Source organism: Anabrus simplex, chromosome 7 (assembly GCF_040414725.1).
Source record: "Anabrus simplex isolate iqAnaSimp1 chromosome 7, ASM4041472v1, whole genome shotgun sequence".
Lineage (NCBI taxonomy): Eukaryota > Metazoa > Arthropoda > Insecta > Orthoptera > Tettigoniidae > Anabrus > Anabrus simplex.
Window position 1 is genome coordinate 303995098 of NC_090271.1, and position 261444 is coordinate 304256541.

General features: G+C 38.2%; 3 protein-coding genes across 3 annotated transcripts; 1 reads left to right on the top strand and 2 right to left on the bottom strand.

The window, feature by feature from the left end:
• Nucleotides 1-7368: 7368 nt before the first annotated feature.
• Nucleotides 7369-29287, top strand: SsRbeta (signal sequence receptor beta). The gene is made up of 5 exons (XM_067151757.2): nt 7369-7502; nt 7657-7795; nt 12476-12706; nt 17021-17104; nt 29104-29287. The coding sequence occupies exons 2-5, from the start codon at nt 7658-7660 to the stop codon at nt 29230-29232; spliced, it is 582 nt and encodes a 193-aa protein (XP_067007858.2). The 5' UTR covers nt 7369-7502; nt 7657; the 3' UTR covers nt 29233-29287.
• A 12-nt stretch (nt 29288-29299) lies between these two features.
• Mfe2 (peroxisomal Multifunctional enzyme type 2) lies at nt 29300-236270 on the bottom strand. The gene is made up of 18 exons (XM_067151756.2): nt 236082-236270; nt 225095-225160; nt 203847-203984; nt 197302-197454; nt 197031-197175; nt 196254-196381; nt 163600-163716; nt 155363-155493; nt 150572-150643; nt 113914-113974; nt 113463-113626; nt 89125-89248; nt 73340-73512; nt 59460-59636; nt 48886-49003; nt 48541-48729; nt 48344-48441; nt 29300-29720 (listed from the first exon to the last, which is right to left on the bottom strand). The coding sequence occupies exons 2-18, from the start codon at nt 225150-225152 to the stop codon at nt 29604-29606; spliced, it is 2163 nt and encodes a 720-aa protein (XP_067007857.2). The 5' UTR covers nt 225153-225160; nt 236082-236270; the 3' UTR covers nt 29300-29603.
• LOC137501516 (putative nuclease HARBI1) lies at nt 102987-105580 on the bottom strand. The gene is made up of 2 exons (XM_068228576.1): nt 105294-105580; nt 102987-104028 (listed from the first exon to the last, which is right to left on the bottom strand). Exons 1-2 carry the CDS (start codon nt 105578-105580, stop codon nt 103107-103109), a joined length of 1209 nt encoding a protein of 402 aa, XP_068084677.1. The 3' UTR covers nt 102987-103106.
• Nucleotides 236271-261444: the final 25174 nt, after the last annotated feature.

A 261444-nucleotide genomic window follows, 5' to 3' on the forward strand; every position in this document is an offset into this window, starting at 1 on the left:
CAGCTAATCGTACTAACCACTGCTGTACACCACAGAGGCGGACGGAAGAGGAATTATGGACTGGAATAATTTAGCAAGGGAGATGTTCGATAAATTTCCAACTTCTTTGAAATCGTTCAACAAAGGACTAGCTAAACAATTGGTACGGAATCTGCCACTTGGGCCCCAAACATAAACGCAAATCAGTGGTGATTGATTGATTGATTGATTGATTGATTGATTGATTGATTGATTGATTGATTGATTGATTGATTGATTGATTGATTGATTGATTGATTGATTGATTGATTGATTGATTGATTGATTGATTGATTGATTGATTGATTGATTGATTGATTGATTGATTGATTGATTGATTGATTGATTGATTGATCTCACCGAGAGTAATCTACGAATAACATACAGCAAAGTATACAGCCTTGTTTAACTCACCTTTCTGCCTCGAAGTAGCCTACCTTTAATTTTCCACTGTTGTTATTGGACTTCTTGTCTAACACTATGAAGATTTTTCGGCGACGCGAAGATGGGAAAAAGCTAGGTAACAGCCCCAACACCTGCCCGGTGTGAAAATGGAAAACCATCTTCAGTACTGCCGACGGTGGGATTCAAACCTACCATCTCCCGAATGCAAGCTCACAGCACTCGCTAAAAGTCATTTTATTTTATCTCGGCGTCGTCGTAAGTTTTTGGTGGTTTTATAGAGTGCCTGGTTCGATCTCAACCTGCGATTTTTCGAAGGAATCTTCGCCTTTTTTTAAAGATCTGAGTCTGGTACTCTTGTCGTGTTTCCGCTGCGTAAAGGCACTCCGTTCTGACTACTGTGGGGTAGTGTTTTAATTTGGCTTGAGTGGAGATGGACTTGGGCTCGTAGGTGTCATGGCATGATCTAAAGGCCATCTCCATTTCCCTCGCCCTCTCTTTTAATGCCTTCTTTCACTTTCTATTGTCTACTAATGTCAACCCACGCCATCTCGCCACTGACAGATCAGAACATCCTGCTTATTAGTAGAGCAGCTCATCTCCTTACTCCCGAGTATTCCAAACCCAAAGTTTGCAACAGTTTCATTTCCCAGGTATTTAAATTTATGAACGCGATAGACGTCCCCTAATTTAGTTACAATATACATAAACCGGCAATCTGCTTTGTCCGAGTCTATAACTGCAGTTTCTTTTTAAAACAACTTCTTAATCTTGTTTTGGCTGCAACATTTTGTAGTTCTTCCGCTTGCTTCTTGGTTGTGTGAGAGCAGTGAAGGTTGTCTGTTATCAGAATGACGTCATCTGGGAAAGCATTCGAGGGCATTCTTCCCACAACCTATCTTTACACCAACCTGAGTTTCATTTTCAGTCATTCTCGATCTTCATTTCCCTGATGACCTTTTCTAGGATGCAATTAAAGATGACCTGTTTTAATGCCAAATGGTTTAGAGAGTTCGCCTATAAATTTAACTTGGAAAAAGGTGTATGTGAAGATTTCCCTGAATATTGCCAATGATTTCATCAGCTCCATTATTATTATTATTATTATTATTATTATTATTATTATTATTATTATTATTATTATTATTAAACGAAAAGCCTTTGTATAGGTAATCCATAAAACATAGATGCCCTTCGATGTTAAATTATCTCGTTCTCACAACATTCTGATGAACATTCAAGACCACCCTTCAGTCCTCATTTCACAATCAATCAATCAATCAATCAATCAATCAATCAATCAATCAATCAATCAATCAATCAATCAATCAATCAATCAATCAATCAATCAATCAGTCAATCAATCAATCAATCAATCAATCAATCAATGATTTCTAAGTAGGTCTGTCGCACAGAGGGCAGATTCCCTATCAATTGTTTACCTAGCTTTTCCTTAACAGTTTTCAAAGAACTCGGGAATTTATCGAACATTTCCCTTGACAAATTATTATTCCAATCCCTTATTTCTCGTCATGCAAATGTATACTTGTCCGCCTCTGTGATGTAGTGACTAGCTGCCACCCCCGGAGGTGCGGGTTCGATTCCCGGCTCTGTCACGAAATTTGAAAAGTGGTACGAGGGATGGAACGGGGTCCACTCAACCTCGGGTGGTCAACTGAATAGAGGAGGGGGTTCGATTATCACCTCAGCCATCCTCGAAGTAGTTTTCCGTGGTCTCCCACTTCTCTTCCAGGCAATGCCGGGATGGTACCTAACTTAAGGCCACGGCCGCTTTCTTCCCTCTTCCTTGTCTATCCTTTCCAATCTTCCCACCCCTCCGCAAGGCCCCTGTTCAGCATAGCAGGTGAGGTTCCCTGGGCGAGGTACTTATCCTCCTCCCCGTTGTATCCCCCGAACCAAAGCCTCACGCTCCAGGACACTCCCCTTGAGGCGGTAGAGGTGGGAACTCTCGTCGAGTCCGAGGAAAAATCCGACCCTGGAAGGTAAACAGATTAAGAAAAAAAAGCAAGTAAATGAATATTTACCCCAATTTGTCCTCTTGAATTTCAACTTTAACTTCATATTACTTTTTAAAAAGTCCACTCAAGTTTGTCTTCTAATGTCATCCCACGTCATCTCTCCACGGAAAGGTTGGAAGATCCTGCTTAGTCGAGCAGCTCGCCTCCTTACTCTCAAGTATTCCCAGCATGCAGTTTGCAACAGTTTCATAACACTGGGTACTCTTTTGTCGGAAATCACCCGGAAAAAATCGTGCTATTTTTCTATGGACTTCTTCCAATTCTCGAATCCCCGTACAATGGAATGATGGTCTAACTGTGGTCTTACCAATGACTTATATGCCTCTCCTTTACATCCATACAACAAGACACAAATACCGTCATTATCATAACAGATATGTAACTTTTATTTACAATCCCGTTTATGTGATTACCCCAACGAAGATCTTTTCTTATGTTAACATCGAGGTACTTCCAGTGGAAGTGAATTTGTAGTTTCTAATGGGTGGTACTGCAAGCAACTCAGTCTTCTGGCCAAGAGGTGTACTAGCGAGGCGTTTTCGCTTCTCACACAGGAAAAACGAGAGAGTTTCCCTTCAATAAGAAAGGGGCAAGAATTATGTTATGGAACTCCGAAGGACTGAAAAACGCACTATCATTTATACCATTTAAGACAATCGAACAAACGGATATGTTGTTAATCACGGAAACATTTATGTTTTATAGATCAAATAGACATACCCGGGTTCTACGGGATACATGCACCTGCAATACCCACGAGAGGGAGGACAGAAGAAGGTGTATCTTGCTTCCTGAGGGATACAGTTGGGAAACTGAGAGATTCGTATAAATAAGACAATATGGTAATGGTGAGAACTACAGAAATCACCTCATTTGCACAAATATAAATCCGAACTCCAGTACAGAAGGGGTTACAGAAAAACTCGCAGCAGCTATTGCAAAACTGAACAATAGAGACGGAAACATATTTAAGCAGGAGATTTCAACCGCAGGATAGACAAATTAAATACATTTATTGAACATTGAACATTACAGGCTGTTCGCCCCGATACATGTTCACAGTGTTAGAATACAGGAAACATAAAGAGCCATAAATAAACTAAACTAAACAATATAAGCAGTTCTATAAGCACACCAACTAGTCTACTGAGCTGTCCCCTACATGGGCGGATGAGCAGTCCACATGTAAGGGTCAACCCTGCAATCCTGTCAACGAACTTGGTGGTCCCTCACAGGAGCGGTATACCAGTCTCCATGTAAGGCACCACCCAAGACTAATTCTACTAAGTTGCCTCTACTAATAACAAAAGGGACCAATAAAATAAACAAAAAGAAAAAACAGTATAACCATAACTATACCAACTAAATCTACTGACGGCCTCTTACATGGGCGGATGACCATACCACATGAAAGTGCCAACCCTATAACCCTAAAATCTAATCTAAAGTAAAACAAGAGCCAAAATTAAGCATATACCCCTACTGTCCGGCCGTGTCATCACCCCTGGTGAGAAGAAGCCGCCTTCCCGATGATGTCACGACCGGCCCTATCCACTAGGCCCTCATAAGGACCCCCATAACTACCAGATGACCGTGTGTCCCTCTTACCATTCCATTGCGGCCTGCCCCGTAAAGCTGAAGCCGCTCTCTTTCCTACCAACTAAAACTACTGGGTGGACCCCCACATTGGCGGATGACCATTCCACATGTAAGGGTCAACCCTACTTCCCTATACTCTTACAACATACTTGGTGGCCCCCCGCACGAGCGGGATATCAGCCTCCATGCAGGGTACCACGCCCAGTCTAACTCTACTAAGTTGGCACTTACATCTTTCGGATGGGCCCGTCCCACCCCTTTTTAACGGTTATATCCTGAATCCCCTTTCCCCTCATTCCTAATTCTATCTTAGTAATTCTAATTATTAACTAATACTATTCTTCCTACTATCTCCTACTCAATACGTTTCCTGGTTTGCATCTAATCCAATATACATAGGAATGTATATTAAGAATAAAACCTAACTGCACTCTATGGGGGTACATACCTTCCCTCATCATTAGTGTCATCAACACTTGTCCATGATCCATTTTGTTGCACACACATGGCAGCTCGTTGAGTCATATACTAACTACTTCTAACTCTAAGACTCCTAAACCCTAAGTGCAGCATTGACCAGATCCTTCTATTTTACTCACACATAATTTTTTTGCCGCACATAAGTATTTATTTAAATTACTAGCTCTTAACCATTCTTTCACTACCCAATTCATAATTTTATGATCATCCCCCTGCTTAAATATGGTTTGCTCTTCTTGATTCAACAGTTTATTTCTCACTTTATCTAGAGCGACAAATTAAATACAAAAACCGATCTAATGCTTGACATGATGATGGATGAAGGATTCACACTAGTAAACAAGAAGGAGGCGAAGACATATTTTGCACCCAACGGATCTAGCAGTATAGATTTAGTTTTCTACAAAGGAAAAGGAATAACTATAATTAAGCAAGAAACTTTGTGGAAAACGGGAGCAGCACCTATTAGAAAGCATTTGCCGCTAGCTACAGATTTCACAATTGGGAGGCATGAGCAATGCCAACCTGCAGTGAAGAAGAAGCCAAACCCCTCAAGAATGCTTGATTTGGCCAAAATTATAGAAAATGGGGGAACAAGAAAAGGCAGCTCACCTCATAGAGAAAGGTGACCTTAATGGGGCAGTTGAAAACTGACAACAGCTCTACAACAAGCAACAAAGCCACGCAAACGGAGAAGAGCCCAACCTTGGTTTGACAACGAATGCAACTCAAAAAGAAAAGAAACCCTCCTAGCCCTGTATAGAGCAAGAATTATAGGATCGGATTTGTATTTTCAGATCTATGCAAACCGTAGGATATAGACAGCTACAAGAAAAGCGGTCAGCAGATATGGAAGCAGAGGCAAGGAAATTGGTGGAAAAATCACAGTTAAACCCCTTTATCGCACTACGGAAGAAAGCAACACCAAAGGGCAAGGGAATATCTATGCGTACGTGGGAAACTCACTTTGGGGAAATAATGAACAGCCGAAACTTTGATTACTACAAAATTCATCGAGTCACCCCTCAGGGATAGACATTACAACTGCATCACGACCCACAAAGGAAACAGAAGTCCTAGAAGCAGTGAAACAAGCAAGAAACGGGAAGGCAACTGGCCCCGACCAGATTTAATATGAACGTCTCAAACAGTCCATTGAAATGCTACTACCACTTTGGACTAGCATATTCAACTACTGCCTTAGAACAGGATTAATTCCGGACAGATGAAGACAGTCCACAATAAAAGTTCTGTATAAAGGAAAAAGGAGGAACAAACGACTCCAACTCATACAGAGGAGTGGCAGTGGAGAATATTCCCTTCAAGATCTACACGAAGATAATAGCAAACAGACTGGAAGAAGAGGCAAATATAACGGACTGCCAGTTTGGATTCACTCGAGGGAGAAGCACTATACAGGCAGTTAGTTGCTTGCTTGGAGAGATAGAAGAGGCCCTGAAAAAGGCAAATACTACGCCGTCTTCATTGACTATAAAAAAGCGTTTGACCTATTAGACAAACAAATTATAATGGAAAAAGTTAAAAACATGACTGGAGTGAATAATCAAATAACAACATCGTTGGAAAACATTTTGAGGTTCAACACAGTTGTTACAGAGAGTGGCGTCACTACTTCAGAACCCATCATACAGACGAACGGAGTGCTACAGGGCGATCCCTTAAGTCCGCTATTATTCAACATCACCACAGCAGAGATAATGATAACGGTATCACTAAGACAACTCCAGGAACTTCACTTATATGCAGACGACATGGTAATAGGTTCCCAGAACAGAGAGGAAATGCAAAAGACACTAACAGAACTCGAGAAATGGGTGAAAATGAATCACCTTGAAATTAACCTGAATAAGGCAGTTCAGATGATCTTTAGGAAGGGAAGAAAAACCCCACACTCTACTTGAATGGACAACCACTTGAAACGGCAATAAATTTAGGTATCTAGGAAAAACCCTGCAAACCACAGTGAAATCTTTCCGATATACGGTAATGTACAAGAGAGAACAGTAGCCGCGATAAGAGCAATTTACAATATCAAGAATATAACGGACCTGTCCCTGGCCACAGCAATGACACTTTTCAAGACGACCATATCCCCAATAGCAACTTACGGCTTACAGGTAGTTTGGGAACACTTGTCGATTAAGGATCTGGCAAAAATTGAGAGTGGGGAAATTTGCACCGACAAGGCTGGTTTATGAACTAGCTAAAGAATCCTTCTATGTAGAAGATCTGAGGTTACAACTATCACTACCATCCACAAGAAGCTATACCGAGCATATGAAGGAAGAATAGCCAAGAGGAGAGAAATCGATTTAGATTTCTACACCACAGACGCCATTCTCGACAGGAACTGGACCAGAGGAAACCAAGAGCAAAGACATATTATAACACGACTTGCCATTCATGGCTTTCACCATAAAGATTTGTGTGAACAAAACCTATCACTATCCTAATGAAAGTTGTGTGTGTATTCTGTACAGTAATGAGTGTGACAGATATCATATAACCGTGTGCCGAGCGAGAACAAAGTCGTTGAGTGACTATTGTAAAACCTAGTTTATAATCCAATTCCCATTCGGGCGAACCTTTCTTCTTAATCTTAATAATGGGTGGGTAGGATATAGGGATCTACGTTCAAAGGCGAGATGTTCGATACATTTTCAACTTCTAATAATGAAAAACTGAAACGATATATCTTAGAAAAAAAATCAACAGATATTTAAGTTTGGTTACATGCATAGCCAATCATCCTTTACATTTCGTAGTTTTAAAGAGTTACCGGGAACTGTATGTATTCTATATTTACAGGTAATTTTGTAATGGACATGTCAGCCGTGACCAGCCCTGATTGAGCTTCAGCTGTCCCAACCGAGCTCCAACCTCTGGTGAGTTGGCACTGGTTGGAAGAGGTCTACATGTGTTCACTGTGATATTTTCTAACAGGTATGTTGTCACACAGTCATCCTATCCTTCTGCAATTTGGGGCTCTGTGTGTGAGATATCTTTAATTTGACACTAATCATTTACTATGTTAACATTTACGACAGGTGCGGCTGTTAAAAGGATGCTTATTTTTATGTATAATTCGTGTTTACAGAATGAAATTTCTGATATACCTCGTTGCCCTCGTGGCTGTTGTATACTGCAATGAAGAAGAGGATACGGGTGCACGTCTTCTTGTTTCCAAGCAGATTCTCAATAAGTATTTAGTTGAAGATATGGACATACTTGTTAAGGTAAAGGTTACATTTTTACCTAAGGTAAAGGTTATATCGTTACCTCCTTGTATTTAATGTATTCTAGATGCATATCGTTCAAGGATAGGGATAGAATGAGAAAATATGTGTATTTCCATAGAATTTACTTTGAATGCATGTGTGGTTTTATGTACTTCAATTCATTATATCTATATTAGAGCATGGGTTATGACATGTTAAAGTATTGGCCTACTTCATTAATTCATTATTTGTTCCATTTTCTTTCTGTGGAGAAAAGTGGTCATTGAGTATTAAATATACCACGCCCTCATTTAATTATAAAATTTATTTTATTTTCATTTGGTATATAGGTTAGGGAAAGTTATGCTTAATTTCAAAATGTTATTTCTTGTAAGTCTTTCTGAGAACTTCAGATACAATCTATAACATCTGTTGATAAATAATCACGGTCATTTTTATATCTTTTTTATTATGGATCTACATTTGTTGGAATGTCCATTTCATTTCCAGCAAGAGGCCTAATTGTTTATCTTTAGCTATGTTTGGTATGCAGGTAATTTGTAAATTATTTGAATGGTTAATAAGTAAGTAGGTATCCATCTGCAGTTGGTTTCTTGTATGCCTTGTGTGAGTGCAGTTTTAAGTTTACCAATTTCCATAATTCTTAGAAATATTGAAGTAGAATCATTATAAATCAAATATTGTAGAAAATAAAAATGATGAAACAAATCGAGATACTTTTCTGCGCTTACAAGGTGATTTTGCCAATTTTTCTCCACGGATTTGATGAATTTTCATTATACGTGCAGGCCATAGTGAGAACTTTTACTTGTTCAAATTATAATCTGCAAATTCCCACCCAGTGACAAGAAAATGAAATTTGAATATTTTGAGTGCTTTAAAAGACCTGCATGGTATTTATTCCCATAGTGAATGTGCAGCGCAGAGGGCAAGCTCTCTGCTTCACAAGCTTGTGATCAATGGATCATATCTCCCCTCCGCAATGTTTTCAATTGTTGTATGTTGTAACATTCAGTTTGTACGTTATTTGCATTACAGGCAGTTTAAAGTAATGCGCATAATATGTATTTAACAATATTGGTTGACCCTGTGTTATTGTTACCCGCCTCTCTGTAGGAAATTGGTGGTTGTGTATTAAAAATGCGAGTATCTTCTTATTAAATGTTGATCGTTTCAAGAACTACGTAGGCTGTTGGTAGATGCAGTTAAAACTGGTGATGATAAGTTTGGCATTTCAATGAAATACTTAGCATTTTAATATTTTTCACTCATTTTCATAGATATATTAGTTGTTGCTGTTATTTATTTTACTGTACACATTGGCATAAGAGTTGTGCTGCAGTCTACATGAACCAGCAACAAATAACAAAAACAAAAATCGGGAGGCAAGATTTGATTTGTGGATCATGAGGTTGTGAAACGGAGAGCTTACTTGTTGCACTGCCATTTGTGGTGGGAATGTGTCTTGCTGGTCTTGTAAAGCACTCTCAAAATATTCAAATTCCATTTACTCATAATTGGATAGGAGTTGTGCCTTGCAGTTTGAACTGGTGAAAGTTATTGTCATAACCTGCATGTGTATTGAAACTGGATCAAATCAGTGGCCACACTTGGCAAGGTCTCCTCATAAGACATGTCATGTTATGTTTTGGTCAACATAAGTATTTTGCCCTAACCAAAGTTTTTAGGAGATAGAAATAGTTCAGTCTCATGCGTCTTACTTGTGTGGGGTTCATAGCAAAAAAGTTTTCTGGTTATAAGGGGCGTTTAGATTGTGCAGTAACTTCAAAATTTGTTCATGCTTTTAATTATTGGTTGGTTTTGTCCATCACATTTTGTACATATTGTATAACCAGTGTTCAGTTCCATTTTTCTCTGTTGAGTATGCTGGAGAATTGGTTGTTTCACTGGTGCGGGATGAGGATGGGAGACGATTGAATGCTCATTTTAAAATGTTGTAGATTTTGTGGAGACCAGGGTGATATGTGGTTATGAAGGTTACTAGATTTGGTTGTTTGGGCAGTCTGGGGACAGAATTCATAATTGGGAAATTTGTCAGTCAACCAAATTAGTTTGGGTAACCGGTGGTAGTGAAGGCCTTCCTCAGGTTGGTGTCGTTGGGGACTGGGACTTTAGGGGATGAACAGATCTGTTTGCTCCAGACATAGTAATTGTTTCATGTGATACATGTAGAGATACTGTTGATGGTTGATGGGTTTGATGTGTACATAGGTACCATTTCTGCCATCGTGAAAGTGGAGGTTCATGACAATGAAAGCGAGAGTAGTCAGGGAGATCTACCTAGTGTAATGAACATTAATTAGTTTTGTTAATGCAGGAATGGGTTGAAAGTAGGTTTCATTGGTGGTGCAGCAGGAGAAAAATAACATGAATGAACTTCCAACAGATGAGCTGGAGAGGCTTGGTAGTGAGGAAATCGTAAGTTTTCTCATGAAGAGACAGACATAGGTGGGGACCATCCTGATGTCCATGGCAGTACCTCGAATCTGGTGGAATAATTGCCCCTTAAAGTTGAAATAGTTGTATATAGGTTGAGATCTACTGTATGAGGAACAGAACAGTGCATGGGTTGTCTTGTGTTCAAGGATGATTCAGTGCCTCTTTTGATGCATGGGTTGTTGGTAAAGATGTTGGTCAAGCATGGCTGAAATGGGTTCCATCTTTCCTTTACCTTAGTGTTACTAATCAACAATGGTCACCACTGTTCTTATTCTGTCATCCACTGATGAAGGCCCACGTGTACTCTATTAACTTGTTATTTATTTCTTTTTGCAAACCATAAACCTTGTGATATTTCCCCATTGACTTACAAATCATAAATACTACCTCTTAAGAGAATTTGTATTATGGGCCCTCCTTTCAATACAATTTAAACCTTAACACTAACAATTGAATATTAAATTGTCATGTGAAAGTTTTTTTCTTCTAGTACATGTTTCAGCGGTATGTTGGACCATCCTCGGCAGGCTTGAACAGTTGACAAAGGCATCTTAAATGCTATTAGAACTATATAAAATTATCATGATAAAGATGAGTTATGAATGCTTGAAAACTTCTTTAAAATGCAATTTAGCACGAATATCTTATAAAGTTGTCTTTGTACAGTCTTTATAAAAAGTAAACAGTATGTTCTGGTTGTAAAAATGGGACGAATATTTATCAGATTGAATTGTGGGGAATTCCTCTTGTTTTAAGTGTGGTGGAACAGTTTTTACTCGTAGGACAAAGCTTTTGGTGAAAAATGTCAACACAGAAAATGAAATGTCAGAATTACTGGCAGTTCTTTATGCCTGTTGGGGTTCCCCTCATTCGGCCTCCCAGAGTGAGCTCTGTCCAGTCCGCACTGTCACGTTATGATTGGCGTTTGACTGTACACTATTGTATTGGAAGATAGAACCATAATACAAATTCTCATAGAGTTAGTATTTATGATGTATTTCTTTGGTAATTCTTTGACCGTGCAGTTTGGGGCGCGTGGCTGTGAGCTTGTATCCGGGAGATAGTGGGTTCGAATCCCACTATCGGCAGCCCTGAAGATGGTTTTCCGTGGGTTTCCCATTTTCACACTAGGCAAATGCTGGGGCTGTACCTTAATTAAGGCCACGGCTGCTTCCTTCCAACTCCTAGTTGTTTCCTATCCCATCATCGCCATAAGACTTACCTGTGTCGGTAAAGCCACTAGCAAAAAAGAAAACAAAGTAATTCTTTGGTTGCTGTTTTGTGAAATGTTGGTTATAGATCACATTATAAACAACTACTGAATAATACAAAAGATAGATTAGAGCTACAGTATATATATATTTTCCCTTGCTGTGCGGACAGTATGTGCTGCGGCCAGAGTTTGTCTCCCAAAGGGAGTGTGGCTTTGTGGCAGAGATTGATCTGGACACTGGACAAAATGTGAATTAATGATAGAGTTTACTTCATTGCTGCAGGGATACAATGTGCTGACTGCGAGTGCAATCTGGCAGAGCCACGCTGTCTGTTCCAAACTGCGCTTTTCATATTTTATTTTTTATATATTTTTATTTTCACTGAATGTGGTAACCCTGTGGCCACACATCATGCGAACTCTATTGTAGACAATAAGAACAGTCATAACAGCTGATCATAGCTCGCCAGTAGCAGCAATGAAAATGGTTGCATTCTTTAGATTCATTCTGTTCAGGTTTAATTCTTCTGTATAGGCCGAAGTAAGAATACTTTTTGGGGAAGGTTGGTGGGTCCCTGTCAAGCATTGAGGAAGGATCTTTCCTCTCTGCTACTTCAGATATCGTAAAACATTATATTTGCAAGATTCCAACATGTGAATCACATGGGCTACCAAAGTGCCATCATTTCTTTACTGTGACACATCTCAGTTTCTTTTTAGAACTTTTCATGTTCCTAAAGATTGTTTTTAAATCCATCTAGCTGTTGATGCTGGTGGAACAAAACTCTAGTTGCTGTATTGGAACTCTTCTTTGCTACATACATTGTTGGTTTCTGGCCATTGTAGTAAACCAAGCAGAATATGATTTTGTATGCCATAGATCTTATGACTTAACCTAATGTACTGGTGTAAAGGGAATGAAAAAAAAAAATTGACCATAGGAGAAATGTGGATTTATTATGTAGATGTCTGGCCATAACATTGGGCTTTTCTTAATTTTTCAGTACACTTTGTATAATGTGGGTTCGAGTGCAGCTCTTGATGTGCAGATATCAGACAACAGTTTTCATCCTGAGGCCTTCGGTGTGGTTGGTGGTCAGCTGAATATAAAGTTGGATCGTGTTGCTCCTGGCACTAATGTATCTCACGTGGTTGTTGTGAGGCCGAGGAAATATGGCTACTTCAACTTCACAGCTGCTGAAGTCAGCTATAAACCTTCAGAAGAAGTAGCACATGTAAGATATATGTGATCATGTGATCTATTTATAACTGGATACATTGAGTAAACACTGAAGAGAAAACAATTCCATTTAGATTAATTGTGAATTATTAGTAGGTTACATACTTTATTCAGTTTTATAGGCTCTAGAGTGTTCCTTAATATACTGTATAACTCACATTGTGCATTTTCTAGTAACAAATCCTGTAAGAATGTTTGCAGATGTAAATTTAACTTGTAAATATGAGGTTAATTTGTCCTGGCAGATTGGTTTTATTGGGGCCTGCAATTTTCAAGATTTCTGTTGGCCAATTCCCATCCTTTAATGACTCTTTATTTTTGTTTCTGGTGCAGGTAAAGATTTTTGAGGCAGCTGAATTTTTTAATAGGAGTCTTTTTGTAATATGTATCCAACTTCAGGGTTTGTCAGCTTCATTTTGGTCTGGTTCATTCTATGTACTCTATATTTCAGTTAGTAATTAAGGTAAGAAACTAAAATTTAGGATACAGGATAAATGCCATTTTGAATAGTTGTCAGTTAAAAGATTTAGCAGTATAGGATGGTGAAATATGTCCCTGACTCTTAATCAGACATGTCATACACCAATCATTAGCTCTTCTTTGAAAATACATCACTGTCAAATTTCAGTCAATGACCTGTACACTGAGGGGATATATAGACTTACGCATATTTTCAGGATCTAAACGAATTTCTCTGAGCTTGTGATAGATGTGAGAAAAAGCACACATCTGAATCACCAGAACCAGTGTCTGCCTCCGTAGCGTAATGGTTCGTGTAATTAGCTGCCGCCATCGGGGGCCAGGGTTCGATTCCTGGTACTGCCAGAAATTTTTAGGATGGCAGGAGGGCTGGTATGTGGTTCAAATGGTAATGTTGCTCACCTCCATTGGGGGTATGCTTCAAAAGAGCTGCACCACCTCGGGATGAGGACACGGGTCAGATTCATTGGCTGATTGGTCAGCGTACTGGCCTTTGGTTCACAGGGTCGCGGGTTCGATTCCCGACCGGGTCTGGGATTTTAACCTTCATTGATTAATTCCAGTGGTTTGGGGGCTGAGTGTTTGTGCTGTCCCCAACATCCCTGCAACTCGCACACCACAAATAACACTATCCTCGACCACAATAACACACAGTTACCTACACATGGCAGATGCCACCCACCCTCATTGGAAGGTCAGTCTTACACGGGCTGCACTCGGCGAGAAATAGCACCAAAAACAACAACCCAAAACAGAACCAGTTGTAAGGTGTGTGGAGTTTTGTGCTGTGGTGAACATCAACTAAGGAACTTGTTATTTGTAATGGCTGTATTAAATTAATTTTGAACCCCCTCTGTCATACATACTTGTCCCACTGCGTTGCCTATCTCGCGGTCTCTTGCAGCAACATAGACTCTTTGTGTTTGGTAAGCTGGGTTGTGGCCATTCTATCACAAGCTCTTAAACTGACATTGAGTAGCATGTTCACCAGCATGCTGCACTGTCACCGTTATCTTGCCATCAGCTGGTTATGTCTGGGTCTTTTCTTATATATCATTAAGCTCCTGATAGCAAGGGATGTGCATGATCTTATTTTATCATTCACTCGCTTGCCTCATGTTTGTTTGCCTACCCCTTAATCCTTGTCAGGGATGAGCTAAGATGAATGCATATGGCATGTTTTTACAGCTGGATGACCTTCCAACCGTGGTTGAGAAGCTAATGAAGATGAAATTAATAATGGTGAATTATATTTGCTGAGGAGGTGGAAGAAATCGGCTGTGGCCTATGAATTGGCATTGTCCTGGCATTTGCCTAGAAATGAAAATGGGAAACCACAGAAAACCATTCTCAGGACAGCCGGCAGTTGGATTCAAACCCATGCGTCTCTGAATGCAAAGTTTGGCTCCTTAGCCATAGCGTGTTAACATGCTTGGCCACTCACCTTGGTAATAGTAATTGTGGGATGCAGAGGTGTAAATAGGTGCCAGGGTGAATGGGTGGACAGAGAAACAATCAAAGCACAATTTAAAACACTAAAATTTGAAATTTTCTTTCCTTTCTTTTTTCTGACTTTAAGCTTGATAAACAAACTACAGTTGGATAGAATAATGGTGAGATCGTCAGCTCTTGTAACGATAGTGATCTGAAAACCTAAAACAATCGGGTACTATAGAGAAAATTGACATAATGATTTCGAAGAGATGAGTTTTGTTGCTGAAATATTACACTATTACAAAGAGCACTTTGGCTCCACTCAGTTACACTCTAGGAGACTGAGCTCCAAAATTTACAATATTCCAGCCTCTCAAAACACAAGTTTCTAATCCAAATTTTATATTAAATTCCTTTGACAACAACATTCACTGTCATTTCAGCTCGATAGTCTGATTCACAATATACCATGAGTAATTAGAAATTAACAGAGGCAATAAGTGCCCATTCTAAATGGCCTTAGTGGTCAAAAGCAAAGGTTTAAGATCCTCTATGGACTTATGGCCCTAAGTTACAGAGGATAAGCCTATACTACAGAGGTGATTAGGTGGAGATAAGTATTAAGTTCCAAAAAGAAAATAAATTTAAAGTTTTACAAAATCATAGTCACTCCAATACCAAGTTGAATGGGAATTAAAAGGGGGTGAACACTCTTTATCCCCTACGTTTCATCTTTCCCCGCAGGGATTTGAATGAAGTATTTAGACTTGCTTGAAATTTACATTTAAAGAGTGATATAAAACTTTAGAAATATACATTAAGAGTGACTTTTGAAACCCTCCCCTCATTTCAGCTTTCTGAAACGATTACATATTTAAGATGTCTGCCGTTACCTTGAGCTGGTGGGCCTTCCGATGGCGGGCAAGGCTTGTCCCTGCCTCCACTATGTATACATTCTAGACCTCAAGACTGGAGCGATGAATAAGACAACATGGGCCAAAAGCTCCCAGCTTTTATAGCGGAGGGGAAAGTTCCAGAACTCTTTAGGCCGATGGCCTGTGCACACCCTTGATTTTGATTGGCTAATCAAATAAATATCAAAATTTCTGATTGGCTAATAATTCATGAAGGAGCCCATAAGGAAACAGTTTTACAAACACTTCAGGTTATTAAACTTAGCAAATACAAATTTCTATGAAAGTTAATTGTTCATCCTTCCACCAGAGGGGGCACATAAGTCGACAGTAGAGACATCTGAAGATTAAAGTTCAAAACTGCTTTCAGTACACAGTTCAGGGTTCACATCACAGGTGGCCTTCTAAAAGGCGCTCAGTTTAAATGTACGGAGAAGGTGTACCTCCAGTACAGTAATAATAAGTGAAACTTGCCTAATTGCTGCTACTGCTGCTAATTAATGGACTCTATTCATATAGCCTCCTTCTCTGTGTCCCTCATATTTGAACGGGATCAGATTTCTCCCTAGGCAAGCCATGACAAGCATCATTCTCTCTCCACAGCAGGTGTCCACAAGATCCCGTGCAGCTGTGGCCAGGTGTATGTGCGCACTACAAAACGCAGCATCGCTACACGATTGACAGAGTGCAAGAGACATAGGCGGCTGGGACAAGCAGGTAGATCATCAGTCACTGAACACTTGCTGCTAGCAGGCCAGGACATACAGTACAGCAACACCAAAGTACTGTCAACTACTGTGTCTTATCATTCCCGGTTACAATGAAATCCTGAAGCACACCAACAGCTTCAACCATAAGGAGGAATCTGAATGGGTAAAGAAAGCCTGGTTTCCAGTCTTGAAAACCTTAAATCCTGAAGGACACGATGGCTGAGGCAGAACAGAATAAGCAACAGGTGATTAATTGCCGGTCTCGGCCAAAACAGGTCGATGTACATTGGGCTCCTTAATGCTTCAACCATTGGCCGAAGAACAGCCAATCAGCGACCCCCCCCCAGCATGGCGGACCAATAGGCGAGCAGCATACCATAGCCTGCACTTTATCATGAGGTGGAATTACGACACCACTTCATTCCACTGAGAGTCAGTCAGAACCCTTGACAATACCGAATGCAGTCTTCGGTGAAACGTCGAGACCATCACATGCTCCAGGACCACGGCCTACAAGCCTGGAAAACACTGATATGATTAATAACATTATTCATTATTTTTTTGAATGTACTCTTTGCCATGGGACAGATATCAGATAGGAAATAATGCACATTGTCAACTCATATTATAAAATAATGCTTCATTTCCATACTATTTACAGTATGAACAAAAATTGAATTTTAATTGTAATGGTTAGGATCACTATTACAGATGTAGTTGAGGATTGATTTGTATGATTTAGTGTTTGAAATAATGATTGGTTCTTTCTAGGCGCAGATTGCAGTGACCAGTGAACCCGGTGAAGGACTCATTATTGCCTTCAAAGATTATGACAAGAAATTCTCTCCTCATGTGGTAAGCAGGAATTTTAAAATTTTATCTTTTGTTTTAAAACTAACATTTAAACAAATCTAGTTCAGTTATCTATCTAGCTATCTATGTCTGAGGTTCTAATTTTCTCATTAGCAGCTTGAATGTCAACAGCTTAAGTATTATAGAACCACTGAATTGTAAAGTATGGCGTTGTTCGTTACTATCCTCGCGAATGTATTTGCAAAGTTTCGACTTAATGAAATAAAGCACATGATCTACTGTGGTAATAGAATGTAATATTATGTCAACAAAACACTTGAAAATACATCACACAAAGAAATTGAATTAAATGTTCCTTGGAACAGCACTACACGCCGAACTGTTAAAAAGTCCTTCAAAGATCTTTGTCATGGAGACAAATGTACTCATAACTTTTCTCAGAATCTACCAATTTAAGTAGTTATTACCTCAAAAGAAAGCACTTGATCCACTGAGTATTTTTAGACCAAAACTAACTGCATACCTCAATTAGAACGAAAGATACGATTCCTTCAGTGAGAAAAAGTGTTGAAGAAATACGTCAAATTGAATGTGCACTCATAACTTTCCTCAGAATAAACCAATTTGAATAGTTAAGATCTGAAATGAAAGATCTTGATCCACTGAGTGTTCTTAGGCCAAAATGAACTTGTATCTCAATTAGAACCAAAGATATGATTGATTCAAAGAGACAAATAATTGAAAAAATCAAATCATTTGAGGAACTCTGAAGTTAAGTGATTTATAGTACCTGATGACAAATCTGTGCATGAATACATTTCAGTTTTTAAAAATGAAGGAAATCGACCAGATAGAATGGCCAGACTGACTGGCTTTAGTTTTCATAATTTTTTTTTTAATACATAGATATGATTTAAAAGTTTTCATTATCCTCTTTTGTCAAGCTCCAGTTGTATTTCTGAAAGAAAATTGCTTAATATGATTAGGTTTTGAATAGTTTAGCATCTGGGTTTGATACTGTAATTAGCAAAGGCTAGGTTTGGAGCAAAATTTTTTCTTTAGACTTTCCATTCACCTGTTCTTGCTAGAACTTGAAAATAACCATATAATTTACTTGTTTTGTCACTTTTGTTATAAAAGTCAGAATAAGCTACATGTTCTAATATACTATTGTTTTCTGGAATAATACAAAAAAGTTGACTACACAAAAGAAATGTATGTGGGATCATTGGTTTAGCAATACAGCACATTATATTATTGCTGTAGTAGTAATAATAATAATAATAATAGTAGTAATAATAGGGCAAGAAAAATAGAAATGAATAGAAACACTTTAAAGTTCTATCATACAGGGGTTAAACTAAGGCATCTAGCCACTGTTGTTAAACAGACAGTGAAGCACATCATCAAAGAATGCAAGACTAGAAAATACAATGGCATTGCTAGTGACTTTGTTTTTGCGACTCCAGAGGCTATATACTACATAAACAATTTGGACATACGTATATAGTGTAGATCTTATAACAATAGATGCTGTATCTCTAGCCATATGCTAAATAAATAAATATGTGCAGCATTAACATTGGTAATGATTGGGAAAGGTGCACTTCAAGATATCTGGAAAAGAGAAAGAAAAATGTTCAGAAAGCTTCTAGGCCCAAATGTAAAAAATGGGGAGAGGAGACCCAAATCTTACAAAGAATTGTATGTTTTAAAATAGGAGTGGATGAAATGAGGAAGAGAAGGGTACAGTTCTCTGACGAATAGGATCGTTGAATACTTCAGGGGGATCCATTGTTGAATGCACTTGTGAATGGTTGGCTGTTAAGAGTGCTCTTGCATTATTGTAGTGATAAAGTAGCTAAAACCTATTGAAATAGTTTAATTTTGTGCATGTGTGATCCATTTAGTGCTATTTATACAGGGTCTTTTTCTTAGCTCGCTCCATGTGTCAGGGGAACATGCACGGAAGGTGACAGCGCGGCCGGGTGACTCATTTGCCGAGAGATATATTGCTTCATGACCGCCTAAGATGATCTAATGCAGTACGGTAGCGATATCCATTGCTTCACAGCAATAGTTTAGTTTAACATCTGTGGTATTGCTAGTGTGTTGAATGTGTTCGCTTTAAAATAGCGTAGTTTTTGTAGGAATACTAAAGTAATTGTGTGTTTAATGAGTGATATATACAGTAGAACAGTGAGTATTCATTGTGTTGTGCTCTGCGAAGCATTCTTCTTATACGTGCCGCTTTAGATTCATTCGCAAATATCCTGGCATCCTCCCTCCCCATAGGAGTATGGTACATAAATTAGTAAAGAAGTTCCGCACCACCGGGTCAATTCTTAACAAGAAATCACGGAGGAGACTAACAGTTTTAACAGAGGAAATGCCTGACGAAATAGGAGCTATCTTGGAAAGAACTCCAACAAAATCCCTGTCGCATCTTACCATACAAGCTAATGTCATTATCTTCTACCCACAAAGCAACAAAACTTAAAAGCAAAACCGTACAAACCCACCCCTGCCCAATATTTAAGAGGACCTGACAGTTTCGCTAGAGTTCGGTATTGTAACTGGTTGCTTCAGTCGGTTTACAATGGGTAGGTTGACCCAGAACTCTTATAGTGATGAAGCATGGCTACCCTTAAGTGGCTATGTAAACAGTCGCTACTAGTGTGCAAAAAAATCCCCTCCAGCTGCATATCCGTCCACTTTATGATGTAAAGATAGGAGTTTGGTGCAGAATTATAGGGCGTATATTTTAACGTGAAACAAATGCTGATCAATATACAGACCTCATGCTCAGACCATTCTTTCTAAGAGCTTACGGAAGAAGAAAGGAGTAATGGTTACTTCTTGCAAGATAATGCGACGGCACACACTGCTAATCGATCTTTGGAGGTAATACGGGAAGTTTTTGAAGATCGTGTGGTTAATTATTCCCCCACATCTCGTGATTTAAATTCCTGTGATTATTACCTGTGGGGGATTCTGAAAGGAAAAGTGTATATGAACAACCCTCACACAAGACTTACACAAGTTATTTTGAACATCATACGGGCTGAGATTCGCAGAGTGTCTGCAAACCTATTTACGAGGTGTCAGGCGTGTTTGAAAGCTGAGGGACAACATTTTGAAAATGTAATGCCAGGTAGGTTTTAGACTAATAGTTTCACTAGAAATGGATTTCTACAAGTGTGATTTGCCGTGAATAGTGGGGAGTAAAAGCGCGCATTATACCGGCTAGCAATGGAGTGTCATTCACCAGACCCCCTGTGGGTGGAGTACGCAGACAAAAAATATACCCACGGTATCCCCTGCCTGTCATAAAAGGCGACTAAAAGCGGCAACCAATGGATAATTATATCAAATACAGTAGAGACAATACGCGACACTTACGGATTTAGCCTTGTTAAAATGGGAGACAATTCGACGGTGGCGCTCGTAGTGACTTGACCTGAAAAGTCGCGTTAAATTCAAATATCAATGGAAATGTATATACGAAAATGGATTTAAAAAATTACGTCTAGAAAGAGAGTATTATTGAGATATTAACCTCGAAGTTGCTAAAGCAATTCTGGATAAATGAATGAAGAATTATTTAAAAGGTTGTTATTTAAAGACTGAAATTGGACATATAAACAAGATGTTAAATGGCTTTCTGGGGATATACTAAAGACAATGGGTTGGGATATAGTACCATATCTGAAGTACTTATTTGATTATTGTTTGGTTGGAGGAGCTATACCAGATGAATGGAGAGTTGCGATAGTTGCCCCTGTGTATAAAGGAAAGGGTGATAGACATAAAGCTGAAAATTACAGGCCAGTAAGTTTGACATGCATTGTATGTAAGCTTTGGGAAGGCATTCTTTCTGATTATATTAGAAATGTTTGTGAAATTAATAACTGGTTCGATAGAAGGCAATTCGGTTTTAGGAAAGGTTATTCCACTGAAGCTCAACTTGTAGGATTCCAGCAAGATATAGCAGATACCTTGGATTCAGGAGGTCAAATGGACTGTATCGCGATTGACCTGTCTAAAGCATTTGATAGGGTGGATCATGGGAGACTACTGGCAAAAATGAGTGCAATTGGACTAGACAAAAGAGTGACTGAATGGGTTGCTATATTTCTAGAAAATAGATCTCAGAGAATTAGAGTAGGTGAAGCTTTATCCGACCCTGTAATAATTAAGAGGGGAATTCCTCAAGGCAGTATTATCGGACCTTTATGTTTTCTTATATATATAAATGATATGAGTAAAGGAGTGGAATCGGAGGTAAGGCTTTTTGCGGATGATGTTATTCTCTATAGAGTGATAAATAAGTTACAAGATTGTGAGCAACTGCAACGTGACCTCGAAAATGTTGTGAGATGGACAGCAGGCAATGGTATGTTGATAAACGGGGTTAAAAGTCAGGTTGTGAGTTTTACAAGTAGGAAAAGTCCTCTCAGTTTTAATTACTGTGTTGATGGGGTGAAAGTTCCTTTTGGGGATCATTGTAAGTATCTAGGTGTTAATATAAGGAAAGATCTTCATTGGGGTAATCACATAAATGGGATTGTAAATAAAGGGTACAGATCTCTGCACATGGTTATGAGGGTGTTTAGGGGTTGTAGTAAGGATGTAAAGGAGAGGGCATATAAGTCTCTGGTAAGACCCCAACTAGAGTATGGTTCCAGTGTATGGGACCCTCACCAGGATTACCTGATTCAAGAACTGGAAAAAATCCAAAGAAAAGCAGCTCGATTTGTTCTGGGCGATTTCCGACAAAAGAGTAGCGTTACAAAAATGTTGCAATGTTTGGGTTGGGAAGAATTGAGAGAAAGAAGAAGAGCTGCTCGACTAAGTGGTATGTTAATGTTATTATTTCAGTCTAAGTGGTATGTTCCTGGCTGTCAGCGGAGAGATGGCGTGGAATGACATTAGTAGACGAATAAGTTTGAATGGCGTTTATAAAAGTAGGAAAGATCACAATATGAAGATAAAGTTGGAATTCAAGAGGACAAACTGGGGCAAATATTCATTTATAGGAAGGGGAGTTAGGGATTGGAATAACTTACCAAGAGAGATGTTCAATAAATTTCCAATTTCTTTGAAATCATTTAGGAAAAGGCTAGGAAAACAACAAATAGGGAATCTGCCACCTGGGCGACTGCCCTAAATGCAGATCAGTATTGATTGATTTGATTTGATTTTGGATAAAATAGCGAATTTTAATCGTGCAGTTTTCATTTCTGTTTGTGCTTAGTAAAACATACTGTAATTAGGATATGTCTGAACATAGTTTAAAATTATTGTAGTGAAAAATGAAAATCCACAGCCTGTTTCCAAACATTCGACCGCGTCAGGATTGGAATGAATGAAGCCCCAATGTAGCGGCTAGGATAGGAATTGTGCCGGCTGCCGAAACCTCTCTCACTCCTCTGGGGCAATGATTAATTAAATGATATTGGAGAGTGTTGCTGGAATGAAATATGACAGGGAAAACCGGAGTACACGGAGAAAAACCTGTCATGCCTCCACTTTGTCCAGCACAAATCTCACATGGAGTGACCAGGATTTGAACCACAGTATCCAGTGGTGAGATGCCGGCGCGCTGCCACCTGAGCCATGGAGGCTCCTTAAAATTATTGTAGCATATTGTAGTAAGTTATATTACTTGAAATTAGTATGCTTACTCTATTATTGTAAAATATTTGTGTAGTATAGTAGAAGTATTTGTAGAAACCCTATTACTAGAATTCTGTTGTAGTAATTAGTATAGGATTAACTGCAGTTTAGAATTGTGTAATTGTTGTGTATTTTCAGTATTCAGTAATTAACTAGTGTTTATCCTGTTAGGGTGTTGTAGGATAAAAATGTGGTATGATTAAGTTCAGTAATATTGTAGTGTACTGTAGCAGTATATTAATTACCTTATTGTCGTGTGATCCTTTTGTACTATCCTAGATAATATTTCTTTTCTTTTTTTTTTTTTTTTTTTTTTTTTACACAGAAGTTACTTTATTTTTCCTTTTCATTTTTCCATAAAGAATGGCTAAGGAGTGCAAGTGTAGGAACTGTGGGTGTGGCCAGGCATTAAGGAGTATGAGAATTCTCTCAGAGGACAAGAAGGAAGGTAGGCCTCCCTCAAACAATGTACAGGATACAGTAGGTGTAAAAGAGGGATGGGAAGGAATGGGAGGAATTGTAGAAGACAGGTGGTCCAATGTTCTAAGGGGAAGGAGATTGCAGACTAAGCGCTCTATTCAGGATCAGAATTTAGAGTCTTTTATTTACATGCCCTTCGTGGCCCTCGACTTTCATTGACCGATATCTTCATGTTTCGAAGTGTCGGATCCCTTCAATTTTTTCTCTCAGATTAGTGTTACATAGAGGATGGCTGCCTAGTTACACTTCCTTTTAAAACAATCACCACCACCACCACCACCACCAATATTCTGATGGTGAAATGTTTTCAACCAATGGAACTTGAACCAGGTAACCATGGTGTCGGACCATATAGACTTGGCACCTTAACCATCGTGGCCAAAGGATGTATTCCTTGCAGAAGCTATGTGGAATATGTTTCTTTCCTTCAAAGATCACACCACCAATAAAATTAGCATAGTTTAATACAACCAGTAGGATGAATCACACACATTTGTCTAAATTGGTTGAAAATTGGTTCCACTTGGCTTTAGTAAACTTCCAACACAGTTGAGGCATGGTTCTGATCAGCGGTATGTAAGTTCCAATAACTGTCATGGCAGGTCTATTGGCTATGTGGGAAAATCTCGTGTTACCTTTCTTGAGGCTGGAACAAAATTGTCACTTTCATTTTCTGTGACTAAGCAGGGACCCAGATTGTATTAGCTCTATTGAGCTAACCTAAATGTATCTTTGGCTTTAGCGTAGATTACCAGGCACAGGTTGTTAAGTTTCTGAGTAGTTTACAAGCCTTTCCACATTCGTCCTCATTCTGGTATTTCCAGTTGGGATGATGGCTGTTGAAGTCACTTAACAGCTGGTTGATTCGAGGTAGGAAGCACTGTCTGGTCACATTACTGATGGTGGTTTATGAACATTGATCATTTTAATACCTTTGATATCCACAGCATACCTGCCAACTTTTACGGTTTGTCCGTAAAATTTATGGAGTATGTTTTACTATAATATTTTAAGATTTTATGTACCAAGTTCCTCTTTTTAATTTGTGCCCGAACAAGCTTCCGCATCGATATACGCTGTGTGACCAGTTAATATTCAATACATCGCTCTGATTTATATTCATCCGATCGTTAACAAGTCTTCGGCTGGGAACATGGGATGCGTTCTGAATCCCAGTCGATTGATATCGATTTGTAGGGACTGACTCTTGGATAACCGTTGGCTTGTTTTTTGCATTGATTCTTTCGATAACATTTACATCCAGTATAAAAAATAGTTTGTTCTTCACCACGAATTACAAACCATAGGTTATGTTATAGTTACGAAAAAACATGTGAATTATGCTCGTCGTTTCATTTGCTTCATATGTATTGCCATGTATTGCGAAGCTGAGGTTATGTAGTTGTGGAAGAATATGAATTGTGTTTGTTGCTTATTTTGTCTTATGATCATTGTTTATCAGTAATCATGAGTAAATCCACAAAAAAAACATCAAGGTGTTCAGGGAAACCTATTCTTAGTTTCCCATGTATACTAGAATCAAGAAAAGGTGAAAAATTTGCATTTTTTACTGTATGCTCTTGTGATATTAACATATCCCATGACGGCAAAAACGACCTGATTGATCATGTAAAGTGTGTTAAACATCCTTGTAATTTGAAATCTAAGGAAGAAAATCAGAAAATTAAGTTTTTTTTGACAAAGCTGGAGATAGTGTTTACGATGTAATAAAGGCAGAATGTTAACTTCTTTTTTAGTGGAACACGACATTCCATTGAGTGCTGCTGATCATGCAGGAGCTTTGTTCAGCAAGATGTTTCGTACATCGGAAATCGCAAAAAAAATGTATGGTTGTGGTCACACAAAACCAACTTTTGTCCTAAACGAAATGGCGCCTACTGCAACAGGACATTGTTTCTTGTTTGCAGAATAGTCTGTTTTATTTGTCGACAGATGGAAGCAATGATACCGATTCCAAGTTGTATCCCATAGTGGTTACTTTTTATGATGCTGCTCGAGAAAGTATTATAAGTACTGTTTTATTGGTACCAGCATTGGAAGCTGATTTGACAGGGCGCAGGATATTTTTTGGTATTGGTTGCAGCTGCCATCTAATTAACTTAGCTGCTGAAAAAGCTGCTGCAACTTTACCGGTCAGAATTGGAGATTCTTGTTGATATTTTCTATTACTTGGAGAAGAGTGTCAAAAAAACCTGCTTCAGAAATGTCAAAATATGCATGGAAAAGAAACAAAGTTGTTGAAGCATGTGTGCAAAAGGTGGTTATTCCTAGCCAGGTGTTTAGACAGACTATTGGATCAGTGGGATCCACTTCTTTCATTTTTTTAAGGATGAGGTGGTAGTGTGTGCTCCAAATATTTCTGTTTTTATTTTTACTATTCCCAAAGGATACAGTAGATCTGATGACAAACAAATGAAGAGAGAGTGTGATTCTCCCTCATCTTCTGCCAAAAGAATTTGTAATCACGCTGCAGGAAGAAAGTAGGATGTAAAGGAGAATTACGTATGTGATGAGGAAAACTACAGCTAGTCTTCAACAGACGAATTGTACCTGTCAGACATTTTGCAAACAAGGGACATTTCCAGAAATCAAAAATAGGATGCAAAATTTTGACTGAAAAGAGACAGTTTGGATTGTGGTCATTAGTGAAATGTGTAGGTTGAAAGTTACAGCAATAGCATTAAAAATTACAGATTATGTAAGTTCAGCCATGGATGGCTAATGCACATTTTTGAATGAAATAACTTCAGTTTCCCTATAAAAATTAACATTGCATGTCTCGCAGCCAATTAATTAAAAAAGGATCGTGAATTTCTACAGATTCGTTATTGGTTTGCACTGGAGAAATTCAATTTACTTGTGCAAATTGGTAATGCAGACCGATGCCAGTGCATATATTAAAAAAAAAAAGAGTATTTTAGACTATACTATAAAGGCAATGAGTTGCTTCATAATTTTACATTTTGCTGTACTGTAGTATTTGAGGGTGTGATTGACTCATTGTTATAGCTACTGGCTTCCCACCTGGAAGGCTGAGGTTCGAATCCCGGTTTAATCCCGGGGTGAGATTTTATCTCAGAAATCATGTGGCATCAGAGGGCATCCAGCCTTAAACCCCTGCCTGGAACCGAAAAAATGAGTGGCTCCAGTGACCATAGAAATAACGGGGATAAACAGAAGAAAGTTACTGTGCTGTAGTACTTAGTTTTCAGTCCAAATACTTAACAAAGCTATGTGAATACAAAGAATAAAAATTTTCAGAATTACCCTTCCTAAAATGAGGGTTGGGAATTAATCACATATTACCGTATTTACCCTAATAATCCCCGCCGTCGAATAATGCCCGCACCCTCATTTTAGAAAGGCTCATTTTGAAAAAAATGAAGTAAAATTCCTTTCATCGGAAGAGTAACTTAGGCATCTAATTCTATCTAATTCCCTCCATGGGAATTTAGAATTTTCCTTTTGGAAATGCTAGGTGGGCAATAATTCCATTGTGGAGATTTATCTCCCGTATGCAGTTATCAGACTGTGCCTCTTATAAGGGCTTCTGATAAGTTCACCTGCATACACCCCAGTGTCAGTGGGTAAGGTCTGACACATCCCACTCTGATGAGTCTAGTGTCAGACCTAAGACGAAACGCTGGTTAATAGAGCAAACGCCTGAAAAGCCTTACATATCTTATGTTTTTGATAAATATTTCGTATCGCTCTGCGAGGTCCACGTGGTCTTTACGCAAATATCACTGCTATGAAATATATTTTCCATGAAAATGAGCAAGTAGGTCTACTTACGTGACAGGTACTTCATTAAGCTGAACTTGCAATAGGCTCGATTCCCTGTAGATAGGAAGATTCATTGTCTCTTGCATCACTAGAATCCTCTCCTAAATTACTTACAAGTTCGTCACACTCCACGTCTCATGCCCGTAGGCAGCTGAAATATCTAATTGAAAGATAAAATCACAGCGACGAGTAATATGATCAAGATTATGCAATTAATAAACGTCCTAGGTGGATAAAAGAACGTGCAACATAGGACCACGACGACTCTGAATTTCGGACACATTTTAGGTTATCTAAAGCTTCCGAATATAACCTGGAATTCCCAACAATAGGTAGGCCTAAAATGAATTCTCGATTATAGCTATACGGTACACGACTGGGTGACTTTTAATGAAGAACGAAGGAATACCGACTTATATTTTGAGTGACGTACAATGTGTAGGCTAGAATTGGTTTTTCTTATTCCCTTTGTTAATGCTTTCTGCCAACAAGTTCAGTAACAATTCACTCTCTTGGAAAGTCATATTAGGCTTTTTTCTCCATTTCTGCTCAATAGCGGACGTAATTTATGCAAATTATTTGCAAACCCCGAATGGAATCAAAAACTTGTTTACAATTCAATAGTGGCGGCAGCCTGTAGACATTTGTTTTCTGTACGTCAGTATGAAAAAATGCGGTTCAAACTGAGATTGTAACGAAAACTTAGTTTTGGTAAACCGAGATAATAAATTCTGTGCTGAATACAGAAGTGAGCGTTATCCGAAATAATGACATCTTAGATTTTCAAAACTCGGATATAACAGCAAAAGTTACCAACGTTGGTGAATACGGGCCTAAAACACTTCTCACACGTGGTCTCTTTTTACTGGACAGTAACACGACCGATGGTGGATAATTTTTTTTCATGCAATGTAAACACTTGAAATAGACACACCGGCAAAATCTGATGTTAGTTTTGCGATACAGTAAAACCTCGTTAATTTGAAGTCTTTGTAATACAGAAATCGGACTTCCAATTAACAACCATCTTGTAATTCAGAAATGCCAACCCTCACCAGTTTTTGCGGATTCTGCTTTTCCACGTACTGCCTGCTACATGATATTGTGGCTTTCCTTAAAACGCTGAATTCAAAAGAATTACGATTTCACTCTGTTTTCAACTGTGAAACACACTGAAGTGAGTGAAAGTGCGAAAAGCTACTCTGCAAGTTCTGGAAGACGCATTCTATCGTGACGTGGAGAAATTTTGAATTTAAATAACTCTGTAAAATATGGTACTATTTTTAAAAAGTGTAAAGTCCGTTTAGAATTAAGTCGGAATTGTTTTCTGTTTAAATACGACATATGGGAAGTTTTCTTCCATCTACAGTTGCACAAAGCATAACTGTACACTCAGCATTGAAAACTAGGTGAGCCAGGAGCGTGTTGGCGACCTAGACGCAACTAAAACCCGCACCCCAATTTTGTGCATCGAATTAAAAAAAAAAAACATGCGGGGATTATTCGCGTAAATATGGTATATACGGCAGTACTATTCATCAGGACTCTTGGATTTATATTAAGACGAAGTTGCTCTCTCTTCCCTCAAATGCAGAGAGTGTGGCAGCACAAGATTATATACAGCATATTATAAAGAGCCCTACTCAAATGTTGGAGGGATTTTGGCAGGTGCAAGCAACAATTCAACTCTGTGCAGTCACTTTTCTGTGATGTGTTGTATTATGAATCAATGCGAGGCTCTTTGGTAGCATTCATACAGTTGTTTGAAATTGGCTGGGCTGTTTCATCTTACCAGAATTGTATGTACTGAATATTATAGCACCCAAGAAAAAAAATTGGGGGCATTTGAATATGTATTGAATAGAAAGTCATCCTGTTGCATCAGCTCTAATTTAGTTATTTGACCTCAGGAAATTTCTCTTTATGCATATTCTCAGTGTAATAAGACTTTGGCATGTGTTGTATATGAAAAATTTAAGAAAATGTTATTCAGGTCACCAAATTATCTTAGATGTAACAGAATTTCTATATTTGATACCTGTTGTATTTATCAAGTGTTTGACTTTCTTTTTCAGTTGGATTGGGGTGCATTTGCTGTCATGACTCTTCCATCACTTGCAATTCCATTCCTGCTTTGGTACTCTAGCAAGTCAAAATATGAAAAACTTGGGAAGAGTAAAAAGGATAAAGGTGCTAAAGAATAAAATGGTTGTGAAAGTTTGAGTGCAAGGAATTTTTTAATAAAATGTTTTTAATAAATGTGTATCTCAGTTATTCACAAAAAATATAATCCTTTATTTCCCATATTTTATATACAATGTAAAAACTTGTACTATTAAGAGTCTTCTACAAAATGAGCTAGCTCTTTCTCCTAGACAGTCATAACCTCAAACATACATACTGTCACTTTGACCTAAAATTTCTAATACACACATTTAAACTAGTTTGTTCATTCAAACATTAATTTAAAAGGCAAAGTATATTACGTTTGAGTGATAACCATCCACACATACCATGAAGAACTCTCATCAGTCTTTACTTTAGTATTTACATTTCAGGTATTATTTCTGTCTGCTTAAAGCTTTGATTCTTCTTTCATTAGATCCCGCAGTTTCTGCGACAGCATGATATTTCCTTTTATCTTCAGTTTGCCCTTCATAAATGCCACTTGAGGGTTCAGCCTTCCTTCAGCCTGCACACAATAACAAACAAGTGAGTACTGACTGTACCAGTATCTAGACAGAAGTATAACATGTTGTTAATCAAAGAATATATTGTGCAAGAGCCACATTAATTCAAGCTTTTCCCTCTCTGCATGGAGGATTTTTCCGTAGTTGTACTTGCTATTAAGACAAAAATCACCACCTCTGTGCATAATTAATAAAAATTTGTCCTGTTCTTATAACAGATTTTTACTTTCCGGTTAAGCTGCAAAATGTGAATTAATAAAACAATCATATTATTGACTTATGTCATCAATTCAATTATTCTAAATTATCATTATTAGCAGCAGTTCACTAGCTGCACATATCATACTTTGTATTATGAAAAATTATTCTGATGCTTTCAGTGCATCATGAGAAACCTGGAGGGCTTCTTGCACTGGTATCAAGGAAAAAAACCTGGAATAACTACATCAACCTTGAAAAGCTGGATGGAGACCAATTGGAAATAGTATAAAATATTTGAGGAATGGGTTACAAAAGTGCAATATGGTGGCCAGCAGGTGTATTGTGATGACAGTGCTCCAACTTGGTATCTTATTCCGTTTGGTCAAAAGTACGATAAACTCAAAACAAACATAGAATGAAGACTGCGCATACTTTCTCATCTGAAAGAAGAGCTCCTGAAGATACGTAAAATATCATCCTTAACATGGCGTGGAAGTGAGGGATTGCGACTAGCTACGACAGAAAGCAAAGGGTGCGCCTAGGGGAGTGGAGGGTTGCCAGACCGCCTACAAGATTACTAGTGCTGTCCGTAGCTCTAAGCGGTAATGAACCCAGGGCCCATCCAGATGTACTTTATATGTAATTCTACGGGTTGTGTTAACCAGCTATTTCTTACATGTACTACAGTGAAACCTCGTTAGTGCATTCCTCATTAACAGGTTTTCCTGCTTAGCACATCATAAATCTGAAGTCCCTATTCTCATTATATTAAACCTATATAAAAATACCGGGCTTATCACGTCACGAATTTTCGCTATTACCGCTTAGTACAAACACATTTCTCCTAGCCCTGAAAATGTTATTTGTCATCTCTTGTGGAAGGAATGTGATTTCCAACTTGGGTAAGAGCCCTTGCCACAGTTCCGTGAAATGGGAAAATGCCTTGAATTCTTGAACTTCACAGGAAAAATTGCACCTTCGGGGAGCAAGCCATTAGCCTCAGAAATGCTCAGTTTTGCTTGCCTGTTAGCAGTGAAACTGCATAATAACACACTGAACCTGTTTGTGCTTTAATTTCGCATTCCATTCAGAAGTTAGAAATGTATTTCGTGTTTAGTTGTACAGTGAAGGGTAGCGAATATTAGTTACGCGACAGCATACATCTGAAACATAATTGTGTGAAGTTGACCAGTGTGGTGCATATTTGTCTTGTGATAGCTTAATTATGGGTACAGAAAAAGTTGTGAAATTCCTTACTAATCAAGACAATTTAATGTCTGTCAGCAAGTCGACTGGCATCCATATTTTTAAGCACGCAGAGTTGGCGTGAATGTTGAAATTCGAACTTTCCAGTTTCTACTATCACTCAAATCGGTCTTGGTCGGTTGAAGCATCTTGAGACTGATGTCAAGGTCATGTGGGTGGAATTTACAAGCAATGGTGCAAAGTTTCTCGTAAGATCAGTGCAGCATATCAATGATCAACTTTTACAGTCACTGAGTAGTGTGAAACACATCCAGCACAAACACAAAGCTATTTATGTAACAGTCTAGATGTAGACCGACAATATTCAGTCCCTATTCCAAACAATCCTCTCACGAACAACTTCCTTACAGTATTCTGTGATTTATTTCTTTATCAGCTAATAACAGAACCTACCCGTATCGAACTAATCTCCCTCTCTACAATAACCTATTCTTCCCCAACCAGCCAGTGCAGAAAACCGAAGTTATCCCGGGTTTCAGTGATCACTTGGTTATTATAGCCACACTTCGCCTCAAAAAGCCACCTTCTAAGAGCACAGTAAAGACAGTCTACAATTACAAGAAAGCTGACTGGAACTTATCATCATTGCTCCTTCAATACCTTCCCACTCCAAGCTCACTGGACGCCAGAGACATGGCCTTAGTTCGGAACGACTGGTGCGACACCTTTCGAAGTGTAGACTAGGCCAAACTGAAAGTAACCATTTCTCATATGAGAAATTCTCCATGGACCACAAGAAATATTATAAATGATGTGGAAAAGTTGCACCACCGACCTTATGAGGGATAGGTACAAGAGTTGTGAGGAATGACACGAAGCAGCTCATTCACAAATCTTACAACAATTACGTCCATAAAATAAGAGAAAATAATAAGGAAATGTGGAAATTCTTGACAAATAAACATGACAACTCAACACCTAGCTGTTTCTGAGTGACCCACAAGACATCTACGAGGCTTTCAGCAACAGTTTTAAAGAAAACTATGTTAAGCCAAATACAGCTGTTAACTTGCACTTGGCCAGGTCATCGCCTCCATCCCTTCCAATGTCTATCACTTGTTTATCGCTCAGCTTTGAGAGGCAAAGGAGTTACCCTTTGTCCGCCTTTCAGAAGGGTTTCTATTGGCGTTCCGCAAAACTATTGGAACTCACTATCGGGATGTCAAGAACTTGCCTTTTCCAAAATTCCAGATGCATATAAAGAAAAATGTAATTTGATGGAACTGTTGCATTTGTCCATGAGTGTGGGTGAATGAGTGAATGACAGATTGGTAGAGTGAAAGGAAGTATGCGAACACATGAGTGAGCTAACTAAGTATATATGGTATATAATATTATTTTGCACAGTACTACTTAAGTATTTTGTAAACTTTGAAAATGATATATTAAGATAGGTCTAGGGAATATTTTATATGTACATGGGGGCTCACACTTTCCTCTTAACCTTCCATATTTCTGAATAGAATTGTGATGTAATTAATAAATAAATAAAACTAATACTTTTCGATGTCTTGCAGATAAAATATATGTCACAAGCTTCTCATAAAGTCCAAGCATGTTTCTGATGTCTCACAGTAGACAGTGACAAGATCGTGTTATGTTCTGGGTAGCGGAAGAATGTGCATATGGGAAAAATAATTTACCACAGGCAACCCGTTGTTATTGCCTATACCAGTTAACTCACACGATAGATAGCAGAATCTGTCATCTCCTTGGAGTCTAAGCCTTCATTTTATGGTGGATAAATGTACTATTTTTAGTGCACACTGATAGCTACCATGAGGAAATTATGGACCTGAGAGTATTTCACAGAAGTCCCAGAAAATAAGATGCAATGTAATATTTGCTTCCAGTTTGTAAAGTGGAAGTACATCAAGCATGATTCACAATTTTAGGAGAGAGCCAGATGTTTAGTTTAAACTGTTTTGTTCTGTGTTCCTTTTGTACACAAGTAGTCATAATTTTACTGTTAACCCTTCGTGGATAGTAATTCATGGTGTATGCAGTAACAAAAAAAACAAAAATTTGAAAAATAATGAATGCATGCAAAATTTTGGAAAATATTCCCAAATTAGATTGAAAACCCAGATTTAAGTATCGTCTCAATTTTTTTTTCACTAGAAGAATGGCACAAGGGACACTTTATGGGGCGATCTTTAAGTACACATTAGTCCTCTGTATGTCTACCTGTTAGTCTCATTTCCTGACACAGGGTTGCTGAGATGAATTTATATGGCATGTTTGTATGGCCACATGCCCTTCCCGATATAAATTTCAGTTGAGGATCTAATGAAGAGGAAATGAATGATGAGTGAAATTGGGTAAGTAGGTGGAAGGAAACAGCTGTGGCCTATGAATAGGAACTGTCACAGCATTTGCCTGGAGGTGAGAACGGTTTTCTGCGATTTCCCATTCTCAGGGCAGCCGACGATGGAGATCAAACTCGCCTGTCCCAAATGCAAAGCTTGGCTCCAAAGCTGCTGTGTGCCTACTCCATTTGGTACACATTAGTCCACTATTAAGAAATGATCATCACCACCACCAATGTCCCACTCCAGTCACCTAGGTGTGGTTAACAAGCCACCTCCACTCATTTCTGTCCTTCCACTTTTCATACTTCATTATTTCTGCCACATCCAATCCAGCTTCTCTAATGTCCTTCCAAATCTGATCCAACCACCTTCTTCTCGGTCTTCCAACTGGCCTCTTTCCCTAAACTTCTCTTTCTAATTCCCTTCTTGCTACCCGTTCCTTTCCCAATCTTTTTACATGTCTGAACAATCTCAGTCTTGCTTTCTGTATGTTCTGTACTAAGGGTTCTATATTTAGTTCTCTGATTTTAATATTTTGGATTCTATCTCTTCTTGTCCTTTTAACCGATGTTCTTAAAAATTTCATTTTTACTGCTTGGATCTTACGATCTTGTCTCTTATTAGTTACTAGCGTTTCTAGTCTGTATGTTACAATTGGTATGAAATACTGTTTATATAATGTTAATTTTGTATTCTTTGTCATCCCATATAAGTTCTCTGACTTATTTAGTTTGTTATTAATTTCAGGGTTGATTTTGTTACTTCCATTAATAACGCTACCCAGATATGTAAACTGTTCTACATTCTCTAACTGTTCTCTGTCTATGTTCACTTAGCTTCTCTTTTCTACAGTGCATGACTACAGTTTTCTTTTTACTAATTACCATTCCAAACTCCTTCAGATTTTCATTCCATATGTCCAGTCTCCTTTGTACTTCCTTTTCTCCCTTTCCCCAAATCACCACATCATCTGCAAATACCAAAGCATTCACTTCATCGCTACTACTCTGTTTTACAAGTTTTATGATTTCATCCATCAATATAATAAACAATAATGGCGACAGTGCACTTCCTTGCTTGAGACTTTTTTTTTAATATAAAATGTTTCAGAGTCACCACTCCCCACTTGCACACTGCTTTTACTCTCATGATACAACATTTTTATCTTGTTAATTAATGATTTTGGTACATTCCTTTTCTGTACGCATTCCCATACATGTTTTCTCTTAACTGTATCATAAGCTTTTTTCAAATAAAAAAATACGAAGATGATTTCCTTGTTCCTTTCCAGGTGTTTTTCCATTATCGTTCGCACTGTAAATATCAAGTCTATTGTTGATCTATTCGGTCTAAAGCCATATTGTTCTTCCTCTAACTGTGTTTCTATTATATCCGTCTGTCTTTTGTCTATAACTTTCTCCATTATTTTTAGCCCAAGTGATGATAGGGTTATTACCTCTATAATTTTCACATTTCTTCCTATTTCTTCTTTTAAAACAATGGTACAAATTTTATATTTTAAATAAAAGTCTCAAGCAAGGAAGTGCACTGTTGCCATTATTGCTTATTATATTGATGGATGAAATCATAAAACTTGTAAAACAGAGTATCAGTAGTGATGAAGTGAATGCTTTAGTACATTTCTTTTCTGTAGGCATTCCCATACATGTTTTCTCTTAACTGTTTTAATTTTCCATTTTAATTGCGAAACTTCAGGTATCCTTTCATCCTTCCATATGGCACTGAGGGCTTGGTATAGCCACTGTAGTCCACTGCTTCCTGCTGCCTTAATCATATCAGCACTGAATTAGTCTTTTCCACTTGCTTTACCTTTGGTCATTGCTTTCACTGCCCTTTCAAGTTCCAACCATGTTATTGGGTTCTCTTTTCTTTATCTATTATTTCCATTTTGTTATCTCCTTCTTCCTCCGAGCAGTCATCCTCATTATAGAGTTTTTCAAAATACTTTGCCATTACCTTCTGAGGACCCTTTTCGTCACGTACTATGGATCCATCTCTCTCTAATGCCTTGATTTTTTCTTGATTTATTCTTTTCAAATTTATTACTATGTATAATAGTTTCAGATTTCCTCGTCTATCTTGCTCAAATTTGTTCATAAATTCTCCCCAACATTTCTCCTTTTCTTCCTTGATACTCCTATTTAATTGTAGTTTCAATATTTTGGATTCCACATGTAACCTCTCTATCTTATTCTCATCCCTCTGATACTTTTTTTGCTTTTCCTTATCCACTTCTTTCTTCACCTTGTTTTTTTTTTTTTTTTTTTTTTTTTTTTTTTTTTCCTGTCCACCACCGTGTCTCCATTCCCTAAACTTTGCTTTTGTTTTCTTGCATACCTCAACTGCTGCTTCCACAAATGTCTGTCTTAAATTGTCCCACTCTTCTTCTCCTCTTCGTATTTCTGTGTTAGGCAACTTCCTTTCTATACAATTGGGTAAGTAGGTGGAAGGAAACAGCTGTGGCCTATGAATAGGAACTGTCCCGGCATTTGCCTGGAAGTGAGAATGGTTTTCTGTGATTTCCCATTCTCAGGTCAGCCGACTATTAAGAAATATATGTACTAAAAGCTACTTTCTTGTGATGATGATGCTTGTTGTTTAAAGGGGCCTAACATTGAGGTCATCGGCCTGCCCGTATGGTATGAAACGAGACGAAATGCAATTTGAAAGTACAAAATTCATCCAATGACCAGAATTCAAAACGTGATGAAGAATGAATTGATGAATATGAATTTAAAACAATCAGTGGATCTGACCCGCAATGCCTCACAATCCCAGAAACAATATTACTGACCAAGGGGCTGCTTCCAAAGCACAATCCTGGATGGTGATGCTTGTCTACAGGGGTTCAGTATTCATGTCAACGGTCCCTCGTAATGGCACTTAACGCTAGTAAAGCAGAACCATAGTATTTCACAAGTTGCGGTACTAATCAAAGGTAGTGTAAACTCACGGTGTTCCAAACATTATGGTACTACTCACAAGTATTGTACGTCGTACAGGTAACGCAGACCTCTGGTGTTTCTCACAGAATGTCACCACTCATAGGCAACGCAAACCCATAGTGTTCCCCACCTAGGTGTACTAAGCACGGGCACCGGTATTCCTGTGGTGTTCCTCACATAGTGGGTACTAAACACAGGCAACAAAGACCCACGGGTCGCTCATATTGCATTAGTAACCAGAGTCAACGCCCAGACCCGTGGTGTGTCTCACATAATGGTACTAATCACAGGCAACGCCCAAACCCGTGGTGTTCCGCATTTAGTGGTACTAATCACAAGTACTAGAAACCCATAGTGAACCCCAATGGACTGCTACGAATCACAAAACTACTGAGTACCTAACAGAGTGGTACTACTCGCAAGTAAAGGCGACCCATGGTGTTCCCCACGTGATGGTTTCATGGTTCGGGTTCAATAATCCCTTGGTTGCCCCTTTTAGTCGCTCTCACGACAGGCAGGGGATACCGTGGGTGTATTTTCCTTCTGCGTCCCCCACCCATAGGGGGTAGAGAGAGAGAGAAAAAAGAAGGGATCCGTCACTTTGAAAAATGAAGTAACGGACGAAGAAAGGCAAGGGCCACGAAGGGCGTGAAAATGAATGCTCTAATACCGTTGGTATCAGAAAAGAACAAGAGTTGACCAAGGGAGGTCGGATAGGATAGACGAAAGTGAGGAGCCTGGCACAAGTAACTGGAAGCAATACCAGGACTCAGCTAATGGCCCCGTGGTCGCCAACCCACACTCCCAAGTTGAGATCCCCTTGGGCCCCTTTTAGTCTCCTCTAGGGGATAGCGCAGGTGTATTCTACATGTGCGTCCTCCACCTACAGGGGGGTAGTGTGTTTGGTCCGCGAGAGGTATTTTAGTTCCCTCAAGTCCGCCGGCAAGCTGGTTAGGACCCCCCTATCCGCTAGCTGGGACGCGCCACGTGGGAGTATCACCTCTCCCCCTGCTACGCCAGCGTAGTAGGTTCGTGGAAAGCTACGTTCAATTATGTTTTGGTTTCATTTTATGCCTTTGCTTGTCAAAAAGTGGAAAAATTAGTCAAAGAATAATCACAGCAGTTGAACTCACACTCCACACAAATAAATATTCTACAGGGTGCGTTTGTCAAAGTTTGACAGCAACATTGACCCTTCATCAATATTACAAACAGGAATGAAAGTCATAGTTCCAAGACTGTATAAATAAAGTATAGATTTAAATAACTATAACTAAATAACTAACTTGGTCCATACGTCCCTATCAACTCTGTCACTGCCAGAGTCACGTACACTAAAATCTGACAATTCCTTTCTGTATAATCCAGTAATGACACTATATCAGTATCGCTAATCTGTTCTTGCAATGCCATTTCACTGGGAAACCGCAAAGGTACGAAATAAGTATAAGCACAAAAAACTGTCACCCAACATGTGCATTACGCAACTCCCACTAATGGGTAAAAACTTGCAAGTTACTGAGGGGATTCCCTCATCAGTAGATGAACAGCTTCTGCCATTTGTGAATATAATTGTGCACCCCCTCGGCTACTAAAGCTGTGAAATTTGAACGGAAAAATATATGTTTCCGCCCTGAGAGAAAGAAAACTACAGCACATATACTGTATAATGCTTCCGCCCGCGAAGAGCTAAATATTAAGATTTTATATTTTTAAAAAGCAAGCATAATTCAAAGATTTAACAACAGTATTCAATTGCAAATATTATTACAGTATTTACTTGCCTATAACGCCGCCATTTTCTCCTAATTTTCAATTTCAAATACTGTGAGAATTTCACATAACATAGGTTAGGTTGAAATGGTTTATAAGCAAAAAAAAAAGGAACATCTAGCGTCTTTAAATCAACACACAAAATAGTTATTTAAATCTATACTTTATTTATGCAAAGTGATATTAGCACATTTAAAAAGTTGTATCCCTCCTGCATTACCACAGCTAACTGGTCACATGATTAAACACCACAGCCGCACTGTGCCGAGTTCAAAGCTGTGCACCGTTGCAATGTCTATAAAGTCTTGTGATGAAATTGTGAAATTGGATCACTGTCAGTATAATCTGATGGAACCCGCTGGCACAACAATGTCCTTCTCCACAAACTTGGTCCATTTTGGGCGCATAAAGCGTTCTGATAAACCTCTACTTGCTTTAAAATCCTTTCCCGCAATACAAAGACTTTGCGCAATGTCATGTGCTTTAAACTGTATCATTTTGTGATTAACAGCGTTGCCATAGTTTCTTGCTTATCTAACCCACTCCAGAAATTTTATGTCCACATTTTTGTATTTCCCGTTCTTCACATAGCAGAAGGAATTAGCTTTTTTATTCTCAGAAATTTGTCTTTGGTTGTTATACCAATAGATATGTATTTACCAGATATTGTAATAGGAGTTAAATCATGGCTGTAAACTTATATCATGGATGCAGAAATTTTCTTATAAAAGTACTGTAATATGGCCAGCCTGCCTGGTGGCCATGATCGTTAAGGCGTTGAAATCTAAACAGTCCGACATCGAGGTTTGCCGGTTCGAGTCCCGTTGGTCAAAAAAAAATTTCAGCATCAGAATCTTAGCCGGCAGGGTAGGGGAGGTGGTGGTACACAATTTCTAATCACTAGATTGCGTGCCAAAAGCCTGGATTAAATTCCAAATCTCTCCGCAGTACTCATGTGGAGTGAGGGCATATGACTCTGTTGACGGTGATTCGTCCATCGGATGGGGACGTTAACCCGTAGAGTGGGGCTCGCTTCAGGTGACGCGGCTGGAGCGAGCCCGATGGTGGGCGCGCGTCATGTGAAGCGCGGAAAGTTTTTATTTTTTATCTCCGTTACGAAACAAGCGGTAGGTTTGAAACTTTCTCCGTATGTTCCGAGAGGTGCTGCCATCTGACAGAATTTTTTTCACCTTCGTGTATCTAAGCAGTTCTCGTCTAGGAATCCCCTTATTATCTGCTACATAGCTGCGTAGCGCAAGGACAACCTATGTGGCGCTTGGCGAGAAGCTCGGTCAGTGTGCTGCGAGGAGCGTAGTATTTCGTGTCTCGGTGTGAATGTTTTCAGCTCTCATAAGCTGTTTCGTTGGTATACACATTTATCTTGTGATTTATTGTTTTAATTCTACATGTAGCGTTTCATATTTGTAATCAACATGTCCAAAAGAATTGTAGATCTTCCGAGTGATGATATACGGGATATTCTCGAGCTCAGTGAGGAAGATAGTTGCAGTGATTCTAGTTTAGATAGCAATGGTGAAACTATCCCGCTATTAGATGCTCCAAGCACGAGTGCTTCCGTCGGAGTAGGCCTGTTGCCTAGATGCCGTGGACAGGTGTCGAGTTCGAGCTCCGATGAGAGTAGCGAGTCAGAAAGTGAGAGCGATTTGCCTCCTATTCTGCCTAATGACTGGGATGTAAGGGGATGTAGGAGAGCCCGATTTCCAGCTACATATCAAAGTGGAATTCAGGGCGAACTTTTAAATAAAAAAGAACCGGACGAAATATATGAGCATTTCATTGACGATGAACTGTGCGAACTTATTGCAGAGCAAACTAATCTGTACGCTCAGCAGTCAATACAAGCTAGTATAGGAACAGCTAAGATGAAAAGGAGAAGTAGGGAGAGGGATTGGGTTCCTACTAACAAGGAAGAAATAAAACTTTTATTTGGGATCTTTCTTCTTCAGGGTATAATTCAAAAGCCGAAGCTATCTCATTATTTTTCACGTAATAGATTGTTTGCTACGCCCGTCTTTTACGAGACCATGTCCGAGAAACGTTTTTTCCTTCTACTGAAATTTTTACATTTCTCAGATAATGAGGCTTACGATCGGCAAGTATCCCCAAAACTCTACAAAGTGAAGCCGGTTCTAGACATTCTTGTATCAAAATTTAAAATGTCCTATTTACCAGATGATCGTCTATCAATTGACGAAAATTTACTCCTTTGGAAAGGTCACTTGGGGTGGAAAATGTACATTCCGAAGAAGAAAGCTCGTTTCGGGATGGAATCTTTTAAATTGTGTGAGGCTAAAACAGGATATGTGTGGAATATCCTGTGGTACACAGGCAAGGAAACTGAGATAGTAAATGAGGTTTGTGGGGTAAATACTTCTCAGTATACCAAGCCCTCGAAAGTAGTGTTTGCTCTAGCCGAACCTCTTCTAAATAAGGGATATCTCATAGCTCTAGACAATTATTACAGTAGCCCGGAACTCTTCGATCAGCTCAGTGAGTTTCAGACAGACGCTGTCGGCACTGTAAAATCTAACAAAAAAATCTTCCGAAGGACGTCATGGGGAAAAAGCTGAAAAAAGGGGAGGTGGCTTTTGCCTATAAAAACAAACTCATGGCCTTGAAGTGGAAAGACAAGAGAGAAGTCTGCATGCTGAGTAGTATTCATGACGTGGAAATGCGCACTGTTCTAAACAAGAAAGGAGAAACCAAAGAGAAGCCGGTCGTATGTATTGAGTACAATGACTCAATGGGAGGGGTGGACTTATCGGACCAATGTATCGTGCCATACAGTATGGCGAGAAAAAGAATGAAGAAATATTACCACAAGATTTTTAGACACCTACTGGATATAACAGTGTTCAATGTTTTTGTGATATACAAGAAACACGGCGGTAAATTCACTCAGCTGGAGTTTCGTATTCAAATTGTGCAGAAACTATTTCAAAAGTATGCGAACGCTACCCCTAACGCAGCCTTGCCAGTTCGATCAGTGAGACCCGCACCCGTTGAATTGTCAACTCGATTCTCGGGAAGGCATTTTCCAGATTTCAATCCAGCCTCGAAGTCAAGACTGCACGCAAATAAGAGATGCGTTGTTTGCGTGGCGAAAGGCCAGCGGCGGGACACTCAGTATTGTTGTGCAGTATGCAATGTCGCTTTGTGCCCCTCTCCTTGCTTCAGGCTATACCATACAGTTGAAGTATGAGCATTGCAAATATGCCAGCGAGTCTCAGGTTCCATACTCGGGGAATCTGAGAAGATCGTAGTCTACACTCGGTGACCGCTGTACATTCTGCGTGCCGGCAACTATCAGTGACCATCCTGAAATAGTTCTTTTCAATTTTCTCTCCAGTCATTTGTTATAGCTATTGAATGTAAATAGTGTTGAACAGTGTAGTGTAATTTTGTGTAATGTGGTGACAAAATTGTGATGAATGAACTCATGGATTACTCGCTGCCCTCTTCAATGGCAAGTTATAGGCCTACGTGGTGAGTACATTTTTCTATTTTATTTCAGGAAAATGTGATATTTGAGTGAATGTGTCTGTATTATTTGGAGTATTTGATACTTTTTTATTTGTGTATTACGTATTTCAACGTTGAATTAATGTAAGCAACACAAATAATACTCCGAATCGAAGTAAATATGAAATGGCACACATGCAATTTTTGCACTGACACTGGATGGATTGAAAAATCGTTTCAATTGTAAATAATAGCGCAATTTACACCGCAACGTATAACTTTATGCTAATTTTAACATAATATAATATTTAAGAGGGTGTAGGTTGGCAAAAACGATTTCTTTTTTAAAGAAAAAATTTACTGAAAATGATTCCCCACTATGCAGGAAGTCCTCGTTTATGACCTCTCCACTTAACGGGTTAAGCATTGAGCAGATCCCTTGGTGCTATCTGACAGGAGCAAGCTATGTTCCAGCACCGAGTTTCACCCTCTCCATCATATTCATCATTTCCCGTTTCCAGCTTCCCGGGTTGGGTTGTGAATCAAGGACCTCCATCGCTGCCCATCTCTCCACCACTCTTCTCCTTATTTAAGTACGTCTTCTGGTTTTCCTCCCCTCTTCTCTATGCACTCCCACACTGAATCTTTTTTTTTTTTTGGCACTCTCTCTTCTCCCATTCTCATCATATGCCCATACCACTTTAGCTTTGTTGTTGCTATCCTGTCTTGAAGTTTCAAGATTCCTGTCCTTTTCCTTATCTCTTCATTTCTAATTCTATTCTTTCTGTGAAATATATTCCTTAAAAACGGACCTTTCCTTATGTTTAAATAACATTGTGCTTATGGCAATTTGGCTGGGCCTTAAGAAAATGTTTGTTAAAAACAGCAATTCCTTAAAAGAGGGCACATTAAAATGGCGTTCTACTGTATTTCATTTTTGTGATGTTTAGCCAAATTGTTGATGGTTTCCATTCGTTCCCAGATTTTCCGTTTTCCCATGTATTACGTTTTTTTTCTTCCGCGGTCACTCCAAAAATGGATAGTTGAGGTCCCACTGTATTTACAATATCTTTGTGTGAGCAAACTGCTCTGTGGAATTAATAAATAATAATGTGGGCCTCTTCATGACAATGCAAAATTAACCAGACCATCTCTCAGCTGCATAATTCTTATTAAAAATATACACTTGTCTACCAGCTTCCCCTGCAACCTATTTCTACGTTTATTTATAAGGAAACCGGTCTTGGAAAATATCTGTTCACTCAGAACTGATTTAGCCGGTATGGGGAAGTATTTCCTGGCTAAAACACACAATGTGGGATATTGATTCTCGTTGCAGCACCACTATTCTAGAGGAATGTTTGTCCGCTGAACATAGGGTTTTCCAAGGTTATGCTGTACCTCCAGAGTAGCATAGGCTGTAGCATTATGCCTTCTATTTTTGCTGCTAGTATGGCATCACATGATGCCCGTACCGAAAATACATCAGATGATGATGATGGTGGTGTGCATTGCTCACTGGCTAAAGTAGGTGATACATGACACAATGTATTGGGCAGTAGCCATACACTCCGTCATCAAATACTCCACTGTGCTTGTCGCATGATGTCCATCCATGAATGGCAACATTTTGAAATAAGGGTTGAGAATATTTGCAGTGGCAAATAGGAGATTGGTTTCAAGGTCACCTACATTTATAGTCATAGATTCCTGTAAATTGCTCTTGAATTGCTGCACTGCCTCTGTTTTCCAGCCTCCCCTTGACAGTGCCAAATGAAGTTACCTGTGCTGTTTGTTCGAAAGAACAAAAAAACATCAGCAGAAACACTTCTGGAATGATCCAGCACTTAAAGACACATATCATGGGAGGGGAATTGTCACAAAGAACACTTCCAGCCCATTCTGAATCACAAGAAGCTATGATGTCGACAACAGCAGCGAAGTATAAAGGTAGGTGTACATACTATCTACAGTTATTAAGAAATTATACAGAGTTATTCACGTAAGACTGCCATCTCAAATAACTCTTGAAGCGTTTAAGATATCGACATTCTGTTTTCGCTTTTGTTTGTGGTATTAAGGGGTTTATAGTTGAACCTGCAGTACTTTTCCAGGTTGTCAATATCTACTGAGATAACGGTAAAACTGTTTTTTAAAAGAGAACTACCCCATTTTCTACACCTAGGCTTAAACTTACGGTCATTATACAAATTCAGCAATGTGGTTATCTTGAAAATCGGATAAGTATTTATAAGCTAGAAATTTCATTTTTGTTCCGTACTGAAGTGTAATTATAAGAACAATCGAATATTTTCAATACAATATATCAAGTAAATTATATTGCATAAGTCTTGGGACTAGTTTCAGCCACTTAATGGCCATCTTCAGCCAAATAAATATTAAACAAATTATTTGATAACTAAAACATATGTATAGCAGACAATGTTGTAGGAATAATTATAACATTAAAATGTATATAATAACAAAAATTAATTGACAAAAAAGTAAGTGGATTTTTTAAGTAAGACATCATATTGTGACACGAAGATCGTAACCTTATTTTTTTAATATGACGTGACATTTTAGGTCTATTGTAATTGGCAGTGAATTTTATGTGACCGGACTGTACGCCATGTGTTCCGCGCAGTGTCGGCAGCGGAACCCAAAGGGATGACTTTCTTCTTTTTCTTTTTGTATAACCTGTTGAGGGGTGGAAGACAATGTTATCACCGCAAGAGAAGATGGGAAAAATTTTAATACTGCTGAACTCTCCAGCCACGAGAAGTATTACATTCAAAATCTTTCGTAATATCACAACTTCAGATTCGACGTCTTAATAAACATTCTCCAACAAGTGTGCATAAAAGCTGTGATGTCACATTTCAGGAAGGCATAAATAATAATATTTGGAAATTAAATTAATTGTGGAAATAATTAACTAATTAATTAACAAGAAATTAGGGGACATGTTAATTACAACGTCGAGGAATTCAGGACGTCAATTGAATCACGAGGTATGACGTCAGAGCTCAGAATATAGGTGGCAAACCGAACTAGAATATTCTTACTTGCTTATCTGCTGGCTACGCATGTTGCTCAGAAGCTCACTATGCATGGAGGTCTTTTATAGACCTGGACAGCTGTTACTTGCACCACGAGGAGAACAGTGTCATTTCTTGGCAGTTTAACAGACCATCTACAGTCATAACAGACATCAATAGTGTCTAGGAAGAAAGTACGTATCATTACATGTCAATTGTGAAACCACGAGTGGGGAATTTGTGCTAACATTTTTGTGAAAGTTTGAGTGTACATCAAGCAGTACCAGTTCGATACCGGCCAAGGCAATGAAGACCTACAGTAAGAAATTTGTGTGCCCCAGAGACATCGCCCAGATCAGGATGCAGTACTAAAAGACAGGACCAATGCCGACAACGTCCTAATGCCATGAATCCAGCCTAGAAGGAGACCAGGGTCATCAAGACATCCAAGTTACGTCGACATTTCATTTATACTGGGTATTATCTGTTCTATGTAGCGGTAACTTTCTTCTTGAAGGGATTATTAATTGAACAGTAGTTTGAGTAGATTTCTAGTATCTTTACCATGTCATTTTCTTGTGTTATACGACGTTGAATTTGTATTTTCTCTTACTATACGATTTTAAGGTGCATGATGACGGTATGTCAACATCAGCGACCACGCGGGTTTCATTAAGTCGTCATCAGACAAGTATCTGGTTTAAATATCAAGCCATCGGCTAACCTTTAAGGAATATTAAGTTTCCATTCAATTACTATAATATTGAGGATTGTGTGCATGTGATATTTTTATTCTTCGGAATTTATTTCTCCTATATTTTGCCGAAAGTGTTTGATACATTTTTCATGAGGGAGCAGGCTCATCTGACATATTAATGCTACGCTAATGATACGGATAGCTTTCTTTTGGATTCAATTTCATACTTTTAAGGGAGGACATTGTCTGATTATTATATTTATGTGCGGTTCCAGTCATTTATGCGAATTTTCCCGTGATATTTTGGACGGATGTTGCGAATTATTTTCGATATTGTACCTCTCATGTTGTGCCGTGTTGAGAAATGTTGCATGGATTATGGTGATTTTATGTGCTATTTGGGGGCGAATCTTCGCATTTCTACGAACAGAAGCACATGTAATCTATTTTCTGTGATGTTGTGTGCAATGATGAATGGATATTTAGGAATAATTTATCGTTATTTTGATGTATTTACGAGTAGTTGTTTTAGTGAGAGAACCATAGGCGATAGCGTCTTAAAATATTATTGAACCACAAGGTAAACCACATGTCTTCCTACAAAATAAAATTGAGTGCATGAGATGGTTAGAGCCTTTTTGTCATACTGGATGAGCGTCATCGCAATAATATCAAAATCGTAGCTGTATAATATTACTCAATTCCTCGATATTTGATCAATTTTGGTAACGTCCTGAGTTCGATGCAGATATCGACAATATTATTAGTCACTATTACCCAGGCTATTTGTAATGGATGGATTACTTATAGGTGCAAACCATTATTTATGGGAGTTTCCCTTTCCATGAAATGGATTGATAATGTGTGGACGTGTGTGTATATTTGTAAAATAGTACCCTTAGTTGTAGTTGGTTACAATTCTTTCCTTGGTGGATGATGGTAATGGGAGACTTATTACGTGCATTTTTATTTTGTTATTTCCACAGGTTGAGTGATTTTATTTTTACTGTGAATTATTGATGTGTGTGTGTGTTACCATCGTTGTTCTGAGTTTCGGCATTGTGTTAAGGTCATGACACATGGTTGAAGATTCAATTTAATTTTTAAAAAATTTCTGCTTACTTTTATCACGTAAAGTCACGTGTATTCTGAGGTTACGCCGAACAGATAATCACTGAAAGGTCAAGTTAAATTGGAGAAATAATTAGCAAGAGAAAATAAGTTTAAAAAAAAAATTGTATTAATTTTTTTGTATTTCATCTTTTGACCAGTCATGTAACTTAAGCATTTAAAATTTTGTTCCAGATTTTCCGGCATGATTTGACATGCATACGAGCATCATTCTCTAAACAAAATCAAATTTAACATTCAAATAATATTCGATAAAATATGACTTTTATGAAAACAATTTTGTCAGAATTAATAAGAATTCATTAACATGTACCATCCCATTTGCTTTAAAATTTTTGGATGTACAGCAAGAGTTAACGTAAAATTTAAAATTTTAGTGATCATCTCACTCAATAATAATTCTTAGGACGACGGAAGTATTTTGTAATAAATCATCCACCATTAATTTGTATTTCGATGGTTCATTATTTACTGATATCTGCCCATCTCCTTGATCCACACCATCTTCTTTTATGGAAGATGTCAATCCCTTACTGAGCACCCCTGAGGGTGTCTTGTGTCTCTAATGTGTTAGTCGTGGCTTAAACGGGCAGAATATATATATATATATTAATGTTATAATTATTCTTACAACATTGTCTTTGTCTGGTATACAAATGTTTTAGTTATTACATAACTTGTTTAATTTTTATTTGGCTGAAGATGGCCACGAAGTAGCTGAAACTAGTTCGAAGACTTGTGTAATATTATTTACTTGTTATATTGTATTGAAAAGGTGGACCCTCCTCTCAGTTTATTCTTATCGAATAAGTACTTCTGAAGAAAGAAGAATGTCTTCAAATATGCTTCATTTACCAGCTGTAGGCTATTGTGTTTGATTCAATCCTGAAGTACTGTAGTTGGCCAAAAGATGCGCTACTATGACAAGCTGTTGACGTCAAGTTTTCCTTTACCTTCTTCTGATAACTAGGCATTCACTCAACTGTGCCCGTAAATTCACTAACATAAATTTGTATGATTTAACACCTTTCATCTCATCTTAGGTAACAGGTAAAGGAAAAACGAATATGTGATAGCTTCTGAGAGACAACATTATTATCCTGATGTGATATTACACCATTCATGACTGAGCGAGATGGCTGCGTGATATGTTGGAAAGTGCTAAGTGATATCTCTTCAAAATAATCCCATGCCCGCAACTTGTCTTGCATAAAATTCTACACAATTACACACTGCACAGTCATATGCCAAAGTACCTAATTATGACATGAATACTCTATAACATCGTAGCGAATTATCTCCTTTGTCACTTTAATGTCAGTAAACACAAGCACTGGAGAAATTGATATTGAATGTAGAATCTGATAAATTAAGGAGTGATAGCGATGTATACTACAGCAGGGCTAGCCGTCAATTTCTGTACTTAGCTTACCCATTCATATACTTACGGATACATACGATGCCAGAATGAGTACCCTTTATAATATCATTATACCTACTGTGTTAATAATAGACCCTGATAGTAATGAACGGCTGAGTCGCTTGCTGACATGTATTTACGGAAGGGAGAGGGCCCGTGGTTGGCTACTCACATACTCGGCACAAACAACATTCAGTCACATGCTGCTCACTGCGGGGACAACGCTCTCGAGAACTCTCAACCTTTCTTGCGAGAAACAATTACTTTCATTAGTCTCGAGAAATCTCAGACTGCCCATCACTAACAGAAGTTAGTTAACAGGAATTTATACTTACGACCTCCACCATATCTTTATCATCCATTGTTAGTGTGCAGTCAGCTTTGGTTCCTTGAGGCTCTCCTTGATATAATTTTCCCTTCTTCAAGTCCACAGCTGGAAAAATACAAGCTTGTTTTTGAAGAGGCCTGTTCTACAAACTTCAAACTTTATACTACAATCTTATTTCTTTCTAATCTATAAAAGGTATCTTACTCCAGGTAGCAGCAACTTTTCCATTCTGTGTAATGTAATACAAGAATACCCCGTTGATCTTCTTCACTTTATCCAAATTGGCTTCCATACGTATTTTCATAGCTTCAAACACAGGTGTACTCTTAAGCTCTTCAGCAGCGACATTATTGGGAATAACAGAGGAAGCATCAATCAGGTCTATGTAGGCTCCTAAACAAACAAAAAGAGAAGCTTGTTCAAACTATATAACAAGAGCACTGGTATTTCCTCACCAATAAAATTAAACGTCCTTTTTCTCTGCACATTACATTGTTGAAAATATTGATTTGAAAGGATTTGTTATAAACATTACTACAGTAAACTTACCAGTAATAACATTATTGCCAGTTTCAACTACTTTGGTCTGGAAGTGAATTCTGTTGCCTTGCTGCCACATGTCTGTCTGGAGTGTTTGGCCGGGAATGACAGGTTTAGCAAATCTTACCTAAAACAGACAGAGCCATTATAAAAGACAAAGGTCAAGTAAAACATCTATTCAACTTGTATGGAACTGATAACATATCACCAATCATAGCTGGGATAGATTATGTAATCTCTTGACTCAATTAGAACCATGCAAACAAGACAAAGTTCAAGGAAAAAAGAAATCCGCCGGTCACTATTCATCAGATCTATTTAAGAAACTAATAATTGTGAACCAAAACAATAATGGAAAAATAGAAATGTTCATCTTCAAATTACTACCGAATATTTCTGCTGGTGTTTTGTTTTGACATCTGGACTGTGTCTAGCCAACATGGGATTACCAGTACTTATTGAGTATGGAATACTTTAATTTTGCAAATTTTAAAAAGCATCGTTTTATTTACATGTTCAATTACTAGGGCCTGGAGTCATAGATTTTAACCAATTTTTTTCCTTGCAGCTGAATTAGAAAAATTTTAACATACTTCTTTGTTTTATACCCACAAGAATTTAATGTGGGAATCTTACTGAATTTAAAATGTGCTAAATGAGACTGAGCTAAAAAATGCTAAAATGGCCATTTCAAAATCTGTTATGTTAACCCCCCCCCCCCCCTCGAATCCATAAGGAAACTACCAGTTTATTTTGATTTTTACACAGACTGCCGTTACATGAAAGCTGTAGAAATGTTTCGATAGAACCTTCCCAGGGGCTGCTGAAATAATACAAGGGTACGGGATGCAGTATTTTCCAAGGGTAGGGGTAGGCTTCTACCAACAGGATAATGAAAAGTGAATTTCACTCTTTGGGATTGGCTAGCGTTTGACTTCTCATTGCCTCTCTATCACTACAGAGAGTATACTGAAATTGCTCAGAAAGGTTGTGCACCTAATTCAGTTAATTTTTTCAGCTAGTGCTTGTGGAGTTTATAGCATCATGCCAAGTCTTCAAAATCAAGGCTAATATGGCAGTCAATTGGGAAAGACCAACTTCACTACTGATAGAAAAAAATTTTTTTTTGTTAAATCTATCAAAAAGAAGTAAATTTTCATAACGATGTCAGAGTTTTGCCCCTAAGACTTTAACTGAATCTCTACATACAGTTTATGTTATGCTATAAAAGATTAGGGGCCACACGAGATAACCTGGGGGAGTGTCTGCAAACACCTTGAGACTCGGGCAAAAAAATTGGGGTGATATGTGATTACAAGAACTCAGGAAGCGAATTCTCTTAGCCTCTATCACCTCAATTCTCCAAGTTCCTACCTAAACGTGGTGCCCCTGTTAAGCTGAGCAACTCAGTGGAAGGTTGGGTACCCAACCCCAGCGGGAAACTGAGTCGGTGAGCAGACAGGATTTGGAGGTCAGTGGAAGGCAACGGGAAACCAGACTGAAATTATCCCAAGAAAACCCAAGGGCTTTACTCAAATTAAAATGTTCCGGGGTTTCAAGTTCCCCATTCGGATCTCTGGAGGGGGGGACTAGGTTTGAGAGAAGCTCAAGAAGAATGCAATGCTGCAAGAAACAGTACTGTTTAGGAACATGGGATGTGAGATCCACGTATCAAGGAAAACTGGATGTAGTCAAAAGAGAAATGGAGAGAATTGGCATCGACATATTGGGAATAAGTGAAATGAGATGGTCCGGAATGGGAGAGTTTATTTCGGATGACTACACTGTATACTTTTCTGGACAAGACAGCAACAACAACAATAATGGAATAGCCTTCATAGTCAGGAGCAGAGCAGGTAAAACTATAATGGGTTGCAACTATAAAAAAGATCGAATGATGTCCATCAGATTTCAAGGTCAACCTCTCAATGTCACAGTCATTCAAGTTTATGCACCAACCACTGATGCTGAAGAGGACGTTGTTGATCAGTTCTATGAAGATTTACAAGAACTACTACGGTCGACACCAAAAAAGGATGTCGTTTTCAGAGTTTGAAACTGGAGTGCCAAAGTGGGAAGCCAAATTGTAGATAATGTAACAGGGAAATTTGGTCTTGGTACAACAAATTAAGCAGGGCAGAGACTCCTAGAATTCTGCCAAGACAATTCACTTGTTATTACCAACACACTATTCCAACTACCCAAACAACGTCTATACACTTGGACTTCACCCAACGGCCAATACTGGAATCAAATTGATTACATAATTTGTAATAGTAGGTGGAAGAGTACTATTCAATCAACTACAACAAGATAAGGAGCCGATTGCGGATCAGACCATGAACTCGTAATTGCAAAATTCCGGTTGAAGTTGAGGAAAACAGCTAAAGCCACCTCATCGTACAGATATAACCTTGGAAAAATTCCTTGTGATTATACAGTAGAAATCAGGAACAGATTTAATGCATTACACGTAGAAGACAAAAACCTTGAAGAGCTGTGGACAGAAGCATCCTCTGCTGTCAAGGAGGCAGCAGAAAAACACATTCCCAAGAAAAGGAATAACAAGAAGGCCAAATGCTTATCAGGTGAGGCACTGCAAATTGCAGAAGAACGAAGATCAGCAATGTTTGAATTAAATGCAGAGTTTTGAAAATTAGCTAGAAGAGATAAGAATAATTTCCTAAATGATCAATGCAAAGAAGCTGAAGAAAATAATAGAATGGGGAAGATGAGGGATCTCTACAAGAAAATTAGGGACATCAAAGGAAAATTCCAGGCAAAAATTGGAATGGTAAAAGAAAAAATGGTAAAGATCTAACAGAAGCAGAGGGCATTAAGGAAAGATGGATGGAATATGTAGATGATCTGTATAAGAAAGAACTGTGTATTATTGATAATGAAGTTCATCTGCCCTTAGAACCAGAACCAGATATTTTAGAAAGTGAAGTCAAATGGGTCCTAGAGAATACTGCTAAAAACATAGCAAGTGGACATGATGGAATTTCAGTAGAAATGTTCCAAGTAATTGGAGATAGCACAGTGAAAGTTTTGCATTCCGTATGTCAGCAAATATGGAAAACCCAATAGTGGCCAAAAGACTGGAAAAGTTCAGTATTCATCCCAATTCAAAAGAATGCTCGAATCACCGAACAATTGCACTTATCTCACATGCTAGCAAAGTCATGCTTAAGATCTTACAAAATAGATTTCACCAGTATGTAGACCGAGAGCTATCTGAAGAACAAGCTGGATTTCGTAAAGGAAGAGGGACTAGAGATCAAATCGCCAACATCCGATGGATAATGGAGAAGGCAAGAGAATTCCAGAAAGATGTGTATCTCTGCTTTATTGATTATGCTAAAGCCTTTGACTGTGTTGATCATAATGAATTATGGAAAGTACTAAAACACATGGGAGTACCAGATCATATCATATCATTAACCGCATACGGAACTTATACTCTTGACCAAGAAGCTACGGTGAGAACCATATATGGAACAACTAAATGGGTCAAGATTCAGAAAGGAGTATGGCAAGGCTATATACTGTCACCTTACCTTTTCAATCTGTATGCGGAACACATTATAACGAATGTGGGGTTAGATGAAGAAGAAAGAGGAATCAAAATAGCTGGGTTAAATATAAACAACCTGAGATATGCAGATGATACTATCCTGATGGCAGAAAATGAAGAAGACTTGAAAACCCTCTTACTGAAAGTGAAAGAAGAAAGTTCAAAGGCTGGACTAATGTTGAACAGTCAAGAAAACAAAAATTATGGCAACTACACCTGTCAATTCATGGCATGTAGGAGGAGAAAAATGGAGGTAGTCTCTGTTTTCAACTATCTTGGCTCACAGATTTCTGCTGATGGTGACTGTAGCCATGAAATCAAAAGACAATTGCTACTTGGTAGACAGGCAATGACCAATCTTGACAATATCTTAAGGAGTAGAGACATAACATTAACAACAAAGATCCGTATAGTAAGGGCTATGGTTTTTCCAGTTGTGATGTACGGATGTGAGACCTGGATCATAAGAAAAGCTGAACGCCGTAGAATAGACTCTTTTGAATTGCGGTGTTGGAGGAAAATCCTTCGAGTCCCATGGACTGCGAAGAGAACAAATAGGTCAGTTTTACAGCAAATAAAACCAGAGTGTTCCTTGGATGGCCTAATCTTGAAACAAAAACTAAGCTACTTTGGACACATCATGAGAAGACACAATTCATTATATAAGACCTTAATGCTGGGGAAGATTGAAGGCACAAGGAGAAGAGGGTGGCAAAGAATGAGATTGATTGATGGCATCAGAGAAGTACTAAATTCCAGCCTGGAAAATCTTCGAGAAGCAGTGCAGAGCAGAAGAAATTGGTGTATTTTAGTTCATGGGGTCATGGAGAGTTGGAATCGACTAAACGAATAGAGAGAGAGAGAAAAAATTACCATAATTTTGTCATGATGCAAATCATCCTCATTCTTTTGTCTATATATATCAGACTGTAAATTTGTCAAGTTTTCTATAAAAGGTTAAAACACTTAAGAACCTAAAAAGGAGCTAAACTGTGGAAATAAAAGGCTAAAATTGCTTTTATAAAAAACTAAAAATCCATACCTTAGTAAGTACTATTGATATATGACCTCCAACGTATTCTGTAATTATCTGAACTCTTGGAACAAACCCTTGTGTCAGATTCAGTATGTTTTGACATACTGGGAAATATTCTAATTGATGTTGGTGTCATAATCCAGTGCTGGGCACACAAGCTAAATTTAATGCTGAATGTGTTTGGTAAGCACGTACAAGATTTGCAGCTTGTTGCATCAAAAGTAAAGTGTGCATTTTTGACTATGCAGAAATGAAATCATCTCTTCAGAAGGTTTCTAGACAGTAACCACTATTTCCCAAGACCATTCCCACATGGAAGTCATCTGGGTATGAATCAGTGATATATATTGCAGAACACGTAAGAGATGATGTGACATTCCTGAAAATTGAAGAATTTGTTGGGCAAAAGGGCTAGGATTGGGAAGATAGCAGCATGGCCTAAGTATAGTCCCAGCATTTGCCTGGCATGAAAATCATAAACCATCTTCAGGGCTGCCGATGGTGGGATTTGAACCCACCATCTCTCGAACGCAACTTCACAGCTATGCGACCCTAACTGTAGAGCCAACTCGCTTGGTTTTGCTGAAATAGAGTTGTCTTTTGTAATGGAAGTGGGCAGTGGCATTGTTAACGTAATTAATTTTCTACAGGGCCAGCCTTGTCCTATTGTTCCATTTTTGGAGTGTTGCCTCTAAGACATAGAACTAACAATCAAGGTTGCTACATCTGGGTATCACAGTGACAAAGTAAAGGAATTATGCAAGCTTTTCACAGAACTACTCTGAAATGTAAGATAAAAATCAGATGTCCAATGTGAATCAGACACTTTAACAAAACTGACTTTGAGAAGTGGTGATCCTGATCATGAATTCTACAAAGCTGTGAATGTATTTGATCCTGCAAAAATTGCACAGCTAGGATTGGGAAGATAGCAGCATGGCCCAAGTATAGTCCCAGCATTTGCCTGGCATGAAAATTGTAAACCATCTTCAGGGAAATCTTGAAGTAACTGTAGAACATCTGCAGTTATGTTTGAATCAAAGTGATATTGTGGTGATAACAGGCAAACTACAGAGAGGAGTGAAAAACAAGCTTAGTTGTGATGAAGAAGTTGACATTATTTCTATGTTGCAGGGAATGACCATAAAATATGCTGATTTTGCACAAACCATAATAAAAGTTATATGGATGCATTGTGCAAATGCAGATTGTAAACTCTTTTTCTCATGTTACACTGACATTTTTTCTGATAGGTGCCACTGATTGTCTACAGAAGACATAGGTCTTTTTTTTTTTTTTTTTTTTTTTTTTTAATGTCCTATGAGAGTTAGATTCCGAAAACACTGAAAAGTACAATTGAAAACGATTTTCCCCATTTTAAAGTCCTGCTTTCTGCACTTCCAATTCAACAAAAAATTCCAACTTCCACCAATACTCTCTTAATTGTTTACCAGCGAGTTGTTAACAGATTTAACTTATAAGTCCTTTATGCTTCTTTTATCATGAAGATCAAATTTCTGAACACTGATAAGATAAGTACAGTAATTACCTATTCAAAATGGTAATGTTAAGTTAAGTAAGGACTGTCAGATAGCTGATTTATTATCAGTTGTAGGTTAAATAAGTTGTTTTTCATTAGTTGCTTTTACCTTTTCAAAAGACATCTATTTATTATTTTATTGCACAATGTATTACGGGTGGAAAAAGGTTATGCATTGTTGTGTAATAGGGTATAAACTTGTGAAACAGCCCATACTTGCCACGTGTGGATTTTGTGGGAATTATACCCATTTTAAATCATTAGAAAGCTGGATAACTCCATTGGGATCCTTTTCCCCTTTTGCATTTGTCCTGCGTCCCTAATAATATTTTGGCCTCATCCTTATCCTACACCTCCCACATGAAGACTGATGATCTGTCAAGATGGCCCCTCAGCGAGTGTTGATGCCTGCCCTCCTGATGAAGCTCGGGAGCAGAAATGAGCTTGTTAGGGGCCGAGAAGAGACAGATACAGTAGAACTAGGATTAAGTAAACTCTTTTCAAGATTAAAATTATTGTGTCCACCTTTTCAATACAAATATATATTTTTAGTGGTTAAATTCTACATGAATGAAACACACCAGTTAGGGACATGTTTCGCCCTAGTTATGAGCATCTTCAGCCTATATTAATCCTAGGGTCAAGAATTAAAACTATAAACATTGGAACTTATAGTAAACTAACTTAATACTAAATACAATTGTCTTATGCTATTTACACCGTTTACAATATGTACAGTATGTACAATAAGTGCATTAACCTTGCCAGAATTTATGAACAATGAATTACATTCTTTACAATGACCAGACCTCCACTTGCAGATTGGATTGATCACAGCTTGAATTGGGGCTTCTCAATAGTATTGACTAGAATTTATCACTGCGTGAGTTGGGGTTTCTTCAGCTGTTAGTCGCCTGAGTATAAGAATTTTTACAATACCGGAATCTTGGATAAAAATCGTTAATATTCAATTTATAGTCCACATGTAGTTGGAAATGAAATCCACTCAAATGAAGACAACATTTGGGCCAAAAATAAATGAACTTTATATAATTGTAAATTTAAGAGGGCTTTCTTTTGTACCTTGCTTTAATTTCATTTCTTATCCAAATCTCGTTGACCTTACTCTGAATTCTATTCGTATTATGAACAATGAAATTTGAATTAACTTATTTTATAATGACTAGAATTCCAATTGTGGATTGGATTGATCAATCGTGAATAGGGGTTTCTCAAAATGTATCGACTAGAATTTATCACTGCGTGAGTTGGGGTTTCTTCAGCTGATATGGTCACCTGAGTCGTAAGAAATTTTAACAATACCAGAACCTTGGTTAAAGTCGTTCACGTTAGGGTTTGAAACAGTTTGAATATTCCTTTAGAAAGAAGCATGGTTATGTTTTAAGGATGAAGCTTGTAAGTAGGATACATATTGTTGATTTCAATCATTGCTTATCGGAATAAAAATATTCCGTCATTCTTGTGGATAAACTTCCCATTGGTGCACATTCAATCTGGGAGGAATGAGTTGTCTGCAACTGGATAAGAGAAAAAACGGGGAATTAGAATGATGAATGTGGAACCCAATACGGTAATAAAGTAGAGTGAGTGTTTATCGTATGAACTTACTTATCTTGTCGACGTTAGCTGGGATCAATTGTTCCGGTGTGTCTAAATGGCTAAGCTTGCTCCTAGTGTAGTATCGATGCTGAAGTGGAGGGGTGGAGCCTGGTGGGGAAGGGGGTGTGAGATTCAAATTCTGCGTCTGTATTGTTGCTTGAGAGGCGTTACTTGAATTGGATTGGGCGGGCCTAGCATTAGGTGTGGCTATTGGAGCGCATGCGTTCTGTGAATTAAACATACTGGGAACAAAACAAAAGAAAGCCCTCTTAAATTTACAATTATATAAAGTTCATTTATTTTTGGCCCAAATGTTGTCTTCGTTTGAATGGATTTCCAACTACATGTGGACTATAAATTGAATATTAACGATTTTATCCAAGATTCCGGTGTTGTAAAAGTTCTTATGACTCAGGCAACTATAACAGCTGAAGAAACCCCAATTCAAGCTGTGATCAATCCAATCTGCAAGTGGAGGCCTGGTCATTGTAAAAAATGTAATTCATTGTTCATAAATTCTGGCAAGGTTAATGAACTTATTGTACATACTGTACGTATTGTAAACTGTGTAAATAGCATAAGACAATTGTATTTAGTATTTAGTTTACTATAAGTTCCAATGTTTATAGTTTTTTCTTGACCTTGGGATTAATATAGGCTGAAGATGCCCATAACTAGGGCGAAACATGTCTCTAACTGGTGTGTTTCATTCATGTAGAATTTAACCACTAAAAATATATATTTGTATTGAAAAGGTGGACACAATAATTTTAATCTTGAGTTTACTTATTGTATCTTCAATACGGAACAAAATGAGATTAGTTACTTGATACTTGTAAGAACTAGGATTGACGGGGAGAGAACCTATCTATCTATAGATGGCAGTGTTGAATAGGTGGATCTCTATACCTAATATTTTTGAGTGTATGAAGATGTGGAGATTTCCCCCGTCTCTTCTTTCTGTTGCTCTCTTCCCACGCTGACCTGACCTTAGATGTTAGGCTCCTTTTAAACAAGCATCATCAATCAATCATCATCAATCCTATTACTGTACCCTATCAGTAATGAACACCACTAGCAACTACCACGGTAACCATGCTGCTTCCCTTCACTCCCCCCCGTATGCGCATAAAACTCTACCTTCAACGTCCGTATCCTTATTAGGCCTATAGGCTACACTGCAAACTGCGGCTACCAGTTGTATAGTGCCTCTGCCTAAAGTCTCTGGTTCTCGAGAAATTGTGAAGAGAGAATGGCATTCTACTTGGCAGGAGACAAGCTTGCAGCGTGGGCAACCAACAATCCCCTTAATAGAAAAAATGTCCTTGTATTAGCCTCTACAAAAATGTTTCTAAATCTGTAGAATGGCATCAAAACATCCAAGCTTTCGAATTTTTAGAAGGGCCATGGCTACTCAGTGACTGAGTTAACATGTGTCTGCTGTACTTGACACTTAGTAAAACTAACAATTTTACAGACAGCAGGAATATTTTCATGATGGATCAACGTATTGTAAAGACACGTGGAACAGGTATTGCCGGCAAATTTTCAATGGGTTCTTGTCAATATTATGATGCCAGTTTTAAGTTAATGGTTACCGTATTAAAAACACGGAAATGAAGAATAATTGTACACCCGCAAGAAAATACGGCATAACTAAAGCCAATGTCCTGCAGTAGCATGAAGACAAGGACAGCATAAAAATGTGTAATGTACAAAACAATTCATCCAGTTGCCCACAACAAGGACGCTTTAAAGAAGTTGAAGATTAAATTGTGAGGTATGTGCATGAAAAATGCAATGGCAGAATGGCCATACCATGGCGCAATAAACTAGTTGACCTTCAACGTCCGCGTTTTCATTATACATCGCTAGCCGATGAAGTTGGCCGAAGCCGGCGAGACTTATGTCTAGCAGCAGCTGGTTGTACCTGGCGCTTGGTAAAAGTAACAGCTTTATAGACAGCAGGAAGACGTTTCTGATGGATCGTAGTATTGTAGAGACATGGGACAGGTACTGCCAGAAAATTTTCAATATTATGATGCTAATTTTAATTTAATGGTTATGAGACTCGCAGAAATAAAGAATAATTGTGCAGCCACAAGAAAATACAGCATAACTAAAGCCAATGTTCGGCGCTGGTATGAAGACAAAGACAGTCTAAAAATTCGTACTGTACAAGAAAGGCATTCATATGATTTCACAAAACACTTTTTTAGCCTGATTTTCCTTTTCTTGTTCCTTTCTCTCTATAAATGGCTTGATTTAATTGCACTAAACAACACTTGAACTCTTTACTATGTTCAACAGATATTTTTCCACTGCAAAGCACTCAACAAAACAATCTTAACGGTTGAAATTTTGAGTACTACCATATAAAATACTAGAGTTTTACAATGAAATGTAGAATTGTCAGACACTTTTCCCAGAACATAAATTTGATAAAAAGGATTTTTTATTATTATTATTATTATACTATTATTATTTATTCTTTAGCATATTGATTAGTTAGTTACAATGTTGGTTACTGTCTTAAGTTCACAATTCAATCCCTGTCCTTTACGAACATGTGTAGAAGACAATATCTGGATACAATTTTTAAAATGTTGGTTATCTCCTTATTGCCAGACAAAACTGATCCTGTTCTACAACCATAATATAAATTATATCATACCACTTTATTTCATTCAACATACCCGAGATACTTTCAACTTTATCCTCTACATAAAGTTGCTCTTATTAAGGAAGAACAGAGACTGTTATGCAAACATAAATTACACATCAGGTTACGTGAATTGACAGGATGTTACCTTGATGGCCTTGAACCGGCTTGGGTCATTTCCTGCATACTGTTGTAGCACATGCCTTGCTGAGAAACCAAGGGAGCAAAGACCATGGAGGATGGGTTGACTAAATCCTCCCATAGCAGCCATGCTTGGATCAATATGGAGAGGGTTAAAGTCACCAGATAGTCTGTACAAGGCAGCCTAATAAAACAAGAAAAAAATATGTTAACACACTGTTTCAAACTTCCTTAAAGAACAATGTATACGAGAGCATAGTTTGAAAGTATAATTCCCTCACTTTTCATGATGTGATAAAGAGTAATCAATTCTGCTCAAATATGCTGAACACAGATGCTAAACTTGTATTTGAAAAGAAAATGAATAAGAAAGGAATAGCATACTGCAGGCTATCTTTACTCACAAAATCATCCAAAACCCTTTCCTTTTAGAGCTAAAATTCTTATTCACACCATGACTCACCTCCAATTCTTAAAGTAAACTTATTTTTATTAAAATTCTTTCCTGTCTATTCTGATGCTTCACAAAAAGTACCAAATCAGTTTTTTTACAGAACCCAGCACGAACACAAAATGTGGATGAAGCAAACGCACAAATATTTATAATGTGTTCACTTTATATATTTTTGGAAATATTATTTATTAGAAATTTGTCATCCTAACCTTAGATGTACAGGAAAAAAAGAACAGAAAAACAAGAAACATAAAACAGCATGTACATTCACTGACTACCAGACAGTAACATGTGGCAGCAGCTAGGGAAGTATAATGTGCAATTTAAATATATCAAGTTATATAAAAATCCTCCCCTAGCAGTCACCAGATAGTCTGAACAAGGCACCCTATCGGGGAAAAAAAAATACTAAGTAATGTGGTATTTATTTCAAACTTCCTAAATAATATACAAGAGCATGGATTTGAAAGTATATTGTAATTCCCTCACTTTTTTTTTATGTCACGAAGAGTACTCGATTCTCCTCAAATATGCTGAACATACAAAGGTGCTAAACTTGTATTTGGGAAGAGAAAGAACAATGAAGGAACAGAATAGTGTACGCTACCTTCACTTGGAACCGTGTGACCTTGCCGCAGTGAGGTGGCTTACGTGTCCAAGTGAAGCAGATAGCCAAGCCGTAGGTGCAACCATATCGGATGGGTTTTTGTCAAGAGACCACACTAATTAAGGAATCATTGAAAGGGGGGTAGCAGCCTTTCGGAAGTTGCAAGGGTGGTAGTCTGAATGACTGACTGATATGATCTTGTAATAATATGGTATTTAACATGGCTTAGCTTTGTTGATACTGCTCCACGACCGAGAGCAATGGGAAACTATAGCCGTACTAGCTCGCGAGGACATGCAGCTCTCTCTGTATAAAAGATGTACTGATGATGGCTTCCTCCCAGGTAAAATAGTCCCCCATTTGGATCTTTGGGTGGGGATTCTACGGGGGTTGGGCAATCATCAGGAACATGGATATCGACATTCTGCAAGTCGGAGTGTGGAATGTTAGAAGTCTGAATCGTGGTAGGTTAGAGAATCTGAAATGGAGAATGGATAGAATAAAGTTAGACATAGTTGGTATACGTGAAGTACACTGGCAGGAAGAGCAGGAATTTTGTTCAGGCGACTACAGAATTAACAAAAAATCAAACGGGCAAAATGCAGGAGTTGGTTTAATAATGAATAAGAAAATAGGGCTGCGGGTAAGCTAATACGACTAACATAGTGAAATAATTATTGTTATCAAGATAGACACCAAGCCAATGCCCACCGCAATAGTGAAGGTCTACTGTATATGCCTTCTAGATCAGCGGATGATGGAGAAACTGAAGACAGAGATAGAAGACTTAATACAATATGTAAAAGGCAATGACAATCTGATTGTGATGGGAGAATGGAATGCAGTGGTAGGCCAAGGAAAAGAAGGTAATGCAGTAGGAGAATTCAGAATGGGATAAAGGAATGAAAGAGGAAGTTGGTTGGTTGAATTCTGCACTGATCATCCTTGCCAATGCTTGGTTCCAACACCACAGACAGCTGTATACATGGACGAGACAGGACACACTGAAAGGTATCAAATAGACTTCATTATGATTACGCAGAGATTCAGAAACCAGGTGTTGGATTGCAAGACTTTTCCAGGAGCAGACATGGACTTTGATCACAACTTGTTGGTCATGAAATGCCATCTGAAGCTGAAGAAATTGAAGAAAGGAAGTACTGCAAGGAGACGGGATCAACATAAGTTGAAAGAAAATGGTGTTTCAAGTAACATGTTGCACAAGGACTAAATGAAAAGGCTGATGGAAACATAAGAGAATGGACACTTTTGAAGAATCTGGAGATACTAGCCCTGACTAACAAAATGTAAAAGTACAAGAATGTAAAAAAAAAAAGAAGAAGGCAGAAAATAATAAAGGTGATTAAAGAACAAAGTAGTAAAAGGTCTAGAACAGGTAAGAATGGCTGAAAGAGAAGTGCAAAGGATGTTGAAGGCTGTACAGTTGCAGGGAAGGACGATGCTGCATACAGAAAAATCAAGAATTAAGGAAATCTTTGGAGAAAGGAAAACTAGGTGTCAGAGCTCAGAAGTACTTCTAGGAAAAGAATACAAGGCAGAAAGACGGCAGAAACATATTTAAACAATAGTATCAAGGGAAAGAAGTAGATAAGGTTCTGGAGCAAGAAAAGGCTGTTGATGCTAATGAAATGGGAGACCCAATTTTACAGTCATAATTCAACAGAGCTTTGAGAGACTTACATAGAAACAAGGCACCTGGAATTGATGACTGTGGTGGAACCAGTGATATAAACACTCCATGAAAAGGTGAAGCCTGTCGATATACACACTTTGTGAAAAATATACTGATAAGTGTTCTTGTATCATATATTCTTTGAAATTTAATAATAAAATAACATAAGAAGAACACAGTGTTTCCATTGCGCTCTTCCTTTTCACGTCTACACGACAATGACGTACTCTCAGAATTACTGACTGCCTTAGGACAAACCAGCATGGCAAAGTTATTATTATTATTAATAATGTTATTTTGCTTTACATCCCACTAACTACTTTTATGGTTTTTGGAGACGGAGGTGCCAGAATTTTGTCCCGCAGGAGTTCTTTTACGTGTCAGTATAACTACCAACACAGGGCTGACATATTTGAGCACCTTTAAATACCACCAGACTGAGCCAGGATTGCACCTCCCAAGTTACAAAGTTATTCCATTTGGTGTAAAAGATGTATGATACGGAAGCAGTGTCATCTGATTTTATTCAGAATGTAGTTGTACCTATACCGAGCTCGATAGCTGCAGTCATTTAAGTGTGGCCAGTATCCAGTATTCGGGAGATAGTAGGTTCGAACCCCACTGTCGGCAGCCCTGAAAATGGTTTTCCATAGTTTCCCATTTTCACACCAGGCAAATACTGGGGCTGTACCTTAATTAAGGCCACGGCCGCTTCCTTCCCACTCCTAGCCCTTTCCTGTCCCATCGTCGCCGTAAGACCTATCGGTGTCGGTGCGACGTAAAACAACTAGAAAAAAAAAAGTTGTACCTATTAGGTGCTGACAAGTTTAGTATCTCACGCCTGCAAAATTTTAACATGTATTATTTACAGAAGAATGGAAAGAAAAGTTGAAGCAGAGTTAGGAGAATATCAGTTTGGCTTCATATGAAATGTAGAAACATGAGAAACAAACCTGACTTTTTTACGTCTGATCTTAGAGGTTCAAATTATGAAGGACAAGCCCACGGATATGGCATTCATAGATCTAGAAAAGATATTTGATGTTGATTGGACCAAGCTATTAGGAGATTCTGAAGGGGATCAGAATCAGATACCGAGAAAGAGGAATTATCTATAATCTGTACAAAAATCAATCTGCAGTGATAAGAATGGAGGGCTTTGAAAAAGCAGCAGCAATCCAGAAAGAAGTGAGGCAAGGCTGCAGTTTGTCCCCTCTCCTTTTCAATGTTTATATATAATAAAGGCAGTAAAGGAAATCAAAGGAGAATTGGAAAGGGAATCACAGTCCAAGGAAAAGAAATCAAAACTCTGAGATCTGCCGATGATATTGTTATTTTAACCGAGTCTACAGGAGATATGGAGAAATTGCTGAATGGTATGGACAGAGTCTTGGAGGAGTCTTTTCCGATTTCACTAAGAGATGGCGCCAGCGAACAGTACGCAGCATAAGAATTTGACACATGCCAGTTTGTTTGTCTGACATTAGCCTACCAACACACTAAAGTTGAGTCCGCCAAACGCTAGCATATGTGTTGTATCCTTCAGTGATCATGTCTACATTTGTGCCTGAAAAAGAACATTTGCAGCACACATTGCATTTCATATTTAATCAAAAGAAAAAGGCTGTGGAAAGTCATCGTTTGCTGGTAGAAACATATGGTGAACACACTCCATCGATTAGAGCATGTGAGACATGCTTTCGATAATTTAAACGAGGTGATTTCAATGTGAAAGACAGTGCGCGCTCTGGTAGACCACAAAAGTGCTAAGATGAGCAATTGCAAGCGTTACCATTAATGCACAACGCTATCGCCAACAAACGATTCATTTAAATCACGCACTGATCGAAAGACGACTGGAATGGGCCAGAAGACATGGCAAAGTGATTTTGTTACACGACAATGCGCCATCTCACACAGCAAAACCAGTGAAAGACACCTTGAAACGGCTTGCATCGGACATCCTTCCGCGCCCACCGTACTCCCCCGACCTGGTGCCATCCAACTATCACCTCTTCGCATCAATGGGGCACATGCTCGCAGAGCAGTAATTCAGCAATTTAGAGGAAATTGGACAATGGCTCAACGAAGAGCGGTTTGCCGCAAAAGACAAGCAGTTTTTCTGGCATGGTATTCATAACTTACCTGAAAGATGGGTGAAGTGTGTAGAAGCCAATGGCCAATATTTTGAATAAACAAAAAATAAATTTCCCTTGAGAATTACGTGGGGTTTTTTAACCACAAAAACTGGCAAAAACTTATGCATACACCTAATATGGCAGTTTGTTTTTACAAGTAAGGTAACTCGAAATGTTTTCTGTGTTCGCTTGCATCAGGTGTGCATGCACGTAACGGCATTGTTCACAAGAAACTCGCGAGCCAGTAACCATGTGGACTCCACAGCAGAGGGTGTTCAGTGTGCTTTCTCTCATGGAGATAAAATCTTTTACACTGGTTCAACGTAGATTTCGGCGTGAGTATGAACTGTTACCAACTGATGATGTTCCCACTTACGTAAGAAATAGGACAGACACCTTCAGGAATCTGGGAGCTTGCTGTAGATGTCGGGGCACCACGCCAAGCACGCAGTTCCAGAGGCTAGTGTTGAATTTATCCACTTCTTCAAGCAGAGCCCTCATAAGTCAATCCAACAAGCAAGTAGGCAGTTACAGTTACCTTGTTCAACAGTAACTTTTTTGTCCATACAAGGTTGCGCCTACGGGTGTAGAAACTGCAGCTTCGTCGCAAAATCAAACCTCAGGAGAGGCGCGATGGAAGGCATTCGTGGAGACAATTCTGGCAAAAAATGACAGAAACGAGGCATTCCTCAATTCGGTCTGTTTTTCGGACATTGCTACGTTCCATTTCCAGCACGGTAAACAAGCACAATTGCCACATATGGGGAAATGGAACTCCCGTCCCCCACATAGTGATAGAGTACGAACGGGACTCTATGAAAGCGAATGTGTGGTGTGGATTGTTGAAGGACAGGGTTATAGGCCCATTCTTCTTCGCAAAGCCTACAGTTAATGGAACATGTTACTTAGACATGTTGGAGCTGTATGTTGTACCACAACCTCCTTGTGACGTGATCTTTCAGCAAGATGGTGCACCATGCCATTATGCAGAACTTGTGAGGGATTTCTTGAATCATGAGTTTCCAGAATGCTGGATTGGGAGAGGTAGTCCATCGATTGTTTGGCCCCCTAGAAGCCCCGACATTACACTACTTGATTTTTTCTGTGGGGGTTTGTCAAGAATCAAGTGTACCAGATGCCAGTTCGTGATCTACTAATCTGCGCCACAGTATCCGTGCAACTCTTGCAAATTTACACCTCCAATGCTGCAGAACACTTGGAGAGAAGTGGTATACAGATTAGATCTCTGTCGGGCCACTAATGGTGCACATATTGAGGTGTATTAGTTGTGTAAAAAAATAAAAAACCCATTTTGAGTTACCTAATTTATAGAAACAAGCCGCCAATAAATATCTCAACTACTTCAAGTTGTTGTTATTAAATTTTATATTATTATATCTCTAACTCGGACACCCCGTATTAGATTAAGAAATGAAATATTAAAGGAAGTAAATGAATACTGTTGCTTGGGTAGTAGAATAAGTAATAACGATTTAAGAATTATGAATTTCATTCTAATTCTTTTCCACCTATTCAATACAGTAATTTTTTCAATGCAGATGTTTACATTAAATTACAATATCGTACTAGTTTCGACCCTACTCAGGGTCATCATCAGCCGTGTATACTCATTTACACAATTGTTTATTTATTTATTTATTTATTTATTTATTTATTTATTTATTTATTTATTTATTTATTTATTTATTTATTTATTGGCTTTAGCAGTGGCAAAGTTAGGGCTCGTGGCCTTCTCTTCCACTTAACCACATAATTAATTTACAGATAATACATATATAAAAGAAATAGAAGAAAGAAAGCAGAGTTCAACAAATAAAATAGAATAAAACAATAAATTTGAAGCGTAAAGATAAAAAGAAAGAGACAAAGTCATAATGAATAAGTAAGATACAAACTGAAAAAATAAGCAATGCATAAAGAGTACACAGTAAGTAATAAAATAAATGGAAATATAAGTATGGCCATGAAAGTGATCTATGTACATGAGTAAGAAGCTAAATATTATGTACATTATACTATAATAATAATCACAATCACACAACCTATCATACGTCATCATACACACAAAACACTCTGCGGTATTCAACAGGTAATCTTAAATTTTTAAATTTGAGTTTGAGTTCCTAACAACAGCTGGGAGTGAATTCCAAAGTCATGACCCAGCCACAACGAAGGATCTGCTATATATATTTAAGAGTGGTTGACGGGAATAGCGAGGGAAGTGCCAGATCTTGTGTTACAATTATGGAATGAGAATAATAAATGGAATTTTGAAGAGATGTATTTGGGTAGATTTTCCTTCTGAGTTTGAGATTTTAACGTAAGTACGTGGAATTTCCGGGGCCTCTCGGATGTCAGCCAGGAAAGAAATGTGTAGCTAGGGGTTATGTGAGCATCGTAACTCAAGTTAAAAACAAATCGAAGACCAGAGTTAATGCTCGTTGAAGTTTCATAGTTTGTTCACGGGTCACAGCAATGAGGACAATGTCGCAGTAGTCAAGTATTGGTAGTCTTTTTCTTGATTTAGTAGTTTTGTTTCCGTATTGATAGTTCACTAATATATAGATAAGAAAAGGTTCCACCTTATCAATACAATTTTATTATTAACTACAGGACTGATTTCGACCCTAAACAGTCCTCTTCAGCTGTACATTGATACCTTTACATATGTCAAATAATAGTTAATGTGCCTTTGTAAATGGAGAAGCCAAAGACAGCGCGATGCAGTACACGCCAGGCAGTCAAATCCAACGCAACCCAACCACGACAGCAATAACAACATATATCAGCATACAGTTATAGACGAGGAAGGAGCCACCACTCTGCATCAGAAATACTTATGCACAACCTAGACCACAATTTACCCCAATACTTAAAGATAATACCATCACAGCTGCACATATTTACCTCCGTCTATATACTGGATTTGTTAATAATAGAGGATTTTACCACCCATACAAGTGGAGACAATTCAACACAAAATAGGACTTCCTAAGAGAGCATTGCCCATGAACGCAAGCACTGATTTATTCTGTAACTATACTGGACTCAAAACAAGAACGTAGACTTACGCAAGACGTATAAATTCATTTCAACGAAAGTGTTTTATAGGCATTATTATAAAGGATTTTAACATGTACGGTGTATTTTAATGTGTGATTTTTACAAGCACTATGTATTTTAAAGTGTTTAATGTACTTGTAATTTAGAATTAAGTTCAAGTTAAGTTCCACAAACGAATTTTAAGCCTAAAAGATAACTCCACACCTAAGTACCCGAATTGTAATATATTAACCATTTTACTCTCAAACATGCCCAATTTGGACGCTTGGACATAATGCTTCCCCATGGCTTCTCCATTTAGAAAGGCACATTAACTATTATTTGACATATGTAAAGGTATCAATGTACAGCTGACGACTGTTTAGGGTCGAAACCAGTCCTGTAGTTAATAATAAAATTGTATTGATAAGGTGGAACCTTTTCTTATCTATATATAAGTATTGGTAGTATCAAAATTTGGAGTAGTTTTATCTTTACGTCTTGTGGCAAAATGTCCTTATGTCGTTTCAGTGGGTGTAGTGACGTGTACATCTTTCTACATGTATTTCTTACATGTGTAGACCAATCAAGAGTTTCAGTCAGGGTCATACCTAGGTTCTTCACTTCCTTATTGAATGGGATTACAGTGGCATTTAACGTCACCGGAGGAATAACATAATTTTTATACACAATGTTTAATCTGAGAACCGATAATGATTGTTTGAGTTTTTTTGGGGGTTGAGGAGGAGAGAGTTTTCACTGGCGTACACACTGAGTTGTTGAAGGTCAGAGTGTTGAAGGTCGGAGTTTATATCTCTTACTGCACTTGATATATCATTTATATTAACGTGGCAGTAAATTTGGAGATCGTCGGCAAATAGGCGATACCTATTATACTTTATTTTAGAAGAGATGTCATTTATATAGAGGACAAACAAAAGAGGACCAAGAACAGAACCTTGGGGGTTCCTGCCTTCTGGAGTCACCATTGAGAAGCAGTATCTTGTATGATAACACGTTGCATACGATCTGTAAGATATGTGGTGAAAATTTTTGAAACAAAATTACCAAAAAACGATTTGAACTTCATCAGCAATGTCTGGATGTTTATAGTGTCAAAAGCATTGCTGAAGTCAAGTAGTGTGAGTATTGTCACTTGTCTTTCATGCATTGCTTGTCTGATGTCCTCAGTCACTTTGAGTAAGGCAGTTGCTGTGCTATGACTCTTCTTGAAGCCAGATTGAAGCGGGTCAAGAAGAGAGTGAGCCTGAAGGTAGTACAGTATTTGCACATGTACCAACTGTTCTAACGCTTTGGAGAGAGCAGGGAGAATCGAAATGGGACGGAGGAGTTTCGAACCTGGGTTTTTAGGAAGTGGAATTACATTGGCGTACTTCCAAATTGTCGGTAATGTGTCATTTTGGAGACAGTAATTAAAAATATGGGTGAGAATGGGTAGAATAGCCCCAATAATATTATGTATGAAAGTAATAGGAATTTCAACGACTCCACTTGCTTTGGATTTATTAGAATACAACACTTTTTTAACTTCATTAGTGCTGACGATACGAAAAGCAAAGCAAGGGCGATTTTGTGGGACAGGTGCTGGGACATTATTTACGTGTGGTCTGTTAAGCGGATTAGACTGAGCTCTCTCTTCCGTGAAATACTCATTTAAATCGTCGAGAGGAATGTCAGGTACCTGAAGCTGTTCATGTGTTTTTCCTATGCCCATGGCTCGGAGATGCCTCCAGGCAATAGCCGTATTTAGGTTACTTACTGATTCGCGAACATATTTAACCCCTCAGCGTCGCAGCCATTTAAGCAGCTTCCTACCCCGCAGCTGGATGAGATTTCAACTATGCGCGACTGAAATACATTGATTCACTTAAAGCGTTACTGCAAGTATAAGTAGTCCGATATTCATGAAATTTGGAATTCCTTATGATAAAACTATGTACACGCAGATAATTACATAATTGTTTCACATTTTTTATTTAGTAATTTAGTTTTGTGTGATAGAGTTCGAAGCACTCCTCGAGACAGAGACCCAAGTCACACTCCTGGCAGCAGTACCCCGACGTCTTCTTTTCGCCGTATTTTGAACACATGATACAACGTCTCTGAGGTTTGGATTTCTCACTCTTGGGTGCTAATTTCCTGATAAAATGTCTTTCCTGCAACCTTCGAAATGTTTTATCTAATGCGCGCCGGTCTTGAATATTTCGTTCCCCGCCTTCCACCAGCTGTACTCGATAAGATAACTGCTCAATGTTTGTCCCTGTGACTTGTCTGAATATCATTAGAGAATTTGGGAATCAGAATTCACTGTTGAAAACTTTCCTTTTACCTGTATAATTATCTATAATCTCCTACACAAAATTTCCAAGTACTGGTTCCTCCTCATCGTCACTCTCATCGCTCACCACTGCATCCGCCACAGCCGCATCATCTATTTCATTATCACTGCTACTAATACTGTCACTACTACTTCCGACTAAACTTTCATCTCAATTATACAATATTTCAAGCACGTTACTGCCAGTCAAACAACGGCTGGAGCGATGAAGCTGCAGTGAGACAGAAAGCAGCAGGACGAAACTGAATGAGGGAAATAACATTTATGACGAAACAAATCAACTAGATACATATTTCAGATAAAAGGTCAAGGCATCATCTTTCAAATGAGATATATACCATAAACAACTGGTTCTCATATCGTATGACAGAAAGCAGCACTAACTGATGCCTACACAGAGCGCTCGTGAAGAGTTACGAAAATTTTGTATTACAAGCCGAGAAATAAAGACAAATATAACAAATAAACCACACTCTTAATGTAAAATTAGAGCAAAGAACATCACACGAAAAGACAAATTCTCAGATCATCATTTCTTTATTTTATTTTGTGGGAAAGAATGAAGCAAACAGACTTTTAAAAAAGTAGAGATTAGTGCTTAGACTTAGTTGACAAATAATTATCCTTGCAAAAACAACTACATTTTAACAATTTTAATTTCTTATTTACAACAATGATAAACCCGAAAATGTCTTCTCGGAAACAAAACAATTTGCATATCCATAACTCCAAAACTCTTCGTGCTATAGCCGTAAATGCGAAAACATGTATGGGTCTATACCACGTATAGAGGTCGGCGGCTACGGAAGAAAAGAGGGTCTATACCACGTATAGAGGTCGGCGCTGAGGGGTTAAATTTAAGATTATGGATGATTTGTTTAGCTTTATTCCTAATTATTCTATACTGTTCATAGTCATTTGGGTCCTGAGTCCGTTTGTAATGTCGGTAAAGAGCATCATGCTGAGACATCATATTTTTAACTGCAGAGGTTTACCATGGATTAGGTTTGCGCGATATTCTGATTTGTCTTTTCGGTGCATGTTTGTTGTATAGACTGTGTATTAATGAAGTAAATGTATTTATTTTTGCATCAATGTCTGTCAGGTTTAAAATGCTATTCCACTGAAGATTGTAGGCATCGTGTCTTAATTCATACATGTCAATATCTTTTATATTCCTGCACCTTATATACCTAGATTTATATTTTGGAATGCGAAGTGAGTAGACAAGAAATATAAGATCGTGGGTGGACACGGCCAGTACTGAAATTTGTACGTGGGTTGCCACTTTCTGAGGGTTGTTAGTCACTTTGAGATCTACTGAAATTCATCCGGTCTGCCCTACGTACGAAATATTACAGGTGTTACATTTAATCCTATAGACTCCCGATTTTGAAAATTTATTAACCCTGTTGATAGAGATAGTGTTGTGTAAAATATCTGCATTTTTATTATTGGTTTTTAATGCTATTTTTACGTTGTGTTTTTTAAAGATTAATATTAATGCTTACAGCATTTAATAATGTGTATTGAATAGGTGTATCTTTCCTTATTTTGATAATTGTGATTGCTTGTCAATGGAAGATAGGAAACTTAAAAGGGTCCACCTTTTCAATACAAAATTGTTATAGTTTATTACAACATACATTTACATTTGGAACTAGTTTCGACGCTGTTTGGCGTCATCTTCAGCCAAAATGTGGGAAATAGGCCAGCATGTAGACATTTATATTACACAAGGCGTTATATTAAACAATACACATCTTGCAAGGAGATAAAAACAGGGACAAATATAGAAACAAATGAATCGCTGAGAAAGCAAAAGTTATACATATTAAAAATAACCTTAACCACACATCTTGCAGTGCGAAAATATTTGCCTTGAATGGTTCCTGAATACAAAACGCACACGTACACACTTCTGAAGAGCCAGCAGGCAGGAAAAAGTAAGGTGAAACCTTAAGAGTTCTTCTGAGAAGAGTTCATCATATTCTTTATGTTCGGACTAACTAATGAAGTCTCCCTTGAGTTCCTGATAAACATACACAACAGGAAAAACTCCTTCACTCTCAAAAATAGCTATAAAGACCAACAGTAAATTGTATTTTAAATACTGTGCAGAGGCGTGAAAGCATGATCTTGAACATGATATAACTTCTTCATTTAATCACCTTTGAAAGCCTCTCTCTATATTACGTAGCTTCATTAACACCACCCTTCTGTAGATGCACAAAATAATCTTGTAATCTTCACAGGTCCGGTATTCAGCTCGACGAGAATATAAAATTGGTATTAAGGAATTCGTTTTCTGAGAGTTTGGAGGTTGACTGTGCCAGTATTTGTGGTGTATTGTTGCAGCGTTACGTGTAGGGTGGGGGCAGGTTTCTATGATGTTTATTGCAGGACATAAGGCGGTAAAGCTATGGCGCGAGATGAAGAGGAGCATATGTCTTTGTGTATTGTTGGTACACATAGCAAAACTCAAACAAACGGGGAACTGCAGACGTCTAAATTGAAACGGTATATCCGGAGGGATGATGTGAATCCAAGGAATGAATATTACAATGTCCGCAGCATGTCCAATCATGATGGTTGCTTCAGTTTCCTGACTGAGAGTGATGTTCCCTTGCTTAGGGAAGGAGGATTCATATTCCTGAAAAGGATAATCAGTGCCACAATCGTCCGCTCCAAGTTGTTCAACGGTACTCCAGGTGACTCCAAGCTCTTTAAAAGCTCTGTCGTGTTGCTGACAGCTCATTTTTATTACACAATGTGCCAATAGACGTTAATTTGTTGAACACTGGGTAATTCTTGTAAAAGTTGCTTGTTGATGATGTTGACAGCTTTATTTCTTGGAGCAAGAATTGCTCTTCGACACAGCCATGTGCGATCAGTGAAATATCGGGCCTACATATGAAATTTTACATCACTGCGTGCCATAGATTTGGCTGGACATCACACACATACACATAGACAAATACTTCCAGATATCATGGACTGAACGAAAATGGCTTCCTATGCCATGGACTTAAAATGGCAACTTGACTGACTGATATATGTATTACTATTCCTTGTTTATTAATACCTACCTTATGTACTACGTATTTCCTCTAAATAAAATAAAGATCAAGTTAGCTGATAGAAAATATGGTTCATGTTTTGCTGCTGATATAGCAAAATCCTCATATTTCCTAAAATTTTAAGTGAATGAAATGAATATTGGTTAAATATGAAATCAGGGCTGACTTGCTTATACCATCAGAGAAAGTTCAAGAGTGGATGGAAGGGCTGGACATCCTGTGATGAAACTGTTTTCTTGTTATTAAATATATGTAGATTTTGTGCCATATGATAAATAAATAAATAAAATAAATAAAATAAATAAAATAAATAAATAAACAAACAATTAAAACAATCAAAAGTAATACAAAAAATCAAGAGGCTTCAGAGATCACCTGAATACACTACTCACATTATAACAGGGAATCTGAATGATAAGCTGAGCAATACACCAAAGAAATACGTCAAACACATCTTCATTTATTTCATTCTACGATACCTAAACTACTTTACCTGATCCACATCTGTTTTTTGTCTTATTGTTGCATCTGGGTTTCTCTTTGGAGCTTCAATAGTTGCAATGGCTCGTTCTGAAGTTCTCTTACCACCAAAACCACCAGCTCCAACAACAAACACAGTCATTTGACCAAATGCGATTTTCTCACCATTTTCACTGAACGTATCCACTGAGAAAATAAAAAATGAAAGAATGTCACAGCACAAAGAAATTAACTTCCATTGTATATTATTATTATTATTATTATTATTATTATTATTATTATTATTATTTGAGGAAAAAAACATAGCTGTTTTAAAAATGTAATTATAATATAAACCTTCCTTTCTTCTTTTTGAAAATTTAATTTTCAATATAGTCGTACATTTAAAATGGAAAGAATCAATTAGAATGCCATTTGAAGACAACTAACAGCTTTCTTAACACCACAAATAGCAACCAGCCAGAATCCAATGTACAGATTAAATACTTAATAAACATCTTGCATGGGAATCGTCCGTGCATGTGGTAAGGGGCGAGCGGGGGGCGGGTATTTGCATATCGTGCTAAGGTGTTGTTAGAGCATGTTGCAGTGGAATATTAAAAGGATCCTTACTCGCTCCTAGGTCAAGTTCTCAGCTATTTATAAACATGCTAACTTCTCAGTGTGAGGTGTAGACTTGGTAATTATATTTCTATGTTCTATCTGTGTAGTATCAGTCTAAACAGTTCTTCACATTTATTATTGTTTCTTTAATAGTAACTTTATTAGTCCTATGGCAAATAGTGCAAATGGTGTCATTGTATAACTGAAATTTTGTTTAATAAAGCAAATTACTCATTATAAAAATGAAGATACACAGATTCTACATTCTTACATGGCTGACATGCAGTACCAAGATTTATTTTTTAAATAATAATGTTATTGATTTTACGCCCCACCAACTACTATTTTCGGCTTTCGGAGACACCAAGGTGCCAGAATTTTGTCCCACAGGAGTTCTTTTACATGGCAGTAAATCTATGGACACGAGGATGACATATTTGAACACCTTCAAATACCACCAGACTGAGCCAGGACTGAACTTACCAAGGTGTGCTCAAGAGGCCAAAACACTACCGTCTGAGCTACTCAGCATGGCACTAAGATTTATTTTTCACATGAACATTTAATGTAACTTTCTGCCAACGATATATTACTAGATTCTTAAAGGTACAAATAGATATGACTTTTTCTTATCTCATTTTAAAGGAAGCAGATTTACTTATACAGTGCTTTACACCGATAAACTGATGGGGTAAAATTTACCCAGTGCATGCTCGTACATTACGAAATCAAGCGCATGTCCTTTTGGGTTTAAATATCCTGCTTACGGACCTTAAAATGGTCATAACGTGTAAAAGAACTGTAGCCAACGTGACATGAATCATTGCCTATGAGATGTGTATGCAATGGCTCAACACAACATGTCAACAAGAGAATTAAGAGATAACGAACCAGGAAGAGAGAGAGCATGCTAAGCAGACCTCCCACCCTACTTACATCACCACACCCTGCAGTCACTCAGAAGGATGCTTACAAAGTATTTGAACTATAGTATACAGAGAGATATAGGTTCACTTCATGAAGACATCAATCACCATGGTATGCTTCCACGTTAGAATACATTTGAGCAATATATTGTATCTAGCAATTCAGAATTGTATCAGATTCTGGTCTGAATAACAAAAACTTTAAAAATAACTTTCACAGCAGACTTTCAATAATATATTTACCTAACAATCTAATTCAGATTTCTAATGTTGCAAAACTGTAATTTGTTGAAACAAGGACATCAATTATTGTGTAATATAACACTGTATGTAGTTATTATCAAAATGGTTCTGTTTTTTTCAGTTCACATAATAAGCTGATATTATGTAATCAAATATACAGTATTCAACATGAAAAAAGTAATTCATAAAACAAATTATGTTAGATTATTATGACTAACTTATTGTAGTCGGGTTGACCACATTCTCAATAATGATTTGCGAATGACAGGTAGAATAAATAATTACTGCAATTACAATGATGATGAAATCGGAAGTTAACAGATCAATGAAGTAACATTTTAAACATGCCAATGTATAAAGAAAGCAAATTTAGGGCACTAGTGTTGGAGAGAAGCACTTTCTTTGTGGTAATCCCCTCTTTCATTTTGGTAGTTTCGGCTTCCTTGGATAGATAATTTTTTAATGTTGGTGAGGACAACCGGGTCCAAATTCCGACAGTCTTAGTCTGCTGTAGTAAAAAAATTCACGACCTATATTTTTATACCAGCTTTTCTACTGCATCTGCGACTTTGTATGTTTATGCGTCATTGCTGGTGTTGACTGGGTGAGCTGTTTAATATCACATAAGCATGTACAATATAATAAATCTTTGTTCTGCAACTTATACATTAAAATTATTTTACTTTAACAGTATCAAGCTGAAGTTTCATATATGAGCCTCTGTACAGCATTTTCAAGATTCCTGTGGTGTCGATGGAGCAAATAAAATTGCACTGCAGTTAGGACCTTAGCACTGATTATTACCCACTATTTTTTTTATTTTTTTTTACAATTGGTGTCATGTCACACCGACGGTGGGGCACGAAAGGGCTAGGAGTGGGAAGGAAGAGGCTGTGAACTTAATTAAGGTACAGCCCCAGCATCTGCCTGGTGTGAAAGTGGGAAACCACAGAAAACCATCTTCATGGCTGCTGCCAGTGTTCGAACCTACTATCTCCCGAATGCAAGCTCACAGCTGTGCACCCCTAATTGCACGGCCAAATCGCTCAGTCCCCTACTCTTTCTGGACATAACTAGAGAGATACATGGTGCAAAAACAGCAGGGAAAAAACTAACTGTGAGAAGGAATCAGATTTGTTATATAGAAAATACCTGAAAGAACTGAGCTAATAATTGCAATAACTTAGCATATCAACCGTCTCACTGAAATTATCGTCAAACACAAGTTTGAGAATGATGATGATGATGATGATGATGATGATAATGATGACGATATCAAGGTGATAGAATACTTTTAAGGTACCTCTAGTACACAATTCATTATTCTTCAAAAATGCAGTTATTCTATAAATTGCAAAATGGCTAACTCAAACAGGAGCAATAACTAAATGGCATTTTTCACCCTTTGATTTGCAGAACTTTAAGAACATACATATTTCTCTCTACTATAACATAAATAATGAATTTAAAATCTTACACTGACTAAAAACCAAACAGAAATTACAATCACTCCAAAATATCTATCAATTGGCCCATGGGTATCAATGTATCACCACATATTTGTTCATGCATGCAGCCAATCACCCTCCATTGTTAGAGTGTAACATGATATAAAAGCCAAAGTTTTAGAAGTAGCCAACCACCACCTGGTTTTTTTGTTTTTTTTTTTTTTTTTTTTTTTTTTTTTTTGTTTTACGTCGCACTGACACAGATACAGTAGGTCTTATGACGATGATGGGATAGGAAAGGCCTAGGATTTGGAAGGAAGCGGCCGTGGCCTTACTTAAGGTACAGTCCCAGCATGCCTGTTGTGAAAATGGGAAACCACGGAAAACCATCTTCAGGGCTGCCGACAGTGGGATTCTAACCCACTATCTCCCAGATGCAAGCTCACAGCCGCATGCCCCTGACCGCACAGCCAACTCGCCCGGTGCCTGTTATTTCAGTGTGATATCACACGCAATATGAAACTGAAGATGTGAAATGAGCAAGTTAAATGCAGTATAAGACTGGTCATAACAATTCCCATTACAGAGCTTAGATATACAGCTAAACCATTTCAAATGTGTACTTATGTACTGTATATGAAAGACATAAGAAACAGATTGAGAGTAGAGACTTTCCATGCAAGCACGCATCAACTGAGTACCCACAAAAGAGAGATAAATAGATGATAGAATAAGAATGATAGTGGCCATTAGGGACAGACAGGAAGATCCATGTTTTGCCCCATTCATATGCAGCACCAGACCACATTCGATTATTGTTTCACGGTTAGTCCTTAAACGTTTGCTCCCATCTTCCCACCTTCTAAAGTAGGACATCAACTGGTGCTCAGGTTTAGGGAAGCACTTAGTAATAACATTAGATAACCACTGCTCTCTGGCTGATGAAGTCTCAATTGACAGCAGGATTTTTAATCTAATGTCCAGCATAAAGCCAGTGGCATATAGCATTGTACAGCAGACAGTATTTATTATGAATTCTTCCTCCACCTAGAGGCTGCCCAAAGATGAAGAATACACAATACAATGAATACTGATTAAAAAAGAAATACAGTAGAAGTCCGTTATAGGGAGAATTCGTAACTGCGATAAACTTACTCACTATAGCGGATTGACGTTATATCAGATTTTTGTAAAATTCAGGAAAAACCCATACACATTAAAATCGGTATGAAACGGCAATCAATTTGTTCAAAACTTGTGTTTTCACGGATGATATCCATACTAAGGCTTACTTGTTTGTTATTTTTCGAAATAAGATACTATGTGAAAGTGTACGCTTAATTTCAATGTGAAAAAATTAACCACTCCAGAGGCTTCTGTGGCAAACATTTCAGTTTTCTTCAAACAGTGTCACCTAACCTAACCATACATGTATCATGAAACCATATTTCAAGCGATGTAGAGAAATGATAATCTCCTCGCTAAAACTTTACTTGGGAATGGCCTTTTCGAAATTTAAATAGACGCGAGAAAACAAACTATCCTCTGAAATCAGTGATGTACTTTTTTTTTTTTGCTAGGGGCTTTACGTCGCACCGACAAAGATAGGTCTTATGGCGACAAAGAGCGATGTACTCTGCCATATCTTGAGGTGTATCACATTCTTACTTCATTTCAGTATATAACATTAAAAATAAGTGATCGTTATCTTCAGCCTTTATTTTTAACAAGTTAGCAACTGCATCGGCCACGTTATTTACGCATTTATTACAAAAACGAGTTTACAAGTGCACATAACAAGAAAACGATGCCGAAGGTCGCATTTTGTTGCAAACGCTTTAGCTTTCTTAATAAAACAGAGTCACCTAACCCAACTTAACCATACTGAATCCATGATGAAAACTTACTTCAAGTGCCAGTAGAGAAATGATAACATTCTTGCAATAAATTTACATGATAATAGCCTTTCCAAAAGTGGTATGTTCCGAGCTGTCAGTGGAGAGATGGCGTGGAATGACATTAGCAGATGAATAAGTTTGAGTGTTGTCTTTAAAAGTAGGAAAGATCACAATATAAAGATAAAGTTGTAATTCAAGAGGACAAAATGGGGCAAATATTTGTTTAGAGGAAGGGGAGTTAAGGATTGGAATAACTTACCAAGGAAGATGTTCAATAAATTTCCAATTTCTTTGAAATCATTCAACAAAAAGCTAGGAAAACAACAGATAGGGAATCTGCCACCTGGGTGGTTGCCCTAAATGCAGATCAGAAGTGACTGAACTGAATTAACTAGATGCGAGAAAATATAAACTAATCTCTGAAATCAATGATGCACTCTGCCATATCTTGAGGTGTATCCCGTTCTTACTTAATTGCAGTATTTAGCATTAAAATTAAGTGATCAATTATTTTTCAGCCTTTATTTTTAATGAGTTAACAACCGTTATCGGGCACGTTATTTATGCATTTATTACAAAAACATGTTCTCTTTTATTTCAAATTTTCTTTACGGAACAGCAGTCAACGGGTATTACTAATCGACTCCGACATCGCCTTTGAATGTCGATGAGAGAGCTCACTAGTGGACATAGCGAGGAAACAATATTGAAGGTGATCGATCACATGCAACATAATCGCTGGGATGCATAAATATCGGTAATGGAAAAAATAATGCACGCATAATCGCTCATAATAACGGATGCATCTGAGATAGGACTCTCGCTGTAACAGAAGGATTATACACAGTTTAATATAGGAATTTTGAAGGTACAGACAAAAACTGTCATTACAACGGGGTTCTCGTTATATGCTGTACTCACTATAGCGGACTTCTACTGTAGTCTGTAAGGAACTTGAAAAATTAAAAATAATTTGAAATAAACAATATTAAACAATTCTAAAAAAACAATTAGTGAAGTTAAAATATAAAAAAACAAAGTTATAAGAACTTGAAAAATAATTCCTAGAAAACTTGAAATAATTATGACTTGAGGCCAGTTGATCTTATTCTGATGAGTATAGATGATGCCTCAAAATTAGAATAGACCCCCCTCCCGAGAGCTTCTAGCACCTAGTCCATGAGTATATCAGTGCTGATCCTGAAGACTCAAGATTTCCACCATCTTTCTAGGGATCATCCCCTTGGCACCAATGATAAGACCCATCAACTGAATAATATACTCTTAGCTCGTAATCTGCATGCCTTCGGGTTGAGCAGCGATCGCTTGGTAGGCCAAGGCCCTTCAAGGGCTGTAGTGCCATGGGGTTTGGTTTGGTTTTTTAGCTAGTATTTTTCTGTGAAGGCAAATGCATACATTTCTTTTCATCGCCAACTTCAGCTGGTCGAGTTAGATGCAACAAATCTTATTGTGGGGTCCAGAATATAGCCAGCTTTTCCCTTAATGGTGATCATATCAATTCAATTTGTCCTGCTGTTTGTTGCAAGACCATGAACCTCCTCATGTACTCGAAAGCCTTTGTTTCAAAAGGATAGCGCAATAGATGATCTGATGGTGTGATGGCAGGTGTTTCTAAGAGTTTCACCAAAATGACAGAAACCCAAGACACATGAGCTAATGTTTCAGTTGCACCACATCTTCTGCAGTGGGTATCATAATGGGATCTTCCTGGTATGGCTCTTACAGGTGCCACATTGCATGTCATTTTCAGAGCGTCCCTCCACTCTGAACTAGAGAGACCATCAGCATTGACTTGTGAATTGTATATCCGTGATACTAAGGCAGAACCCGATAAGTCAAAAAAATAAAATTTTTAGTTTTAATGCCAGTATGGTAGGTTTTAGGACAAAGATTATGATGGAAAAACCTGGTATGATTCTCGTACCCCTAGAATACACTGTTCCCAAAATAAAGATTCAGATATGTTCATTACTTTGAAACTGATCGGTGGCAGAATCTATAAGTTGTACGTATTGGGCTCTGGCATCTTTCCACAGCAGCCAAGCAATGGGGAATTCTGATGTATCTGATTTTTCAGGTTATGGAAGATTAACAATGTTACTGATCTTACATCCCACTAACTACTTTTATGGTTTTCAGAGACATGAGGTGCCAGAATTTTGTCCCGCAAGAGTTCTTTAACATGCCAGTATATCTACCGACATGAGGCTGACATATTTGAGCACCTTCAGAGATCACCGGACTGAGCCAGGATGGAACCTGCCAAGTTAGACTCAGAAAGCCAGCGCTCTACCATCCAAGCTACTCAGCCCGGCGATTATGGAAGCTTCCCAACCAGTCATAACCTGGCATGTCAAGACTACAGAGGACACAGTTGTTCCAGAAAAAAGTATTCCAGCCAGCTGGTAGCTGACGTAAAAAGTGCTTTGAAAAATAGAATGAAGAACAGCAAAGGGCTTTTCATGAAATTATTTATAAATGCTCAGAAGTGGAACAAAATCAAATTTTTGCTGGAGGCGTAACAAACTCAAAAAAAAAAAATGTGGGGAAATGAAACCCCACAGCAAATCATTGCTGAATATTCTTTGTTATTAGATGGGAGTATCAAAGTGGTCTGTAAAAAAGTGTTCCAGTCAGTTTATGGAATAAAAAAATTGAAAGTAGATTGTTTAATGGAAAAGTTGAAACTTTGTTCTGTGCCAGTTGCTTCTCTTGAGGGGTCAAAGAGGTCAGCATGAACCCGTAAACAAATAATCACAAGGCCATGTTGGAGCACATAGAGAAGTACCCCAAGTATGAAAGTTTCTATTCACGAAGAAACTCTCAGAAAATGTACTGTATGATGAATACAAAGTGTAACATCAAAATGCTGGCTCATATGATTCATTTCAAGAGGCATTTAAGTCATCTGGTTCCTCGTTTAAACAGCCAGATGTCAATAAATGCAAGACATGCAGCTTTTACTGATGAAAATCAAGCAAAGCAATGATCCAAATGAAAAGAACCAGCTGACCATGAAACATAATCAACACAAATAATAGGCAGATTTAGCCTACAAACTAAAAGATATTGACAGAAATAAGACAAAAGAAAACCCAACCATGAGCATCTTAATCTCTGACTTGCAGCAAGTCTTGCACACCCCTTCACTGATGGCCAAGTTTCTTTTTTTGGAAAAAGCTTCCTTTAGCATACAACTTGCCCCCCCCACTACAGAGGCACAATTTGCTGCTGCATGTGACACGAAGCAATCAGGCATACAGACTCTGAAAAAATTGAGTTCTGCGTTTTAAAAAAGCCTTGAAAGACTACCAGAGAGTGTGACCCATGTCATAACCTTCTAACTTGATCTGCATGTTCTCATTTGTTAGCAACAACCACTACATTGATTGTGTGGATCAGAAATTTCTGTTACCTGGAATGCGATGCAGATCATGTTCATAATGCAAGGGCAAAAAAAAGACAGTTGAAATTCTAATCATGCAAGTCTGAGACTGGTTCCAATTTGTCCAAACTGTGAGGGCCAAAGCCCATTTCAAGTCGAGAAGGCTTCAAATAGTCATCAGAACTTGTTTAAGGACCGCTGATACAAAGGAATATAGAAACATAGGACAGGAAAGTGAACTGGCTAGAAATGAAATGGATTATGTATGAGAAAACTTTTGGGATAATACTTTTCAACAATTCACTTGATAACTACCAGGTACTCTACTTGTGACAATCCTGACAGGGCAAATGCCGGACGCCTATGTTAACAAAATGTTACGATGGTCCCCTGCCCATCAATCCTCTTAAGGAAAGTCTTCTTCGTCCACTAATTCACAAGGAGGGTCACAATCTACCATATTTACACAAATAATCCCCGCACCCTAACTTTAGGTAGGCTTATTTTGAAAACAAAAGAAATGCCAACTTTGACGCAAAAAACTGCATCCCAATTTCGTGCCTCAATTTTTTTTTAAATGTGCGGGTATTATTCGCGTAAATACCCATATAATCCCACACCCTAAATTTAGGAAGGCTGATCTTGAAAACAAAATGCCAACATTGACGCAAATAAAACCTGCACCCCAATTTCGTGCCCCAAATTTTTTAAAAAACTGTGCGGGTATTATCCACATAAATACGGTGTATATACAGTATATAAAATAAGAATTTTGTCTGTACATTGCTTAGAATTTAAAAAGGATGGTATTTCTGTATCAGTCATGTCCACAGTAACAAGGAAATGCACTTTTTAATTTTCCATAATTTTTGTCTGTCTATCTGTCTGACTGTATGTATGTATGTATGTATGTATGTATGTATGTATGTATGTATGTATGTATGTATGTATGTATGTATGTATGTATGTATGTACATGTATCAGAGAAAACGGCTGAAGAGCATTTAATGAAAATCGGTATGCAAAGTCGGGGAGTAAGTTGCTACAATATAGGCTATAAATAATTCTGTTCACGCCGAGTGAAATGATAGTTTAGGGGAAGGCCTAAAATTTAATTCTGGAATATTTGTTATCAATTGATCGTATCGTAACGAAATTCGATAGGCTAAGTCAGGGAATAACTCGCTACAATCTAGGCCATAAATAATTGTATTCATGCTGAGAAAAATGGTAGTTTAGTGGAAAGCCTAAAATTTTATTCTCAAATATTTATATTATTAGTGGTCCTATTTAATGAAAATCGGTATACGAATTCGAGGAATAAGTCACCATAATCCAGGCCATAAATAATTTTACTCATGCTGAGTGAAATGGTATTTTAGGGGAAGGCCTAAAATTTAATTCTCAAATAATCATGTTAGTAGTGGTCATATCGATATAAATACAAATTTCCGATCATTTATGTCTTATACATTGTTACCGTACTGTCTATTATCACAGAGATATTCATGAATTTGGATTTTTGTTACTAAGTCCATATCAGCGCCGAGTCAAGAGAAAATGGGTAAACAGAATTTAATGAAAATCAGTATGTAAAGTCGGAGAATAAGGAACTACAGTCTACGCTATAAATAATTTTATGAGACGCCCTAACATCACAGTCAAAAGGAAACTCAATGTGAAGACCTACAATATAGAAAGCTCATAAAATTGATCAACAATAACATTATATTGACCATTGTTTGTTGTTATGTACTTTGTGTCTTCTGTTGCCACTCATCTCCGATAGACAGGAATACTGCTACGTACCAAGTATTTTTTTTTAATTTGCCTTACGTCGCACTGACTCAGATAAGTCTTATGGTGACGATGGGATAGGAAAGGGCTAGAAGTGTGAAGGAAGCGGTCTTGGCCTTAATGGAGGTACAGCCAAAGCATTTGCTTGGTGTGAAAATGGGAAACCACGGAATACCATCTTCAGGGCTGCTGACAGGGGGACTCAAATCCACTATTTCCCGAATGCAAGCTGACAGCTGTGCGCCCCTAACCACACGGAAGTAGCTGGGAGTTAGGTAACTTTCTTCTTTAGCATGCATTCTACCTACTCAATCTCTACTCTGAGACACTGGTTGAAATGAGCAGAGTGCATATTTAACGGAATAAAGGCAGAGGAGTGTTCACGACTGTCTGCGGTCTAGTTAATCCAGCTCTGGAACTTTGGACTGTTAGATCAACACCGTAGTACTGTAATTAGCATACAAATTTTTATTTTTTAATTTCCTATTCCACCTATTCATTACAATTGATTTTGTGTTGTTAGAAATTTATTTTACTACAACACTACATTAAAAGGGACATGTTTCGCTCAGTTTCCGAGCATCCTCAGCCTTTGTAACTTATCTCAAGGTTAAGATCTGTAATTGTTAATTTGGTTATAACTAATTTGTACTTAATTATGATTCTAAAAACTAAGTGGTAAAAGACATGAACATAGGCATTTGTAAACACAATGGACAGTTTAACAATTTAAAATGAAGTGCTGAAATTGGGATAGACATTGATTCTAATAACACCGATGTCCAAAACACAGTAATATCCTCCAGTAATGAGATTTGGCTAAAATTCCCAAGTTCTTTGTTTTTTAAAAACAATTGTTAGTTGACTTATTATATTGTATACATTAAAATTTGAGTCATAAATCCTGTTAAAACTCAATAGTATCTAAAGCTTAGAGTCTTAATATGCGTGTCAAAGAGGCTGGAAATTCTGCATCATGTATTGGTTTACAATTAATAAATTACAGAAGCATGCCTCATATTTGTGGGTTACTGTAGTCACGTCCTAGTTCGTGAACCATGGGCAATGGCTGAGTGGCCTAGTAAGTGGTCCTGAGAGTCGGGATACCAGTTACTATGGAATGGGAGTGAGCATCTCGGACATATTCTGAGTCCTGGCCCTCCTTGTGCTCAGGCGGCTAGGACTATACAATCCACCGGTGGTCCATAACCCGTTAGAGGAGAGATCCTCACTTGGACTATGTGTAAGTAGGGTAGCATCCTGCTTCATGAATCTACCGAGCTCAGAACATTTTAAGCAAGCCTCGGGCCTATGGGAGTAACGGATAGGCGAGGGACTCCTTGGAAACAACTTGGCGAACGAAATGGAATTCGATGGGGAGCTATCAATATTAATGGGGCTTATGGAAGAAAGAAAGTAGAACTGGCTGAGTCAGCAAAGAGGATACATCTGGATGTGCTAGGAGTAAGTGATATTCGGGAGAGATAACGAGGAAGATATAGGAGATTATAAAGTGTACTTGATGGGTGTTAGAAAGGGAAGGGCAGAGTCTGGGGTAGGGCTCTTTATCAGGAATACCATTGCACGCAACATAGTTTCTGTTAGACATGTAAACGAGCGAATGATGTGGGTAGATTTGTCAGTGGGAGGAATTAGGACAAGAATTGTGTCCGTGTATTCACCATGTGAGGGTGCGAATGAGGATGAAGTTGACAAGTTTTATGAAGCATTGAGTGACATCGTGGTCAGGGTCAACAGCAAGGACAGAATAGTGCTAATGGGCGATTTCAATGCGAGAGCTGGGAATAGAACTGAAGGATACGAAAGGGTGATTGGTAAATGTGGGGAAGATATGGAAGCTAATGGGAATGGGAAGCGTTTGCTGGACTTCTGTGCTAGTATGGGTTTAGCTGTTACGAATACATTCTTCAAGCATAAGGCTATTCACCGCTACACATGGGAGGCTAGGGGTACCAGATCCATAATAGATTATATCTTGACAGACTTCGAATTCAGGAAATCTGTTAGGAATGTACGAGTTTTCCACGGATTTTTCGATGATATAGACCACTATCTGATCTGTAGTGAACTAAGTATCTCTAGGCCTAGGGTAGAGAAAGTGAAATCTGTCTGCAAACGAATAAGGGTAGAAAATCTCCAGGACGAGGAAATTAGACAGAAGTACATGGATATGATTAGTGAGAAGTTTCGAACAGTAGACAGTAAGCAGGTTCAGGATATAGAAAGTGAATGGGTGGCATACAGGGATGCTGTAGTAGAAACAGCAAGGGAATGCCTAGGAACAACTGTGTGTAAAGATGGGAAAAGGCGAACATCTTGGTGGAATGATGAAGTGAGAGCAGCTTGTAAACGTAAAAAGAAGGCTTATCAAAAATGGCTCCAAACAAGGGCCGAGGCAGACAGGGAGTTGTACGTAGATGAAAGAAACAGAGCGAAACAAATAGTTGTTGAATCCAAAAAGAAGTCCTGGGAAGATTTTGGTAATAACCTGGAAAGGCTAGGTCAAGCAGCAGGGAAACCTTTCTGGACAGTAATAAAGAATCTTAGGAAGGGAGGGAAAAAGGAAATGAACAGTGTTTTGAGTAATTCAGGTGAACTCATAGTAGATCCCAGGGAATCACTGGAGAGGTGGAGGGAATATTTTGAACATCTTCTCAATGTAAAAGGAAATCATTCTGGTGGTGTTGTGAACAGCCACGCAAATGGGGAGGAGGAAAATGATGTCGGTGAAATTATGCTTGAGGAAGTGGAAAGGATGGTAAATAAACTCCATTGTCATAAGGCAGCAGGAATAGATGAAATTAGACCTGAAATGGTGAAGTATAGTGGGAAGGCAGGGATGAAATGGCTTCATAGAGTAGTAAAATTAGCATGGAGTGTTGGTAAGGTACCTTCAGATTGGGCAAAAGCAATAATTGCACCTATCTATAAGCAAGGGAACAGGAAGGATTGCAACAACTATCGAGGTATCTCATTGATTAGTATACCAGGCAAAGTATTCACTGGCATCTTGGAAGGGAGGGTGCAATCAGTCGTTGAGAGGAAGCTGGATGAAAACCAGTGTGGTTTCAGACCACAGAGAGGCTGTCAGGATCAGATTTTCAGTATGCGCCAGGTAATTGAAAAATGCTACGAGAGGAATAGGCAGTTGTGTTTATGTTTTGTAGATCTAGAGAAAGCTTATGACAGGGTACCGAGGGAAAAGATGATCGCCATACTGGGGGACTATGGAATTAAAGGCAGATTATTAAAAGCAATCAAAGGCATTTATGTTGACAATTGGGCTTCAGTGAGAATTGATGATAGAATGAGTTCTTGGTTCAGGGTACTTACAGGAGTTAGACAAGGCTGTAATCTTTCACCTTTGCTGTTCATAGTTTACATGGATCATCTGCTGAAAGGTATAAAATGGCAGGGAGGGATTCAATTAGGTGGAAATGTAGTAAGCAGTCTGGCCTATGCTGACGATTTGGTCCTAATGGCAGATTGTGCCGAAAGCCTACAGTCTAATATCTGGAAACTAGAAAATAGGTGCAATGAGTATGGTATGAAAATTAGCCTCTCAAAGACTAAACTGATGTCAGTAGGTAAGAAATTCAACAGAATTGAATGTCAGGTGGGTGATACAAAGCTAGAACAGGTCGATAATTTCAAGTATTTAGGTTGTGTGTTCTCCCAGGATGGTAATATAGTAAGTGAGATTGAATCAAGGTGTCGTAAAGCTAATGCAGTGAGCTCGCAGCTGCGATCAACAGTATTCTGTAAGAAGGAAGTGAGCTCCCAGATGAAACTATCTTTACATTGGTCTGTTTTCAGACCAACTTTGCTTTACGGGAGCGAAAGCTGGGTGGACTCAGGATATCTTATTCATAAGTTAGAAGTAACAGACATGAAAGTAGCAAGAATGATTGCTGGCACAAACAGGTGGGAACAATGGCAGGAGGGTACTCGGAATGAGGAGATAAAGGCTAATTTAGGAATGAACTCTATGGATGAAGCTGTACGCATAATCCGGCTTCGGTGGTGGGGTCATGCGAGGCGAATGGAGGAGGATAGGTTACCTAGGAGAATAATGGACTCTACTATGGAGGGTAAGAGAAGTAGAGGTAGACCAAGACGAAGATGGTTAGACTCGGTTTCTAACGATTTAAAGATAAGTCGTATAGAACTAAATGAGGCCACAACACTAGTTGCAAATCTAGGATTGTGGCGACGTTTAGTAAATTCACAGAGGCTTGCAGACTGAACGCTGAAAGGCATAACAGTCTATAATGATAATGTATGTAATGTATGTATGTATGTATGTATGTATTTTAAATTGTTAAACTGTCCATTGTGTTGACAAATGCCTATATTCACGTATTTTACCACTTAGTTTTTAAAATCATAATTAAGTACAAATTAGTTATAAGCAAATTAACAATGACAGGTCATAAACCTTGGGATAAGTTAAAGGCTGAGGATGCTCGGAAACCAGGCTAAACATGTCCCTTTTAATGTAGTGTTGAAGTAAAATGAACTTCTAACAACAGAAAATCAATTGTATTGAATAGGTGGAATAGAAAAATAAAAAATTAAAATTTGTATGCAAATTATACCAAATTTCAATACAGGTCTAAACATGAGAATAGTTACATGTAAACCATAGTACTGTTCGTTAAAAGTGAGAAAATGTGCGGTTTTTCATGTGATTGAGTATTTTATATGATAACATTGCTTTTAATTGCTACTTTCCTACTGACGTTTTTGTAATGACCTACGTTGACTTCAGTTAGGAAAATACCCGTAGTGAAGCACGGGCACATCAGGTGGTATTTACATAAATCTGGAAATGAGCAGCAGAGTACCAGAGGATTCTGACAATGACATTGAGGTAACCGAGTGATTTGTTAGCTGAACTTTCTGAATAAATAACAATAAAACTTGTACCTTCAAGTTGTCTGACATATTGGGTTCTGCCTTAATACCATAGATATGTAGGGTATTGGAAACAGATGGAGAGCAGTGGCTTTCCGCACAAGCGTGTGCTGACAGAGTACCCACAAAAGAGAGATAAAGTTCTAAAATTTTCTGCTGCAGGCTTCGTAAATAGATCCGGTCACTCATTGGCCAAAAAAGAGATGCACCTTCAGCCGATCACAGTAACCAATAAGAGACTAAGAAGAAGATAAACTTCAACCACAAAAAATGTTTTAAAAAATAAGAAAAGTGTGTAATTTGATAGAATCTGATGATGTTCTGTAAAGAACGAAACATGCCACTCTTTCTCAGATATTTTCTAAATTTTATTTATTCTTAAATTAGTTTTGACAGACTAAAGCACTTATCAGTTATAAATTAGCCGAGTCGAAAATGAAAAGAAGTTGCTCTCAATATAACAACAGAAGACAGGGATCAAGAGAATTTATTTGTAGAGGTAATGAGTGTTCTGAACCACATGTTTGATGCTTACTCACCATTTATAAGCACTACTGCTCCAGAACCTTTGTCCATGACATCTGCAACCCGGCAATGAGACCGCATTGTTCCAGATGTTGGCACAGGCTGGAGCATCTCCAGATACTGTTCTCCATGCAGGACCTGAGCAACACAAGGGTGGCAGCTTGATATCATATACAAGATTTATGATAAACAAAATAGAGTATAATCTGTTTAAGACGAGAACAAAGAACACAGAGGAGCTCAAGAGATATATCTGCCAACTTTCTAAAAATTAAAAATCAGGATTGTTTTTTCCCCGCAATGCGATGTCAAAATATCACACTGGTATAAGAGTACAATTCGAAAGAGTATTGGAAAGAGAAGTTAAGGGAAAGAGACCAGCTGGAAGACTGAGAAGAAAGTGAATGGATCAGATTTGGAAGGACATTAGAGAAGCTGGATTGGATGTGGCGGAAGTAATGGAGCAGGAAAAGTGGAAGGACAGAAAGGAGTGGAGGCGGCTTGTTAACCACACCTGGGCGACTGGAATGGGACATTGATTATCATGATATAAGAGTACAAAGTATGAATCTTCCCTTGATTCATTAATACACAGAAAATGTTCCAAAAATGGTTTCAATAAAACAGAATTATATTTCTTCTTCATAACAAAACATCAAACCTTAAATGAACACACCATGCCGTACTGTATTGATAACCAATACAGTAAACTGCACTAAAACACTGTCTCTGGCTCAATCACATGAACAAACACTTAATACCACTCTTATACAAATCAAAACTTCATTAACAATCTGAACACCACAGTTATAACCATGGCAAACCATGCAATGGAGAAGAACATCAAATTTGATCATCGCAATATTCACTTTTCATTTTAAAGCTGCCACTGAGAACAGGACATCAGCTGGTCACATGTTGGCCAAAAAGAGATGCACCTTCAGCCCATACTAGTAACCAATAAGAGACGTGCTTTTGGCATTCACAGAGGCCAAAAAGAGAGGAACCTTCAGCCCATGAAGCAACATCCTGAAATGGCAGGAGTTTCAAAACGTACATACCTGACAAAAAAATTGGAGCAACCAAAAGAAATGGTCAGATGTCAATGTAACTTTGTACAGGTAAACACCATCAGCGGGTATGTAAATGATTAGAGTTGCAATTCGCTGTGACAGATTGAACGGCCAACAGAGTGCATTAGTGCTCTTTGTGTTTAGTGTTTCTACCAAGCCTGGTAAGGTATATAAGGAGTGTGAACAGCATCAGATGTTGAGTGATCTCTGTGAAGGACACGGAGATGCTGCATAATTGTGTGAGACAGCGTTATCAGCACTTGACAAAGTTTGAAAGGGGCCTCATTGTGGGTCTCCATTTGGCCGGCTGGTCAAATAGTGCAATATTCAGACTTGTGGGGCAATCGGATGTGACAGTGGCCCAATGTTGGACTGCATGGGAACGTGAGGGCAGGCACACTCGTTGTCAAGGTTCTGGCTGACCACATCTGAATACCACATGGAAAGATAGCCGTATTGCGCACCAAGCACACCGCAACCTCTTCACATCTGCGCCTGCCATTCGAGAACAAGTAATGGATTCTCTGTAACATTCTGTGTCATCCCATACCATTGGTCGATGACTAGCAGCAGCAAGACAAGGGAACTACCATCACATGAGTAGGCTGCCCTTAACACCACAACACAAACGGCTGCATCTGGAGTGGTGCCATAATCGGGAAGCATGGACTGCTGATGAATGGTATCGCATTGTGTTCAGTAATGAATTACGGTTCTGTACTGATGACCATCATCTGCAAGTACGGCGGCAACCTGGAGAGAGGTCCCATTCTTCCAATGTTTTGGAGAGGTACAGCGGTATTACTCCTGGTGTCATGGTGTGAGGAGCTATTGGACATTTATTTATTTATTTATTTATTTATTCATATCACGGCTGGTAGTGATTGAGGGAACTTTTGATGGCAAAACGGTACGTCACAGACATCCTGCTTCCTTATGTGTTATTTCTTATGCGAAAATATCGTGGTGCCTTCTTTTCCAACAGGACAACGCTCGTCCACATCCAGCACATGTCTCTATAAACTCTCCACATGATGTTGAGGTACTCCCGTGGCCAGCAAGATCCCCAGATCTGTCCTTCATAGAACATGTGTGGGATCAACCTGGACATCAACTCTGCCCCAGTGCCAGTATCCAGGATATCAAGGACCACTTACAACAGTCGTGGGCCAGCTTGCCTCAGGAGAGGCTACAATGGCTTTACGACACACATCCCAACCAAATCAATGCATGCATCCAAGCCAGAGGGTGTGCAACGTCATACTGATAAGTGGCCTCATACTGCCAAGTTCTTTGTAAATTTGACTCAATTTTGTAATCACTGAAATACCATCACACACCCTCTCAACATGTGAAGTTTCATTTTATTTCCTCCCCTCTGTGTGCTTCAATTTTTTTGTCCTGCAGTGTATTTTAAGTTCTGCAATCATAGACTTAAAATCGGGAGAAACAGCAAATTCATCATGAGGTTGAGAAAAACAGTTTAGAGTCTAAATCAGGAGTTGGCAGGTATGCCAAGGGCAATAAAGAGATCTAAAAGAGGTCAAAATAACCTTTATTGGGAGAAGAGGAAAAGTACAGCTTCGATGGACGAGGAAGTAAACAATTGAATTCAAGCTGGAGGGAACTTCTATCAAGAAATCCAAGACATAATATGGAACCAAAAAATGCCACTACATACCAAACCTATTACATACTGATTCTGACATATGAGTGTGAAACTTAAGACAATTATGACAAAAAAGGTGAGCCTGGATCCAGGCAGCCGTACAGTATGGTCAGAAAAACAAGACATGCCAGAGTTAGAAATACAATTATTACAAACATGGATCAAACTAGTACCTTAAGGGACACCACAGTGACATCCAGGCTCGTGGAGTATGGACACATGCGAAGGATGGATTCAGACAGATTACCAAGGAAAATGTTTGATTTGCAATTTGAGGACAAGAGACCAAGAGGAAAGGCCAGAATGAGAAGAAAAAGCTGGAATTCAAGAGGACAAATATTTGTTTATAGGAAGAGGAATTAGGTATTGGGATAATTTTGCCAAGGGAGATGTTCGGTAAATTTCCAACTTCTTTGAAATATTTAAGGAAAAAATAAAAACTGCTAGGAAATCTGCCACCTGGCTGACAGCCCTAAATTGAGATCAGTAGTAAATGAATAAATGAACAAAAATGAGGCGATGAGAGGGGGAGACGTGCACATCATCGAAACTAAAGAGAGATAAAAGGAGAGAAAATTAGTGGAGGGACGCTGTACTCTCACCTATCGAACAGATGGAACGACACTGGATACAATGATTACGATGATGGAAATATCTTACTGTAAGAATATACTACAGTCAATGCATCCAGAAACTGAAAATGACAATCTGATTAAAGATGATAAAACCTTTCAATCGTCAGTATTTAAAACATACACTCAAGTAAAATTACTTATTAACTACATAATACACTATAGGACCATAATATTTTAGTGCTGGGAATCGGTCGTGAGAAGTCAAAATTTATTTTTAATGGATCAGGTTTTGATTTGTAAGTCACACTTTTTTGCTTCTGTGATTATTTTTGGTACAAAGCCAATATATACAGTCTTACCGTCTAAGATTGGTCATAATATAGATTCTACTATGCCTATTTAGATACTAGAAATTAATGCCTATAAGGAATATTTTGCTTTGAAATTCATTCAAGCACTAGTGAAACACTTTTATGAGAGCGCACACAGTTTTAAAAGCTCTCCACTCCCATATTTTTGTTCTTGGTGTAACTTGTAATGGATCATACAAGAAACTCTGAACGGCATAGCTGAACAGCAGTGCTGACAATCCCTCTTCCACGGCACTCAGTCTGTACTGCATGCTAACATGACAGTATATTCCTGCAACCCAAATTAATTTTGTTGATTGCATTGGACTGACATTTATGCTGGTCTTGAGTATTCACAAGGCCCCAAAACTCATCCTAAAGGAAATTGCCACATATTCTATAGTGACAAGAGAAATATTATTGCAAGTAGGCTATCATAGCATGCAGCGAGAGAGAGTAGACTAAAACAAAACTGTTGCCCTATGATGTCCCTAAAAGTGTCTCCACCCTTAAGAAGATACAATGTTCTAATGCATAAATCTCCATCATGGAAGTAGTAGCTTTGACATGATTGTCAATATGAATGATGCCTCCAATCCTGAAGATGATTTCACCTCAGACAACTCTCACACAGTGAGATTTTTTGTTCTACAGTTGGCAACATTGCCTTAGGCATGACTTCAACTTTGCTTCCTCTCCCTACATCACCCCCACCTTTCAGAGCTTTTAAAACTTGCACACACATTATAATAAGGTCCGTCGCAAGAAGTAGAAGATTCTTTAATATTTTCACTCCAAATTTGCTTTCTTATTATGAAATATAATTGAATAGAACAGTGAACTCACTGTATTCTACACTCTGATTGATTGATTCATTGGATGGATGGATTCATGATTGATGGATTCATTCATAACACTCAAATTCTGAAAAATATCACAATCAAACCATCTGAAATTGTCCATCTGTTCCAGTAGTGTATTTTGCCCTTTGTATGGCCTCTTCAACACCATCTTAGAGATGCTTAGCTTTTTGCCATACTTACTGCAATTCTCTTCAGTTTCCAAGGTACTACATTGCAGTATCACAGCGCATCATTACAACTATCGCAAGTCAATCTAACAAGGTTTCCACCCAATTGAATCCCAGCCAGCCATTTTATGGCTTTTTTTCATGAAATGACCAGGGTAAACTATGAACAATACTGCTGGAAGAATAAAGTCTAGTCATTACAGTACTGTGACTACCTTTAACCAAGGACTACTTCTACCAATAACTCTCAATGGAATCTGATTAACATAAATGCCTTTGATCTTCTATATTATCTGACCTTGAATTCCTCAATGTATTTAACACATAGGCCTTTGCTGGTAAGATGTAGTGTTTACAGTGCACTATGTCTTCTGGTATGGGCTAGAATAAAATTGTTACTTTCATTGACCTGTTTCAGTCTTATACTTGGCTTTGACAATATGAAAGTAGCTGAGGTATGAGTGACGCTAGTAATGCCATTCCTTACGCAGCCAGTCCCTGCTATGAATGGTGTGAAAATGTCGCTCATAGGGTCGGTTGGTGCACGCATTTCAGTGGGCTTGGCAGACTGATGTGCAATAGCAACTTCTGGCTCAGCGAGGAAAGCAATGGGAAACTACCTCGCTCCTCATTTCCCTAGTAGTACGCCTCTTCAGTGACACCTAGGCCATCTATGACAGCTAATGGTGAACCTGTTGAGGATCCAACCAGCCTTCAGGCTGAATACCCAACATACATACAGTTAACACATTTTCTAAAATCATTCTATCATTTACTTTTTCTACATCTACATTTCTGTTGTTGTTGTTGTTCACCTTTACTCCTCTCTTCTCTATACTCTCCTTCACCATATCCATCCACCTCTTTCTGTGCCTTCCTTGGTGTCTTCTTCCTAATATTTTCTCCATAAATACTCATTTTGAACTTATCCTCTACCATTCTCATCATGTGGCCATACCATTTAAGCATACCTGTCTCTATCTTGTCTTGGAGTTTAAATACTGTTTAACACTATATTCAAATTCTGTATATAGACCACTGCTGCAGGAGTTGCATGAATACAATCCTCAATTCTGCCAAGGCAAGCCCTTAGAGGACACTAAGACACTATGTGCTATAATGTCTGTCATTCAGCACAACAATCATGGTGAGGTGAGAGCAGCTTATTCCACTTGAACAGAGTGTCAGCACATGTACCATGACTGTCCCCCTGGGCAGATCAGAGCTAAAGTTTGACACCTTTATGGAATTCTGAAGCAACGAATAACTTCAATTTAGACAACCACTGTATTATCCAGTGAAAGCTCTCGGCTACAAATTGCTGGGCTGTAAGAATAATCGGGTGCCTTAATCAGAGCCTGGTAGATTGTAAAACAACAAGGTCACTGTAAATTGGAGTTGGTGTGGATTTTTTCATTTCCAAAATCAGCCTTAACCCTAAAACTGCGGACCATCTTTCTGGAAGACTATGCACTGTTTCGTCAAGTGCGACCATATGTTCTTACAATCAAGATGGCAGCCCGCTTTGTTAACGATTCTGAAATCAAGCACTTGATTTTCGAAGATCCTAGTGAAAGTATTGATGGTGACTGATGTCTGTCTGTTAGGTCATCAGCCCAGAGGCTGGTTGGATCCTCAAATAGCACCACCAAAGGTTATGCGGTTATAAGGAAACCGCAAAAACCAATGGCAGCACCAAAATGAGGCGTACTAGGCAAGACGAGGAGTGAGGTAGTTTGCCATTGCTTTCCTCACTGGGTCAGCAAGTGCTATTGCAGCACGACTGACCCTATGAGCAACACCTTTCACAGCACTCAGATGCACTAGTCGTGCTCTGAATGTCATTACTCAGCACCACCCATACCCCAGCAGCTTCCATATTGTCACAGCCATGGATGAGACTGGGACTTCGGTGGAAGCTACATTTTACTCTGGCCTGTGCCAAGAGATGGATACAAAAGTACTGTATCCATCAAGAAATGGCAGCAGGCACAGGTGACTGATTATTGTGTTAATTCCAATGAGGAAATTATTCCTGAAAGTAGTGAAAGTGACAATGAAGCATAAGGTGCCTCGGAAGTAATGGGAAATCCCGATAACTGGAATGATGTTCAAGTCGGTGTAGGTTATGTTATTATTGGCAGTACATCAATATTTAAAAAAACCAGTGAAGGGATATAGTGTGAACTGTTGATATTTATGTAGATTGTTATATAACGACTTTAATCACTACACAGGAAAGAAAAAATTGACCTACGAAAACTGAGATAAGCTGTAAGTTCAAAATTTGTGAAAAGAACTCAAAATCCATTTCAATAAAGAATTCAGATTTAATTAGCATTCGAAATAAAGTGCAGAACTGTGGAGGAATATGTAAGAACATACATGTGCGTTTCAGAATATCATGTTTCAGGAATAAATTATCTATCAGAAATTCTTTTGTTAGAGCAAAATATTCAACAATTTCCTTCCAAGTTAAAGTACCTTATTCTAATCTACTAAACTATTCTCAGGACTACTGCTTTGGCTGTTGTATATTCCCCAGCTGAATATTGTGCAGGCATTTGGTTAAATAGCTTTCACTGCCATCTTGTGGATATTCAACTTCGCCAAACATTGCGTATCATCTCTGGTACTCTACGTTGTACTCCCTCCCAGTGGTTGCCTGTACTATGTAACATCGCTCCACCCCATCTTAGGAGACAGCAAGCTCTTGTTCACCTGTGGTGTAGGATCTTGGAAAATGATGCTCTTCCAATTCATCATGATGTCAAACGTCTTTCTAAACTGAGACTGAAATCAAGAAAGCCGGATTGCAAGACGGCTGTAGACCTTACATCAACCAGGTTCAATCTCCGAAATGCCTGGAGAGATGAATGGTTAAACTCAACATCTCATAGCCTACTTTCAATCAGTGATCCCACTACAAGGCTTGCTAGCTTTAATCTACCTCAGACAGTCTGGTCAAGGTTAAACAGGATTCGATGTGGTACTGGTCGAACTGGTGCAGCCCTATATCAATGGGGTTGGATAAATTCTCCCCAATGTGATTGTGGTTTTGAACTGCAAACCATCAAGCATATTGTGCAGGAGTGCCCTCTACGTGCATCTCCCGGATCCTTGGATGAACTCCACTCAGCATCTCCAGAAGGAATTAGATGGATTGCAGACCTTTCTATCCATATTTGAAAAGTGGTCCTAATGTTGTAAATTGTATATATGTAACAATATAATTTAATGTAATTCTTACTGTCTTGTAAGCATCATACACTAAATAATAATAAATAACTAAACTATTAATCTCTAAAACCATGACAATGAAGGCCAAGAGTGTGCAGGGCAGGTGGATAACAATACTGGCAGAACAGCAACGATGAAGTGGGTGAGCCAGCAGCGAGGAAAGCAATAGTACCAGCTAAATGTAAAGACTCAGTATAAGGAAGCTCATGGAAGCTGATTAACAATGAAGAATGCACCTAGAATTATATGGAAATGGAAATGACGAGAATCTTTTGAAGGTATATAAAGAGCAAAACTGGTGAGACAGAGTCAGTCTGAGTCAGTCTTCAGTGTGTCAGCGTTGCATCAATCTTGAGTGATTGAATGTATGCAGATGGTTGCAAGTCCATAACAAGTCATTCATAGGGAGCGAGTCCGTCAGAAGGCTATGTGGAGTTCAACAAGGCTTGTTCATTGTGAACTGTTCTTGTACAAACACTGCACTGTGAGAAGACGTGTGAACAGGACTGGTGTGCAGTGTGATTTCCTGAGTGAGCAAGTGGAGAGAGGAATAGCAAAACTCAAATGCAAGAGAACTTTTAAATTAATTTGAAAGTTCCATTCTGCGAGCTAGAAAAAATAGTAATACAGATACTGAGGGACTCGCTGCAAATCATTCATTTCCACCTATACCTGAGAACGTGAGTTACATTCCTCCCCAACTAACCCTGGAAAAAAGAAGATAACAGCATTAACGATTAAATGTTCATCTTTTGATATTTTTAAACCATTGAAATTGAAACTGTATTCCGGATCCAAATGGTCACCCTCATTGGAGGACGGATGATTTATTTCTTTAATAAATCTCTCCCCCTTAGTACTTCAATAAAATTGGTGGACAGTATGATGTCCTACCTATTTGTGTAGTGGTTTCAGTTTCAAGGACCCTGATAACCTACCACAACCTCAGCCTTAATACAAAATTTGTCACAATCAATATAATCTCATGAACTTTCAAAATTTGTTTCAGCTATTCACAACTTTACATTTATTGTAAATCTATAATAATATTCTAAAGACAAAGTTTGTTTTCAGTAATTACTTCACCATTAGAAAGCTTAATTTTAAAGATTGTCACAGGCTATATATCGTCACGCTAGCACATCAGGAGAGCAGGCTGTTTTGAAAAAATATTAGAGCAAGTAGCAAAACTTGTGTGTCAGAGACCTTTAAAAGAAATATAACTTATAAGTTGGGAATGAACCTGAATTTGATAACTTGTCCTAAGAAACCCCCAAATTTTCAGTGTTCGTTATTATGAGGGCGAATAAAAATGTAACGTACACTAGCTCGCTGCGAGAACATGCTGTGTGTTGTGACCGTGGCCAATGCAGAGCAAGCTACAGTAACTGCTGACACGTCTGATAGAAAGGTTGATGTGTAACCCGTTGTGTTGTGTGTGCAGAGCGGGCTAGGTTCATTGGTGCATCAATTGGATGTTCACTCTAAATTGGAGGTGCATGCAACGATCACATTTTTATGGGCTAAATGGCTCAATTGCACAGACATTCATTGTAAAATCACTACTGTTTATAGTGAGCATGCAATTTCTCACCCAGGTATTGTAAAGTGGTGTAAGCAATTTGAGTCGGACGCATGGATCTCACGGACGAATATCGCAAAGGCAGGCCCGTAACATACAGTACCATCGCAAATGTTCACCATGTGGATGGGATCATTAGAGAGAATCTGCGCGTAATACTGCAGGAAATTGCCAGCATGCTGAACATTTCATATGGCAGTGTTTTCTCCATTGTTCACCAGCACCTTGGATTTCGTAAACTGTATCAAAGATGGGTCCCACGTCTGCTCACCAATGTTCACAAGCGACAGCGTTTCCAGTCGTCACTGGCATTTTTGCAATGATATTCTGTGGAGGGCAACGAGTTTCTGCGGCGAATCATCAAAGGGGATGAAACGTGGGTCCACCATTTCACCCCCCGAAACAAAGAGAACATTGCTGGAATGGGTGCACACCACACCACACTACACCACCATGAAAGAAGGCCAAGGTCCAACCTTCAGCAGGAAAATGTAATGGCGACAGTGTTTTGTTTTGTTTTTTTTTTTTTTTTTTTTTTTGACACGGAGGGTGTGGTGAAAGTGGATTTATGCCAAAAGGCACAACAATAAACTCGGCTTCGTATGTCAAACGTTGAACCAGTTGCATGAGGCAATTAAAGAAGGCGGTAGGGAAAATTGAGGGCCGGTGTGATTTTGTTGCACGATAATGCAACACCTCACATGGCCCACCAAATGTCCGAACTCCTGCAGCGATTCAAGTGGGAGGTACGGCAACATCCTCCATACAGTCCAGACTTCGTACCATGCAATTATCGTGTGTTCCGTAAGCTGAGAAAGGATCTCGGTGGACAATGATTCCAAAACAATGAGGAGGTGAAAGCAGGGGCCTGTTCCACGAACGAACTTTGCAACTTTGCACTTTTCACTTTTCAATTCTTGCAAAGTGCAAAGTCTTTCTGTTCCACCATGAACTAGGTTGTACTTTTCAATTTCTTCGCAAAGTGAAAAGTCTTTGCGAATGAGTGATCCGATCGAGTTTATTCCATAAGCAAACTCTATAGGCCTAATACCCTATGATTTTAATGCTTTACTTTTCGCGGCGAACTTGGCGGTATAATTGTCGTACTGTAAAATTTTTTATCATGGGAAAGAAAGGTTATTACAAGAAGCTCGCTGTGCTGGAAGTTGTCAAGGACATCTTTTTTTTTTTTTTTACATAACCTCTCAAATGGTGACACACATCAATGTTAACGAGAGTAGGCTACCGTCAACACATCCACACACAGAAGGAAATTCACCCTTCATTAGAAATACCGTCACTACATTAAGTGGTTTATCAGGCTAACGTACTGTTAGGAAATATTACATTTACTATAACATCTACAACTTTGATAACAGTTCAGCAAATAATTGATTTTGATGTCCCATGCATTGCTGCTACACGATGCAGCTGGGCACCTTTTACTAACTAATGTATATAACCATATAAGAATTTGTTCTTTTTTTGGAAAGGAATTGACTTCTTTTTGTTGCATGTTTCAATAAATGACCGATCATTTCAAGAATATAGTCAGCCTGTGTTGGGGCAATACAAAATCACTCCCAAAATTACTTCGAAGTGAGGTTATGAAAATTAATCGTGTCTTTGTACATTCTCTTATCGGATTCTTCATCACTGTCCTCACTTGATGCTGACAAAAGCTCACGTCGTAACGGGTTTATATCACTAAACTAAATTCTACGCTGAGAAACTAATGTACATACTTGTTAATTAACACATGAAAAGGGAATCATCTCTTTGCAAGATTTATGAAAACTTTTCACTTCATTTCTTTGCACTTTGCATTTTACATTTCTGTACCAATGGAGGTACATAACAGGCTTGAAAAGTGAAAAGATTCCTACCTTTTCACTTTCCACTTTGCAAGCTAAATCTGAAAAGTGATGGTGGAACAAAATCTGAACTGAAAAGTGCAAAGTGAAAAGTTGCAAAGTTCGTTCGTGGAACAGGCCCCAGCTGTCTCCAGGTGGTTTACATAGCGCTGGAGGCGATTTTTACTCATCCGGAATCGAAAAGTTGTTTGACCATTCCGAGAAATGTTTACAGACTCTTGGGGACTATGTAAAAAAGTGAACTTACATTGTATGTTGTCACAGCCGTGTTGCCTATGTGTAGGTGGTTTCATAAATGGCCATAACTTGGAAGTGTAACATTTTATATTCACCCTCGTAGAATGGTTTTATATGAACAATTACATTCTATAACTTTCTAACTCGTTATTTTTATACGAATACACTAGTAAAATCTATGGTGGTGTTTTAGCATGCTCTCTGGTTGTGATCTCTTTGCAATCATGTGAAATGTGCTTTTGGTTACAAGTGAATGTCAGTTCTGCAGTATACAACTTCCACTTAGTTTGCAGTTTTCAGTACCTGTGAGCACATGGTACACCTGTATGATGGTGTATGTTTTTAGAATAATTTATAGAGTTTGAGATTGTCAAAGAAATGAAAGTGTTCACTGTTAGCTTACTGAAGGAATTTCATATGTTGCCATTTGTTCTCTATACAAAAAGTGTCATGAATGGTGGGAAATCCTCTGTAGTAAAACACATGAAACAAAAAAGCATGAAAGTTTTTTCAAGTCATGAAAGTGGTAACATGAAGTGAGTAAATACACAGTTGAAGCACATTATTATGAATACCTGCAAGTATCCAGAGTAACCGCCCTTCGTGGCACGGACAGCATTTAGACGTGCTGGCAGTGACTCAGTCAGATGCTGATAGGTCTCCAGATGTATCTGGAGCCATCCTATTTGTAGTGCACCCTACAACTGTTAAGGGCGTATGGCAGAGAAGACAGATGGCAAACATGACGATCAAAGTGGTCTCACAAATGTTCAATTGGATTGGGGCTGTTTGGGGGACACAGAAGAAATATGACGTCTTGATCATAATCTTCCAGGCATGTGTGAACACTTCTAGCTGTGTGCCAAGGCACATTATCATGCTGGAAGTTCCTCTTCTCCCGAGGAAGGACAATCATCATGAACGGGTGGATGTAATCATCAAGGATGGATTCTAAAACAAATTGATCTAGAATGCCTTCCACACAGATGATAGGACCTAAAGAATACTACAAGAACATTCACCAGACCATAACATTGCCCCCACTGACTTGTGAAAGTAGTAATGAATATTTTTAGTATGTAAGTAGAATGAGTATTTTCATCCTTTTAAAATGTGTATGAAACAATGTAAACAAATGGTAAACTAACATACAGCACAATACAAATATAGATTTGTGAAAAAAAAATCTGGTAACCTTACTTGAATATGTTGCCTGAACTGTTAGTCCTATTGTAAAATGGAGGCCACTAGATGTACTTAGAATTAAATTTTCTACAATTCACATAAACTGTGAACGTACTCCAGAAACCATGAATGTGGAGTGAAACTTGTGGAATTTGCTACAGTGAACAATCTTTGTTTTCAAACCCAGTAGAGACCACAGAAACCTTCGATCGCCTGCATGGAGTAAAGAATCTAACCCCAATTTGTGTTTCATTAGCTGTAACGAGAGGGGACACTCTTTACAGGTCTCAACGCATTAAACCTGGCAAGGCTTTTGGTTTCAGTGAAATTCATGCATTCACCTGTGAGGGAAAAAAAATATATATATATATATATATATATATATATATATATATATATATATGCCGAGCACAGTTTTATACTGTCATTTTGCTAAAGAAAAAAAAATTATTTCCATCCTAAAACCCGATAAACCTGCCAACCAGCCTCACAGTTACAGGCCAACAGTCCTCTTAGCACTTGTATACACTTTTCAAAAAAGCAGATCTACAACAGAATCAACGCATTTCACTCAGCTAGCATCAGACTTAAATGCAGCTTCGGCAATTAAGTTAATGTCGCCCTCATGCTACACTAAGGCAGGCCGCACACCGGACGCGTCAAGTCACGTCAGCGACACAGAGACATGACGCATCAGAAAGGAGCACAGTGATAAGCAATGGAAAAACACAAATCGCCGCACACCGGTCTGCGTCTTGATGATATCATCAGCATCCTGCTGCAGACACGAGCGATAAGACACTGCATGTTCCATTTCTATGCGTCATGTCTTAAGCAAACACCTTCTCGTATAGTTCTGTTCCTGCTTTTTCTGAGCAGTGCCAGTGAACACAAGTGCCAGCATGAATGAAGAACAAATCAACATTAAATTAGTGCAATCCGTGGAGAAATATCGAATAATATATGATTATTCGCTACCAGGACATTCGAATAAGAACGAGGTGGATAAAGCGTTGCATGCAGTGTCCAAAGAATTAAATTTAAATGGTAAGTAACTTACATTCAGTAACATATTTATTAATTAGGTCCATGTACAGTAATTACATGTTTAATTATGTAAGAATAAACATTTCTTGCGCAACCAGAATTACTGATAATGTATAGTGCAGCTATATTTATATTTATTCTATAGCGTACTTATTCTGCCAAGAAAGGGCTACGTTTGGTTTCATAAAGTAAGAACACAAGTGATTTCTTAATTCAACAGCCTCAACTGTTGCTCTTCTGTTGCAGGGTTGCAATCTCTGCAACACACGCATCGTATTGTCAGTATTTTCATCCTTATCTGTTACACTCGGTTCACTAAAAACGCCGTCTTTTAGTCTAATGAAGTTATGCAGAACACAAATTGCTCGTATTATGTTGTCTATTTTATCAGGTTTGCAGGCTATAGCTGTACCGAGAACTCTAAATTTAGAAGCAAGCATTCCAAAACCACATTCTACACTCTTTCTAGCTCTGTTAAGCCTATAATTAAAAATCCGCCTTTCATTTGTAAGTTCTCTTCGCGGATAGGGTCTCATGATATGCTTCTGTAATGGGAAAGCTTCATCACCAACGAAAAAATAAGGAAATGGTGAACAGTGATCATCATCTTTCGGTAGCCTCTTGGGATCAGGTATATTCAGTGTGCCCTGCTGAAGGTTTCTTCCTAAAGCTGAGTTTCGCAACACGCCACCATCACTGTTTCTGCCATAGTCACCAGCTTCTATAACAATGAAAAGTCCATCTGCATCAACCAAAGCTAATAGAACAATAGAAAAATAGCCCTTGTAGTTATAGAAGGATGAGCCACTGTTTATCGGACACTGGATACGAACGTGTTTCCCGTCTATGGCACCAATGCAGTTAGGCATATTCCAGAGTTCCAAATATCTTTCGGAAATATTCTCCCATAACTCCTTTGAGGGTGCAGGCATAAACTCAGGTTGAAGTGTTGTCCATACTGCCGAACACACTTCATCCACAATTTTGCCGATTGTTGTTTCTCCTCTTTTAAACTGAAAGCTCAAGCATCTGAAGCTGTTGCCAGTAGCTAAGTACCTGGAAATAAAGGACCATGAATACTATTACTGCTAAATTAAATTTTAAAAAGCTTGTAAAAAATTATTTTAGCCAAATTAAACTATTGACAATTGCACTCATATACACACATTCTATAAATTTAATATCATTGAACTGCACTGTTTTTGTTATAAAATGTTTGTTGTGAATTTATTTTTTATGTGTTAATAAGCATTCATTGGTATAGCTATTGTATGTATAGTCCTACTATAGGGCTCTGGCCTCAAGGACATCCTTTATATGAAATAAAATAAATAAATAAATAAATAAATAAATAAATAAATAAATAAATAAATAAATAATAATAATAATAATAATAATAATAATAATAATAATAATAATAATAATAATAAGTGTATTTTCTCATTGCAGTGGCCACCTGTAAAGACAAATGGAGAAACTGTAGGAACTGTTGGTCCAGATACTTAAGGCAAGCTCCTACCAGTGGTTCAGCAGCAGTAACCAAAAAGCCCTACTATCTTGCAGACTACTTGGCGTTTTTGACACCATTTACGAAATCAAGAAGACAAGTGGGAAACGTAGAAAATCCGTATGAAGAGGAGCAATCTGCTACAGAGGAACAACCATCATCAGTGGCCATGACAAAAGAAAACGACGAGGAGAATAGTGCTCAAGAAATTATGCAGCCGCTACCTCGAACACGTAGAAGAGATACAAAAAGAAGCGCCATTAAAATGGATATTGACGAAGTTTTCTCTTCATATATTCAGATGAAAACAAAGCGTACGGCTGAAGCGGAGTGTAATAATCCTGATGAGTTGTTTTTCAAAAGCCTGCTACCAGATGTGGCTAAATTATCACCTGCAGCTAAAAGCTCATTTAAGTTGTTTGTGCAGCAAAAATTAAATGACATGCTGTACGGATCAGCCAGGAATGTTCAGTGTAGTGATACTCATTCCCATCCATCAACTTCCGTATTGCATTACGGTGGTCAGACGGGCTCCTCATATACTATCTCACCATTCTCGTATGCAGAGAATTTACCAGAAGAAAACGAGGAAGAACGTGATCACTCATACTGATAAGACGTAGTTACAAAGACAGCACTGTATGGTATGAAGTTATAAGTGAAAAAACCAAAACATTGCACACATATTATTTATATACTTTGTCAATATGAACAATTTCGCAGCTGTGTTCATCATCTAATAAATAATAATAAATAAATAATAAATAATTTAATTATTTTAACAACAAATTATTATTCTAAGCTTTGAACTTACCTTAGTGTTATAAGTAGCTTTTCATCAGGACTTATAGCCTTCCTGTAGTTTGTGTCTTGTTTTCTTAATAATGGAGAAATTTTCTGAAGAAGTTCTGTGTAGCTTTCGGGGTACATTCGGTAGTATGACTGGAATTTTACCGGATCTTTTAGTAAATCATGCGCTAAGGTATAAGCACCATGTTGAGCACACGACATATTAAAATCATGAATCCATTTTCTTTTCCTCTTGTTACGCAATTTCAACCACATGTACAGCAAAACATCATCTTCACTCGAGGAGGCCATGTTAACAGCTGATAATGCGTAGCGTATTGATGCAGACACATGCTTCTCCGGTGTGCGGCTACAAGTCTGCATCACGAGTGAGACAAACAAGCGAGTCGTTTTTCATGTTGCGTTGCAGATGTTGACGCGTCCGGTGTGCGGCCTCACTTAGGCTGGACTCCAGAAACAGCTAGACATCACTGTAATTGTAGTTTTTACTGCTGCATTTGGTTCAATTTATAGGGAAGGAATGATTTGTATCCTGCCTTATAGAGCCATCATGCAGATCATCAACAATATGCTTACGAAGGAAGTACAGTAGAACCTCGATAATTCAAAATCGGTTAATTCAAAGTCCCGCCTAATTCTGAAGCCAGTGGACCTTCCTCCTGAGATCTGTTGCAGAACTGAGCAGACCAGAATTTCTTTTCAGAAACTCAGAAAACTTCTGACAAGCCGTAACCTTGCCGTTACATTATGGAAATGATTACTCCGGTGCTATGTTTTCAGCATCCTACTATACAGTATTGAGGCTTGGACACTAACTGAGACCACGTGCAAGAGATTGCAGGCATTTGAAATGTGGATGTATTGAATGAGCTGAAGATACCTTGGACAGCTAAAATGACCAATACAGAAATTTTGCACCGTATGAATAAAGAACCAGAAATTCTCACCTCCATCAAGAGAAGCAAGCTAGAATACTTTGGTCATATGATACAGAACAGTAAAAACCACCTTTTACTGAGACAGAACTAATAAAATAGTCTCCTTGTTTGACATTTTCGCATCAGAGATTAATTACATGTAAATCAGAGTTTATCTCCGTAGAAATTGATTTGTGGCATCTCCCTGCGAGATGTGGACTTAATCTTTAAGGTGATTTAAAATCGTGAACTGCTTCCTTCTCCTATGTATGAGGATAAATTACTATTCATTCGAAACTTAATTCTATGCAGCTGCCTGAAGTTATGTTGCGACAGTAAGATCCTGTCTGAACTACACTCTACCAGTGGTAGAGCGAGTTCCCTTGCCGGACTGTAGCCTATTGCACAGCCCTCTGGGGCATCACCCTTCTGGCGTAATTAAGCCAACTTCTGCTTGCTGTTGTGAGAGGAAGAGTGAGACTGTCTGCCGTGAACATGGAAGGCGAACAGACGCGTGTCCCTAGCTTCACTGTGAAGCTCATGTACAAGTTGGACCCAGGATGATCTAGTGGATATTAGGGGATTCATTCCCCTACTGAAGTGCCTTTCTTCTCTGGATGGACTCTTGGAACATCGCAGATGTAGTATATTTAAGAAATTTTATTTTATTTTCTGCCTCGAGTAAGTATGGCGTCTAGCTTCAACTACACCGCCAAGATTGTAAGTTCAAAAATTTTTCAACTTGTATCTATTATGATTTCATCTAAGTGCTTGTGCTGGGTGATTAGTGATACATGGCAAATCTTATCTGAAATAACGACATCAAAATTTTTCCTGAACTTGAGTTTGTGAATAATCTTTTTTCTTTCTTTTTTTGCGGCATGTTAATGTTGGAAATCAGTTCCCATGGATTTGTATTGTGGTTCAGATATGGACGTTCAAAATCAGAATCCTTAAAGATGTATTACTGTTATTGTAATATTTATATTACTAATATTAATATTATTTCTGTTTTAAAAAAAAGGTGATGCCTTAAGCCCTTTATTAGAGGGGCTGTGTTAGGGTAATGGAAAGATACTAAGCGAGGTAGTATTCATAAGGTTTTACCGTGCGGTTATTGTCTAGTTCTGTTTATTCTGTTTTTCTTTCCATTTTTTTTTTTCTCCCCCTCCCCTGGGAGCTTGTTTTTCTGATTTTTCTTGTGGTCTGTAAATTGCATTGTTGCATCCCTAATTGGGATTGACTCTACTCTTCCTGGGGTGAGCACTGATTGTTGTTGTTGCTATGGTGATTTTGTATTGAATGTTGGCTATGAATGGATTTTATGTTCCAGTGGGATGCTGTAATGTGAATTGCTAAATTCATTTGACCTTATTTTTCGGCAGATAATTTGAGTGCGATTTGATTTATTTCTCAATATCTCTGCTTATCCTCGGAATATTATTTTTCTGATTTTTCCCTGATTTATTGGGGGGATTTTCTTTGTTTAATTCTGTGTGTAAGTGGGTGTGAAAATCCTTGTGAGAACTCCTCGCCTAGTACCTTAAAGAGATTTTAAACTTACTTTGTGTATTTTCCAAGAGAAGGAAACATTCAAAATAATTTATTCAAGCATTAGATTAACTGAACTGATGATTTGTATGGATTTAATCAAAGCCAAAGGCATTGAACTGTGTCATTATTTGAAATTTATTCACAAGGAAGGTAGGTTAGCTTAGTAAAGTCTCTAATATTGGGTCCCAATAATCTAGGTCTGATCGATCCACAGGGTATTTTGTTGATTTTTTTATTTTTCTTTGTTAAATTTCTATTTTAAATTTTAATTCCTGTTGATGTTCCGTTTTCATGTTGTCCAGAGTTTATATTTTTTCTTCCTTTCTTTCATTAAATTTACATATTTATTCCAAAAGTACCTTGTAGACATTTTGAATCCATACAGTGACAGTTTTATTTTCTTTCCTTCCACGGGTTATGGTCACCGGGTCTATTCGTGGCAAGTATTGCACGTTTATGCGCTTAAGGGTGTGAAGAATACTGCCGTACTGTGGTTGCTGTTTGAGTTGGTTTTCTGAAAATTTTGTAAGTTAAAGAAGAAGGATGTCTAGTTATAGTTAAGTCTAGAGAATTAAGAGTTTTGTGTTGTTCTGATGCAAGGGTAAATTTAATGTTAGAGACAATGTTGTTAAGAACGTGCTAGTTATAACAGCCTAATTTTTCGTGCCTTGAACACCCCTATGTCTAAAAAAGATTTAAATAAGGAACTGTACACCATCCGTACTATTGCTAAATTTAATGGCTTTAACAACTCTTTCATAAACTGTATCATCAACAAATTCAAACACCGTCCTAAAACCACATTAACAAAAGACAAAACCAAACCCACTGCATTTTCTAGTTTTACTTTCACTCAAGATGCTTATAAAATAACCAATGTTCTTAAAAAAACACAACATGAAAATTTCTTTTAGAACCAATAACAGAAATCTTGATATAATACACAACTCTAAATCACAAAATAAATCTAATGCTTTTTCTAAATCTGGAGTATACAGATTCAAATGCAACAACTGCAGCTCCTCGTACATTGGACAGACTGGACATAACTTTAATATCAGATACTCCGAACATATCAACGCCATTAAATACAACAGATTCTCTGCTATAGGACAACATATACAAGACTCCAAACATATTTTCACCAATATTGAAAAAGACATAAAAATACTTAAAATCATTAACAAAGGCCCCCTTCTAAACACTACTGAAAATTTGTTATTCACATTGACCAATACTTCAACCCTAATTTAAATTTAAACGACATTTCTGAAAACCTAATATTCTTTTCGACTTCCTAATTCTTCTTCTCAAAAATGCTAAGTTTCTAAACCCGAATTCAATTATCCATGCCTTACACAGTTCCTATCCACGTTTTCTACCTCCAATAACCCATCCTCCTAACCCACCCTAAACTACCCCTCCTTTATTTCCCTATCCTATCCTTTCCCATCTTCTTTTAACATCCAGTTCTTTTAATCTTCTCTTATCTACTAATCCTCCTCCTTTATATCTGATCCCATCTTTTCTTTTTATCTCTCCTCTGGAAAAAAAAAATATTCCGAATTGAACTGTATACTATATTACCACCTACAGTTCAGATCATTACAACATTCAAATTTACCTTACTCATACCTTACGCTACCTTAAGCTACCTCAAGTACGACCTGAATTCTTATCTTCAAGAAATGCATATGTGTTTTTCATTTGTTTCCAATATTGTGCTTTTTACCATTTTTCTCTTCACAATTGTTTTTTACGTCAACTGTTTCCGTAAGAATCTACAAGATCCTATTAACACTGATACATATGTCAATTATATTAAATTGATATTTTCGCGACTGAAGCATTAACAGCCGTGATCATTAAGCTATTCACCGAGTTTCGTCGGCATTTAAAAGCACAGCGCCGGACATTGAGTAGGCCTATGTTGCGCTGATCTTCAGGAGCTAGCATCTCACTTCAATTAAACGGCTTGTCGATTTCTACACATTTTTGGGACTTCATATTTATTAAACCGTGTTGTGACTTAACGCGTGACAGTGTATGCAGGCTGGTTGACTGAACTGTTCACCTCTTCTCGTAAACATTTTGAGGCACAGTGCCGGACGCTGCGCGTGTTGTGCTACTCTTCACAGGCTTGCGCCGTGCTTCATATAAGTGACTGATCTTCAACTTCTTCTGGATTTTATGATTTAAAATCACACAGGGCTAATCCTTATTGTCTTCTATTGCCTCTTCAACTGCTTTTGAAAGACTTATCCTTTAATTTCTTGTTTTCCTATGCACTGTTTTTGTATTTTTAATCGGCTGATGATGACCCAGATTGGTGGTCGAAACCGGTACTGCTTTTAATCAAATAAGAATGTAACACTACATTTCTTATTTACTTGTATTGAATAGGTTGAACCATTTTATTTCTTATTTCAATTTAATGTCTTAACTCTCTTTCCCATTTTCCCAGATTTTATAGCTGTGACAATAATATTACTGACCAGCTTTTTTTCCAAACTATTGGGCCGAAGCTTCCTGCAGGCACCTGCAACACAATGAATAATTTTTGGCATAGGACCAATAGGCATTACAGTATATATGTGAGTTGGTGCGCTAACAGATTGTGTTGTAGTGTGCGTGTCTCTTTCACCAACAAAAGATAGGGTCTGTTTAGACCGCATTTCTCGCTCAAATCCACACTGGTCCATGTTGTAAATTAAGGAGGGGTATAATTAATAAATCGCCCAATGTCTGTCTTCACAAACTCCTCCACTGCTTTGGTCAATTTCTGCATTGTAATATACATGGGATCGTGAAACAAGTTTAGCAATCTTCGTGCTCTTATTTCTCTGTATTTTGTTTAATCAGTCCATGCACGAGATACACAAATCACCCTTTATAACAAGAAGTCCTTGTAAAATTTCCAGAGCCCATAGTCACAATTCTTCATCACTGACATTTCTCTTTGCTTCACTAGCCTCCTGAAAGTGAGAATAAAGTTTCCTATATTTTTTTTTTTTTTTTTTTTTTTTTTTTTTTTTTTTTTTTTTTTTTTTTTTTTCCCCTTCCCATTCGATTTTCCAACTGCATCTTCCATATGTTAAATAGATGTTCCAATTTAACCAAGCAAAAGTGCCTTCGAACCTTTGTAAATGACCGGTTCTTGCCACCTGTATTAATCCAGAACTTCACAGTTCTTTCCTTATAAGCATTGCTGATAGTGGGCCTTTCAGGTTTCTTTTCTGGACCTCTATAACTTGCATGGAAACAGAATTGTTGCATCACTACATTCCGGGGATAATTGTTGGAGGCTCGAACTCTGTCCATCATCGCTTATGGTCAGAGAACAAGTTCTGCGATCAAAATTGCTGCAGCTATTACCATCATTCCTGTTCTCACTTATTTGAAGAGATGTCTCGATCAAATGATTAACTCTGTTTGATTACTCTAAATTAAATAAATTACAAACTGACCCACTTCTTTTGAATTTATTCCTCCCGAAGAAGGAAAACCTCAATAACTTAAGAAATAACTCAAATATATTATTTTGTATTGGTCTGCCTTGTCAATACTCAATAGTATAAACTCACATTTATTATTTACATAATTATATGCTGTACATGTCTTGGGAATGCTGCCATTCCCTTCATCATGCACAAATATAAAATTTACTTAGCATGTCTTTTTTTCTTGCTAGGGGCTTTACGTCGCACCGACACAGATAGACCTTATGGCGACGATGGGATAGGAAAGGCCTAGGAGTTGGAAGGAAGCGGCCGTGGCCTTAATTAAGGTACAGCCCCAGCATTTGCCTGGTGTGAAAATGGGAAACCACGGAAAACCATCTTCAGGGTTGCCAATAGTGGGATTCGAACCTACTATCTCCCGGATGCAAGCTCACAGCCAAACTTAGCATGTCTAAAACCATTCTTTATAAGATTATTACTTCTACATAAAATAAACAAAAAACAAAGGCCGGAGTTCCTAAGCTTTACATTTGTGCTTGTCCTTAAACAGTTATCATAATATTAATAATCTACAACAATACTTCAAGCAAGTCCATTTGTGCATAAAATAATTTGTTAAAACTGAAGATCCATATCTCTATAGATGTGATTTACATTGCCCCTTTAGTGTGTCAAATTCTTGTTGGATGGAGCATTCCAATGATAAGTTGTCTAATGTGCATACGTCTGTAATGACAAGGTGTATCCTTTTAACTTATAACTGCCAAAGATTTAACTAGAAAAGATCTGTCTGCCAGATGTGTGTTTCTTCAATATCTACAGAAAGGAGTAATGAAAATAAAATGATAATAATCCTACTGTAACCTTACATAATAAAACCCAGGCATATAATGAGCAAAAGCTTACATTTATGTGAGGCAGCTGTTATACGCAGTACAGTCATTAAGTTCCGAGACTTGACGCCTGGAGGATAGGCACCCACACGACTGTGTTGCACACAATGCCGTATTACATGGTGTACACCTACACAGAACCACATCCTCCCTCAAAATGGTCACCATTGGCCGTTAACCACTTGAACAGAACCACACCTACCCTCAAAGTAGTCGCCGTTGGCCGTTATGCACGTTTGCCAACGTCGATATAGCTGCTGAAAGCACCGCTGAAAGGAAACACCATGGTTCGTCTCCAGTTATAATCCGATTGAGAAACGTCGGATCATCGTCAACACTACTGATGAGGTGACCACAAATCGTCTTGCGATCATCATGTTGGTCTTGCGACAGGATTCGTGGCACACTGTGCTGGGTAACATGAGACATGTTGAAGTCATCCATAAGAATTTTGTGGCAAATACCATGGCTGACCCCTCTTGCTGCTACGAGATCGTCTACCGATTGGGAGTAGTTAGCACACACCAACGTTGCAACTTCTTGGATCTTGCGTTCCGTTCGAACTGTTTGTGGCCGACCAGTACGCCCATCATCTTCCAAACTGTCCTGTCCTTGCACAAAACGTCGGTGCCACCTAAACACAACACTGCGACTCAATGAGTCCTCACCGTCAACCTGCTGCATCATTACAAACGTTTTGGCAGCGGTTTTGCCTAATTTTTTATATAACTTGATGTTTGCCCGTTGTTCAAACTGTGACGTCAAGGTCCGACAGGCGCATTCAAATCACCGCCACAACAACGACCGTACGTCTGCTTCCAGTGCATGCACTCAACTGCCTCTTGTAGGGACGAGAGACTAACTGACATGGTACCATACCACGACGCCACCTATGCGCTACAGTGCATCACAGCGCCATCATGCGGTCAGTCTCACAACTTAATGACTGTACTACATACATAATGAGGTGGACCAGCTATGTCAATAAAGGCAACAGACTTATGAGCGGGATCGTGTGCGTCCAGGAGAAGGGAGGGAGTAATGAGGGGAAGCCTATGCTGTGTAGAAGGGGAATGTTGATATGTGCTATATCCTCCTTCATTTCTTCCTTTTTCTTTTGTTCCTCTATCGGACTGATAGTTTAAACAGCGAGTTTTCTTTTGCAGTATATTCATTCAAATTATTATCCCTATATTGGAAAAGTTGCAAATTTACAAGTTACAGAAACAAAATAGTTCTAACAAGCAGATTTTCCATGTTACTAAATGAATTCATAATATAACTAATTTAAAATATTCAAACAAAACTAATATCTTATTAAAACTGTACAAATAAGAAAAATTCTCACCCTAGAAAGCTCTATCTGTCTCCCTGGAATAGCACCCTGCAACAAGTCCGTGCTCATAACAGCCATTTGTCCTGGTATGATCATGTATGTTGGGATTGCTGAAAATTCTTCATGATTTTCATACAGAAATTTGAGGTCATTAGGTCTGCTTACTGAAGCACCAACTACAAGAAAGGGAAATATTCAAAATGAAATGTGAAATTTCTATTATTTAATGTTCAATAATGCATTAACAGTCAAAGCCCTCATTTAGTGTATGGTCATTTCCCATTTTCCTGTACTTTACATACAACTATTAAGATTCCTGTAGAACAAAATGAATGTTACCTAATCCCATTTCAGAACTTTTTATAATTCTAACTACAAAATGGTTGATCCTCAGTCAAACACTAAATGGGACTTTCACAAAAAAGAGAACACACAAAATAAAATGAGTACATTGAGTACATACCTCCCAGAGCATAGAGTATGAGATCTCTGGTTGTATAGCTGAAGTCTTCCACAACAGTTTGCTAAAAAAAAAAAAAAAATACTTATTCAAATTATATACTTAACCTCTTAACATACAGATTGTTTACAGAATTGTGCTCCCTTTTCATTTTTTAATTGCTAAAATGGAATATTAATTGAAGTAGTGTGTCATTAACAATGAGAGGAAGTTTTATGAACTTAACAATGAAATATAAGCCCTAATAAAGTCCCTATTTTAAAATCCCAAGCACACCTATGATGCTGTTTAAATATACAATTTTTAAACTTGCATGTGAAATAAAGAAAAAACATCTCAGCATTAAATACTCAACATCTTGACACTGACTGCAGAACAAGAAAGGCTTTGTTTATATGTTTTTGGACGTGTGAAATGCCCTGAAATAAGCATCTTCTCTTGAACTATCCTCAAACATCTTCAGAACTATCAGACTCATTGAATTTAATATTGAAACCTTTGTCAGTTTCCATTTACACAGAATGCACAAGGTACACTTCAAAAGCAATAAATAAGAAAAGCTGCCAGAATAGGCTGGCTGAGTTGTAAACATTCACTGGCAGTCGAGTGGGAGACATTTAATGTTGAACACTGCTAAAGCAGTATAAGAGTTAGGCCACTCTCATTTACAATAAAAGTCTGTTAAAGCGAGAATTCATAACGGCGAAAAATTTACTCGCTATAATGAATGATGTAGATGATGATTCCCATAGGGAACCTAAAATATTTGTCCTGAATGAGTAAATTTATAATACCAATATAATGGTCCGTTATTGGACATTATAAATTTTCCAGCTAACTCATTCTTGGTTGCCTGCGTTTCGCCCTCGTGTGCTAAGTTAGGCTCGTCAGTTGGGACTTTTAGTCCTGCTGTTAGTCCCAACTGACGAGCCTAACTTAGCACACGAGGGCGAAACGCAGGCAACCAAGAATGAGTTAGCTGGAAAATTTATAATGTCCAATAACGGACCATTATATTGGTACTATAATGAATTGTCGTTATATCCAATTTTTCATGAAAGTCGAGGAAAACCCCTTACATATTAAAATCGGTATGAAACGGCAGTAAGTTTGTTCAAAACTTGCGTTTTCATGGACAATATCCACACTACGAATTGCTTGTTTGTTATTTTTCAGAATCCGATACTACATGAAAGTGTATGTTTAATTTAATTCTGAAAAACTTATAGTATCACCTCAGAAGCCTCTGTAGCAAACGTTCCAGTTTTCTTATTCAAACATCATCGCGTAACCTAACTTAAACCTGAGAGAAATGATAACGTTCTCGCTTTAAGTTTACATGGGAATAACCTCTCCGAAATTTAACCAGACACGATAAAATATGAATTAAAATCTGAAATGAGTGATGCGCTCTGCCATATCTTGAGATGTATCGCATTCCTACTTAATTTCAGTGTAGAGTACGAAAATTAAGCGATTGTTTACTTAGCCTTTATTTCTAATGAGTTAACAACTGCTATCGACCATGTTATTTATGTATTTGTTATGAAAACGTGTTCTCTTCCTTCATTTCTAATTTTCTTTATGGAAGAGCAGTTGACAGGTGTTACTAATTGACTCCAATCGACTCCAATGTCACCTTTGAATGTCGACAAGAGAGCTCACAAGTGCATATAGCAAGAAAAGGGTAATGTAACAAAGATGATCAATCACATTTTGTGGCAAACGTTTCAGTTTTCTTATTCAAGCAGTGTGATAGTACACCTATCACACCCCCGAATTATATGTAGAAGTTAGAGATATTATTGTCAGTATTCGATTTATTATTATTATTATTATTATTATTATTATTATTATTATTATTATTATTATTATTATTTCATTTATATATTTTGCCATTTATATTGATAAGCTGGAAGATATCCACATATGTAGGTATGAGTAATTTGTTTTGCACGAGTGGGAAAAGATTGCTTTAATAACTCTGGTAATTTGAATGAGTCATATGGCTACCCCAGTGTTTGTTGTGATGTACTTGTGTTGGGAAATTCATGAGTCATGTATATATCCCAGCCTGATGAGATGAGCTTCTTGTTGTATTAGGAAAGTTGGTGACTCATGGAATATACCCCAGAGTTTGTTATTGTCTTGGGAGGAAGAAGTAGTTCAGGGCTTGGGCTTGAGAAGAGGACCACCCATGATTGGCTGGCAAGCACCAATCCAGACGTATCATCTGAGAGGAGGGGGATGTTGATGTCTATAAAGGTTGATGATACGGCGGCAACCAAGAACATTGTAAGGGACATTGTATGGGTGATTGTAAAGGAACGAGAAGGAAGACAACTACTACAACTACAAGCAGTAACACTGTATGAAGGAACGACAACTGACACACTGTACGGGAAGGAAGTGGTGCTGATACACGGTACTGGAGTGACACGGCTGCAATGGACTGGACTTCAAACGTTCGTGGAGCGTAGTCTTGTTATGTTCGTGGAAAGTGGCAGATTGTGGAGAGTGCTTGAGCATTAAGTATTGTAGCACTTGTGGCGGCCTAGCATTATATGTTGGTGAAAGCTATCTCAGACTTTCCATAAATTTATATGTTGAGGATCGACAGACGTGTGTATATATCTTTACAACAAGTGTTAAAATATGTGAACACAGTAGTACAAGGTACAGTATCTGTGTGATGTGATAACTGCCGATTATGAGAATCGGTAAGTCGAATTGATAAAGAGACAGTGAAGAGTATTTATCTTCATACATGTACATTGTTCATCGGACCATCTACAAATGGTAGCTTAGTTCTCACTTTCGTTTTCCCACGGTTTTTATTATTGTTGTTGTTGTAAATATGGAGTCTTCCAGCAATATTTTATGTGTGTATTATATGTATAATGTTGTATGTTGATGAGGTGCTCATGCACGGAATTTGTTAAGAATATAGTTAGCTATTTTAGAATCAGTGTTATTGATGAACCTAGGTGCAGTTCCTACCTAATTAGTCGTTTTCAGGAGGTTAGGTAAGGCCTGCAGCAGATGTACCAGTACGCAGCATTATGTACACGCCCTGGGATATACAGTTTATCATGCTCTTATCTAAATTCGAGGGATCCATTCTAGTGAACTCTGGCGCCCATACTACGGACATTTCGGTTAATTATGCTTATTAATTTTATTAAGTTTTTGAGTAATTTTATTTATATATTTTTATTCATGATTTTAATTATTATTATCATCAAAAAAGTTACAATTGGCTTCCCAACGTGTGACTGAATGATTGGTACATCTGTTAGGCTTATAAGCGTAGGTGCACTTGTCAGGTGTGGATGGAATTCTACAAACTATGTCAGTGAAGTGTTTTATATGTACGTGATATGTATGTTGGAGTATGAAGAAATGTTGTAGCGAGTCGAGTATTATAAAATTGAGAAGTAGAGAGGTTGTTAAAGTTGCTGGTACCATGAAACAGGACAGGAGAAGTCAAAAGAATTCCACCACATTGAGTTTATGTAATTTAAGTGAGAGTAGCGAAATGGCTGATAGTAGGAAAGATCAATCGGCAACGATATGTGAGGAATCTAGTACCCCGTCTCAAACTCAGAATGTAGGGAATCAAGGTGAGTCTTCAATGCTCTGTATGATTAAATCGCTACTTAATGAGTTGAAGGGTGAATTGTCCAGTAAGATTGATAGCCAGAGTAAAGAGTTAAATTCAGTGAGTGTTGAATTAAATGCTGTTACCAGTAAAATTGATAATAATAATAATGTTGAATTGTCCAGTAAAATCGATAATAATGATGTTGAATTGTCCAGTAAAATCGATAATAATAATGTTGAATTGTCCAGTAAAATCAATAATAATAATGTTGAATTGTCCAGTAAAATCGATAATAATAATGTTGAATTGTCTAGCAAGATTGATAGTCAGAGTAAAGAGTTGAAGAGTGAATTGAGTTTTTTAAGTAATGAAATATACAGTATTAATAGTGAATTAAATTCAGTTAGTACGGAATTGTCCAGTAAGATTGAGAATCAAAGTAAGGAGTTAAATTTAGTGAGTGTTGAATTGTCTAGTAAAATTGAGAGTTTAAGTAGTGCTGTGAATGGTAGAATAGATGAATTGAACCAGAAGTTTGACCATCAAAGCAGGGAAATTCAGGAAGTCAATAATAAGGTAGAAGCTCAATGCTTGGAATTGACTGAGAAAATTGAATGCCGATTTAATGTAGTTAGGAAAGAATTTGTTGAAAACAGCAAGGAATGTGATAAGAGAATAAAAATAGTGGAAGATAAAGTCGAAGAAATAGATAGAATTAAATCCAATCAGAACGTTTTAGCGAAGCGTATAGATGAGAAGGATGAGAAATTGGAGAAAGACCTTAAGTCGGTAAAAGATGACCTCAAGTCAGTAGAAGGAAATGCCAGAATGGTAGTTGAAGAAGGAATTAAAGCATGTCATGTAAAGTTAAGGCAGGAGATCAGTCAAATCCAAGTAGGTAGCAGCATATGTAATAGGTACGTATCTTGTACGAAGGACTCTGAATTACCCTAGTTTAATGGTCGGCAGTTTAATCCGATGGAATTCTTGAAAACGGTGGAGAAACGGTTTTCCAAGAATCTTGACGATGGTTTGATCGAATGGAGTATGGTTGATGAGATGTTGGATATTGCATTTGTTGGAGAAGCGAGATCCTGGTTTCAAGTTTATAGACAGGGTATTTCGAGTTTGGAGGAATTTAGGGAGAAATTTAGTTCTAAATTTTGGAGTGATGCTATTCAGGGAAGGGGAAGAGATCGCGTGCTATTTGGCAAATATAGACCTCAGGAAGGTGTGTCTATGACGGAATATTTCTTGGCGCATGTTCTGATCAGCCAGAATATTGAAGGTCTAGCATCGGAGAGAGATACAGTCCGCCAGATGTTGAGGCATTTTCCTGAGAAGGTCGGATTAGCTGCATGTATGCAGAATATTGTTATGATTAAGGAATTAGAGCAGCTGTTAGAGAGGTTTGATGCTTTGGAAGGGCAGGGGAGGACTAGGCAAAGTGAAGGTAGAAATTACGGGGATAATGGGAGACAAGGTAATCAGGTAGCGGGAGATAGGAATAATCAGAATTTCAGTCATTCTAGGCAAGGGAATCAGGGTGGTAATTCCGGAAGGGGAAACAGACACTCTAACCTAGGAGGTAATCACCAGGAATATTATGGCAGAAGACCTAATCAAGGGGAATCAGAAAGTAGGGGGCGTACGGATCAAAGACCGCCAGATCAAGTGCCGAGACATGATAATAGTGAACAGTCCACGTCAAGTAATTTAAACCGGAATCGGACTTCTTAGTTGGGTCAGATAGGCAGTCCGATACCGAAATTCCTATTCACGTGATGAAACAGGTAAGTTATGATTTAGACGTGAAAGAGGAATTATTGAATGACCAAGTGTTTTGTGATCAGGAGGAATCTGAAGCTATTATGATTACGCCTGTGATTGAAGTTGAGATTTGGGAGAATAAGGTCACGGCTTTATTAGATTCAGGTAGTGAGAAGTCTTGTATTAATCTTAAGTTTTATGATGATGCTAAGAGGAAAGGACATGTCACAGAGGAAATTCCTGTTAGTAACACTTTCATCTTGTCTGCGGTAGGCAGCAAATCACATAGAATTAAGAGTCAAGTGGCTATTCCAGTTAAGATAGGCAATGAGACTGTTTTTCAGGTATGTTTATTAGTGCCTAATTTAGTATATCCGGTGATTTTTGGGGCTGATTGGTTGGGTAGTGAAGGTGTAAGTTTGATTATGATAGTGCGACGGTTTGATTCTTTTGGGGTAGTTCTCGTGATTTGATGAAATTGGAGTACAAGATCGATGAGGGAATTTTTGTTCATGAGTTGAGTTGTATCCAGGTGGCTTACGATGTTGAAGTAAATGAAGTTTGTGATAGAGAGTCACAGGTAAATCTGTGTCACATGTCTGTGGAGACTGGTCAGGAAGATCAGTTCCTCGAGGCTGTGGACAGAACGAATTTAGTACAGGAGCAGAAGGATTGCTTATTTTCTTTGTTAGTAGAGTATAGCGACGTTTTTAGTGGTAAGCCTGGAAAAACTCACCTTTATGAACATAAGTTTGACATCACTGATCGCTCGAGTTTTGTGGGACCGCGGTACCCTATTCCACATGTTCATGCCAGAGCTGTAGACGAGGTTATATCAAAAATGTTGGAGGATGGGATCATTGAACCTTCAAGTAGTCAATATGTGAACCCTTTAGTGGTTGTAGCCAAGAAGGATGGGAGTGTTCGTGTGTGCTTGGATGCCAGACAGATGAACAGACGCATTGCACCCGATCAACAACGACCTGAGACTACCGAAGACCTAATCCAACGTTTCGATGGTAGGAAATGGCTCACGGCGGTAGATTTAAGCTCTAGTTTCTGGCAAGTTCCCTTAAGGAAGGAAGATCGGCAGTTCACCGCATTTCTTTATAAGAATAAGTTATTTCAGTTCACACGCGTCCCTTTTGGCACAAAAACATCATCTGCCGCACTTATCAGGGCTTTAGACATTGTGTTGGGACATGAAACGGAAGATTTCACCACCAGTTATGTTGATGACCTGGTCGTTGCGTCACATACATTCGAGGAACACATGAGACACTTAGGGATTGTTTTTCGTAAGTTGAGGGATGGGGGGTTCACCTTGAAATTGAATAAATCTACATTTTGTGCACAACACATAACATTTCTACGTCACACTATCACGCAGCAGGGTGTAACTCCAGAACAGATGAAATTAGAACACATTTTCAACACCAGGACACCACATAACGTCAAACAACTTCGGTCCTTTTTGGGAGTTTGCAATTATTTTAGGAGGTTTGTAATTAGATATTCATTTCTTGTAGAGCCATTTAGGGAACTCCTTAAGAGTAATGCTAGGTGGAACTGGGGTCCAGAGCATGATACAGCTTTCAGACAACTTAAGTTAGGTTTTCGAGAAGCTGTCATGCTAAAATATCGTAGATCAGACCGTGCATACTTAGTTATGACTGATGCTAGCGATAAGGGGATTGCGGGGGTGTTATTTCAAGAGGATGATGAGGGTAACCTTGGGATTGTGTCTCTAGCTAGTAGGGGACTTAGTTTAGCTGAGAAGAGGTATACTGTTACCGAATTAGAGTTGCTTGCCATTGTGTACTCCTTGGGTAAATTTAGAACGTATGTGTTAGGAACTAAATTTAAGATTATGACGGATCACAATGCTCTGATTTTTATGCAGACGTGTAAGTTAACGTCTAATCGTATGTCTCGTTGGATTCTGGCCTTACAAGAGTACGACTTTGACATATCTCATGTCAAAGGGGCAGACAATGTCTTAGCAGATTTCTTGAGTAGAAACCCTCAGGTATCTCGTGAAGACATTGTCGCCGAACAGTCAGGAGGCATTTTAGTATGTACTGTAAAATTTTATGATCGTAAGAAGGAGAAGTTACATTTGCGTAAGATTAAAATTGAACAGAGGAAGGAGGTTGACCTCATTCAGATAATTGGTGGATTGGAGGCTAGTGAGCCTGATACTCAGATTCAGAAAGGTAACACGTGGTACAGATTACAAGGTGATTTACTGGCTAAGAAGTGTTATAACGATGTGTGGTGTGTGATAGTCGACAAGTCTTTGACAGAAGACATTGTTTGGTTTTATCACAAGGAGTTGGGCCATTTCGGTCCGGACAAGGTTTTATGTGCTCTTCAGTACAATTTCATTTGGAAGAACATGGGAAGGGACGTTAGGAAAATTCTAGCGACTTGTGACTTGTGTCAGCGCTGCAAGCACCCCAACAGGCATTTAGAGGGTCCTAGACAGGTAGTTTTGACGCAGGCGCCTGGAGAGCTTGTATGTGTGGATCTGTATGGACCGTTAGTGTCTTCTCGGTATGGATACCAGTTTATATTTGTCGTATTAGATGCCTTCAGCAAATACGTCAAGTTGTATCCCCTGAGGAAAGCCACAGGGAGAGGGTGTGTCAATCAGATCATTGACAAGTATGTGCCTGAGTTTGGTAAGCCACTCAGGATACTATCAGACCATGGATCACAATTTTCCTCAAAAATCTGGAGAACCAAAATGGCGGAAATTGGGATCCAGCATATTTATTCGTCGATACGATATCCGCAAGGGAATATGTCTGAAAGAGTCATGAGAGAACTCGGCAGGATGTTCAGGTCGTATGTGAGCGAGAAACACAGCTCATGGTTTAATCGCCTGGACGATATTGAGCGGTGGTTTAATGTCACTAAGCACGACAGTACTGGACATTCTCCGATTGAGGTTCAATTAGGTAGGAAGCCTACCAATGAACTCGCTAGAATATTAGGTTTAGCTACAGGAGAGGCGGTACCCAGGGATATCTGTATCCAGCTGGCTAGGGATAATTTAATTAAGGCAGGTAATAGGAGAATTCGCCAGCAAAAGGGGAAAGTACAGGACGAGTTTGAGGTGGGAGACGAGGTGCTTCTCAGAGTTCCTCATTTGTCGAATGCCGATCAGAAAACTATGCATAAGTTTTTTCAATTGTATCAGGGTCCATATACTGTGGACAGTAGAATAGGCAAGTGTGCTTATAGGCTCCTAACCACTGACAAAAAGGTCCTTGGGACATTTAATATCTATAGCCTTCGCAGATATAAGAGATAGGATCTGCACCTTGGACGTATATATTATCAATTTTAATGTATGTGTACAGTAGCAAGAAGGGATTGTGTTCAATGGTATATGAAACAATCAGAGTTGTGTGTATATAGCCAGATTATTATTATTATTATTGTTTGGACAAATTGTATTTCGTGTGTGCGAATACAATGCAGTAGACGCAATGTATATATCATTATTACAGTAAATTATGTGTTCAGTTATGCCATTATAAGGTTATGTATGACGTTCTGTTTTATGGTGAATCATAATATGTGATATCATCGATTCACCAAGGGGGCGTTATGTGATAGTACATATATCACACCCCCGAATTATATGTAGAAGTTAGAGATATTATTGTCAGTATTCGATTTTTTATTATTATTATTATTATTATTATTATTATTATTATTATTATTTCATTTATATATTTTGCCATGTATATTGGTAAGCTGGAAGATATCCACATATGTAGGTATGAGTAATTTGTTTTGCACGAGTGGGAAAAGATCAATCAATCAATACTGATCTGCATTTAGGGCAGTCGCCCAGGTGGCAGATTCCCTATCTGTTGCTTTCCTAGCCTTTTCCGAAGTGATTTCAAAGAAATTGGAAATTTATTGAACATTTTCCTTGGTAAGTTATTCCAATCCCTAACTCCCCTTCCTATAAATGAATATTTGCCCCAGTTTGTCCTCTTGAATTCAAACTTTATCTTCATATTGTGATCTTTCCTACTTTTATAGACGCCATTCAAACCTATTCGTCTACTAATGTCATTCCACGCCATCTCTCCGCTGACAGCTCGGAACATACCACTTATAATACCAATATAAATGGTCCGTTATTGGACATTATAAATTTTCCAGCTAGCTCATTCTTGGTTGCCAGCGTTTCGCCCTCGTGTGCTAGGGTGGGCTCATCAGTTGGTACCTAGCACACCTACCAACACGCTGGCTAGTGCATACCGTGGAGGCCACTGCGTAGGCTAACTGGAGCCACCGGCAGTGCCAATGCACCAAGAGACTTTGTCTCATCACTAAAAAATTGATGCCTGCTTGGCCATCAGATGATATAGATGTTGATTCCCATAGGGAATCTGAAATACAATTTGCTCATTCAGGACAAATATTTCAGATTCCCTATGGGAATCAACATCTATATCATCTGATGGCCAAGCAGGCATCAATTTTTTAGTGATGAGACAAAGTCTCTTCGTGCATTGGCACTGCCGGTGGCTCCAGTTAGCCTACGCAGTGGCCTCCACGGTATGCACTAGCCAGCGTGTTGGTAGGTGTGCTAGGTACCAACTGATGAGCCCACCCTAGCACACGAGGGCGAAACGCTGGCAACCAAGAATGAGCTAGCTGGAAAATTTATAATGTCCAATAACGGACCATTTATATTGGTATTATAAATTTGCTCATTCAGGACAAATATTTCAGATTCGCTATGGGAATCAACATCTATAACATACCACTTAGTCGAGCAGCTCTTCTTCTTTCTCTCAATTCTTCCCAACCCAAACATTGCAACATTTTTGTAACGCTACTCTTTTGTCGGAAATCACCCAGAACAAATCGAGCTGCTTTTCTTTGGATTTTTTCCAGTTCTTGAATCAGGTAATCCTGGTGAGGGTCCCATACACTGGAACCATACTCTAGTTGGGGTCTTACCAGAGACTTATATGCACTCTCCTTTACATCCTTACTACAACCCCTAAACACCCTCATAACCATGTGCAGAGATCGGTACCCTTTATCTACAATCCCATTTATGTGATTACCCCAGTGAAGATCTTTCCTTATGTTAACACCTAGATACTTACAATGATCCCCAAAAGAAACTTTCACCCCATCAACACAGTAATTAAAACTGAGAGGACTTTTCCTATTTGTGAAACTCACAACCTGACTTTTAGCCCCGTTTATCAACCTACCATTGCCTGCTGTCCATCTCACAATATTTTCGAGGTCACGTTGCAGTTGCTCACAATCTTGTAACTTATTTATCACTAAAGAGAATAACATCATCCGCAAAAAGCCTTACCTCCGATTCCACTCCTTTACTCATATCATTTATATATATAAGAAAACATAAAGGTCCGATAACACTGCCCTGAGGAACTCCCCTCTCAAATATTACAGGGTCAGACAAAGCTTCGCCTACTCTAACTCTCTGAGATCTATTTTCTAGAAATATAGCAACCCATTCAGTCACTCTTTTGTCTAGTCCAATTGCACTCATTTTTGCCAGTAGTCTCCCATGATCCACCCTATCAAATGCTTTAGACATGTCAATCGCGATACAGTCCATTTGACCTCCAGAATCCAAGATATCTGCTATATCTTGCTGGAATCCTACAAGTTGAGCTTCAGTGGAATAACCTTTCCTAAAACCGAATTGCCTTCTATCGAACCAGTTATTAATTTCACAAACATGTCTAATATAATCAGAAAGAATGCCTTCCCAAAGCTTACATACAATGCATGTCAAACTTACTGGCCTGTAATTTTCAGCTTTATGTCTATCACCCTTTCCTTTATACACAGGGGCTACTATAGCAACTCTCCATTCATCTGGTATAGCTCCTTCAGCCAAACAATAATCAAATAAATACTTCAGATATGGTACTATATCCCAACCCATTGTCTTTAGTATATCCCCAGAAATCTGATCAATTCCAGCCGCTTTTCTAGTTTTCAACTTTTGTATCTTATTGTAAATGTCATTGTTATCATATGTAAATTTCATTACTTCTTTGGCCTTAGTCTCTTCCTCTATCTCGACATTATCCTTGTAACCAACAATCTTTACATACTGCTGACTGAATACTTCTGCCTTTTGAAGATCCTCACATACACACTCCCCTTGTTCATTAATTATTCCTGGAATGTCCTTCTTGGAACCTGTTTCTGCCTTAAAATACCTATATATACCCTTCCATTTTTCACTAAAATTTGTATGACTGCCAATTATGCTTGCCATCATGTTATCCTTAGCTGCCTTCTTTGCCAGATTCAATTTTCTAGTAAGTTCCTTCAATTTCTCCTTACTTCCACAGCCATTTCTAACTCTATTTCTTTCCAGTCTGCACCTCCTTCTTGGTCTCTTTATTTCTCTATTATAATAAGGTGGGTCTTTACCATTTCTTACCACCCTTAAAGGTACAAACCTGTTTTCGCATTCCTCAACAATTTCTTTAAACCCATCCCAGAGTCTGTTTACATTTTTATTTACCGTTTTCCACCGATCATAGTTACTTTTTAGAAACTGCCTCATACCTGCTTTATCAGCCATATGGTACTGCCTAACAGTCCTACTTTTAAGACCTTCCTTTCTATCACATTTATTTTTAACTACCACAAAAACAGCTTCATGATCACTAATACCATCTATTACTTCAGTTTTCCTATAGAGCTCATCTGGTTTTATCAGCACCACATCCAAAATATTTTTCCCTCTGGTTGGTTCCATCACTTTCTGAATCAGCTGTCCTTCCCATATTAACTTATTTGCCATTTGTTGGTCATGCTTCCTGTCGTTTGCATTTCCTTCCCAATTGACATCTGGCAAATTCAGATCTCCCGCTACAATCGCACTTCTTTCCATGTCGTTTCCCACATAGCTGACTATCCTATCAAATAATTCCGAATCCGCATCAGTGCTACCCTTTCCCGATCTCTACACTCCAAATATATCAAGTTGCCTATTATCTTTAGAAATGAGCCTTACACCTAGAATTTCAAGTGTCTCATCTTTAACTTTTTCGTAGCTTACAAATTCTTCTTTCACCAGAATGAAAACTCCCCCTCCCACCTTCCCTATCCTATCTCTACGATACACACTCCAGTGCCGTGAGAAAATTTCTGCATCCATTATATCATTTCTCAGCCATGATTCAACTCCTATTACAATATCTGGTAAATATATATCTATTAAATTACTTAATTCTATTCCTTTCTTTACAATACTTCTACAGTTCAACACTAACAATTTTATGTCATCCCTACTTGATTTCCAGTTCCCTGTTCCCTTATCACCGCTCCCTAGGCCATCCCATTTCCCTGAATGTACCTCCCTATTACCCTTCCAAACAAATTTCCTAACTTATACGTACCACTTCGGTTTAAATGAAGGCCATCCGAGCGCAGATCCCTATCTCCTACCCACCCATTAGGATCTAGAAATTTCACTCCCAGTTTCCCACATACCCACTCCATAGTCTCATTTAAATCCCCAATCACCCTCCAGTCAGTATCCCTCCTACACAGTATTCCACTAATAACAATCTCTGCTTTCTTAAACTTCACCCGTGCTGCATTTACCAGATCCCACACATCTCCAACTATGTTGGTACTTATATCAGCTTGCCTTACGTTGTTGGTACCAACGTGAAACACTACCACCTTCTCCTTCCCCTCCTCCCTCTCTTCTACTTTCCTTAACATCTGCCTCAACCTAATTCCTGGATAACATTCTACCCTGGTTCCCTTTCCTCCACACACTTTCCCCACGTGTCTAACGATGGAATCCCCCATGACCAGAGCCTCAACCCTACCTCAACCCTCAACCTCAACCAATAACTCTGGTAATTTGAATGAGTCATATGGCTACCCCAGTGTTTGTTGTGATGTACTTGTGTTGGGAAATTCATGAGTCATGTATATATCCCAGCCTGATGAGATAAGCTTGTTGTTGTATCAGGAAAGTTGGTGACTCATGGAATATACCCCAGAGTTTGTTATTGTCTTGGGAGGAAGAAGTAGTTCAGGGCTTGGGCTTGAGAAGAGGACCACCCATGATTGGCTGGCAAGCACCAATCCAGACGTATCATCTGAGAGGAGGGGGATGTTGATGTCTATAAAGGTTGATGATACGGCGGCAACCAAGAACATTGTAAGGGACATTGTATGGGTGATTGTAAAGGAACGAGAAGGAAGACAACTACTACAACTACAAGCAGTAACACTGTATGAAGGAACGACAACTGACACACTGTACGGGAAGGAAGTGGTGCTGATACACGGTACTGGAGTGACACGGCTGCAATGGACTGGACTTCAAACGTTCGTGGAGCGTAGTCTTGTTATGTTCGTGGAAAGTGGCAGATTGTGGAGAGTGCTTGCGCATTAAGTATTGTAGCACTTGTGGCGGCCTAGCATTATATGTTGGTGAAAGCTATCTCAGACTTTCCATAAATTTATATGTTGAGGATCGACAGACGTGTGTATATATCTTTACAACAAGTGTTAAAATATGTGAACACAGTAGTACAAGGTACAGTATCTGTGTGATGTGATAACTGCCGATTATGAGAATCGGTAAGTCGAATTGATAAAGAGACAGTGAAGGGTATTTATCTTCATACATGTACATTGTTCATCGGACCATCTACAAATGGTAGCTTAGTTCTCACTTTCGTTTTCCCATGGTTTTTATTATTGTTGTTGTTGTAAATATGGAGTCTTCCAGCAATATTTTATGTGTATAATATATGTATAATGTTGTATGTTGAGGTGCTCATGCACGGAATTTGTTAAGAATATAGTTAGCTATTTTAGAATCAGTGTTATTGATGAGCATTATGTACACGCCCTGGGATATACAGTTTATCATGCTCTTATCTAAATTCGAGGGATCCATTCTGGTGAACTCTGGCGCCCATACTACGGACATTTCGGTTAATTATGCTTATTAATTTTATTAAGTTTTTGAGTAATTTTATTTATATATTTTTATTCATGATTTTAATTATTATTATCATCAAAAAAGTTACAGCAGAGTCATCTAACCTAAGTTAACTGTACTATATGTATCATGAAAATTTGTGGCGAACGTTTCAGTTTTCTTATTCAAACAGCATCACCTAACCTGAGTTAAATGTACTATATGTATCATGAAAACATAATTATATCAAGCACCAGTAGAAAAGTGATAACCTTCTCATTATAAATTTAGATGGAAATAGCCTTATTGAAATTTAACCAGATACGAGAAAATACAATCTAACCTCAGAAATCAGTGATGTGTTCTTCCAATTCTTGAGGTGTATTGAATTCTTACTTAATTTCAGTGTAGAGTATTAAAATTAAGCGATCCTTTACTTAGCCTTTATTTCTAACGAGTTAACAACTGCTATCTATCAGGTTATTTATGTATTTAATATGAAAACATGTTCTCCTCTTTCATTTCTGATTTTCTTTACGGAAAAGCAGTTGACGGGTATAACGAATCGACTCAGACATCGCCTTTGAATGTCGGCGAGAGAGCTCACAAGTGTACACAGCAAGAAAACTATACTGTAACGAAGATGATCAATCACATTTTGTGGCAAACGTTTCAATTTCCTTATTCAAACAGCGTTACCTAACCTAGGTTAACTGTACTATATGTATCATGAAAACATATTTCAAGCACCAGTAGAGAAATGATAACCTTCTCGCTATAAATTTACATAACAGCCTTTCCAAAATTGAAACAGACTCGAGAAAATATAAAACTAACCTCTGAAATCAATGATGCACTGCCATATCTTGAGGTGTATCCCATTCCTACTTAATTGCAGTATTTCAAATTTAGCGATCGTTTACTTCGACTTTTAATTTTAAGAGTAAACAACTGCTGTCGGACATGTTATTTACGGATGTATTACGAAAACATGTTATCCTCTTCCATTTTCATTTTTCTTTATGGAACAGCAGTCAACGTGTATTACTAATCGACTCCGACATCGCCTTTGAATGTCGACGAGAGAGCTCGCTAGTGGACATAGCGAGGAAATGATACCGGAGATGATCAATTGCATGCAATATAATCGCTAGGTGCATAAATGTTGGTAACGGAAAAAAACGTGCATACTTAATCACTCGTAATAACGGATGTGTCGGTGATAGGGCTCTTGCTGTAATCGAAGGATAATGCACAGTTTAATGTAGGAATTTGGAAGGGACAGACAAAAACTGTCATTATATCGAGGTTCTCGTTATAGCAGACTTCTACTGTATTTATATAAGTTAGTGTCCTCGTTTTACTTGGTGTAGTTAAAGTTATATTAAACTAAAAACTGTGTGAAACTGATACAATTACTAGTTACCAGTTACAATTACAAATTACTAGGAAATAATTTTTAAAACTAACCCATAACATAATGGTAACTCCATCATTAATTTGATGAGGATGATAACAATAATAAAAATAAGATCTACATAAGAAATAAGAAAACCCAGAAAAGAAAGTTTTTCTACGATAGATAAGATGACAGAAACACTGAGCAAAGATATGAGCTCACTCCTATGTTCGCCTTCAATGGGTGGACGACTCTCGATAGATAAAACTCATTTTTCGTCATTTTCTCTCAAAACCAAAAAACAACAATTCACTGGTACATAAACATCACTAAAGTACTCTTACAAAATAAGCCTATGATCAGAAAACATGTGCTAACAAGACCTTTTCAGAACATGCATTGTGACTTTTGGGACTTTCCAAGATGAGAAATGGACAATTGGTGCAAAACAGTCAGATAAACGCCGTGCCTGAGATAGTGAGCTAATGGAAACTTGCCTGATCAAACAAAAATTGAATTAAATGCCAAAATAAATAAATAAATAAATAAATAAATAAATAAATAAATAAATAAATAAATAAATAAATAAATAAATAAATAAATAAATAAATAAATAAATAAATAAATAAATAAATAAATAAATAAATAAATAAATAAATAAATAAATAAATAAATAAATAAATAAATAAATAAATAAATTAATTAATTAATTAAATAAATAAACAACTCTACCATTACGTTACATTAGCGGCCGTAAATGTCATGGAAACAGTGGACAAACATGGCGTACAATAGCTTCAGGCAATGTACAAATGCACAGAGTAGAGATATAGTAAATCGATATCGAGTCTCAAGATTAAATAATGATGGACCATAAAAAAATTTGAATGGAACCGATTCTTGACTACCTTGAGAAAAGCTACGAGTTGAAGAGGATCAGCACAACCTACTGAAGGAGAAGAAAAAGATTAGCTCAGCGTTAAATATTAAAGTAATATATACAGACGTCGTTGAAGACTTTATCTGCAAAATATCGGCAGGCAAAACGAAGATTTGAAGGAGAATATTTATTATTGCAACAGCCAAATTAAGAAGCAAAAAGAGACTACAGCCGAGTCGAACATTGCCGAAATCAATATTATAGCGGCAGATTTATGCTAAGGAAGGCACAATTTATTGTTTCCAAGTGGGAAACAATATCTGTTTAAGCTAAAGAATTAACAAAAAGTAGGCCGAGTTAGAGAAATTATCAAATTAAGAAAATTATTTACGACCAATACGAGAATCACAAAGCAATTAATATGTATTGAGTAACCTACTATTCACCAGTGAAATATGCATTCTACCATGTATTTATTGTTTTATCATTTCATGAGAACTGGTGACAAGATGGAGTCAGCTTAAACAGATGGAACTGATCGCTCAAGATGAAATAGCTCAAGCCAAGATTCCCAGCCGGAGCCGCAGATGACGTAATCTTTGGACTGCAGGGGCTGCCTGTTCCAAGATGTCCTAGACCAGAAGAAATCCAGCAGCAAAATCCCGTTACGAGATAAGTATTATGAGTTGCATCGTATTGAATTTGAAATTAGTTGATGAAAAATATTTCGTATGTGTGCAGGAGTGCTAGAAGTAAGAGATTCAGTGCCAATGAACGGATACTAGAGTATAAATGCCAATTATTAACCGATGATATGTGCCAATTTCTGCAGTATAACTATGGTGCTTATGAGATAATTTTAGGTTAATGGAAACAAGGTCAGATTGAGCACATGTACATGTGTAGTGCTAATCTATACGAGCAGACCGTGAAACGTTAAACCAGTTGTGGTTGTAGAAAATGCATGCGAGATACGAGACGTAACCTAATATTTGAGGTCAATATGAGTTGCAGTCATGGCCAGTACGATAATTGTATTGCAAGGAAATGTTGAAATATTACGGAGTTGCAGTGTGAGAAAGAATATTCAGGCTATTAAGTATTTCTACCGTAACACAGAGGTTATCTAAATGGAGTTAAATGAATATGTTTTTAAATATGGAGGTATATATATATAAAGGAAATGGAATATTAATGTGGCAAGATGTAGTTAGAATGAGGAGATATGTTTACTGTTCGTTGCATGAGTAAGAGATAGATGATTGAATTGCGAATTCCTGTGTTACATATAATATTTATATTAGGATTAGCACTGCAAATGAAGGATTCAGGCCATGTTAAGTTGAGTGTATGACTTGAGCCGAACATAATATGTTTCGTAGTGACTTTCAAGCTGAAGGTATTGATAGGTTACTTGTTTGTTATACGTTACGTAATATAAATATACAAGAATAAAATGGAGTCTCGCATATATATATTTGAAGTTCAGCGCGTCAACGCTAATATGAAGAACGGTTTTCTTTGACAAAATCTTGGCACAGCGAAGAGATATTTGAGAATAAATAAATATATTGGCATATGATTAGGAATTCGTGGCACGATTTTCGCAGGTTAGACTGACTTACTATTATATCTATGGCACTCTGTAGTAAGAATATTTGGTTTATTATGTACATATGATGGTGTACAGTTTTAATTTACTCAATTTTGGCTATGATAGGAATGTTAGTAGCTGCATGGGTGTTTTTGAACCCAGATTTAAACAACGTAATGCTTATCTCTTGACGTGATGAGTCAGAGGTGAGAATCCAAACAATATCCAAATAAATTCAGACAAATAGACCGAAAAGAAAGATGGAAACCAAAATGATGCCCCAAAGACAATCCCAAACAGTAATAACAGGAAGATATTCCACTCCCCCATGATGAATAAAGTTTTGGTCCCTACCTTTCCCCATAAATCAACTTGAATACTGAAAATATGATATATTATTGGAGGTTAACGTAAATATAAACAAATATGATGGTAATTTAAAGATTTTCAACTATGTTTATTCTCAGAAGTCAAGAATTTAAGAATGATCTTTGTAATTTCGTACGATTTCCTTTTCTTTATTGCCCATAGATGCATTGATATTCCACTTTATAATATATTAGCATGCTAATAAACTAGATATAGTATTAATATTGCGTTTCTATTCCTAGAGTAACTTATAGTACGTAGTAGTAAGGTAATATATGGATCAATTGAATTTGTTTATGCCGAATACTAAGCGTTGATCAGGCAATTTCCTAAATGTATGGAGACTGAATGACTGGTCGACCATATAGCTATTCTTCAACGGAATCTACGACTTATCTAGAGTATATGGGAATACAATGTAAGTATTTTACCCTGAGAAACGAATATGCACCATATTGTTATTGCTCATGTTCATACATGATATCCCAGTTTTCATGTAAATTATCCGTAAATGATATAATACAGAGTCTAGGTATGATTCTTGACCCGAGGTTGTGAATTTCGTAGCCGGAGCAATGTTTAAACAGGTGTATATTTAATAAATGCTCCAACGCGGCGCAATAGAGGAAGTCACCGCGGGAACATTAATAAACCAAACGGTGCATTAAATTGGTCGCCCATCGTGGCGCAATAACATAAGACAGAGGTACCGAAAAAGGTCGTAAACCAAATTAAAAGGTGCATTAAATTGGCCCCCAACAGTGGAGCAAAATAATGAGAAAGGCGCCGTGCGAAATGAGGAAAAAGGTATACACGAATGGTCGCCAACATTAAATTGTCGCCCATACGTGAGGCAAGTTGAAGAGAAAGGTACCGTGGTCGCCATATCTCATTTAATTGGTTCCCATACGTGCGGCAAGTTGAAGAGAAAGGCATCGTGGTCGCCGCATATTATTTATTTGGTGTCCCAAAGTTAGGGCAAGTTTCAGAAGAGAAGCAATGGGGTATATTTTTTATTTAGTTCCCGTACATGAGGCGATTTGAAGAGAAAGGCGTTATGGAGAAATATCGCGCATATATTTAATTATGCCCAGATATGAAGAGTGGTATAGAGGAAGGAACTTTGGTTGACATGCATATATTGTGGTTGGTTTTTTTTTTTCAAGAGAGAGATGAGTTGAGCGGTAAAGCTAGCTGAGGAGGAAAATGGAGTGAAGAGAGTACCGTGGCTGTTATGTAATATTTTGAGCTCTTATTCGTAAAGTGAGTTGTTGAAAAAGGCATGGTGGAAGAAAATGATATGATGGGAATTGAAGATAGACGTTGGACGTGGATGAATATAGTTAAATGATACAACGTAAGGCAGAGGATGAGGAGAATATATCGCGGTAAATGAATATTGAGAAGACAGATTATGGATGACGTGAAAATATATAAAGTCAGATTTTAGCGATAAAGAGAGATAATAGGAAAAGAGGATGGCAAACGTGATATAGTATACCCTAATCAGGAAGAAAGCTGCACAATGAGTTAAAATGTAACTATGAGACTGCATGGAAGAATGAAATGAAGCATGATGGATTGCAGATGCAAATATGGCATGCGTTGAAGGATGATTTCTTGTACACTAGGAATGAAGTAGGAAAGGATTTACTATACATTTATTTAGATTGTTCCGAGAAATTTTTTTTCATAGGTACTTAGGATAGTGGAAGTGTAACAATGGAATGTTAATTTTATTTATTGTATATGTAGGTTAAGTGAATAAGGGATAAACATAATTGAAAATGAGTATTTTTTTTTAATGTTTGGATTCTCATGTGACTTGGACAGGCTGGCTTGGTTGAGTTAAAGTAGTCTTGAGTGATCTTTCCTAATTAAGAAAGAATTTGTTGAAGTAAAAGATTGTAGAATAAGTATAAAATTAAGTCTGACAGACTGTTTTATGGTAAGATTTTGAGATCGAATTAGTTGAGTTTACGGATACATAAAGAAAGTTAGGCTTATAGAGAATTTAACAGGCATATTAGAGAATTTTAAATGATATAAAGATGTCAAGTTTAGCTCAGCTGAAATCCTAATTTGAGGGTTACAAGAAGATAAATGAGAAATACAGGAAGATGGACGAAGCGATACAGGAAATCAGGGACAATCAAAAGGAGATCTTGGAGAAATTCCAAGAAATGATTAACAAAATTAAAAAGGGAAGAAGAGAAAGACAGGAACAAACAAGAAAGATCATGGAAATAATGGAAGAGAATCATCAAAGAATGATGAGATACAGGGATGAAACACATCAAGATTTATGAAGAGTTTGAGAGGAGAAGATAATGAGAAAGAACAAGAAGTCACTGAAAAGATGGAGAAGAAAGAAGAAAAGTATGAAAGTCAGCATGACTCATCGCGAGAAGAAGCTGAGAAGCCGGAGGAGAAGAAAGAAGAGATCGGTGAAGAGAAGAAAGAAGAAGCGGTTGAGAAGCGAGAAGAAAAGCTGCGGAGGATAATTGAACAGCCTGAGAAGAATCGACGAGAGTTGTTCGAGGAAGAAAGAAAAAGAGGAAGACTGGAGAAACCAGATATACAAGAAGAATGGCGGCGGAAGCAGCTAAAACAGATAAGAAGAATCGAGGAAAAACAGAGGAAGAGAAGATAAAAGGAGATTGAAATGATTCAGGCAGAGATTTTGCAAGTGCAGAAAGATCTGGACATGAACCAAACCGACATGCAAGATAAAGAAGGACTTTACTTATTTAAAGCTGACATAGCAATTATGAAGCAAGTTGAAAGAGGAATAAGAGTTACTCCAAAAGCATATCAAACACTTCGTCGTGGAGAAGATGAACCACATCCGAAGGTGAAATAAAGTCAAGGCAGACGGAAACAGAAGTCAAGCTAACTCAAATGTTTCCGAGAGAAGGAGGAAACCATGGATTTTAAGATTTAGTTGTAACAGTGATTAAAAGCGCAATAGAGAAAAGAAATCGGATGACAAAATTTTAAGTTGAATTAATCCCAAATAACACGTTAGAAATCAGTGAGAAGGATGATGATCCCTATATGGAATATCGAACAGATAATGGGAATAAAAACGACCAAGAATGATTGTAAGAAAGGAATTTAAAAAAATCACATCAAAGTAAAGAAAAAAATCAAACATGAAATGAGATAGGAAGAATGAGGATAATGTAACGTAAAGGTCCATTATACAAGTATATGGAAGTGCAGTTTAAATATGTTGTATCCAACATATTTAAAGTTAACGTGGAGGTGAAATATACCATTACGTTACATTAGCGGCCGTAAATGTCATGAAAACAGTGGACAAACATGGCGTACAATAGCTTCAGGCAATGTACAAATGCACAGAGTAGAGATATAGTAAATCGATATCGAGTCTCAAGATTAAATAATGATGGACCATAAAAAAATTTGAATGGAACCGATTCTTGACTACCTTGAGAAAAGCTACGAGTTGAAGAGGATCAGCACAACCTACTGAAGGAGAAGAAAAAGATTAGCTCAGCGTTAAATATTAAAGTAATAATATACAGACGTCGTTGAAGACTTTATCTGCAAAATATCGGCAGGCAAAACGAAGATTTGAAGGAGAATATTTATTATTGCAACAGCCAAATTAAGAAGCAAAAAGAGACTACAGCCGAGTCGAACATTGCCGAAATCAATATTATAGCGGCAAATTTATGCTAAGGAAGGCATAATTTATTGTTTCCAAGTGGGAAACAATATCTGTTTAAGCTAAAGAATTAACAAAAAGTAGGCCGAGTTAGAGAAATTATCAAATTAAGAAAATTATTTACGACCAATACGAGAATCACAAAGCAATTAATACGTATTGAGTAACCTACTATTCACCAGTGAAATATGCATTCTACCATGTATTTATTGTTTTATCATTTCATGAGAACTGGTGACAAGATGGAGTCAGCTTAAACAGATGGAACTGATCGCTCAAGATGAAATAGCTCAAGCCAAGATTCCCAGCCGGAGCCGCAGATGACGTAATCTTTGGACTGCAGGAGCTGCCTGTTCCAAGATGTCCTAGACCAGAAGAAATCCAGCAGCAAAATCCCGTTACGAGATAAGTATTATGAGTTGCATCGTATTGAATTTGAAATTAGTTGATGAAAAATATTTCGTATGTGTGCAGGAGTGCTAGAAGTAAGAGATTCAGTGCCAATGAACGGATACTAGAGTATAAATGCCAATTATTAACCGATGATATGTGCCAATTTCTGCAGTATAACTATGGTGCTTATGAGATAATTTTAGGTTAATGGAAACAAGGTCAGATTGAGCACATGTACATGTGTAGTGCTAATCTATACGAGCAGACCGTGAAACGTTAAACCAGTTGTGGTTGTAGAAAATGCATGCGAGATACGAGACGTAACCTAATATTTGAGGTCAATATGAGTTGCAGTCATGGCCAGTACGATAATTGTATTGCAAGGAAATGTTGAAATATTACGGGGTTGCAGTGTGAGAAAGAATATTCAGGCTATTAAGTATTTCTACCGTAACACAGAGGTTATCTAAATGGAGTTAAATGAATATGTTTTTAAATATGGAGGTATATATATATATAAAGGAAATGGAATATTAATGTGGCAAGATGTAGTTAGAATGAGGAGATATGTTTACTGTTCGTTGCATGAGTAAGAGATAGATGATTGAATTGCGAATTCCTGTGTTACATATAATATTTATATTAGGATTAGCACTGCAAATGAAGGATTCAGGCCATGTTAAGTTGAGTGTATGACTTGAGCCGAACATAATATGTTTCGTAGTGACTTTCAAGCTGAAGGTATTGATAGGTTACTTGTTTGTTATACGTTACGTAATATAAATATACAAGAATAAAATGGAGTCTCGCATATATATATTTGAAGTTCAGCGCGTCAACGCTAATATGAAGAACAGTTTTCTTTGACAAAATCTTGGCACAGCGAAGAGATATTTGAGAATAAATAAATATATTGGCATATGATTAGGAATTCGTGGCACGATTTTCGCAGGTTAGACTGACTTACTATTATATCTATGGCACTCTGTAGTAAGAATATTTGGTTTATTATGTACATATGATGGTGTACAGTTTTAATTTACTCAATTTTGGCTATGATAGGAATGTTAGTAGCTGCATGGGTGTTTTTGAACCCAGATTTAAACAACGTAATGCTTATCTCGTGACGTGATGAGTCAGAAGTGAGAATCCAAACATGTATCCAAATAAATTCAGACAAAATAGACCGAAAAGAAAGATGGAAACCAAAATGATGCCCCAAAGACAATCCCAAACAGTAATAACATGAAGATATTCCACTCCCCCATGATGAATAAAGTTTTGGTCCCTACCTTTCCCCATAAATCAACTTGAATACTGAAAATATGATATATTATTGGAAGGTTAACATAAATATAAACAAATATAATGGTAATTTAAAGATTTTCAACTATGTTTATCTCAGAAGTCAAGAATTTAAGAATGATCTTTGTAATTTCGTACGATTTCCTTTTCTTTATTGCCCATAGATGCATTGATATTCCACTTTATAATATATTAGCATGCTAATAAACTAGATATAGTATTAATATTGCGTTTCTATTCCTAGAGTAACTTATAGTACGTAGTAGTAAGGTAATATATGGATCAATTGAATTTGTTTATGCCGAATACTAAGCGTTGATCAGGCAATTTCCTAAATGTATGGAGACTGAATGACTGGTCGACCATATAGCTATTCTTCAATGGAATCTACGACTTATCTAGAGTATATGGGAATACAATGAAAGTAATTTACCCTGAGAAACGAATATGCACCATATTGTTATTGCTCATGTTCATACATGATATCCCAGTTTTCATGTAAATTATCCGTAAATGATATAATACAGAGTCTAGGTATGATTCTTGACCCGAGGTTGTGAATTTCGTAGCCGGAGCAATGTTTAAACAGGTGTATATTTAATTAATGCTCCAACGCGGCGCAATAGAGGAAGTCACCACGGGAACATTAATAAACCAAACGGTGCATTAAATTGGTCGCCCATCGTGGCGCAATAACATAAGACAGAGGTACCGAAAAAGGTCGTAAACCAAATTAAAAGGTGCACAACCAAACAAAGAAAGAAACAAACAAACAAACAAACAAACAAACAAACAAACAAACAAACAAACAAACAAACAAACAAACAAACAAACATAATTTTTACAGTAATAATAGTCGCAACTACATGGAAAGTAAAAATTTCTTATACTGGAATTTGCTTGACTCCGTAACTCGTCTGGTATGGAGTTACCGGTACGGAGTTCCTGAACCATGCAGCACCTAGCATGGAGTGGGTGTACAATTTGGTGCTGGTCAGGATGTTTCTGTTGCAGGACCGGATGTTTAGCTGATGAGTCTCCGAGAGCTTTGTAAACCTGAATGTTAGGTACAGAGGTGTGGACGTATTTAGAATGCTGTGTAGTTGACACTGGGCACAAAGTAGCCTTCTTGACAGTTGGTTCAGATACTGAGTGATATTTTGATGCAGAGAAAGTGGAACTCTATTGGATGACCTATTGTTGAGTTATTTAATTTTCACATTACCTTGAAATTTCAACAGACTGGAAAGCTTGTAACTTATAATATGTTAACTAAATCAAAACTGAAAAGAAAATGGCTTCCACCTAAACTGAACTGATCCTTAAGTGTTCAACTCAGTTTGGAAAAGTAGTTAACACTTTGTCCAATCCCAACAACTTTGTCTTGCATACAAACTGTGTAACCAAATACCTTGGAGCTTGAAAAGAGAAACAGCAAGTAGTATATGAAAATTAGCATTTCTAAGACTAAAGTGATATCCGTAGGGGAGAAACCCAGTCTTGAAAGCCAGGTAGGGAATACAAAACTGGAACAGGAAGATAATTTCAAGTACTTAGGATGTGTGCTCTCGCAGGATGATAGCAAACTGAGTGAAAGTGAATCAAGATCCAGCAAAGCTAATGCAGCGAGTTCGCAGTTGCGATCAACAGTACGCTGTAAGAAAGAAGCATGCTCAGCACGAAACTACCTAACAGTTTACATCGGTGTGTTTTCAGACTGCCAGCTCAAGATATCTTGTTCATTAAGTTAGAAGCATTAGACATAAAAGTAGCGACAGAATGATTGCATGTACAAAGAGGTGAGAACAGTGACTGGAGGGTGCTCAGAATGAGGAGACGAAGGCCAAGTTAGGAATGAACTCAATGGATGGAACTGTACATATAAACTGGCTTTCGTGGTAGGGTCTGTGAGGTAAATGGAAGAGGACAGGTTACCTAGGAAAATAATGGACTCTGCCATGAAGGATAAGAGACCAAGGCGACAACGGTTAAACTCAGTTTTTAATAATTTAATGATGACAGGTCTTCCATTAAACAAGGCCACAGAACTAGTAGCAAAGAGAGGATCGTGGAGGCGCTTAGTAAATTCACAGAGCGTATGTTTTTTTCTTTTTCTTTACGTCGCACCAACACAGATAGGTCTTACGGCGACAATGGGAAAGGAAAGGCCTAGGAGTGGGAAGGAAGTGACCATGACCTTAATTACAGTACAGCCCCAGCATTTGCCTGGTGTGAAAATGGAAAACTACGGAAAACCATCTGCAGCTGTGCTGACAGTGGGGTTCAAACCCACTACCTCCCGGACGCAAGCTCACATCTGTGCGCTCCTAACCGCACAGTCAACGCTTGCCGTGTGTGTGTGCGTGTGCGCGTGTGTGTGTATATATATATATATATATATATATGAAACTTCATAGTCAATCCATACTGACACTATATTCAGGGGACTAGGAGAGGAGTTGTCCAGCTTTCAATACAAAACTAAATGAAATGACAAAAAATTACACCATTTCATATTTCTGGGACCAGTACTAGTACTACTACTCATAGCGAATCTGTACACCCAGATTCATATAAGAAGGCAGCATACTATAGCATGGTGCATCGGGCTTTTGCAATACCACTATCCAAAATGGATCAAGACAAGGAACTCTAGACTATTCGAGAAATAGCCTGCCTTAATGGTTACAATAGTAATTTCATTGTTACAAGTTGCTTTACATCACATGGACACAGACAGGTCTTATGGCGACAATGGGACAGGAAAGGCCGAGGAGTGTAAAGGAAGCGGCCGTGGCCTTAATTAAGGCAAAGCCTCAGCATTTCCCCAGTGTGAAAGTGGGAAACACGGAAAACCATCTTCAGGGCTGCTGACAATGGGGCTCGAACCCACTATCTTAGGAATACTGGATACTGGCCGCACTTAAGCTCATTTTATTAACACGTTCCCTGCGGCAGTGAATTTCGATGACTTAATGTTACGTCGTATCGGCCCACCGGTGACCCGATGCTGCCTTTAGTTATCGGTTCGGGTCACCGGTGACCTGACGAATTTGACTTTGTTTACTCCCTAGTATTAAATCCTAAACAATGCAAGTGCACTTGTTGTGTGCGTTATTGTTGAGGAGACATTCCAGCGTATTTACCTGTGCGACAGTGTTCCGATTCAACAATTGCGTGAAACAGAAATGACCCCGGAAATAATTGGGTCACCGGTGGGCCGATCAGAACTAGCAGTATGCCTCGATCCTTTACTTCCATTGGAACACTATGTTGTCGATTAGTTAACGGAAATTCGTAACTAGGACGTAGTTACTCACTTCGCAATTCTGAGAAGTTCGCACGGACGGATAAGAGTAACATATTTCGGGGCACATGGTGACCCGAACCGCACGGAACGTGATATAAGCCTACCCCAGTGCTGTCCTAACCCTCTTTCTTTTCCGTGCCACCGGTGTGTAGGAATGTAAAAGCTCCATACCTAAAAAGGATGTGAAATTGCTTGTAAATATTATATTCGGAAGATAATAAATATATCAATAACTACTCCAGTAACCTCTATAGGCTTTCCTAAGAGCAATGTAGAAAGCAGATATCAGAAGGGTTACTCCTTAAACAACAATCTACCATCTGCGGGAAGCAACACTCTAGGCTTCTTTCACCGTAACCGCGCTAAGCGATTCCCGCGTAAAAATATAGGTCAGACAACAATCGGGACTCAGGGTGACCCGAAGCGATATGAATGGAAGATGAAAAAAACTTCCTTCGGGTCACCGGTGGGCAGATCAAAACTAGCAGTATGCCTCGATCCTTTACTTCAATTGGAACACTAGGTTGCCATTAGTTAACGGAAATTCATAACTAGGACGTAGTTACTTACTTCGCAATTCTGGGAAGTTCGCACCGACGGAGAAGAGTAACATGTTTCGGGGCACATGGTGACCCGAACTGCACGGAACGTGTTAATAGTATCATTAATAAGGTTAAACTTCATTCATCAACAACTCTCGTACGATAATATAAACTCATGATCTATATTGACAAACATGCACATTCATAAGAAATTAAAATTAAAAATTAAAATCACTTATACAGTGAAACCTTGATGCTCCGTTTTTGGAGGGACCATGAAAATAAAAAAAGTACAACATAGAAAAATGGAAAAGTCAGGAATTAATGAAAACCATCAACAATTTGGCTGAACATCACAAAAATGAAATATGTATAATTATAATCTTACAAACACTCCTAAACCAAACCAAACTACAGCCCCAATGGGCCTTTGCCTGCCAAGTGGCTGCTGCTCAGCCCAAAGGCCTGTAGATTACGAGGTAGCATGTTCAGTGTGATGAATCCTCTCGGCTGTTATTCCTGGCTCTCTAGACCGGGTTCGACATCTCACTATTAGATAGCTCCTCAACTAAAGGTAATCATGTAATCAGGCAAGTTTGACCGCAAAATCGGCATCAAACATTAAATTACCGGTACGCGAGTTCAAAATCTTGATACTTTATATTCAATTTTACAGGGGAAACTTTATCAGTTTCCCGTGAAAACTGCTTTCAGTTCAACAACTTTGATTAGCCAAACGCTTCGAAAAATCTAATAACACAAAGCCAAACGACCACAAGTGGTTTTTTTTGTGGCTTTACGTCGCATCAACACAGATAGGTCTTATGGCAACGATAAACACAAGTAGTTTTTAATCTCTCATCTAATAAAATAAAGCACATTACAGTGGAACCTCGATTATCCGTTCCCGGAAAATACGTTTTCCCGGAATATGCGTTCAAATTACATGGTCCCGCAAGCATCGTAATTAAATCACGTTGTAAAAGTCCTGCCTTATCCGTTCCTCGAAGAAACGATTTCCCGCATCAACCGTCCAGAAATTCCAGTCCCATCAACGCTAAATCCTCGATCAATCGTTTTTTTAATAAACTGTATCTCACAAAAGGACGGCTATGGCATATTTATGGATCTTGGCGTTAACGCTCCGTCAATGCGATAATTAAAGCAAGTACTGTACCGGTACTGGAAAAGCGATCGGCGGTGAACTTGCATAAGGGACCATCTTAGCATCACATTCGGGTGGTATTGTTTAGAGAATCTCGGAAAATCATAAAGCAGAGAGTGGCGACAACAATTGCAAGGAGACACGGCGCATTTCGATAGCTCTGCTTGAAGACGGAACGAGTTTCGTCAAATGTTCGCACTTATAAAACGTCCATATTACGTCCAGGGTTAGATGTTTATATTTTTTACTTTTTTCGATCGTACTGCCGAAGAGGTTTTTGGCACTTTGCTCAGGGCACTGCAGAGTAACTGGGCTTTCAGGCAGGAATCGAAACTGCTTCTTAACACAAATTCAGTATTTTTGATATTATCGTACATGATTATGTTAGCGAGACCAAAACACATGTTGCACCTAAATGTAATTTAAAAAAAAGAAAGCCATGGGAGGTCTTGAAATTGACTATTACTGTTTAGGTCCTAATGTAAGACTGGGAATTTTACGTTTTCGTGTTAAAATACCAAAAACCGCAGTCGTTTTATTTGCGCAAGTTACATTTTAAATGGTTGGTATAATTTCAAACTCGTACTGACATGTGCAGCGAGCGCGCTTTCCAGATGACCTCAAGGTCACGAATAACCGTAATTTCTGAAGTTTTGATATTTCTTTTATCTTTCCAATTTGATTGGATTTGTCACTGTATTTGGATTTGTGACGCGCAGAATTGAATATAATGCATTCGAGAACTTTTAAGAATCGATACTTACATTCGAAACCATATTTTCGAGTTCAACTTAACCTTTAAAAGTCGACGTAGGCCTAATTTGCGCGGTACGAGATTTCCAGAAACTGACTACGAACAGTATACCGGAGACCATATTACAATGAAAGATTAAGAAATGAACGGATTTCACATTCATTTTGGGTGCTTTCGTATCTAATGTGCTTTATTTTATTAGATGAGAGAATTAAAAACTACTTGTGGTCGATTGTCGTTTGGCTTGGCGTTATTAGATTTTTCGAAGAGTTTGGCTAGCCCAATCAAAGTCGCTGAACTGAAAGTTTTCACGGGAAACTGACGAAGATTCCCCTGTAAAACTGAATATAAAGTATCGAGATTTTGAACTCGCGTACCGGTAATTAATGCGGTTTCATGGTCTAACATGCCCGCCTCTCATCCAGAGGCCCGGGTTCGATTGCGACCAGGTCAGACAATTTTACCTGGATGTAAGTCTGCTTCCAGGTCCACCCAGCCTACGTGATTACTTTTAATTGTGGAGCTATCTAATGGTGAGATGGCGACCCCGATCTACAGAGCCAGGAATATCGGCCGGGAGGATTCGTCGCACTGACCATGCGCACCTCGTAATCTGGAGTCCTTCGGGCTGAGCAGCGGTTGCTTGGCAGGCAAAGTCCCACTGGGGCTGTAGTTTGGTTTGGTTAAGGAGTTTTGTAAGATTATAATTATACATATTTCATTTTTGTGATGTTTAGCCAAATTGTTGATGGTTTTCATTCATTCCCGGATTTTCCGTTTTCCCGTATTGTACGTTTTATTTTCACGGTCCCTCGAAAAACGGAGAATCGAGGTTTCACTGTAGATACAAAAGCACCCAATATGATGGCGAAATCCCTTTTCCTAATCTTCCATTGTAATTTGGTTTCCGGTATACTGTTCGTAGTCAGTTTCTGGAAATCTTGTACCGTGTAAATTAGGCTTACGTCGACTTAACTGGTACGTTGAACACAAGAACATGGTTTCGGATGTAAGTTTTTTCAAGTCTCAAAAGTTCTCGAATGTATTATATTCAATTTTGCCTGTCACTAATCCAATCAAATTGGAAAGAGAAAAAAATCCAAACTTCAGAAATAACGGTTATTTGTGACCTTGAGCTCAGCTGGAAAGCGTGCTCACTGCACATGTCAGTACAAGTCTGAAATGATACAAACCATTTAAATGTAATGTATGCAAATAAAAAGACTGTGATTTTAGACTTTTTAACATGAAAATGTAAAATTCCCAGTCTTATTTTAGGACCAAAGCAGTAATAGACAATCCCAAGACCTCCAATGGCTTTTTGTATGTAAACTGCAACATCTGTTCTGGTCAAGATAACATAATCGTGTACGATAATATTAAAATACTAGATTTGTGCTAATAAGGAGCAGTTTTGATTCCTACCTGAAAGCCCAGTTACTATACAGTGCCCTGAGGAATGTGCAGAAAACCTGTTCGGAATACAATGTAAAAAAAATGTAAAAATATAAACATCTAACCTTGGACATAATGTGGACGTTTTATAAGTGTGAACATATGACGAAACTCATTCCGTCTTCAAGTACAGATGTCAAAATTTCCAAGATTCTCTAAACAATACCGCCCGAATGCGATGCTAAGATGGTCCCTTATGCAAGTCACCGCCGACTGCTTTTCCAGAACAGTACTTGCTCTAATTATCGTGACGGGGTGTTAACGCCAAGATCACAAGTATGCCATAGCCGTCCTTTTGTGAGATACAGTTTATTGAAAAACGCTTGATGGAGGATTTAGCGTTGATGGGACTGAAATTTCTGGATGGTTCATCCAGGAAATCGTTTCTTTGAGGAACGGATAATGCGGGATTTTTACAACGTGATTTAATTACGATGCTTGCGCGACCACGTAATTTGAACGCATAATCCGGGAAAACGTAGTTTCCGGGAACGGATAATCGAGGTTCCACTGTACTTCTTACTAATGTCTTACTAGAGAAGCTGAGACTACCAAACAGTTTTCAACTTTCACTTTCAATACCAATCATGTCTATCAAATTACTGAACTGTATCATATCATATGGTCCAATTGAGATAAATTAACACTGTGGATATATTTGAAGTAATCACCGAGGATCGAATAAGGAAGTGATGAGTGAGCATGATTCTAAACGTGTCAACCCCGTAGCAAGTAGACTGTTGTGTCTTCATTTACGAGAACCCCGGCAAAGACCCAAGATTTACTGGTGTAGACCCTGTAGAAGGCTTGGGTACACAAGGAGGTGAGAGAGAATGCAAAAAGCCAGGGAGAGACAGAGTGAGATATTTGTTCGGGGAAGTACCGGCTGACAACAGGTTGGACATGAGAACTAGGAATTGTTTGGAAGCATCTGAATATGATCCCGTATTTCAGCCGGAGAGCTATCGTATGACCAGACTAATGTCATGATAGTAGATACTGTTAATTGTATCATTACCTTGGTTATGACACTGTACTTGTGTTCAGATAAAGTGGTGAGGAAATTTACAGTTAATCACTGTTATGAGTTCCAGACACTTGCGAAAAAAACGAAGCAGACGGCAGCACAATATAGACTGTCATGTGTTAAGCACCAGCATCGAGCGGCTTGGAGGACGTTGCAATGGCATCAGGAGAAAGAAGGTAATTTGAACTGCTTATATGGATGGATTACAGTGATTGGAATCAAATTTAGGGTATTTTATATTTGTAAAATACTGTAGTAGTTGTAATGTAAGCCCGAGAGGCATTTGTTTTTCAATATATTTTTCTTTGTAAATACGTTTGGGGCTGACGGCACGCTTTACCTGTGTTTTATTAATGTTAATTAGATTTGGATTCAAGGGTTATGTCAGGTTCTATTGTAATGTGTGTTTATTAGAGTAGTTTTACTTGTGTGTCCGTGTCGTGCCAATGTCATTAAAGTAAACTGGAGGGCATTGCACCTCATGAAATTCGATTGGGGTCTCAGAGACAGGAGAAGATCTAGCCTGTAGTCAGAATGTGCATGAGTAGCACGAGTGCACATATTTCAGCTAGCAGCCAGTGCAGAAAGGTATCTTACACCACTGAAGTTAGTGAAGGTTATTTACAGAGAGTCGGCAAAACCTCAACCGGGCGTAAATTTTGAACCTGGGAATACAAGATATGAGGCTGAGATGAGGCTCGAATAGTGTATCAGTCATGATGAGCCAGGAATAATGAGTATAGGGCGAGATGTGCCATGAATATTTGGGTGAGATTTAAAGGTTGCCTGAGGACTAAAATATATAACGAGGCCAGGGAGCTGTGAAAGTTGTCTGCTTGAGATGACCCTTGTAAGTAGCTAGGTTATTTGTGAAGCAAAGGAGTGGCCCATGAACGAACATGTGTAGTACGCACGGTACCATTAATCCCAGGGCGATGTATGAAATACGGTGGCCTGACCACGAACAAAGTTTGCTTCCTTTCCCCTCTGCAGCCAGCTGATCACATGTTTTGGTAACATGTAACCGGGAGTAGGCCTGTGTGTTCAGACACAGCCTGATACTACTAGAGCCTTGTAGACCGTGAGAGCGATGCCTGCTCACTCCAATTCATTTAGTGTATATATTTGTGTATTTTGTTTTCCAGGAATGGATTACTTGTATTCACTGTTATTTTATGTCCAGTGCAGACTTTCAAAAGACAAAAATCAGGAGACTGTTTTACAACATATGACAACATGTTATGAAACATCATTAAATACTTCACACATTATACTACTTTATTATGTAATTTCTCTTATTTATTTTGCTCTATAAATACCAATACTGCATATATCTGATCTTTAGAACACATGAATAACTCTTCATCATAACTGATTTAGACCTCTTCAGAAATTCTGAACTAAATTTGTGCTCAAAGCACTTGCCTTGCTGAACATATTTTAAGGTTAAAAGTTCCCCCCCCCCCCCCCCAGAAGCATTGATCAGATTTTGTAAATATGCTAAAAATAGTCTCACAGTCCGAACTGCTATGTGGAAATCATAAAATAAAAAGCATTACATGAGATATTCTGTCATATTTAAGATTACCACCAGCTGGTTGTATCTGCCCTTTCAAAATACAAAAATACTAAATCTGCTCTGAAAATCGGGAGATAAGTCTCCGCGATCAGGAGAGAGGGAGGAAGGACCAAAAATCATGAGTCCCCCGCTTAAATCGGAAGGGAGCTGGCATGTTTGCCAGTGTATTGTGTTGTTAGATACAGTTAAAGCCCATTGGTTATAGCTGGGTTGTGAAGTTTCACACCCCTGTTCTTTGCCCACGGTTCCGTTATCACGATTAGAATCTATGACTTTTGGAGGAGAAAATTTAGGGCCAGTTCCAAACAAATGTCCTTTAGAGAGAGAGAGAGAGAGAGAGTGTATGTGTGCGCGCGCGCGCACGCGTTTGTCCAACTATATCGGAAGTAATGAAATTAGGCCAGTATATTCGAATCGATCATTGTATTCTCATGTAAAGAGAGGGTTCTGAATTGCAGCCTAATTCTAATTGACACAGTCAGGGGGATGCTCTTGGACCTATTCGAGCTTCATTACATCGATGTTCACTTCAACCAAGCACCTCGGACAAATGTTAATAACCATATACGAGGGCCATCCGGAAAGTAGTACCCGTTAGCGCCGCATGAAGCGCTGACGACTCGGGTAGCCACTGGGCAAGGTCAGACCACGTCAGTGGCTTGTCTGGAGACAATGTGATGGACGAGTCGTCTGTTCGGCGCTGGTGTCGCAACTTCAACCTGGGGAAGAAGAATACACACGACGAGGAGCGTTCAGGGAGACTATCTGTCATTACAGACCAACTGCTGAGCGCAGTGACGAATGCGTGAGCAACGATCGGCGCATCACAACTGATGAACTCTGAACATTTTCCTAATGTGTCTCCAACAATTGTTCATGAAATTGTCAAAGACCATCTGCATTATTCAAAAGTCTGTGCAAGGTGGGTCCCTCGCATGCTTACAGAGGAGCACAAAACCAAGCGAACGGCTGCAGCACTGACGTTTCTGGGACGTTATTCCGATGAAGGAGGCTCTTTCCTTACTCGCATCATTACTGGGGACGAAACATGGGTTTGTTATGCATCACCTGAGAGTAAACGACGGTCAATGGAGTGGCATCATGCTCATTCACCAACCAAACCAAAAAAAATTCAAGACAGTTCTGTCCACCAGGAAACTCATGGCAACCGTTTTCTGGGATCACCGAGGTGTACTGCTGACCGATTTTATGGCCCGTGGAGACACAAATAATGCTAATGCGTATTGTGAAACATTAAAGAAATTACGGCGGGCAATACAAAATCGATGGCGAGGTCTATTGTCTACAGGCGCCATTCTCCTTCATGACAATGCCAGGCCTCGTGCAGCTGCGATAACACAACAACTTTGCAGCAATTCAAGTGGGAAACCTTTGACCATCCCCCATATAGCCCGGACTTGGCCCATTCAGATTTTCATCTCTTTACAAAGCTTAAAGACTTTCTGGTGGGAAAACGATTTGACAGCGATGAAGAACTTAAACGAGCCGTGACTACGTATTTCAATACGCTGGCGGCGGAGGACTATGACGCTGGAATACAAAAACTCGTCCCAAGTTATGACAAATGCCTAAATTTGCTTGGAGATTATGTGGAGAAGTAGTGTAAAGTATGCTCTTTCCAATAAAAATGTGTATATTTGTTCATATTTACTCCTGTGTCTTTATTGCAAATGGGAACCACTTTCCGGATGGCCTTCGTATTTAAATGTCATTATTTACAATGTAAAGTACCAGCAGTTGTTCTACTAACTTCTTTCACACTCTCTTTATATCCAAGACAGCAAGCTATGTTAGATTTGAATATTGGAACCCCAGCAACAAACTGGACATACATACTGTAAGCAAATGTGGACAGGGAAGTGTGTTTTTATGATATCCATTCCCATGGGACGTATTCACGGCAAGTCAACACTTATGGAAACTTGACAGAACTTTTTATCTGATCTGCTTATATCTAGTATTTAAAGTGTTCTTACATTTTTTGAATGTAGTGTTTTTGATCAAGGCTTTAGTGTGTTGTATACATTTTTAATAATTTGCCGATTTTAAATTATATGACTGAAGATGACCTCAAGAGAGGGTCTAAACCGGTCCCAGAATATGAAATAGTATAATTTTTAGTCATTTCATTTAGTTTTGTATTGAAAAGTGAATAATTCCTCTCCTATTCCCTTGTAAGTAAGTAAGTAAATAAGTAAGTATACTAAATGTGTCACCAGGGATCTTTTAGTTGTACTCGCAGAATGCAGCATGGACTCCATTCTGCTCTTCAAACATCAGACCCTACTTCTGAACCTGCGATCTTGGGATTCACAGACTGACAATATACTACTGATTCACAAAGGGAGCGATTATCTATATATACTGGCAAAATATCCATGCTGTGATCTAAGTTCAAGTTAGACGGCGTAAAATGTACATAAGGTGTAAATGTGTGCGAGCGGAGAGGGAAAGAAGGTAATAACAATAATAATAATGTTATTTGTTTTACGTCCCACTAACTACTTTTTAAGGTCTTCAGAGACGCTGAGGTGCCGGAATTTAGTCCCGCAGGAGTTCTTTTACATGCCAGTAAATTTACCGACACAGGGCTGTCGTATTTGAGTACCTTCAAATACCACCGGACTGAGCCAGGATCAAACCTGCCAAGTTGGGGTTAGAAGGCCAGCGCCTTAACCGTCTGAGCCACTCAGCCCGGCGGGGAAAGAAGGGTTCTATAGTTAAAGTATAGAAATACCCAGTCAATAGCAAGGAGGAATACTTGGCTTAACATCGTTAACAGCAATGGCAAGTGCCATTTTAACACATACTTACATTTTCTTCCTCTGAATCTTGACTCCCGGACTTCAACTTTTCCAACAGCGTCATAAAAGATGAAGAAGCTTCCTATAAATTGAAATTCATTATTAATATACTTTTTTTAAATAGTACCATTTGTATGAGCTAATTAGTTTTGTCTTCTGAAATAATAACAACAACAATAATAACATCAAACAAGCAAGCAAAGTCATGCCCATATAGATCACGAAGACCCTTGGAAGAGTGGAATGTAAAGGCTTCCAGTATCTGTAACCTCAGTACTTGGTGGAATAGAATGGTTACCTCTATGTTCGGCTGCCTTTGCTCCCAGGAATTAACCCTTAGAGTGCAAGGCTCTCTCTTAATTCCCATACATAAACTGCAAAGCTATTTTGCCTGAAAATGCAGTCTTTTTTGGTTTTTTCAAATAACTTGATTGTATCTGCCTTTTTTTTTTTTTTTAAAGCAGAAGGTTTGTTCTGCCAAAAGTATGTGCCTGTAAACATTTAAAAAATTGAAAACCTTTGTAAATAATCTAAAATGTTCAAAATTTTCCATAAGAATAGTTCAGTAGATGACTAAAGAGACAGCGGAAAATAGCCTAACACAGTCATGAGAATAACAACAACAAATTAAATGAAGCACTGCAAAAGATAGTATCATGACCTGAAATTTCAGTTCTTATATTTTTTAAAATAACTACAGAAATATTTGATACTTATACATGTTTGTTTTTACTTTGAAGCAGAGTCATTATTATTTAGCAGACGAACGGTAAAAATAAAAATAAAAAAAATAAAAATAGTTCACAGGTTCCGAGTCTTTAGAAGGACAATGTTTAGGCCCAGGAAGTTCGCAATACGTAAATGAATGAGTAGGAATATTACCTGCATCAAAGTCTTTTACATCATCAAATTTACAGCCAGGTATTTCATTCCAGTCATTATATTGTGCAGCCATGACAAAATTCACAGAATGATTTTCACTATCACTCAATAATAATAATAATAATAATAATAATAATAATAATAATAATAATAACAATAATAATAATAATAATAATAATAATAATAATAAAATCATATGCCCTCAGCTACTGTGTGCAGACATTTCAATTTGATGCCACCTGACTGTCTGCTCGTCAATTTCAACGTTCTGTTTTACTCTGGGCCTACTAGTTGACAGACCGAGTAAACCGAAACTCTCTGGGGCGTCTATGGCTGAGAACAATAGAGTAAAATAATATATTATTATTGGTCCACCTTTTCAATACAAAATGAAAATTACATAGGGACTAGTTTCGACCTAGTAATAGGTCATCATCAGCCTGAAGTAAATTAAAGCGTAAATATCGAAGAAAAACATAAACAATGTAAACACAAGTACAGTCTTTTTAAAGGTACATACCATGTGGGAATTTGAGTAGAGATATATTAAAAATAATAACTCTTCCAATTGACGAAGCACTGAGCGGAAGTTATGTAAAGTTCGGTGCGCCGTATATTATAAAAGACCACTGTGCACTATGACGTCTTTCAATACCTTATAAAATACGACGTAATCTTCTTCGAATATACAACAGCTAAGAAGAAGCCAGCATTCAACCTACTCTTCTTCTTTATTACATCATTTAGTGCACAGTGGTCTTTTATAATATACGGCGCACCGAACTTTACATAACTTCTGCTCAGTGCTTCGTCAATTGGAAGAGTTATTATTTTTAATATATCTCTACTCAAATTCCCACATGGTATGTACCTTTAAAAAGACTGTACTTGTGTTTACATTGTTTATGTTTTTCTTCGATATTTACGCTTTAATTTACTTCAGGCTGATGATGACCTATTACTAGGTCGAAACTAGTCCCTATGTAATTTTCATTTTGTATTGAAAAGGTGGACCAATAATAATATATTATTTTACTCTATTGTAATCACAGTTCAATACGGATCTATCATTATGAAACTTATTTCTTTTAATTATGGCTGAGAATTAATTAATTTTGTCGGGAAAACATCAAATGTGTCCCCAGAGATCTTTAACATGCAGACATCATACGGCATGGAGTGTCGAATACTTTTCTTCCACCCTTCAAAAATCCGACTACCTCTGCCGGGTTTGAACCCGCTATTTTGGGATCCGGAGGACGACACTCTACCACTGATCCCCTATTGTCATCAGTATCACTATATTCACTTGGATACACATCAGACTCGCTACCATTCAATTCTGAGAGCTCACTATCATTTTCTTCATCAGATTCCAGCAAATAAGTCAGAATTTCTTTGTCACGTTTAGTACTTATGGATGTCATTGTTTGTTTACACTCTATGTGTGCAGAGAGTCAAATAGTATTCATTTGTTTATATCCATGGCCTTCGGAACAACCGATACGGTCAAAGAAAAGTTCGCTTGAACTATCTAGTTGGTTACGACACAGATACAATCTCACCTGCCTTCTAAGTAGAATGCTAAGTTAAGAAATCCGACGATACGATTAGATCGTATCTGGCAATTTTGGCCATTTTTCTGAAATACGATCAATCGTATTTGGCATTTTAAGGTTAACCTGGTACTCATTTTTGGTGTATGATGAGTGTGCCTCACAGCCATGTGCACCTCCGCAAGTGAAAATCTTGTTTCTTAAATTTTCAATTTCCTGACGCGGAATCAAACACACGTTCTTCCGGGTGATTCGAGCACGTCTTTATCGCCTCGGCCAGGCAGCCCTTACTACTACTAGATGATGATGATAATATAAAGATAAAAGTACAATTCAAAGAAGTCGTTGGCATCACCTGACCCTGATGTAATGGAAAGTTACCGGCAAACTAACCACCTGGCTTCACGCCAATGACAGAGCATTACACCACCTTGCACTCTTTGTTGAACTAGCAAGAAGAGAGGAAGCACTATTGGAGCACATGATTAACCAAACTGCCTCAGGTTTAATGGTCCAGCGTGCTAGCTTAGAAATAAAATTTAAATCACCCTCAACATGAGTAAGGCACGCAGTCAGAACTACTATACACCGCAATGAAATAAATGCCATAAATTGACAGCAGCCTGAATTTTCATGCACCGGTGTCAGCAACACATTCAAAATAATTGTATTCAGCCAGTAATTATGTCAGAACGAAGATTTTGTGTTGTAAATCTCAAAACATTTGGATATATGTAGCGGTACTTCACACTTTCTTGGGTTCTCAATACATGTATCTTTGCACCAATAGAATTGGACGCGAGGGTTACAAACATGGGATATCATCGTTAGTGTCAAATTACTTGCCATCATGTATTATTTCTTTCCTACCTGGGTCTGAAAATTGTTCCGTAGGGTAAATGTTTCTTTCCTGCGCAATGTGTCCATTAAGTCCAAAAATACAGACAACTTTGATACAGAATAATTATCTAAATATTTGTCTCTCAGTTCTCCTGACACCTCTGGAGAGCATGTAAAGTGATTACTAACCCACATCCAGTCACTATGTTTTGCTTTCACACATGGGGGCTTTAGGTATGCTTTCAGAGAAATTTGTATCAGATGAACTGTCATTTTCACTTAAAATCTTTCCTTCAGTATTATTATAATTGCCATCACTGTCTAAAACACTTTCAATTAACTCAGCAATAATACTGCTGTCAATGGCTTTCACTACGCACGGCACCATGGCTAGGAGACTGACTGATACCTGAGAAAATGTTTGTGCTTTCAGTGGCCAAAATTGGGCAATAAATTAAACTAAAAGTTCCTAGAAGGCAAAATGTAAACAAGCCACATTCTATTCATAGAAGTTTCCAAAAGGGAAACCCTTGCAGGAGTGGTCAAAATATAAGAATAACATATAGCCTAGAGCACAACACAGTTACCCTTAAACTTAAATACAAAATATCGAGAAATTTTGTTCAGTAATTTACTATTGATATGTTAACAGACAGACAAAAATTGAAATGAACCTACTTTCAACTTAGCTGGAGAGAACAAACTGAACTAGATCTAAGAAAGAGAGAGGGAATCTTTCAAGATGTCATTGATGAAGAATGATAGAAAAACAGGCAGAGATGGAAATGATCCATAACACAATCCAAGATCAAACTGGACAGGGGGAATGATCATGAGGCCTATTTTGAGATAAAACAAGGTGTGAGGCAAAATTTGAAGTGCACAGACAAAATTACAATTTTATTTATACAGACTGAAGTTTTAAGGGATCTAATTTTGAGGCCATCAACCCAAATTTAATGTTCTATTAAAAGGTATTCATGCACACAACTACTTACAGACCTTGTCACCAAAACAACACAGTCTTCAGCAAAACCAAAAACTATATTTTTAAAATTTGTCATAACATATATATAGTATTATAAGATTAAAATGCTGTGTGTAACAGTTATTGTATTGAGTTCATGTTCATCGTCTTCTGCAGTTACTCATCTCTCCATGGAAAAAATTATTGAAGACACTGACCGTAACAATGTGGCATAACTCCAAGCAAGGATTACTGACTAACTTTAAAATACAGGTAACACTCAAGAACTGTAAAAGAAAATATCAGAAGGAGAATCGATTTCCTAAAGCAAGGACAAAGCAGAAATAAATATAATATGAATAATAAAGCACAACAAAGCAGAAGTTTATTAAATGCTAATTTCCCATTCTGCTTACTCTAATAAAAAATTTTCTTTTAAACAACAGACTTTTTTCAGATCTCGCACAAGATCCGCTTCTACTGAGTAAGAATTTGCCTTTCCTTTCTCTTACCTTTAAAGCAAAGGAGAGAAATCAAAAGATAGAAAACATCATACCTCTATACTGTTGCAACGAGTGGCCCCTGACATGTCCGTAACTTCATTCCACTTGTTGTACACATCCTCCACTGTCACACCGTCAGTCATTCTGGCACGTAACAATGCACCTTGCCCACGAACCATATAACCTGCCATAAACAGTAACAAGAACATTATTTATCTGTCAGGTGAATTTCATAAAAGGCAAGATGGTCATTTCAGAAAGTATAATTCTTAAAAGAACTGAACTGGGCTAAGAGCAATGGCATACCAAAAGTCATGGCATAGCAGTATTTAAAGGCATATCTGCCAACTTTTGAAAAGGGTTGTCAGTAAAACTCACGCATGACAAAAATCTAATAATTTTCTACATACCCCCAGCTTGACGAAAATAATAATACTTCTCGGCTAAAAAATACAATAATTCATGCTTTAAACAGGATACTTATATCATAAGCCAATGATCTGTAGATGAAAATAAAAATCAAGAAGAAATCCATGTTAAACAACAGCAAGCATGGTGAATATTAGCTTGGAGTATACATGACAGGACTTCCTTGATAAATTAAGCAGATATGTGATAAGTGAAAAAAGCTTTACACAATAAAACTTGTTTAACATAACACAGGCAAGAAATAATATAATACACTCTGCAAATCACACGCTAGTTCGACTTTACAGTTCTTTATTTATACAGCTGAAGAGGACCACTAAGTGGTTGAAACATGTCCTGTAAGTTTTAATTTTATTCAATTTTGCCTGAGGCATTAATAAAGTATCGATTAGGTGGTTATTTATACTTACTTCTTTACAGTCATAGTTGTGACCTTTTTAGCTTCCTGCAAAAAGTCTTGAGAAAATGTTTTGTCATAACAGGAACCAGAACTCCTGGTCTTCAAAATAGAAATAGACTCCAGGGATTCATTGGACATGCATGATCTGAACTCTGTTCTATTTTTCTTCACAAGGCTGAAAACACCATTCACATTCTGCACTGCTATGGGGTATGGTGAGAATAGAGCATTACTCTAGAAATTTGGTTATACTTAAGAAGTCCATCAGCTCCACGAATTCTTGATATTTGTGCCCAACTGGAATCACTAGCAGCATCTTGATTTACAGCCAAAGTGTAGTCTACCTGAAGAGCTGCAAACTCCCTCTGAAGCTCATTCATCACCTCATCTGTAGTTTCATTCTCTTCTTTGCATAACACGATACGAAACTTTTCCGAAAAAAAGAAAAGAAAAAAAAAAGAAAAAAAAAGAAAAAAAAACGAATGGAAGAAAACTGTGCAACTTCAATTTTGTCTAACCTAGCAACTTGAGCATGCTTTAACACATCATCCTTGAGTGGAAACTTGTTGATGATGTAGTCACAAGCAATACACAAGTAGTTTCTCATTGATGAAAAAGGATTTATCTGTATCCTGGAGATTACTCAATGTTCGAAGTTTGAATGCCAATAACTAACTGATCACCACTTATATTGTTTCTTCCATGTGCAATATTAATATCACACCCACATACTGTGCCAAGGGCAAATTTTTCTCCCTTTCTTGATTTTAGCATGCACGGAAAATCAACAGAATACGATTCTTTAAATGTCTGGAAGTACTGTTTCATATTGGATTTATTCATGATAATCTACAATAGGAATGTAGCGTATGAAAAATGTCCAAGAACAAATGTCTCGATATGTAATGAAAATCGAAATGAACCTGGATCACTGAACGTCACATAAAATTATAACAAACACTCAAGACAGTCAAACACTTCATAAAAACATGTCAAAGCACGCAAAGTCTTAAACCATTAAATGAACATGACGCCAACCTTGTGAACAAAGAATATGCACACGGTAAAAAACACACACACGTGGAACAAATGTAATTCTTCTTCTTCTTCTTTATAATTTAATGGGCTTCGGTAATAGTGGTATACCAAGTCAATGGAGCGAATGTAATTAGTCCAACTAATACAGGAAACTGCAAAGCACAAAGTTATAACACAAAAACTCGAACACTTCATTAAAATACGTCATAACCTTAAAAGGCCAAAACTTTCAAGGAACGCAAACTTCATGAACAAAGAACAACACACACGTTGTCGAAGAATATAGGTTTAATCACAACAAGTGAACGGAGCGGAACAAAGAATTGGAGCAGAGCCTGTCGACACCTAAGATTCACGCGTAAGAACTGTTATCCCGGCTTTAAATTCAATTCCAATAACAACACAAACATCACACGGTTAAAAATACCAATCATATCAAAGAATGACTTATCGACTATCGTGGACTTGCCTTCGACCAAGACCGAGCGTGCTTCGACCCACGCAAACAATCGATTGTACAGAAGTGAGCGAATATCGAATATTAACGTTTCAAATTTTTGTCCGTGAAGTCATAAAATGACACAGTCCATCCGTAAAATGCTGCAATTTCGGAAAATTTTATGGATAAACCGTAAAAGTTGGCAGGTATGTAAAGGTAATAGTTGGTGGCACCACCGTACTGCTTCACCTTGGAAGTGCCCAGACCAGTATCAGGTGGGATCTGACATCTCAAGAGTGAGTGTAAAACACTGTCTCTGCTGGTCATAGCAAGGTGACTTGAATTATTGTCTTCCGAATGAGACACAATAGTGGGAGCCAGAATGATGGAGCATTCCACTGTCAAAGTTGTGCAGACATTTAACATTTCTCAATCGACAGTGTCACGTGTATATGGAATATCTTGTGGAAGTCATTACCGCCCACAGTGAAAAGCGTAGTGACCGACCATGGATGCTTAATGATCGCAATTAGCGACGTATGGCTAGAATTGTCTGTGGTAACAAACAAGCCACACTGGCTCAAATCACATATGCATTTAATGCAGGAGGTGTCCACTTGGTGGCCATGATCGTTAAGGCATCCAGTCTATATAGACTGACACTATAGTCCAAGTCTCACTGGTCGATAACAGAAAAAATTCACCATCAGAATGTTGGCCAGCAGGGTAGGAGATGTGGTGGTATACAATTTCTAACCACTAGATTGCACGCCATAAATCTGGATTCAATTCCAAACTTCTCCACATTGTTAACATGGAGTAAGGGCATATAATGCTGCTGATGGTGATTTGTCCATCAGATGGTGACATTAAGCCTTGAGCAGACCCCTTGATGCTATTTGACAGGAGTATGCTATGTCCTGGCACCATCTTCCTTCTTACTATCATATATCACATCATTCATTTCATTTAATCAACTCCTCTGATGAGGTTGATGTCAGGAAGGGCATCAAATCATAAAAACTTGCTACAAAGATTCATCTCATGTCATATCCAACTCCGTAGAGGAAAAGGACAAGGGTTGAACACACATTCAATGCAAGAGGTATAAGACATGTCCAGAAGGCCCAGTGCAGCGTTCTTTAACATCAGTGGGGTATGGGAGCAGAAGACCTACCAGAGTGCCCTTTTAACACCACAACACTGGGTAGTGTCTCATCTAGGCATATGAGTTTGTTAAATAGACTCTGGAGGATTGGCAACATGTAGCTTGGTCTTATGAGTCACTTTTCCAGGTGTTTCAAGCTGATGGTAGGGTTCGGAGATGGCACAAGATCAATTAAACCATAATGGTATGGTGTGCATTCAAGTGGCACAGGCTGGCTCCGCTGATCCGCCTGAACAGGTTGCTGACCAGTTACTGCTAAAATGAACTGCTTGCAGACCTTCTTGGACTCCATGTACCCCTACAACGATGAGATATTCCAGCCCAAGTTGTCCAGAATTGATTTGAAGAGCGTTCTGGAGAGTTTTAACAACAGCTGTAGTCACCTTGTTCGCACGATGCCTGATATGAAGCCTGTCGTGCATTTAGGGGATGTAGTAGTGAGGTAGATTCACACCCCAAGATCCTGCACCTACAAATAATAGCAAGAAGCTGTGGTTAGCTATCCAAAATGACATGGGTCAGAATCTCTCCACAAGTGTTTCTGCAACTTGTGGAATCGATGCTGTACTTGACCGAGCTAGAGGATGGCCTTCATGATACTAGAACCCTATCCCATGACTTCTGGCATGTCAGTCTGATTATTTTGCATAGATGTACATATTAACTCATTTAACAATACAAAGCAAGCTGGCTATGTGGTATCGGTAATGTAACATTCAGGAGTTGGCGAGTTCAAACTACACACAAGCAGCCTGAAAATTAATTTTTGTGGTTTCCTGTATTAATACACCCAGCGCTGTACCTTAATTATGGCCACAGCTGCCACCTTCCTAGTCCTAGTCTTTTCTTATCCTATTTAAGCTGAAAATTTATTGGTGTGACATTAAACACATAGCAGAAGGAAAGAAATTGTTAATTTTTAAAAAATTGAGAGAAAGCATTACAAACAACGAAAAGAGCCAATGTATTTACATTCTTTAACAACAGGTGATCAACTGATTAAGTTCAAATGCTAGGTGAAATGAGTTATAAATGCATTAAACTATTAAATCATGCACTGATAGCTGCAACAGAAATTTGCTATTAGAGTCACGGTAATTCATGATACACAGTTGAGATTAGTAGCTGTCTCATACAATTACAACAGGTAATAGTCTGTTTGTGATACATAATACTAATGCCGAAGGCTACACCAACTACTTTTAAAGTTTTCAGAAACACTGAGGTGCCAGAATTTTGTCCCGCAGGTGGCATACTTGAATACCTTCAAATACCACTGGACTGTGCTGAATTTGAACCCACCAACTTGTGCTCAGAAGTCTGACATTATGATATACTTGCAGCATAGCAAGTGATCAGTAATTATTATTAAATAATTGTAAGAAATCAGGAAGGAAGGAAAAAAGGAAGCAAAGGAGGAAGGAAGGAAGGAAGGAAGGAAAAAAATAACAGAATACTTCATATCGTCCCCACTCTGGCAAACTAACGAAAGTGACAAACTAGGGAATCTGTACTTCTGAAGTTTTGGTGTAGATTTTATTGGTTAAATATTGTCTATCCTCCGACAAAGTATCACATCTGCAACTCGTTCCTTATGCCTAACACATGAAACCAATAATTAAATATACTGTGAAGTTCCTAACTGCTTGACTAATTTTACAAACCTATATAAATATATAAAACTGCATTTAATTTGAAAAATCTGAATATCTGCATTTAAAATGGAAATTATGAAAATTAACATTCATTAAATAAAATACACACTCGTCGGACCTTGTACTCACACTTACTTGTTACCTGCTTACTTACACATACGTTATTTGAAGGACACCAGCTGCCAATCAGTGCAGCAATAATAGAATGAGACTCTTGACTATCTCTAGGGTGTGGGGTAATAAGCTTACTTTTGACAACATACTATATAAGTTCTGGGAAAAGGAGATTGGTGTTCGGTTTCCCCATTAATTTTGAGGTTAAGATATTTTACTGTCAATGAAATAAAACTATGAATTCGTTTGATAGAACAATATATATTCTTTAAATAATATATCAAAAAATAGTGAGTCTTGTTGCGATAAAACAGATGAGAATATGAAATTATGACATTGCAACTGAAAGAAACTAGGCATGAATTTGAATTCTTCTTGACCGGACATTTAACAATTTATACGAAATATTTCCCTCACTGATTCACTTGACTGTACCTTCAACACTTTGAGTGTAATTACGACGTATTCCTTTGATCTGGTGTTTACTGTAGATGTGTCATGCCTAACTTGGTGATACATCCTTATGACTGCTTCTTCTCCATATCATCTGACTTCTTTGTAAGTCAATATGGTATTACCTCTTGGCAGGTCCAGGGTTGCCCTCTCTGACTCCATGGTAAGCCCTTGCGTCCGTGTCTTCCACTAAGTGACGGACCAACTTTGTCCTCACTCTCTCAATGGCCAATAATTAATGGCTCACTGAGTCTTCTCCATCTCTCGTTCACACTCATTGACTGACCGACTGAGGCCTCTTCATCTAGTAGACTACTTCACTGTACTGCTTCCGTTTAAGTAATGACTTATGACCGACTGAGGCCTCTCCTTCCCGTAGACTGACGCTATAAGGTGCTGGTCCTCGTATTTATAACCATTGGTTGATACACCTACGCAATCTCCAGAAATAACAATGACATACTCCCACAACGTGGCAAATATTACATACAGTGGTGAAATAGCCCGGGGCGGCTGACTCTCTGAGCGCATTGCTAAATAAATACGATGACGTAGCCATGAAGTGGCGATGACTTGGCAGAAATGCCAGCAATATTGCACAATGTAAGGATGTCACACTCAACATCTGATATATCGAAACTCTCACTGTACAGGTATTTAATGTTAATCTACATATACGTATATATGCATACACTCAATTACAAATACGCATGCGACAAGCTTTGCGTACTGGAATTGAATAATAATTATAACAAAATAATAGTAATCTCACAGATGAAATAATAATACTGACATAATAATAATAATAATAATAATAATAATAATAAAGGTAAAATAATAAAATACAGATATCATCTTGTAACGGGATTTGAACCGTTACAATACAAATTGATTTGACATGAGTAATGACAACTTCTTTCAGCTCCTCTAACCTTTTGACAATTTGCAGATTCGCTAGTTTGCCAGAGTAGGGACGATATGATATTGTAGAACATAAAGGGAAGCTGTCTGGAACTTTTGCTGTAAGATCTGGAGTAAGACTTTTTTTTTTTTTTTTTTTTTTTTTTTTTTTTTTTTTTTTTTGCAAGTTGCTTTACGTCACACCGACACAGATGGGTCTTATGGTGACAATGGGTCAGGAAAGGGCTAGGAATGGGAAGGAAGCGGCCGTGGCCTTAATTAAGGTACAGCCTGGTGTGAAAATGGGAAACCATGGAAAACCATCTTCAGGGCTGCCGACAGTGGGGTTCGAACCCCCTATCTCCCGAATACTGGATACTGGCCACACTTAAGCGACTGCAGCTATCCAGCTCGGTGGAGTAAGACAAAGATGTCTACTGTCACCAATCATGTTTATCATGACAATGGATTGTATGCTGAGAGAGGCAATGAATAGAAAGTGCGGCATTCGGTGGAGATTAAATAACCGATTGGAAGAACTGGATTATGTGGATGATCTCTGTCTTCTTGCAGAATGTTTTCGGAACATGGAAATCAAACTGAATTACTTAAAAAATAGAAGCTAAAGAAGTAGGCTTAAGATTAATAACAAAAAGATTAAGGAAATGCACTTAAACCATCATAACAATTCTAGCTTGACTCTAGATGGAATGGATATAGAAAGGGTAGAGGAATTTTGCTACTTGGGAAGCATGGTAAGCCAGGATGGAGGTGCTTTTAGAGATGTGGTGAGTCGTATAAATTAAGCCAAAGGAGCTTTTGCACAGTTACGACCAATATGGAGATCCCCTCACATTTGTATAAAAACGAAGCTAATATTCAACTGTTAAATCTGTGTTACTGTATGGAAGCGAGACCTGGAAAGTGACCAAAGAGATTACCACAAGGTTACAGACTTTTATAAATCTGTGTTTGAGGTACATTATGAGAATATGGTGGCCAAAGACCATCTCAAGCAAAGACCTTTGGGAGGCCACAAGTCAAAGTCCCATACAGGAACAGATGAGAAGAAAATGGAGATGGATTGCGCACACCCTGAGAAGACCACAAGAAAGTATCACAAGGCAAGCATTGAGCTGTAATCCAAAAAGTAGTCGCAGGCAAGGCAAACCGAGCATTACCTGGAAGAGAACCCTAGACAGGGAGATTGCTGGTGTTAACAAGACGTGGAGGGAGGTGAAAGCATTGGCGGCAGATAGAACAAGCTGGAGAAATTTTGTCAAGGCCCTAATTAAAGGAAATAAGTCAAGTCATATGGTATTAAAACAATAATAATAATGTTATTTTGCTTTACGTTCCACTAACTACTTTTACGGGTTTTTTGGAGATGCCAAGGTGCCGGAATTTAGTCCCGCAGGAGTTCTTTTACATGCCAGTAAATCTACCGACATGAGGCTGACGTATTTGAGCACCTTCAAATACCACTGGACTGAGCCAGGATCGAACCTGCCAAGTTGGGGTCAGAAGGCCAGCGCCTTAACCGTCTGAGCCACTCAGCCTGGCAGGTATTAAAACAAAGGAAATAAGTCAAGTCATATGGTATTAAAACAGTTCATACTGCACATCTGCTGTAAACATTTCAGCATCTATCAGCCTAAAGTAAAGTAATAGACAAAAATATTTGTTTTACTCACATTTGCCTGCCCAACCTGCAGCCGATTCAATGATAGAACCATTTTCTTCACAAGACTCGTGACAAAGCCATACCACAACAGGAGCAATTAATTCAGGACGTAATTCAGCAAAGAACTCTGAAAAAGAGCACAATTTATACACTTCATTGATACAGAAAACAAGGTTTTTTTTTTAAATATGTTTGTTATGTTAAATTTTATACAATGTGTGTGTAGTACACATATTCCATAAAACAGAGCACAAAAATTATTGAGGAAAATAATGTTATGTCTCATGGTCAACTCTGACCAAAGAAATATTTTATAAAAAATGGCCATCCTTAAGCACAACTGAATAGTTGAAATGAAGACAATCAATGTACCGAATCCCATTCTTGACAGACTGAACAACAAAAACCCATTCTACATTTATGAGCTGATCAAAATTTGCCTTCAAAAGGGTGCAGTCTCTGCCATTTTGATATACAAATCTCACTCTATCCAGTATCAACATGGACAAAGTACGGGTAAAAGTTCCTTTTGGGGATCATTTTAAGTACCTAGGTGTTAATATAAAAAAAGACCTTCATTGGGGTAATCACATAAATATGATTGTTAATAAAGGGTACAGATCTCTGCACATGGTTATGAGGGTATTTAGGGGTTGTAGTAAGGATGTAAAGGAGAGGGCATATAAGTCTCTGGTAAGACCCCAACTAGAGTATGGTTCCAGTGTATGGGACCCTCACCAGGATTACCTGATTCAAGAACTGAAAAAATCCAAAGAAAAGCAGCTCGATTTGTTCTGGGTGAATTCCAACAAAAGAGTAGCGTTACAAAAATGTTGCAAAGTTTGGGCTGGGAAGACTTGGGAGAAAGGAGACGAGCTGCTCGATTAAATGGTACGTTGCAACTGACTAGTCTCATGTTTTAATCCGTATTGAAATCTGTTGATATACAATAATAAAGTTTTATTATGAATCCACCTGTTCAATACATTATAATGTTGTCACATTTAAAATAACTTCATTAGTTAAAAAGTTATATATGGGACATGTTTCGCTCCCTTACAGAGCATCATCAGCCAAATCTGAATCTCGAATAATTGTTATTTATGTAAATAATGACTTAAGAACTATTAGAACATTTTTGACAAACTTAAAACTTATTGTATTAGAATATCATAAAATATAAAATCTTTGTATACATGGCTTAATTACATATGCTTAAGAGGAAGATACATTAAAATTATGGAAGAGGGAGTGCTAAAATATAAAATAAAATAAAAATTTATATATCATGTCCAAAATCTTAGAGAGACGTGAAAATCAATCTTAGGAGTTAAATTTGAGGATTTTCTTGGCAATGAGATCTGGTAAAAAAGTTATTTATCCCTTGTGGATAGGAGTCTATAAAGATTCAAATTATTGTCAATTTGATGATTGAACTTGTAACAGGATAAATGTTGGTCTTCAAGAAATTTAAATGCTTGTTGTCATATGACCTCGGCGAATGCTGTTGAAAAGATATGTTCTTATAGATGTCAATGGCCGTTTGTTGAACTAATGGATTTGATAAGGATGATTGAAAGGGACGTAAATCAACGTTTGTATTGAAAGCTGCTGCTTGGTTTATCTTGTTGAATGTCTGTAACAAGAAAAGGAATCTTGTAAGTAACCGGAATTTGTGTTGCTAGTTAAGAGTGTGCTTCTAGAAACGTCACTTACCCCTCCAATTGCTGTTTGTCGGTTTGGTGTTGTCCGAGGTTATGTGGTGAGTGTCTGTTCTGTGTCTACTCCTTGTGTTGTAAGAGTGAGGTTTTGGGGGTTGAGGGGAGGGAGTAGGGGTAGGAGGAGAAATGTTTGTGGGTGTGGTATTGGAAGGGGAATGTCTAGTAGGAGCGCAGGGAGGGGTTGAGTTCTTTAATGTTGAATGATTATTAGTTGTTTTGGGAATGAAAACTTTGGCAAAATTACTTTTTTCTAGATTAAGCGTCTTTAATAGTTTCGGTAATTGTTCGTGTAACGGATTTCTTATTTCAATTTCGTCATTTAAATTTTTTTCTTTATTGAAATACTGGTCTAAGTGGATATAAATATTTTCTAATTCTGTCATTAGTTTACCTTTTTCTATCTTCTTTATAATTTTTAGGTCTTTCTCTATGGTTGTAAATTGGTGGCCTGACTCTCTCATGTGAGCACTCATCGCAGAATGTTCGTTGTGCTTTGTAGCATTAACGTGTTCTAAGTATCTTGTGAGGAAGTTACGGCCAGTTTGGCCAACATATGAACATTTACATTCTACACATGTTAATCTATAGATGCCAGAACTTAGATAAGGGTTATTTTTGGAATTTATACTATTGTGGTTGAAAAAAATGTTTCTGTTTGTATTTTGTGTTTTGAATGCTACATTCACATCTCGTTTTTTGATAGGATTAGTTATTTGAAAAATGGCTGGATTGGTGAATGTAAATGTTGCGAATTTGGACTGCTTAGTTTTTTCGGGAGTAAGATTAGTTACTAACTTTTGTTTTACTTTATTGATGATCCGATTGACTATATTTATTTTATATCCATTAATTGAGGCCAGATCTTTTATAAAATTGAGTTCCTTTTTTAAGTTACTCTCTGAAAGGGGGATTTTGAAAGCTCTATAAACTAAACTGTAAAAAGCCGCCTGTTTATGTGATTTTGGGTGAAGAGAATCATTTTTTATCGTTAGAGGAGCGTATGATGGTTTTCTAAATATATGAAAATCAAATCTATCTCTTATTCGTGTTACATTAATATCCAGGAAGTTTATTGAGTTGTTAATTTCATCTTCTTTCGTGAATTTTATATTTGGGTCAATATTATTTAAGAAACTTAGGATTTTTTCACTATCATTTTTTTGACTATCTATTACGACAAAGGTGTCGTCTACATACCTGATCCAAAGGCAAAGTCCATTTATTTTTGTGTTTATTTTGTTTTGCTCCAAATGATCCATAAATATGTCTGCCAGTATGCCCGACGTGGGGTCTCCCATTGCTAGGCATGTTTGATGGTAAATCTTTTTATTAAATGTGAAGTAATTATTGTTTAATACAAATTTCAGTAGGTTTACGAATTCATCTATTTCACATCTACTTAATTTACTGTATGTAAGGAGATTGTGTTTGATGATATTGATGGTTTCTTTAACCGGTATATTTGGATACATGTTGGTTACGTCGAATGAAACCATTTTATGTTGTGGTTGTAAATTGAATTTTCCTAGTTTATTACAAAATTCTATTGAATTTTTGATTGTCGATTCGTTGTTAAATTTGTAATGTCTTTTGAGGAAATAGTGTATAAATTTGGATGTTTTATACATGGGACTATTTCTACTGTTTATTACAGGACGTATGGGTACGTTGGGTTTATGTAATTTGGGCAATGCCCTAGCTGTTGGTAACTTTGGATTCATATTTATCATTTTTTGGTGTTCTTGTTCATTAAATAAAAAAGTAGAATTCTTGAGGATAATTTTTAGATTCCGTTGAATCTTATTTATAGGATCCTGGTTTACAACAGTGTAGGTTTTGTCTGAAAAGAATTCTTCTGTTTTTTTCAATATAGTCATTTTTATTTAAGAGGACTGTGGTTTCACCTTTGTCTGTTTTGGTAACAACTACATTATTTTTGTTTAGTTTTGTTTTTAGTGTCATTATTTCTGTTATGAGAGTGGGATTAGAACTTTTGTTTATTTCCCTTACGAAAGCCGGGAGCTTCTTTTTAACTTCAAATCTGACGTTTTGTATATCTGGTGTTAATTTATTCAAGTTTGATTCAACTTCTGCTACTACATTGATTACGTCTTCTACTTAACACCAGATATACAAAACGACGTCAGATTTGAAGTTAAAATGAAGCTCCCAGCTTTCGTAAGGGAAATAAACAAAAGTTCTAATCCCACTCTCATAACAGAAATAATGACACTAAAAACAAAACTAAACAAAAATAATGTAGTTGTTACCAAAGCAGACAAAGGTGAAACCACAGTCCTCTTAAATAAAAATGACTATACTGAAAAAACAGAAGAATTCTTTTCAGACAAAACCTACACTGTTGTAAAGCAGGATCCCATAAATAAGATTCAACAGAATCTAAAAATTATCCTCAAGAATTCTACTTTTTTATTTAATGAACAAGAACACCAAAAAATGATAAATATGAATCCAAAGTTACCAACAGCTAGGGCATTGCCCAAATTACATAAACCCAATGTACCCATACGTCCTATAATAAACAGTAGAAATAGTCCCATGTATAAAACATCCAAATTTATACACTATTTCCTCAAAAGACATTACAAATTTAACAACGAATCGACAATCAAAAATTCAATAGAATTTTGTAATAAACTAGGAAAATTCAATTTACAACCACAACATAAAATGGTTTCATTCGACGTAACCAACATGTATCCAAATATACCGGTTAAAGAAACCATCAATATCATCAAACACAATCTCCTTACATACAGTAAATTAAGTAGATGTGAAATAGATGAATTCGTAAACCTACTGAAATTTGTATTAAACAATAATTACTTCACATTTAATAAAAAGATTTACCATCAAACATGCCTAGCAATGGGAGACCCCACGTCGGGCATACTGGCAGACATATTTATGGATCATTTGGAGCAAAACAAAATAAACACAAAAATAAATGGACTTTGCCTTTGGATCAGGTATGTAGACGACACCTTTGTCATAATAGATAGCCATAAAAATGATAGTGAAAAAATCCTAAGTTTCTTAAATAATATTGACCCAAATATAAAATTCACGAAAGAAGGTGAAACTAACAACTCAATAAATTTCCTGGATATTAATGTAACACGAATAAGAGATAGATTTGATTTTCAAATATTTAGAAAACCATCATACGCTCCTCTAACGATAAAAAATGATTCTCTTCACCCAAAATCACATAAACAGGCAGCTTTTTACAGTTTAGTTTATAGAGCTTTCAAAATCCCCCTTTCAGAGAGTAACTTAAAAAAGGAACTCAATTTTATAAAAGATCTGGCCTCAATTAATGGATATAAAATAAATATAGTCAATCGAATCATCAATAAAGTAAAACAAAAGTTAGTAACTAATCTTACTCCCGAAAAAACTAAGCAGTCCAAATTCGCAACATTTACATTCACCAATCCAGCCATTTTTCAAATAACTAATCCTATCAAAAAACGAGATGTGAATGTAGCATTCAAAACACAAAATACAAACAGAAACATTTTTTTCAACCACAATAGTATAAATTCCAAAAATAACCCTTATCTAAGTTCTGGCATCTATAGATTAACATGTGTAGAATGTAAATGTTCATATGTTGGCCAAACTGGCCGTAACTTCCTCACAAGATACTTAGAACACGTTAATGCTACAAAGCACAACGAACATTCTGCGATGAGTGCTCACATGAGAGAGTCAGGCCACCAATTTACAACCATAGAGAAAGACCTAAAAATTATAAAGAAGATAGAAAAAGGTAAACTAATGACAGAATTAGAAAATATTTATATCCACTTAGACCAGTATTTCAATAAAGAAAAAAATTTAAATGACGAAATTGAAATAAGAAATCCGTTACACGAACAATTACCGAAACTATTAAAGACGCTTAATCTAGAAAAAAGTAATTTTGCCAAAGTTTTCATTCCCAAAACAACTAATAATCATCCAACATTAAAGAACTCTACCCCTCCCTGCGCTCCTACTAGACATTCCCCTTCCAATACCACACCCACAAACATTTCTCCTCCTACCCCTACTCCCTCCCCTCAACCCTCAAAACCTCACTCTTACAACACAAGGAGTAGACACAGAACAGACACTCACCACATAACCTCGGACAACACCAAACCGACAAACAGCAATTGGAGGGGTAAGTGACGTTTCTAGAAGCACACTCTTAACTAGCAACACAAATTCCGGTTACTTACAAGATTCCTTTTCTTGTTACAGACATTCAACAAGATAAACCAAGCAGCAGCTTTCAATACAAACGTTGATTTACGTCCCTTTCAATCATCCTTATCAAATCCATTAGTTCAACAAACGGCCATTGACATCTATAAGAACATATCTTTTCAACAGCATTCGCCGAGGTCATATGACAACAAGCATTTAAATTTCTTGAAGACCAACATTTATCCTGTTACAAGTTCAATCATCAAATTGACAATAATTTGAATCTTTATAGACTCTTATCCACAAGGGATAAATAACTTTTTTACCAGATCTCATTGCCAAGAAAATCCTCAAATTTAACTCCTAAGATTGATTTTCACGTCTCTCTAAGATTTTGGACATGATATATAAATTTTTATTTTATTTTATATTTTAGCACTCCCTCTTCCATAATTTTAATGTATCTTCCTCTTAAGCATATGTAATTAAGCCATGTATACAAAGATTTTATATTTTATGATATTCTAATACAATAAGTTTTAAGTTTGTCAAAAATGTTCTAATAGTTCTTAAGTCATTATTTACGTAAATAACAATTATTCGAGATTCAGATTTGGCTGATGATGCTCTGTAAGGGAGCGAAACATGTCCCATATATAACTTTTTAACTAATGAAGTTATTTTAAAATGTGACAACATTATAATGTATTGAACAGGTGGATTCATAATAAAACTTTATTACTGTATATAAATGGTATGTTCCGAGCTGTCAGTGGAGAGATGGCGTGGGAGGACATCAGTAGACGAATAAGTTTGAGTGGTGTCTTTAAAAGTAGGAAAGATCACAATGAAGATAAAGTTGGAATTCAAGAGGACAAATTGGGGAAAATATTTGTATATAGGAAGGGGAGTTAGGGATTGGAATAACTTACCAAGGGAGATGTTCAATAATTTTCCAATTTCTTTGCGATCATTTAAGAAAAGGCTAGGAAAACAACAGATAGGGAATCTGCCACCTGGGCGACTGCCCTAAATGCAGATCAGTAGTGATTGATTGATTGATTGATTGATTGATTGATTGATTGATTGATTGATTCACTGTACTTTAATTAAGGTCATAGCCACCATCTTCCTAGACCTATCCCTTTCTATCCCAGTTTTGCTGAAAATTTATTAGTGCAACATTAAACACATAGAAGGAAGATGTGCCTAAATCAAGTTTTTAAATAATTTTTTACTTCTTTTTGCTTGATTTGTTATGTTATAGGAAATAATAAAAATCAGTTTCATCATTTTATCATGTATACTTTGAGATATTTGCTGTCGACATATGGCAATACAAGGCACGTATATGAATAATATGTAATCATATATCCATACTTATTTTTTTCACTGGTGTAAGAAATAGGCCTACAATAGGTCTGACAAAATTTGATGATGATGATGATGATGCTTGTTATTTAAAGGTGCCTAACATCGAGGTCATCAGCCTCTAATGGTACGAAAGGAAATAACAAAAAATTCAAATCATCCACTGACCAAAATAAAATAAAAAATGTCATGAAGAATGAATGGATGGACATGAATCCTACAAACAAAACAAAAAAAAAAAAACAGTGGATCAGACTCAAAAAGAAGGTAGTTAATTAGAGTATTACTGATCAAGGGACCATTTATAAAGCACAATGATGCTTGATGTCTGAAGGGGTGCTAAATTCACGTCTAAGGTCCCACAGAATGGTACATGTCGCGAGTAAAGTAGAACCATGGTATTTGTCATTTTGGGGTACTAATCAAAAGTAGCAAAGACTCACGGTGGTCCACACAAGATGGTACTATTCACAAGTATTGCAATTCGTACAGGGAACGCAGACCTATGGTGTATCTCACACAATGGCACCACTCATAGCCAACGCAAACCGGTAAGGTTCCTCACCTAGGTGTACTAGTCACGGGCGCCGGTATTCCCGTGGTGTTCCTCACATAGTGGGTACTGATCACAGGCAACACTGACCCACGGTCCCGCTCATATAGCGGTACAACTCACAGGCTACGCCCAGACCCGCGGTGTTGCCCACATGGGTACAACGCACGGGTACTTGAATCCACCAGGCCAGGCTTTTTACTGCAACTAATCACAAACCTATTTCGTACCAATTTAGTGATACTACTCGGAAGTACATGCAACCCGTGGTGTTCCCCACATGATGGTACGAATCAAGAGTAGTTTCATGGTTCTAATTCAATCATCCCTTGGTCGCCCCTTGTAGTCGCCTCTTAAGACAGGCAGGAGATACTGCTGGTGTATTCTACATGTGCGTCCCCCACCCGCAGGGGGTAGTGTGTTTGGTCCGCGAGAGGTATTTTATTTCCCTCAAGTCCGCCGGCAAGCCGGTTAGGACCCCCCTATCCGCCACCTGGGACGCGCCACGTGGGAGTATCACCTCTCCCCCTGCTACGCCTGCGTAGCAGGTTCGTGGTGTACAAAATTTAAGCCACCTTATAAACAATAATTAGGCAGAAATAACTGTTACTCCTCCTATCCCATCAGTTCTTGCATTAATTATTCTATAGTCCCCAGACCAAAAGTCACCAAGTTGAGGCCATAGCATCTTGGGATATCCCTAGAATATCAATCTTCAATCAATTCATTTCTAGTTTCAAGTTTGCCAATTTTCCACATTTCAGTAATGTTCTTACGTTCTACGTGGCTGTCTTCTTCTTGAATTTCATCATCTTCCTTCCATCCTTTGTAGACCTATCCCAGAGACACAATTGGGGGACTTCTTTACCTCCATCTTTCCTCTCGATCTCCTTTCCATTATTTTTTCAACTTGTGATATAAGTGTGATTCTTCGAGAGTTATCACTACGGGGCAGATTTCTATGACCTAAAAAACAAAAATGACTAAGAAATTAAAAATACGACATAATGAATGGCATCTACATTACATAGAGAAATATTTTTATTACGATTTCTACAGGCTGGAATTAATCTAGAGTTAAAAGTGTTTTAATTCTTTGATATCATCATCATCATCATCATCATCATCATCATCATCATAATCATCATCATCATCTAGAGCAGTTTCTAACCATAGGCTGGGTCTGCTTGGAACATAAGCCTCTCCATTGTTGTCTGTCCATCCACCACTACTCTTCTGTCAATGTCATCCATTTCCCTCCTTTTGCTTTGATGCTCTTCTTTACACCTTTCAGTCAGCTGCCCTTCGGTCTTCCTCTAGATCTCCTTCCCTTCAACTCCATTTCTAACATTTTTCTTGGCATCTTCCCTTCTCCCATCCTCTTATAGCACTGCAACCTTGATTTTTCTGTCTTTTCCTGTAGGGGTACCTCATTTACCATTTCCTGAACTCTCATTTCGTACTCCGTCCAATCTCGTTAAACCTACTCGACACCTTTGAAACTTCAATTCCGCTGCTTGTATTCTACTTTTATCCCTCTCCATCACCCATGATCTTGATCCATATATCAAAATCAGCATAAAATAAGTCTTGTAGATAATCCCTTTACATCTCTGTGGTACATCCCTGTTCCGTATCAATCGTCCCACACTTTTAAAGAATCCATTTGCATACCTTCCTCTTTCATTGATTTCCATCCCGTTTCCTCCATTTTCTTCAAATACACTTCCCAGGTATTTCTTTTTGCTATTGGCTTTACGTCGCACCGACACAGATAGGTCTTATGGCGACGATGGGATAGGAAAGGGCTAGGACTGGGAAGGAAGTGGCTGTTGCCTTTATTTCGGTACAGCCCCAGCATATGCCTGGTGTCAAAATGGGAAACCATGGAAAACCATCTTCAGGGCTGCTGACAGTGGAGTTCGAACCCACTATCTCCCGAATACTGGATACTGGCCGCACTTAAGCAACTGCAGCTATCGAGCTCGGTCCGAGGTATTTAAAGCTTCCAGCTCTTTTCAACTGCTCCCCTCCTAATGTCATGCCATTGTGCATTTGTTTCTTGTCATTACCAGCACTTCACTCTTTTGGGCTAAGTACTTCATTCCATACGATGACAACTCCCTGCCATACATCAACTAAAATGCTGAATAGTTTATGACTTATTAAAGCTACACTGCATACTCCTAGGCAAGGACAGACTCTGTGGAAGACAAACACTACAGTTACTTTCACTGTTTACTATTCAATCAGTTTTACATTATACACAAAATATGTGTTATTTGAATGAAACTTTCATACCTGATCTAGTCTTCATTATCAGGATTGTTACAAATTATGACCACATGCATCTTAAGGTTGTTGAATGAGAATCCTCTCCTGTCGTCGCTGGGTATCATTTTGTAGCGTCCGACTCGTTGGCTGAACGATCAGCGTACTGGCCTTCGGTTCAGAGGGTCCCGGGTTCGATTCCCGGCCGGGACGGGGATTTTAACCTTAATTGGTTAATTCCAATGGCACGGGGGCTGGGTGTATGTGTCGTCTTCATCATCATTCCATCCTCATCACGACGCGCAGGTCACCTACGGGTGTCAAATAGAAAGACCTGCAACTGGCGAGCCGAACCCGTCCTGGGATTACCCGGCACTAAAAGCCATACGTCATTTCATTTCATCTTGTAGCGAGAAAAACATTCGACATGACATGGTGTAACAGAAGTGTACTTGAATACAGTTAAATCACTCTGAGAAAATTCCTGGAAATCTGCAGATGTAAGGTTTCCACAAAGAACATCACTTATTCCACGCATGTACAAAATCCGCTATTCTTTTCTAGTACATTTTCTAATTTTCTACACACCCTAGATGCTACTGTTCCTTTCGCATGATTTAATTACTGTTCAATGCACTTTACAAAATCCGAAGCATTGCTTAGTTCTGCACCTGAAACTTCCAGTTGTGCGATTGTTTCAGATAAAGAATTAAAATTGGATGTTATGTAAGTCAGTCTGCTTTCAATGTAGCGCTTGAAAACTAAATCTTGAGTAGTTTTTATGGAGGACGATTCTGCAGGATCAAAAGACTATGATCTTCTCCATGACATCTAAGTTGTTGCAAGAGATTATTGAGTATTGTCAGAGAAGATCAGCTAATGATGGGCCCGAAGATCAAATAAATGATTATGTGCTGGCGAATAACATCTTGTATAAATACATAGATAAAGATCGGAAGAAATTAAGAGTGGTGGTACCACGCAAATTAAGATGTAAGCTCATATGGTACATCCATAGGATGATTGGTCATGGTGGACTAGATAAATTAGCGGCTACAATAGGAGAGACGTTCACATGGACTGGGTCCGGAGAACCATAGGTAGAATAGTAAAAACCTGTGATATATGTCAGAGGGTGAAATACAACTCCGTATTATTGTATCAACCACCAATAGCTGTAATACCAGACCGTCCTAGGGAAGTATACGCCTTGGACTTGTATGGGAGTTTACCCGTAGGTAAACGTGGAAACCGTTTTGTATTGGTAGTCCTCGATGTGATGTCAAAATTCGTATCACTTCAGCCCATTAGGAAGGCCAACTCTAAGTCCATTATTAGGAGCTTAGAAAGAATAACGATACCAAAAATGGGTAAACCAAAATGCATAATAACGGACCATGGAACGCAGTTTACGTCAAATGAATTTGCGGAAGCTTTAAGGAAAATGAACATTCAACACCGGTTTAGTTCCATAAGACACCCTGAATCCAATGCGGCTGAGAGGGTCATGAAAGAAATTGCAAAATATTGTAGAATTTTCTGCCATGAACGTCACTGGACATGGACTTCATGTTTACCGACAATAGCCGATTGTATAAATTTTACATGGCACGAGTCTGTCGGCAATATTCCAAGCATTCTTCACATGAATGAACAACCAAGACGCCCCTGGAACGAGATCATTGCTAGACCAGTCGAAGAAAGTCCTAGCATCGAAGAGAACATAAAGCAAGCTCAGGCGTGTATGAAAAGGCAGGCCGAAAAACGTTTCAAGAAGCTAAGGCATAAGAAATTTCGAGAACCTTTGGAGGTTGGAACCTATGTTCTCGTAAGAAAACCAGCCGTATCCTGTCCTACGGAAAAATTCTATTCCAAATTCGCACATTTGTACATCGGGCCATTCAAGGTTATTGAAGCGTTGGGCAATAACGCATATAAAATACAGAGTTTGGATTCCAACAACATTTCTATTTTCAATGCTTCGAGTCTTAAGCAGTACAGTTTCCCTATCGTTGATGAGGAAGAAGTTAATATCATTGTGGAAGACGAAGGAAACGGAGATGCTTGGGATGTTTATTTGATGACCGACGGATCAGATGACGAGTGATGAAGTTCAAACAAGACTGGAAGGCAGGATATTGTATAACAGTATATCAAGACCAGAGTTATTTTCGATCATTTCAGACGTGATAAAAGACTATTTCATTGAAGAAGAGAATAATGAATAGATCTTGCATAAACATGAAATTTCTCCTTTCATACGAAATTTCATTTTTGAGTAGAGGGGGAATATAACCTTCCAATGTATGTCAGGATGAGATTGGTGAACACATTGGAAGTTTATGTTGAGAAATAATGTCAATGAAATCTTATATCCGGTTATCACATCTCCGGGTGAATTTGAGTTCAGTTGACTTGTCTAATTATGTGAACGGCATCGCTAAATTGAAGATATCGGCGGATTGATAACAAGCTCTAAACCCCGTGGTGCCTCGGAAATATTAGTAGACGATAAAACATCGTGAAACATAGGGCAGGATTAAATGAATAATACACATTCCTCAAGCAAAGTTTCTGAAATGCGTATGAACGGCAGAATATATCAAAGACAGAATGTTACTGAGGGCCATGAAATGTGTGAATAATAAGTTTATATGAGAGGGCCATACCTTGTACATCTAGTCTCGCACGATTCGACGATCGAGATGAAGAAATGAAACTGTCGATTACTAACCTAAATACGAGGCGGCAATTATTAAATAAGTTCCTTTGCTAGTGCTGCTGATTTATACGAGATCGTTACGCATTATGTGTCAAATGTTTCCAATTGTCAAGAACATATGGGAGCTGGAAGCAGAGAAGAATTCTAAAAAGCAAACCGTCTGCGATTATTATGTTGTTGTAGAATTTGTTTTGTCTCTGAGGAAGTTGACTCTCAATCTGTATCTTAGAAGGATCGAAAGCGAAAAAATCGCGGGAGAAAGATTGTGTTGAAGAGATATATTACCGTGATATTGGCATATTATAAACACATATTATATTGTAAAACAAGATATCTTGTTCTTGAAAAACATAAAGGCAAGTGTATCAATTAAACTGTAAAAATTGTATCAAAGTGTATAACCCTGTCCTAATTGATATCTCTGAGTTTCAGGTAACATTGAACCGTCAGTTATTGGTTATACATATGAGATGACTGCACGTATTAACATGAACAACTAAAATGGAGGGACCTCGAAGGATCTGGCCAGGAATGTGATGGACACTAATGGATAATATAAATAATTGAGAGCTGAATACGGAAGGTGACACCGTCGTGGAGCAACAACCCAAGATGAGTACTTGAATATCGTCTATATATTCCGCCATGTAGTTGCTTATTTTAGACGTAGAGTAGTATTTATTTTAATGTCGATTTGACATGTATAATTTTTCAACTTGAAGGCGACCGTTATTTGTTAATCATTGCGTTGTATTACTTATGATCGTTGCGTCTAGTGCGGTGATTCAATCTATGTTGTGGTAATATGCGATGGGTCGTGTAAGTTTTCTTTTAATGTCTTCTAGCAAGGTTTTACGGAATGATTTTTCGGCATCGATGATATTGGTACCGTAATGATGTTATTGTGATGAACGTTAACTTAACTCGTGGCTCAAAATACCTCGGAGGAGCTCGGTATTTGCGACGTGCGATTCTATGGTCTTCAAATATTATGTGCTTGTGCAGAAATACGGTGTTTGATAATGGAAGTGTGATATTATTGTGGTGATATGGTGTTAATGCGGCAACGTATTTAGTAGTCTTTGACGTAATTGCCTGAATAGATTATTCCTAGGTATTGTGAATTCGCTGTGCATGACGATTTGTGCGACGTGATAAGGTGTTTGATACGGTAGGATCTTTGGAAATATGTATGTGGATAGTGAGATGTGGATGGTTATAGACGTGTCATTAGGATTGCGTATTTTATGATGATGCAATGTGAAGGTCCTGATGATGGTCTTGGCGTTAGGAATTGTGTTGGTCATGCGTGAATCTTTATGTTGTTGTGATGAATGATTTATTTAGGCACGAGGCCGTATTTAAGAATAGTGTTTTAGGATTTTTGCACTCACGAACACTTATAGATGCACAATTAAATATTTATTTATTTTCCACCTAGTCGATACAATGATTGCTTAAGGCAATTTTTAATGGTCAAAAGTGGTACATGTTTCGTATATTATCAACATCTTCAGCCACATAACACTGTTTAGATGAAAAATATATAAAATTAACAAAGTAATGCTTTAGAGGAAGTGTCCTTAAAATTAACATAAGATTGACAAGACTAAAACAAACAAATAACTCAAGAGAAAATATATAAATTATTTCTACAATAGAAAGCAGTCGTCAAGGAAACACTTGTACAATATTCCATAGAGAAATTGTCCTAATAAATATTCTTTTCTTAATAATTCATGAAACAAGATCAATTTATAAATTAAAAATTATACAATTTATAAGTAATTATCGAAATGAAGAAATCCTGATATCACAGTGCGGCTCTTATTATTAATGTAGATGAAAATATAACTAATTCCTATTTGTCAAATCTTATTAAGCCTGCTTTCCTTTGGAACAGTAACTCCTGTCATTCTTTCACAGTTTTGCGCCGGGTGTAATATTGGTGATGCGTTCTTCCTTGCTCTTGCACCTGAGGAGGTGGAGGAGCGGGGGATATAGGTGTGTCAAGAACTTCCTTGCTGTCACCTATAGCTTCAACTGAGGAGGAATAAGCTGTAGGGCTATCTGTAGGTGGAGAAATTCCAATTCTTTTTTCGTGATCCTTCTCAAGCATTTTCAAATATACTAGAATTTGATAATATAATGGATTCTTAAATTCTACAGCCTCATTAAGGTTATCATTTTTCTTTACAAGTTGGTCTAGATGAATGTACAGGTCTTCATATGTGTTCATTAAGCTGCCCTTTTTTAACTTTATGATGGTCAGGTCTTGTTCTATGTTGGTAAATTTATGACCTGTGGCCGTCATGTGTGATCCCATTGCTGAGAATCTTCTATGTTTTTCAGCATTCACATGTTCCAAATATCTAACTTTAAAATTGCGGCCGGATTGTCCTATGTATGTATTCTTACATTCAAAGCATGTGAGTTTATATATTCCGGAATCAAAAAATTTATCTTTTTCCGAGAGATTTATTGTATCATGGTTGAAAATACTATGTTTCATGTTGTTATTGGTGGAAAATGCAATTTTGAAATTTTTTCTTTTAAATAAATTTGTTATTACATGAATGTTTGGATTATTATATGTGAACTTGATATATTTTTCAGTTTTACTAGGTTCGACTGCTAATTTAGATTGTTGCTTCTCCGAAAATTTATTAATTATTTTATCAATCATGTTATTGTTGAAACCATTCAAGAGGGCTTGTTGTCGGATAAACAACAGTTCTTTATTCCTTTCAGATTTGGATAAAGGAATACTAAACGCTCTGTTAACGTAACTATAATATGCTGATCTTTTCTGTGCCTCAGGGTGTAACGAGTTGTTCTTGATAGTGGTCAGTGTGAAAGTGGATTTTCTGTGTATTTTGAAAGAAAATCCTTTTTCTTCTCTTGTTGTGACTATGTCCAGAAAATTCAGTGATTTTTCAACCTCTTCTTCTAAAGTGAATTTTATATTGGAATCCAAATTATTCAATATATTTAAAACTTTATTGCTATCGGTGAGTCTGTTATCTATTATAGCGTAAACATCGTCCACATAACGTGTCCAAAAATCCAAACCCTCTATTTGATTAATAATTTTCATGTGTTCCAAATAGTCTAAGTATATATTAGCCAATATTCCTGATGCTGGGGCTCCCATTGAGAGTCCTTTTTGTCGGTAAATTTTATTATTAAACGTAAAATAATTTTGATTTAACACGAATTTTAAAACATTAATAAAATCTTCAATTTCTGGTATGCTTACTAATTTGTTCTTCGTTAAATTCTTCTTAATGATTTTGATAGTGTCTTCTATTGGAATGTTTGTATACATGTTGGTTATGTCAAACGAACATGTCGTGTGAGATGATCCAAGTTTAAAATCCAAACATTCATGTAATAACAAATTTATTTAAAAGAAAAAACTTCAAAATTGCATTTTCCACCAATAACAACATGAAACATAGTATTTTCAACCATGATACAATAAATCTCTCGGAAAAAGATAAATTTTTTGATTCCGGAATATATAAACTCACATGCTTTGAATGTAAGAATACATACATAGGACAATCCGGCCGCAATTTTAAAGTTAGATATTTGGAACATGTGAATGCTGAAAAACATAGAAGATTCTCAGCAATGGGATCACACATGACGGCCACAGGTCATAAATTTACCAACATAGAACAAGACCTGACCATCATAAAAAAGTTAAAAAAGGGCAGCTTAATGAACACATATGAAGACCTGTACATTCATCTAGACCAACTTGTAAAGAAAAATGATAACCTTAATGAGGCTGTAGAATTTAAGAATCCATTATATTATCAAATTCTAGTATATTTGAAAATGCTTGAGAAGGATCACGAAAAAAGAATTGGAATTTCTCCACCTACAGATAGCCCTACAGCTTATTCCTCCTCAGTTGAAGCTATAGGTGACAGCAAGGAAGTTCTTGACACACCTATATCCCCCGCTCCTCCACCTCCTCAGGTGCAAGAGCAAGGAAGAACGCATCGCCAATATTACACCCGGCGCAAAACTGTGAAAGAATGACAGGAGTTACTGTTCCAAAGGAAAGCAGGCTTAATAAGATTTGACAAATAGGAATTAGTTATATTTTCATCTACATTAATAATAAGAGCCGCACTGTGATATCAGGATTTCTTCATTTCGATAATTACTTATAAATTGTATAATTTTTAATTTATAAATTGATCTTGTTTCATGAATTATTAAGAAAAGAATATTTATTAGGACAATTTCTCTATGGAATATTGTACAAGTGTTTCCTTGACGACTGCTTTCTATTGTAGAAATAATTTATATATTTTCTCTTGAGTTATTTGTTTGTTTTAGTCTTGTCAATCTTATGTTAATTTTAAGGACACTTCCTCTAAAGCATTACTTTGTTAATTTTATATATTTTTCATCTAAACAGTGTTATGTGGCTGAAGATGTTGATAATATACGAAACATGTACCACTTTTGACCATTAAAAATTGCCTTAAGCAATCATTGTATCGACTAGGTGGAAAATAAATAAATACTTAATTGTGAATCTATTGAAGTGCGATACGGACCATGAAGCTGATTTTATGTAACACTTATAGATGGTCGTCACATTTATCCTATTTAAATACAAGATTGACCAGAGCGCACGGTATTAAAGGGATGTTTAGGATCTTCACAAAATAAACGATAACGTATAGATATTCGGTCATGTCGTAAAGGGAATATGATCTCCTATGGTAAGTAAATCATTTCTTTGCTAGTTGGATATTTTGTAGATCATTTGAGTTGATGCCTAGTGCTGATGTAGTTATTTCAGGCCAAACGTCGCAGTGGAATCCGGAGGCGCAGAATCAACGTAGTTAGAGAAGGTTATTGTAGATGTTGCAATGTCTATTGATGTCCTTTATTTAGGTGCAGTCTTCGATGAATGTTCGAGAGGATCGAGTCTGTCTTTTAAATGCATGATTTTGGTGGATGACATATTATGTTACGATCCTGTGTCTTTCAAACATTTCTCTTGCATTTATGATGATTTATGAATTTAGAATAACGGTGTTTTCAAGTTGCTAGGTAGACAGTTTACCGATAAATAATGCGATGATTAAAATTAGAATGACGGAATATTATGAGATATTTGAGTAGGAACAGCATTCTGAAGTGGACGATTCTATAATTCCCAGTTATTTATTTCGAAATGCGTGATGGATAATAGATCTTTCAATGTAAGCCTTCAGCAGTGGGACACTTTGTCTCTTTTGTTTTCGATTTTCTCTTGATTGACGATGTTATAATTTCTTTGTAACAAGAGCATGAAGTTAGGTGTTTATTTCAATTTTAACGTAACATTTATTTTTCCTTTCTACATCCGTTTGTGTTGCTAATAATTTGCTCATTGTGTAACTGACATTCGAAATTATTTTTAGTCATTAAACGGAAAATCCTTCCATAAATGAAACATTTCACAGAGTTCTCATTTGATGTAGCGTAGGAATACTAGGATAGTTATTTAATTTAGGATAAAATGAAATGATGATCAATGTATCTTGATGAATATGCCAATATCCTAGATCTCTTAGCACTCACGTAATTTTGGGCAGAAAATGATGATTACTTTCTACGTTTAAAATACACTGATAACAGTCCACTATACAAACCTGTGACCCGACTCGTCGGACTTGCACGTCCCTAGAGTGGAGGCTTCATTGATCTCCGACTGCTTTGCTTTGCCGCGGCGAAACCCAACACTGAGATACAGAATTGAAATGTGCAAAATGGTCACAGGGATTGCTGTCAGGGCTCAATACGAACAATTAAACACTACATATTATAGTAACATTTTCAAGTCATTCATTCCACTTACGTTTTAAGCAATTTTAAAGATTAATATTTGTTTTAATAGACATAATATAATCTTATTGATTATTTTTAAAATTTGTATTTTATCAATGCAATATTAGACGTTTTTTCGTTATATGTACCAGGATCAGGGCCCTGACCCACCATGGATCAAGTTATCTTTAGCTGATGATGCTCACTAAGATTGAGCGAAACATGTCCTAAATATAAAGGACTATTGTGTATTTATTTATTGTGGTTTTATTAATATAATAACTTCTTATTCTGAAATCCAATACGGTTTTATAATGAGATTCATAACTTGTAATAAAAATGTACTTGTCACTTTACTGAAAAAGCTATTGTATATGAAATGTAATTATTGTGTCTCCTTAAGAAAAGTATGTACTGTACTGTCCCTATCACGAGCCAGAGGCTCATGGGACCTTTTGTCACCAATAAATAAATAAATGTTCCAGTACTTTTCTTCTTTTAATTTCCATACTTTTATTTTCTTCTTTCTTGTCCTTTATTCTTTCCATTTTTCCTACATCACTGCTCGATGATCTCCATTGAAAGCACCTCCCGGAAGAGCTGTTATGTCTAATAAATGTCTATGATTTTCTTTTCCGACCAAACAATAATCTCTTACAGTCTTTGTCCTTCTCTCATCCCAACTATATCTTGTAACCTTCCAACAATTTTTCTTTCTAAACCACACATTGCCCACAATCAAACTATATTTGTAACAAAAATCTATCTATTTTTCATTTCTTTTTTTCCATATCTGTAAGGTTCAGCTACTTCTTCCTTCCCTAGTCTTTCAATTCCCACTTGCTTATTTAAGTCACCCACCACATCAGTAATTTCTCTTTCCAATTTCTTCAGAAATTCCTCAGTATCTTCTTTTCTGATTCTGGTCTGGGATGCATAGAGTTGCATACCTGCCAACTTTACAAAACCAAAAATCAGGATATTTTGATACGAAAATCAGAAAAATCAGGAGATACAATTGGTCAAAACTGCTTATTCTACATGTCTTGCACAATACAGGAGTACTAGGCTACAAGGCTACAAGGCTAAAAATTGGACATCTCAATTCCCTCACAGGAAATATGTGAATGAGATGATCGGTCTCTGATAGCCTTCCAAAAGTAGTATGAGCTCATGCTCGACACGTGTGAATCAATCATACACTTAGATGCCATTACTTTGCAAATGCATAGATTAATACGTATATTGCATCATGCGCCCGCGCGATTATGCGAAGTGCAATGCTATTTTTATCAAGTAACAATTTAAAATTCGCCAGAATTGTCTCCAAATGGCTCCTAAAATCTTTTAGAAAAAGTCACTAATCACTATCTTTGGAATTATGTCGCTAAATTAAAGAGACTCCAAAACTAGCAACTAGTCTCTAGAATCGACTAGACTAATGTGAACGAACATGAACAAAGCACGCGAGAACGAGAGATTGACAATCAATATACGCGTCGCAATATACAGGTTTCAATAAACATCACACATTCGCACGCATTTCTTGTATTAATAAAGGTCGATATTTAATTTCAAAGCGAACAATGAGCGAAGGATTTCCGGCCACTGGCGAACAAACCTTTTGTTTTTGAGGTGTTTAGATTGTCAGTAATTATGTCACCTTCTCTGGACATTATCATTGACACATCATGGCTCATTCCTTTTCTTATCCTAACATAATTATAGAGATTTTTCCACCTGTTTGTCTCTGAGAAAAGTATATCTTTGTACATCTATACAAAAAAAAAATCATCTGCGGCTAACAACCGTAGTTGTAAATCAAAGCTTGCTTCACTTAAGGTTGATAACCTTTGATAGTCAGATATGGAAAAGTCTTTTAGTAAAAGAATTCCACCGTCCAACCCTTTAAGGATGGAGAAGATGACATCGGATTCGGTGAACACTAAAAAATACATACATATAACCAAATACACAAACACAGAATCAAACATAAGCATATTAACTACATTGCGACACACAATATAAACTCCTTACTGAAAACCGGAAAACAGGTGAATTAGATAGGCAAAAACGTTCTTCTGGTAGGACTCCAAGAAATGAAAAATTTAACAGAAGATCCATTTGAATCTCAAGGTTATAGAGTGCATAATGGGAAGCCAGGCCAAAGAGTCATGAAACATTGTCCCCAATTTGGTACAGGATTTATACTGAATTTGAAAATAATAGATTCTGTAATTGATTTTAAAGCCATCTGACTGAGAATTGCAATTCTAACTTTACAAACCACAAACAAACTTTACACTATCATGAATGCTCATGCCTCTACCAATGAAATAATTTCCTAACAAAAACTCTGTAAGAAGTATATAATTTCTGGGATCTTGTTGATCAGACAATGAATAAAATAAATATGAATAACGTCAAGATCCTTATAGGGAACTAACGCTCAACTGGGTAAGGAAAAGAAGTATCGAGATGTAGTAGAAAAGTGGGCTCCTCATAAATATACCAACAGAAATGGCCAAAGACACAGAGATATGCAGAACCCATGGACTAATCTCCAAATCTACACACCGTATTTTAAAAGAAAACCACACAAACTTAAAACTTGGAAACATCCTGACTGGACAAAAGAGGAATGGCAGCAAGACCACGTATGTATTGTGCCATTTCACTGTTTCCAACAAGATCTAATTGGAATGAAAATGGAGTAAACTCATCAGAATGTCGATAGTAAAGCGTCAGAGTACTACTATGAGCCGAAGGAGTAATGTTTTCGTCAAGCGCTCGACGAGATAGGAGCATAGAAGGCGGTGGTAAAGAAAGACTTGAGAAGATTGAGTTATTATTAAAAACTTAACATTCGATTCGCACAGACGGAGAACATCAGGGACATACTCAAGAGGAAAGAAAACATCGTTTTATCAAAATACTGGTCATAAAATAGAGAGAAACCTGTGTTCACAAACTGTCCTACGAAATATTAGCGCTCAAGAATATTTCACTCCGTGAAATTAAATTGTACTTTTGGAATATAAAGACTTCCACATTGCTACATCACGATATCTACCTAAGACGACGTATTAGCCGATACAATCAATTCCGAGAGGCTATATAGCTGTAATATCGACAGGGAGAGAGAGAGGAGAAGAATATATATACACATATATTTCCATAATTCAATTGGAATACTCATTTTTACGCACTGCAAATTTTAGAACACTTCCAAGTTCAATTTTCTAAAGAGCAATATTCCTATATCATATTCAGATTGTAGAAAAGCATATCCATAAGATGACGACATTAACCAAACTGATGTCTTGTTTTGTTCCGATTACTCGAGAGACCAGCGTCAACATGCACAAAGAAAATGGAGGCGAAGCTACCTAGGTTATGGCGACACGGGATGACGTTTCCAGCCCATGAGGACCGATAACCAGCCGAGACAGTCCCAGATGTTCCCAAACAGATGAGGGAAATGCCTTGAGCCAAGCCTACATGTCCATCCACCCGGACATGAGATGACAACGGGGGGAATCAGAGCAAAGATAAGTTTCTTTAAGTCAATGCTATAAATGGAAATTCATTTATTTTTCAAAGTGCTATTTTAATTAATGTCAGTGAGATGATAACACATTGGAAGACGAATACCATAGTTAGGTTAAAGGACGATAGGTAGATCTTTCCTCTAATGCGGAACCCATAGCCCATAAACTTTGAGTAGCGAGAAATATGATAATATTCGAGCTAGCCTAGATCTCATGCAGTATGGGCAAATTCTTTCACAAGGAAATCCACAATGTCAAAGTTCTTAGAGGAACGGACACTGGTTCAGATCATTACTTAATTAAAATCAAGATTAAATTTACTCCATTAACAAGGAAAAGACAAAATAGAGTTGGAGAAAAAAGGACATATGACGCTCATCAGTTAATGCAGAATGCCCAGTATCGGCAGAGAACAGGAACTACAAGACTAACAAACAATTTAGATGACCTAATACGAATTCTTGAACAGAATGCAGAAGATCTAGCTCCATTAAATCCACGGAAAAGACATGCCTGGTGGACCTCTGATTGTGATAGAATACATGAAGAAAGACATCAAGCTTGGTTGAAATTTCAAGCCCACAAAACAGAAGAAAATGCCACTAACCTCAAGAATATCAGGAAAGAATTCACCCAAACTATTAGAAGAATTAACAGAAAATAACAAACAGATTTAATAAACTCTATTGAGGAAAATTATTACCAAACCAATTCTAGAGATTATTACAAAGCCTTTGTGACACAATTACAAAAATGCAACTCCCAACATTATTGTTGAAAAATAAAGATGGAAAAATAGCACATAACAGTAAGGAAAACTCAGAAATAATGGCGGAAGCATTTAACAAGCTCTTGAACAGTGATGAACCTGAAAAGCTCTTATTAACTGATACTCATACCCCGATAAAATCTAAACCAGAAAATATAAACCCACCTACAGCAAAATAAGTTGAAACAGTGCTTAAGGAAATGAACTACAAAGTGTGTGGAGACGACCAGGTTTTCGCAGAGATGTGGGAATACGCTGGCAATGCGACTCAGACATCCCTCCATATGATATTACAAAAGATTTGGATATCAGGAAAATTCCTTGAACTATGGACAACAGCTATAATTAATCCAATTCATAAGAGAGGTGAAAGAAGTAATAGAAGTAACTATAGAGGTATTACCATCCTTGACTGCACGTATAAGATTTTCTCTAAGATACTATATAATCAGATTAAACAACAACATGATCAAGAGTTAGGTGAATACCAGGGAGGCTTCAGACCTTGGAGAAGCTGCTCTGAACAAATAATAACTTTGAAGCTTGTCATCGCATATTACAAAAAACAAAACAAGCCCCTTTCAATAACGTTTATAGATTTCAAGAAAGCTTACAACTCCATCCACGGACCATCATTATTAACAATTTTAAGACATTTTGGACTTCACCCAAAGCTAATCAAATTGATTGAACTTACTCTAACTAATACAATTTCTAAAATTAAATTCAGAGAAGAACTTTCTGAACCATTCTTGGTAACAACTGGTTTAAGATAGGGTAACAGACTGTCACCTCTTCTTTTTAACTGTGCAATAGAGTACGTTACGAGGGAATGGTACAAGAACTCAAAAGATATAAAAATTGGAACCCAGAAGGATGACATACATTTGAACTGTCTAGGATTTGCTGATGATCTAGCTCTTCTATCCAATGATATTCAGGACACAACAAAGCAACAAATAAAATCTTTATAGGAAATAGTTAAAAATATTGGTTTGAAAATTTAATTAAAAAAACAGAAATTATGCTAATTCAACTTCCGCTTGCAAACAAATTTAAGCTGAGAGACAAAGATATAAAAAGTGTAGAAAATGTTAATATTTAGGTGAAATAATTACATGTAACCTGAATGAGAAACTAGCATGGCAAAAAGAATAGATAAACTGGTTACAGCACATCATGTCACCAAGAATGCATATAATAAAAAGTGTCTCTCAATAGCAACCAAATTGAAACACTACAAAACAGTCACTCAGCCGAAATTACACATGCATGTGAAACATTATTCAAAACAACAAACACAGTTGCAATAGACAGAGTACTCAAGTTAGAAAGGAGAATAGTGAGAGCCTGTTTAAACAGAAATTATCAAGTGAACGGAGTCTGGAGACTAGCTTCCAATAAAACAGTTTATAAAGAAATAGAACTTGTGACTAGCACAATTTAAAAAAAATGGATATCATTCTTAGGGCATCTAATACAGTCACCAGAAAATAGAATCAGTAGAAAAATAATAGAAAAATTAAGGAAGAGTAAGAGTAAGAATAATATTAGATAGATCACAGAACTTAAAAAAGACACGAGAGAGTTACATATTACAATAGAAGATTTAAAATTCAAAACAAATACACTCACGATATAGAAGGATAAACAAACTAGACTACAGACAAAAATCAACAAGCAGGGAAAACGAAGAGAGATTCCAGAAGCAGAAAGAGAATTACTTTCAGAAAGGATGAAACAGTATTGGGCTGACAAAAAGAAAAACCTCCATAAAAAAATTAAAATATATATCAATAACATGCAAATTCTAGATGACTGGAAGAAAACAACTGCAGTCCTTATTTTTAAAGGGAGAAGAAGACTATCAATGGGCAACTGTAGGCCCAGCAATCTTACATCCATTGTATGTAAAGAAATGGAACAGCTCATTTCAGAATATCTAAGGGAACAGGGAAACACGGGGGGGAAGAGGAATTGTGGATTAATGACTGGCAACTTCGTTTTAGAAAAGGATCATCCTGTTAAAGCCAGATATTATTGCTCTTTCTAGATATTAGCGAGTCACAGGATAAAGGTGTACAAGCTGATGCTATGGTAATTGATTTTGCTAAAGCATTGGTGTAAGGGTGGCTCTGTGAAAGAACTTTTGACAGACAGCACACAAAGAGTAAAAGTGGAAGTCAATACTCCAACAAAGTTTCTATAATGTCAGGAATAGTACAGAGTTAGTGTTATTGGGCCACTTCTATCAACGATATGCCAAATAAAATTTGAAGTGACTGCAGACTGTTTGAAGACTATGTATAATATACAGAAAAATCTAAAATAATGACTATAACACAAGGTGTAGCTATTAATAAATGGGACTGCTCTTCTGCCTTCTACAGGTGTAGTGGGAGAACCAGGTTCATGCTTAATGATTTCAATCCAAAAAGGTTTTTAATTTTTATTTTTTAGAATTTGTTTTATGTCGCACCAACAAGGATAGGTCTTATGGCGACGATAGGATAGGAAAGGGCTAGGAGAGGGAAGGAATTGGCCGTGGCCTTAATTAAGGTACAGGTAGCAGGTAGGGACCCTCTTAGGAGGCAGCCCTACCCAGGGAGTGCGCCCCTGCCTATGTGAGTCCCAGAGCACACTGACCCGGTGTGTAACATCTGGTATGGGTCCCAGCTCAGGGTTACGAGTGAAGACCTCAACGGCATCTACGGCGGAGAAGGTGGACTTCGGTACGGCGGAGATGGCGGAAGGGGCATACCCGTAGCGTCTGTACTCCAGAGGAGCGGCTACGAAAGGCGCCTGTCTCCATGTTAGGGGCGGCCTAATTTTGAACGTGGCTGTAGGTATAAAATGCCTTTGGGTGTGGCGAGCCCATCGTAACAATAGCCTATATGGACAAAGCAGATATGGTGCCTCGGAAAAGGTTAGGGCGTCCCCTTCAGGTGCTGGGGGAACTGTGAAAAATGGGCAACCAGCACCAAACTACATCAAAATTGCAACAGTTAATGTACTGACACTGACGGGAAAGACAGAAGAACTGGTTGACTTCATGATAGAAAAAGATATAGCCATACTTGGACTGTGCGAGACCAAGAAGAGGGGTACAGGGGAGATCCCTCTGAGAGAAGGATACAGGCTGTATTACAGCGGAGGACCTGAAGCAAAAAATGGAGTGGCCATCATACTTAGAAGTTAAATCCAAGAATATCTGGAATATACAAAGTACGTCAGCGATAGGATGATGATGATGAGACTCCTGTTTGAAAATGGCGTGAAAGATCTATTTCAGTTGTATGCCCCACAAACTGGTTGCATAGATGAACATCTAGAGGACTTCTTAGAGGAAGTGGAGAGACAGATAGAAGATAAGTACTATTGATGGGAGATCTAAATGCACAAGTTGGAATGGAAAGGCAAGGAAAGGAAAATGTTGTAGGGCCCTTTGGATATGGAAATGTAAATCCAGAAGGCGAGTTGTTGGTGGATTTTTGCATGAGGAATCAAATGATTGTTGGAAACACCTGGTTTAGGAAGAAGAACAGTCAGAAGATTACAAGGTATGGCTGGGGAGACAGACGAACAAAGACCATGATTGATTATATAATCATAGAGAAAGAACACCGGAAGAACCTTGTAGATGTAACAGCCATGCCTGAAGAAGCCTTTGGTGGAGATCATAGAGTTGTGATAGGAAAATTGAAAGTTGGAAAGATTGAAAAACCCCAGTTAAGAAGAGAGAAAAGAATTAAAGTATGGAAGTTGAAGGAGAAAAGCATACAAAAAGAATTTCAAAGGGAAATAATACCTTTGGTACCCAGGACAGAGGTGGGGAATGTTGAAGAGGAATGGAAAAGATTTAAGGAAGCACTGGTTGGATGTGCAGAAAAGGTGTGTGGTAGAACATCAGGAAATGTGAAAGACAAAGAAACACACTGGTGGAATGATAGGGTAAAGATTAAAGTGAAGGAAAAGAAAATGGCATGGAAAGCATGGAAAACATCTAAGACTGAAGAAAGTACAAGAAAATATGTGGAGGCAAAGAATTTGGCCAAGAAAGTAGTGGAGGAAGAAAAGAGGAAAAGCTGGGCCTTATTCACACAGACATTGAGAGATGATACGCAGGGCAGCAAGAAATTACTGTATGGTATCTTAAAAAACAAAAAGAGAGATCAAGTAAACACCAGATTTGTGAAGGATGAAGGTGGCATAATTTTAACAAAGCCAGAAGAAATAAGAAATAGATGGAGAGAGTATTTTCAGAAGCTGCTGAACATAAGAACGGATGACAGTCATTCAATGGACGACCAGGAAAGGCAATTAGTTGACGAAGAAATGGATAAAGAAATTACAATGAATGAAATTGAAATGGCAGTAAGAAAGATGAAGAATGGAAAAACTGCTGGAATAGATGAAATTTCAGTGGAGATGATAAAGGCAGCTGGAGCTGTAGGCCTGCAGTGGACATATCGGGTTCTCAGGAATGTCTGGGAGAATAAGGAGGTCCCTGAGGATTGGCAAAGAGGAATAATCATCCCAATTTTCAAGAAAGGTGATAAGAAAGTTTTGAAGAACTACAGGGGAATTACTCTAATATCCCATGTTGCTAAGATAATGGAAAGGATACTGGAAAGTAGAATAAGGTTAAGGGTTGAGAAGCAGATACAGGAAAATCAGTTTGGTTTCAGAAGTGGAAGGTCAACAATAGAGCCCATTTTCATTATGAGACAACTAATGGAAAAGCATTGGGAGTACGGGAATGATATGGTGATGACATTCATTGATAGTGAAAAGGCATATGACAGTGTCCCTAGGACGAAAGTTTGGGACAGTCTGGTGCAAAAAGGAATTGGACAGGGATTAATAAAAATGATCATGACATTGTATAAGGAATGTTGTAGTTGTGTGCAAACACAAGTTGGCAGGACAAGTTGGTTCAAAATAACTAGTGGGCTGAGACATGGAAGTGTTCTATCACCAATCCTGTTTACAATAGTAATGGATGACATCATGAGAACAGCAAAAGCAGCATATGGAGGAAGAGAAATGAACATGATGTTATTTGCAGATGATATTGTGATTTGGGGAGAAGACGACAGGAAGGTTCAAGAACAGTTGAATGTGATGAATGGAAAGATTGAAGAATATGGATTGAAAATAAGTGTAAAAAAGAGTAAAACTCTTGTTATGACTAGAGGGGAAAAAGAAGGGAAAGGTCAGATTAGACTTGCAGACAAGCCCCTGGAAGTAGTGGAAACGTTTAAATACCTGGGGAGTGAATTAATGGAGAATGCTCGACTGGATGCTGAGATTAGTAAAAGGATTCAAGCTGGAAGTTTTTTCTATCATAGTGTAAGAAATATGTTATGGGACAAAGATGGGCCAATGGAAGCAAAGGATACTATGTACAAGATGTATTACGTACCCATAACAACTTACGGAGCAGAAACTTGGACAATGACAAAGAAGGATGAGAGTCGAATACAGGCAGCCGAAATGAAATTCTTGAGGAGTATGATACAGAAGAGTAGAAGAGACAAAATAAGGAATGAGAAAATCCGGGAAGAAATTGGAGTGGAAAAAATGAATGATAGAATAGAGAAGAGCCGACTAAGATGGTTTGGGCACATAAAGCGAATGAGCGACAAAAGAATGCCAAAAAAGGTGATGGAAATGCAAATCCAAGGAAGGAGAGGCCGTGGACGACCACGATTGAGATGGAAGGATACCATCCAACGCAGCATTATAGAAAGAAACCTGGACTGGGACACAGTGTTGGAGGAGGAGTGGTGGAAAGACCGAAGAAAGTGGAGAGGAACCATATTTGCCCCTACCCGGCTACAGCTGGATAAAGGGAAATGATGATGATGATGATGATGATGACCAGCATTTGCCTGGTATGAAAATGGGAAACAGCTGCGCGGTCCTAACCGCACGGCCAACTCACCCGGTAATCCAAAAAGTAGTATGACAAGTATAATAGAAAATCTTGGGTGGGAGAGACTGTAGGCTAGAAGGAAAAGAGCATGGTTATATACCATGTACAATGCCTATGTAAGTAGTCTGAATGGGGAGAGATGAACAATTGACTAGAAAGCCCTGGTACATCAGCACGACCAATCATTCGTGTAAAGAAAAAGGTAGGCCACAGAAAACTATGGTAAATATTTGTTTGTAAATCAGGAAGTTGATAACTACATTGCATTACCTGCAACAGTTTTAGAGCCTTTTCCCAAGAATGCACGGTGCTTCAAAAATAGACTCCACTATCCAGTAAATTTCTATATAATGGGGTCCTATTTAAATGTTAAGCTAATAGTAAGTTATCTTACTGCTCAATCAATTGTAAATTGTGGTTTGAGGCATTGGAAAGAATTTAAGTTGTGTGTGAATTTGTATATGATGGCATATTTACAAGATTAAGTCATTGTATCACTCAATGTACTGTAAACCGTAGTGTTCATCATCACCAATGTCCCACTCCAGTCGCCTGGGTGTGGAAATTCACAAGTTATTTGTAAATTTATATATGACTATCCTGTCATTATTATTCAAGCTCTTCAGACCACTTCAGTCGTGAAGTTTCGATATAAAAGCCTAAGACAGGCATTTTTTTAATTGGAGGTACTCTCTCTCCTAGTGCACCATTACTGCATTGTCCTACAAAGGAGGCTTGCAGTGGTGTCCAAACAGCACACTAGCTGTGGTGTGGCAATCCAACTAGCGAGCCCACTGCCACACTAGGGAAAAATGCTGGTAATTTCACAATTGAAAAGTCCTAAAGAGTTTGAATACTTTTATTTTCACAATTGGGGAAATTACCATAAATTATCTTTATTTCATACTAAGACATAATTGCCATCTTCCCGTACTCAAAAGAACATGGAAAAAGACACTCCAACCCACTGTAATGACTTTTTGCAGTGTTTTATTATAAATCGTTTCTGATCGAACTCCGCTTCATAGCGATGTAAATACATACAGTCAGACAGATCATGAATCAAGGAACACCAAACTTAATCTTGTTGAACTGTTTCTCAGCCTGATTGCAGCACTGTGGTTTCATACCCACCTACAGAAAAAATGGTGTGTCTGCATTCCCAGCCCAAGTAATTAGCCCCCATCACAATAATGACTAACGTCTAGGTTAATCCATTTTGAACAGGTGAATATCGAATATATCACACATCGTGACGAATCAAAATTATTTTATAATTAAATTCATTTACCTAATTTAAAGTAAGTAAATTCACCATAGTATGAAATAACATATTGTACACAGTAGCCACTAAAGTAGCAGGAGGGTACAGCAGAGTAATGTATTCTACCAAAGTGTACCCATACTGACTTATCCAGCTGACTTGGACTTTAACTAGCAGGCAAGAGAGTAGAATTCAAGTTAGTGAGATGAAATTCCTAAGAAGTATGATAGGAAAGAGAAAGAAAGAGTGAGAAATGACGATGTTAGGAAAGAAGTTGAGATAGGAAAGCTAAATGAGAGAGTTGAAAAGAATAAACTAAGGTGGTATGGACACGTAAAGAGGACAGAGTAGAATAGAATTTCAAGACAGATGCTGGAGGCAAAGTGCGAGGGCAAGAGAGCAAGAGGAAGACCTAGAACAAGGTGGATTGAATCAGTGAAGAGCAGCATAACAAGACGAAATTTAAACTGGGACAAGATCGTGGAAGAGGAATGGTGGAAGGAGAAGTGCTGTAAATACCCCAACCCTGGCAGAAGCTGGATACGGGAAATGATGATGATGATGATGATGACGATGGCCACTGAACTGATAAGTTTATGTTACTCGGGCATAAACCTCTCAGTCATAATATACAACACTTTCAGTGGCTGTTGCATAAATTATTACTCCCTCTTGGGAACTTAATTTTTAGGATATCTACTGTCAACTAGTGTTGGCTACTGAATGTATGATTCGAAGCAGTGTATCGATTCATTCAAGTGTCCGAGTGAATCGATTCACAGGAACGGCGAGCTCACGGCACATGATTCAGCTTACTCCCAGCGGACAGTGCTGAGTGGTGCACTCACTGGACGTTGACGGGGAGCCGAGCTTCCGCTGCAGCGAGACAGTGAATCATGGCACATCGAAAGAATCGTGAACGAGCGCAGCTCAGCGAGACACATGATACACACGGCTCCTTATCGGCTCACTGGACACGCGGAGAGCCGAGCTTCCGTTGCAGCGAGACATACAGTGAGCCATGGCACATCGAAAGAATCGTGAACGAGCGCGGCTCAGTGAGACACAAGATACACACGGCTCCTTATCGGCTCACTGCAGTGAGACATACAGTGAGCCATGCTACACTGAAAGAATCGTATGCTATAATGGACTCTCGAGCTCAGCTCATTTGAAAATAATACCCATTTTCATTCACTGTCCTCTTCTTACAGGGAGGTTTAAATAATAGATGGATTTATTTGCAGTGTTAAAAAGGTAGTCACAACATAATTCTGAAGTAGCTAGTAAGTAGGTAGGCTATTAGGTTATACTATTTATTAGTTTAATGAATCTTAGTATTATAACTTAATTGACATTTGACAATTAAACTCGACTCTAGCCTGCCCTATGACTATGAGTCATGCTCATGACCACTCAAAAGTACCCGTTTTATATTGGGAAGAACGGCTCAGTACTCTCTCAGTTCATATGTCACATCGTTGCACAAGACTTCAATCATATGTGGACAGACGCAATAACAGTATGTTGAATCAGAAAACCAGCGGGCTACTGTACATCTCGGGTAGCCTATACAAAATATGACTATTAAAAAAAATCCTCAGCTGATAGAAAAATACTTTTTTTTTTTAAATGACTGAGCGAGTTGTCGTGCGGTTAATACCGCGTGGCTATGCGCTTGCATTCGGGGGGGATGGTGGGTTCGAATCCCACCGTCGGCAGCCGTTAAGATGGTTTTTCCGTAGTTTCCCCATTTTCACACCAGGAAATGCTGGAACTGTACCTTAATTCAGGTCATGGCTGCTACCTTCTTAATCCTAACCTTTCCCACCCTGCGTCACCGGAAACCTTCGATGTATTAGAGTAACTAGCATTTTTTCTAAGGAAGGAGTTCATAGTATGAAGACCAGATGGCAGCTGCGAGCACTGAATGCTGTTGCTGCTGTCTTACCAGCACATACTACACAGATGCAATAGGAGCGGTGACCAATGAGCCGTGAATCGGATCACTGTATCGATTCAGTAACGTGAACGGAATCAAATGAATCGATTCAGTAAAATGAATCGAATGTCCCATCACTACTGTCAACCCCAAGATCTGATCCCATCCAACTGGTGCAGCTTCCCAATATAACCAATGAATGCAACTTAATAGTGAAATAAAAGCATGGAAAACTGGAAATTATTCACATCCTGGAAAACTGTTTATTCCAAAAATGCCTTCTATTAATCTTCCACCATTTGCTTCTCACAATACGCACTTTACCTAATTCCAAGTCCTTTCAATGTATCTTCCAGAATATCTATATTGCCATAGATACAGAAGTATAAAGCTGAATATTACCATTTCAAACTTCATATTCACCTTTGTTGACTGCCAAACATTACCAATCAATGATTCACACAAGTGGAAGATCAAGATATAACTGAAGGTTATATACTCACCTGGAGGAAGGATATCTTCAGTGAGACGAGATGCAGCCGTTGGCACTATTACATTACAGTGAATGTTATTTTTTCTCCCTTCAATGGCAAGGGTGTTACTAAGGCCCACAACGCCCATCTTCGCTGCACTGCAAAAAAATACAAACAGATTTTGATAAATTATCCTATAAAAAAAAAAAAAAAAAAAAAAAAAAAAAAAAAAAAAAAATAATAATAATAATAATAATAATAATAATAATGTGGGAATAGATTATGAAAACAGCACACAGAAAGCAAAAAAAATCCCATTATTATGACTGATAATGTTAACATGGATGTTATTATATATTGATTTTAATTTAAAATTTATGATACTTGAAATTAGAAATTGTTTACCAACAGCTGAGTTAAAATTACTAGATTAGAAGGTGATATTGTTTGCAGTACTGCTGCAAATAGACAGTCTGTTATCCTCAAACACTGAGCCAGTTCATACAAATAAAGTTTTTGTAATAGTTTTGAATTGGCAGCCTTTTATTCAGTCCAAAACAACATTCATTAATATTGGCGCACAACATGGGGCATAGCGAGGAGAAGGAGAATATTTTATTAAAGATCAAACAACGCATACTTTTGTACTTAATACCACTTACTCACCTATTATACCCAGCCCCATTCTAGAAGATTAAAATGAAGGGGAAAAAAGAAGGTCTTATATGCAAATAAGTACGGCACACAGGAAGAAGAACACTCATTTATACTTTATCATAAAACTAAAACAAAATTATAACAGTTCACCTGTAATTGGCCTGACCGAAGTTCCCATAGATTCCAGAATTAGAGGCCGTAACTATAATGCGTCCATAATTCTGTTTCCTAAAATGTGGCCATGCAGCCTGAGTAGTTTTGAATGTTCCTTTCAGATGTACACGCTGAATTAATTCTAGAACAAGAAAATCTCTCTTAGGCATGACACAAAACAAGCTTGACTTCCACGAGAACTGAGAAATATCATACAAACCAAATTATAAATAGAATTATAGAATTCTACTTATAAAAATAATCTTACCCCAATCGACATCACTGATCCTTGCAAAAGATTTGTCACGAAGGATTCCAGCATTGTTCACCACAATGTCAACACGTCCAAAATTTTCTAATGCTGTCTGGATGATTTTATCTCCATCTTCAACTGAATTGTAGTCAGCAACTGCTTTGCCACCTTCAATCATAAAGTGCATCAATCAAACTCTAATAGCTCAGTATAACACTGCTCAGCATTCAGAAGTGTAACCAACCAAGGTGTAACCAACACCTTAAAAAATCAAGAGATCAGAATAGCTTTCAAAACTCAAAATTCAAACCAAAAAATGTTCTTCAACCATAATACAATAAATTCAGAAAATAATAAATACTCAGGCTCCAGTATCTATAGATTAAAATGTAATGAGTGCCTCAGCTCATACATCGGACAAACAGGAAGAAGCTTCATAACTAGGTACACAGAACATTTCAATGCTCAGAAACATAATAAACACTCAGCAATGAGCAATCACATGAAAGAAACGGGGCACAACTTTACCACAATTGAACAGGACCTTCAAATTTTAAAAACAATAAAAAAGGTAGACTTATGACCGAATTCGAAAATTTATACATATTTTTGGACCAAAAATTCAATGCTAATAAGAATTTAAATGACCCAATAGACAATAGAAGCCCTTTATATGACCAAATAGTAACATTATTCAATAATGTAAACCTTCAGGACAAAAAGTTTAATATTTTCAAAACAGTATCAACAAACACCCCTACGTCAACAAATACATCATACCCCCCTCCCCCTCCCATCTTACGTAATTCCCCTCCACGCGCCATTCATAAACCAATAAATGATACACGCCTCTCCGCTTCCCCTACTATTCACAACTCCCTCCCGTTCACGAATCACAAGCCTACAACTCCGCCCCCTCCTACCCATCCCCCTCTGGCCAGACGACATACGTACAACACAAGGAGTAAAAACCGTTAGTGACCAGTATTATCCTAATAGCGCCTCACCAGCTTGTCAAACGGGCCTACAACGCCATAGGTAAGCACCAACATTTTCTCACTAACAAAACTTAAACAAAACCTTCCCATGTTTTCTTTCATTCTCGTCAAAATTAACTACAGTTTTTTCTTCATTTCAGAACCAATCTATAACAACAATAATTCAACAGCCTCATCAAACTTCCATAATACTCTTCAATAGTATAAATTATTAAAATCAACGTTTTATAAAATATATTATCATCAAAGAAGAACACAACAGCTCTCCAACCTTCACGTCAAAAAACCAAATCAACGTTGAGAATTTCCACCCATCATCATCTCTGCAACTTTCTTGATGACTTAATACAAATTAGGCCAACTATAAACATCTGGTGAACTCCTTGTCAACGCAATCTTGCCAAATAAATCTAAAATAACCTACGAAATGTTGACCAATAAATATCACGGACAAATGCATGCCAACGTCAAGTAACTTTTGTCAAGCAATTGGAATGTTTTTCCTTCATATTTTTTATACTAAGCTTTATATTTTGACTTATATCTTTTTACCATATATTAGCAGTTATTGACCTATACTTTAAACTTTGACTACGGCTTTAAGCCATCAACTGTCATTTATAGTCACATGACGCCTTCTTTTTTAAATGTACTGCTTATGAATCTACCAGTTTTTATGTATCAATTGATTGTATTATATATTCTCATTGAACTGATTTCATATGCCTTCCACTATGTATTAGACATCTATTAATGACTACGGCTTTAAGCCGTACAATCATACGACGTCCTAATCAACAAAGAACTACATATGTGTTTATCATTTTATTAGATCTTTAGTTATTTCATTGAACATTTTATATGTACTACCTATGAATCCATTAGTTTTTAGTATCAATTGAATGTAATGTATATTCTCATAGAACTGATATTTTATGCCTTCCACTATGTATTAGACATCTATTAATGACTACGGCTTCAAGCCACCTTCTTTTACTATAGTACAATCAAACAAGTCCTATTCAACAAAGAACTACATATGTTTTTATCAATATATTAGATTTTTAGTTACTTCATGAACATGTTTATAACAAACGTAAATCTTACCTCCCTTATAATCATCAAACACATTTTTGAATATCTTTAACCAGATGCCTGGTAAAATAATAAGGTTTTTGATAATGACTGAGGATGCCTCACAGTAGGAGGCGAAACATGTCTCATCTGAATAATGTTTTAAAGTAAATGCCAACATCTTGTAATGTATTGAATAGGTGGAAATAAACAAAAAATATTATCCTATATACAGTTTATGAAACTTTCAATACGGACGAAAAATGATTTTCATCACACACTCCAGTGCCGTGAGAAAATTTCTGCATCCGTTATATCATTTCTCAGCCATGATTCAACTCCTATTACAATATCTGGTGAATATATATCTATTAAATTACTTAATTCTATTCCTTTCCTTACAATACTTACAACTTACTTACTTACAACAATAACCATATACATCCCATAACCAATATCTTCAAAAAACAAGGTCTAAAAATAGCATACAAAACTACACGCAATAACACCAACATACTATACAATTCCAAATCAGTTAACAACATAAATAAATACAACCACTCAGGAGTCTATCGCCTCAAATGCAACGACTGCCGAGCCAGCTACGTAGGGCTTACTGGTAGGAGTTTTTTAATACGATATAATGAACATGTAAATGCCGTCAAACACAGACACTTCTCAGCTATGGGTCAGCACACTGACGATCAGAAACACAATTTCACGAACATTAATAGTGACATGCAAATCCTCAATATGAATCCAAAAAGTCCCTTGCTCAGTATAGTAGAAGAATTTTACATAAATTTAGACAAATACGTCAATCCGAACTCCAACTTAAATGAAAACATAGACAGAAACAATATTCTTTTTCATGCAGTAATTCCCTTACTAAAAGATTACTACCTTAAAAGAATTAATAAACAAAAATCCATACGTTCAAATCAACCGCTCCAAGACCTCCTCCCCTCCAACCCCACTCCCGTTACTAACACTCCACCCACCCCCCCAAACCTCCCCTCTACCGTCACCAAATACAATCTCAGAGCAACACGCATTAGATCTCAACAGGCAGCTACACAGACGGCACGGTTTCAACACCTAACGTAAGTGAAACGACATACGATTTACTATTACACTTTCATACCACATCATTTTCACACTCATTATTTCTACTTCCAGATACTTTGTTTTCACAACATATATGCTTCTACGATAAAATCAACGTGCACCTTACCAGGACGCATAACATTCAACGCGTTCTTACAAATGTCACCAACTCAACATATTACGGCACACGAAAAGAAGAACATGCTCCATCAATAATATTCAAGACTCTTAATAGCTCTAACAACAGTAGCTGCCCAAAATATCGCCAGACATTACAACCAAATATTACCTGAATTGCAAGCAGATTATACAAATACTTATCTAACCGCAATTATGTATATAGTTATATATTTTTACGGACCCATTATATCGGAACATCATAACTAATCAAATACTGTGTGAAAACTTCGTTAACCCCATTTTACCCCAAACAATGTATATATAGCACCACATATTAATAATGTTAATACAATGTATTTTTAACAAGGTATATATATATATATACCACTGTTTTAGTTATGTGTCCAATATCCAATGCCTATGCTCAACAAAACAAATAATTTTCTAAAAGTCCAACCCTATTCCAAGACATAAAATAAGAACAATAGGCTTTATAAACTGATACTTTAGCATTTAAGATATATGCCAACAAGGTATTGCATACTAATATTTTAATCACAAGTGTCCAAACTAATAATTCTACATTTTCATATGACTGATCAATAATCAATTAATGTATTTTATGAACCAATTTTTAATGTATATTACTGAACTTACTACCATTAATTTACACAAATGTACGTATATCTCATTCCACATTGTACAACCCAAATTAGATAGTGATAACATGAAAAATAGCATGTAATTTCATGGATGATGTATATCAGTTAACTACTTACCTTGACACTGTATGCTGGGAAACTTAGGATTGACACATACAATAGCTCAAATGTACCAAGACATACATACCAACATTTATGATCAGTTGGACTTATTTTAAGTTTTAATCATTATATGTGATGTTTTTGTAAAATAAATCTTTTATGCATGTCAACTGAAGATGACCCCCTAGGGGCCGAAACCGGTCTTGACCATATTTACTAGCTGAATGTGAATAAATTTTGTATTGATAAGGTGGTGACTTATATTTATATTGTTTTTGTAAAGTAATATCTATCAATACGGAAATGAAACTTATAAACAACAGAAGGTCATCTCCATTCGAGACTACAACTTTTAGTTACAAGCAAGTCACATGAGTTTCCTTTTCGTACATCATTTTTAACTTGTTTTTGTTTTTCATCCACTCATATATTCCTTTTTTTCCTCATTACAGATGTTATACACGTTTTATTCGTAGTATTGACGGTCTCACTACACTCCTCAGCATAGTGTTTTCATTTTAACAGTCAGCAAGATCTATTAGACGAGAGGACTTTGTACCTCAATGTGTTTTAACTCACTAATCATGATCACTGTCACTTCATATCATTACGATTTTTAATTTGTTTGTATATTATGTAACCACTGTTTTACTACTGAAGATGGCCTTGAGATTAGGCTGAAACATGTATAGACTTTGCTTCATCTAACAGATGTCTTGACTTGTATTGATAGGAGGATTTTATAAATATTTCTTTTGAAAATGGTAATGGTTAGCACAATTAGCTGCCGTTCTCGGGAGCCTGAATTTGATTCCCGGTACCATACTGCCAGAGACTTATGAATGGCACGAAGGTTGATTTGCAGTAAAAATGGTACATGCAACTGCCCTCTCCTGGGGAGGGGAGGGAATGCCTAAAAAGAGCTGCACCACCTCGGGAGGAGAAAATGAGTTTAGGCCTAATTTAGTTTAGAAATATTCAAGGTTGTTGCTATTAATATTGTAGTCGAGATCATTAACAAAGTGATCGTTTAATATCTCGTAACGTGGGCCAATATAGGTAATTTTTTGTAGAGAAGTAGGTTTAAAACATGATAAAAACAATCCAATCATAATGATTGCCAATATACCTAACATATGATGATGATGATGATGATTATTTTATGTCCCCACTTTTAACGATTTTCGGAGACACAAATGAAAACATATTATGTATTAATTTTTAAAAAATGGAGACAACGATCATACAAACTTAAAAATTATGATAATAAAACGCATTACCGTCACACCTGTAGACATCCATAAATGTGGCAAACTTTCCTGTTATTTATTTTTATTGTTTCCGTCATTGAACTTCTGATACTATCCGGGCACTTGATAGCATTTCTAACCTAAACAACGTAGTCTCTCATATCTCATTTACAGCTTTTTACATAAATCCTGATGTGATAAGTGTAGATAAAAAGCACGAAATATACTTAAAAATAAGGATCTGGCTTTCAACAGCTGCAGTTATCCAAAGAATGCTTCCAGTCACTATGTAATACATTCTAAAGTATAACTCGTAACATATGCTAGTTATCAGCTGGTGGTTTGACAAGCTTTCTACAACACGGCTTTATTCAGAAGGAGTGGCTTCTGCTACATATACACCAAATGGGAATGTCAGAGACCATCACCAGAAACCATTTGGGAATAGATTCTCACTGTTTGGACTCTATACTCGGGAATGGAACTATTTTTTAAAGTTTCAAATAGACGGAACCTCTAATGCTCTCGATGGCAGTGCATAGTTGACGAGATGGCAGTGAAGACGACGTCACAACACGATAATTCAAATGAAAGCAGCGATCAGGTTTACTGTGTGGTAGGCCTACTGCTCAACTGACAAAGACAAATTATTTTGTATTAATTTTGCATAAATATACTATGATACTCTTATCCTTTTTCTGTACGGGTTAAAAGTATGAAGTGAGACAAATCTTTGTAGCGAGTATTTACGACCGCATACCCTTCCTGACATCAACCTCACCAGAGGAATTAATGAGATGAAACAAATGACGTGTTATGAGTAACTAAAACCGACTGTATTTACTTTATATGTAGGCCTAAATGTTGTGTTCACCATTTATTGTCTTTTTACATTTAGAAATACTCCAACCCTATGAAAATAGCCAGTATAACTCAAATACATTCATAAGTTTAAGAATAGTGTAGAATGTTTACATGCATAACTTGTATCTCTTTATATCCTGGAAGTCATGTGTTCACTGTACAAAATTTGATGTTATTGCATATTGGATCCCCCCTTACTTTTTTTTTTTTGGCTGTAAAAGTGAAAAAAAGGGGTCTAATATGTGAGTAAATACAGTAAAGATACTTTAACATTTTAGCTTCAAAACAAGCTTATTTCTGAGAGAAGATATGAAACCCAGTAGTACTTTCTAGGATGTATCTCCAAAGTCTGTTTGCCAATTGTAAGACAACAGTTATTTTACCTTTTCCACGGATTTCACTGACCACACTGTCCGCAGCTTTGCTGCTTTTCCCATCTCCATGGCGTCCTCCACCCAAATCATTCACCACAACAGATGCTCCTCGTTCAGCAAACAGCAATGCATAAGCCCTCCCCAGTCCTAAAATCAGAAATTTATTAAATTAGAATGAGCAAATATAATTTGTAAATTCCTAGGGGGAAAAAAGTTTTATGAGTAATTATAACCACTGATTCCTATTCGTAGCATTAATTTCTATCCAGTTGTGGTGGTGCTCAGTTCAATCTGTTGAAGTACCTTGAAAAGTATGTTTGAAATAGGTGACTATCCAACATCCTTCAGGTTGGATGCAGTGTTTAAAGTAATTTTTGTTGTGTATTCACTTTGTATGTATGTATGTATGTATGTATGTATGTATGTATGTATGTTTTTCAGCACTGTATATCTCCAACAGGTTAGCTGGTGTAGGCCTATATGTTATTTACACTGCCTGGCAAAAAACAGTTAAGCACCCAGAAGGAGTGATCCAATATTAGCCCGTTTTGGTATACATGCAAACCACTGATGTGTGAATAAATGATTAGATTTACAATGATCTAACGTGTAGAATGCCCACCAGAGTGCATTCGTGATGGCACTGTCCTGTTGTTGATAAGTTGTTACCAGTCAACTGCTGTGAATCAGACAGTTAAGCAAGACTTGCAGAGAGGACTACGTACGGATGAAGCACCCGCGATGCCTTGCAGGCGCGTTAAGACAGCCTATCCACCAACTGACAGCATTTGACAGAGGCCGCATTATGGGACTGCACGACGCAGGTTGGTCGTATCGTGCAATTGCCTGGCATGTGGGCCATTCAGATGTCACAGTGGCCAGATGCTAGACTCCATGGGTACATGAGGGCACCCAATCACGTCATGCAGGTTCGGGTCGACCAAGAAACACCACCCAGAGGGAGGACCATCATATGGTGCGCCAAGCATTGCGGGATTCCATAACTTTGGCACCCGCCATCTGCGAACATGTACTGGAGACTCTACAACATCCTGCGAGTTCCGGCACAGTTTCTCAACGACTCACATCCGTCGGATTGGGGTACTAATGCCCCATGCGTCGGTTGCCATTGACACCAGAACACCAACGCCTGCATTTGGAGTGGTGCCTTGCCCGGGAGGCATGGACAGAGGACGACTGCGTCACATCATGTTCAGTGATGAGTCCTGCTTCTCCATAACCTCTGATGACCATTGTGTGCGGTTTTGGTGGCATTGAGGTCAGAGGACAGATCCTGCCCTTATTGTGGAAAGACACATGAGCAAAATCCCTGGCATCAGGGTGTCGGAAGCCATAGCAAATGCGTTCAGGTCACCTGTGCTTCAGCAGACTTTGACAGCACAGCGATGCGCCACATATATTCTGCGTCTGCACGTCCTACCCCTTATGGCACAGCACCCTGGGACAGTGTTCAAACAAGATAATGCATGTCCACACACAGCACGTGTGTCTATGGACTGTCTAGAGCATGTTGAGGTCCTCCTGTGGCCAGCAAGATCCCCGGACCTCTCCATCATTGAACATGTGTGGGATGACATTAGAAGGAGAGACTGTCCCAGTAACAACCAGCGAGATATGAAGGGACAGCTGCAACAACTGTGGACGAACTTGCCTCAAGAGAGGATCCAAAGGCTGTCCGACACCAATTCGAACTGCATAAAGGCATGCATTGCAGCCAAGTGGGGCAGGGAGGGAGTGACCCTAATGACCTGGCGCCAACATTGCACCTGTGACTGCCAACGGCCTTGTCTCTTCACCCCATATTGTAATCAGATCATTAAAGGCACATGGTCTTTCAGCATATGTAGTTTCACTCACTTTCAACCACTCCTTCTGGGTGCTTAACTTCTTTTTGTCAGGCAGTGTATGTCAAATGATGCTAGTGCTGAGTTGTCAGGGATCTCGTATATTTAATTTTCTGTACAAGCTAATTAAAGTTTATTAAAAAAAGAATTAAATATGGATGAAAGAGCAAACAGAGCTAATAAACAAGGAGTGCAAAATGAAACAAGTGGATAGAGTATGGGACAGAATTAATAAAATTAACAAGGGAGGGAAAAGGGTTAGCAAACCAAATATAGCGGACGATCAATGATTTGATTATTTTTGGGAGCTGTTAGGTGGTGAAGACAATTGGAAAAAGGTAGAATGGAAATGACAGGAGGGCAAAATCTAGAGGTTCACATCCAGGAACTGGATAAAGAGATCTCGAGGGATGAAGTGATGAGGCTGCTGAGCAATCTTAAGAGTAAATCAGCGGGAGGATGTAATGGTATAAGTAACGTTTTTGGAAGGAAATAGGTAAACACGATCAGATAGTAGATAGCATAGTTAAACTTTTCAACAAGATTTTCGAAGGAGGGAACTACCCAAAAGAATGGGAAGTTGGTGTAGTATGCCCTATTTTCAAAAAGAAAGGACACAGAAATCTACCAAAGAATTATAGAGGAATAACACTGCTAGACTCGTTGAGTAAGTTGTACACAGGGGTACTGGCGAATAGGCTAAGTGATTGGGCTGAGACACAGTCGATCTTGTCAATCTACCAAGAGGGTTTAGGAGACGACGCAGAACAACAGATAGCATAATGACCGTCAAGATGATCATAGAAAAATATCTGGATAGGAAAGGGGGTAAAGTGTACCTAGCTGCAATAGACTTTGCGAAAGCATTTGATACGGTTAGTAGAAGAGCTTTATTAGAAAAATTAGGGAAAGTGGGGGTATCTAGGAAAATGATCAAAGCGATTGAAGCTATAAATAGGAAGGTATATTGTAGGGTTAGATTGGAGGATAATCGGTTGAGCAGCCAAATAGAATGTAAGGTAGGTCTGAAACACGGCTGTAAATTATCGCCCATATTATTGCTCCTGTTCATTAATGACATCCTCCAGGGCCACGGTAGAGATAGCTGGGCGGTGCCAGCGGTAAATGGGTTAGAGGTACCAGGCTTAATATTTGCCAATGATGTGATCCTACAAGCCCTGACAGGGGGAGGCTTACAGAAAAGCCTCAACATGGTTGAGGAGTTTGCAAGGAAATGGTCCCTGAGAATCAATGGAAGTAAGTTGAAGGTGATGGTAGTAAGTAAAAGTAAGAGAAGGAAGAATGAAAGGATATGGGTGGTACAGGGAGAAAAGATTGAAGAGGTAAACAAACTAGAATATCTGGGGGTAATTATAAACAGGAGAGGAGACTGGAATGACCAAGTGAGGACAGCGAAATGGAAGGGAGTCGTAGCACTTTCGGTGGTCAACATCCTAGAATCAAAAATCCCTGGTATAAATTACAGCCTGAAGAGACTGGTTTTTAAAACGCTGGTGCTAGGCAGAGTACTGTACGGGGCGGAACTATGGGGTTTAGAGGACAAAAAAGACATGTTGAAACAGATTATATCCAGATTCAGTAAAATAATAATGCAATTACCACAATGCACGGCTAGTGGCGGGGCATTACTAATGTGTATCGAAGCTGATTGTGTCAAAAGAGTACTAAAATATTGGATGAGACTTAAAATAGGAGAAGGGGGTGCTGTTTTACAAGCAGTGTATCTCCAACAGTCGAAACATATGTATAAGGGGTGTTGGCTTACGAAAGTTAAAGAGTATTTGAATAGGATTGGTATGGGGTATATCTGGAAGACAGTGTGGCATGGGAAAGAGAGCTGTAGACAGAGAGATAGTAGGGAGAGTTAAAGACATTCTAAGGCAGCACTTGATAGAGGAAGGTAGGGAGAAGTGTTCCCTTAGCCTGTATAATGAAATTGACAAAGAAGCAAGAATAAGCATTACCAATGTAAACAGAGCAGAGAGAAGAGGAATGGTATGGTGGTTATTGGGGATGCACAAAAATAAGGGATGGACAAGAAGGGCTGATAAGTCACGGTGTTTACTATGTGAGAAAGTATCAAATGACCTGGACTTGGTGAAAGAATGTGTTGCTCTAGATAAAGTGAGAAATAAATTGTTGAATCCAGAGGAGCAAGCCATGCTTAAGCAGGGGATGAACGAAAAATTATTAAATGGGTAGTGAAGGAATGGACCAGGACTGGTAACTTAAATAAATACTTATGTGCTGCAAAAAAATTATGTGTGGGCAAAATAGAAGAAGGAACTGGTCAATGCTGCTCTTAAGTAATGAGACAGGGTTTAGGAGACTTCAAGTTGGAAGTAGTTAGTATATAACTCAGCAAACTATAGAAGTGTGTGCAGCGAAATGGAACAATAGAGGATGTCTAAGAGCAAGCAAATGGGTCCAACCATATTGAACAGGGTTCAAGGACAGTGCCTGCTTGCTAAGATGTCTGAGTGTGAGGAGGAAGTGAATGGACAAATGTTGCTGACACTAAGGATGGGGGCAGGTCATGTACCCCTCTAGAGTGCCAATATGTTTTATTTACTTTAATGTTTTTTTCCGCCGAAAGGCATTTTTTATATATATACATTCATGTTGCCGTTCTGCCAAGGTCTCCGATAAGGAGCGAATCATTTCTCTTTTTTATCAGTTCTATATACTGTATATTGGGTTAGATGTAAATTAGGAATCATATTTAGTAGGAGGTGGTAAGAAGAATAGTTTTTTTTTTTTTTTTTATGGGTATGGTGAACATGTATCTGGGCGAAAGCCTGCTATGTTCAGTGGTTAAATAAATAAATAAATAAATAAATAAATAAATAAATAAATAAATAAATAAATAAATAAAGTTACTTAAGGCAAGTGCAAGTGTGTACTAAACAACTCCAAACCAGCCAAATTCATGACCAAAGTAATCAGACAAAATAAAGAATTTAACACACAGACATGCTGAGAGGCCAATTTTTAGGTGATGGTGGTAATTTCTAATAATTCACAGATAAAAATGTATTTATGATACTATCATTTGGGAATCCTGTTTTTCAAATAGGGAAAGCTTTATGTAATAATAATGTTGTTGGTTTTACATACCACTAATTATATTTAAATAAATTATTAACAGTTCCATCTTTTCAATACATTTTATGCAATGTGAGTTACATTACAAGTTATTTATAAAAATGATACCAGTTTTGGCCTAGGTCATGGTCATCAACAACCAATAACTCAAATTATACAAAAGCTACAAATAGTCCGAAAAACAATGTACAAATATAATAATGTTAGATAAAACAAATGTGAATTAAAAGTTAAGCAGGTTTTGGTTACTATAGTCTAACCTTGCAAAGTTAAAACTGAAAATGACAAATGGTCACAATGATATTGATATGGTAAAAACCTTTTAGCCGTGCACGTAATATATTAAACATTAAAATAAGGCTCAAAGTAGCCGTTGAAAACATTTCTGGTGAAATGTTCTTGATAGAGAAGGATCTTAAACTTGTGTTACATTTATAATAAAGTTCTAATGACCAAATGACATTGTATGGAAAAGTGTCAAAGAAGATTCAGTTGTGCACATGATGTAAATATAGCACACACCTAAAAAGCCTTACATCTGATCTGTTTTTGACAAGCTCTATTGGTGAAAAATATCTAATTCCCTCCATGGGAACTAGAATTTTCCATTCGGAATTGGTAGGCGGGCAATAATTCCATTGTGGAGTTTTATCTCCCGCATGCAGTTATCAGACTGTGCCTCTTATAATGGGCTTCTGGTAAGTTCCCCTGGTCGGTAGATGCAGAGTGGGTTGTTGTCCCATATGCTCTGTACTCTGACCGGCCAACCGAGCAGAGGAAAGGTGGCCACGGCTCTACCGTGGCTCTACGCCTCTGCATTCGGGAGACGGGCCTGGGGCACAGTGCCGGACTTCACGCCTGGTCCCACCTGTCGGCCGTCCTGAGAATGGTTTTCTGTGGTTTTCCATTCTTCTGCACTAAGGCGAATGCCAGGACAGTTTGTAGTATAGGCCACGGCCGACTACCCTATCACCTTCTCCGCACATCTCCTTCACCGTAACAAATCTCCTGGCCTGAGAGACGGCGTCACCGTCTAAGAGGCCCGCCTCCCCCTTCAGGGGAGGAATGAAAACGTTTAGTTAGTTCACCTGCATACACCCAGCGTCAGTGGGTAGGGTCTGACACATGCCACTCTGATGAGTCTAGTGTCAAACCTAAGACGAAACGCTGGTTAATAGAGCAAAAGCCTGAAAAGCCTTACATCTGATCTGTTTTTGACAAGCTCTATTGGTGAAAAATATCTAATTCCCTCCATGGGAACTAGAATTTTCCATTCGGAATTGGTAGGCGGGCAATAATTCCATTGTGGAGTTTTATCTCCCGCATGCAGTTATCAGACTGTGCCTCTTATAATGGGCTTCTGGTAAGTTCCCCTGGTCGGTAGATGCAGAGTGGGTTGTTGTCCCATATGCTCTGTACTCTGACCGGCCAACCGAGCAGAGGAAAGGTGGCCACGGCTCTACCGTGGCTCTACGCCTCTGCATTCGGGAGACGGGCCTGGGGCACAGTGCCGGACTTCACGCCTGGTCCCACCTGTCGGCCGTCCTGAGAATGGTTTTCTGTGGTTTTCCATTCTTCTGCACTAAGGCGAATGCCGGGACAGTTTGTAGTATAGGCCACGGCCGACTACCCTATCACCTTCTCCGCACATCTCCTTCACCGTAACAAATCTCCTGGCCTGAGAGACGGCGTCACCATCTAAGAGGCCCGCCTCCCCCTTCAGGGGAGGAATGAAAACGTTTAGTTAGTTCACCTGCATACACCCCAGCGTCAGTGGGTAGGGTCTGACACATGCCACTCTGATGAGTCTAGTGTCAAACCTAAGACGAAACGCTGGTTAATAGAGCAAAAGCCTGAAAAGCCTTACATCTGATCTGTTTTTGACAAGCTCTATTGGTGAAAAATATCTAATTCCCTCCATGGGAACTAGAATTTTCCATTCGCAATGCTTAGCAGGCAATAATTCCATTGTGGAGTTTTATCTCCCGTATGCAGTTATCAGACTGTGCCTCATATAATGGGCTTCTGATAAGTTCACCTGCATACACCCCAGCGTCAGTGGATAGGGTCTGGCACATGCCACTCTGATGAGTCTAGTGTCAGACGTAAGACGAATCGCTGGTTAATAGTGCAAACGCCTGAAAAGCCTTACATCTGATCTGTTGGTGAAATGTTCTCAATAGAGAAAGATCTTAAACTTGTGTTACATTTATAATAAAGTTCTAATGACCAAATGACACTGTATGGAAAAATGTCATAGAAGATTCAGTTGTGCACATGAGGTAAATAAAGTCGAATGCAGTACAACAATGCCGTTAGATAAGTTACACAGAAATTCTTCATGCAGTGGGTGAATATCGCGCTTGAAGATCAGATTAGTTTTCGAAGTCCTAGGTGGTAAAGACCCACAGTTCAATGTGGAGCAAGTTTGACCTAATGAATAATAAAAGCCAAAATTAGTGCGAGGACTTCTAAGAAACACAGGGTGAATGATAGCATAAGTAATATGTGTGACTCACCTTGCACAGTGGTGTGAAGAGCGTGGCTAGTAGGACGTGACTGATATGGAGAGTAGGTATGAATGAGAAGTACACAGGAAGGCGGGGTAGGACGAAAGGAGGGAGCAGGGAAGGGAGAGGGGAGGAAGGAGGGGCCGAGTGGTGAGGGAATAGGGGGGGTTGTTGTGGGAAGGCACCATGAATGGAACAAAAGATCGAGCTCTGATTTGTTGGCTTAACTTTTCTTATTATGTTAATGAGAAGATCAAATAAAATATTGGGTTTCTCCAAAATGTCGTTAAGATTATAGTTTGAATTGAAATACTAGTCTAAATGTATGAAACAGTTTTCCGTTATGTTTAGAAGAGGTCCTTTATTTATTATCTCAAGGATTTCCATATCCTGTACTATGTCGGTAAAAGTATGATTATAGTCATGCACGTGTTGCCCGACTGCCGAGAATTTGTTGTGTCTCAAGGCATTTACATGTTCCGAGTACCTTACGTTGAAACTTCTCCCAGTCTGTCACACATACAAAAAATCACAATTATTACATTTAATTCTGTAAACTCCCGATTTTGAGAAAATGTTACGCTTGTTCACTGATGAGAAATTATGTAAGATTTCCGCGTTCTTGTTAGATTTGAAACCTATTTTTATAATGTGTTTCTTAAAGATATTGGTAACTTTATAAATGTCTTTATTTAAAGTGAAAATAGAATATAAGGAGAAGTTAGGTTTTTCTTTCTTTAATGTCATCAAAGGGTGATGTTTGTATTTGTTAACTAACTGATGTACCCGTGCTTCGCTAGGGATTCTCAGAAAAACTGTCTTTGTGGTTTTCCTAACTACAGTTAACTTAGGCCATTAAAAAACGTCAGTAGGAATGTAGGGATTAAAAGCAATGTTATCATATAAAATACTCGCTCAAATGAAAAACCACACATTTTCTCACCTTTAACGATGCCGATCTAACAGTCCAAAGTTCCAGTGCTGGAAAGACCAGGCCACAGACAGCCATGAACACTCCTCTGCCATTGTTCCATTAAACATACACACTGCTCATTCCTTTCAGTGCCTCAGGGTAGGGATTGAATAGCTCGAATGCTATGATGAACCAGTTTGTTACGTACCAGTAGTATCAGAAAATTTATGAACCAAAGGAATGGCACACTTAATAAAAAAGTTATCTAACTCCCCAGCTACTTCCCGCCAATATTCAGGCAGGCTCGGTACAACCAGGAGAGTTGGCCGTGCGGTTAGGGGCACGCAGCTGTGATTTTGCATCCGAGATGTAGTGGGCTCGAAAACCACTGTCGACAGCCCTGAAGATGGTTTTCCATGGTCTCCCATTTTCACATCAGGCAAATGCTGGGGCTGTACCGTAATTAACCCCAGAGCCATTTCCTTTCCTCTCCTAGCCCTTTCCTTTCCTCTCCTAGCCCTTTCCTATCCCATCGTCGCCATAATACCTATCTGCGCCGGTTCGACGTAAAGCAAATTTTTTAAAAAATACTCTGTATACAGCAGTAATCCCATCTATCGGATATGACTGGCAACAGAAGACACAAAGCACATCACAACAAACAATGGTCAATGTAATGTTATTGTTGTTCATTGTTAGGAGCTTTCTGTACAGTTAGTTTTCTTTCGATTCTGTGATAGTAGGGCGTCGTATGATATTATTTATAGCATAAACTGTAGTTCCTTATTCCCCGACTTTACATAACGATTTTCATTAAATTCTGTTTACCCATTTTCTCGTGACTTGGTGCTGATATGGATTTAGCAACAAAATTCCAAATTCATGAGTCTCTCTTATCATAGCCGGTACGGTAAAAATGTATAAGACATAAATGATCGGAAATTTAATACTATATAACTTTACTAATTTAGTATTTGTCGATAGGACCACTAATAACACAAATATTTGAGAATTATATTTTAGGCCTTCTCCTAAACTATCATTCCACTCAGCGTGAATAAAATTATTTATGGCTTAGATTGTAGCGACTTATTTCCCGACTTTGTATACCGATTTTCATTATGATAGGACCACTAATAACATAAAACTTTGAGAATTTAAATTTAGGCCTTCCCCTACACTACCATCTCTTGCAGTGTGAATAGGATTATTTATGGCCTAGATTGTAGCGACTTATTTTCCAACTTTTCATACCGATTTTCATTAAGATAGGACCACTAATAACATAAATATATGAGAATTAAATTTTAGACCTTCCCCTAAACTACTATTCTCTCAGCGTGAAAAAAAAAAATTTATGGCCTAGATTGTAGTGACCTATTCCCGTACACTACATACCGATTTTCGTTAAATTCTCTTCAGCCGTTTTCTCGTGATGCGTGTACACACATACATACATACATACAGACAGACAGAAATTACGGAAAATTAAAAACTGCATTTCCTTGCTACTATGGACACGACCGGTACAGAAATACCATCCTTTTTAAATTCTGAGCAATGTACAGACAAAACTCTCAGTTTATATATATATATTATTCTTTCTATGAAGAAGCTATTGAAACTGTTGAATTTTGCGATTGTGCGAATAGTATTCAGTTTATTTTTTAGGTCTTTTTTAGACCTAGGCACATTGAAGGCTCGGTAGACCAAGCTATTGTAAGTTGCTCGTTTGTGAGCCTGAGGGTATATAGAGTCTTGGTGGATAGTATTAGCTGTTTGAGTGGGTTTTCTGAAAATCTTGTAAGTTAAAACGGTTGGGTGTCTGACATGGTTAAATCTAAAAAATTTCATTTTTGATCATTTTCGGATTTAAGCGTGAACTTGATGTGTGGATCAATGTTGTTGAGGCCGAGAAGAGTGAAAGCTGCGTCTCTTGTTTTTCATCCATGATTACTAAAGAATTGTCTACGTATCTTGCCCAAAAGAGAATATTGGTGAAATTTTTGTTGCCAATTTTAGTATACTCTAAAAAATCTAGGTAAACCTCCGCCAAGATGCCCAAGGCTGGCGAACACATTGCCAAACCGTCTTGTTGGTAGACGATGTTGTCAAAAGTAAAGAAGTTATTGTTTACAACTAATTTCAAAATGTACATGAAATCCTGAATTTCCAATTTGCTTAAATTACTGTATTTATTTAAATTATTGTTGATGATGGGGAATAGTTTAGATGTCTGTATGCTGGGATACATGTTCACAATATCAAAAGAATGGAGAGTGTGATTGGGTTGAATATTGAACTTTTTTAAGTTCATCTATTAGCTCTGTAGTGTTTTCAATGGATTTATTAGATACAAATTGTTCATTTTTCTTTAAGAACATTTGGATGAACTGGGCAGTTTTGTATAAAGGGCTAGATCTATAATTGATGATTGGGCGAATGGGGACGCCGACCTTGTGAATCTTGGAAAGTGCTTTTGCGGTGGTGGGAAGACCTGGGTTCATGTTTATTCATTTTGTTTTTTCTTGATCTGTAAATACTGTAGGTAAGGAGTATTCTTTAGCATCTGTTTGAGTAGTCGTTGAATTTTTTGAGTGGGGTCCTTTTTAACTATGGTGAATGAACTCTCTATGAAAAATTTCATTGTTTTACTGATGTACTCGTTTTTGTCCATAATGACAGTTGTGTTGCCTTTATCTGCTTTTGTAATAACAAGATCATTGTCATTGATCTTTTTAAGGGCATAAATGCATTTTTGTTAGGCAATCGAGTCCTTGTTATTATTCTGATTGAAGGGGATGGTCTTATTAGGAGTAAAAATATTGTTCAGTTACCTTTTTATATCGATTCTTAACTCATCTTGTTTATCTATTGGTGCTTTGCTGATGGCCAGTTCGATTGTTATGTCACAGTAGTGGCTATGTTAAGTGCGTTGAGATTGGGCCAATTATGTTTGGGTCCTTTGGCTAAGATAGAGTTTTCGTCATCATTCAAAGTTACCTTAGATAAGTTTATAACTAACTGGTGGGTGGAATTGCTTGGTCTCATTCAAGGTGATTCCGGTTTCACTGATATGGCTAAAATGCGAGGTGTCAAATTCTTTAGTGTACTAAAACTGACAACAAAAATTTCACCAATATTCTCTTTTGGGCGGGATATGTAGACGATACTTTAGTAATCATGGATGAAAAACCAACAGATGCAGCTTCCACTCTTCTCGGCTTCAACAACATTGATCCACACATCAAGTTCACGCTTAAATCCGAAAATGATCAAAAAATAATTTTTTTTTAGATTTAACCATTTTCAACAGAAGTAGCGAGTACACATTCTACAAGGCCTTTGGTAAAAACAAAGGTTAAATTACTGGCCCAAAAACCTTTTTAACTTACAAGATTTTCAGAAAACCCATGCAAAAAGCTAATACTATCTGCCAAGAGTCTATACACCCTCAGGCGCACAAACAAGCAACTTACAATAGCTTGGTCCACCAAGCCTTCAATACACCTATGTCTAAAAAAAAACTAAAAAATGAAATGAATACCATTCACACAATCGCAAAATCCGACGGTTACAATAGCTTCTTCATAGAAAGAATAATTAACAAATACAAATTGTTCCGGGGATTCTGTGAAACGCAGAGGTGGAAGAAGGTGCGGGCATGAATGGGTGGATATAAGACAGTCAGAAGATTAATTTAAAACTTTAAAATTAGAGCCATATTTCTTTCTCTGCTTTTTTTTTTTTTTTTTTCCCAAAGTTAGACTTTACATATTCAGGTACCAAAATTTAGCTCACAATCTAGGTAACAACTTCTAGAAAATCAGAACAATCAATTAATAACAAATTAGCAAGCTTGAGCTTGCAACTCTCGAATTACCAATATTACATGAGCACAACTGCTCCCATTAACAAACAGTAAAGGAGACGGGTCTCCCAATTTCTTTTACATCAACAGAAAGAGCGTTACTGCTCTATCAATTTACACTTAGGAATCTATTTTCAAAAATTTCCAGTCCTATCAAAGGCACAACCTAGATTTTACAAAATCAAACAGTAGTCACTGTCTTAAATACTCAACAGTCTGATTTCTTTACTATTAAAAGAATGACAGAGTTTAATAGGAGTAGCGAGTACACATTCTACAAAGCCTTCGGTAAAAACAAAGGTTAAATTACTGGCCCAAAAACCAAAATGGAAAGGAGGCGAACCCTTGCACTCCTAGAAATTTACATTACATGCATAAAAACCTATTTGAGCTTACGGTCCGATGTTACAGAGGCTCCTTTATAAACACACACTCTAGACTGGAGCGATCAACAAGACAACCTGGTCCTAAAATGTGCCAGCTTTTATAGCCGAGGGGAAAGTTCCAGAAAACTCTGGGCTAAGGCCCTGACGCACCCCTAATTCTCACTGGATAATCAAATAAATACCAGAAGGTTTTGATTGGTAGAAGAGATGTACAACAATTTTCAATGGCCAACATAGAAGTGTTGATAAATTTTGAAAATCAAAAACAAACACTAAACATTCCAGTTTAGGAAACCTTTACATACAAAATGTCTCCATAATTTTAATAGTCCATCTTCACACCAGAGGGCACAACGTAATTTTACAGTAGTGACATCTGTTGAGAAATGTTTAAACTTCTTGCGCAAGTTGTACAAGTTTTATATTATAGATAACATTCTCCAAGGCGCTTAATTTGAATGTACACAAACATCGCCCTTTGACAACGTTAAAGAAATAAAAACCTAACTTTTCCTCTTATTCTACTTTCACTTTTAATAAAGTTACCAATATCTTTAAGAAACACAATATAAAAATAGCTTTCAAATCTAACAACAAGAATGCAGAAATCTTACATAACTCCACATCAGTGAACAGGCATAACATTTTCTCAAAATCGGGTGTTCACATAATTAAATGTAATAATTGTAATTTTTCGTACGTGGGACAGACCGGGAGAAGTTTCAACATAAGGTACTCGGAACATGTAAATGTCCTGAGATACAACAAATTCTCGGCAGTCGGGCAACACATGCATGACTCAATTATACTTTTACCGACATAGTACAGGATATGGAAATCCTTGAGATAATAAATAAAGGACCTCTTCTAAACATAACGGAAAACTGTTTCATACATTTAGACCAGCATTTCAATTCAAACTATAATCTTAATGACATTTCGGAGAAACCCAATATTTTATTTGATCTTCTCATTAACATAATAAGAAAAGTTAAGCCAACAAATCAGAGCTCGATCTTTTGTTCCATTCATGGTGCCTTCCCACAACAACCCCCCCTATTCCCTCACCACTCGGCCCCTCCTTCCTCCCCTCTCCCTTCCCTGCTCCCTCCTTTCGTCCTACCCCGCCTTCCTGTGTACCTCTCATTCATACCTACTCTCCATATCAGTCACGTCCTACTAGCCACGCTCTTCACACCACTGTGCAAGCTGAGTCACATATATTACTTATGCTATCATCCACCCCATGTTTTTCAGAAGTCCTCGTACTAATTTTGGCTTTTATTATTCATTAGGTCAAACTTGTTCTGCATTGAACTGCGAGTCTTTACCACCTAGGACTTCGAAAACTAATCTGATCTTCAAGCGCAATATTCACCCACTGCATGAAGAATTTCTATGTAACTTATCTAACGGCATCATTGTGCTGCATTCAACTTTATTTACATCATGTGCACAACTGAATCTTCTATGACACTTTTCCATACAATGTCACTAGGTCATTAGAATTTTATTATAAATGTAACACTAGTTTAGGATCCTTCTCTATCAAGAACATTTCACCAGAAACGATTGCAATGGCTACTTTGAGCCTTATTTTAATGTTTAATATAATACGTGCACGGCTAAAAAGTTTTTACCATATCAATATCGTTCTGATCATTTGTCATTTTCAATTTTAACTTCGCAAGGTTACACTATAGTAACCAAAACCTGCTTAACTTTTAATTCTCATTTGTTTTATCTAACATTATTATATTTGTACATTGTTTTTCAGACTATCTGATGCTTTTGTATAATTTGAGTTATTCGTTGATGATGACCTTGACCTAGGTCAAAACTAGTACCATTTTTATAAGTAACTTGTAATGTAACTCACATTGCATAAAATGTTTTATTGAAAAGGTGGAACTGTTAATAATTTATTTAAATATCAATGTAATCGAAGTTCAATACGGACCAATCAACATGAAATTTATATTCTACAATCTCACTAATTACTTTTATGGTTTTTGGAGATGCCGTGTTATGTTCCAGTAAATCTACCAATACGAGGCTGGCATATTTGAGCATTTTCAAATACGAGTTGACTGAGCTGGGGTTGAAACCTCAAACTTGAGTTCATAAAGTCAGTGCCCTACCTTTGAAGCCATCCATGCTAGCAGCCTGTGGTAGAGAAATTGGTAACATCTGGTAGTTGATCAAATATAACACTTTTCTTTTAGGCAGATGGTATCTCTATGGCTTGAGTTAATAATTTGGAATTCAAGCTACAGTATATAGAGAATGGCAGGAACATCAAAAGGAACACATAACATGACGAACACAATGACATACAGTTGGGAATAGGAAGAAATAGAAAATGAAAAAATTATGAAAAAACTCCCCTCTTCCTACACTGACCTGTTATTGAGTTTATCCTGTTGTTACTTTTGACGTTCTTATATTTTCATATACTGCTTGATTTGATTCTTTTTTGTCCTTTCCATTACTAATACTAAACCTTCCTTTACTCCTTCTATGTTTGTCCATTTCCTAGTCCTCAGAGAAATAGAATATCAAACTCCAGCAAGTTCAGAATGCCTGTGTGCGTTTCATCTTCATTATTTGTCAAGACTGTGATGTAAATTTTTACTACTAAGCCACAGAGTGATTGAAACTCAGGGATAGACAATCATACTCAGCTGCTTGCTTACTGCTGAGAATTTTAAAATCTAATGCTCCCTCATATATTACCGAGTCCTTTGTTCAGATGAGTCAAGTGCATGATCGGGACAATACGTTTACAGCTAACACCCTTCAGTTTTCACAGCATAGTACGGTAAAGTGCAGTAAGTCGTTCATTGTCACTGCCTCTCAATTAAACAATGACCTTGAACTATATGAAATACAGCAAAGTAGTGTCAAAACTCAGAAAAAATAAAAGTCTTAATACCGCTACCTCTCCAGCCATGTAAGTGAATTTTAACCGATAGTACGAAATAACATAATCTCCTACATACATTTCTCTTACGTCTTCTCTTCCTTGTTAGTGTAGTCTGTTTGTCCAACTCTTGTCCCGTTTCTCTACGGAGTCGAGTATGAGGTGAGATGAATCTGTCATGGCGGGTTTTTTTAATCTAGAGAAATGAATTTCATTTTATGGGTCCGTATTGAACTTTGATTAAACCAAATTAAAATAAGTGAGTTAAATCCACTTTTTTCTTTTTTTTTTTTTCCTTTTAGACCGGATGTCCTTCCTGACGTCAACCTCATCAGAGGAGTTAACGAGATGAAAATAATGAAGACGTGACATACGACACTAGGAAGGGAGAGGGTGAAACCCGGTGCCAGCATGTAGCCTACTCCTGTCTAATAGCACCAAGGGGTCTGCTCAAGGCTTAACGTCCCCGTTCAACGAACGAATCACCATCAATTTAATCCAGGCTTTTGGCACGCAATCTAGTGATTAGAAATTGTATACCACTACTTCCCCCACCCTGCCGGCCAACATTCTGATGGTGAAATTTTTTTTTCGACCAACGGGACTTGAACCGGCTAACCTCGGTGTCAGACCGCTTAGACTTCAACGCCTTAACGATCATGGCCACCAGGCGGGTTACCCTCGTTAGTGTAGTCTATGTTTCTGAAATGGTAAAAGTAATATTGTAATCTCCTAGATGTTTAGTTATTAATCTTACTTTTTTTATCCTCAGTAGGAAAATGTATCTTACACTCTTGTGTATTCTTTTCATTAGAATTTGTATAGTAATTGATACATTTAAGTTAAGGTGGCAGTTAGTTACAGCCAAAGGGACCTCTGGTCCTACTTTTAATTAACTTTAAATAAATGTATTTCTATTTCTATTTTCTATTAATCTTTATATTTTTTCTCTCTTTCCATTTCCCATCTTTATCTGACTGGGCTCCTAATGAAGCCGGGAAGCAGAAACAAGATCATCGGAGGCTGATAAATGGATGTAGAAGAACTGGATTGATAAGAAGAGAGCCAAATCTATTTGAAGATTGCAGTGTAAGAAGATGTGGAGATTGTTCTTGTCCTTTTGTGTTTTCTATTCCCCCCTCCACTCTTACCACATTGACCTGTCATTGTTTTTGTCCTGTTAACTGTTCCTTTAACTGTCCTATATTTCTATACAGGGTATATCACCTAAAACTTGAACCCCAAATATTTCTGAAATGGAAGGCGCTATTGATGTGTTTTCACAGGAATTAAGTGCAACCAAGGGCTCATAATTGTAACCCATACACAGATTTTAATAATTTTATTAGAATGTGTATTTAATTTAGTAAGTTACATTTTTTTTCAAATGGCACAATGCATATTGAAATTAACAAAATAAAACTTTTTTTTTTTTACAAGTTGCTTTGTTACACCAACACAGATAGGTCTTCTACTTAAAACACTTTCTTTCCTCATTTCTTTATTCACAACTCTAACTCGAGAATATTTTTCTTGTAGGTTCCGCCTTGGATCGAGAACATTTCATTTCAACATACGTAACAACAAACTTGTTCTATGAGATCCATTCTCCTGTTACGTTAACATACTACAGTACGAAGTTTGAGCCCAGTGCTTTATATAATTACGCAAGCTTATATTTCTTGAGGAACTACCTTCTCATAAAGAACCATCTGTTACTTTTACACCAGCCCATTATTGATGAAATATGGCTACAATATGGCTGTTTTAATGAAGAAAAACAATTAAAAAGGATCTCCTTGTTACTTGTACACATCATACTACTAGCGAATTATAGACGAAAAATACGCCATATTTTACCAACAAAGTGCAATAATAATATTTTAAAACGTTTAATAATGGATTTTAGATTCTTTTAATAACATGACTTTCAAGTTGTAAACTTGTAAAATGTAGCTGAAGGACTATCAAGTCATACACTTGTAAATAACATTATTCAGCTACTACATATATGGATATCCATTTTAAGTTATTTAGTATATTTTAACTATAAGGTCTAACATGTCAATGTCACTTTATATGTCTTTATAAACTCCCTATGGCTGATGGCAATCACTTTGCTGAAACTGGTACCATGAAATAAGTAAATGACTATGGGGTGATTTAATAATCTCTCACATAATTTAGTATTGAATAGGTGGATCCTTATATTTCATTTCATTACTTTGTGAACAGATAGGTCTTACGGCACCGATGGGACAGGAAAGGGCTAGGAGTGGGAAAGAAGTGGCCATAACCTTAATAAGTTACAGCCCCAGCATTTGCCTGGTGTGAAAATGGGAAACCATGTAAAACCATCTTCAGGGCTGCCGACAGTGGGGTTCAAACCCACTATCTCCCGAATACCGGATACTTGCCGCAAAAATTAAACTAGAGTAAATTATGTCAGTGGTGGATCCCCTCCCCCATCTCTCTCTCTCTCTCCCCCTCCCTCCAGGATTCTAGTACAAGTGGTTTACGAGCTATTGTAGTTCAAAAATTGTAAATATGGCAGTTGACTGCTCCATGTGTCAGCAAGAACTTAAGGAAAAAGAGTGTATAGACAAATTCTTTGGATTCCAAAGAAGAAATAAAATGGGCTTTCAAAGGTTGTGTTCAAAATGATGACCACCAGCTTCAATACAAGTTTTCAGTCTGCTGTGTAAAGATTTATGCACACGAAATTTCAGCACAGGCAGCAATAATACGTCATTTCATACCATTTGGTATAGTCGGTATGATAAAGATGGAGCTTTGTCCAGAGAGAAAAATCTAAAGTTGTGAACAGGTGAACAGGCCGGCCAAGGTACATGTCCTCTTTGTCCAATCCAACGATTTGGAAACAATCAATGAAGAAAAAGCTGTAGCACATTGTGCATTATGCGCTGGACAGCCATCATACTGATACCACATGTTCCTCCTAGTCTGCAATGGAATGTCGTCTAACATCTGTGGAAGTTGATCTGCTAGGAGGCTGAGATACTTTTCATAATCTAGTGTTCCTTCGATGAAAAAAGAACTTATGAGCTGATGGTTCACTGTATCACACCACACATTTAAACTTCATGGACACTGACATTTCACTTGACAAAGTTAACGGGGATTGTTTACGGACCAATAGTGCATGATTTGGAAGTTTATTTGGCCATGATTTGTAAATGTTGCTTCATCACTAAACAAGATAAATAATAAATTGGTGTATATTGTCTTAATGACCATGTACACAAAAAAAAATATTGTATTTTCTGCAATTTGCTTTACATCACACTGACAGGTCTTCAGGAAAGGGCTAGGAGTGAGAACGAATCGACTGTGGCCTTGATTAAGGTACAGCCTGGTGTGAAAATCTGAAACCATGGAACACCAACTTTAGGGCTGCCAACCCGAACCCACGATCTCCCAAATGCAAGCCGAGAGCTACACAACCCAAACCGTGCAGCCACTCTCTCGGTTAAACACTATTCTCGAAATAGTTTCCATGTAGCTCATGATAGGGAAAGACATGATAAAGATGGAACTTATCACGGTCGAGAATGTGTAGTACATTTGCCTGAATCACATCACTTCCTCATGCAATTGCACAAGAACTAACATGTGGATCTGTAGCATCAGCAACTAGAACATTAATTTCACAAGCTTCTCCAGTTACTCGTTTGTTTCTGTTGTTCTCTGGATGTTACACTTCCAGTTTCACATAACTGGTTGTACAGCTTTACAAAGAATTGTTGAGATGGGCAACCCCTGCTGGAATATTATTCTGCATACAGAGCACAAGTTGATAACCATAATAGGTTAATATGGTTGTTTGATCCCGTATTGACTTGTCTGAATACAGAGCACAAGAATGAACAGAATGTTTCCTACATTCTCTATACACCGCTAATATGTCTGCCTTTTCTTTTTCAGCAATGGTAAATACCATCTTCCACCACGCCCTGCATCTTGAACTACCACAAAGTAATGGAGAAGGAAGTCGCAATGCAATCAAGCATACAGTACTGTAAAGAAAACATCACAGCCTCATAACTAAGCATTTGAATGGAGCAGACAACTGTCGGTATTTACAATTTTCAAACTACGATAGCTCATCAACTACTTGAACTTGAATACTGAAAACATACTAATTTACTCTAGTTTGGTTTTGTTAATGTCAAAAGGGATTTTAACATACAATAGAGGGAAATATAATTGATCCACCTTTTTTCAATACATAATTTGTTGTTAATATGATCACAACATTTTTTATTCAGTACTGGTTTCGGTGTCTATGGACACCATCATCAGCTGAAACAGGTCGTATGAACAAAGATATACAAGTACATATATAGACCCTTAGTAATAAGTGACATTATAGGATGAAGTAAAAATTCAATGCTTAAAAGAATATAAACAAGTTATGTGCTTGTTGGTCAAAGCATAAAATGAAAGTGAAGATATTAACAAATGTTTAAAGACTTGATCACTTTGGAATGGTTAAAAAGTCTCAAGCGTAGCAATGCTACACACTGGATGAAAATAAAACATGGACATCCAAAAACTGACGTAGTACGCAGTCCTTCCACATAAGTTAGTATTGATAATAATGTAACATAAGTAAGTTTGATGGTGGCTTGTAATATCATCTCATAAAAAGAAGCCATCAATTATGAGATACTCAAAGAAGTGGTTCATTTGCAGGCAAAGAGAAAGTAGATATATGGCCAGAAAGTTCTCGATCCAATTCGGAACCTGAAGTATGAAAAGAAGGTTAAGAGTTGAAAAGGGATTTTTACATTTTTGCATTTGAATAAAACTGTAACTTTCTAAAATAACAATAATGATAATAATTCTAATAATTATTAAAATCTGTGTATGGGCTAATATGAGCCCTTGATTACAATTCATTTTTGTGAAAACAGCAAATCAATAACACCATCCATTTTAGAAATATTTGGGATTCAAGTTTTAGGTGATTTATCCTGTATATAGCTTGATTTCCAGTTGTTTGTCCTTTCCATTAATAATATAATGGAATTGGGTGCACTGGTATATGATTCTCAAAACCAGTAGCATTTCTTGGTATTATGTTGAAGTTCTTGTGAATGACTGAAATGATGACCACTATGATTGAGATACACAGGCCTTTAGCCACAGAGTACAAATTTTGAGGAAGAAAAAAGACTGGGAAAATGAAGAACAGGGAGGAAATTAACATCATCACATAAGCAGATTTCACTGCTGCAATGATGATATGCATCTCTCTCCAGTAGACACACACTTCCATTATGAACAAATCAATTCCCCTTAGGTGTACACATATAGAAGGTTTTACTGTATTTGCAAAACATCAAGTTTAATAGAAGTCAGTCTCATTCTGCATTTAGAAAAACTATCAAATCCAGAATTTAATTTCAGCTTATAAAGTCAAGTTAATACGTACAGTTATAGAGAGAAGGGTGTAATTCTTACGTCTATAGTTTGATGTGCTTACCAACCTGGCGCATGAATTAACTTGCAGTCTCCAGTTCAACCTACAGTAGTTAAACATAAGATCTTATCATGAACTGGGTAGGAAAGTGTGGGAAGAAAAGCTCTCACTTTCCACAGTGCTCCTATAAAAGTATTATTCAATAGGATAAGCTCACCTGCTCCTGCTCCAGTTACAACAGCGACACGACCATCAAACCTCAATTCTCCACCCATCGTAATACCTAGAAAATGCATCACAATATTGGCTAATTAAATTAACTGGTAAAAATTACATTCATATACAAAGAAAGAATACTGTATGTATTGTAGTAGTCACTGTCTTGTTAAATATGTAGAAATTGCAGCAGATGGCATTTCAAAAACAGTCAAATTAATAAGACACTAACAGAATAGGAGTTTTCTCTGTTTTTTTTTTTTTTTTTCCACATAGCACTGGCATTGACAGGTCTTATGGCAATAAGGGCTAGGGCTGAGAGAGAAGCGGGCATGGCCTTATTCAAGGTAATTAATTTACCTGATGTGAAAATGGGAAACCATGGAAAACCATCTTCAAGGCTGCCAACAGTGGAATTTGGTGCCCTATTTCAAAATTTTCAAAATTGTAAGCTCACTAATATGTGACCCAAATCAAATAGCCACCTCATTAGGTAACAGAGTAGTTTATAATACTAAAATTATTAAATAGTTGGTTGTCCAGAATGTTCTTAACATTTCTGATTTTAACATTCTGTATGTAGTCATACTATTTCAAAACACATGATATGACATGAACATGAGTTAAATGACATTTGACTGTCTCCGAGTCAAGTTCAGTTGTTATCACACCAAGTTCAATAGCTGCAGTCGCTTAAGTGTGTCCAGTATCCAGTTTTCGGGAGATAGTGGGTTCGAACCCCACTGTCGGCAGCCCTGAAGATGGTTTTCTGTGGTTTTCCATTTTCACACCAGGCAAATGCTAGGGCTGTACCGTAATTAAGGCCACGGCCGCTTCCTTCCCACTCCTACCCCTTTCCTGTCCCATCGTCGCAATATGACCTATCTGTGTCGATGCGACGTAAAGCAACTTGCAAAAAGTTGTCACTACAAAGTGGTGGTGGCAATTATTATTTTAAGGGGAAGTACGACTAAATAACTATCCCAACTTAACTCTAAACAGAACACATAAAGGAATAGCTCCAACCCTTCAAAGAAACAATGTACTGGTAAAAGAAAGGGAAGGGTTAAGAAAGTGGTGAAAATAAAAAAGACGCCCTAGGCTTCGCAAACCTAATACCGATGGGGTCAGAAGAGAACAAGAGTTGACTAAGGGAGGTTGGATGTATGTATGTTCAGTCTTCAGCCCTAAGGCTGGTTGGATCCTCAACAGCTCCGCCATCAGCTGTCATAGATGGCCTAGGCATCACTCAAGAGGCGTACTAGGGAAACGAGGAGTGAGGTAGTTTCCCGTTGCTTTCCTCACCAAGCCAGAAGTTGTATTACATGCTATTACATACCAGTCTGCCAAGCCCACTGAAATGCATGCACCAACCAACCCTATGAGCAACATTTTCACACCATTCATAGCAGGGACTGGCTGCATAAGGATTGGCATTACTAGCACCGCTCATACCTCAGTCACTTTCATATTGTCAAAGCCAAGGATAAGACAGAGACAGATCAATGAAAGTAACAAAATTGCTCTAGCCCATACCAGAAGACATAGTGCACTGTAAACACTAGGTCATGCCAGCAAATGCAAGGGAGGTTGGATAGGTAAGATAAGAGAAGCCTGACTCAACTATGAACCCAAGTTGCCAACCTGTTAGTCATCTTTAATGATAGGAAAGGGACACAATGGATATATTCTTTGTGGCTTTCCATGAGGGGATGATCAATACAATCAGTCGGCTGTTCTTTAAAGGCACAGGGTCATGTACACCCCCACCCCCTTATAAGACACGAGCCTCCTTGCTTTTCAGGTAGAAATTAAAATAAGAAGATAATCGAAATTAAGGTAATTACGTCATCATGGCATAAATACAGCCGTATCATATGCTTCTATTCTGCTAGTCCCAGTGCTAAATGCAGCAGCTGGGCATAACCCCTCTGTGACTGAAGGTGCAATGTAAAATGAAACCTTTCCACTACTTTGCCACTGGACATGTGGACGAGGGAGAAATTGCAAACATTACAGGAGCCTCTGTCACAAACTCGATATATCCGGAGCTCACAGCTGGCAATGTGGGGGACGGCAGTTTAGGGGTTTCTAATAGTACTATGTTTTCATCCTGAAATGCTGTTCGAAGTCAGCGTGTTAGTAATTGTGAAAGCAAGTGTGAGTGTGGTGTGTAATATTTATAAATCCAACAATTTAATCGTTACATTTAGTAGTTTCTTCATAAGGATGAAAACAGTCCAAATGATGTTGTTCTCTTTAATTCAGTGTGCATTATTTACTGTACAATATACTTAGTGTATTCAGCTGACTATTTACTATACAACATACTCTATTCTGTGCACTTCAATTCACTTTTCTGTGTATCCATAACACTGTTGTAAAGTTAATGACCCAGATGATGATGATGACGACGACGATAATAATGTCAGGCTGAGTACTTCATATAGTAGAGCGCTGGCCATCTGAGCTCAAGTTGGTAGGTTCGAACCCGGCTCGATCCGGTAATATTTGAAGGTGCTCAAATACATCACCCTAGCGTCTGTGAATTTACTGGCGTGTAAAAGAACTCCTGCAGGACAAAATTCTGGCACTTTAGTGTCTCCAAAAACCGTAAATGTTCAGTGGCGCATTGTGAGGTATGAATTCAGTCAGTCAGTCAGTCAGTTTAGTTCTGCTCTCATCTGGGTGACCCCCTCAATTCATACCTCACAAGCTGCCACTGAATACAATACCATTTACAGTACACAATGCCACACAGAAGAATATTTATGGAGTGTGAAGAATGAGTGATGCTTGCGCACAAACGGTCTAGACGTGGTTTGTGAAATTCAAGCCTACGAATTTCAACTTAGCCTTTCAGCAATGGACGACAAAGTTTACTTGCTGGACCAGAGATAGAATGCCAGACTCATGATCCCAAAATTGCAGCAAAAAATCTATTTGTTTCTTTTCGCAAGTTACTGGCATAACAATACTTTCTCTTTGCAGCTTTTTTTTTTTTTCTAGTGGTTTTACATCGCACCGACACAGATAGGTCTGTTGATAAACTTAACCATGATAAGTTAATATGGTTGTTTGATCCGTATTGACCTGTCTGAATCTATTACAGAACTACTTGAAACAGTTTTACTTGAATCTGTCTTGTCAATACACCTTATAATGAAAGAAAACTATTTATTATACCATACGTGTTACATTCCCTTCATCAGTGGTCAGTTCAAAGAATAAAACAATGTAACACAATCTTAAGTTTTTATAATTTAAAGAAGTACTACATCCTAATTCACCATATATTTGGGACCCTTGTTCAAAAGTTCTATCTCTATCTGAAAAATGTGTGTCCGTCAAATTTACTACTGTAGGAGTGTTGGCACGTAATGGATTTATCATCTGTTTTGTCTGTATTTTGCTTAGAATGTTGTGTTTGAGATATTCTTAATTGCATTAGTTTTTTGTCTAGTGTAGCCTGTTTCTTATCCATCAAATGCGTCAATTTGTTGTCTACATGTTGTTGGAACGACTTCCATTCTAATGGGACTAATTCTTGGGCTACTATTAAATGTGTTCTATATAACTGTAGGTTCAATTGGGCTTTCTTTTGGTACGTTATTTTGATTTCATTCTTTAACCAGATGCCGTTTACTCTATTTTGAACTCTGTGTGTATTAATATTATTTAAATTCTTTCTGTTGATTTCAAGAATTTCGGGATCAATTTCAGTTTCAGACAGTTCTTTAAGAAAGCTATATCCTTGTTTACCAGACATGTGCCGTTTTTAGAACTTTATATCGATACAAATTCTCTTTTAGACAAGATTTTAAATTAGTTTACAATAATTTTAGCAGGCGTTGTATGTCCCAATATCATATTTTATACCAACTATTTTATAATGTTAATGTCATAAAAAAATCACAGTTCAATTGTTACAAATTCTAAATGTCATTGTCCTTTTAACAATGTTTGTTTTAAGATTAAATTTAATATAGCTGATGATGCCCAATAAGAAGGGCAAAACATGTCCCCATAATATTCAGATTTTCTTTGTCTAATTAACCACATAACGTGGTACTGATTGTATTGAATAGGCTGAACAATAAATATACTCCTTTTGTAAACTAAGTGAGATCGCTGTTTTCAATACGGACCAAAAATGAGAGTGATGACTTGTAACATACCACTTAGTCGAGCAGCTCATCTTCTTTCTCCCAATTCTTCCCAGCCCAAACTTTCCAACATTTTTGTAACGCTACTCTTTTGTCGGAAATCACCCAGAACAAATTGAGCTGCTTTTCTTTGGATTTTTTCCAGTTCTTGAATGAGGTAATCCTGGTGAGCGTCCCATGCACTAGAACCATACTGTTGGGGTCTTACCAGACTTATATGCCCTCTCCTTTACATCCTTACTACAACCCTAAACACCCTCATAACCATGTGCAGAGATCTGTACCCTTATTTACAATCCCATTTATGTGATTGCCCCAATGAAGATCTTTCCTTATATTAACACCTAGATACTTACAATGATCCCCAAAAGGAACTTTCACCCCATCAATGCAGTAATTAAAACTGAGAGGACTTTTCCTATTTGTGAAACTCACAACCTGACTTTTAACCCCGTTTATCAACATACCGTTGCCTGCTGTCCATCTCACAACATTATTGAGGTCACGTTGCAGTTGCTCACAATCTTGTAACTTATTTATTACTCTACATAGAATAACATCATCTGCAAAAAGCCTAACCTCTGATTCCACTTCTTTACTCATATCATTTATGTATATAAGAAAACATAAAGGTCCCATAATACTGCCCTGAGGAATCCCCTCTTAATTATTACAGGGTCAGAAAAAGCTTCACCTACTCTAATTCTCTGAGATCTATTTTCTAGAAATATAGCAACCCATTCAGTCACTCTTTTGTCTAGTCCAATTGCACTCATTTTTGCCAGTAGTCTCCCATGATCCACCCTATCAAATGCTTTAGACAGGTCAATCGCAATACAGTCCATTTGACCTCCTGAATCCAAGATATCTGCTATATCTTGCTGGAATCCTACAAGTTGAGTGTCAGTGAAATAACTTGTCCTAAAACCAAACTGCCTTCTATCGAACCAGTTATTAATTTCACAAACATGTCTAATATAATCAGAAAGAATGCCTTCCCAAAGCTTACATGCAACGCATGTCAAACTTACTGGCCTGTAATTTTCACCTTTATGTCTATCACCCTTTCCTTTATACACAGGGGCTACTATAGCAACTCGCCATTCATTTGGTATAGCTCCTTCAAGCAAACAATAATCAAATAAGTACTTCAGATATGGTACCATATACCAACCCATTGTCTTTAGTATATCCCCAGAAATCTTATCAATTCCAGCCGCTTTTCTAGTTTTCAACTTTTGTATCTTATTGTAAATGTCATTGTCATCATTATGTAAATTTTAATACTTCTTTAGCATTAGTCTCCTCCACTATCTGGACATTATCCTTGTAACCAACAATCTTTGCATACTGCTGACTGAATACTTCTGCCTTTTGAAGATCCTCACATACACACTCCCCTTGTTCATTAATGATTCCTGGAATGTCCTTCTTGGAACCTGTTTCTGCCTTTAAAAAAAAGCACTATATTATTAACCAAACATAACACACCTCAATAAATGAGTGTTCACACCGTATGCCTGACCACAATGCAACACAATGCATTCCGAATTGAGCACAGTTACAATGACACAAGTAGACACAGACCCTCTCTCACCATGAGGGATGGTATGACTCAGTTAGCACGGCTAAGGAATACAACATCCAACAGTACTTGATGAACACATCTGCGGTAATCTGGGTTCCTTAACATTCAGACATGAATGACACAGCGGACTTTCCCCGACTCAAAAATCTACATTCTACATAGGTAGATTGCTTTCAAACAACGGTCAAGAAAAGCCCCCCCATTCTCTCTCTCTGGAATGATTATATTTTCTACCAACTCTTTTGTACAATTTGTTTTACGTCCCACTGACACAGATAGGTCCTAGAGCGACGATGGGAAAAAAGTCTAGGACTGGGAAGGAAGTGGCCTTGTCCTTAATTACTGTACGCCCCAGCATTTGCCTGGTGTGAAAATGGGAACCCACGGAACCCACTGTCTCCGGAATGCAAGCTCACAGTAATTTAACTTACGGTAGGATCGTCGGCCACTACTCGTTTCTAAGACTGGTGGTGATTATTGTTTTGGAAGAAACAGTATGACTTACCACACTTTTATAGCATGATAAGGATAAAATATGTTAGTAATCTTAACTGGAATACCTTGTAGAGGATAGAGGTGTTCAATGCGACAGCCAAGAACCCACCTACTGTCCCCCAGAAATAATTTTGCTTTTATAACCTAATACAATTTAACACGCGCCATAGTCATCGCCTAACTACATACCAGCATTTCCACTGGGTGAGACACAATGTGATATAACGTCACTCCCAGCAATGAAGTACAATGAATTCCATTACCAACCCGCGCACAAGAAATACACAACCTACCCTAACGTGTCCAGACCAATGGACATCTCACGCAGGATACTAGTGGCCTAAGGGCCACTTCGCGGCTTCTAACCTGGGGGCTTATGCCCCCAGATCCCCTTTGCTTGATCCAGACCAATGGCCTAACCAATCCAGACCAATGGCTTTGTCACTTACCAACCCAGACCAATGGAGGTGTCATGCGGGATACTATAGGCGTAAGGGTCACTTTGCAGCTTCTAAACTGGGGGCTTATGCCCACAGACCTCCTTTGCTTCATCCAGACCAATGGCTTTGTCACTAACCTACCCAAACCAATCTAGACCAATGGAGGTGTCACGCGGGATACTAGAGGCCTAGGACCACTTTGCGGCTACTAACCTGGGGGCTTGTGCCAACAGACCCCTTTGCTTGATCCAGACCAATGGCTTTGTCACTAACCTACCCTAACGTATCCAAACCAATTGTTTTGTCACTAAACTACCCTAACGTATCCAGAACAATGGCTTTGTCACCGTACAAGATTTGTAAATTCAAAAGTAGCGCTGCTGCACTAGGACTAGTTCTTTATATGAACAGTTTGCAGCTCTGTCCACCGCACGATCACGCCCATCCCACCTAGATTCGTGAGCTGGAAAATGGTAAGTTTTACTGAACTTTTGCCGCTATCGTTTTAAGAGGAAGTACAACTAGACAACCATCTTCTATATAACACTAATCGGAGAGAAAAAAGGGAAGGGATCTTTTTTTTTTTTTGCTAGGGGCTTTACGTCGCACCGACACAGATAGGTCTTATGGCGACGATGGGATAGGAAAGGCCTAGGAGTTGGAAGGAAGCGGCCGTGGCCTTAAGTAAGGTACAGCCCCAGCATTTGCCTGGTGTGAAAATGGGAAACCACGGAAAACCATTTTCAGGGCTGCCGATAGTGGGATTCGAACCTACTATCTCCCGGATGCAAGCTCACAGCCGCGCGCCTCTACGCGCACGGCCAACTCGCCCGGTGGAAGGGATCAGACACTTCGAAAAATGAGGGTACCGGCCAAAGGAAGACAAGGGCCACGAAGGGCGTGAAAATTGAAGACTCCCCAGCCCTTGCAAACCTAATAGCGTTGGAGTTGGAAAAGAATAAGAACTGACCAAGGAAGGTCGGATAGGACAGATGAAAGTGAAGAGCCTGGCACAAGTAAGTGGAAGCAATGCCAGGACTCAGCTACGGGCCCTGTGGTCCCCAACCCACGCTCCAAAGTTCAGAGCCCCTGGGGCCCCTTTTAGTCGCCTCTTACAACAGGCATCTAAAGGTGGGTGGAGGATGCAGTTGGATCTGACATAGTTTTAGCTTTTCATGGGTTTCAATTTCTTGTCTGCGACGTGCCTACTCAAACAGTGAACATCTTCTGCAGTAACTTTGTGCCAAAGAACTCAGTTTTGAGCAGTTGTTGCCCAGGTGTTAGCATTTATGTTGATGCTATTCATAGTCTTCTTAAGCTGGTCTTTATAACATTTCATAGGAGTACCTTCAGGCCTTTTGCCATGACCAATCTCACTGTAGAAAATTTGTTTAGACACTCTGCTATCATTCATACGCTGGATTGACCAACCGATCTAAGCCGATGAGTGATGAAGGCTTCTATGCTGTTCATACGCGCCTTGTCAAGAACTCCAGCATTGCTTATGTAGTCATCCCATTTGATGTTCATGATGGATCTAAGTTTCTGCTGATGGATGTGCTCCAGTTTCTTTATATCATGACGATAAAGTGTCCAGGTTTCACATCCATATAGTAATGTTGCTATGACTACAACTCAGTATACCTTTAGTTTGGTATATATTTTGAGATCCTTATTCAAGAAAACTTGGTGGGAGAGACGGCCGTAAGCTGAATGGGCAGAGCATATTTATTTGCCACATCCTTTTCTGAGTTGCAGCGTGTAGTTAGAATACTACCAAGGTAGGTGAATTGGTCTACTTGTTCAAGAGGTGTTCCTGGTACGGTGATATTTAGTTCAGGGACAGTACCACCTGTTGCTGGTTGTGCAAGTATTTTAATCTTATGGGTGTTGATGGTCGGATCAAATCATTTGTAAGCTTCCTTAAAACAGCTCATGGATGTTTGAAGCTCCTCAGGTGTATGAGCAGGTGTTGCATTGTCATCAGCGTACTGAAGCTCCATTATGGAAGTTTTATAAGTCAATCTCTGAGAACGGGGCCTGGTTTGGTTAAACAATCCACCATTATAACGAAACTTAATTTCCACACCTACATGGTCGATACCAGTAGTAGAAGTCTCGTGAAACATGGCTGCCAAGTACAGGGTGAAAAGGGTGGGGGCAAGCACGCAGCCTTTCTTGAGCCCATTTGTGATAGGAAATTCTGATAGCTCATTCAGGTGAAGAACTCATTCAACTGTTCCATCACGAAGAGCCTAGATTAAGCCCACAAAACAGTCAGGACAGCCAAAGCTCCGTAATACCATCCACATAGCTCCTCTAAGAACAGAATCAAAGGCCTTTTCCAGGTAGGATATACATTCTATATCCTCCGATCAGGAAGGAGCTCAAGATGTAATAATGCTTGTAACTTAAACCTAAATCCACTGCTTTCTGAACAAAAACATTAATGTTTCCACTAGGAGAGTCAATCACTCGAGTATCACAGCTGACTCTCAAAAACTGAATAAACTAAGGACATGAACTCCTTGAAAGGAACTTCCAGAAGTGTCCCTTTCTGGAGAAGAAATAGTTGTAAAATAAAATGATTTTGTTTTTGTAACAATCATTTAGTTGAGTCTGATAATATGAAATAAGATACCAGTATGTAAATTCCTCTTCCCCAAAACACCTAAGATCAGTTTAGCACCATTCAACCCCAACTCCATGGTGAACTAGATTATGGTATGCAGCTGATTTAGGTCAGTTTTTCAGAACAGTCTGTCCACATCATGAATGGATCATCCAAATATATCTCCTCACTTTGATATCATTCATTCAGAAATGTAAATTATCAGAGATTATCATGGACCAGCTCACAAGAGCCAGCGGGGAGTGGGGAATGGAGATCAACATTTGCAAGACAAAGGTCATGATCGTGAACCGGGTAAACAACTTACCACACTTGAGACAAATAGGGAGGTTTTGAAGTGGTGAGCAGATTTAATTATCTCGGTGCCCTAATAATGAACAATGGGGCCTGCTCGCATGAGATCAGGAGACACCTTGCAATCACACACAAAGATGACGAACATATGGAAAGACAGAGCCATCACTAACACCACCAAATTCAGGCTGGTAAATACTCTTGTTTTCCCCATTGTCACATACACAGCTGAAACCAGGACAATTCATAAAACTGATGGGAAGAAGATTGAAGAGCTGGAAATGTGGGTGTATCACCAAGTTCTAAAAGTATCCTGGACCAAGCACCGGACGAACGCTCCATCCTAGAAGAGCTCAAGATCAAGGAGAAGACTAGCCAGGCCTATCTGCGATACTCTGGCCACATATCAAGGAGAACTAGAGATATGGTAAAGATGATCGTGGAGGGCAAAGTGCAAGAAACAAGGACCCAAGTAAGAGCTCCAGCAATGTGGACTGAGCAGATGAAGGAGTTGGTTGGGAGGTCTCTACACTAAGCGACGCATCTAGCGCAGCATAGAGGAGCATATCAAAATCTCTAACCACACATGACATGCCACACACCCTGTGAAGGGTACCTGTATAGGAAAGGGAGTTAGCGCCTGATTTTTGTCCTATTTTGATTCTTGACAGCATTCAGCTTCATGTTCCCTTATAAGTCTAGTACCAAACCAAATGCTAGAGTTTCATCTTAGCCATGAGTGATACATCACTATTTCATGGTATATTCTATATCCAATAATAGAAATGATTCCCAGTTGTACCCTCCCGATGATTTATTAATGTGATATATCAGTGATGGAATGAGTAGCTCAGGCAGTAGAGCACTGGCCGACTTAGTCCAACTTACCAGGTTCAATCCTGCCTCATCTAGTGATATTTAAAGGTGTTCTAATACGTCAGTCTCGTATCGGTAGATTTACTGGCACGTAAAAGAACTTCTGCGGGACAACATTCTGACACTTCTACGTCTCCGAAAACCTTAAAAATTATTTGTCTTCAATTTTTCCCCAAGTTCATAAGAGTAGTTCGCTACTTGTAAGATCTATAACTGAGATCTGCTTAAAGTAGGTCTATACCATCACAGTAGCCAATGAAATGTACAGGAGACTCCAGGCAATTACTGAAAGGAAGGGCTGAATAAATCACGATATAGGCTTCTATGCGTAAAAAGACAACCAAAGGCTAACATTAAGACTGTCTTAAGACTGATAAGACTATCAGCATGAAAATGACAGTGAACTTACGTGCCAAGTCACAATGACACTTCAAAATTAGCCTAATGATTAAGTTGTCCGACAGTCAAATTTAAAAGACAAAATAAGACATACATACCGTGTTATGTACCGGTATCGACGACCTGAAAATAATTACGCAAGCTACGCTAAGTAAGCTTCAGACTCTACAATATCCTTAGGCGAACGTCGTTCTGCAAGTCACGATGCTACGTAATACAGTATTTCAAGTGTAGTACCACACAGTTCAATGGTTCATCATCGAATGAAATGGCTGGTTCATGGTTAGGTTATGATAAACATTGGGATTGGACGATTGGAACTGGACACATTTATCATTCAGGAACGTGTTCAGACAACAGTGGAACAGTAAAGAACTGTTGTCCTGTCACTGCGACACTCTTCCAAGATCTCTTCTTCTCCTTCGTGGTTAGTTGTTGGACATCGTCGTAAGACGCTACGTCCAGTCACTGGTATGCGGGTTAATTAATGTCTGGGAGAGGTGCCAACAGTAGAAGAAAGTAGTACACTACGAAAGAGGAGGGAGAGCTATGTAAAGAAGCGACTTACAACGGTTAATGATGAAACTTCAATCAATCAATCAATCAATCAATCAATACTGATCTGCATTTAGGGCAGTCGCCCAGGTGGCAGATTCCCTATTTGTTGTTTTCCTAGCCTTTTCCTAAATGATTTCAAAGAAATTGGAAATTTATTGAACATCTCTCTTGGTAAGTTATTCCAATCCCTAACTCCCCTTCCTATAAATGAATATTTGCCCCAGTTTGTCCTCTTGAATTCCAACTTTATCTTCATATTGTGATCTTTCCTACTTTTATAAACGCCATTCAAACCTATTCGTCTACTAATGTCATTCCACGCCATCTCTCCGCTGACAGCCCGGAACAAACCACTTAGTCGGGCAGCTCTTTTTCTTTCTCTCAATTCTTCCCAACCCAAACATTGCAACATTTTTGTAACGCTACTCTTTTGTCGGAAATCGCCCAGAACAAATCGAGCTGCTTTTCTTTGGATTTTTTCCAGTTCTTGAATCAGGTAATCCTGGTGAGGGTCCCATACACTGGAACCATACTCTAGTTGGGGTCTTACCAGAGACTTATATGCCCTCTCATTTACATCCTTACTACAACCCCTAAACACCCTCATAACCATGTGCAGAGATCTGTACCCTTTATTTACAACTTAGGAAAATACCAATGATATATAGGCTAAACGATCAGGGAAGAACACAGGGTTCTAATTCTTCACGTCTGTGTGGTCTGTCACGACGTCTTACTACAAACAAACAAGACCGGACCACATATAAGGGTGAATATGTGCAAGTCCGTACCTAGAGGAAAGGAAAAGGTTACAAATGGATGTTACATACAACGAAAAAATTGACGATTAAGTCGACAACGTGAAAAGTCGGTTAGGACACTAAACACGAAACGCTTAACGGCAGTTGGTAACCCTCATGAAAAAGCTTACCTATGCATTCGCGACGGTGATGTTCATATGTCTGACAGTGAAAAAAGATGGGAGTTACAGTACTGACTGCTCGGCTACATGGACAGAAGGTACTGTCAAGAAGAGTAAGGCAAAAGAGATGTGTAAGCTTACAGACACGATTTAGGTGGAGGCGGATGTGTGGAGAGTGCTCCCACAATTCTATTACAATAGCCGTATGTTTTACTTGGAAAGAGTGGAGTGTTCCAATAAAAGAAGAGTTTCTTCCTGTAATGACTTTAACAAATGCTTCAAGCGGACGTTTTGTCCCACGTCTGCCATTAAATCTTCAATTTTCTTAGAAAAGGCGCGACATTGGTCGATAAAAGTAACATTGGAATTACCGTGTAAAGCCGTGACAGAGGGAGATGCTGATAGTGGTGCGTGGGAATCCGAAGGTTGCCCGTGGGGACTTGACTTCCGTGATGTAGATGCAGGCTCGTTAGAAGTAGCAGGTATCAAACGCACGACTGGAGTGCCAGAATGTTCTGGAACCGTCTTCGGATTACTTATCAAATTGAGATATGATGCCCTGTCATAACCTGGTTTAACGGGTGGGCGGGAAGGGTTACTAACCACCATCGTAAATTTACGCTTTCGAGGGAGAGTTTCTTCCGATTGAGATTGTCTATTGGGTAAAGGAGGAAAATGTTGTGGCATCAGAAGGGGGTTGGATAGGGACTGTAATGGGGCAAAATAGTTTTTCACTTCTAAATATGATTTGTTTTCAACACTCATAATGCGTTTAATTTCGTTCTGTTGTTTGTGGATTTCACAATGTTCTGCTCCCGCAGGATGATTTCCGCCACAATTAGCGCATTTAACTACTTGGTGAGTGCAATCTTCAGTAGAGTGAGTAAGGGAACACTTTCCACATCTCGGCTCCCTGGAACGAAAATTAGTAGCGGTATGTCCATACCGCTGACATCGTTTGCATAATAAAGGAGAGAATATAAAGGCCTGAACCTCTAAAATGACTTTAAAAATGGACACACTTTTCGGAAGTTGTTGACTTTCGAATACAACCTTCACAGTACCTGTAGGGATATATTCAGTTTTTCCTTCTTTGGATGAACGTCTATTTAGACGTTGTACTTTCACTACAGGATATGGTGAGTCTAAATAGGTGAGAATGTCGGATTCGGAAATAGTAGTGTCTACTCCCCGTATTACCCCTACTCGCTGAATATTCGAGGACGGAATAAAAGCTGTCAATTTCTTTTCTTTAAGAATGGGATGAGAAAGAAAGGCGTTTGCAGCCTTACTAGACATGAAAGTAACTTGAATCCTATTTCTTCCCTTCCTATGGATGGCCTTGACGTCACCAATTTGCCTCTCGTAAAAAATCCGACCCAGAGTCATAGGGTGAATATGGCCTATTTTATTTTGAGATTCGGTCGATTCGACAAATACTATGTAAGGCCCAAGATGAGTGTTAGAATAGGTAGATACAGGAAGGTGCGGACGCTGATCCATATCACGTATTGTATCTTGAGAACTGTCTCGTTGGGTATCAGTATTACTAGCGTCCATGTGTAAGTCCTCACGCACGGCATCTTTACCAATATCAGGAGGTCGTCCTAAAGGGCCACCGCCACTATCTACAGACATAGTACTCCAAAAAGGGATTAAACTATACTAGCACCGAAACAAACACCAAAGAAAAATTACTGGGATACAAACACAAACATAAAACACTCTACTTATCTACAGACGGGAAAAAGCCGCTGCACCAGTGACCGGAGCGAGACGTGTGTACTGCACAACAGCCGAACACCGAAACTGTTCCAAGATCTCGATTCTCGATGATTGGAGCTTAGCCTACAAGGAATACAAAGCCTGCTCACTCGCAGTGTTCTCTTCAGAAACAGTGTACGCCTGGCAGTGCGCGTCTTCACCGCTGCAGCGCTAGTATACCACCTCACATCAGCATTCAGTAGCATTGGTAACGGGAGTTAAAACCAGCACAAATTGACCTCTATACTATACTTCCTGTATATTATATACATTAGTGAGCAGAATGAAGTAGAAAATAATTAACGTACACCTTTTACCCCTAGGAGTTCAATTCAACTGTGGATTTTCATTTCAGATAACACATATAACTGTCGAAATTTATGTCTGGCATTTAAAAGGATATACGGTCAGCACTAGATATTTTTACTACCGCACCATAGATTTTCAGTGAAAAGGAACGACTTTAACTATTTTCCTTGATATTTTCTTCTCATAAAGTGTTTTTCTTATCGAGAAGTATTCTCAGCGATACTCATCTGTCATGCCATTAGCGTAGTTAGCGACAGAGAGGTGCAGAAACTTCTGCAGTATTATTCTGCTTTGTTCCTCAGGATGATCACTTTTCCCACACTGTAGAATAGGATTTTAGCAACATGTGGCAACAATATTTCGGTTAATGTTTGTGCTGTTTTTGGACTGCCCAGCGTTACCGATAACATTTCGTCCCTTACTTGCCCCAGTTTCATCAGCAGTGAAACAAAACTTGGCTTTGGATACCTGAGGCCACCTCTGTCTTTGATTTTTATTAATGACGTTAGTGGAGATGGACTCTGGATACTACTAATTTTATCAACACACTCTTGACATGGCATGTGGTCTTCGACAACTCTAACCAAATACCCTCCAGTATATGCCATTGCAGCACTCGACGGAGCGGTCACTAAGGTTCCATAACTTGTTCTTGGTACCACCTACACAACAGAATAAGGAAATTATTATCATCAAAATAGGAGCAATAATAATAAGTAACCTAATTTTTGCCGTCTCAATGTCTGCGTATTTACTGTACCATACCTGGTCTGTTTATTGCTTTAATCCATAATTCCCTAGTTGGCCCTTAGCAAGGGAATTCATGGAAACTAGTTCCAAGAACTTTATTTCTAGAGCCTTGTTTACAAAACGGAACGCAACAGTACACCAGCGTAATAAGATTGACGTATTTTAACCATATCATTTTCCCATTTGGCCAGTGTGTGAATTAAGCAGAAGGTGTCAGGTTCCAATTCATCCTCAATTTACAAGAGTTTCCCCCTTTCACATCGGATGGTAAAATTATTCTGCGACGTTTGCAGCAAGAGGTGAGTGAAACTTGTTTTATATTTCCCCATAACGAATTATTGTCAATTTAACAAAATCAACACGTTGTTTTAAATAATGCATATTAAGATACGCAAAACTGCAGCTGCCTAAAAATACTGTAGAGCCTATTTGAGACTCTGTTTTAGGCAGTTAAAATAACATTTTAGCACCTAAAAATCCGAGGTCTAGTAATGACTATATCAACAAACACAAACACCAGTCCCCGAGCCAGAGGAAGTAATTAGACGTGATTATAATCACCCATCCGGCCAGCAATCGAATCTGGGACCTTCTGAACCGAAGGCCACAACGCTGACCATTCAGCCAAGGATTCGGACAAAACAAAATCATTATTGAGTTTCATTATTTCTATCGGTATTAACATTCAACTTTCGTCACCAGTAAGCATACAGTGTGTAGAAATACCGCCAACCGACGTATTCATGTGAGGTTGAATTGCAGCGCCTCTAGCGGCAAATATAGCATCCACAGGGCGGACAGCTATGAGTGGCTATTGGGCAGGCTTTGTATTCCTTGTAGGCTATAATTCTGTCTATAATATAGGGTGAGAATTGCTCATGCTTTTGAAGGTTCCATTTGAGTGATTCCTCATATCATTAGTGTCTTACTTGAGAGTGATATTTTGGATTATTCGTGCGGGTGAAGCTTTCCAAGAAGTGTGATTGCAAGATTGGAAGTTTCCCGTATGAGACAGTCTGCTCTATCAAACTAGGGTTATTAGGTGATATAGTGAAGATCAGTGTTTTGTGTTTTCTACTTGCAAGCTCAAGGATCAATTATTGAACTGAAGTTTTTCATTTATACAAGTGTGTTTACATGAGTAAGAGAGTATTGACTGGGTGAAATGTCGTAGACACAGCCCATAAGCATCAGCAAGCAAGCAAGCTACCTTGTAGGCTAAGATTGGAGTCGGTCTTGTCTTGTCCACTCTCTCCCACGATCCGTCATTGCTCTCTGTTCTACCGTTGCCTACGAGATACACAAGGCCGGGAAATACAGCACACTAGACTCGTCCTCGAGATACTTCCGGCAAGTGCCGCTAGAGTTCTCTTTACTGTTCTGTCTCGCCCGCTCATTACAACACGTTCGAATGTGAAACACTATAAAATTTCATTAAAGCTAGTAATTTCAGAAGGCAGCAAACAGATATAGATAGATAGATAGATAGATAAGAAATGGGTGAGCCCTGTTTTCGCAGAGCTCCACACGTAGATCTATGAAGACCCTTTGTGCCCCTTGGACGGGTTTGCCTAGTCCAGCCCTAGTGCTCCTATAAGGGATACCAGTGTCCAGATTTTGGCGTTCCTGATGTCCTCCAGGCTCACAAAATGTGAGCCCAGGAATCGATGTCTAGTGCTTGCAAAAGCCTCGCACTGACATAACACATGCGCGGAGGTCTCCTCCTCCTTACCGCATCTTCTACACATCGGATCCTGGGTGATTTTCATGATGTGTAGGTGTCTCTGTAAGGTATTGTGGCCTGTTAACAGTCCAACTACCATTCTCATTCTGGTCCTATTCAAATTAATTAGGACCTTTTTATAGCTTTGACTAGGCCCTTTGATAAGTTCACGTGCCTGTCTTGCTATGGTTAACCTCTTCCAAATATCTAGGTGAGACTGGTTTATCCATTGGGATATTGCCAGTCTCACACTTCGGAGTGACACTCCCAGGAAGGGCTCTGGTCCTATGAAGGAACCCATTGAGCCCTGTTTCGCTAGTTTGTCAGCTTCTTCATTTCCACTGATACCTGTGTGCCCAGGAACCCATAATAGGGTAACTGAGCTAAGCTCACACAGCTGATCTAACATCCTTTGGCATTCCCATACCAGTTTTGATGTTGTTTTAACTGCACATAGTGCTTTTAGCGCTGCCTGGCTATCACTACAAATAGTGATATGTCTTCTGTGTCCAGGCATATTCCATATATTTACAGCACAGGCTAGTATTGCGTATACTTCAGCCTGGAAAACAGTAGCATATTTACCCATAGGAATGGAGAGCCCTGTCTTACGCCCCCAGACCCCGGCGCCTGTGCCCGTCTCCGTCCGCGAGCCGTCCGTGTACCACGTACATCCCCCAGACTTAAGACGGGCCCCAGCGTCCCCGGCCCACTCCTCCCTTGTGGGTATCACCACTGTAAATTTATAATTCAAATTAAAGCTAGGCTTCATCAGATCCCCGATCATCATTGTCATAGGGCAAGTCTGGTGAAGCCTGGTAAGAATAGAGGCATGACCTCTATTCGGGTTTTTGAAGGACCATCCTCCGAGTGACCAATGGCGATAGGCACTCATTCCCGCTATTACTTTAACATATAAATGTAATGGGGGAAAACCTAGGATGGCCTCCATTGCACATAATGGTGTAGTATCCAGTGCCCCTGTTATTCCTAGACACGCAAGTCTTTGGACACTGTTTAACTTGGTACTCACAGTTTTGCTCTCTGAGCCTGGCCACCAAACTATAGATGCATAGGTGATCGTGGGCCGTACAATGGAGATATAGAGCCACTGGACCACCTTAGGTCTTAGGCCCGAAGTCTTCCCGACAGCCCTGCGACAGGCCCACATAATTTTGCGAGCCTTATCCACCATATGATCTATGTGTTTCTTCCAACTCAGTCTTGCCTCAAGGATTACCCCTAGGTACTTAACCGAAGTTGTCTTAACTAATTTTTTCCCAAATAGGAAAGGCTCTGACAGTCCGTCTAGCCTCCTCCTCTTGGTAAATACCACAAGCTCCGTCTTATCGGGATTAACCGACAAGTCTGTCTCGTGGCACCATCTTTCCACCCTACGTAGAGAGCCCTGTACGAGTTCAGAAACCGTACTGGGGAAATTTCCTACCGCCATCAGGCTTATGTCGTCCGCATAGCCTTGGGCGTATATTCCTCCAACATTTAACCTGGTAAGTAGTTCATCCACTACCAGACACCATAATGTTGATGATAATACTCCTCCCTGTGGACACCCCCTGTCTATATTAGCTCTCAACATTACAGCGTTGAGGGTAAACAGAACTTGACGGCCCTGCAGTGAGGCCATAATCCATTTTATGAGCATGCTGCTCACTCCTCTTCTCTCTAGACTACGTTCTATGGAGCCCAAAGATGTATAGTTGAAGGCCCCTTCTATATCTAGGAATACAACCATGGCAAGTTGTTGTTGATCCAAGGCACTCTCCAGCTTAGAAACCAGCTGGTGCAGTGCCGTCTCAACCGACTTCCCTGGTTGATATGCATGTTGGTGGGAATGCAGGGGAAAGTCTCTTAATACTTTCTCCCTGATATGTCTATCCACCAGTCTTTCCAAAGTCTTAAGTAGAAAAGACGTTAGACTAATGGGTCTATAATCCTTAGGTCTAGTATATGAAGACCTTCCGGGTTTAGGTATAAATACCACCTTCGCCTGACGCCACAAGGAGTACACGTACCCCATAGTGAGACAGGCTCTAAAAATTCTAACCAGGTATGGTATAAGGACCTCTCCCGCCTCCTGAAGAAGCGCCGGGAAGATTCCATCCACACCTGGGCTTTTATAAGGGGCAAAGGTTTCTAATGCCCATTTAACCCTTCTTGGGGTGACAATCTCTGCGGCTTCCCTCCAGCCACTTTTATCGGGTCTGAAGGATCCGCTCGATTCTACCTCACAATTCGTGATTACCGAACCTGGAAAGTGGGCATCAAGCAATAAGCTCAGGGTCTCCCCCTCTGTGGATGTGTATCCGCCAGAAGGAGTCTCCAGTGAGCCCAGCCTTGCCTTTTTATCCAAGGTTAAAATTTTATGAAGCCTTGCCGCTTCATGTTGACTTTCAATGGAGTCACAAAATTGTCTCCAAGATTTCCTAGAAGCCTTTTTGACTTCTGACTTGTACCTTCTTTGTGATTCTTTGTAAGAATCTAGGCTTTCTTGATCCTGAAGTTCCCTGTATTTATTCCAGAGCCTTCGTGTATTTCTCCTCAGGTGTTCAAGATAACTATTCCACTTGAAGCTTCCTGTTACTCTCTTTGCCTTAACAATAGGGCAGTTTAATTCATAAGAGGTAACCAGTGTCCGTGTGAGAAAACTCACACTGAGCTCCAGCTCCTCTTTGTTTTTAATTATGTTTGAGGGTCCTCCCTCCAGTCCCCTTCTCACGTCCTCCCTAAAAGATGTCCAATCGGTTCTTCTAGGGTTTCTGTAAGACGGGATCTCGATGGATCCCTCTATATAGAACACAATGTGTCTATGATCTGACAAGGAAGGCTCCAAAGAGACCTTCCAGTCTTTAAATTCTGCATGATTCCCATGGAACCCAGGGTAAGATCTATGATCCCTTCGCTCCTATTATTAATGAAGGTAGGGGTATCACCAATATTCATAATCTCAAGATCAGTTGTACATAGAAATTCTATGAAGTGCTCTCCCCTTCGGTTTGTATTTTTGCTTCCCCAAATGCTATGATGAGCATTGGCATCGCATCCTACTATGAGGTTTAATCCTTGTTTCCTACAGTATATCACCAGTCTCTTGAACTCCTCCGGCGGGGGTGGAGATTCAGAGTCTCCTGGGAAATATGCAGAACAGACAACTAAGTCTCTTGGCTGTCCGCCCTCTTCATATTTCATTAGGACTGCTACCAGGTCTCTACTAATGAAACCCGGTATAGCCCAAGCGTTATGATCCTTAACTAGTATACAAGCTCTAGGCTTCTCCTCTGCTATTCCACTGAATAGAGTGAAACCTGCACATTTTAGTCCCATGATATGTCCCTGTCGAAGCCAGGGTTCTTGTATCAGGGTACCGAAAACCCGCCTTTCTGGATACTTCTATTAAGTACCCTAGAGGCCGCTATACAATGTTGTATATTTGCTTGTATGAAAGTAATCATTCTTTACTTTCATAGAATACTTTACCTTATGCGGTCTCCGGAACTTGCAGCTCCGTCTCCCGCGATGGATCCTGGGGCTTGGCTGGCCCCGGTTCCTGTCCGGGCTCCAGCTCTTCGCCCCTGCTGGTCTCGGTTTTATCTGTGGTGGGGTTGGTCCTCTGCTTGTCACGCTTGCCCTCCACCAAGGTGAAGGTAGCCACATGCACCCCGCAGAAGATCTTCTTCCCCACCACTTTCTCCACATCCCTGGAGTCCATGCTGACCACAAGGCGGACACCTCTCTTCTCCTCCTTGCGGTCGTAGACCCTCCAGCTGGTGGGATTTAAGCCATGGTTCTGGCGTGCCATTCTTCCCAAAAGGACATTATTGTCCTTTGGTTGTCCTGGTATCCAGACCATGACTCTCTTGTAGGAAAGGAGTTTGTCCATGCCCACAATTGTGAGCCTGGCTCCTTCCCACGGTTGTATACCTGCAACAAGACTAGAAAGCCATGCTACAGTTTCGTTGTTCTCTGCTATGATGACGGCCGCACCCCTCGACAGATAGCAGTCCAGGAACGGAGGCTTAATAGGCCCCTGCTCCGGAAGCCCATCTATCAGATTGGTGATAGCCTCTTCCACAACTTCCACCTGTTTCTCGGATAGCTGCTGGTCAGGATATCCCACAGGTACTATGGCCATCCTGATCCCAGCTCTGGCTATCCTAGCGTACTCCACCTTGGGTCCCTTGCGGGTCTGCCGATCTTCTTCTGGGGTTGCCCCCGACAGAAGTCGTTTCCCCGCTGGCATCATAGTGGGTGGGGTCCTCTGTGCCCTAGAAGTAGAGCCCTTTTCAGGGTCCCGCCTCTTGTGCCCATTGGATCCCTCCACTGTTGACGCTGTTGTGATAGTAGAAGTCCCCTCAGCCCCAGGAGTCAGGCCCTCTCTGGCCTGCTCCCGGGCCTTTAAGGCCTTCTTATATCTCCTTTTTTCAGCGCCAGAGCGCTGTTTCTTCTTCTTCTTCTGGACCTGTAGATTGCCCACCTCTTGAGTGAGTCCTCTAACTGTCGAAGATGAACGATCCGAGGGTATCTCCGAAGAGTCCCCTTCGGTCGTTGTTGTAGTGTTTCTCTCGGAGGCCCCAGAAGGGCTCTCCGGTTTATGGATGGCTACCGTATTCATACAAATCCCACGAGTAGCTAGGGAAATATATGTCCGCCCAGGCTGAGCCCCGCATACCTGGGTAAGGCTACTTACTTCGAGAGGGCGCCAAGTATCTCGAAGGCTCCGTCTAAGACACATCTCCCATGTGCCATGCACCCCATCGGCACGGGTCGCGTTACACATTAGGGTTGGGCGGTGCTTTAGCTTCCTCCTCCTTGTATGCCGAACGGTTACCCAATAGGGCTCCATTCGGCATCGCAAGAAAGGAGCAACTAGTCCCCCTCACCACGAAGAGGATCTTCAATTGAAGAGGGTAACCAAGGTTAGCCCCCTACAATTGTAGAAGCACACACGAGGGGGTCAAACAGATATGAGATCAAAGATAGACCAAGAGCAATTGTTTGACTTATTTTCTGTGGTGTAGTGGTTAGTGTGATTAGCTGTCACCCCCGGAGGTCCGGGTTTGATTCCCGGCCCTGCCACGAAATTTGAAAAGTGGTACGAGAGCTGGAACGGGGTCCACTCAGCCTCGGGAGGTCAACAGAGAAGAGGTGGGTTCGATTCCCACCTAAGCCATCCTCGGAGTGGTTTTCCGTGATTTCCGACTTCTCCTCCAGGCAAATGCCAGGCCACGAAAGTACCTACAGTAACTTAAGGCCAAGGCCGCTTCCTTCCCTCTTCCCTGCCTGTCCTTTCCAATCTTCCCATCCCACCACAAGGCTCCTGTTCAGCATAGTAGGTGAGGCTGCCTGGGCGAGGTACTGGCCATCCTCCCCAGCTGTATCCCCCGACCCCAAGTCTGGTGCTCCAGGTCACTACCCTTGAGCGGTAGAGGTGGGATCCCTCGTTGAGTCCGAGGGAATAACCGACCCTGGAGGGTAAACGGATGAAGAAAGAAGAAGAAAAATTCGTTCTAACAGGAATAAAGCTCCTAAATGACCAATTTTAGCATGCTTTTCAATTTGGTTTGCTTTTTGGTCAAGTTCAGATACCGTAAAACTTTTTTTTCTGATTTCATTACCCGTATCCTACATCTCAATTTATAGATTATTTTCTGTAATCTGGTATTTAATTTTCTCATCCGTATAATTTTTAGATTTAACAAAGATACTCCTAGACTTTCCTTGATATAGAAACGAGACTTGTACTCCTTTTTTGTTTGTGGCTGACGCATGAAGATATGGTATGTTCATCGTTATCTGAATCGGAACTTTTACTAAATTTTGATGGCAATACATAATTTTTGGGAGCTGTACGCTTCCTGCTTTTGACATTTTCCTGTTTGTGAACAGGATACACAATGAAAACATAAGGAAATTTGATTGATGTGCTTACACTGAAATCTGTTTTATGAGAAGAATTGCTAGGTACTTAAAGAGATCCTACTATATCACTTTGCCTAGAAATAGTTTGCTTCCATTTCTCCCTTTAAACCGCACTCGGAAGGGAAAGTACGAAATGTCAATTTTCATGCTTTTTTAGTGTCATCCGAAATAGAGAGGTACACAACAGTGCACCTTCTTCTCAACCTCACAGACATTCACCGACAGAAACAGTTTTCACAATAAATTGCACAAAATCAACACAGCATCACAATCACTTCGCATATCACAATGTTAATGTCCGCCAAGAACAGAATGGAAATTTGTTTGGAAGGGTAATAGGGAGGTACATTCAGGGAAACGGGATGGCCTAGGGAGCGGTGATAAGGGAACAGGGAACTGGAAATCAAGTAGGGATAACATAAAATTGTTAGTGCTGAACTGTAGAAGTATTGCAAAGAAAGGAATAGAATTAAGTAATTTAATAGATATATATTTACCAGATATTGTAATAGGAGTTGAATCATGGCTGAGAAATGATATAATGGATGCAGAAATTTTCTCACGGCACTGGAGTGTGTATCGTAGAGATAGGATAGGAAAGGTGGGAGGGGGAGTTTTCATTCTGGTGAAAGAAGAATTTGTAAGCTACGAAAAAGTTAAAGATGAGACACATGAAATTCTAGGTGTAAGGCTCATTTCTGAAGATAATAGGCAACTTGATATATTTGGAGTGTACAGATCGGGAAAGGATAGCACTGATGCGGATTCGGAATTATTTGATAGGATAGTCAGCTATGTGGGAAACGACATGGAAAGAAATGTGATTGTAGCGGGAGATCTGAATTTGCCAGATGTCAATTGGGAAGGAAATGCGAACGACAGGAAGCATGACCAACAAATGGCAAATAAGTTAATATGGGAAGGACAGCTGATTCAGAAAGTGATGGAACCAACCAGAGGGAAAAATATCCTGGACGTGGTGCTGATAAAACCAGATGAGCTCTATAGGGAAACTGAAGTAATAGATGGTATTAGTGATCATGAAGCTGTTTTTGTGGTAGTTAAAAATAAATGCGATAGAAAGGAAGGTCTTAAAAGTAGGACTGTTAGGCAGTACCATATGGCTGATAAAGCAGGTATGAGGCAGTTTCTAAAAAGTAACTATGATCGGTGGAAAACGGTAAATAATATAAACAGACTCTGGGATGGGTTTAAAGAAATTGTTGAGGAATGCGAAAACAGGTTTGTACCTCTAAGGGTGATAAGGAATGGTAAAGACCCACCTTATTATAATAGAGAAATAAAGAGACTAAGAAGGAGGTGCAGACTGGAAAGAAATAGAGTTAGAAATGGCTGTGGAAGTAAGGAGAAATTGAAGGAACTTACTAGAAAATTGAATCTAGCAAAGAAGGCAGCTAAGGATAACATGATGGCAAGCATAATTGGCAGTCATGCAAATTTTAGTGAAAAATGGAAGGGTATGTATAGGTATTTTAAGGCAGAAACAGGTTCCAAGAAGGACATTCCAGGAATAATTAATGTACAAGTGGAGTGCGTATGTGAGGATCTTCAAAAGGCAGAAGTATTCAGTCAGCAGTATGTAAAGATTGTTGGTTACAAGGATAATGTCGAGATAGAGGAAGAGACTAAGGCCAAAGAAGTAATAAAATTTACATACGATAACAATGACATTTACAATAAGATACAAAAGTTGAAAACTAGAAAAGCGGCTGGAATTGATCAGATTTCTGGGGATATACTAAAGACAGTGGGTTGGGATATAGTACCGTATCTGAAGTACTTATTTGATTATTGTTTGGTCGAAGGAGCTATACCAGATGAATGGAGAGTTGCTATAGTAGCCCCTGCGTATAAAGGAAAGGGTGATAGACATAAAGCTGAAAATTACAGGCCAGTAAGTTTGACATGCATTGTATGTAAGCTTTGGGAAGGCATTCTTTCTGATTATGTTAGACATGTTTGTGAAATTAATAACTGGTTCGATAGAAGGCAATTCGGTTTTAGGAAAGGTTATTCCACTGAAGCTCAACTTGTAGGATTCCAGCAAGATATAGCCGATATCTTGGATTCTGGAGGTCAAATGGACTGTATCGCGATTGACATGTCTAAAGCATTTGATAGGGTGGATCATGGGAGACTACTGGCAAAAATGAGTGGAATTGGACTAGACAAAAGAGTGACTGAATGGGTTGCTATATTTCTAGAAAATAGATCTCAGAGAGTTAGAGTAGGTGAAGATTTGTCTGACCCTGTAATAGTTCAGAGGGGAGTTCCTCAGGGCAGTGTTATCGGACTTTTATGTTTTCTTATATATATAAATGATATGAGTAAAGGAGTGGAATCGGAGGTAAGGCTTTTTGCGGATGATGTTATTCTCTATAGAGTGATAAATAAGTTACAAGATTGTGAGCAACTGCAATGTGACCTCGAAAATGTTGTGAGATGGACAGCAGGCAATGGTATGTTGATAAACGGGGCTAAAAGTCAGGTTGTGAGTTTCACAAATAGGAAAAGTCCTCTCAGTTTTAATTACTGCGTTGATGGGGTGAAAGTTCCTTTTGGGGATCATTGTAAGTATCTAGGTGTTAATATAAGGAAAGATCTTCACTGGGGTAATCACATAAATGGGATTGTAAATAAAGGGTACCGATCTCTACACATGGTTATGAGGGTGTTTAGGGGTTGTAGTAAGGATGTAAAGGAGAGTGCATATAAGTCTCTGGTAAGACCCCAACTAGAGTATGGTTCCAGTGTATGGGACCCTCACCAGGATTACCTGATTCAAGAACTGGAAAAAATCCAAAGAAAAGCAGCTCGATTTGTTCTGGGTGATTTCCGACAAAAGAGTAGCGTTACAAAAATGTTGCAATGTTTGGGTTGGGAAGAATTGAGAGAAAGAAGAAGAGCTGCTCGACTAAGTGGTATGTTCCGAGCTGTCAGCGAAGAGATGGCGTGGAATGACATTAGTAGACGAATAGGTTTGAATGGCGTTTATAAATGTAGGAATGATCACGATATGAAGATAAAGTTGGAATTCAAGAGGACAAACTGGGGCAAATATTCATTTATAGGAAGGGGAGTTAGGGATTGGAATAACTTACCAAGGGAGATGTTCAATAAATTTCCAATTTCTTTGAAATCATTTCGGAAAAGGCTAGGAAAGCAACAGATAGGGAATCTGCCACCTGGGCGACTGCCCTAAATGCAGATCAGTATTGATTGACCTGACATCTAGCGGTCAAATCGTAAACACGGTCGGGCCGCTTTTTCAGCGACAAATTAGTAGCTATGTCCCGGCCTTGTGGGCCTTGTATATCTCGTAGGCAACGGTTCTAAGTATTCTCTTTGCTCTGTTCTGCGGTCGCTGTTTTTACATTTATAAACATTGAATCACAAATATCCGGCACTCCTGAGGGCTTATGTTCAGTTTATATATTTACGACCTCACGTTGTTCAAACAAGAACTCACCCTAAGTACTCTATCATGTTTCCTGCGACTATACAGTTACCTAATATCATCCGTACAAAATTCGATGATTCCAGTATCTCCGAGAATTTAAACAGACTGATAGCATCTAAGTCATTCAAAATTATTATAGATCAATATAATCAATACATTCCATTTTATACTGATGGATCAAAACATCAAGACACATCCGACGTAGGAGCTGCTTTTTATTCCCCTCTGCTGCAATTATCCAAACAATTCATCTTACCCCAATACGCATCCATCTACACAGCTGAAATATTTGCAGTTCGTCAAGTGTTAATTTATATTAAACATTCTACGATCCAAAAGGCCCTCATCTGTACAGATTCTCTCAGTGTTCTTCAAGCATTAGAAAATCCTACAAAGGCGGACAATTGGTATATAGAAAATCTAAGACAACTATTGTAGGTATGATCTAACTATACTAAATCGTTCCGTATTATTTACATGGGTGCCAGGACATTCTGGCATAACAGGCAATGTCATGGCCGATAAACTGGCCAATGAGGCAGCTGATGGACAAGGCCTACGCTACCATATTGCACTCCCACACAATGATGTATGGACAATTTGTCAGAAATTTCTCCGAGAAAAGTGGAACGAACATTGGCGTCAATCTGCACAATTTAAAGGTACACATTTCTACAATATTCAAAATAACATTGCTATTAAACCATGGTTCGCAAAAGGCAAGTACACTCGACGTCATATCAGTACTCTAGTCAGACTTCGCTTGAATCATGCCTGTACACCGGAACATCTGTATCGTTGAAAGATTAAGGAAAACAACTTGTGTAATTGTGGTCACTATGTCGGCACTATAAATCATATTTTGTTTCAATGTGAGAAATATCCCCGACAGCAACAACATCTCATTTCCACTTTACTATCACTCGGAATTCAACTTCCTCTCACTATTTCTTGTTTAGTATACCATCCGACAGTTCGCTTAGCTGAGTTACTGACTAACTTTTTTCGCGCATGTAATATCCTGATTTAATCTGTACGATCCTGCCTCCCTTATTTGTGATCTGGTCATGTATGTCTATAGTAGTAAATCGCCGTGATAGATCACACTGGCGTGAAGATGTAGAACCCTGTGTCCCCGTCCTAAATCCCTGCAACCTAACACATGTCAACTTGTTCTGTTGTACATATCTGTAGTATTAGACGCCTCGAATATTCCTCATGTCTCTTTCCTACACAATCTCTCTCAATACACTAGTGTGTACTTCCGTTCAGTGTTGCCAACTGTAAATCCTAAAATATCGCTAAATTCGTTGATGAAAGTCTCTAAAAAAAGCCAAATTTTTGTCAAAGTCGCTAAGAAAAGTCGCTAACATAAAATTACCAGTAAACATGAATAAAATGGACATACCTATGCAGAAAAAAATTCCATCTTCATAGTCTCCCATTTCCTCCTCAACAAACGATGTAGCCTGTGAAGTGGAAGGTTGCTGAGTTGTTGATGGAGCAGGTAATAGTTCAACCGTTGTTGAATAAGCATTTTTAGTTCCTACCTTCCTGACGACCTTCCCTGGAATTTAGTTGGAATGGCAGGTTTTCCCCAGGCATATAAGCGCATTCCTGATGTGCAAGTTGGATGCTGCTGTTTCGACTTTCATTCTGTTTCTCAATTTAGATTTCACAATACCAAGTTTACTAAAGAGCCTTTCTACTTCGGCATTTGAATGCGGGAGAGCCAAAATTTTCATAGCAAAAGTAGCTAGTTCCCTGAAGGGATTTTGTCTTGCCGAATCACTATACTGTAACAGCTCTACCCAGAAATCTGTGGTATTTGACTCCATTTGTTGCGTTTAAATTACGCCACTGATTCTCAATGTGATCTATATCTGAGATACTACAACCCATATCTTCCGCTAACTCAAATATTGGTTTTTTACAACATTCAGCCAGTTTTTAACAGAAAGGAGAGCCGTTTTCTTAGGTTTTGAAAAATGTTCGGTAGCCTATTTTTTAGTTCTGTAATTAGCTTTTTCGTGAAGCTAATACCGCGGCCCCTAACCACTTCTACCTTTTCTACTGATAGAGTTTCCGCCAGTTTTTCGAAGTCGTCACCCAGATAAGATTTGGGGTCCACGTAGCTATCAATCACATTTGATGGAGAAAACAGATCAAGTCGAGCAGTTGGGTTTAGGATTTTCCTTCCTAAAAACTGTATACGATTCGTGAGATCGTCAAGTAAACGAGTGGTGTCTGCATTTTCAGATTCAAATACTTTAATTACTTTTTAGACCTCATGTAGAATACTTTTTAGGTAAGTCATGAACAATCTGTTTGATAAATCAGAGTACATTTGGAATAACATCTCTGAAGTATAACTTTTCTTGTGTCCTTACTATATCGACGTGTAATTTGAGCTCATCCCACTGTTCAACAATTCGCCGAACAGCAGGTTCAATGGATAACCATCTTGTTTCACAAACTTTTAGAAATTTGAGAGGCACGTCACTATTTATTGCATTGTAAATTTGCTTTTAAATGCCCTGTTTCTTGCTGGAATGAGCAAACCAAAGGTAACTTTCACGGACAATGAAGTCAGCATTACGCGGCAAAGTGTCTTCCGTAGCACGAGAAACAGCTAGCTGTATGGAATGACACACGCACCTAATCATTTTCAAATGAGGAATATTAAACTCTTTTTTCATAAGTTCATATACCCCATTGTTCAGCCCAGCGTTCACGGAAGCGTTGTCTACACCTATACCTAACAAATTAGCAGGCTTCAGTTGCTGTAAGAATATTCCTATTGCGTTAACAATAACTGGTGCTGTGCCATTTAGTAAGTCTAGTAAACCTAAAAATTTTGATACTATCCTTTTCATACTGGCGTTGAAGTAACGAATTATGACACCCAACAACTTGGTAACGGATATATCTGTCTCCTCATCTATTATTAAACTGTAACCCTGATCGCCAATATCAGAAACCATGTCCTCAACAAAATGTGGTGCTAGTACATGTTTTATACTTCAGTACATTTTGTTCTGTGTAAACGGAGATCTGCTGCTTTAGAACTATCGCCAAAATTTTTAACACACAGTTCTGACAAGTGACCTACAGTCAACAATGAGCAGTGCTCTGCAATAAACAATGCCAAACTTCCTTCAGTCCTAGCAGTACTTATGTTTACTTTTGTAAACGGTATTTTTTTTCTGCAGTGGTGAGGTAAACGGCCCTGATCGCATTTTATGTTTCTGAGTTTTAGAATGTTTCTTTAAATCATTATATTTAGCATACAGTTCTGTTTTACAGTATATGCAGTAGGCTTTGGACTTTCCAGAATCTACCAGTATAACCATTTAAACTGCTGCCTCTGTGGATCAGCGGTAGAGTGTCGGCCTCTGAATCCCAAGATAGCGGGTTCAAACCCGGCAGAGGTAGTCGGATTTTTGAAGGGCGGAAAAAAGTCCATTCGACACTCCATGTCGTACGATGTCGGCATGTAAAAGATCTCTGGTGACACATTTGGTGTTTACCCGACAAAATTAATTAAATCTCAGCCATAGACGCCCAAGAGAGTTTCGGTTTACTCGGTCTCCCATCTAGTGGGGGCCTAAAGTAAAACGGAACGTCGAAATTGACGAGCAGACAGCCAGATGGCGTCAAATTGAAATGTCTGCACACGGTAGCTGAGGCCATACGATTATTATTATTATTATTATTATTATTATTACCATTTAAACTGATGTTCCCAGTCTTTACGGTAGTTTTGCTGATACTTTGGCTTACCCATGGTGTTGAGCAAAAAATAAAAACACAGTTCACAAACAAGAAAATACTAAAATGAATATTTGAAATCGCACGTGTAAATTTGCGTAAATACACCTAACAAACCATGAATGACTTCAATAAAAAACACAGATCACAACAGAACTTATTATTACACTGATAGCTGCGAAGAGATCGATTCATTTTCTTAGCGCGCGCCTCAATCACCTCCGTCCGCTCTGTAATGTTACGCGTAACTAAGAGGGAAAAAAATCGAATGACTGACTAATCTACTGCGTTAATACTGTATTAACGCTGTCTGTGCAACTCCCAGCGCCTACACATGATGTCATCCAGCAGATAAGAAGAGGAATTGCCGAAGGATGTCATAATGTGATTACAGTGATTACGTACCGAACTGCAGTTTATTCCGTTAAATTGATAATAATTTTATTAAACTATGAAATTCACCAGTTTTCCCTCTAAAGTGCTTGAATAATCCCCAGAAAAGTCGCTAATCGGAAAAATAAAATTTTGTCGCTAACAAGGTTCCCGAATTCCCTAGATTTAGCGACTTGTCGCTGCAGTTGGCAACAATGCTTCCGTTTCCCACTACCCTCAAATCTATCCCTTTTTGTAACAGACACTTTGATTGGTGAAGTTTAAAACATTAATCTTCATCACACACTGTGGGGAGGACATTTGGATACACTTCAAGGTACACAGTTCCTTAATGAAGTAAATAACCATGCTTTTGCTATTTTGAATGATGGCTCTCCTACGCGTTTGACTGCGCCTTCTGCCCCTCCTAGCGCAGTAGATTTAACATTGTGTAAGCGAAATATGGTGTCTATCGCTACACGGCATACTTTGAGTGATACTTATTCCAGTGATCATTTCCCTATTGTTATTTCTTATGGTGTAGGCAGACTCTTTTCTCCACCGCACCACACATTTCAACATAACATGATTCGATCTTTGAGGAAATTTAAACCACAAATATATACCGCTTACATTGAGGATGCGTTACAAAAAATACCGGAAAATACTTTTTCATATCAAGCTTTACTGCAGATTTTAACAGATTATATTAACCTTCACCACCCCATCAGCGCTTCACCTCCTTTATCTTCTAGGAAACCTGTGCATGTTAAGTGGTGGGATGACGAATGTCATTTGCTGATTCAAACTCGTAAAGTACTGTTTCGACAATATAGGCAGCACGCAACACCTGAAAATTACTTCCCGCTCAAACGACACATGGCACAAACCCGCCGAATTTTCCATCAAAAACGTCGTGTCGCTTGGAGGGAGTTTATATCGTCCTTCATGCGTCAGGTTCCAATTGCAGACTTGTGGAATGCCATCAGGGCAATCACACGAGTTACGCAGCACTCCCCTGCCAAGACCATCCCAGGTCAAGTATTATCAGATTTTCTTGTTAGAGAGACGCCAGATTTTGTAGTGCCACAGTATGTTCATTCCCAAGACCCACTAGACGCACGTTTTTCCGTATTGCTACAATCCTGCGACTATCAGGAATTAGAGGCAGTACTTCAATCATGCTCAAATTCTTCCCCAGGTCCAGATAATGTATCCTATCAAATGCTCCAATTATTACCTATTAGAGCAAAGAAAGCATTACTAAATAGGTATAATGATATTTTTCGCAATCACAGTACACCGGTTAGTTGGAATGAATGTTTCCTAATTCCCATTCTTAAAAATAAGCAGTTACCCACTGAGGTAAGTAATTATCGCGGTATAGTCCTCGGTTCTTGCATCCGTAAAGTCTTTCTAAAGATCTTACTTCGAAGAATCCTATGGGTATTAGAATACTATAATATGACGCCTCGATATCAATATGCCTTTTTTAAGGGACGCAGTACATCTGATGCATTTAATAGTTTTGTTATCGATTTACTATTAGCTCGTCATAGAAAACATAGTACCATAGCGGTTTTTCTTGATATTCAACGGGCTTATGATTCCGTACCTTTGAACATATTATGGGAAAAACTTGCAACTCTTAAGATTCCCGAGGGATTTATTAGCATTCTCAGACAACTTCTCACTTTTCAACAATGATAAAGGTGTTTTAATTTATTCCACCTATTCAATACTTATATTATCACGTATAGTAGTTACATAATTAAATTCTTAGTTACATGGGACATGTTTCGCCCTCAATTAAGGGCATCTTCAGCCTAAATACAATAATCAAAAATACAACTAAATTAAAAGTGGAAGTTAAATACAATCATCAAAAATACAACTAAAATAAAAAGTGGAAGTTAAAAGTTTAGTCTGTTCTTAAAATTCAGAACAATAAAATTGTGAAAAATGATAAAATAAAAAGATGCTAATGGAAAACTGTCTTATGACTAAACTATAATCTTGTCGGAGACTAAAACTTCTATTAAAATTCGAATTAAAACAGTTCATATAAAATATTGGAAAATCAAAGTGGTAGTAATAAAAAGCCAACGACATGAGGGCGTGTACACAAGCATAAACTTGATTGTCATGAATACAATCTTTTCAAGGCCGCTGATGAAATTCGTAGTAAGTAAGGCAGAAGCGTCTATTGAAAAATTGTAAGAGGCCGTTAGCACCGGTAGGTAATAAAATGGCTGAATCCTTGCCAGAAAATGTCAACAGATGCAGAAATAAGTTTTCTGTAAGAGAAGGAAAAGAAGAAATAAGAAATTGAACGTAAGGAGAGAATTCAGTCTTACATAATTTTTGAAACAGATGAGGACTTACATGTAAGTGGAAGTTGTTATTTCTTAACTACTGTTGAGTTGGTTGCTGCCCGTCTGTTGGCTCTAAGTCTGGTGTTATAACTGTGCTGCAGAGGCGGTCGCGAACTCGGAGGGGAAGGAATAGGGGAGTGCGGAAGGGAGGAGAGGATGGGTGGAGTCAAATGTGACGAGGCTGACAAAGGGGCGGAGTCAACTGCATTGCTGGAAGTAGGCCTAATATCTGTAGGTATGGGAGGAGTATTAGGGTTTGAAGAATTAAATATATTTGGTATCCTAAATTTATTCGAACTAACTGACTTTAATAATTTCGGCATTAATTCATGTAACATACTTTTATTGTCCGTGGTTTCATTGAGATTCTTTTGCTTATTGTACGTCTGATCTAAATAGATGTATAAATTTTCTAATTCATTCAGCATTCTTCCTTTTTGTATGTTTCTAATTATCGTTAAGTCTTTCTCTATGGATTCAAATCTGTGGCCAGTCTCCCTCATATGCAAACTCATCGCTGAGTATTTCCTATGTTTTTCCGCGTTAACATGTTCCATGTATCTTGTCGTAAATTTTCTCCCAGTCTGTCCAACATATGAAAAATTACACTGAGTACATTTAAGTCTGTATACTCCCGATCCTAAATAACGATTCTTATCATAATTAACTTTTTTATGATTAAAGAATATGGACTGGTTAGTATTAGTAGTTTTAAAAGCTATATTAAAATTATGTTTCTTGAATACGCTAGTAATCTGGTGTATAGCTGGATTATTAAAAGTGAATGTAGCATACTCAGTTTTTTGGTCTTTTCTGGTATCAGATTCGTAGATAATTTGTTCTTAATTTTATTGATTAATTTGTTGATCATTTCTATTTTGAAACCATTTTGTTTAGCGAGGTATCTAATATAATTTAATTCTTTCTTCAAATTCATGGGAGATAGAGGGATTCTAAATGCTCTATAAATTAGACTGTGAAAAGATGCTTGTTTATGTGAACTCGGGTGTAAAGAGGAATTGTTTATAGTTGTAGATGATTGTGTCGGTTTTCTAAATATTTGGAAATCAAAAGTGTTAACCTTACGCGTAACTGTTATATCTAGAAAATTCAATGAGTTATCGACTTCGTCCTCTTTCGTGAATTTCAAATTAGGTTCGATTTCATTTAATTTATTTAAGATTTCTTGACTATTAGTGACATCTTTGTTTATGATTACAAATGTATCATCTATATATCTCAACCATAAATCTATTCCTTTAATTTTTGCTATTATTTCATTGTGTTCGATTGAATCCATAAATATGTCGGCAAGGATGCCCGATATTGGGTCACCCATTGCTAATCCATTCTGTTTATAAATATTATTGTTAAATGTGAAGTAGTTATTGTCTAATACGAACTTTAACAATCTAGTGAATTCTTCTACTTCCATTTTACTAAGATTACTGTGTTTACAAATATTATCATGAATGATATTAACAGTTTTATCTGTCGGAATATTCGGGAACATATTCACTACGTCATACGAACACATCATCTGGTTTGGAAGTACGCCAAATCCAAGCAAAATGTCACACAAGTCAATGGAATTTCTTAATGGTTGTTTATTATTAAAAGTGTAATGTCTTTTCAAAAATTGTGAATGTATTTGGAGACTTTATACGTGGGAGAATTACGACAATTGATAATCGGACGAATCGGAATATCTTTTTTATGTATTTTGGGCATAGCTCTAGTTTCCGGGAGCCTAGGATTCATATTGACAAGTTTTAATTGTTCTTGTTCAGTAAAGAGAGATGTGGATCTTTTAAGTAAGGCTTTTAAGTTGCGTTGAATTTTAGTTAGCGGATTTTTTGTTACTAATGTGTATTTATTATTATCAAAAAAATCTTCAGTTTTTTTGATATATGTATCTTTATCCATCAAAACGATCGCACCCCCCTTGTCAGCCTTGGTTACTATAATATTGTTATCTTCAATTTTCGATTTCATGTTTTTTATTGTTTTCTGTTGTTTGGGATCAAAATTGGAATAAATTTCTTTAGCCAGTCTGGGTAATTTCTTCTTTAACTCCCATCTTACTTCATCTTCTGCATCTGTTGACATTTTCTGGCAAGGATTCAGCCATTTTATTACCTACCGGTGCTAACGGCCTCTTACAATTTTTCAATAGACGCTTCTGCCTTACTTACTACGAATTTCATCAGCGGCCTTGAAAAGATTGTATTCATGACAATCAAGTTTATGCTTGTGTACACGCCCTCATGTCGTTGGCTTTTTATTACTACCACTTTGATTTTCCAATATTTTATATGAACTGTTTTAATTCGAATTTTAATAGAAGTTTTAGTCTCCGACAAGATTATAGTTTAGTCATAAGACAGTTTTCCATTAGCATCTTTTTATTTTATCATTTTTCACAATTTTATTGTTCTGAATTTTAAGAACAGACTAAACTTTTAACTTCCACTTTTTATTTTAGTTGTATTTTTGATGATTGTATTTAACTTCCACTTTTAATTTAGTTGTATTTTTGATTATTGTATTTAGGCTGAAGATGCCCTTAATTGAGGGCGAAACATGTCCCATGTAACTAAGAATTTAATTATGTAACAACTATACGTGATAATATAAGTATTGAATAGGTGGAATAAATTAAAACACCTTTATCATTGTTGAACTGTTAAATTTTCAATACGGACCTAAAATGAGGTTTATAACATGTAACTTCTGACTTATCGAACACTCCGATTTAAATCGACACCTTGTACACTCCAGCCCCGGCAGGTAAGTAATGGGTTGCCACAGGGCGATATTCTGAGTGGTATTCTTTTCGCTCTTTTTATGAAAGATTTTGAAACGGTCATTTTACGTCATGCTCGAATACAGGCGTATGCTGATGATTTTTTGATTTATTGTACACATGAAGATTTACAGCTCTGTAGACAACATATTAGTTTCACGCTTCATGAAGCTAGAACATGGTTAGAGGCCCATGGGTTAAATCTTTCCATAGCGAAATGTCGAGCAATGATATTTACACATCACCGAACCTATAACCGATCGTCACTTGTTTTTGATCAGTATGAAATACCAGTGGTTAATCACCATAAATATCTTGGGTTATTTATCGATCAAAAACTTACATGGAAACATCATTTTTTATATTTGCGTTCGAAGAGTGAACGGTATATTCAGGTCATACAGGCCGTAACCCGGAGGCAATGGGGGGCAGATCCCGTTGTGGTGCTAGCTTTGTACAAAACCACTATTAGAGCGATATTGGACTACGGATCACATATTTTTGACGTAGCCTCTTCTACTAACTTGAATATTCTTAACACTTGTCAATATAAAGCAATACGCTCCTGTATTGGAGCTTTAAAGTCCACACCTACCAATGCCCTTTTAGTTGAAGCCTGCGAAGCTCCCTTACAAGTACGTAGAAAAATACTTGCGACGAAATATTTACTTAAAAAGTTTTCTTTCACAAGTC

Bases quoted from the DNA above. Each gene is read 5' to 3' on its own strand.
- SsRbeta (XM_067151757.2), top strand. From the start codon at position 7,658: ATGAAATTTCTGATATACCTCGTTGCCCTCGTGGCTGTTGTATACTGC. The intron at 7,796-12,475 runs GTAAAGGTTACA...TTAATTTTTCAG, and splicing joins ATATGGACATACTTGTTAAG to TACACTTTGTATAATGTGGG. The intron at 17,105-29,103 runs GTAAGCAGGAAT...TTTCTTTTTCAG, and splicing joins AGAAATTCTCTCCTCATGTG to TTGGATTGGGGTGCATTTGC.
- LOC137501516 (XM_068228576.1), bottom strand. From the start codon at position 105,580: ATGGCCTCCTCGAGTGAAGATGATGTTTTGCTGTACATGTGGTTGAAA. The intron at 104,029-105,293 runs GTAAGTTCAAAG...CTTTATTTCCAG, and splicing joins AAGCTACTTATAACACTAAG to GTACTTAGCTACTGGCAACA.
- Mfe2 (XM_067151756.2), bottom strand. From the start codon at position 225,152: ATGGGTGGAGAATTGAGGTTTGATGGTCGTGTCGCTGTTGTAACTGGA. The intron at 113,975-150,571 runs GTAAGTATGTGT...TTTTTTTTTTAG, and splicing joins AAGATTCAGAGGAAGAAAAT to CAAACTGTTGTGGAAGACTT. The intron at 59,637-73,339 runs GTAAAGTAGTTT...TTGTTTTATTAG, and splicing joins AAAAAACAGATGTGGATCAG to GCTGCCTTGTACAGACTATC.